Below are 245000 nucleotides of genomic sequence, written 5' to 3'. Positions count from 1 at the left end.
TTATTGATCTCCATGATACGGAAAACAAAATTATTTTACAGCATTTTTTGTATCTTACATAAACATCTTGACTGTTCTGTTTTTTTACTCTATTTTACACATAAACACATAATAAACACAAAATACACACAAAAACCCCAGAGAAAAAACAACATCTCGACTATTTTCAACTACAGTGGACACTGAAATGAGCTATTTCAATATTGTCGGTGTGCCAATATCCCACAGTTATTAATGGTGATATCTAAAATTGTGCTGTATACATTATTGACTGTGCCTCCCCATGATCAGGCTCCTCACTCCTAAATCTGATACTGTTTTTTTGAGTCCGCATTAGAGGGGAAAGCTTCCACTGTGATGATTGATGATACGGAGTGAAAGTGGATGTTAAGCGACGGTGCGGGAGCATCTGCAGCCTCACGGTTGGAGGAACAGGCCCGCGCCTGAACGTCCCAGCGGGACCTGAACCCCTAATGAACCTGGCAGTGCGAGTGCCCCGCTCTGCCCGCTGAGCTCTGAATCAGCGGAGAGACGAATTTCAGACGAACCTGACTGTAAATCCACGCTCTCCTCTCTCTCTCTCTCGCTCTCTTCCCGCTGAAATGAGATCCTCGTGGAGAGAGCTGGGGTTTCTAATATTTCGCGGGTGTTATTATAGTGTGTTTTGATTTGTTAATTTTTTTTTCTTGTGTTTCATGTCTCTCTGTGTGTCTCTGCAGCCGGTGTTGCCCCACACGGCGGTGTGTTTTGCGTGCGGCGAGGCGGGGAAGGAGGACACGGTGGACTCGGAGGAAGAGAAGTTCAGCCTCTCCCTCATGGAGTGTACCATCTGCAACGAAATCATCCACCCCAGCTGCCTCAAGGTGCGTGTGTGTGTGTGTGTGTGTGTGTGTGTGTGTGTGTGTGTGTGTGTGTGTGTGTGTGTGTGTGTGTGTGTGTGTGTGTGTGTGTGTGTGTGTGTGTGTGTGTGTGTGTGTGTGTGTGTGTGTGTGTGTGTGTGTGTGTGTGTGTGTGTGTGTGTGTGTGTGTGTCAGCTATCTCAAATTGTGTCTACACTACCAGTCAAAAGTCTGGACCCACTTGATTGAATGTTCTGTGTTTTTCATTCTCTTAACGTCATTTTGATCTAAAGGCTTCTGCATAAATGCTTGAAATATGTTTCTTAGACAAATATAAATAGTGAAGTTGATGCCTATGTATGAATTTCTTTCCAAAGCCTTTTGCCTTTCCATCAAGGCAAAGGGCGGCTGCTTTAAATAATCTAAAATATAAGATAGTTTTGATATGTTTAACACTTTTTTGGTCACTGCATAAATTCCATTTGTGTTATTTCACAGTTTTGATGTCTTTACTATTATTCTAAAATGTGTAAAATAGTAAAAATAAAGAAAAATGTGGTGTGTCCAAACCTTTGACTGGTAGAGTATGTGTGTTTGGAGGTGTTTATATGTGTAGGTCATGTTAGGCAGGTTGTTTTGTACAGAAGTCTTTAGGATGCTAGTAACGGCACGATCAAATCAACGCCGTCTAGTGTCCCTTTGGGCTTAAGGTCGCCAGCAGAATGAGGAATGAGTTTTTTTTTATTATTATTAATAAACCTTTATTTAGACAGGTAATCTCATTGAGACACGGGGTCTCATTCACAAGAGAGACCTGGTCGGGCAACAGCAGCAGTAATTTCACTTGAGTTGAATTTCATTTGAGTTTAATTCACAAGAAATGATCCCAGTTAGAGAATGTGTAAGAATGACTGTTGTAAACATGGGGGTCACTCCCTCCATGCACAGTGTGGACAGTTGTGCAGTTCAACTAGGGACTGGGTGATATATTGTATAATATCAAATATCTCAATATGAGACTAGATATCATCTCTTAACCTTTTTTTTGTCACTTCTTCCTGGTCTTAAAGTCTGTGTTACAGTAAAGTGACACAACTTTCTGAACTTATCAGCCTGCTCTGGCTGAGTAAAATGAACAGTGATTGGCTTTACCTGCTCATCATATCCACATTACTTATTACTGATTCCTAATGATCATTGCTAATTTTCAAAATTTTCTTGTGTGTAAATATCTTATGAAAGCACAAATACTCATTCCCCCCAAAGTATCGGCACATTATCGAGTTATTCGCTCTAAAATATTGTGATATTTGATTTTGTCAACATCTCCCAGCTCTAAGTTCAACACTACAGCAGGAACACAAACCTTCCCATATGCAGGTCGCTGTGGCCTGTGTGGGTCTGTGTGTGGGTACATGACATGGAAATGTACGAGACGCCCCGTGTTAGAGTGTGTGTGTGTGTGTGTGTTTGAGTGTGTGTGTGTGTGTGTGTGTGTCTTATGGCATGTACCATCTGTGCCAAGATTGTCCACCCCAGCTGTCTCAAGGTGGGGCCAAGTGTGTCTGTGTCTGTGTGTGTGTGTGTGTGTGTGTGTGTGTGTGTTTCTGTAGGCCACGTATGTGCACAGTCAGCATATGTCAGCATGACTCTGACTCACATGCAGCTGACGTGACGTTGCATGTGTCTCTACAACATGCTCTTCAGCCTGGTTGCTGTGTTTACCGCCACGCTTGGGTACCGCTGACCCTCTAAAAAGTGGGTGCAGATTCTGGGATTTACATTTTTGATGAAAATTTAATAGATGAAAATTTAATGGATCCCGAGGAGAAATTGGGTCATTGCAGCAGCAAAGAATAAGATGTAGATAATAACACGATTAAAGCAGATTGAAGGTGAAAGATGCTGATGCAGAGCTGCTGGTGGTTTCTTTCTTGCTGTGTTGACCGTTAGATTTACAGGTTAAAAGGTGTTTGCAGTTCACAGAAGTCGAGCCGGACCAACGCAGAGCGAGCGAGCCGGTTTAGGTTATGTTCAGAATAGGGCTGCAGCTAACGATTATTTTCATTGTCGATTAATCTGTCGATTATTTTCTCGATTAATCGATTAGTTGTTTGGTCTATAAAATGTCAGAAAATGGTGAAAAATGTGGATCAGTGTTTCCCAAAGCCCAAGATGACGTCCTCAAATGTCTTGTTTTGTCCACAACCCAAAGATATTCAGTTTACTGTCATAGAGGAGGAAAGAAACCAGAAAATATTCACATTTAAGAAGCTGGAATCAGAGAATTTTGACTTATTTTTCTTAAAAAATTAATCAAACCGATTAATCGATTATCAAAATAGTTGGCGATTCATTTAATAGTTGACAATTAATCGATTAATCGTTGCAGCTCTTGTTCAGAAAAAAACAAATAATGTTTCTTATTGAGCAGTATCTGTTTAATGAAAAGATCCTTCCTTTTATTAATTAAAGTTGTACTGTGAAACTGAATATTTACACCGTAGCTGAGATTTTTCACAAAACTGCCACAACAGTCTTCTTGTCTTCAAATAAAATTTACCCGCTGTTTCATTTCCAGTTTGTCTCGATGAGTCTGCATGGACTGCCACATTACATAGATGTACAGCGATATACTGTATATACACTCACGGAGCTCTTTATTAGGAACACCTGCACACCTTCATATTCATGCAGTTATCCAATCAGCCAATCATGTGGCAGCAGTGCAATGCATAAGATCATGCAGGTACAGGTCAGCAGCTTCAGTTCATGTTCACATCAAACATCAGAACGGGGAAAAAAATGTGATCTCAGTGACACACACAACAGTCTCTAGAGTTCACACAGAACGGTGTGAAAAACAAAAAAACATCCAGTGACGTGGACGGAAACGCCTTGTTGATGAGCTGACAGAAAGGCGACAGTAACTCAGATAACCTCTTTACAGCTGTGGTGAGCAGAAAAGCATCCCAGAATGCAACACGTTCAACCTGGAGGCGGATGTCACTTTGGTAGCTGGTTGACACTGAGCTGAAAGCTGATACCTACCCAGTATTAGTAAGGTGTTCCTAATAAAGTGCTCAGTGGGTGTATATATATATATATATATATGTTGCTAAATCCTCTGATTGTTAGGTAACACAAACTCTGGCAAATCATAAGCAAATCGTTGTATAAGCATTGCTTCTGTTGTCATGGTGACGTCATATTGGACTTCAGTCTTGTTCTTGTTCTACATCTTGGAAGCGTTCACGTGTTTCTCTCTTTGAGACGCCCACGGCCCCAAAATATTTTTTTTATTTATGAACGTAAAATCTTTCTCAAATCTTTTTTTTTATTGATTTTGCACCAGTGTTGTAGACAAGAAACAGTGACATATCCAAGACGTATGAGTGAACTGGTTTCTGATTTGACAGACAAGACGTATAAGCGATATGTAAGACATATAAACAAGAACATGAACCAACCCTCAGTTCTATCAGTGTGAACGTAAAATCAACCATAAACAAAATGCAGCAGATATTACTCGCTTTTTGTAAGAAGAGTTGAATGTATTACTGTGCCAAAAAAATCCCATATCCTGGTTGTGATTGCCACTTGAAAGCTGACATGAATGTTTTTTCCCAGTCAGCCGTTTTGTATTTACGGTAAATCCGACATGACATGAGCGTGGCATGAGTATGTATGTGATATATTACCAGCTGTGTTTTCTAATGGTTCAGTTCCTAATGTTAACTAGCGAGCCAAGTTTCCTCACGCTCCGCATTCTCCGTGGAAGAGATGAAGGCGGAGGGAGCCAGAGAGCTGACATCACATTCAAATACTATTAATTACTATATATAACGAGGTCTGCGTGTCATCAGCGTGAACACACAGTCTGCTCTCGTTTCGATTCCTCTCCATGCTGAAGGAAGGCGCGTAAGATAAATAATCTCTGCAACATTTGCTCACGCCATCTGCCTTTCTAAACACACGCTCGGTCGCTTTCCTCGGCACCAGTAAGAATAAAAGATAAAGATGAAGACAAACTTTTTTTTTTTGATCCCCGAGGGGGAAATTGGGTCATTGCAGCAGCAAAGAATAAAGGTGTAGGTTGGAGAACAAAGAGAATAGTAATGAAGGATATAAATAAAAATGGAATAAAATTAAAGAGAAGAGTGTCTCTGTGGTGCCAATAAAATGTTTCGACTGGAACGCGCACAAGTAGGAGGGAAAAAGAGTTGTTGTTGTAGGAATACAAGGTTTAGAAACCTTAATCATCAACACCTGTACTCCTCTAGTCTAGTGAGATTTCTATTCATTACAATGGAAAACTGTAAATATGCTGAACAAAAATATGAAAGCAACATGTAAAGTTTTGGTCCTGTGTTTAATGAGTTAAAATATCCCATTAACTTTCCACGAAAAGCTTATTCCTCTCAAATCTTGTGCACAACTTTGTTTACATCATCTGTTTATGAACATTTCTCCTTTGCCCAGAATTTCTCTCAAATTACTTTTTTAAAATCATCATCATTTAAAATCTTGAAACTGGTTGCATGTTGCGTTTATATTTTTGTTCAGTGTATCTGACTGATCTGATAGACAGATAAATGGATGATTGGATATGGAAATGGTTGGTCGGATGGATAGATGGTTGAATGGATGGATGGATAGATAGATGATAGATAGATAGATGACAGACAGAAACAGCTGTTCCAGCCCATAGTTTCATAAATTATTCTTTTTATGAAGAGATAGAAGCCGACTCCAGCAGGGTTTTGTAACACATTAAAGGTGCTATGTGTAGCATTTTTAAACATGAATATCTCATCGTCAAATGAACTGTGATACCTTGGTATAATTACTGTAAACAAATGAGACTGTGATGGAGACGATTGGTTGTCTCTTTCTCAAACCGGTGCTATTGTTAGATCTACTAACTTCTAGTTTCCCTCTCTGTCTGTTCTCTGTCAGTCTGGATATTTTTACTTTAACAGTGTGGGAACTTTCTCTGTTGTTTGCTGCAGTGACAGAGTCTCTGTTGAGGAAGTGTTGTTGTTGTAATAATGAGAAGTTTCTCTCTGATTACTGTCATTGTGAGAGAGAGAGAGAGAAAATGTGAATGTTACAGCTGATTAAGTTTGTAATCTGTCTAAATCCATAGAGAGATAGATAGGCGTGTGTGTGTGTGTGTGTGTGTGTGTGTGTGTGTGTGTGTATGTGTGTGTGTTAATACATTATTACTGTGTTGCCTCCCCAGATGGGTAAAGCAGAAGGCATCATCAACGATGAGATCCCGAACTGCTGGGAGTGTCCCAAGTGCCACAAGGAGGGCAAGACCAGTAAGGTGAGAGCCGGGCCGCCGGGGCTGATGGGAGCTGTGGGCCGGGGGTCAGAGCCAGGGGCTGATGGGAGCTGTGGGTCAGGGGTCAGAGTCAATGACCTGTCAATCACTAGGAAAACAACCCCATTTTAGATCCTTTATATCCCATTAATGACACAGATATTTTGAAAATTTCCATAAGGACACACACATCAGAAGAAGTGAAATTAGCTACTGAGACCAAAACCTCTTGTTGAAAAAAATGTACTGACTTAATATTTTTAGCAGAAGTTGGGTTGTGGTCCATTGACTTCATGGAGTTTGGTGGTTTGGAGTCTTTTCGGAGCCGGACTCTAGTGGACTTTAGAGGAACTGCTGCTGCACAAACACTATCAGTAAAAAAGTTATTTCCAGAAAGCAGCCATTGTGCTCCACACTGACTCTTCATGATCACAGGAACAACTTCTATACCAACTTTTCTGATGCTACTTTTGTCCATTTTCACTCTGGTTGTCGCTGTCCTAAACTGTCATCTGCCCGTGTGCTGTGGGCCCCGCCTCTTCTTCGTTGTGATTGGTCAGCTCACAAAAAAAGTAGTCTATGTCAAAAAGTTTAACTCTCCTCCTCTCCTGCTTTTGGATGTACGGCTGCCAGGCTAAACAAAGACACACCAGCTACAGTGGAAGCATGGAAGTGTCCTAACTCCATAATGTCTCCTAACATTTCTGATTTTATTGATTTATTTTATACTGATTAAAGGTGACTTTCTTAGTGTAGCAATCTAATAACTTCATGCAACATTCAAATTATACTGCTACATCCCTCCTCCCTTTTTTCCCTATCCACCCCCCAATTGTTACTAGTGACAGTTTGTGATTTGCTGTCTTATTTTCATATGAATACCAATAAAAACTCTTGATCACAACAGAAGAAAGCGCTCAGCTGTAGCTAAAGTGAATCCAGACGATGTGTTTTTCTAATGCAGCTGCTTCCTGTCCGCCTTGTCCTGTCCCATCAGCTTTCATGTTTAAAAAAAAAAAAAAAAAAAGGCACTGGCTGTTTGAGAAAAGCAGAGTACTGTAAACGCATCATGCTGCCACATCTCACCTCTGGTTCAGCAGTTACAAGTGTGAGTGTGTCTTCCCGTGTGTGTGTGTGTGTGTGTGTGTGTGTGTGTGTGTGTGTGTGTGTCCAGGACCAGGCGGACGGGTCGGGGAAGCGGCGGCTGGACAACGGGGAGGTGGGCCGCTGGAAGCTGACGGACGACCCGCCGCCCAAGAAGAAAGCCCCGCCCTCCCTGGAGGACGGAGGGCGGACGGAGGGACACAAGAGGAAGAAGGAGAAGGAGCTGCCGCAGGACAGCGGGCCCAAGAAGAAGGTAGAGAGGAGGGAGAGAAAGATGCTGGGTTTATGTTTGAAAGAAGAAGAGGAGTTTCATGTCTCCTTCTCCTCTTTTCATAGTTTTATATGATAACTACAGTGAGATGGTGTTCTGTGCCACAGTTTCACTGGTGGGCGGCTCTGTGCCAGTTAGAATAATAATAATAATCTTAATTTATATAGTTTTTATATTTCAAATCAAAGTGCTTCACAATCAAGAGAGATAAAAGACAGGACAGATCAATAGTAATAATGATAATGTCAAGTCAATAATAATGATGATGATGATGATCAACATTATTTATAGATTTTATTCCACATTTTAGCTCCTTGGTGTATTGTTTGTTTGTATGTTGTTGGATGTTACTGTGTTTTTCTGTGTACAACAAGCTGCTCGTAACTAATTGCCCCTAGTGGGATTAATAAAGTTGTTTTGAATTTGAATTGATATGGATAATAAAAACAATTAATAAACAAAAGGTAAGATAAATAGATCCAGCAATAGGGATGACAACACATGGGATAATATAACAGACAAGACAACAGGGATGAAAAATGAATAAAAGTCAAGGTTATAAAATAAATTATGTTGAAAGTACATTTTAAGAAGAGATTTAAAAGATGATACTGACTCTGCCAGCCAGTTCAAACCAGTTAACTTCACTGACAGTAAGCTTCAACCTGCTGTACTGTTGGTTTGGAATGAAAACCTGCAGATTTGTGTCTCTCAGTGGCACACGGATGCAACCACTGGCATGTTTTGATTTTGTTGTATGTTGAGAACATGATCCGGCACTAACTGTCTGTCTCCCCCCGCCTCCCGCTCCCCTCCCAGATGAAGGGCGCCCATGAAAAACGCCTCAAAAAGGTACGTCATGCTTCAACTTAAAGTTTGTACATTTGAATTTTTTTGGAAAGCTAGTGTTGTGTAGTCACAGCTGGAATGGATGTGAAAGTTCTGCATCACCTGAAAACACAAAACTTCTGCTCTCTTTTGTTTTGGTTGTTCTGTCTCATATCTGGATATGTTTTGTATGTTTTTATCAGAGGTTAGAGTAAGACTTGAGTCGCAGTTTAAATTGCTTGAGTCTTGACTTGATGCATGAAGAGAAGACTTGAGCCTTGACTTGACTTGGGTTCTGGTGACTTGGGACTTGACTCTGACTTGTACTCTGATGACTTGAAAAGGTTTCTAAAGTCTTGACTTGAGATCTTGTGTTTGTGTAAATGACTCAGATTGAAAGTGATGAGATTTGTTCCAGCAGACGACTGAATTCAAATTCTGTTTTCTGAATTTGTATGGAATGATTGAATTTATTGAAGTCGAAACTGATTATAGAAATCAAACTCATGATGCTCTTACCAAGTTTTTATCCTATTAAAACCATATTGCATTGAAAAGTCCTAGATATTTAGTTTTCTTTTAGATATTAAATTGATACTGGACTCTTGATTTGTTCTGACTTGACTTGCTGTTCTACATTTAGACTTGAGACTTGACATTAATGACATGGACTTGACTTGGTAATCTACATTTAGACATGGGACTTGACTTGAGACTTGTGCCTCAACACTTGAGACTGATTTGGGTTGAATCTATTCTAAAGAATACGCAACAGTCTGATTTGAAATTTGAAAAAACAAAAAATAAAAAAAACACTCTTCTTGTAATGTGTCTGGGTTTGCGTTGACCGCTGATCTGTTTCAAGGCAAAAGGAGAAAAAAATGTCAGGCAGCGACTGCAAACTAAGCAGATAATTTAGCTAGCTGTCGATCGATGGACAAAGCATCAGCGCCGTCTGCGGTCTGGAGGAGCGACGCCGAGCGGCTTCTGTGTTATTGTAAAGAAAACAGGACAAACAGTCGTAACGTTACCTGTATGCAGATGCTGACGCTTCAGATCCGCTGCCTGCAGTGCACCAGAGGAGCGGCAAATTAGCGGTGTCAAATGATGCACGTCAATTAGATCAGATGAAACCTTTATGATCCCCGCGGGGCGACCGGGCTGTCGCCGCAGCACAGGAACAAGAAGAAGACAAATGGAGAGCGATGAAGATAGCACAGATACGATACATCATCCAATTACAGCAGATAAACAGAGATACGGCGCGCAAGTGTGCATCACTAGCTGTTCACATTAGCAGGTGTACAGATGTGAGAGCAAATACACAGACAGGAATGTGTCCAGATGTGCAAACATGCATAGGAAGTTATACACATTATCATTAGCAGATGTACAGAAATATGTCCAGACCATGCAGCTGTGTGTTGTTGGTTATCACCTATTAAAATGTACAGATATACTACCAGTCAAAAGTTTAGACACACACATTTTTCTTTATTTTTACTTTTTTCCACATTTTAGAATAATAGTAAAGACATCAAAATATGACCAAAAAAGTGTTAAACAAATCAAAACTATCCTATATTTTAAATTATTTAAAGTAGCCGCCCTTTGCCTTTATGGAAAGGCAAAAGGCTTTGGAAAGAAATTCATACATAGGATCAACTTCACTATTTATATTTGTCTAAGAAACAAATTTCAAGCATTTAAGCAGAAGCCTTTAGATCAAAATGGCTTTAAGAGAATGAAGAACACAGAACATTCAGTCAGGTGGGTCCAGACTTTTGACTGGAAGTGTAAATATATGCAAAAATTAGTCCAGAGCAAATGTGTATTGTTGGCATGTACAGATGAGCGTACAGAGATGAGTCCAGTATGTAAACAAAGAATGTCCCGGTCATGTCTGTGTGTTCATTATTGTTTCAGAGGCTTTAGAACCAGTTTGATGAAATCCCTGATTTTTGCTTTTTCTTTCTCTCTTTCTCAGAAACCCAAGCAGGAGGCGTCAGAGTCTAACGGTCCCAACTCCTCAGGTGGCGGTGGAGGAGGAGGCGGAGGGGGGCAGGGCTCCTCGTCTTCTTCCTCCTCCTCTTCGTCCCAGGCCGGAGGAGGAGGCGGAGGAGGAGCGGGGGGGACGTCGAGCGCCGACCAGCGCTCCCACCACCGAGAGAAACTGGAGCGCTTCAAGAGGATGTGCCAGCTGCTGGAGCGTCTCCCGGAGTCCTCGTCCTCCAGCTCCTCCAGCTCCGAGTCCGACTCCGAGTCCGACTCGGACGACTCCTCGCGGGAGCCGGGGGGAGGAGGGGGAGGAGGAGGCTCCTCCCCTTCGTCCTCCTCCCCGGCCCCGCCTCCTCCCGTCGTCTACGGCAACAGCAGCGGGGGCCGGGCGGAGCGCGAGCGCAGCCGCACCGAGCGAGAGAGGGAGAGGGAGAGGGAGCGGCGGCTGGCCGAGCTGGGCTTCAGCGCCAGCGAGGAGTCGGAGGGGGAGGGGGGGAGGGGGGAGGAGGAGGACAGGGAGCGGGAGGAGGAGCAGGGAGGAGGCGCGGTGGACAAGGCCCGGCGGAGAGGAGCGGGAGAGGGGGGGCTGCAGCAGCGAGGCAGGAAGGGAGGGCTGATGGACGGAGAGGAGGAGGAGACGCAGACGACAGACAGGACGAGGAAGAACTCCTCCTCCCTGCCCCCGCCCTCCCCTCTCTCCTCCAATCAGACGCCTCCGTCCTCGGGCCACTCGGACGGCTTCACGGGGAAGCAGCGCAGCAACGGGCAGGAGGCGCGCAACGGACGGACTCGGGGAGGCGGAGGAGGAGGGAGGGAGGGCGGGGAGAAGGAGAACGCCAGCGGCGTGTTGTCCAATCACAGACACGGTGGGGGAGGAGGCGGGACCAAGGGCAGCGGGAGCCGCGGCAACAAGATCCGCAGCAACAGCAAGAACAGCCAGGCGTCCGCCGGCTCCCGGAACAACAACAGCCTCACCCTCTCCTCCTCCTCCTCCTCTTCCTCGTCCATCCCCACCTCCAACGGGGGCGGGGGCGGCCCGGGAGGGGGCGGGCTCCTGATGTCGGCCATGGCGGCCTCGCCCCGCTCCCAGCCGTCCCGCCTCGCCCCGCGCTCGCAGATGATGAAGCGCAGCCCGCCCGCCGTGCCCTCGCCCCCCCGGCCCGTCCAGATGGAGAGACATTTGGTCCGTCCGCCGCCCGCCTGCCCCGAGCCCAGCTGCCTGCCGCTGGACTCGGGCTCCTCCCACATCATGACCCGGGACGTCTGGCTGCGGGTCTTCCAGTCCCTCAGCCAGAGGGAGCTGTGTGTCTGCATGAGAGTCTGTCGCACATGGAGCCGCTGGTGAGGCAAAAAACACTTTTTCACTTTCATTTCCCACGCCATAATATACAACTATTTAGCAATAAATCCCCCCAAAATTTCAGGATTTGTATTTTCTTGTATTTTTTTCTATCAAAATCCCAGTGCTTTTACTTTGGAAAACAGTGTATCTTTAATAGTGACCTAAATAAAAACCCCAACTACTAAAACATCACAGATTTTTGAACAGTCCCGCCCCTCCGCCCGTCCCATCAAATAAAACCACCTTTCTCTCCCTAACTGATCTCCCATTGGTTTACGGCTCTTGAGTGATCCCGAAGTCCCGCCCCAACATCCTGTTTCAACAGGAAATACATCACACGAGACGCTCTCAAAATGCTGTTTCATTGTGACTTTGAATACCAGCTGGGAAAACCCGTTCACTTCAGCCTCCTAGTGGTAATAACCAGTAGGAAGTGTGGGGAATATTTTGTCTTGCTGAGCTCCCAAGGGATCATGGGAAAACATTTGATTAGGGCTGCACAGTGATAATGCTGCTTATTCTCCTGGATATTGTGACCACAATTATTAGTCATTATTCCTAGTCTCAGTGATTCGTGGAACAAATTATTTTTATTGCAGTTGTTGCAGCCTACATTAACGTCTTGTTAAAGTGGATCGATGTAAAATCAATTGATTATAGTTTTTGTCAGTTCAAAAAAAGCTCCACAATTGCCAAGATTTGCAGCTTCCTATCATTATAAAATGAATACGTTTGGCTGCTGGTCAGACTGAGTAACCAATCTGAAGAATCACTTTGGTCTCTGGTGACATAATCTTTGACATTTTGTAGACTAAATTGATTGAAAAAATAATCGATAATGAAAACTAATGGTTGGTTGCAGCTCTATTTTCGACCACAGTGACTGCTGTTGCTGTGGGACGCTCCGGTTAAAAGTTTTTTATAGATATGGTTAAAACATTTAATGTGGTAAGCCGCAAGAGCCTGTTTTTATTTATTTACTTATTTAATCAGTTCAGTTCACTAAACTTTATTTATCCCAGAGGGGCAGTTCGATTCTGGGCACAAATGACTAAAAACAACCCATAATACTACCACAATAACATGTTCATCTTTGTCACTCAGCCTCATCACTGTGGTGTTTCTGCTCTGCACTTCCCACTGATCACCTGTCAATCAAACAGTGTGGGCGGAGCTTGGATTTTCTGTTGCTGCAGTTTGAGTTTCTCTTTTCTCTGTCTGTTCAGCCATGGTGGCTATCACTGCTCACTGCTAACTACCCAGTTCTTCTTCTTCTTCTGTTTATTCCAAACAAACCGGAAACTTAAAACGCATCACTTCCCAGGAAAGAGCCTCCAGGCACCGGCTGTTCAGAACAGACAGTGGAGAAGCTTCATGAACTGGATTTAGGTTGGATCACTGTGGAGTTAGAGCGGTCGACAACAGCAGCAAAACAGATTTTATTTATATGAAAATGTTGCAGATTCTTACTTTAAGACGCTGACATGCTCTTGGCTCTGTGAGGAAGAGGCAGCAGCACGTCCTTGTTGAAAATAAGCCTAAAGAGAGCGCAGCCTCACCTCTCCTCTCCTTCTCCTCTCCCTCTCCTCTCCTCCCCTCTCCTCTCCCTCTCTCTTCTCCCCTCCTCTCCTCTCCTCTCATCTCTTCTCCCCTCCTCCTCTCTCCTCTCCTCTCCCTCTCTCCTCTCCTCTCCCTCTTCCTCTTCCTCTTCCTCTTCCTCTTCCTCTTCCTCTTCCTCTTCCTCTTCCTCTTCCTCTTCCTCTTCCTCTTCCTCTTCTCTCCTCTCCTCTTCCTCTCCTCTTCCTCTCCTCTTCCTCTCCTCCCTCTCTCTCCTCTCCTCCTCTTCTTCCTCTTCCTCTTCCTCTCCTCTTCCTCTTCCTCTTCCTCTTGTCTTCCTCTCCTCTCCTCTTCTCTCCTTTCCCTCTCCTCTCCTCCTCTCCTCTCCTCCTCTCCTCTCCTCTCCTCTCCTCCTCCTCTCCTCTCCTCCTCTCCTCTCCTCTCCTCTCCTCTCCTCTCCTCTCCTCTCCTCTCCTCTCCTCTCCTCTCCTCCTCTCTCCTCTCCTCTCCTCTCCTCTCCCTCTCCTCTCCTCTCCTCTCCTCTCCTCCTCTCCTCTCCTCCTGCAGGTGTTGTGACAAGCGGCTGTGGACTCAGATCGACCTGAGCCGGCAGCGCTCCATCACCCCCCCCATGCTGAGCGGCATCATCCGCCGGCAGCCCGTCTCCCTCAACCTGGGCTACACCAACATCTCCAAGAAGCAGCTGATGTGGCTCATCAACCGCCTGCAAGGTAACGAGACTATTTATCCTTTTCTTAGAGCGGGTGGTTCTCAACGTGGGGTCCGGGGACCACCAGCGGTCCTTGATGGGGTTCCAGGGGGTCCCCAGAAAAATGTATGAATTGTTAAACTTCACCATTATTTTTAATTTACAAGAAGTTAACACAATTAGAGAATGTAGCAGAATGACTGTTCTGATCATAGTTTCTCTGTTATCTCTCTACCTACAATACAGACAGTCATGGGATTCTGGACAAAATCATATCTGACAATAAAAATATTCTCAGATTTGGGTCCGAGAGACAAAATCTCATCAAATGGGGGTCCGTGGATCTAATGTGGACAAAATTATGGTCCTTTATATAAAAAAAGGTTGAGAATCACTGTCTTAGAGGGACTGAAGGAGTTTCAGAACATTGTACACCACCAGTCAAAAGTCTGGACCCACCTGATTTGAATGTTCTGTGTTTCTTCATTCTCTTAAAGCCATTTTGATCTAAAGGCTTCTGCTTAAATGCTTGAAATGTGTTTTCTTAGACAAATATAAATAGTGAAGTTGATGCCTGTGTGTGAATTTCTTTCCAAAAGCCTTTTGCCTTTCCATCAAGGCAAAGGGCGGCTACTTTAAAGAATCTGAAATATAAGATAGTTTTGATTTGTTTAACACTTTTTTTTGGTCGCTGCATAATTCCATTTGTGTCATTTCATAGTTTTGACGTCTTTACTGTTATTCTAAAATGTGAAAAATAGTGAAAATAAAGAAAAATGTGGTGTGTCCAAACTTTTGACTGGTAGAGTAATTAGGATTTTCTTCTTGGCCTATCGCTCAAACGCTGAACATTCGTTTTGTTGAGTCATGTGCGACTCATATCTGAGAAAGTAGCTGAAATCAGATTATACATTTTTAAAGCAGCACCCTCGGCTGATTTAGTGAATAAAATATGATTGCATAATCCATCGTTTACAGTCACAGGTTCTCAGCGGTAATGTCTGCTCACTTGCTGAGGGAGCGGGCTGCGGTTAGATTTGCCATTTGCTTTATTAAAGGTCCGATATGGTGTAAAAAACAGGACTCCCCTTGCCTCTGTGATGATAAAGGAGTTGGATGGTCTATCTAAACATGGTGAAAGTATCAAAACGCACGGTCGCCAACTAAATGAGCTGTTTGGACTTCCGTAACTTTGTGACGTCACAAAGGTTCGCTCATTATCATTTTTGTAAGAAATAATAGACTAACAAAGTGTTTTTTTCAAAGCGGTTGAGCGGTTGTCATTGTTTATTAACCAGAGAGTTTTCCCTACCTGTAGCTGCCCGGGCCGCGGCGTCTCATGTTTCACTCTCGAAACGGTTAGCGAATCAGAACAGGGGGGTCATTAATATTAATGAGCCTTAAAGTAAGGCGACAGAAACGGCCTGTTCTTGGTAAGGCTCAGAGAGATGCTGGAAAATGAACGTGTAAAAATGGATTGAGAGTGTTTTTGGTTCATGACACCACACACACAGCTTTGAATGGACCTCAAGACACAAAATAAAACTCTGGAGAGTGGAGAATATGAAGCTTTAACTCACATTAACCCACGTTCATTCACAGTTACTTTGGGTGTCAGTTTAAATCTGAAACAAACCTGGGGTCGGAAAAAAGCTGCACTGTATCGACTGCCAGTGACTATTACGACTTTTGAGAATTTCATGCAAAAATATCAATTCAAGTATCAAAACTATAAACATGACAGGTGGAAATTATTTTCAAGCTAAATGAATGTAAAGGAAACACGACTCACTGATCTTTAATTGTGCTGGAAGTCATATAAGGGCAATGTGTTTGATGACATGGATTCAAAATTTAGTCTTTGTCACTTTTGCTGCTATTAATTGCAACATGGTTGAATTAATTTTGTTTCTGTGTCACTGTGTTTTAACAGTAAAGGCTTATATGGCTGACAGGTGACAGTTTTTGGTTTTTCTTCCTCATTGCTTTTCCCAGAAGTCAGGGCTGTAAAAGAATAAAGTGAATGTGAGACTTATCTCTCTTTGTCTGTCTCTCCCTGTCTGTCTCTCTCTCTCTCCCTCTCACTCTCTTTCTCCGTCTCTCCCTCTCGCTCTCCGTCTCTCCCTCTCACTCTCCCTCTTTCTCTCTTCCTCTCTCCCTCTCGCTCTCTCTCTCCCTCCCTCCCTCTTGCTTTCTCTCTCACTCTCTCTCCCTCCCTCCCTCTTGCTCTCTCTCTCACTCTCTCTCTCCCTCTCCCTCTCGCTCTCTCCCTCTCGCTCTCTCCCTCTTGCTCTCTCTCTCACTCTCTCTCTCCCTCTCCCTCTCGCTCTCTCCCTCTCGCTCTCTCCCTCTTGCTCACTCTCTCTCTCTCTCTCACTCTCTCTCTCTCTCTCTCACTCTCTCTCTCCCTCTTGCTCTCGCTCTCCCTCTCCCTCTCGCTCTCTCTCTCCGTCTCTCACCCCCCCCCCCCCCCTCTCTCTCTCTCTCAGGTCTGTTGGAGTTGAATGTCTCAGGTTGTCCCTGGTCGTCGGTCTCGGCTCTGTGTCAGGCCGTCTGTCCCTGTCTGCGGCTGCTGGACCTCAGCAGAGTGGAGGAGCTGAAAGACTCCCATCTGAGGGAGCTGCTGGCTCCGCCCCCCGACACCCGGACAGGTGAGGCCGCCCGCATCATGTGACGGGACACACTGTCAGACTGGGATCGATACACTACACCGGCCGAAATAATTGGAACACCGGTTTTCCATAAAACATAAAAGAGCTGTCACGTGTTTGTTAAGCAAAACCTGCATCACCTGTTCTTCATCTGATTATTTGTTTTGTGACATATTATGTGACAATAATATGATTAATAGTTAATTATGAGTAATTGTCATGCTCATCAAAAAAACAAGCCATAAAAGTTGCACATTAACTGAAAGTCACAAAACAGCGTAGATAATCAGATTAAGAACAGGAGCAGTTTTACCATAATAATATGACAAATACTATTGATACTATATAGATAAAAAACTGTAATCTTCAGCAATAAGCTACAAGAGGCAAAGCGGCTGCCTAAAACCCTCTTTGCTGCTGTAAAACACTGTACACCATGTAGTGGAAATAACTAAATTTCATGGAGTAGATCAATCTGTAAAATATTGATGTTTACATTGCTGCTGGGAAAAGAGACAGGAACAATTCTTCAACAAACCTGAGTGTCTACCAGCAGGATATGAAGATGATTTCTGTCATGTAGCAGTGAAGCTAGTTATCACAGGAGGACAGATCTATCCTTCTCACAATCATCCCCGTAACTCTTCAATTTGAAAATATATTATTGACATATAATAATAAGCTATAACCAACTTGAACTCATAATTATATGATACATAAGACAGAGATAAAAACCAGGGTTCCTACACAGTTTCAATTTAAAAATTCTTTCCAAACCATATTTTCTTGATTTGATTTGAAGATTTTGGGTCTTCGATACAATTTACGTAGATATTCGTCTTGTCCCTGCTAACTGCCACGTCACTCCATGGATGATGAAGATTATTCTTCACAGTGGCAAACACCAGTATATTTGTCTAAAACAACAGAAAGTGTAGCTGCATGTACATCGGAACATTATAACAATATCTTTCCATAATTTTCCAAACTTTTTTGTGCAATTTCCAAACTTTTCAAGACCTGGAAAATACCAAAATTCTGAAAAAACCCTGAAAACCCCTAAATAAATGCTACACATGGATTAAAGACAAGAGTTACAAAGAAAACCAGAAGTCATATAGAGGAAATACTTTGTTCTCTCCGCCCCTCGTTCTCACGTCCCCCCCCCCCCCCCCGGCTTTCTCATTGGCCAATCAGCCCACGGGGAAACCAGAGGCGGGCGGTTCCAGAACGTGACGGAGCTGCGATTGGCCGGCCTGGACCTGACGGACGCCTCGTCACGCCTGCTGGTGCGCTACGTGCCGCACCTGGCCAAGCTGGACCTGAGCCAGTGTGCCAGCATCACCGACCAGACGGTTCACACACTCAGCTCGCCCATCTCCCCGCTGAGAGAGAGCCTCACACACATCAACCTGGCAGGTACACATACACACACACACACACACACACACACACACACACACACACACACACACACACGCCTCCACTGAGAGAGAGCCTCACACACATCAACCTGGCAGGTACACATACGCACGCACACATACACACACACACACACGCCCTGCTGAGAGAGAGCCTCACACACATCAACCTGGCAGGTACACATACGCACACAAACACACACACACACACACACACACACACGCCCCGCTGAGAGAGAGCCTTACACACTCATACTTTGACTAAACTGATTGCTGTGTGGTTGTTTGAAGGCTCCTGCCATTGTGGTACTACTGGTACTACTAAATTGCGTGTGTGTGTGTGTCTCTGTGTGTGTGTGTGTGTGTGTGTGTGTGTGTGTGTGTGTGTCCCAGGCTGTGTTAAAGTGACGGAGCAGTGTGTGCCGCTGCTGCGCCGCTGCGCCTCCCTGCAGACGGTGGACCTGCGCTCCTGCTCCCTCCTCTCCTCCGAGACGGGACAGCTCCTCTCCTTCCCGCCCCACGCCTCCTCCTCTTCGTCCTCCTCCTCCTCCTCTTCCTCGTCCTCCTCCTCCACCTCCAACGCCTCCGCCTCCTCCTCCTCCTCCTCCTCCGCCACCACCACCACGGTCGCGCCTTCTTCCTCCTCCTCCTCCTCCTCCTCCTCCTCCTCCTCCTGCCCTCCCGAAGACAGAACACTGCTGAAGAACAGCTAAGGCGCTCTTTCGATGACGTCGTCTTTCGTGATGTCATCAGGCGCCCGACGCCCCGACAGCAAAGGCCCCAAACCCCCCCTCCCCTCTCCCCTTCACCTGCCTCCCACCCCCGTTACACTACAAACAGGGAGGGTGGGGGGCAACTGAGATCGAGAGAAGAGAAGAAGAGGAGGAGGGGGAAACGGGGGAGAGGAGCACCTGAAACAGACCTTTGCAACATTTCTCTTGACTTTTGATTTTTTTTTTTTTTTTGTTTGTTTGTGAGAAAAATGTACGGACAACAACCACAGAGGAAGAGCACGAGGAGGAGGAGGAGGAGGAGGAGGAGGACATATTTTGGGAAAGCAAAGTTGTCGGATATAGTTTAAAAAAAACAAAAAAAAAACAAGAAACCCTGAGCATGTACATATTTGTTCTCTGTACAATTTGGGTGTGTGTATATATCTGTAGTTTACTGTAAATGACCCTTCCTTAACCTTTGAATCCCCACCCCCCTACCCCCTTCCTTCCTTCCTTCCTTCCTTCCTTTCTTCCTTGCTTCCTTCCTTCCTTCCTTCCTTCCTTCCACCCAACAACCAATCACCATGCCAGGCCGCCCACCTGCTAATCAATAGCCGCAGACCCAGGAAATGGGGAAAAGCAGTATTTCATAGTTTTCCAAATAGTTCACTGGGAGCCAGTTGTATTGTCCAGCAGCCCAAAGTGTAAGCTCCACCCGTCCGGCCCGCCGTGGTTGGAAAGCTGACGTTTCCATCCCCCCCCCCAACCCCCCCTCCTACCTTACACACCCTGTTGAGGTCTGATTCGCAATTTCCCCACTAAATGGTTAAGTTTTGAAATTCCCCAGCCAGTGTTGGGAGAGATATTTCAACTTTGGTCCAACACGGTTAACGTTTAAAACGCTCATTTAGCCGTGAGCTCCCGCAAGGTTAGAAGGCTCATGAGGCTGAAACGGTTTAAACGCTACAAACGGTAGAACCGGACTGAAATATCCCCCTTTTTAAATGCAACTGACTTCAACCCGGAAGCATTCCAGGCAGGCTCAATCATGCACTCCTGATCTGAACCATGTCCAACAGTCTGTCTGCCGGTGGTCTTGTCTAGGGTTTTCACCATGCGTTTGATCCTATCATGGTGTCAGGATGTCATTTATGCCCCAAACGAGGCAGCGGTTAGCGGTTATTTAAAAGGAAGTAATCTGTTTGACAAAGTGACACACAAGACGATGAGACAGAAAATGGATATCTGCACATGGTTAATGCTCCTCATAATGTCCAGGTGTAAACATACGCCTCACCCAGACTAGTTGAGGCTGACATGTTGATGTGAAATGCACCAAAAGAGCGTTAATCTGGAGCGCGGGTATCTTCGGTCTGTTTCAAATTCAAAATGATGCAATAACAACACAGACGAGGGAACGGCGCCGACTGCTCCGACCTTCAGCTGTTTATCCAGAGGCTCTCCTCTCCTTCTGCCGTGTGGTTTCCTGCAGGGTGGGAAGCTGCCACCTGCCACCAGCCAGATGCTGGTCAAATTTGGCTGTGGCTGCTCTTCTGAACCAGCAGATTTGGCAGGTAACCAATCACTGCTCGGTTCATTTTTCCATTCTGAATATCCTGTGTGGCTGAGGGAAAATAGTGGAAGTGGCCGGTGTGTTTTGCGGTCCATCAGCCACGCTGCCAGGTGGATAAAGAAAGGTTAGTTCCCTGCCCTGGTGACTATTGAATCGGCTGCTATTTCGGTCATAATGAGGTTCAGGCATTGTGACGACCCTAGGGTAAACCAGATAGGAAGGCCAAGGTACATGGGGAAACTTTTGAGGCAGTGGAGATGGACAATGTTGCCTGCAGCTGTGGGTGGGAATTGGCATTTGGCTCAAAAGAAATGTAAATAGTATAGTGGACCTTATAGAACAAGAGTATTGTGAAAAAATACCGGTGGGCATAGTTGTTGGCAAAATTGCCCATCAAATATTACCCATGTGTCACGGTCTAACCAAGTAGCACACGCAGCGCTGAGACACCCGTCGCCCCGAGTCCAATCACTCTCTGCACCCCGGGGGGGAACGCTGCGGCCGAACCTCTTGTCAGCAGCCAATCACGTCGCTGGCATCGCTAAATATGGCTGCAGCGCTGTGGGCGTTAAGAGCCAGCGATAGGCTAGGCTCAGATTCGGCCTGGGGAGACACTCCTACTGCTTTAGCGAGCTAGCTGTCCTGACAGGGAGCATCATGAATGTACCTACCCCTCCCACTCCCCCATGCTCACCAACAGACAGAGGCTGGGCTGGAGTGTGTGTGTGTGTGTGTGTGTGTGTGAGAGAGAGAGAGAGAGAGAGAGAGTGATGTAAAACAGTGTTAAATGTGATAAAACAAGTGATGGAGGAAGAGAGGGAGAAAAGAAGAGAGAGAGAGAGATATGGCACTTCCCTCTTATCTACCAGACCGCTAAGCTTTCAGTCTGCAATAAAACACAGGCAATATGGCCGACGGGTCAGCTCAGTATCCAGTTCTATATGTAAAGACGATTAAAATGCAACCGCAGTAAGCGCTCCAACCCCCAGGCTTGGTAGATAGGAAGAGATGGAGGCCAACACACTCTGAAGAACCTGGGATGAACACTCCTCCTCCTCCATCCCTCCCTCCCCCCTCCTCCTCCTCCAGCTTTATTAGGTGCCATTCCTTCTTAATTCTCTCATCCCTCCTCTTTCTTCCTCTCTCACTCCATCCCAACATGCCATTATGTTATTTTTTTTTTTTTAGTTTTCCTTCCCCATGCCAGCCAGTTTTGAGTTGTAACCGCAGAACTCCGGGTTTTCTTAAGTCTTCTTTGTCCGAAGTTCGTCTTCGTTCGACTTTGGGTGGATGGCTTGGAGAGGGGAAGGGGGAGGGATGAAACGGTCAATCAGTCCCCTGGTTTCTAACCTGTCTCAGGTGTGGCAGACTTTGACCAGGAAAAAAACCTGTTGCTGAGCCGCTGGTTCGAATCCCGCACAGTCTGGACACGCTGCTTTTACTGTCATTGAACCAGGGCTTCCAGCTGTTCCTCTGTGCCCGCCTCCTGCTCTTAGCCCTTCATCCCGGCTTCCCTTCATCCCTCTCAGCAGAGGCCCGCTGGGTCCATAGGGTGAAGGTTAGGGTGCGATTTGTTCAAATTTAACAACGTAAACAGACGTTCCCCTTCGTTCACCCCCCCCCCTTCCTCAAATCAGCCAGTAGATGTGGTGTTTCATCGACCTGAACAGCAGTATTTACAGCCAGGCTCTGTATTGTTATTGGCTGGACCCGGATGTCGACTAGTGCCACAGTAACCCAAACTGAGAAATACGCGGTTGATGGATCGACTTTTCTCCAGTATACAGTACAGCTCAGTTTTAAGCCAATGGGACAAGGATGATCTTGGCACCCAGACGGTTTCGGTAAACACCGGCTGTCCAGAAACGGTATTGGACAGTGTTAGAGATATTTACAGAACTGCATGTGAAGAGTTATATTTCAAAATGCTATCTATCCGTTTTTAGAAACAAATATCATTACCTGAAGTTCATCATTAAGTATTTCAAATTTCTAAAGGACCCAGTATGTTACATTGCCTTCGTCTTGTCAGCCAATGGCTTAAGTTACGCGGTATCATTTTAAAAAAAAAAAGTAGCATAACGTGGTTTAATTTGGCCTTATTGATCATTTTGGAAGATGGTGGATAGCTCATTATGGAATGAAACTCGCGACACAACCAGATGCCATATGACTTTAGTGGTCTCTTTTGAATAGGTGCATGGTGGGAAAATAACACCCTGCAACAGCTAAACCCTGGTAAAACTTGTGAGTCGTGAGTATTTCTACTCTTTCAGCCAATCCGGCAGGTAAACAACCATCATTTGGAGGTTTTATTTTATTCTATCTCTCAAGGAAAACTGAAAGACTCAGTGGTGAATTTTGGATTTCAGACAGAAAACGTTGATGTCCTTCCCTGCTTTTGGTGTCACCTCTCCTCTAGCTGGTTGGTTATTTGGGCTAACAAACTTGAGAGACGAGGCAATTTTGAGGCAATTCAGGTTAGTTGACAGTATTTGCGTAGACGGCACTTTGCTCCACAGCGACTCTGGGTTGGTTGGTTTCGGGTTGAGGTGTTCTCCTTCGTGTCTCTCCCTCTAAAGATGGTGGTGTGTGTGGTCTGTGTGTGTGTGTGTGTGTGTGTGTGTGTGTGTGTGTAATCAGACCGACAGCTCTGGGTGTGTTGGAAACTGAGCCTCAATGTCTTCAACGTTCGCCTCAATCACAGATCTTTCCCTCCTTTCTCTTGTCTTTTCGTTTTGTATCTGTCCCGGTCCGTTCTGTTCTGTTCTCCATCTTTTTTTTTTCTGTCGACGCCAGCAGCTCTGATCAGACGGGTTTTTCAGCCGTGTGTAGGGATGTGATTGGTCATGTTTTCTCAGGAGTACTGTATTTTTTTTTTTGCAGACAAACACTTTAATGATTTCTTAAGATTTTTTTTTTGGTTTATTTTTGTGACACAGCACTCCAGTCCATCTATCATGGAGACATTCCTGTTTTCCTGCTTTACTCCGAAGTAGAAGACTCTGTCATCTATGAGTTAAATCGTTTTTTTTTTTCAGGATTGTATACTCCTTTTGATACAACACTCCCATCCATTTTAATGGATATATTCCTGTTATTTCTTTCTACTTTATGATCATTATTTCCTGTCTTTGTTGCTTTGTTCTGATCACATCCTGTCATGTTAAATTGAATGTGTTTTCTCTGTTTAGACTGCATTGAAAAGCTCAGGGGCCTCACTTATGAAAACGTCCTTTGACCACATCCTGAATTTCAACATATGATCATTATAAAGGCTATAATCAAAAACAATGAAATTGATATCATCAGTATCGTGAATTAGTTTCAGCTTGTGACATATCACACAAAATTGGGAAATCAGTGCAACCTACCAGTTTTGGCATAAGGAAAGCTTTTTCATAAATCACAACTTTGGCTCAGATTTGGTCGTAAAATACAAAATGTGTGTGAGAACCTTTCGTAAATGAAGCCCTGATTTGTTTGACATGGTGGAAAAACAAAACATCTGACCAGAGCTGGCAGCGCAGACGCAGATTCATATCTTGTCTCCAATCACCTCATTACACACAGAAGCCCAGCTCTGACAATGTCATTTACTAATGATTTTTTTTTTGTTTACTCTCAGCATCTGCTGATGCAGGGAAGTGTGTGAACTGACTGTCTATCATGTGAGGCAGTGGCACTGAGGGGGGGGTGTGGGGGAAAAGACCAGGACAAATCAAAAACAGCCAAACGAGTCATGAACTCCAATTATAATGATAATGAAAAAATGAATAGCAATTTTGTCAAAAGTAGAACTAACTAGACGGGTCCGCCTCTACTGGCCGGCATGGAACAGACTTTAATGTTAGCTAGCCTGTTCCACGTTAGCTAGCCTGTTCCACGTTAGCTAGCCTGTTCCACGTTAGCTAGCCTGTTCCATGTTAGCTGGCCTGTCCCACGTTAGCTAGCCTGTTCCACGTTAGCTAGCCTGTTGCACGTTAGCTGGCTTGCTCCACGTTAGTGGGCCTGTTCCATGTTAGCTAGCCTGTTCCACGTTAGCTGGCCTGTTAGCTAGCCTGTTCCACGTTAGCTAGCCTGTTCCATGTTAGCTAGCCTGTTGCACGTTAGCTAGCCTGTTGCACGTTAGCTGGCTTGCTCCACGTTAGTGGGCCTGTTCCACGTTAGCTGGCCTGTTAGCTAGCCTGTTCCACGTTAGTGGGCCTGTTCCATGTTAGCTAGCCTGTTCCACGTTAGCTGGCCTGTTAGCTAGCCTGTTCCACGTTAGCTAGCCTGTTCCACGTTAGCTAGCCTGTTCCACGTTAGCTAGTGGAGGTTTTGGACCCACTGTAGGCCATTAGATGAAAGTATTTGTTGTTAAATTGCCATGACGTTGCGCTGCTTGTCTTATCAGCCCTGCCATATCAAATGAACTGTGATGTCAGAGTGCTGGTGGGGGTTGACGACCGACTGACAGGCTAGCCAAGCTCATGCCCAATGTGGCAGAAAATTGCCTTGATGTGCCATAGACACACCAGATCAATGTTTTAATGTGCTTAAAGTCTGAATGGGTCAGTTTTTTATATTGTTTTTGTTTTTTTGTTGTGATTTTGGTTTATTTTTTTACTGTGACTGTAACGTGGGGATCAATGCCCTGAGCCTAGCACGTTGTTGTTGTTATTGATGCATATCAGTTTAAAACTGTCGACCACTTCCCATAGAAACAAGTGACAGTTTACCAGAGGATCAAATCTGATTGGAAGATAATCCTAGAATCCCAAAAGCTCTTATCCAATCAGACACCAAGACATAAACATATCTCACCGCCATCACCCAGTCCCATATCTCTATCTTAGTAAAGTCGACCCACAACTTGACAACCATACCTTTCGTGTCTTTACCAATGTGTATTACACCTTAAAGATGCACTGGATCATCATCATCACCTTTTGCCAAAATTTCAGTTTTTGTTGTGAAAAGGGGCATTTTATTCTGTTTTTCTTTCTTTTTGTTTTCCTTTTTGCTCTTTTTTATACTTTGTCCATGGACTCTTCCGTTGTGTTGATCAAAAAATGAGGAAGAAGTTGGAACAATGAGAAAAAGAGACACAAAAAGACCAACTCAAGGCAGCTACTTATGAGTGACTACTGTAAAATGACTAACTAAATAAAGACAATGGGGTTGTTTTTACAATGTGTGTGTGTGTGTGTCTGCTCATTTATCAGCTAAAGAAGGTGGTAATAACGGGCTTTATTTCAGAACAAAACAATAAGATAATAAAAATGTCATTAATTCAAAAAGGGTTAAAGAAAAATCAAACGGGTGAATATGCAAAATCTATACTCTGTAATGGATGTGATTTAATCTTTAGTACACAAAAAATCTACTCAATTACAGTAACTGGAGTAAATGTAATTAGTTCTCCTTGTCTGTACATCAATTGAGAAATATGAGGTAACGTATACTATATGTACTACTATACTACTTGTCTATAGTTGCTCACCCAGAATGGCACGAGGGATAGTTACATCAAATCCTGGGTATTGGTATTATTAGTTTATTGGAAAACAGGAGACCAGCTGACACCCATCTCTGCTAGAAACAAGAAGACACAAAAAATCCCATAAGTGTTGTGGGGGAAACTGAGTTCATTAGACAGGTATATCTTCCTTACTCAAAGTAACAGTGCGCTGTAATGTACACATAACATTACACACTTTTTTTTTATTTGGACATGTATCAGCCTAATTATAACTGAAATATGAAGGAGGAGTGTCATGGTATACCTGAGTATCTACACTACTGAAAACTCTGGTCTTTCTATTTCTGTTTGTAAACCAATATGGGAAAAGATTAAAAAAATCAAATCAAATCACCATGATATTCCTATACTATTCCTAAAGTGTGTCTGTGGTACTCGGTATTGAGTTTATAATGACCTTGATGTACTTAATGGTATTTTTCATCACCTGTGGTATCACAAACATTCCTATGGCACATCTAACATACTTTATAGCTTAACTGTGATATTTGTTTGGTGAATTTATTCTAGAATAGTTCCGTTTCCACAGAGTTACGCCCATCTGAGAATCCAAACGAGAGGATGAGTGCTCGTCCTCTGCTTTGTTCACTTTTCTTAATAATAATAAATCCAACTTCAAAAGTTTTTTTTTTTCTTTCCTGTCAAAACAGAACGCCGACTGACCTCAAGATAGGCGTGCACATGCGCGCGCACATGAACGAGCGATGAGCAAACGGGGTCGCGCGGGAGGGAGAAGAGGGGAGGAGAGTTTTGCTGCCTTCACAGGTTCGTCGAAAGCTCCGATTTCTAATTAACAAAGGTGTAAATTCGACTTGTCGCGCAATCAATTGCCTTTGGTCGGAAATAATAACAAAATGGACCCTGTAACAATAGTAGTTTTTGGTGGTTCTTGTTTTATTTCAGAACTCAAATGGCATAATAAATAAAGAATAAAGGGGAGATATTGCACCTCTGGCACGCAATTGAAGATTTAGTTAATTAATTTAGCAAATATTGTGACTTTTATCATCAGTTGTTGTCACGACTCCCATTCCACACGCCATTTCCACCTCAAGACGCACCCTAAACGTCACATCTCGTCGCCTCAGGGTTCATAGAAAGTTCCTACTTTCCCAGCCGTATTTATCACAGTGTTGTGTCGTTCATCTGGGGCTCACATACGTATAAACGCACATATTTCCGACAGCACCTGAAGGCGGCATCTTGCCATAGCAGCGGCGCGTGATATCCTTCCGCGGGAGACAAGCGCGGCCCTTTCCCTCCCGACAACACAGGATGCGAACAGGCGGCGTTGAGGCTAGAAGACGTTATTTTGCCCCACAGCCGTTAAAATATCGCACACATTCAGAGTAAACCAGCTAACTAGTAAGCCCCGGGACCGTACGCCTTTCTCGCCTGGCTTTCGCTGACTTATCCGCGTTCTGGTTGACATCGGTTGAACACTGAAGAAATATAATCCGGTTTGAGTTGTGCGCGGCAATCGAAACTAGCTAGCTAGCGACTACTTCTGTGAAGAGAGTGGCTGCCGGGGGACGGAATGGAGCTCATCACAATTCTCGAAAAAACGGTCTCTCCAGGTGAATATGCAACGCCGCACACTTTACGCACAATATTTCCCGTCTTTAAAGCAGCGTTTCAAGGCGACGAGAAGTTGGTTTGTGTTGTGCCTGGCAGCTCTTGTGAACTGGTGAAAGTTGGAATTGAAAGAGGGAGGAGGGAAATGCCTTGCTAGCAGACTAGGCGGGTAGCTGGTGTTGCTAACCTAGCTACGGCCTGCTCACCACAGATGCGGCTTCCTGCTAACGCTAGTGACTTAGCACTCTGGCTACACACGCGTTACCTTGTAGAAGTGGCTGGCTGGGCGGCATCATTGACACAGTGTTGACTTGCCAGCTCCCAAAGTGCCCGCTAAAGAAGTTGTCATATAAACCTTTTGGCAATGTGACAATATTAAGCGTAATTTGACAGCTGTATGTAGTGGCGACCCTGCCCATGCCTGTTTAGCTAATTTGCTAGCTCGTTAGCCATGCTGCAAGTAAGCTAACTTGTTAGCCTGCTAAAGTGCCATTCATGTGCAAATTAATCGGCCCTTCCTCACACGCCAATATCGGCTAACTTTAAACAGTTGCAATTTGAGGGTTATGATTGAATGAGGGAACGAAGTGCATCAAGTTGCTAATGCTATGTCATCACGCCAGGCTTGTCGTTGCTGAAATTTTAACCAGTTTATGAGTCGAGTAAACTTTGTTAACGTTACTTTAAGAGGTCCCATTGCAATGTGTTGGCCGGCTAGCATGCTAACCCAGCGGCTCGGGTCTTGCACATCATGATGGCTAAGGAGCATGTCGGCACTGAAACCTTACTCTGTAGCTACCGACTTCCATTAACGAGTACCATGATGGTGAAGCTGTACTAGATGTTATGAAACAAACTTCGGTATTATTCACGAGCCTTCGCAGCAGTAGAAAACATGAACAGGATTTCCGTGCCTCCTGTCTAGATTACCACTATTCCTGTCCCACATTGGACTAATGTAAACCATTAGCTAGCCATGTTGGGGCATAGGCTTGGCGTTCACTTTGAAGCTTCGTAAATATCGCTGTGTGTTAGCTTGCTAGCTCAGCCATGTCTGTCAGCTAATTAGCTAACATTACATCGAATAACCCCGATTTCTCCCCCTCCACCCCACTCCTCTCTCTCGCCCCCCTCAGATCGGAATGAACTGGAAGCGGCACAGAAGTTTCTGGAGCAGGCGGCGATTGAGAACCTGGTTAGTATCGTGTTATTACCGGTGGCTACTGCGCCGCTTTAAGTGAAAGTTGGCTAGCTGTCCGTGCCGGTCACATTCATGGCTGGCGCCCCACTTGCTGCTGCAAGCATAAGGGGATGAATGAGAGTGCAGAGGACAGCTGGCTAGCTAGTGGGAGCCCGCCCGGCTTTTCCTCTGCGCTGGGCCCTCCCTTCCTCACCACACCACCTACACACCACGGCTGGCTAGCCACACACACACACACACACACACACACACACAGGCGCACACACACACACAGAGGCAGACAGCAGCTTGGGGAGTGAATGTAGGCAGCACAAGCCTGCTAGCGTTAGCATTCCATGGCAGATACACCCATCTCATCTGGGAAGGGCTGCAGTACTCTCCTATTGCCAAACAAAAATATTGTATACCATAAGGACTTAATTGATTATGTAGTTATTCCAATTTACATCAGTTTAAATCGTTTTACAGATGTTAGTTAGACGCCTAGAAACACCTGGTTAAACTGATCCTCACAGGTAGGGTGGATAGTTCAGCCTAGAGCTAAATAACTAGGGCATGTGGCTGGCAGCATCTACTGTAGTAATCCTTCTTTGTAACTGACTTAGTTATGGATGAGCCATATGGATGAAATGAATGGGTGAAGGCTGAACAGCAGTAAGCAATAGAAGATGGACATGGAGAGTTTTGAAGGGGGCAGGAATTTTCTTTCTTTTGGTTTGAGTTTTTTTTTTCTAGACAAAACATTAGTTGCAAAAGGAACTATGAGATGGACTTAATTATTTATAAGCTTTGATCACCATCCAAATTATTGCTGTGACTGGTTAGTTGGTCTGCTCCACCAGCCACAGGCAGGTGACTAACAGTCATTTGGAGGTCCTGTTGCTTTAAAACTTAAGTTAGCTAATCAAAGAGGGGAAGCGGCTGAATTATAGGAAACACCAACCATTGTGTCCCATTGACAACAAATTCAGTTTCTGGATGATTTCACCTGAAAGCTATATGGCTCCAGCCAGCAACACAGCAGCGTTGGACAGAGCAGGCGGGCATGAAGCATGTTTGGATTTCAGACAGACATGGTGACTCCTGACTTTATGGGTTACTTAGGTTTTACCATTTATCAAAGGGTCAGCTGTTTAAAGGGAAAATCCACCCTAAATCATTTAACAATTTAAAAAAAACAAACAAAAAAAAAACGTTTTGCTATTGCTGTTGTACCTCGCTCTTCTGGGTCCATTTAGTGGTTTGGTGGTGTTTTTCTTTTTACAGTGGATAGCTGGCCAAACGTAGACAACGTCATGTGACGTCCAGATATTTCCAGCAGCTACAATGGAATTTGATATCAGAAAATGTTTCAGGATGTAAAACATCAGCGGTAAACGTCAGGTTTTGGTGTCAGTCCCTCAGAATCAAAGAGCGAAGGCTTCTTTCTAGAGCCGCCATTTTGCACCAAGAGATGTTCAACAATCATACAGGGAGAGATCCATCGTAGAAGAGGAGAGAGACCAGTTTCTGCACCCACAGGAGCAGGAGAGAGACCAGAATGCAATGCAGTGTTTTCTGTATGGGGCGTGACTCACTTTTTCTCAATTGGCAAGGACAGCTATCGCTATTGCTCTCTCCACCTACACATATGGAGTGAAGTTGGCGTGATATTGGACATTCAGTAGATATTCGTTTTTCTGCCTTCAATAACCTATAAAGCAAACAAGTAAAACCACATCGATTTATATACCTGTGACTACTGGAAGAGGAAGAACAATATACATCCACTGGTTTCAGTATTTGAAAAAATATATCGACAGAATAGCCACTATCAAGCTAACTTTACTCTGGTCGCAAACAGTCCACAGCTAAATGGAGAAAGTTCACGCCCGTTCTCTGGAGGTTGTCAAACGTCATTCTGGGAAACGTAGGAAATCACTAACTGAAGTAGACGAGGCAGGTTGAGGAGAAAGTGAGGATATCAAAAAGGTAAATTCCATCACTTCATCACAAAATAACTCCTGGAATGTATTGAACAGCATATTGATTTTTATACCGTGTAAGAGCATCCGACGGTGGATTTTTTTCCTTTGTTTTTTAAAACCAGGAGCAGACAGCAGGCTTTAGAAGGAATACAGTCAGAAGGCCTACGCAGGGAAAGATGTAAAGGATTTTCCACATCAGTGTTAGGGTTTATATTTTTCACATTCTTCTTTCTCATAGGTGGTCTGAAAAACGATGTGGGTGGGTAAAGAGCTGTTTTGACAGGGAAAACTGGGAGGGAGATGCAGAGGAGGATGTGGATAGTCAGAAATCGAAGGAAGTCAGAAATGACAGAGGCACTGTTGCAAGCTAGCTGCATTTTGCATAGCCATTAATCTGCATAGTCATGTAGGCCTAGTTGTTCTAGTGAACATGCATTTAGTATAGTCTTACACTTACACTATCTTTTCAAATAACTTGGTGGAAATGTAGCTGCTATGACAAATATGTTAACATAAAGATAGTAGCATGATTGGCAGTTTGTATTTTCCAGTGTCAGGACATCAGTGTTGTTCTGGTTCTTAATATTACAGTTCAGGATCATTTAAATAAAACTATTAAGCCTCATGTAGACAGAAGACGTTGACTGTCAACATTGAAATCTTAATGACGGGACAAAAGTAAATGGGATCAACAACTACATTTAAATACACAAAAATAGCCACAAACGGCAAAAAAAAAAACAAGACAAAAAGAAGTTTAAGTTATGATTTTCTTGCATGTATGGACAGTTAATCCCGTGCAAAAGCCAGACTACTTTTCAGTCGTTTTAGGTGCATGATCTGACCGCAGCACGCATCTAAATGTAATGAATTGCCATCTGATTGAGGGACCTAACCTAATGCGACCATATTTATAACTCTCCTGTAAGTAAGCCATCGGTCTGATGTTATCCTGAGTATCCAATACTCAAGTGAACAGACTGTGAAAAGGTTGGACATCACTCATTTAACGACAGGCAAGATTAAACTTTTTTTTTTTGTCTAAATATTCTAGTCTCTAAATATTCAAGATGGCCCCGACTCAAGTTTAGTTTGTGCTGCGTGTCCATTGCGATCGCCTCAAACTACCGCAGTCTGATCTTGAAAATTAGTTGCGATATCCAAAATGATGGTGATAGTTGGTGTAAAAGTCATGAAGCGTGTCCCCCGTGGAAGAAGGGAGTTTATTTGTGTTGCAGGTAGAGCCTAACAACAACCCTCTGAAATGTCTTATGGTTACAGTGCTGAAATCACACCATTATAGCATGGTACAATATTACTACTATTCCACTGATGGGCTATAGTAACAGTTTGGGTGAAACAGCTGTAGTCTTTCTTGGCATAACAGTCTCTGAACAACATTGGAGCTCAGGCGACACGACAGAAACCACCTAGATGAAAGTTCTGGGTTTGCTTTCCACACAAGAGTTTCGAAGGGTTGAGTTTGAACTATGAACAATTTTGAGTTTCTATGCAAAATGACCTCTGCATGTCACTGACTGTAACCTGACTTGGTGTTTGTGTTTTTGTTCTGTAACTTGATGTAGTTAGGGTATTGGAGTCATGTTGCAAATACAGCCATCACACGTTAGGTTGCCTTTCTTACATGGCATTTAACAATCTCTCTCTCTCTGTCTCTCTGTCTCTCTCTCCCTCATCTCTTTACTCTCCCATCTCTTTTGTGCTCCCATTATCTTTCTTCTCACCCCCATCTTTCACTCTCTCTCCCTCACTCTCCTTCTCTTCACCTCTTAACTCCCCTCCTTCACCTTTCATCTCCTCCCCTCCCCTTCCCATCTCCTCATCCCCATCTTTCTCTTTCCCCACCGCTCCTCCTTCCCCTCTCACCCTGCTAGCCGACGTTCCTGGTGGAGTTGTCCAAGGTTTTGGCGAACCCGGGGAACACCCAGGTCGCCCGTGTGGCGGCTGGCCTGCAGGTGAAGAACTCTCTGACCTCCAAAGACCCCGACGTCAAGACGCAGTACCAGCAGAGATGGCTGGCCATCGACGCCAACGCACGCCGCGAGATCAAGACCTTTGTAAGGAAACTGGGTGGGGCCGGGGAAATACACCAATAACGAGTCCTACGCCCATATTACACTACGCATGCAGAGATACACTCACACCAGAATTCCCAGTCTATATATACATGCATAGCTTTACACACACACGAGTTCCCAGTTAGCAAGTGGCCCAAACCAGACACAGTGACACATTGAGGCCACACACCCACAGTTGAGTAGAGAAAAGCATTTAACACTTACCTACAGATCCAAATTATAATGAACTGCATTTTTAACATCGTATCAGATTTCAAAATTCAAAGAGGGCAAAGTCTAGTTTCCCCTTTTTACAGATGCAAATCACAACTAGCTGCTGCAGTAGAAAATCCAGCTACTAATATCAATAAACTGGTTTTGAGCTGCTGTCTGACCATCTCTCTCTCTTTTTCTTTCTCTCTCCCTCCCCTCCTCAGGTTCTACAGACGCTGGGCACAGAGACGTACCGGCCCAGCTCGGCGTCCCAGTGCGTCGCCGGGATCGCCTGCGCCGAGATCCCAGTCAGCCAGTGGCCCGAGCTGATCCCCCAGCTGGTGGCCAACGTCACGGATCCCTCCAGCACCGAACACATGAAGGAGTCCACCCTGGAGGCCATCGGCTACATCTGCCAGGACATAGTGAGTGGGAGAGATGGGAGAGATGCTCAGGCAGACATAAAAACTGACAATACTAAGAACGTATGGCGGGTGTAACCTTCTGACTGGGTGCGCTGCCATGAACTGTGAACTCACTTCTAAAAACATTCATGAAAGTTATAGAGCTTAAAAAATAAAGGGAGATAGTAGATTAATTACATAGCCAGTGAAGGCATTTATATAGTACATTTCATACACAAGGCAAATTCACATAAAACACAAAAAATACATAAGTTGTCTAGTAAAATGACATTAAAAAGAGAGAAAGAAAGATAAAGAATAGCTAAGTAATAATAATAATAATAAAAATTCCTATGCATTCCAGCATAGGAATGACCCACCAGACCAAAAAGCTCTGTTGTCAATCAGGACAACAGGCCGTCCATGTAAATAGGAATTTGTTCTTAAGTGACCTGCCTGGTAAAAATAAGTGTGAAGTTAAATAAATAAACACTGCTACACACACACATCTGACCCCCCTCCTGTGCCGTTAGGACCCGGAGCAGCTGCAGGACAACGCCAACCAGATCCTGACGGCCATCATCCAGGGAATGAGGAAGGAGGAGCCCAGCAACAACGTCAAACTGGCCGCTACCAACGCCCTGCTCAACTCGCTGGAGTTCACCAAAGCCAACTTCGACAAGGAGGTACGGAGTTAGGGTGCTTTCCCCGCTCCGGTCTTCCGTTCTTCTTCTCTTCTCTTTTATCCCGTCTCCCCTTGTTGCGCTGGAAAGAAGGCATAGGAAGTGGAGTTCACCTTTTGAATTCTTGAATTAGGACTCTCCTCTTTGTTCCGCCCATGTTTGTCTTCATCCCTCCTTTCTGTCCAGGCAGCTGAGGCCACAACTGACTTGTATTACAAAAAGCCATATATCTACTTTTTGTAAGATAAATAATTAGCTGAAGTTGATCATTCAGTATCTGTAAAATAGCTAGAAATGGGAACAAAATACCAAATAACAAAAAGCCATTGGCATTTTCTCATCCAAGGTTACTATTCTTGAAGTTGTATTTATTTTTCCAAATCTCAATTTGAAACAAGATTCAAACAAGAGTAATTTTGTGTATGTGTGTGTGTGTGTGTGTGTGTGTATGTTGCAGACCGAGAGACACTTCATCATGCAGGTGGTGTGTGAAGCTACCCAGTGTCCCGACACCAGAGTGAGTAGCGTCGACGCTCTCCAGAAAGCAAGTACTGTGTTTACCTCTTGGAACAAATGTCAATGCAATGATTTTGAATACAGGAGAGATACCCCTAGAGGACGTTCTTTACTGTAATTGATAATAATCACAGTAAAGAACAGCCTCTAGGGTGTTATGGTTTTTATACAACAGTTACAAATATGTTTTCTGTGTGAAAAGTTTATTTAAATCAGTGTACATGTGAATAAACAGTAAAGATACATCACTTACTCCCTGGTAACAAGGATTAGTATTGCAACTACTTAAATGTTTAATAACTCACAGCTAGCCATCATTTATAGGCACAGTTTGAACTCAGACTAGATTGCTTAGCTAAAACTAGCCTTCTGTATTATTTACATTGTTTGCATCCTATTAAAATTCTCTTCCAGCTGTATTCCTCTTCCATGTTATTCCGTTCTAACTCTACCTTTTTTTTTTTTACCGCTGGGCTGTAGGTGCGGGTGGCGGCCTTACAGAACCTGGTGAAGATCATGTCTCTGTATTACCAGTACATGGAGACCTACATGGGCCCTGCTCTGTTCGCGGTAAGGCACACAGCTCGCATCTAGCTGTGTTTTCCTAGCATGTAGAAACCTTCAGGGTCCCTAGATATAAGCCAGGGAACCGCAAAACGATACATATTCACAAAGTATATAAGGAAAATGTCAGAGGGTTTTGTCTATAATCTTTTTTTTTTTCAGCTGGGCCTAGCTCCTGAAAGATTAATTACTTTGTGAAGGAATAATAACCCAAACAACTAATTTACTAATTGCAGAAGTCCCAATTGACAGTTTTAGCTTTTCAAAGTACGGCCATGGGCATTTAAAATCGTCTGTTCAACAAAACTCTCAATATTTGAACCTAGATCCTGACAAATATTGGCCCTGAAAATTGCCCTTTCTGACTTGGTATAGCCATGAATTTTATTAAAAGTTTCTCCTGGTCTCCCTTTCTCCTCCATCCTCTCCTTCCCCACTTTATCCCTCCTTGTCTCCTTAACCCCCTTTTCCCTCCTCCTTCATCTTTTCCCTCCTCCTTCATCTTTTCCCTCCTCCTTCATATTTTTCCCCTCCCTCTTTGTGTATTCCTTTCTGCCTTTTCTCTCCTGCCCTGCTCCCTCTCTCTCTCTCCCTCTTCCTATCCTCTCTCTCTCTTTCTCTCTCTCTCTCTCTCTCTCTCCTCCTGTCTTCCTGCTCTCTCCAGATCACCATAGAGGCCATGAAGAGTGACATAGATGAGGTGGCCTTACAGGGCATCGAGTTCTGGTCCAACGTCTGTGACGAGGAGATGGACCTGGCCATTGAAGCCTCTGAGGTTTGTGTTTCTTTACAATTTCTGAAAGAGTGTTGAGCGTGTTTGGAAAATGAACTTTACTCTGAAAACTGTTGGACTCTCCAGCCCTCACTGGAAGCGCTGAGCACCCCCTTTTTTCCCCTCCATTAAGTGTGATTTAATTATCAGTTTGATTGTTTAAAAACACCCCCTCTGATTGTGCTTGTGGTCCGTCCCTTTCTGCCCTCGTCCAATGGCAGGCTTCGGAGCAGGGACGCCCCCCGGAGCATACCAGTAAATTCTACGCCAAAGGGGCCTTGCAGTACCTGGTTCCCATCCTCACCCAGACCCTCACCAAACAGGTAGGACAGCGTGACGAGCACTGATGCGCTCTGACTCTACTCCATCTATTTGGTTTTTTTTTTATATCTGTTTTTTCTTTCTTTTCCTGTCTCTTTCTGTCTTTGTTTGTTGCTCTCTTCAGTTGAATATCTTTTACATGGTTTTCTCTCTGAAACCAGTTTAATTAACGGTTAACTTTTGCAGACAGGTTTTTATCATTATTCATCTGTCCTTGGAACCCCGCTGTTTTTTAATTAATGTCTGTAGCTTTTATTGTTTCACTTACTGGCTGGATTCGTTTTATTGTCTGTGAAGCACTTTGTACCTGTGTTGTAATCTGGGGCTTGGTGATACGGACAAAATGAATCACAAAAAAAAAAGAAGTTATTGTGCTAACGATATCAGCTAACATGCAAAATCACGTTAAATAGTAAAGCTCATTTTCGTTGTATTAAACTGCATGGTAATATGAAGTAAAAAAAAACCTCAAATATTATTCCCTAATCTGTTTTGGATCTAATTTTGTGATAAATGAATCAACATTTGCAGATATGTGTAACTGTAACTCTCATTTCAACATGATTCTTTTGAAAGAGGATAAACTATAATATTGACTTATTGCCCAGCCCTATTGTAAAGTCTTATACAACTAAAACACCAGAGTCCTTTTTGCTCCACACCTCTTCCAACCTGCTCCTTCTGCGGCTCCTTGCCTCTCTCTCTCTCTCTCTCTCTCTTGCAGGACGAGAACGACGACGACGACGACTGGAACCCCTGCAAGGCGGCCGGAGTGTGTTTGATGCTGCTGGCGACCTGCTGCGAGGACGACGTGGTCCCGCACGTCCTGCCCTTCATCAAAGAGCACATCAAGCACCCCGACTGGCGCTACCGGGACGCCTCGGTCATGGCCTTCGGCTCCATCCTGGAGGGACCCGAACTCAACCAGCTGAAACCCCTCGTCATACAGGTGAGGTGGGGGGGGGGGGCTGTAGAGAACTGACTAGATGGGACATACAGGTCTTAAAATGTCTTGAGTTATCTAAGCTTAAGGCCATAAAAGGACATGCAGTCCAGTACAGCATTTCAAGTTTTAAATTCAAGGTCATACAAATGTGGGTTTCTTGATAGACTTTTTCTGGTGAGAAATTGCCCAATCACGAATACAGATATTCTGATAAGTCTAGCTATTTTTCCCATTTTCATGTTTCCAGCTGCAAAATTGATCTCATATTTCATCCTACCTGGTATTAAAAAGGTCTTAGAAAGTATTAAAGTTAACTTGATGAAACTTGCAGACAACTTCACTATGACTTTACTATTCTTCTAACCAACTAGTTGGGTCAAGCTCTTTTATTTATACAGTCCTTCATCACCAGCATGTCTTTACAAATAATGAGCCTTCCTAGATCTGTCTAGCAACAAAACAAAGCACACAACAGTTGGGTAGACACACCTTCATCCTACACGTGATTTATCCACTGTGGAACCAACCAACTAGTAAACTCCCTAAATCTCTAGATAGATGGTTCTTATTGGGGTTTTTTAGATTTATCCTGAACGGACTGAAACTCCACCAGCTTAATCCCCTTGTTGTGCAGCTGTTTGGTGCACTATCTTGCAATGTAACTAGCTCGGTAGACGTGCCTCTGCCATACAGGTAATACAGGTCTGAACGAGGTCGAACCCCTCGTCACAGAAGTAATCAGTTCATTATCTGGCTAACTGGAGTTAATAAGTTACATAGACGTATCTCTGTCATGCAGGCAACTGGGTCACAATGTAACTTCCTAGCTAACCGAGATGATTAACAAATGAAGTGGTTGAGTGGCCCGGTGAGCAGGAAGACGGTCCTGTATCTGGAAGCTCACAGGCTTGATCCCTGACAGCAGCCAAAGTGTCCTGTCTAAACTTGTCTTTTTTCTTGTCTTTGATTCCTTAACCCCTTGTCTCCTTCACTGCCTATGAATAAGGAATGGGCTTCTGCAAAAGTCTGAATCCTATATAATTTTCTTTTTGTGTAACTTTTAACTATAGTTAGCCGGATAATTAACTGATTACTTCATGTCAAGTTAAATGTAATTTTTATAGCGCATTTCATACAAAAAGCAACACAACGTGCTTCACAAGGCCAAGAGCAATACATGTTTAATAAAATAGAAAATAAGAACATGTCATCATACATAAAAACATATATACACATGCACAGGACATAGACAATCTAAAGCACATATAAATTGAGGTAAAACAGGGGCAGACATTTGCTCTAAATAACCCAACATTGGTGTGTTAAGTCAAAAGAGTTAAAAACAGCGGTCAAAAGCAATGTTTTAAGTCTAAGAACTAACAAACTTTATGTCACTTGTGTCTTTTTTGATTCAGTCATCCCTTAACCCACATATCAATACTTTTCTACCTTTTCTCCCTGGCTCTTGCATATATTTTCCTCTATACATAATCATTGTATTGACAAAAAGAGGTGTTACATGTTTAGTCGGGTGCTGTGGCAGTAGTGCACTCCTCACCACCGGTTGCTTGTATTGTTGGTGATGTATGAATTGAAGCTTAATCTGCTGTTGACCTCAGCTAAATGTCGACCCCCCTCCCCTCCCCCCAGGCTATGCCCACCCTGATAGAGCTAATGAAGGACCCCAGTGTGGTGGTGAGGGACACCACGGCCTGGACGGTGGGGAGGATCTGTGAGCTGCTGCCGGAGGCGGCCATCAACGAGGTTTACCTGGCTCCTCTGCTGCAGTGTCTGATAGAGGGGCTGGGGGCCGAGCCCAGGGTGGCCTCCAACGTCTGCTGGGTAAGAGGAATGATTATTTTTAGGTTTTGAATCATTTGGGATTTACATAAAGTATGGAAAGTACGGAATAAAAGGTTGTTTTTCAGTCCCACTGCACATATGATTCCACATTGTTATACATAGTCGGAGACCCACTGAGCGCTTGTAGATGCTCACTAATAATCAGATTAATTGGGAATAATCAGGTTATGGCGATAATTAGATTGACATGTTTCCATGCGCTCTAGTAATGCGATAACGGGGAAAACTTCCAGTTTACATGATTCAGTCAGAGTTGGATTTCTCTCCTTAAGGACGTAAATCTCAGTTTTTTTTGTTTTTTTGAACATGCCGCCGCACAGAGCTGATTTTCATACAGCCAGGATTCTGTGTCTCATTACTTCCTCACTTCTAAATATAAAAACTCACATCAGTAACACATTCTGCATCGACACAATCACTCTTAAGATCTGTGTATGGTCTGTGATGAAAAATCATGCACCACGCTGAATACGTGATGTATAACCCTACCACATTATCTGAGACCTAAAACACAAATACACTTTATATTTCAGACAGTTTTAAGATTATTCGCCACAACTTGCCTCGGCTTAGAGTTCCCAAGGGATGAAAATTACTCTATAATGTCCTGGAGTAGTAAGCCAAAAAAAAAAAATAAGTGCTCTGGTCCTTCCGGTAGAAGCCCAGAGCTGCATCCCAACTTGAGAACAAACACAGACGAACAGTAAGTCATGGAAGTCATGTGTCTCCTCCCTGTCTTTCTCCCCTCCCTCCCAGGCGTTCTCCAGCCTGGCGGAGGCGGCCTACGAGGCGACGGATGCGGCGGAGGACCAGGAGGAGCCCAGCACCTACTGCCTCTCCTCCTCCTTCGAGATCATCGTCCAGAAACTCCTGGAGACCACAGACAGGTGGATGAGAAAAAACACACACAAACACTGTCGTCTTAGGTCGTCTCACTCTCTGTCTCACACACACACACACACACTTTAAGATGTGCATGTAACGTAACTAAACTATACTATAACTAAAGAGGAATCATTCACCATGCTGGTATTCAAAACATACAATGTTATGGTGCCAAATTTGAGAAATGTTAGGTATTAGAGCTTTTCCAGAACTGGTACTGTGTTGACAAAATGCGTTCTGTGGGACACAATTTGTAGTTTCTGTTCCTTTCTTCTTCAAAATGGCTTTTTTTTATAGAAAAAAAAAAAACTTAAAACAAAGTAGGATAGTTACTGCATTTAAACAATTGTAAGTATTCATATTACTTTTCTGGGTTTTTTCTGGTTTGTGCCGTGTTATTTGAGTCCAAACGGTGATACGTGGGAGGGTATCGGTACTGAAGACAAACAATGTTAGTTTGTGACTATCTATCTCTGTATCTTTCTCTCTCTCACTGACACACACACTCTCACACTCACACACACACACAGTGGGGTGTGAGGCTGTTTCCTGTTGAAGGGAGCGACTTCCTGGTTGCAGTGTATAACAAGGAACCTTGTTTGTTGAGGTGCAACAGAGCAATGTTTGACTTGCTAAGCAGCAGAGGAAAATATTTAAATCATAAGCTGCTGTTGAAACATTGTAAAAGAGACTCGTGTGAGGAAAGATACAAAACGTAGAGAACATTTTCATTCAGAATCCCAATGATTTCAGTTGCCGAATTGAATAAATATATAGGAATACATGGTTATTTTTGCAAAACAAACTAACACACGACAGGGACAACAGGACGTCACACACAGTGTAAAGGGACAGTGTAAAACGGGCTCTATATATCATTCTATATAAAGTCAGATGAACATTGAGATGGGTGGTTGAAGGCTTGAACAGGCAGTAAGATATTCCTTTGTACCAGATTGCATCTATTGCTGTTGGGGCTTGATGCCATTTGATTTTTTTTTTTCCTGATACCTACACCGGTTATGGAACTGATTCAAATTCAGTCAGATTCTAATCAAATAAATGTTTCTACTACCACTTTGTTCAATGAAAACACATTTCACTATGCAGTAGAGTAAATTATTTTGTGTAACATTTGCACGTGCCTTTTTGTTTTTCCAAATGGAATTGGACAGTCTTGAATTCATTTCTGTCAAATGAAATTCTGCTAGGCTTGTAGAAGAAACTGTTAAGCCGAATTTAACATTTTGAAATACTTTGATAAATGTTAATGTCATCAAATCACAATAATTCCCAGTATAGGCACTGATGGGACCTAGTTGGGTATCGAGAGGCGCCGCCTCCGTATTTGTTCTATCTGTTATTGTTCTAATATTTCCCGTCTTGTGTTCTCCAGGCCCGACGGCCACCAGAACAACCTGCGCTCGGCCGCCTACGAGGCTCTGATGGAGATTGTCAAGAACAGCGCCAAGGACTGCTACCCCGCCGTACAGAAAACCACCCTGGTCATCATGGAGCGACTGCAGCAGGTCTTACAGATGGAGGTAAGAGAGAGGAAGAGGGGATGGAAGGATAGAGAGGCATGGAGTTAAAGATGAAGGACTGACGAGCTGTAAAGATCAGACTCACATCGGCAACATATTCCGCATCAACAGAGTCACTCTAAGATCTGTGTACGGTCTGTGATGATAAATCATGCACCACGCTGAACACGTGATGTATAACCCTACCACATTATCTGAGACCTAAAACACAAATACACTTTATATTTCAAGCGGTTTTAAGATTGTTTGCCTCAACTTAGTCAGAGTCCCCACACTCCTGGAAAAAAAACTTGGGAGAAGTCATGGAATTTTAAAATGGTGTTTTCCAGGCCTGGAGAAATTATGAAAAATGATAAAAGGGAGAAAATGTTTGGAAACGTCATGAAATTTTATTTGTGAATTTGTGAATGATTTTACATTTTGACATTTAGTGAGCCCAGTATCTCAGGGTTTTTCCAGCACTAAAACCTCACTCTAGTTCAATGTCTAACTTGCAAGTGCAGCATCAGCTAATTATTATACTCCCAACCCATTATTTCCACTTTAGAGAAGCAGGAGCAACTTGCAGCTAATTTAAAATGGGTTCCATCAACACATGTAGGCTGCATTTCAAAGATGGAGGGTATAAGTGGACAGTATAAGTGAGCTGGTTGTAAACTGAAAAAACGCTTTGTGAGAGAATGAAAGCTGAACTAAAACTAATAAAAATATAGATTAAAAATATACATTAAATCTTTGGGTTTTTTTGGCAAATAATTTTTAGGTATTACTCTAAGCAAATGTATGATTCATTGCTTATATTACCCAGTATCTGTCGCAAACATGTACAAAATACCTGTTCTGAACCTTTTAAAAGAATACTACTTTGCACATTTTGATATGAGATGCGACTGAAACTAGTCATTGTGATGTCAGTGTCTGCCAAAATACTTTGGTTAATCATTTTGGCTTTGTAGTTTATATTTGTGTTTACATTGCCATTCTGAATTAATTTAATTGAAAGTGTATTGCTGTCAGCCATGCAACACGTTAGGAAATGAGCAGAATTTCACACAAACAGCTATCCAGTTCTCCACCCAGTCGACATCTGCTGCTGTTGATCGTTGTATTTCCTGTCTAACGATGTAACTTCCTGTCTCTCCTCAGTCTCACATCCAGAGCACCTCAGACAGAATCCAGTTCAACGACCTGCAGTCGCTACTGTGTGCCACTCTACAGGTGAGAACACACACACACACCTGTACTGTAATCTGCTCGGTGACGTCCAGCTTCACACTTTATTAAATGCCAGGTATGCAGAGATGAGTTGTGTTCAGGGTGTGTGCCTGTTCACCAACATCCTGGCAACTGTCCAAGATAGTCCTGAAACAAAATCCAGAATGCTCAGATGGGAGGAGATGTTTAATTATGTTGTGTCTTAACCTAAACTTACCACAGCTTAACCTAACTGTAACCATGAGCTAACCCAGATGGTGTCCCAGCACCCTCAAACACTAACCTTTAAATGGCCCCTTGTCCCACATAAGGACCCAGATGTCCTCCCTTCTAAGTACCAAAACTCACATCAGCAACACATTCTGCATCAGCACAGTCCCTCTAAGATCTGTGTACGGTCTGTGATGATAAATCATGCACCACGCTGAACACGTGATGTATAACCCTACCACATTATCTGAGACCTTCACTCAAGTACACTTTATATTTCCGACAGTTTTATGATGATTTTCCTCAGCTTGTCTTGGGTTACAGTCATCCTGGAAAACTTGGGAAAAGTCATGGAATTTTAAAATGGTGTTTTCCAGGCCTGGAGAAGTTATGAAAAAGTGATTAAAGGGGGGAAAGGTTTGGAAATGTCATGAAATTTTATTTGTGAATTTGTTAATGATTTGACATTTAGTGAGCCCAGTATCTTTTTTTTGTCCAGCACTTAAACCTCACTCTATTTTAAGCTAATGAGGCTAACATTGTCCAACCTGCTACTGCAACATCAGCTAATTATTATATTCCCAACTGACTGTCTCTACTTTAGAGAAGCAAGTACAACATACAGCAGATTTAAAATGGCCTCCGTCAACACATCATGTAGGCTACGTTTCAAACTTGGCCTCTCTGAGCGCAACAGAAGTGCCAACAAAAACTGAACAAAGGATGCGCTGTGTCAGAGGTGCAAAGAATTATGGTCATTGTAGTTCACTAACACACTTTCAGTGCTTGACAATATTAAATCTTGTTGTTTGAAAAGTACACTAATGGAAAAAAGGCCAGCTTAGTTCATCACATTACCCGAAACTAATCTAAAACAAACTTACTTGGGTGGCTGTTCATTGACCCGCCCAAATATTAACATTATGTGGGAAATGCTGTCAATAGAACTCCTAGAAGTCAAAGAAATATTTCAGCTTTTAGCAGAAGTGCAGCTGCACTTGGAAAAAGATTTTCAGTAGTCGCTTGGCAACAGCAGCCATGACCGGCGCCTCCCACACGCATCTGTTGAGTGCTGCCGGCTAAAAATAAGCGTTTGGACACAGCGGCTAACCCGTTCCAACCGGTCGTCCTCCAGAATGTTCTTCGCAAGGTGCAGCATCAGGACGCCCTGCAGATCTCAGATGTGGTGATGGCCTCGCTGCTCCGAATGTTCCAGAGCACCGCCGGCTCCGGAGGCGTGCAGGAGGACGCGCTCATGGCCGTGTCCACGCTGGTGGAAGGTACACACACACACACACACACACACACACACACACACACACACACACACACACACACACACACACACTCTCAGAGATGCTGTGCAGGTCTTTGGAAGTATGGAACATGGCTGAATGATCTTAAAACTTTTCAAGAGCTGGGAATTTTCATAAAGTCTGGAAAAGCACAAAAAAAAGTGTCTCAGTAAACACACTTTATGGAATTGTAGACTTCTATCACTTCACATTGTCTATTCGTTTTAAGGAATAATCTTAATTTATTTTTGGATTTAACCAGGAGTGGAGTCTCATTGAGATTAAAAATCTCTTTTTCAAGAGTGTCCTCGCCAAGACAGGCAGCAGCACAGTTACACGGTTGCAGACGTAAAACAAACATAACAATTTAAAGCAAAAACAAAGAACAAATTACAGAATCATAAGATATCAAGAAAACATTCATCAACATTCAAAACATCTACAGCCAGATGTGCTTGCTTCCAAGTCATTTAGAAACACTTTAAATGCATCCAGTGACACCAGCTCCCGAAGATTCAGGTAATTTTGCAGCTGATTCCAAGCAGAGGGAGCAGCAAACCTAAACGCCCTTTTTCCCAGTTCAGTACAGACTTTAGGGATGGTAGGAATAAGTCCCGGGAGCGAAGACAATAACGTCCCGGAAAATGGTTTGAAAATCGAATGAATCACTAACTGGTTCAGGACTTTTTACAACGAAATGATTACAACATATCACAGAATCAAAAAGGCTTGAGTTCAATCCCCCATGGCAGCAGGTGTCTTCCCTCCCGAGGTGTTCTGGAGACGTAAGATGCTGAATCCCTACCAGGGCTGCTGTTGAGAGTTTAACAAAAACTGAGAATAAAAAAACTGCATTGTGGTCATCCTGATAATCGGTCAGTTGCCTTCAGGTGATTCCAGTGCCATAGTGAGCAATTAGATCGGCCTGACCATTAGAGACTGACCTGGTGAAGACATGATCCCTGATTAAATTTACCTCCTCCTTGAAGGATTTAGCTTTGAGACAGTTGAGACATGGACTGTGCAAAACAAGAGCTGCTGCTGTCGGCTTCCACACTCTGAAGTTAGAGATGAGCTGAAAGTAGAGGAGCACTAAATACAGCTGGTTGTCTCTGTTTTTGTCTTCTCAGTGCTGGGGAGTGACTTCCAGAAATATATGGATGCCTTCAAGCCTTTCTTGGGTATTGGACTCAAGAACTATGCTGAATATCAGGTGGGACACAAACACACTCAACATTCAGTCTTTCAGCTTCCTATGGGCAGAAATATGTGTTAGTTTCAGAGCAAATTAATTCAATTTCATAATATTACATTCAGTTTCAAGTTTATTGGAATTCAGTTTCACTTCAGTTTCAAACTAATACATTCAATTTCAAATTATGGTATTCAGATTCAGTTTTTCAATGCAATTATTCAATTTAAACAATACAAATTAAATTATGTGATTCAAATTCAGTTTTTTAGTGCAATTATTCAAGTTGAGCAAATCAAATCAGTTTCTAGTGACACATATTTCTGCCCATAGCTTCCCTCCATCATCTCTGACAGCTAGCTTCTGGAGCGACTTGTTGTCGCCTTCGTTGTCTCGTTATCTGGTGTCTCAGTAGTCCGGATTAAACAAAGTCACATTCCAAGCCGCAACCTTTGATCGATTCCAGTCGAGCTGAAATAAAGTTTTCTCCTCCTCAGCAGTTGTAAGGCTGTTGAAGCCACCGGATTAAAAGCACCAGGAAACAGACTTTGTGAACTGGTTGGGTTTTATCTCTCTGCCAGAGCTTTTGATAAAGAGCTTAGCCCGGCTGCACTGTAGGTGACATGTTGCTGCCCCTCTGCTAGGTGTTTTCTGCAGATATGTAACAAAGCCCTCCGTAACATCAACACTATAATAGGGCTGCAACTAACGCTTATTTTCATTGTCAATTAATCTGTTGATTATTTTCTCGATTAATCGATTAGTTGTTTGGTCTATAAAATGTCAGAAAATGGTGAAAAATGTGGATCGGTGTTTCCCAAAGCCCAAGATGACGTCCTCAAATGTCTTGTTTTGTCCACAACCCAAAGATATTCAGTTTACTGTCATAGAGGAGTAAAGAAACCAGAAAATATTCACATTTAAGAAGCTGGAATCAGAGAATTTTGACTTATTTTTCTTAGAAAATTACTCAAACCGATTAATCGATTATCAAAATACTTGGCGATTAATTTAATAGTTGACAACTAATCAATTAATCGATTAGTCGTTGCAGCTCTACACTATAAAAACCATTTGGCATAGAATCACCAGTTTCTTCACAATAATCATAGAGCACTTGTGTTGAATTTGGCTATTGAACTTTTCAATGGCAGTAAAGTTAGCCACACATCTGTGTCTGGGTCACAGACTGGCTAATGCTGTTTGGGTCTGTGCTGCCTTACAAAACAAAAGAGCAGTAACTGTGTTAAACTGTAAAAATGACATCAAAGCCGAAGTCCTGTGTTAAGTGGATCGTATCCTTTCGTGGCATTTATGCGAATTAGAGCTGCGACGATTAATCGATTAGTTGTCAACTATTAAATTAATCGCCAACTATTTTGATAATCGATTCATCGGTTTGAGTAATTTTTAAAGAAAAATAAGTCAAAATTCTCTGATTCCAGCTTCTTAAATGTGAATATTTTCTGGTTTCTTTACTCCTCTATGACAGTAAACTGAATATCTTTGGGTTGTGGACAAAACAAGACATTTGAGGACGTCATCTTGGGCTTTAGGAAACACTGATCGACATTTTTCACCATTTTCTGACATTTTATAGACCCAACAACTAATCGATTAATCGAGAAAATAATCGACAGATTAATCGACAATGAAAATAATCGTTAGTTGCAGCCCTAATGCGTATATTGTGTTTTGCACACAAACCCTAGTCAATTACCTTTTGACTTGAAACATTTACAGTAGTTGGTGCTGTTTGCCTTTGGAGGACAGTGTCTGTTTGTTTCAGGCGTTTTATTTTTGCATGGTGTCTTGGGACATGTAGCGGCTCTGGAAGCCACCGAATGAGCTGACGTCCGATCCTCCGCCTGCCGTCAGTCAGGCAGTGTGGATTTTATGGCGTCGCAGAGTGAAGCGGGTCCGTTTCACGCAGGAGGTTCGGGCTGCGAGCCGGCCGCTTCACCCTCTTGGTTTTGCGAGACCCCACAAACCTCATCTTGAATTGTTGCATAATCTCTCTCACAACTATAAATTATTTTACAGTTGTGAGGGTTTGTTTCAGGTAGCGGAGCTGCCTCTGTAGCCTCTGGATCTCGGCAGGAGCTCACAAAAAGAAACCTGCATCTGTTTGCTATTTGATGGCTAGAGAGCTCGGTGCCTGAAGGTTTCTAGTCATAAAACATCTGTGACACATTTGAATTTCAAATACATCACCAAATATAGTGTTCAAGCCTGAAATAGATTTGAGGTCTTATGTTTTTTTCAGTTTACACTACCAGGCAAAAGTTTGGATACACGCATTTTTGTTTATTTTTACCATTTTTCACATTTTGGAATAACAGTAAAGACATCAAAACTATGAAATAGCACAAATGGATTTATGCAGCGACCAAAAAAGTGTTAAACAAATCAAAACTATCTTATATTTTAGATTCTTTAAAGCAGCCGCCCTTTGCCTTGATGGAAAGGCAAAGGCTTTGGAAAGAAATTCATACATAGGATCAACTTCACTATTTATATTTGTCTAAGAAACAAATTTCAAGCATTTAAGCAGAAGCCTTTAGATCAAAATGACTTTAAGAGAATGAAGAACACAGAACATTCAATCGTTGTGTGCCGTTGAAGCCCGTGAGTATGCAGGTTTTCATGCAACACCAAAGGTGGATGGATCAAATTGATTGATTTCCCCCTTGTGGACTCACCTGTCGAAGTGATTAACCCTTACCTGCTTCAGAGCTGAATCAAATCAGATTCGGAGGGTCTTAAATTTAAACTGCTGAAGCCTGCAGACATTGACTATTTTATATCTGAGAATTGAGATGCGGGGAGCTGACAGCAGATCCAGAAAAGGTTTCAACTTGGCTGCCACACACACACACACACACACACACACTCTGACTGTAACGTGCTGTGTGTTGCTGCAGGTGTGTCTTGCAGCGGTGGGTCTGGTGTGTGACCTGTGCAGAGCTCTGATGTCCAACATCCTGCCTTACTGTGACGAGATCATGCAGCTGCTGCTGGAAAACCTTGGGGTGAGCTGGACTCGTCTTCTTCTCTCCCCTCTGTCCTCTCCATGCTCATCAGTTTGTTTGTTTTTTTAAACTCTGAACCTTTACACCTTTCTGTTCTCCTGTCGTCTCTCCATCCTTCGCTCTCTCAACACTTTGTCTTCATTCCATCCTCTGTTCCCTCATCCTCTCCTCCCATCGTCTCCTTTCTCCAAACCCCGTTCTCTCCTCCCCTCTTTGTTCCTTATCCTGCCCTCTTTCCGCTTTGTCTTATGTCTCCTTTTCCTCCCCTCCCTTCATCCAGTCTTCTTCTCATCCTTTCTTCACTTCCTCTTCCTGTTCTTCCTTCCCCATATCCTCTCCCCCCTGCTCCCTCTTTTCTACTCCTCTACTACTCTTTCACTCTGCCTTTCCCCTCCATCTCTCCTCTTGACATTCATCCTCTCCCCTTTCCCTCCTACCTCTCTCACCCTCTCCCCCACGTCCATGGCGTCTTCTCTTCAAGATCCTAATAATAATATTTGGCAGGCTTATTTCAAAGCATTAACTCTGTGTGTGTGTGTGTAGAATGAGAACGTGCACCGGTCTGTGAAGCCCCAGATCCTGTCGGCGTTCGGTGACATCGCTCTGGCCATCGGAGGAGAGTTCAAGAAATACCTGGAGATCGTCCTGGACACCCTGCAGCAGGCGTCCCAGGCCCAGGTCGACAAGGTAACAGAAAAGACACACACACACACACACACACAAACACACACACAGAGTAGCAGGCCTCACATCATCAGTTTGATGAGTTGAGAAACATACACACATTAACACGCATGGTGTCCGGAATTAACTTTACTCCCCTGCCAAGAATAACTTTTACCAGCCAAAATAATCTACTTTTTTCTTTTCAGAGAAATGTCACCCTACTTGTTTTGTTAAACACAAAAACTCACAAATGGGTTTGACAGATTTTATGAAGATGAATAACCCAGATGGTAACCCCAGCACCCGCAAACCCTAACAACTAACCTTTAAACCCTTGACTGACCAAAATGACTCAGTTCTAAGGACCAAAACTCACATCAGCAACACATTCTGCATCAGCACAGTCACTCTAAGATCTGTGTACGGTCTGTGATGATAAATCATGCACCACGCTGAACACGTGATGTATAACCCTACCACATTATCTGAGACCTAAAACACAAATACACTTTATATTTATAAAGTATACAGTTTTAAGATTATTTGCCACAACTTGTCTTGACTTAGAGTTTCCACACTCCTGGAAAACTTGGAGAAGTGCTTGGCAGAAACTTAAAAAAAAAAGGTTCTTGGAGTAGTTATGGAATTATTATCTGAGACCTTCACTCAAATCCACTTTATTTCTAACAGTTTGACTGTAAGCCAAGACAAGTTGAGGCGAATAATCTTCAGAGTTCCCACACTCCTGAAAGGAAAACTTGTGAAAGTCCTAGAATATTAAAATGGTGTCTTCCAGACTTGGAGAAGTTATGAAAAATTATAGAGAAACAGTTTGGAAAAGTCCATGAAATTTTATTTCTTGAATACTGTCAAATAGGGATGGGGCTGAGTTTTTTTTTTTGTTTTTTTTTATTTAATCAGTGAGAAGGTGTGGGAGCCCTGTACTGTGATTTAATGGATGACTGTAGTCCGACCCCATTTTGTTCCTGCAGAGTAAAGGCCTAAATGCTCATTTCACTGGGAAACTGTGCTGTACTTTGTCACAAAATTCTTCATCTACATGCTGATTTAATGTAAAGTGAATCGATGGAGTGTCTGCACAAGTACCATAATGCATCTGTGTGTGTGTGTGTGTTGCAGTCGGACTACGACATGGTGGACTATCTGAATGAGCTGAGGGAGGGCTGTCTGGAGGCTTACACTGGGATCATCCAGGGCCTGAAGGGAGACCAGGAGAACGTTCACCGTAAGACACACACACACACACACACACACACACACACACACACACACACACACACACACACACACACCCCCTGATCAGCATGTTCACATAGACCATCACACACTGACTAGGCTTGGGCGATATCCAAAATGTAACATTACGTTTTTTTTTGTTCTTTTGTATTTCTTCTAAATTACAAATTTCAAGGTTATCAATAATTATTCAATACCACAGGAAATATCAAATATCGCGATATTTCCTGTCAGTATTATCGAATATCAGCCCAAGCCTAACCCACAAAAATATCACATTTATTTTCACAGCTCGCTCAAGAGTTTTTCAGAGGTTGATTATTGACTCACTCTTGTACTCACTCTCTCATACAATCACTGACACACACACACACACACACATATACACACACACACACACACACACACACACACACACAGTGGCGACGTCTGTTCCTCCGCCTGCCCTGAGTAAGGCAGTGTGGATTTTATGACGTCGCAGAGTGATGCGGGTCTGTTTCACCCAGGAGGCTCCGGGCTGCAGGGCGGCCGCTACGCCCTCCTGGTTTTGCGAGATCCCACAAACCCCAAGCTGACGGCTAGAAATGTTTCAAATCTGTCAAAAACAGATTTTAAAGTCAAATTCAAGTGTAAGGCATTCTGCAGTTTGAAAAAGTTCCGATTTTAGTTGTAATTTTTATCTCTTTCCCCTCTTTTTTTCGCCTCTTCTTCGCTCTTTCTCTCTTCGCTTTGATGCCTCGCTCTTTATTTTTCTGAACTTTTGTCTGTGTTCTTCCTTCCTCTCCTCTTTCCTTCTCCCCTCTTTTTCCCCTCTTAACTTTCTTTCACTTCCTCCCTCCCTTATGTCCCATCCCCCCCCTCCATTTCCCCTGCCAACCTCTTCATTCCTTCCCTCCTCCCCTCCTTCCTTTCCTCTTTTTTTCCCCCTCTCTCTCCATCCTTCTCGCTCCTCCTCCAGCTGATGTGATGCTGGTCCAGCCCCGGGTGGAGTTCATCCTGTCCTTCATTCACCACATAGCGGAGGATGACGACCACTCTGACGGAGTGGTGGCCAACGCTGCCGGACTCATAGGGTAAGGAACGAGGGATGGAGGGAGGTGCGGTGGGTGGAGAACCATCAAATGACCTGTTGAGGCCAAAGAAAGTGGGAAGAGACCTTAATCCTCTTGGTGAACAAATACTTGTATCTCCCCCTACACAGGTATACATCTTTTTGAGTCAGGTATATTTCACCAATCTGTACGGTTATACCAAAAACACAAAGGTTTTGTGTTTTTAAAAGTGGGATAGAGAGAGGGGAGAGAAGGAGGCGGGTGGATAAATGAAGAAACAAATGTGTGGCTTAACCAGGAATTCTGAAATGGAAGACCTCCAGTCCTTGAATATATTCCTAAGATGTGTGTCTGGTCTATGATGAGAAATCATGCACCACGCTGAGTATGTGATGTATAACTGAACCTCACTATCTGAGACCTGAACACACTGTTAGGATTGTTTTTATTTGGTGCGTTCTGCATCAAGAACGTCCTGAACGTACTGAGGGAGATTTGTTCTAGATTTGGTGCCTTTTTTGCAGGTCTGGAAAATCCGATTTCCAGGTTTTAAAGTTTTTGAATTGCAGTTGCTGTTGAGTTCCCACAACTACTAGGGCTGTCACTTTAACAAAAAGTCAAATTTTGAGATTTTTGGAGCAGAAATATAGCTTCATTCTAAATTCATTTCAAAATTTTCTATGTCAAAAATGTCTCTTATTGTTTTTTTTAAGGCTATATATCCAGAGGCTGATAATCGGTTGTCTCACATGTTTTTATTCCCGACCACAAGAGGGCATCAGGGCATAAGCAGATAGAGACTCAAAATAAACTTCAATTCTATTTGGCCCTAAACATGCACCCCATTCACATTTAAGACACATTTTAATGAATAAATGCACCCAAGAAGCACTGGAGACAGATTAACCCAGTGTGACAGACTCAGTCAGCACAGTCTGGCCATAGAAATATTTGTATATTTTATACTTATTTTTAAAAAAAATATATATTTCCTTGTTCATTTTCGAAACTTCATTTTCGAAACATTTGCATACCAACCATACTGTTGGTATGCAAATGTGAATGTGAATCCGACTTTGGGATTTAAAGTGACAGCGCCTAACGCCTGCACACTCTCTGTAGATCATTTCAATTGTTGGAATCTTTGCTGTTGTGTTGCCCAGATACTTTCAGCAAACATATTCTTCAAATCTAATCATTCTGGAAAACTTGTCAAACTATCTACGGATACTTAATCATCATGGAAACTATGAGAGGGAATTGTGCCTGAATTTTATTATTTCTTTTGTAGCAGTGGTAGTTTTCCTGCTATAGTGCGGACCGCTGCTGAACAGATCGGACCGAACGAAGCGCTCAGTAACACGTTCAGCATTTCCCCCCCAAAGTGTGTTAAGTGTGTGTGTGTGTGTTTCCTCCCGTCCTCAGTGACCTGTGCGCTGCGTTCGGTAAGGACGTCATGAAGCTGGTGGAAGTGCGTCCGCTCATCAACGACTTGCTGACGGAGGGCCGGCGCTCCAAGACCACCAAAACCAAGACGCTGGCCACCTGGGCCACCAAGGAGCTCCGCAAGCTGAAGAGCCAGGCCTGGTCAGTGCAGCGGGACGGCCGCCATGTGCACACACACACACACACACACACACACCTGGGCTCTCAGAGGCAGATTTGTGCCAATAGCCAATAACACTTTAAAAAAATTTGATCATTTTCGTTCCAAAAATGTTCAAAAAGGATCTGTGTTTTTCCCCCAGGATCTTATTCTTGTTGGGGTGGAAAAAAAAAAATCATTTAGTCCATGTGACACTAACCCAGGATGATGTTGATGATAGTAATAATTATAATATACAGTACTGTGCTAAAGTCTTAGGCACCCAAGAGTTTTTATTAGTGTGTCAGTAGACTGCTCTTTATAGTACATTTTTTTTATATTTAGAAACTTTTCATTTAATTATTTTTGAAAGTATCTTCGCTTTACTTTTTTTCTTTTAACATGTGCCTAAGACTTTTGCACAGTACAGTATATTTATAATTCATGTTCAGAAGTTGAAGAACACTAGCAACACTTTTTATATGTTCATGCGTACTTTTGTGGAATTTGATCACAGTAAAGATCATTAGAATCGATTCAGGTTAAAGTGCTTCCCATAGACAACTGTATGGTATTGATCGATTACACAATAAATGTAATCGATCTGCATCACGTGCATCGTATCGGAGATGGACGACACTGACTGGCTATCAGATTTTAACATTTTTAATAAAAGTCCAGTATTCGCCTGATATATCTGTCTAATCTTAATATGTACATAGATATAAAACAACAGACTTTTATTGCTTTTATCCCAAACTTTAACCAATAAATGGACTGAATCTGCCTCAAACCCAGACTGTAGCCCGACTGACAAAATTTCCAAAACTGTAGTAACAGTCATGACAGTCTCTAAGATCTGTGTACGGTCTGTGATGATAAATCATGCACCACGCTGAACACGTGATGTATAACCCTACCACATTATCTGAGACCTAAAACACAAATACACTTTATATTTCAAACCGTTTCAAGATTATTGAACTCACCTCGCAGCTGACAGTGTTTCCTCTGTTTCATGTAGCAGTGGATCGTTTTAGTTTCACATCTAGTCAGAGTTTTGGTCCCAAATTGTGGTTATTTTTTATTTTGATACGGGATCATAATACAAATGTTAATTTTAATTTAATCAGGCCTACATTTCTATTTTGGAGGAAATTTGTGTTAAAATGAACCTGAATCTCTGCCAAATCCCCCCCCAATAATTGCACATTTAGCACTTTTTGTAAATATGCCTCATATTGTCTAGTACCGAAAACGATTAGTCGATTGAGAGAAAATGAATTGATTATAATTTTGATAATGGAAACACATTTGCTGGTTACAACTTCACAAATGCTAAGATTTGCTGAATTTCTCCTTTTCATATCATTAAACAATAAATTTGGAGTCATAAATAATCTTGGTCAGACTAAATAAGCAATTTTAAGAATCTGTTTGGGCTTTGGTAACTTGTGATGGCCATTTGTCATTATTTTAGACATTTTATAGACTAAATGATTAATCCAGTAATTCAAAAAATAGTTGGATGGACTAATCGATAATGAAAATAATTGTTAGTTACAACCCTAATATTGCTCCTGTGTCTGTTTTTTTTAATTCAACCGCAGTGAAGCAACAGTCAGATTTCTTAAGTTTTCTGTTGTGACCTAAATCACTTTTACTTACTTCCTGTTTTCTGTATCGGTGCCGAGTGACAACGGAGGAAACACTGTGACGGTTTGTGTTTGTTTCTGTTTGACTGAAGCGTCTCTCCTGTAACTCGCCCTCTTCCTCCTTTTCTCTTTCTGTTCCTTCAGATTCGCTGCTGGTCGGGGAAGAGAGAGAGAGAGAGATGGAGAGAGAGATGGAGAGAGAGATAGAGAGAGATCAACATCAGTGAACAATGAGGAAAAATTGCCCCACTGGAATTAAATCTTCTGTCTTTCGCACGTGCGGCCGGGTCGAAGCAGAAGCGAAGTGTGCGCTGAGATGAGTGTCTGTGTGTGAGCGAGCGAGCGAGAGAGAGAGAGAGAGAGAGAGAGAGAAAGAGAGAGAGCGAGAGAGAGAGAGAGCACGAGCGAGAAACGTGTGAACGAGCGAGAGATGAGTGACATCACACCACCTTCTGAGTACAATTCCAGCAGTCGCCGGCAGACTAGCAGCGACTCCCCCGACCCCCCCCCCCCTCCCCTTCGGCCCTTTGAACGCCCCCTTGAAACCCACCTCCCCCCCCCTTGACCTTTGACCCCTCCTCCTTTTTCGACGGCCTGTGGACTGTACTGTATCTGGACTAGGACAAGGACTCCGAACACCCCCCCCCTCCCCCCCTCCTCCTCACTCCCCCTGCTTTCTGAAAAATAAAGACTTTTGGAGCCCCACATGATCCCGAACGCTCCTCCGAACCCCCTCTTTTCCATTCCCCCTCCTCCCACAATCCTCGTCTCTCGCTGTAGCCGGGCTCGCCAAGCCAACTAACATTTTAGTAAGTCTGCTACAATACGACACGGCGCCACCAACCGCCCCGCCCCCCCGCCCCGCCCCGCCCTCCCCCGCAGGAAAATCGACCCGCAAGAGACCAACTGCCAACAACAACAAAAAAAAAAAACACGACGAGAGGTGGGAGGGGGAAAGTTTTTTTTTTTTTTTTTCTTCTTCTTCTTTGGGAAAAACGTTAAAAAAACAAAAAACAAAAAAAAAAAAACACAACACGATGAGAAAAAAGTAAAGACTTCTGGAATCAAAGCAACATAAGGAAAAACAAAAAAAAAATTTAAAAAGGACTTTTTGGACTTCAGTTGCTCTTTGACCGATCTGTGGAATACTTACACTTTCGTTTTGTTGCTCTTATTTTTAATTTTTTTTTTTTTTTTTTTGGTTTTACTTTTTCTTCTCAGCTCTTCTTCCAAGCACTCTGTGGTTGTGGACTTTTGAGTAATAAAACCCCCAATACAGCGAAGATGATCTGAATCGGACTGCGAGTAGGACTGTGTAGATACTAAAAAACAAAACGGCAGAACGGGAGTTGAAGCACGGTGCCTGGGTTTCAGGTGTGGGTGGAGATGAGGGAGAGGAGGTGGAGCCACGCCCCCCTCCCTCCCTCCCTCCCTCCCTCATAGTGGTTACACCTACCCCACTTCCCCCCTCTTCATCCCCAGCAGCCTCTCCCTGTAGGGGTTCAGTTTCACAGGGACAATATTGGCCAATGTTAACAGATTTTTGTCTGTATTTTGGGGGTGTGGGGGGGAGGGGTTGGGATGTCTGTCACTCCTCCCCCAAGTGAAAACCAATAAATAAATGAATAAATTAATGATCTATACAATAAACTAGTGAGGCAGGAGAGAGAGCGGGATGCGAGTCTCGGCTTGGCTCTGCTGCTTTTCTAGCCGGGGGAGAGAGAGACGGACAGAGGAACCATCACACCACAAAAAAAACACCGACATGTTCACCTGCTTTGGTTTTGTTTTCTTTCTTTTCCTCCGGTGGGTTTTTTTTTTTTTATTATTATTGTTTTCAACGGCATCATCGGTCGCTTCTCTCGTCTTAAAAGTGTGCGGGCTTCGTAGATCCGACAGTTTCTGGCCCGGGAGTAAAAGCGCCGGTGAGGATTTCAAGAATCAAAGGGGGGGGGAAATGCTCTTATATAAAACAAAAGGAAAGCACTAAATTTGTACGAAATTAACGTGTAACACTTAGGAAAATCTCCTTCCTTGTGAAGCCGGGCCCGAGGCGACGGGGCCCAGGAGGAGCGAGTGCCAAATGAAAAGGTGCAGCTGGCTGTTCGGGAGGCGGAGCCGGCGGCGGCTTCAGGCCGGGCCGACCCGCGCGGTCGACCGGTCCGATTGGCTCGTTGTGCTTGAGGTGTTTCAGTTCCCTGCTGGTAGTTTTTATTTTTTATTTTGTTTTTTTTTTTGTTTTGTTTTTTCTTCTTCCTCCGCTGCACTTGGTTTGGGAAAGGGTCACTCACCATTTTTGCTTGTTTAAAAAAAATAAAATAAAATTCAAAGAATCGAAGACGTTTGTATAAGGTTATATTTTTCCATTGCTATGAAAAATAAAGAAAAAAAAACAATAAAATGATATGAAACATTCCCCAAGCAGTTCTGGTGATTTGGTCTGATTTTATCAGTTTTTGTTAATTCTTTTTTTCTTTTTTTTTCTTTCTTTTTTTTTTTTTCATTGTTGAAGCAGTTAAAAAAGACAAAGGCCTTTGTGTCTGGTGTGTTGAACTGTTCTGGACTGTTGAGCTTCTGGACTTGATGGGCGAAGTGAGGGGGAGGCAGATATCCCCCCTTTTCATCTGATGCTGAACATTAACTTTTCAGTTTGGTGGCCATCTCCCACTTCTTGGTTTATTTTGTTTACTGAATGCCAGACAAAGAACCGTGTGTGTGTCTTTTTTTTTTTTTCTTTTTTTTTGGTTTTTGTTTTTTAGACAATTATCTCATTGCTTATCCGCTCACTTAGCAGCTTGGCAGTTGACGCCTGGCAGACGGGCGTCGGTTGGGACGGTTAGCTCGTAGTCGGTGTGTAAATTCAAACGAACTGTACTGACCGCACAACTAGAAACCTTCAGAAACCCCAGAACACGCACATGGTTGTCTGTCTGCCTCGTTTTCCAGGTTGGGCGACAATTCACTTTCAGTTGCCAGTTCATAGTGAATTCTCCTCAAATATTGGACGAAAAAAAACCAAACAAAACGTCCGTTAAAAGGCCGTCGTGCCCGATCCACAATGAGGAAACCGAGGGGAAAGGCTTTCAGTAAATGCAGTTTCAATTAACCTGACTTTGACTTTGAAAGTGAACTGAATCCAACCTCGGAGGCTTTTATTTTGCCGACCTGCCGCGGTCGGAGCTTTTGGGGCTGTTCCACCATGGAAAACATACTTGCTGTGTTGACATGATGAACCTGGCAACTCGATTATTACTGAATTGTGAATCATTTAAAAGCCAATCTGCTTTTTATTTCGTATTCAACTTTAGTGAACTAATAAAGTCTATATTGTACTGAACCGTGCTGCTGCTCCCTTCTCCTTCTGACCGGCTGGTCGGTGGTTTACAGCGGGGGTTTCCCCAGACACATGGGGGAGGGGGGACCGGGGACCCATGTTTGATACGAGTTTGTCCTCAGGAACCTCATGTTTGAGAGTCTTTTATTGGTTATTATGACTTGGTAAATAACTGCATTACTGTTCCTACTGTAAGCGGGGAAAGTGAAACCTACAAAAATGGTCATCTTTATGAATTCATTCGTTTGTCTAGTGGATGAAAAATGGTAAAATATAACTTCCTTGTGGTCCTGCACCCCACTTAGGCACCAACTCTTTAGTGCAGAGCCATTATTTATCAGCAAACATGGACAGCAGGTATAAAATGAAAGACAGAACACCTTTTCTGAGTTGTTTTGGTCCAGTGCTGCATGTAACTCACTGTACTTATGATCCACCAAGCAGCCTGCGTTTCAATATAATATCTAAATTAAAATTGATCGGCTCTGCTGGGTGGTTTAGGTCAGGTCCTCCAGATTGGTCCCCTGTAAATGAGATGAGAAATGTTGGATGCAGATGCGTCAGGTGAGAATCAGGCATGCAGCAGGATGATGGTGCCAACATGGCCGCCACTGAAGACTGAAAATACCCCCGAACTGGGAATGCACTGACACAAATTCCAGGTTCTGAACAATACAGACTTAGTGCATTAGTTTGGGCTCATTTGACAAAAAAAACAATATATACAGTACTGTGCAAAAGTCTTGGGCACATGTAAAAGTGAAGATGCTTTCAAAAATGATTAAATTAAAAGTTTCTAAATATAAAAAAATGTACTATAAAGAGCAGTCTACTGACACACTAATGCAGAGAAAAAATGACTAAACATCTAAGACACAATTTATATAAAAACTCCTGGGTGCCTAAGGCTTTTGCACAGTACTGTATATAATCCTCTGTATTGATTTCTAGTTGGTCAAACATGGCTCTAGGTATCAGACTTTAGTATTGAATACATTCTGATACCGATACCTTAGTTTAGCCCGATGTCAGCCTGATATCTGCTGTCGCTTGTGTTGCATCCCAACTGCAAACTCAAAAGGTCTCTGCTCTGACCTATTGGTTCTCAAAGTGGGGCCCTGGGATCCTTAGGGGGGCCTTGAGGAGGTTCCCGGTGGTCCCCAGCGAAACGAATCGTTTAGTTTGAGTGTGTTTTCACCCACTAGACAAACACAGTGAGTGGATATTAGGATGATGTTCTCTCCCGTACAACCAGACTGGACTAAACTTGACCAAACTCTTGTTAACAGCTCTGAGTTGTATTTCTGTGTAGATTCATTCCAGTCTTCCAGGTAGTAGGACGTCCAAACACAAAAATGCCATTACAAGGTCGAGTCTCTATTTGACGGACTGACATGGATCCAGGTTTCCTCAGGACCAGTTTTTTTATTTTTATTTTACAGTGCTTGGTCCAAAAAAAACCAAATAAAATCCTGTTCTCAAATGTTCCTGCGGTGTCCAGGAAACTTGTTTGTGTCGTCCCGGTCTGGGTCTGCATCGTTTCTAGACGCTGGCTAGATCATGATGGGCGGGTTTACACCGGCTTTCATTAAGAATCGTTCTTTATAGAGGAAAGTGTGTTGAGTATTCAGAGGCGACAGTTAGATTTTTAAATTCGACAGATCAGTCAGTACTAATCCATAGTGGTTTCTAATCTCTAATCAGGATTTCACTAGATGTTTTTTGGGGGCTAACCAATGCAATTCTACAAAAGTGCTGAAAATGATCTTGTGAAACCAATGTACCTGTTGTGTTGGCTGGGTTAAAATGACCAGTGGTGGAAAGTAACTAAGTACATTTACTCGAATACTGTACTTAAGACCAACATTGAGGTACTTGTACTTTACTTGAGTATTACCATTTTATGCTACTTAATACTTCTACTCCACTACATTTCAGAGGGAAATATTGTAATTTTTACTCCACTACCTTTATTTGATAACTTAAGTTACTAGTTACTTTGCAGATTCAGATTATTAATACAAAATATAATCAACTAATAAATTGCGATGTATTATTATAGATTACTGTAAGCTACTCAGCAGTATATAAAGTAGTGGAAATCAGCCCCACCTTTTCCAGCTGCAACATTAAAGTGATGCATCAATAATTATAATTCAATAATATAATATATACTGTATTATTCTGAAATGGGCCATTCTGCATAATGAGTACTTTTACTTTTGTTGCTTTAAGTACATTTTGATGCTAATACTTTTGCACTTTTACTTAAGTAACATTTTGAATACAGGACTTTTACTTGTAACAGATCTTTTACTTAAGTAAAAGTAGAAATACTACAGTATAAAAATACTCTGAGTACTTCTTCCACCACTGAAAATAATGACAGGTAAAATTCCTTTGGATATATCAAACTGTTTGACATGATGTGGAAACAAATTATTCAGTGTGTACTTCTATTTTTATGAATTGAGGAAAAATAGTAAAAAAAAACAACTCAGAAATGTGAATGTGAAAAAAAGGAATTTCACTAGAAGGTGAAGTTGGAAACCAGGGCAGGAAACTTCACTCAGCAGCAGGTAGATCCAAATATTCACCCGCCCATGTAGCTTCATCAGCAGCCAAACACATTGGAAACATTTTGAAGTTTGTGTTTTATTTTAATTTATTTTCTAACCCGACAGATTGGCTGCTGGAAGAGGCTAAAATAATCTGTCACGGACGAATTTTACACCAGCTGTTGTCTGCTGGCTGGAGCTCGTCTCTCAGCCTGGTGGAAACCCAAAGGAGACAGACTGAGGATTTAACTCTCACCTCTCCTCCAACATCCAACCCAAAACACACAGACAGACACTGAAGCAGCTCGAGGGATGGTTAGATCACACTGTGAGTTTGGTAAATATTCTTTTTTTTTTAGTTTCCGTGCCAGAAGTCTGATCTTTGATTTCTCAGAGGAACCATGTGTAGTCTGAGAGCAATTAGAGAGTTTCTAAAGTGAGATATCTTCCATTTGAGAAACAAATATACAACACATTATATGGAGTACTATCAGCCTTAAGAGTTTGCTTAGAAAATACTAAGTTTTGAGGTTGAAATCACCCGAGTGAAAAGGTTGACTCATGAATTTCAGGTAGCAATTATTTTTAAAAATGGATAAATAGTAGATTTGTAGTTAAACCCATCGATTGGACTTTGGACCAGACTACATTTATATATAGATTTATATGAGAATTGAAAGCTGAAGTGATTATTGAATATTCCAAAGTGAACAACGGGCTGCCAGGCGATATCAAAGCAAAGCATAACCATCTAATTTTAATATAAAATGGCTGCCTTATCTTTTTCATCTTTCATCTCATTCATTTTTTTAAGTCTTAAATTAAGTCTTAAAAAAGTTTTAAATCATATTATCTAAACTCAAGGCCTTAAGTGGACTTGAATACAGTAAAACATAGCTTTCAATTTAAATTCTTAGAAGAAGAAGAACAAGTAAAAGTCTTGGTGCACTGTCTGTCTGAACACATTCTGACAGATCTAATGTTTTCAATTTCACATATTTTTTTTCAGTTGTGAAACTGGTCTCATGTTTCATTCTAACTGCCATTAAAAAGTTTTGAAAATCTAAATAACTTGTTGAAACTTGCAAACACTAATACATAGATAGATAGATAGATAGATATATAGATGTAGTCTGATGCCCATTACTCAGTCAGGGGGATTTGTCTCCCCCTAGTGGCCGCAGGTTGGAATTGCAGCAGTATTTTTCTTATTTCCCACCACTAGAATAACTTGACGCATCATTATCACATCATCACATCATCATCAACTGTCCAAAAGAGAAAAAACAAACAAACAAAAGAAATAAATAAAATCCACTGGACTTAAAATGAAGAGTTGAAGAGGTTTTGCCTCTCGTATTAGTCCAGTGGATTTTGTTTATATTGTTTTTTTGTTTTTTTTTTACATCTTACCACCTGGATGACTGAAGTGACTCTACACACAAAATCATTATCAACCCGCTGCTCTGCTGCCGCACCAGAGTTTCTCCTGTATAGACGATGAATAAGATAAACTTTAATTTCGCTTTCTGCCCGCTGCTGTTTATCGTCATGTAAACATAGAAGCAGACAGCTGTGATGGCCGAGTGGTTAAGGCGTTGGACTTGAAATCCAATGGGGTTTCCCCGCGCAGGTTCGAACCCTGCTCGCAGCGACGCACGCGATCAGGACTCGTGTTTTCAGAACGGGTCAAATCCACATTACATCATTTTAAAGGGGAACGCCACCCATAAAAAAAAAAATCCCATATGTTCTTCCTCTGCCCCGGGACAGTTCACCATTGAATCTGTGATGTCACTGGGATGTAAAATCACAGGCTGTTCCATTGACAGTGAGCGGGGGAGCGCTGACTTTGTTGACCCCTAACATTTTGGTACGAGTTCCTGCACCCACATGATGTTTAAATTATGGCTCATCCCTGTTAGCAGTGCCAGAATATAAACTTAATTTTGGTGTAAAAACTCGACTCAGCATCTTATGGCTCCACAAAGTCAGAGTCCCATTCATTGTCAATGGAGCAAATGCTGATGTTACATCCCAGTGACATCACAGATCCAAGGTCTCTCTCTCTCTCTCTCTCTCTGATTTCCAGCTTTATAAAGAGCGGTGCAAGTTGGAAAACACTGACTGAACTGTCCTGGGGCGCAGGAAGAAATAAACACAATTTTGGTGAGTTTCATGTTTTAACTTCAGCTGAAGGATCACCTGCTCCTCTGTGGGTTGAGAAAAATCTACAAATTTTGGGGTTTATGAAACCTTTTCAAAACCAATTAGATATCTAAAAAAAATGCATGGTTGTCAAGGGTGGAAGTCACTGTAATTGACTTCAGTACGTTTTCATTGAAGTATTGTATTTTAAATCACAGCTTGTGGATCCATTCACGGTGAGAAGAGCAATTTGGCTTTACTTTGTTTCTGCACTTTATTTTGTCGTTTCCAGATTTTCCAGTTAAAAAGTAACTCAGCAACTTTTACTCCGAGGACATTTTAAAATGAGACACTTTTTACATACAAGACTTCGGGAGCAACTTGTTTTGTTGGAAGTGAGCGAAGTTAGCCAGACAGCTAATTTTATTCGGGCGTGTTGATTCATAATGAACTTCACTAGTGATGAAGATTAAAACTTTACTTTTTTCAGAGGCTATGAATCTACCAGGCCACAGAATAAAAAAACAATACCAACTTTGGATTAGTAAAAGCTCTGTCTTCATACTTTGGATCATGCTAGTCGCCTACTATCACTTAACATACTGAATGCTAAAGCGTTAGCATGCGCTCTGGATGATGCTAACTCCCAGAGACACAGAGAGGATTTTGGTGCCAAATCCTCTGGTCAGATATTGGATGAGGAAACTGATGAAGTCTGTGTCGCCCCTTTATCTCTTCCCCCCCCCTGGCTTTCCAATAGTGGAATTGACCTTTGACCTCGCCACTCCGGTCAGAACAGCACGCACTCACTGAATGACATCCCCTCTTCTCCTCCTCATAAAAACTCTCCTATCTCTCTCTTTACTCTGTTTATTTTCCTTCTCCTTTACATGTTTGTTCTACGGCCGCAGGGAGATAAAGGCTCTACAACCTTTGCACTCCTTATTTTTGGCTGCTTGTCATTTCAGTGACTGAGGAAATGAGGCTCATTGTATTAGTGGACTCACTGTGAGTCACAGAAATCCAATGCAAATGTAAACTCAAGGTTTCTCTGTCAGTGTCTGTCAATATGTTTAATGTCCACCCAGCTGTGTGTTTATGCTTCTGTGTTGACATTGTATTGAATTGAAATGTGTTTGTTACCATTGAGGAAATAGATGCCTTTTGTTTGTTATGGAGTGACACACACACACACACACACACACACACACACACACACACACACACGCACACACAGGGGGAGAGAGAGAGAGCGCGCCTGGATAATGACAGAGGGTCTGGCCAGCATCAGTACACGGAAGTGGGTGAGCGCAGCGGGTGGGGTTTCGGGGTCCGGCAGTCGGTAGTGCAGGAAACGTTCCGTGTGTGTGCACGAGCCTCCGTTATCAATCAGCAGAAACCGATTATTGATGTCGCCGTTGCGCAGCCGCCCCGCGCGCCACCCATTACATCCATGTTGTCTACGGAGGAGGAGGATTCGGTAGGAGGCTAGCGTCAGCTAACGAGCCATTAGCGGGCGGATTTCACATGCATTTTCATGTTTTGACGTTGCTTAGCTCGCGCAGCGTTGAGCGGATTTATTATCGCCACTAACGGATTGGAACTTTAAATGGCTGTCGCGCAGTTTACCGTTGGGCTACCTAGCTAGGTTAGCTAGCTAACGTTAGCTAGGAGAAGGATGTGCTTGCAGCTAGCTAGCTACCCAGCTGTTTATTTATATCAATGTTATGTAAGAACGGAGCCCGTTGTAGCCTAGCTAGCTATACGGAACTGCGTTAGCGAGTAATAATGAATAACGCGCAACAAGATATGTCTCCAGATTTCGTCTTGATGCGCCTGGTGTCCGCGGCCGAGTATGACCGCTTGGACGAGCCCGATGATTTGATGTCTGGGGGCGGCGGATTCGGTCCCGTTAAATCCGTGTTGGGTCATCACGGGAACAGTATCAACAACGGGTTTGATTTGGACCCTAGCAGCCCCTCGACAGGCCTCGGCTCGGCCTCCCCACACTACAGTTCACCGCTCCCTGGGAAAGGGGAGCTGGACAGCGGGGTGATGTTGACTCAGGCCCCGCCGGGGTCCGAGGCGCCGTTGTCCCCTCCGCCGCCCGGAGCCGGGGACTTCTCCGTGGCGGCGCAGCGATTCGTCGACTTCCCGGTACCGCACACGCACGGCGCGGGCGGCCACGGCTCACGGGCGCAGCTGATGGTGTTCCAGAACCTGCTCCGGTCCAGCGACGGGATTCTAGAATGCGGGTTGGAGCAGCCGCCCCCGGGCTTCCTCCACCACCCGGTTACCGGCGGCGGGGAAGCGGAGAGACAGAGACAGCAGCAGCACCTGGACTCAGGAACAGTCAATGCTCCCGGTAGCACAACAGCCTCTACCGGGCCCGGTAGCGGTAAGGACAACAACACGCACTGCATCTCCTCTGCAGAAGAAAACATGCAACAGCAACAACAACCGCAGCACCTCCAGTGGCACCCGGTGCTGAAACTGTCCAAGGTGGTGTCTGACAGCTCCCAGAATGCACAGCAGGGGGTGTCGGCACTAGATTCTGATACTGGTTCGGTTCTGTGCCACCGACACCGCTTGCTGACAGACCGGCTGGCCAAATGGCCTCCGGGCCTGTTGGACCAAGCCCTGCGTTTGGGCCTCCTGGAGCCCAGGAAGAACTGCCCCTCTGGGGGAGAGGACCCTGTGCTCGCCCTGGCCCGGAGGCTGGGGCAGCTGGGGCACATCGCGGAGCTGAGGGAGGGGAGAGAGGGAGGAGGAGGTGGAGGGGAGGAGATTGTGCTCCCTCTGCCCCGGTGCTCCTGTCACAGTGTTCTGGCCTCGGGCACGGGAGGCATGGGGCCCGGCGAGGACCCGAGTGAGACCAGCGACGCTCTCTTGGTTCTAGAGGGCCTGGGGTCCGAAGAGGTGGGAGGGTTGGGGGAGGGAGGAGGAGAAGGGGATGCAGGGGAGATGGGGGATGCAGAGAAGGGAGAGAGGGCAGGGGGAGGAGGAGGAGGAGGGGGGACGCCTGGAGGAGCGGGGCCCGTTTTCTCCAGCGGGACTCTAAGCGGTTTGATGCGGCAGGTCCACAGACTGGCCGAGGAGGCTGGGGTCTGTACCGATCAGAGCTGTCGTCCCTCGCTGGCCGTCCTGGGCGCTGCGGTGTCGTTACCGCCCTGTGCAACCCCCCTCGCAGACCCCCACCCCGCCATCACCAACGCCTCCACACCCGGCCCCTATCCCCCCGCCCGGCCGCAGGCCGCCCAGGCTGCAGCTGCCCTCGCTGGGCTACAGGTCTTGCCGGACGCCCTCCCGTCCTCCAGCCCCAACCCCAGCCCGCGGCCCCAGCATCAGCACCAGTCCCGCTCCCAGCCCCAGAGCCGAGCCACCACCCCCAAGCTTGGCATCGCCTCCGGGGGAGCGGGGCGGTCGGCCTCGCCCCTGGTCGTCCTGGAAGGGGAGGTCGGAGGAAGAGGAGGAGGGGAAGGAGAGAAACCGCCCCGGGGAAAGTCGAGGAAAGGGGGGTCCCTGAAGGTGCGGCTCAGCAAGTTGTTCCGAACCAAGAGCTCCAGCGGGGGTTCGGGGGGCCTGCTGGACAAGAGGCCCTCCCTGGCATCGTCCACCTCCTCTGGGGGGAGTCTGCTCGACGTGTGGGGGTCCACCTCCAGCAACACAGAACAGGACAGCGCCAGGTAAGGGGATGAAGGAGTAATAATGATATTTACGGTATACTTTAACATGGTAACGGAGTATGAAAATGTGCTAAGATGAGCTACAGACTGCTCTGTAAACTGTAATAAAAAGGTGGTGATAAGAGCAGGAAAAGACAGTTTTGTTTACCCACCTAACTCTCTGGGCTTTTAGAGTATACTCACCATCCTAATTAACACAGAAAGCTGTAGGAGGGTGCGGTCACAGTATACCTTATGCATGCACAGTATACATTCACACCCCAACCAACTTGAGAAACTAGATGCTGGAAGTCCATTCATCATCTACACTCAGAGAATCTTTGTCTTTGGTGATGATCGCAGTCGCCTTGTTTCCTCTTTTGTCGGCACAGAAAAGTTGGTTGCAGCTGAAGTCTCGTCTGTGTTGTAGCATCGCCACATCTTGTCCCACCTATTGCAGCCTGCACTAACACTAAGCACTACGACTAGGCTAGCGAGATCAGCGTAGTGATGGGGTTGCTGGAGGTGAGAGCGTTAAGAGAGTAATGGTAGGTTCATGTGCTGGTGGGAAGGTCAGGACATCCGGGGCTTCCAAGTCAGCTGCTAAACAGCGTTGCAGTCATGTGATATTTTGTCAGAAAAAGACCAACAACAAAAACAACAAACAAACACAGACGTCCTGTGGCTTAACAAGCCGATTTGACGAACTTCATTCAAACAGATGTCAGGTGCATGTGTCTGTGTTTTCTTACTGTTGACTGACACTAAACTTGAGTTTTTCTTGTCATAACTCGGAAACTCAGGTAGCAAAATTTTCTCTGAGTTCTCTGACTTTGGAGGCTGTTTATGTGAAATTTCCAAGTTTGTTTTTCCGATATATCCGATAGCACATGCATGCACAGTAACTCCTGTCAGCGCTAGAGCCACCTCCTTGACCTCCACCACACTACATCACTGCTTGGTAGCTGTGTGTTTGGACTCTGGAGTACTTGGAGTATGTTTGCTGGGAGGGTTGAAGGCAGAGAGTTGGAGTGTAAAGCCTCCGGTGCGTCCTGGTGGCTCAGGTGGCTCAGGTGCACATACCAAGTAACTTCGACCTCCTGGGTTTGAATCTGGTCTGGGAACTTTGTCGCGTGTCACCGCCGCACTCTCTCTCTCCCACTCCTGTCCTGTCTCTCTCCACTGTTAACTGTCAAATAAAGGCAAAAAATCCACAAGAAATAATCTAAAAAAAGAAAGACTATAAAGGGCATTCCCATTTAAATCAACGTCCTCCGCTGCCTTCTGCCTCTACTTGCCCCCGAGCTTGCTAAAAAAGAAAAGTGTGATATTTTCTGCCTGGCTCTTATTACTTTACTTGGCTCTTTTCTGTCATATATGGACACAGGAATGCTTGGATGAAACTACATATTGCATAATATTCATATTGCATAACATTATCCTCTCAGAGCTCTGTGGTCCGCTTGCACTAATTTTTTTTGTTGTTGCTTGCAATGACAGCAACTTTGGAATTTAATGCTCTCACTGTAAGTTGCTCTGGATGCGGGTGCGACCCAAATGTCTGAAATGTCAAATTAATTATTAGCATGCTCCTGGAGATGCGGTAGATTTAGTACGGCAGCCGCAGAACTTTTGTTATTGTTGTCACGGCGATAAGCATCATCGCTGTACAGGAGACTGAGGCGTTACCATGGCAAAGGCATCGCCTGACTCAACGTTTCCAACTTCCCGAGTCTTATGCCGTGTCCCACACATGTGAAACGATGCTCATCTCCATGGCAACATTGTTCAGATTTCACCGCAGCTGAACCGAGGGGATTTTACCCTGACACACCAGGAAGTGTCCTTGTTGTTGTTGTTGACGGGTTTGGGTGTTTGTCAGTCGTTTAGGACAGTTTACCTCTGTCATTTACTGCAGCAGTGACACCCGAGAGCCTGATCTTTACTGTGATTACGGGTCTGATGGTGACTCAGTCGGCACGAGGCGCAGCAGAGCGCCGTCACTAGTGTCTGAAATTAACTTTCTGGCTCACCTGCCGAGGGCTGGTAACCCAAAATACATTTACCTGCCAGGAAAAGTTTCAACAGGCCAAAATTAGGATGGCAGCGAACCGTAGAAATATGCCACCCTGCCCGCTTTCAATGCTGCTCCATGTATAGAGTCGGGTACTGCCGCATCTTTGACCGATCAGTTTGTAATTCCTGTGCTTCTCGGTTGTTAAAGGATAAGTTTGGTGATTTTGGACCTACAGTATATATGATTAGTCTCTTCTAGGGCTGGGTGATATATCAATATTATATCGATATCGTGATATGAGACTAGATATCGTCTTAGATTTTGGATATCGTAATATCGTGATATGGCATAAGTGTTGTCTTTTCCTGGTTTTAAAGGCTGCATTACAATAAAGTGATGTCATTTTCTGAACTTACCAGACTGTTCTAAAACAGGGAAGGAAACCCTGTCTTTGCATTTTATTTTGATCACAGTCTTGTTTTAATAAAAGTGCTTGTGACATCTCACATGTGGCTTTGACTTACAACTGAACATTTAGCCTACTTTGTAGAAAATACTGAGATATATATCGTGTATCGCCATTCAGCCTAAAAATACCGAGATATGATTTTTGGTCCATATCGCCCAGCCCTAGTCTCTTCCATCCCTGTAGTTCTTGGACCCACAGACAAATTTAACTCCAGACTCAGCTGTCAGTTGAAAAGCTCTGTTGCCTCTTGCTCTTGCTAACAATGAGTCCAAACTGTTTGTCAAAATATCTCTAAAAAAACGAAAAAAATGCCCCAAAACGTTTCCATGCCTGTCTGTCTATTTCTGATTGATGTCCACCTGCCTCCTGTTAGCATCTGTTGGCAATGCTAGTGAAGGTAAATGGAAATGAAACAATTTGTCTGAATAGTGACTGCAAGCCACTCACTTTTCTCCCATAGCTGTAGTAATGGTAAGAATGAGTAATATAGCGGTTTGAAAGGAGAATATGGTGAGAATATGGTTCCGTCTGCACAGTTGGTTTGTTTGTTTTTTGCCTTTGAAACTGTTTAGCGCTTGATTCTTAGGCAGGACCTTTGTAAGAAAATAAAAAATAAAAGAGCCACATGTCAAATACATCTTGCAGGTAGAATAAAGGATAAATAGTGTATCGTATCACCTCTTCCCTCCTCTTTCTCATTCTCTCTCTCTCTCTTTTGATGTTTTCTCCGTACAGTAGGTGGAAGACGGCTTCTGTTGTCTCTGAGGTTTTGTGTGTGTGTGTGTGTGTGTGTGTGTGTGTGTGTGTGTGGTTGTGAAAGTATGTGGTTTTTATCACGCTGAGGTGCCCTCTGCTGTGGTTTTCACAGTGAGACGTTTCATTAAAGAGCATCAAAAGACAACGTTTCGCTCTCTTTCTCCCACTTTGATTTTCTCTCTCACTTTCTTTTCTTCGTCTCTCTCTCTCTCTCTCTCTCTCTCTCTCTCTCTCTCTCTCTCTCTCTCTCTCCCTATATATATATATATATATATATAGCTCTCTACACACATGCCTTTTCTCCTGTGTTTCCTATTTTTCTCTTTCTTCATCTCTGCCTTCCCTCCCCTTGTCTCCGCAATGTTAAATTTTTACGCGTGACTCAAGTTTAATCTTTATCTCCTCTAGTTGTTGCGTGGTTTCTGCACAGGGATGGGCTGTATTGTTACTTATTTTCAAATGGAAACAATAAAGGTTAGTTAGGATTTTAATTTTAATAGTAGCCATGGTAAGCTGAAAGTTTCCAGGTATCAAGGTGCCTTGAAATCAAAAACCCCCTCATCTCCCTGGCTCTGTCATTCTGGCCCCATGATGCATCTGTTTTCTGGATGCTCTGCGTCTGACCCTTGACCTCCTTAAGCATGGTTGCTTGTAATATTACTGATGCAGCAACTGAAGCGTATTCTTCTGTTGGACTCACTAAAAAGTCATTCTGGATATGTTGGCTGCCTTTTTTAAACGTGAAAGCCTTTACCTTCTCTGTCTCTCTTGTTAGGCTGCAGGTCTCCAGGCCCCAAAGTGCCTTCTCACCGGTGCCCTTCACTCCCGCATTCACCGGTAAGTGTAACTGCGTGTGTGTGTGTGTGTGTGTGTGTGTGCACGTGTCGGTGGGGTATTTTTACCTGACATTGTGTGACCGTTTGCTGTTAGTGAGAGATGGGATGTTTCTGGGGTTGTTTTTTGGGACGCAGCGCTCCCGTTCGTATCTGCTGGACATTCATATTTTTTCTGCTTTTTGCTGTACAAAAAAATTTCATCTCGTATTGAATCGTAAAGGAAAAAATCACACTGGAACACTTTTAATGCTGTTAAAAAATAGCTATTGGCGATGTGCCTTGCATTTCTGGGTCTGTTTTGTTGTTTGGTGTATTTCTCTTCTTCGTGGATAACGGGCCAATCGTAGACGACCTCACGATATCACAAAATGTTTCGGGGGTTTACCGCTGTTTACATCAGCGGTAAACATCAGGTTTTGGTGTCAGTCCCTCAGAATCAAAGAGCGAGTGCTTCTTTCTAGAGCCGCCATTTTGCACCAAGAGACGTTCAACAACCATACAGGGAGAAATCCATCAGAGAAGAGGAGAGAGACCAATTTTGTGGAAATAGACCGGAATGCAATGCAGCCGCAAGACAGGTCGGGGTTTGAGTGAGGGGCGCCGGTCATTCTGGGAAACGTAGGAAATCACTAACTGAAGCAGAAGTAGATGAGTCAGGTTGAGGTAAAATAGTAAATTGTAACACTTCATCACAAAATAACTCCTTGCATGCCATCACAGAACAATATCTAACAGTATAAGAGTATCTGAGGGTGGATTTTCCTTCAGAATCTTAATTTGTCTTAAAAAAAAAAAAAGTGACTGAAAGTGACAGCTCTCAGTTGGGTGTGAACTTGTGTAAGCTGCACAATTTAAACTTCAAGATCTCAATTTCAGGCCTTAAAAGGTTTTAAAAAGTCCTAAACACAGTTATTAGAGGTGTTAACTTTTTCCACCATGTAATGACAGGTTTCTTCACCCTGCATGCCCACTCTCAGATGAATCCACAACAGACTTAGCAGAACGATCTGCATCCCGTCTGCTTTACTAAACACAGTCTGACTTCATGTCGCTTAATTCATTTCCCGGTGTCCACATTTATAGTTTCACAGCTGTCATTAGCTAGGTTCAAAGGGAAATAGGCTGGTTTTGACAGCTTTGTTTTTGTGGTTTTTAAATTGGTCTTAAATTTAATTCCAGGTAGCAAGTCTTAAATCTGGTTAGTTGATTTAGTTTAACAGTGACTGTCCTGCAGGAAACTCTGCTTGTGTTGTACTGGATCTTAATTCCAGTGGAGATGATTTATCAGCTGTTTCTTCTCCTTAACACCTCCTAAAGATCGACTTCCTGGTCTCTTCTTCTGTGTTTCCAGCTCTTCCTTCTTCTTCTTCTTCTTCTTCTTCTACTGTTTAAAATTAGCTGTTCTGCTGCACACTAACCTCTTTCACACTTCTATTTTAACATTTCTATCTCTCTTCCTCTGTGTGTGTGTGTGTGTGTGTGTGTCTGGGTGTGTGTGTGTGTCTGGGTGTGTGTGCAGGTGAGACGGTGTCTCTAGTTGATGTGGATATTTCTCGGAGGGGGGTCAACTCTCTGCACCCCCCGACCCCCCCTCCCCCGCCCAGACGGAGCCTCAGTCTGCTTGGTACTCTTTCTGACTTTCTTTCTGCCTTTCTTTCTGCCTTTCTTTCTGCCTTTCTTTCTGTCCTCCTTTTGTTTCTGTTTTCCTTTCTTCCCGTCTTTCCTTCTGTCTTGCTTTCTTTTTCTCTCCCTCCTCAACGCTGTAAGGAAGTCATTCTTTTCATTCTGCTTCCGGTGTCGGTCTTCCCTGCCGCTGATCTTGTCTTTGTCAGCAAGCATAAAACATAAAGAACAAATCATTTTCAACAGTGAAACTTCTAAGTGTGCACATACAGTATCTGCTGGCCAGTGAGCTGACTTTTTTCTTTTTTAACCGTTGTGCCACAGTGGTGAGTGAAAAACAAGATTCACTGTCTCTAGAAAATGTGACACTACCAGTCAGAAGTTTGGACACACACTCTATTTTCCACATTTTAGAATAATAGTAAAAACATCAAAACGATGAAATAACACAAATGCAGCAACCAAAAAAGTGTTAAACAAATCAAAACTATCTTATATTTTAGATTCTTTAAAGCAGCCGCCCTTTGCCTTGATGGAAAGGCAAAAGGCTTTGGAAAGAAATTCATACATAGGATCAACTTCACTATTTATATTTGTCTAAGAAACACATTTCAAGCATTTAAGCAGAAGCCTTTAGATCAAAATGGCTTTAAGAGAATGAGAAACGGAACTTTCAGTCAGGTGGGTCCAGACTGTGGACTGGTAGTGTATGAGTAAATAAAGTCAGACAAATCTAAACATGGATGGATGGGTGAATGGACAGGTACATAGACAGGTAGATGAATAGATACATGGATAGACAAATATTGTAGAGTCAGATAAAATTTGGGTAAGATAACTGGGCAAGATACAGACAGACAGACAGATGAATGTGTGGATAAAATAATAAAGTATTGACACGGCTTACTGTTGCTCCAGATGACTTTGGCGGGCCTCCGCAGCAGCAGGGGCCGTTCCTGGAGCGCAGTGTGGGGGCTTCCATGCAGTCTCTCCCCCCGCGGCCGCTGGCCCTGCCCCCCTCCCTCAGCACCATCCAGCACAGCCTCAGCCTCAACGGTGAGACACACACACACTCACACACACACACACACACACACACACAGAGAGTCTCACAAAATTTCTGGAAATGAGCACAAACTCTCAAACGCAGATTATGTGTTGTTATGAATTTTGTGAAAATTACGTTTCTCCACCATGAAAGGATTATGTGACAGCAGCAGGAATTGGACACGGCATTTTTACGTGTTTTTCACATGAAAAGGTTAGCGAACAGTTAAGGTTAGGCAACTAAAACAACTTCAGTTAAGATTAGGTTACGTTTTGGTCGTGGTTAAATAAAATGGAAACTTCCCTCCCAGTAGCGAACTCATGAGTCATGAGTTGGGAATTGAACCCAGGTCGCCGAAAGTTGAAGGTAAATGTCTTGTTTGGAAAATTTGAACTCCAATACCCAGAAGTCCTGTAATGTGAGGTCAGTAAACGTCACACAGCTCGCTCATGTTACCCAACCCAGCCCGTCTGTGATGCTTTATACCAAAGAGGAAAAGATCTAACGTTGGAGAGTCCAGCTTCCTCTGCTGCTGTTTTGGAGACAGTTTGGATTTCACTCTGAAGTTTGGATTCCTGTGGGCAGTGAAGATTTCTCACCAGTCTTCATACCCAACATCCAGAATTTAATTTGGCCCAAAAAGGCGAATCTGTGTTGTCTCAATCAGTGGGGATGGGACACTCTTCACTGTTGCAGCCCCTTAATGATTTAGACTGATATGAAGGGTGTGTTTTTACATACAAATCTTGTGTACAGCTTTAATAATTGTAGAGCTGCAACGATTAATCGATTAGTTGTCAACTATTAAATTAATCGGCAACTATTTTGATAATCGATTAATCGGTTTGAGTACTTTTTTAAGAAAAATAAGTCAAAATTCTCTGATTCCAGCTTCTTAAATGTGAATATTTCCTGGTTTCTTTACTCCTCTATGACAGTAAACTGAATATCTTTGGGTTGTGGACAAAACAAGACATTTGAGGACGTCATCTTGGGCTTTGGGAAACACTGATCCACATTTTTCACCATTTTCTGACATTTTATAGACCAAACAACTGATCGATTAATCGAGAAAATCATCGACAATGAAAATAATTGTTAGTTGCAGCCCTAAATAATTGTGGATTTTCCTGCAGTATAGACACATGTGATTTTACTCAATCAGTCTGGATGAGAGTGTCAGCCAAACCTCATTTCATTCAGAGCAGTGGGTCGTAATCCTGATCCTCGGGACGTAGAGTCCTGCTGGTTTTCATTCTAGCCCTCTAATCAGAATGATTTACACCTGGGGTTCAAGGTGAATGTGGTTAGCTTCAGTTAACCCTGGTAGGATAGAACAGTGGTTCTCAACCTGGGGGTCAGGACCCCTCAGGGGGTTGCAAGATAATTTTGGGGGGTTGTGAGATGATTCATGGGTTAGAAAAAAAAAAGATACTATACAAATTTAGTATGTCTATTTTTTTCTGTTTTTTCTCTAATTTTTGCTTTTTCTCGTGAAATACTGAATAGTTTTCACCCTCTTGGCCTCTGATGAAGATTGAAACGAGCTGAAAATCATTCTTTATATTATTCTTTCTCTATGCACTCCTGTAACGGGGGGTCGAGTTGTTTCAAGGGGTTATGAACCAAAAAGGTTTAGAACCATTGGGATAGAAAACCAGCAGTACTCTGGATCCAGGATCGAAAACCACTGATGTAGATAATCCACTGTAGTTAAAAATAGTAAAGAAGGTGATCTAAAGCACAATGAAAAATCATAGAAATTAAAAATTCTGATAACAGCATCTAGGGAAATAATCAGGATTGTCATTTAATCCCTAATCTTGAATCTGTGTGTGTGTGTGTGTGTGTGTGTGTGTGTGTGTGTGTTGATGCAGACACCTTCCTGCGGGGTTTGCCGAGGCCGGTGCCCTTGCGTCCCGACGGCCAGCCCGCCCCTCCCAGGCTGGGGCCCCGCCCCCTCCTCTGCCCGCTCAGCCGGCCCGACGCCAGCAGCTTCGCCACCAGCCTCCGTGAACTGGAAAAGGTCCGGAGCTTTCTCTAACCTTCCTCTTTAACCAGTTAGTGTTTCCCAAAGTGGGGTCCGGGAACCAGCAGGGGGGACGTAGAGGGGCTCTCAGGGGTCCCCAGCAAAATGAGGAATAGTTTTGTTTCATTTGTTTCGTTCTCCCTAGAAGTTGAAGTAGAGAAATATAAGGGTGACAATTTTGTTCATAGGTAGAACAAAGTGAGCTTTCACATTCCTATTGAAAGTGATTTCAGATGAGTAACCTTTAACATGGTTTGGTAAACTCTTCCACAACTGTGTCCATATTAACACAACAGACATGATCCTAAGCTGCTTCTGTTGTATGTGAATGTGTCTCCAGTGCGGCTGGTACTGGGGTCCGATGAACTGGGAGGACGCAGAGATGAAGCTGAAGGGGAAACCGGACGGCTCCTTCCTGGTCCGGGACAGTTCAGACCCGCGATACATCCTCAGCCTCAGCTTCAGGTCGCAGGGAGTCACACACCACACACGCATGGAGCACTACCGGGGTGAGACACACACACACACACACACAGTCATAAACACACACACACACACACACAGTCATAAACACACACACCCCACATGCACTTAGCACTACAGGGGCAGGAGACACACATTCTCATACAGTCATGGGGCTACAAGGTGAAGGCTGCGATCAGGTAAGACACTTTATTCTGCTCAAACTCAAAGTTGAGTGCTGGAAGTAACAGAGTGAGCAAGAGGTCAAAGGGCGCAAGGAGCATTACATCAATCTCTTTGCTCTGCAACAGTTTGACAACTTTCAAGGTATATAATTGGCGTTAGCTCGCTAATCTGAAGTAAGAAAGGGGATAATGCTGTTGAAAATAAAAATGGACAGGAGAAAGTTGTCTCTGCTTGGTGATGAGGAGCCCATTCTTAAGCTACTTGGCTTCCTGTTGGGGACAAAAAAGCAGTTTTTATCATCAAAAGCTCCTCCTGCTTGTTCAGCTTGTGAAACTGAGGATTTGACGTGCTCAGTTTGGGGGAGACGCACGCCTGCCACGACCAAACCACTGAGAATATCTGGAAACAAGGATGTAATTCACGATAAACTGCGACCAGTTTGGTGCTAAACTGACTCACTTGGGTTTAGAACCTGGGATTTAAAGCGAGCAAAACTCAAAGTTATGCAGCAGTCCGGCTCATAGAGTCTTTATAGCTGTGTCAGCAGGGGCACATGCACAGTAAAGTTTGTTTTTGTTTTTTTTTTATATAATTTTTGCGACCGACCGACCGTCAAAGTGACTCATACTAGTTGCTGGTCGCAGCTAAAAATGGCACAGGCATGTTCAGAAAAGTGTCCTATGTGATCACGGCCTAAGACACACACACACACACACACACATTCATAAAAACATATAGCACTCATAACAGCACATAAGCCCCTATACTCCTGGGTCCACTACTGGGTTAAGACACATACTGACACTATACACACACACACACACACACACACACACACACGTACTGATAGCATGTACACACTCACTCACAGTCATGGCAAGGTGATTTTGCGCGTTTAAAAAAAAAAAAAATGCCTCGTATGCAGAAATTCACAGACCCCCCCTCCCCTCCTCCTCCTCCTCCTCTTCCTCCTCCTCCTCCTCCTCCTCCTCCAGGTACCTTCAGCCTGTGGTGTCATCCTAAGTTTGAGGATCGCTGCCACTCGGTGGTGGAGTTTATAGAGAGAGCCATCATGCACTCCAAGAACGGAAAGTTCCTCTACTTCCTCCGCTCCAGAGTGCCGGGTAACCGTCCAACAGTCACTGAGTCAGATGTGACCGCCTGTCTGTGTGTTTGCCTGTCTGTCTCTCTCTCTATAATATCGGTGTATATAAATAAGCCTATATCCTGTGTCTTCTTGGAATATAATGTTTTTCATATGTGTTTTTATGGACTGTGTGATCTGTCTTTTATATCTGTCTGCTATTTCTGCTGTGGGATCTGTTTTTCTATTTCTTCTTTCTAAGACTATCTATCTATCTATCTATCTATCTATCTATCTATCTATCTATCTATCTATCTATCTATCTATCTATCTATCTATCTATCTGTCTGTAGTGGCTATTTGTCAAAAGGATTTTCTTCAAAATAAAACTTGCAACAAAAGGCCACTGATGCACCATTTCAGTTGGGTTGTACTCAGGCAATTTAAGAAGTCCATTGTCCAGGCAAGATCCACGTTTAGGTTGATTTATTTTTCCAGTTCAAAAGCAAGCATCATGCCGCCTCTCTCTTGTTCTGGTAAAAAAACATGTCCCTTCCTGGTGCATCACCTGACATTGACACACCTGATACCTTTATCCTGCCATTCACCCAACAAGTGCTTGGTCTGGTGCTTAGTGCCCCTAGTGTCTACAAAAATAAAATACAAACAAATGCAAAAATAACAAATAATAATAATTAAATAATCAAACTAATGAAATAGCTCCTACACAGTATCTATCTATCTATCTATCTATCTATCTATCTATCTCATAGTCATATATGTGTGTGTGTGTTTCCTGCAGGCCTGCCCCCGACCCCAGTCCAGCTCCTGTACCCAGTGTCCAGGTTCAGTAGCGTCAAGTCCCTGCAGCACCTCTGTCGTTTCTGCATCCGACAGCTGGTCCGCATCGACCATATCCAAGAGCTGCCCCTGCCCACGTGCGTATACACACACACACGCACACACGCACACACACACACACACATACACACACATACACACACACACACATACACACACACACACACACAGCTGGTCCACATCGACCGCATCCAGGAGCTGCCCCAAATTAGATTCCTGATTTGTTTCATATTTAAATAACAAAACTGAGAACGAAACTAACTCTCTCTCTCTCTCTCTCTCTCTCTCTCTCTCTCTCTCTCTCTCTCTCTCTCTCTCTCTCTCTCTCTCTCTCTCTCTCTCTCTCTCTCTCTCTCTCTCTCTCTCTCTCTCTCTCTCTCTCTCTCTCTCTCTCTCTCTCTCTCTCTCTCTCTCTCCAGGCCTCTGATCATCTATCTGAGGAAGTTCTACTACTACGACCCCGAAGAGGAGATGTACCTGTCAATCAAGGAGAGGGGGCAGGACCAGAACACCCAGCCGGGGGTGGAGTCTCAAACGTAGCGCTGGAGCCTGATTGGATAAAGTGAGTGATTGTCATTTTGGGTTTTTTTTTTTACTGGAAATTGGGGTTTTACTGGAAAACTCTCATCTGCTCTTACAATGCAATTGCTATCATTACTGCCCCACTTATATAACCCACAGCTGAATGCAACAAGTTCACAACCCTTCTCTGGGGGTTGTCAAAAGGCATTCTGGGAAATGTAGAAAATCACTAATTGAACGAGGCAGGTTGAGGGAAAATGGGAAGAGGAAAAAAGTAAATTACCACACTTTATCACAAGGTAACTCCTAGAATGCATGACACACCACAGACTGATGATGAATAGAGTGTAAGAGCATCCGAAGGTCAAGTTTACCTTTAAAGCTGCATTAGGAAACTTTGCACATTGGCGCCTCCAAATGGCAGCGAGAGGTAACTGCTTGACAAATATGAAGTTTAAAACACAGAAAACATCTAACGGGATGTCAGTAAACTGCACACGGTACTTTGATGTTTACCAGTTTTGATTTGTCCCTTCCTGTGTGGAGATTTCCCGTCATTTACCCGACACCAGAATTTAATTCCACAGCGTTTCAATTCGAGCCCCACTTTATGAATCATGCTACAAAACAGATGTATTTTAACATTAAAATCTTGCCTAGTGCAACCTTAAGAAAAGCACAATATTTCCTCTCTTCTGCCCCTTTCCAGGTGTTTTTTTGTTTTGTTTTGTTTTTGATACCTGAGCAGCTGACCTGAGGACTGACACACACACATGCAATTGGATACAGTCTCCCTCCAGAGACGAGGCTGCGGCCAATCAGCTCCCTCAGCTCGGTTCTGTATCCGGGCGGAGTTTCAGATGATCCACCCTCCCCAAGCTCTCTGATTGGCTCGCGGGGGAGTAGGGGGGAGGGACAGGGGATGTGGAGACTCCGCCTCTCTGTGATGTCATCGCTGAGCAGCTGAACTTGAGGAAAAGTGATAGACTGTTAGCGAAGATGCTAACTCGCTAAAAAGGAAAAAAAAAAACAACAACTCCCACCTGAGTAGTAAAATATTTTGTCGCCTCTAGAATCCTTTGCTTCCGAAACTTTAAACCTGGAAATGACAAGGCACTTTGTCATTAACACTTGACTTTACAATGGCCTTATTCCTACATATTAACCTGTGTATTAACATATGGAAAAATATCAGAAGTACACAATAACACTGCCAGTAACATTAAGTACTGACAGAGGCGATACTCCCACGCACCTAAAAAAAATGTGATGACATTTTGTTAAGTAGGCAACTGGTTGTTGTAACACAGTGCTAACACAGTAGTATTGTGTATTTACAATATTTCCCATAGGTTAATACACAGATTAACACACTATAGTAAGGTAATTTTAAAGAAAAATGTTACAGCCGCTCTTCCTGATGCTCACTGGCTCCTTTAATTGTTTACCTCCTCTAATCGAGACATCAGACACTAAACCTTAACAAGGAAAAGAAAGTTGACCTCTCAGCACTAGAATTAAAACTGCAAAAATCCAAGAGAAAACAGTAATTCATAATGGTAATGTTGATTTTTGGAGGGTACAAAGTGCTATACAGACTATCAGACATACATTTTTTTATGAACAAGTTTGTCCATAAAAATGTAGATTAAAAAATAAGTTATTTTATGATTTATTTCTAAATTTTCCAATAATGGGTCAATGCAATAGTAAAAATATCTCCTTTGTTAATAGTCATGCCATGTCCTCATTCATGGTATTTAATTTTGTCGGTTATTTTGTTAAACAACAGGCGCCGACATCGGCCAATGAGCAGCTTGCACGGCGATAGCCAGGAAAACTATAATTTTCACACTGGGAAGCATTAGGATCCTAAAGGCGACTTTGCCGGACTGACTGTTACGGCAATATTACCAAAAAAAAAAAAAAAAAAAAAAAACAAGGAGAAAAAAAAAAAGGCTTACCATGACTACTACCGTACTGCGACGTTACCTGACGACGTCACGACCGGAACGAGGAAGTGTATGAACTGGGGTTTAAAGACATTGAACATTGTGTGAGTGAGACGTTGCTTTGGGTGAGTTTCGTCCCGGCAGAGACGCAGACTGGAAGCGTCGAAGCCGAGGTCCGAGCCCCCGCCGGGAAACTCCCAAGATGTCAAAGCGGGGGGGAGGGAGAGGGAGGGGAGAGGGAGGGGAAAGGGGGAGGGGGGGGGGGGTTGCGAGGCCTCAGAGGAGTCGAGGCGAAGTGAAGGAATCGTATCAGGAAGAGACCAAGAAGACAGAAAGGAAGTGTTATACCGCACACTGAGAGGCGAGAGAGAGGTGAAGCACGTTGTTCACTCCCAGCGCACCTGCTGGTCAAGTAGTAATCTGCGAGATCCCGTATCTTTTTCTTTTTTGCCTCCATCTTTGTCGCTCAGCCTCATCACTGTGGTGTTTCTGCACTGCACTTCCCACAGATCACCTGTCAATCAAACGGTGTGGGGGCGAGCTTGGATTCTCTGCTGATGCAGTTTGAGTTTCTCTTTTCTTTTTCTCGGTTCTCTCTCTGTTCAGCCATGGTGGCTATCGCTGCTCATGCTAACTACCCAGTTCTTCTTCTTCTGTTGATTCCAAACAAAACGGAGACGTAAAACGCATCACTTCCTGTGCGGCAGGAAAGAGCGACCAGACACCGGCTGTTCAGAACAGACAGAGGAGAAGATTTATGAACTGGATATAGTCACTGTTGTGTTATAGCAGTCGGTGATAGAGAGTTGCGAAACGGACATTTATTTATATGAAAAGGTCGCAGATTATTACTTTAAAGGTAGGACGTGGAACGGCTCTGAGGTCTTTCAGTGTGCGGTAGAATCCTCTCTTCCTGTATGGGGGGTTGTTCCTGCCCTAACCAGCAGCTCACAGGGCGTCTGCAGCCTGGAGAGACTGGGAACCACAGACCTGCAGGACGGACTCGTACAAATTTCTCTGCTGCCTGGTTGACGAAAAGCCCACATGACCTGCACCTTCCAGACTGGCTGTATGTACTGACAGTGTGTGTGTGTGTGTGTGTGTGTGTGTGTGTGTGACTGTCTGTCCCCGAGCGCACGTTTCTGTATATATTTGTATGTGTGTGTAAATATTGTATGATGGATATATTTGTAGCAGACCAGAGTTACTAGGTGGAAAAAGTGTCATTGGCATAGTGTGCGTGTGTGTGTGTGTGTGTGTGTGTGTGTGTGTGAGTGTACGCGAGTGTGCGCGCGAATGTGTGTGATATCACTGAGGTATGGTCTGCTCAGAGCTGAACTGGAATCCTCTTGCTAGACGTCTTTTACCGGACAAAACCGCGTTACCAGAACAAATAAAAAATAAAAACTGTCAGTGGAAATAAAGAAAGATGACATGCCTCTTTCTTTCTTTGAATAACACACACACACACACACACACACACACACACACACACACACACACACACTCTCTCTCACACTCACACACACACAGGGGCAAGGTGACCTGACCCTTGACTACTTTACTATCCGTTGTTTGTAATGTCGGTGATGTAGGAATTGAAGCTTCTTCTACTGTTTTACTAATTGTAAAAAAGCTCTGGATTAAGTGTCAGCTAAATGCTGAAAATGTCAAATATAAGTAGCAGCTAATGCTGCTGTTTGTGTTTGTTCCTGAGGGAAAATAGACATTTGTTTTCCTTTTGACCAACACAAAGTAATTAATCATGAACAGCTATCTGCCAGAACAGAAGTTAAACTTAAATTTTAACCATAACCCTAAGTTTTGTTTTGTTTTTTAACTTAAAATAAAGTTCATGGCAGTTCATTGCAGTTTTATCGGCCTGGAAATAACAATCCACAAAGGAATATTAGGCCTTATTCAAGTGTATTAACCTGTGGATTAACCTATGGGAAAATATGGTAAGTACACAATAGGCTATTACAGTTGAAGTACTTGAAAATCTCCCTAATACACAGTACTTAACAACAATGTAACACACCATTCCAATGGCTTCAATAAAACAGTGTTGTTACACCATTGTAAGTACATTGTGTATTCAGGAGACACAGTAATGTTATGTACTTATACAATACCTTTCCATGGGTAAATACACAGGTAAATACACTGGAATAACGCCACTGAAAAGTGTTGCTGAATATTGTTTTATATGAAAATGCGTCGAATCCCTTATATGTTTAATTCTCTAATATAACCTGATTGGAAAATGCCTCATGGAGTTTGAACACAGCCACCAGAGGGCGACATGATGACTTCTTCTCTTCTCTTTTTCTCTCCACTGAAACCCAGACTGATGAAATTATTTTAGTGTCAGCAGCTCTTTAAGGCAGACTGACCCACCACACCTGTTCAGTGGTAGAGAAACTCTGGGATTCATTACTGCCTTTAAAAGTTGCACCTACAACAAAGGTAGGACTACATCGTTAAAATACTACTTACAGGTGAATGCAGCAAAAACTTTTAACACTGGATACTGACACTGAGGTATATTTCACTGCTAATACTTTTATTTAAGTAAGACTTTGAATGCAGGGCTTTTAATGTATTTTTCCATTATGGTATAGTTACTTATACAAGCATGAATACTTTTCCACCACTGGGTCTCATTTCTGACGTGTGCAGTGAGGCCTCCATTTTTTTTTTCAGCTACCACTATCCAGCCAGCTGTTGGCCTGCCCAGCACGTGAATCTGAATTAAAGTAGTTTCTTCTATAGGCACCGATTGTGTTTGCTGCTCTACATCCTGCAGGTGTGTAAGAGAGTGTGTAAGTATTTTTGGTGAAAATTGTTCTGTTTCGATTGATCTATAATTTAGATCACATTATTGCAGTAATGTTGTGTGTCGTGGCAAACACTTATTGCATAGATGCGTTTGATGTTTGGTTATGTCTACAAAGCAGAAGTGACGGTTAAACAAGTTTCACTTTGAGTTAGGCTACTGCACATGCGCAGCAGAATGAAAGATGAATCAGTTCGCTAAGCAGCAGCGACCACTAGGTTTAAAACAAAAAGCTTCTGATCGTACTATTCTCAATTAATAATTGACCCAACAGTAACCCAGCCCATGTCTTGGCTTTGTGAGCGCACAGACAACATAAGGTTCTTACAGGTTCCATCGCCTGAAAGATGGAACCATATCAACATGGTGACATTTTCCTCACGCGCCTAACTGTCTCCTGTTTGAAAGCCAACGGAATTCAACTCATTGCAGCGGCAGAAAGTGGTAAGTAGCCTAACAATATAACGTTAATATACATATAATATACATATAATATTTTGTTATCAAGCAACATGGTAACTTAGTGGCCAAGAATAATTTAATTGACCTGCTGTTGTTTTGTGTGAACTTGTTGAATTCAATAATTAGCTAACTGTTACAAAGTTGGCTAACCGTTGGTAGCAAAGAGTTCATTCCATAATGTGAGGCAAACTTAGCTAACGCAGTAACTTAACTGTTTTTGTATTTTTAGTCTAATGTTAAGCTAGCGTTATGTTACAGCCTAACTATTAACTGCAGCAACGTTATCAACATCGGGTAGTAACGCTAGGTAGCAAAGCCAGTTCTCTACGAACCAGCAATCCCTTAAAATAACCGTACATTTACATTAGGCTAATTCACACCTTAATTCATGCACAGTCCCCTTAAAATGAGTTAAGGGAATTGTTAGTGGAGAAGAACACATCAAAACCACTTTAAACCCTTAATGTTAGACTGCTTTGGCTACTTTCTAATGTAATTATTAATAACCCTGTAAACAATGCAGGAATAAAAAAAACAACCTTATTTCCTAGTGTGTCTATACGAACCAACCCATGAATAAATCCCTTAAAAACCCATGATACTAACGTATGTAATGAGAAATTCAGGACATTCCAGGGATAAAATTAAGGGGTTTGGTTTCATTGTGTATGTTAACTGTACATCAGGACAACCAATCAACCAACCAAAATACTCCGACATTATAAATTATTATAGACTATAAGAGACTTTCAGACCAGTTTAATTTAGCCACTGCAATGCTACAAGGTGTAAACACAATTTTTTTAGCCCACAAGTTCACATCGCCATCTGTAGCCTATAGTGTGTGAATTAATAAAATAAATAATATGCAAGAGCACGCGAGCCATGAGCAGTTATGACATGAAGATCTGATTGAAGCTTTAGGCTACATGATTTCAGTTGGATCAGACGATCGGATTGGGAATAAAACAATCCAGCACTTCCAAGGCTTTTTACAATCTTCAACCGGATTGACGTTGGTCGGTTTATTCTAAATCGATTAGCTGTCTGAACCAGTCAGATTGATATGATTATCTGGCTGCATGTGAAGGTGCTGACTGCTTGAACTGGTATAGTTAAGCGTTACAAGTCCCATATGGTCTAGCGGTTAGGATTCCTGGTTTTCACCCAGGCGGCCCGGGTTCGACTCCCGGTATGGGAATTACTGTTTAACCAAAATGATGTTGTTTGACACTGAGGGAATGTTACCGTGTTGCAGACAAAAATCTTCTCCTTAGGTATTTAGAGAATTGGATCAAAGAGTATTGAACATGGAACTGATTGTAGCAGTGGTCTCATTCCAGTATGAATATGCTATACAAATAAACAGTAAGCAATAAGCCTAAAAAAAATTGTAATATAAATAATGTTTTTGTGATTAATAGATTTTGTGAAGGTAACAAAAATTAAATAATTTTAAAAAATCAAAATGGGAATAAAATGGCTCAAAAAGCAACAGTAGCGGTAACTTCTAAAATATTTTCCGTTTTATAATTATTTGTTTATTACCTTCAAAGAACTGCAAAAATTGTTAAAGCACAATTTTGTTATTAAAATCTAGGCTACAGTATCCACCATTAATCACAATCAATTAGCCTACAATCAAAGTAAAATGTATTGCTTTTTTTTCAGCAAGATAATGAGAACAAATTAGCCTGTATTTTCATGTTCTCTAATGCTTGAAATGCTTTTTTCTGCAAACATGAGTGTGCAACATGAAAACATTTCCTTAACATATTCATCTTTCACTTTATTTTACAGCCCGCTAATTATGGTATAAGTATTTTGCAATTATGGGGTACTAAGAAAATAACAATGCTGCTTTTAGTATGCAACATGGCAACATTTCCTTAACCTCAAACAAATTATGCATTTGTCACTCACTAAGGAGCAAATGGTTTTCATTGGTCTGTCCCCTGTTTCCACTCTGACGTGTGGAATAGAGTCCTGCATTCCTGTTTTGAATTTGCTGGAGTCTCTAAATGTCTAAGAATAAGATTTTTGTCTGCAACATGGCACCATTTCCTTAACTTTTAACCACATTTTTGTCTTTGACACATTGATTTAACACTGTAGTTGTGGCTCTTGAAGGAACAAATGGTTAACCAGTAATTCCCATACCGGGAGTCGAACCCGGGCCGCCTGGGTGAAAACCAGGAATCCTGACCGCTAGACCATATGGGACCTGCAGCACCAAACTACATCAGTTCAAATCAGTCATACTCTAATGACTCCATCAAAATCAAAACCCTGGTACTGGGATTCAAGGAAACCCCTCAATCATTGGTGGAGGCTATATGATATAAACAGTGTAATTTAATTTCAACGTAAGAGGAGGGTTGAACAATCAACAGCATCAGACCTCTGTTGAAACCAATTTCACATAATTAATCACTGGCATGGATTCAGGAAAACAACCTGATGACAATGAGGAAGACTATGGAGTGGGGAGAGTGAATGGGAATTAATTAATTATTAAACACCAGACCACCCCAAGTCATATCAGTCATACTCTCATGACTCCAGCAAAATGATTAATTGATGAGAAAATATTTTTCCAGCTGTGTAATGCAGGTGTGGAGGTGCTCTAGCGCCCCTAGTGGACAACTGGCCCATGAGTCTGGTCTGTCTGTTTTCACCCTGAAGTGTGGATTAGAGTCCTGCATTCCCATTTTGAATTTGATGGAGTCATGACAGTTTGACTGCTGTGAACTGGTGTAGTTTGGTGTTGCAGGTCCCATATGGTCTAGCGGTCAGGATTCCTGGTTTTCACCCAGGCGGCCCGGGTTCGACTCCCGGTATGGGAAGGATTGTTTAAGAAAAGACAGAAAGCAACACTGACAGAATTTAATAAATATGTCAAACTATGTTACAGACAAAAAGCATTTTCTTGGACATTTAGAGAACATGAAAATACTACATATTTAGTTTAATGTTCTCTACTCTTTGCTCCAATTTGATTTCTCTAAATATCTAAGGAGAAGATTTTTGTCTGCAGCATGGGACCATTTCCTCAGCTTCAAACCAGGGGCGAAGCCACGGGTAGGCCTGGGTAGTCCTAGGCCTATCCGGATTGATGTCAGGCCTACCCAATCAAATGCATGTATTTTTTTAAGATGAAGCATGAATTTGATTTGTTTTCTGTGTGTGTCATTATTGTATTATGGCCAATAAGAACGTCAGTATGGGGGTTGTCCCTTTGGTATGTTAAAAACAAGTTACTCTGTTCACGCCTTCGCGGTGCATCCCGAATTAGCCAGCTGTGGTGTTAAGTTTTAAGTTATACATTTATTTTACTAAGAGGTGTTCTAATGTCAAAACAAATATCAATCGCTAGATATTTTAAGAAGCTGTTATTGGAGGAAGAAGAGGTGTGCGAAGCAAGTGAGCATCTGGCTAGTTTAACACAACAGAAAAATATAGCAGCAGCTGGGGAAAGAACCGCTGAGTTGACTGCCTCCACCACCTCAACAGGACAGGAAGCTCGTCTTTACTGACAGTCCATCTTCCTGTCTCTGACATGTCTGATCCCACTACAGCTCCTCCATCAGATTTGTTTTTGTTTACAAAAGTTGTTGGCCTTTTGTTTAGCTGATGATGTTCTGCCTGTGTGAGGGCGCCATAAGCTAATGTTGGATTCTCAATGGTATGGGTTTTTGAGTTTGTTGGTCTTGTTTTTACCTCAACTTTGTTGTATTGACCTATATCTCAGCTGTGAGATTTTAATTAGGTTATTTCCTCTTCAAAGTTGTGCATGCCATGCTGACATGGTGTTGCATTGTTGGTTCGAGCTTAAGTGAAGCCTGTGCTCTCCTTGTTGTGTACTATAATATTGATTGAAAAAGAAGAGATTTACATAATTGTGTTTTGTACCACCATAACGCAGTAGAGTTTGAATAGAATGGAGGATGACTGAATTGCCGTCAGGAAAATAGTAATGTCATATAATAGCTATAAAGAGCGCTGGCAGCAGGATATAGGCCTAGTGCATATGGCAAATGTATTCTGAAAAAAACTAGGCCTACCAATTTCTTCACAGGCCTGCTCAAAAAATAGTTTCTGCCTACTCCACTGCTTCACACAACAACATGTTGGTCTTTCACATATTGATTTAACACTGTAGTTGCTGCTCTTGAAGGAGTAAATGGTTAAAGATTAATTCCCATACCGGGAGTTGAACCCAGGCCGCCTGGGTGAAAACCAGGAATCCTGACCGCTAGACCATATGGGACCTTCAACACCAATCTACACCAGTCTACATCAATCATACTCAAATGACTCCAGTTAATTAATTTATTCATGCGAAAAATAGTTTTTTGTCATGGTGCACTAGCGCCCCCTAGTGGACAACCTGCCCATCTGGTCTGTCCTGTTTCCACTCTGACGTGTGGAATAGAGGCTTGCGTTCCAGTTTTGAATTTGCTGGAGTCTCAATGTCCAAGGAGAAGGTTTTTGTCTGCAACATGGGACCATTCCCTCAACTTTAAACAACAAATGTTGGTCTTTCACAGATGATATTGATATTAATTAATATTGTAGTGGCTGCTCTTGAAGGAGTAAATGGTTAAACAGTACTTCCCATACCGGGAGTCGAACCCGGGCCGCCTGGGTGAAAACCAGGAATCCTGACCGCTAGACCATATGGGAGCTGCAACACCAAAATACACCAGACCACACATCATTCAAAATCTAACGACTCCAGCAAATTCAAAACCCTGATACTTGGATTCAAACAAACCCGTCATACATTGGTGGTGACACTATTATATGATATAAACAATGTAATTTAATTTCAACATAACAGGAGGGCTGAACAATCAATGACATCAGGACTCTATTGAAACCAATTTCACATAATCACTGGCTTGGATTCAGGAAAACAACCTGATAAAGATGAGGAACACTATAGAGTGGGGGGAGTGAATGGGAATCAATAATTTGAGGCTTTTCTGGAAAGGAAAGACTTTCTATAACTGAGCCACTGTGGAGACTGTGGTTAGAAACACTGTGGAAAAGACAAAGAGGAAGATGGATGCAGATGAAGCTACTCCTCTGCTTCAAAACCAACTGGACTCTGATAGGAGGCTTGAGAATTGAATCTGAAGTAGGAGATGAGTTCTTTGTCTGAATCTGAGTCTGAGTCCACAGCTGGATAAACTCAGCCTCGCTGCAAAAAGAGCAACAAGAGCTGAACTTTCTCAGACAGCGGCTCCACCTCCCACGGCCACGGAGAGACACGACGCGGTCATGCCCGTATTACCGACCGGGCATGCAGGGTACATGCCCCGGGGCCCCAGACCACCAGGGGCCCCAAAATATTCCCACTTGGGGTTGGACTCTTAAATTGAACAGACCAGCTCTAGATAGAAGGAATGGCAGTTTGTAATAGCTAAAGCTGAATTTCAGATTTACTTTGAACCTGTAAAAGGTTTACGTTTGCTTGTGAACAGGCTAGTATCTTGAATTACAGTCTGGGTGCGTACCGACAGGAGGGGGGCCCAATAGGACATGTGTGCCCAGGGGCCCTGTGTTTGGTTAATCCGGCCCTGGACACGGTACGGGAAAGTACAGGCTCATCTCAAATAGCTGACTGCCCTGACATGAAAGAGAAAGTGGGACCGACCGATGATGCAAAATCGAAAATCACCAATTGACTGGACAATTTTCTCTGTCTGTGCAGCTTGGAGGTTTTGATGCACAGACTGGACAGTTGCCGAGTCACACCGACTTCAAGGAAATGAAACGTGGGATCTGTCTGTGGAGGAACTGAAAGCCTTCATCGTGCTTTGATATTTCTGTGGACTATGCACTGGGCAAAACTTGGATGTGTAGAGTTTCTGGTCAGAAAACTGGGGACTGGAGTTTTTTTTTTTTTTATAAACTTTATTTTCAGATTTTCAGATATACAAAAATACAACAACAACAAACAGATTAACAAAAGGATGAAGACAGGACCTAAGAAACTTATGTGGTGAAGACAGGACCAAAATACAAGGTCCTCCCAAATGAAAGAAAAATAATGTACAGCCGTTATCATAAAGATAGCAAAAAAAAAAACATCCAGTAAGTACCATATCTGTTGTTACCACCTTTAAGTCATAGTACAATCACAGTATCATAAAATCATGACTGTGGTCATGCAAAGAATAGATTTTCTACAAACTCCATAAAGGGGCGCCATACCAGGTTAAAGTTTTTACGAGATCCATGCATGGTGTACCTCAACTTCTCAAGTTTCAAGTTTAAAATAACTTTCTTCACCCGCTGTAAGAAAGATGGAGGTTTTTTTTTTTACTTCCAACCAAAAAGAATAAGACGACGAGCCAAGAGTGAGGCAAAAGCAATTGCATTTGCTTGATGAGTGGTGACCCTGTTTAACAAAGGACATACACCAAAAATAGCTGTGATTGGATTTGGATCAATAGTAATGTTACATATATTTGAAAAACACTCAAAGACAGATGTCCAAAAATCAACCAGAGATGGACACGACCAGAACATACGACCCAAAGCAGCTGGGCTTTGATGACATCTCAAACACTGGGGGTCTACTGATGGATATATTTTTGCCAGTCTCTCATTGGAAAGATGAAGGTGATGAAGGACTTTAGATTGAATGAGACCATGCCTTATACTGAAAGATGAAGCATGTATATGTCTTACACTGAGATGCCATGTGTCGTCAGGTAATTCACAGCCAATGTCCTGTTCCCATGCAGATTTAGTTTTCAACCACAATGGAGGGTTTATATTTTGGATCATGTCATATACTCTGGAGATTGCACCTTTAAGAGAGGGATTAAGGTCTAAACAAAATTCAATTGGGCCCTTGGTAGGAAGTTGTGGGAATGAGGGGAAATGTTTGCTGGCAAAACTGCGGGCCTGTAGATATCTAAATAAATGAGATTTGGGGATATTGTCTTCTTTACCTAGAGCGTCAAAAGAGGCAAATGCACCATCAATAAAAAGATCACCAAAGAAGACAAGGGCATTTCTATGCCACCTTTTAAATGCTGGAGCCTGCAGTGTTTTCACGTCACCTTTTGGTATCGCCTCAGCTCGCTTGGAACCTCGACGGAGGTGCTACCAAAAAAAGTACCAGGTACCAGGTAATATGGTACCAGGTACCTGGTACTGGCCCAATGGAAAACCAAAAAAGGCGAGTCGAGTCTAGTCGAGTTGAGCCGGTACCATGCAGTGGAAAAGCAGCATAAGACTCATGCTTGTTCTGGGGTCAGATTTATTTACAGTAGGCTATAAGACTCATGCCAGATGCCGGAACAAGCATGAGTCTTGTAGCCTACTGTAAATACATCTGCCCATAGCTTACATAGCTGCATACATAGCTGGTTATGTCTAATACTGTCTGGCCATGACCATACCAGCTAATGTTAGTAACTACTAGCTAACAGCTAACTTGTTTAATAAATTGTGAATGAAATAGCCTACCTACAATAAAAGACATTTGTGTTACCTAATTTACCTCTGTCTTTGACAATGCCAGCTCTGCCCCTTATGGTCCTGCTTGACGTTTCAAATTGTCCCGCCTCCTCTCTTTTTTGATTGGTCACCTGATTGAACCAATCAGAACAGTTTCTGCCCTGAGAAGATTTCAATAATCAAAACGCCTATCTGCATTCACATCAGTCATACTCTGACTCCAGTGAATGACATTACATTACATTACGTCATTTAGCAGACGGTTTTGTCCAAAGCGACTTACAATAAGTACATTTTGTCAACAGTAGTGAAACCAACTGACCTGACAAGTGTGAAGACATCTTCTGGGGAGAGGGTAGAGAAGGAAGCAAGGGGATAAGGGGCAGAGAAGCAGATTTGGAGTAAGGAATAGTATTGTTAGTGGCTGGATGATGGAAGGAACAGCTGATGTCATCCACCTTCTTAGCAAAGTAGGTGACAAAATCATCAGCTGAGAGGGAAGAGGGAGGGGGAGGGGAGGGTGGGTTGAGGAGGGAGGAGAAGGTGGAAAACAGTTTCAGAATCAGAATCAGAAATACTTTATTGATCCCAGAGGGGAAATTGGGTTACATTGCAGTTGCTCACATTGTAGAAGAGAATATACTGTATATAAGCATAGAGAAATTATAAGAAATTATAAGAAAAATAGAAATAAGAAAGTAAGAAATATGTAAAATATGTGCATTATACTACAATATATAACAATGATAATAATAATAATAGAGAAATAAGAATTATGTACAATATGTGCATCATACGCCAATATATACACCAGTGTAAATAATTAAATAATTATTGCACAGTTGAATTATCGCACAAAAAAAAATCTGTATTGCACAGTTTAAATATAAGTTATAAATTATGAGGTTATAAACTGCTGACGGGTGAAATGAAATAAGTCCGAGAGCCAGTCTATTGACTTGAAATGTTTGATGGCCACAGGCAGGAATGAGTTCCTGTGACGCTCTGTGGTGCATCTCGGTGGAATGAGTCTTGCACTGAATGTGCTCCTGTGCTTGACCAGCATGTCATGGAGCGGGTGGGAGACATTGTCCAAGATGCCACGTAACTTGGACAGCATCCTCCTCTGTGACACTGCCACCAGAGAGTCCAGCTCCACCCCCACAACGTCACTGGCCTTGCAGATCAGTTTGTTGAGTCTGTCAGCACACAACAGCAAACAGGAGAGCACTGGCCACCACAGACTCATAAAACATCCTCAGCATTTACTGGGGTTGGAGGCAGAAGACTGGATTTCAGTAATGAAGAAGGAAGTCTTTGCTGTTGACACAGCAGAGGTGAAGTTGGAGAGGAGAAGGTGGTAGGCAGCGAGATCGTCAGGGCGCTGCGATTTTCTCCATTTCCTCTCAGCTGCCTGAAGCTCTGTTCAATGAGTTCGCAGAGATTCAGACAGCCAAGGAGCGGGTGGAGAGGATCGAGCTGGTTTAGTGGTGAGTGGGCAGAGAGAGTCAAGAGAGGAGGAAAGAGAGGATAGAAGAGTAGTGGAGGCCTCCTCAGTGGACAGGAGAGAGAACTGCTCGGCTGAGGGAAAGGACAGCAGAAGAGAGCGAGGTAGGTGAGAGAGTTTTTAGGTTGCGTCGGGTGGTGACAGTGTGAGTGGATGTTGAGTGGGAAGTGGGGGGTGAGATGGGAAGGGAGAAGGTTATAAAGTGATGGTCAGATACAGGAAGAGGGGTAACAGTAAGGTTGGAGACGCAGCAGGATCTGGTGAAGATCAGGTCAAGCAGGTTCCCTGCCTTGTGAGTCGGAGGAGATTGAGAGAGGGAGAGGTCAAAGGAAGAGAAAAAGTTAAGGAAGGTCAGAGATTGCAATTTCTCCGGCTGGATGTTAAAGTCACCCAGAAGAATGAGCGGAGTGCCATCCTCAGGAAAGGAGAGGAGGACATCCATCTTGTCAAGAAAGTCACCAAGCTGATCAGGGGGGCGGTAGATTACCACAATGTTGAGCTTGATAGGTAGAGATACAGAAACAGCATGGAATTCAAAAGAGGATATTGAGAGTTGTGAAAGAGGAGTGACAGTGAAGGCCCACTTGGGTGAAATGAGGAGTCCGGTGCCTCCCCCATGGCCAGAGGCTCTGGGGGTGTGAGAGAAAGAATAAGCAGCAGAGAGGGCTGCTGGGTTAGCTCACCAAGTACTGCTAGATCCCAACAAAAAATAAATAAATAAATTAAATTAAATTAATACAAATAAATTAATTTATTCATAAGAAAAAAAGTTTTTTTGCATAGTGCACTAGTGCCCCTAGTGGACAACCTGGCTATCTGGTCTGTTCCCTGTTTCCACTCGGACATGTGGAATAGAGGCCTGCGTTCCAGTTTTGAATTTGCTGGAGTCTCAATGTCCAAAGAGAAGATTTTTGTCTGCAACATGGGACCATTTCCTCAACTTTAAACAACATGTTGGTCTTTCACATTATAATTTAACACTGTAGTTGCTGTTCTCACAGGAGTAAATGATTAAACAGTACTTCCCATAGGGAGTTGAACCCAAACCTCCTGGGTGAAAACCAAGAATCCTGACCACTAGACCATATGGGACCTTCAACACTAAACTACACCAGTTCACAGATCAGTAATATTCTGACTCCAGTAAAATCATTTATTGAGAATAATATTTTTCCAACTGCAGGTGTGGCAGTACACTAGTGCCCCTAGTGGACAAAAAAAAACCAAACAGCATGGTCTTGTTCTCTTATGAAAAAAAAGAAAGAGATTTCACTTTGATTGTAATTGATTGCTATTAAGTGAATACTATAGATATTAAAAGCAATTGTGGTTGTGGTTTTGCAGCTCTTTGAAGGTAATACAAATAATTACAAAAAGCTAAATATTTTAGAATAGATGCCACTTACTGCTAACTGTTGCTTTTAAAATCATTTGATTCCTATTTTGCTCTTTTTCTTTTTAAATTATTTATTTGTTTATTGAATTTTTATTACCTTCACAACATTGTGAAACTAGAATTTTGCCTTTACTAGCCTCCTAGTAATCATAATTAACAGCAGTCAATTACACTCAAAGGAAAGTTATTTGTATAGCATTTTCATATGGGAATGAGAGCTCTGATATTTAGTTTAATCTTTTTCTACTCTTTGGTCCTCAACAATTTTTGTTCAACTTCAAACAACAACATGTTGGACTTTCACATATTGATTTAACACTGTAGGTGCTGCTACACTCCTGTAGCTTCACCTCCAGACTTCACAGTCCTGGTGACTCTACCAGCAGCCTGGTTACAGTCCTCACCGCTGAAGAGTTACCACCAAACCTGAGCTGGTTATTACTGTCAGATGAACAATATCACTGCTGGGAAACTATAAAAAAAAACAACAACAAAAAAACAATTTAAACTTCACATGAAAGGAACAATTTATGGTTATGTTAACTAATACCTCCAGTTGGTTGTAGTATCTGGCCCCCAAAAAATATTTAAAATCACATGTGACACAGACACATGTGGAAGCCCATTCCCGCCACTCAATAAAATAAAAAAAAAGACTAAATTGTGAGTTTGTGAGTCAGAATTCTGACTTTTTATCAAACAATTCTAACTTAATTTCTCAGAATTCTGACTTTGAGATATATAGTCAGAATTCTGAGAAATAAAGTGAGCATTCTGAGATAAAAAGACAGAATTCAGAGATATAAAGAATTGTGTGAGAAAAAAAAAGTGTGAATTCTGAGAAATAAAGTCACAATTGAGTCTTTATATTTAATTGAGTGTCGGGAATGGGCTTCCATAGACGCAGATGAAAACATCCTTGGCGGAGTTAATTACGTAAACACTAACAGTGATTCTTGAAGCACTGTCTCTGAAACCATTAACACCTGTAGCCAATGCATTTACCAAGTGTGCCAAACTGAATGCACGTTCTCTGCTTTTTCATATCCTGATAAGAAAATTCATTACAGTAATGATTCCGTATATTACCATGGAAACAGAAAATACACTAACAGTAAAAACAAGATATACAAGATAAGATGTTTATATGCCTTAGCTAATATTAGCATAAACCGGCTAGTGAGTATTCTGGTTTCTAAAAATCAGGATATATGCTTTGGCTATACTAAAAGGAGTCTGACATTTACACATGCCAACTCTGAAATAAAATAATCTACAGTTTGAATATTAAAGGAATAGTTCACCCAAAAATCAGTCATTATCTACTCACCCCCATGCCAGTAGAAAATAAGGTAAAGTTTGTTAGTCCATACAACAGTCCCGGAGATCCCAGGAAGAAGTACATTGCCTTTCTCCAAAACAACTTAAGTTGCTGGAGACCGGTCTTCAGACTTAAAAAAATAATGGAAGGGGATCCCAAAGTGACTTGAAAAGACCTACATTTAGACTTCCGAGTTGGCCGAATAGCCATAAAAAAATAAAAGCACGAGACTTGAAAATAGGTAGAAATACTGTTATAAACCAATTACTTTGCATTTACAGTTTTTTCTGAATGCTTAAACACTAACAGTGATTCTTGAAGCACTATCTCTGAAACCATTAACACTTGTAGCCAATGCATTTACCATTAAGTGTGCTAAACTGAACGCACATTTTCTGCTTTACACTCAGTTTGTAATTTTATAACACACTTTTTGCAAAACTGTAAACACAACTCACTGCTTTACACTCAGTTTGTAATTTACAGTAATAACACACTTCTAGCAACACTGTAAACTTATGGCCAGACCCACAAAGAAGGCGATATTTAGCCTATTTTTTTCTGTTCTTTTTTTTCTAGCACAAATGTTTTTTGTTTTCTTCTACTGCGCTTTGTGTTGTTTGTTTTGAGAAAAAAAACAACCTTTTTTTTATTTTTTATTTGTATTGATAGTGTGTTATGTTTGGAATACACATCCATACTTTACACATTTGGATACCTGTGTGTATGTGTGTTTACTACATGTATGACAAAACTTTATTGCAAACTGCTATGCCCTGTACACAGAAAAAGCAAAAGCCACAAGTGTTTTTCATTTATACTTTCAGTGTGTAGTTGGTGCTTCGTGTGCTTATTCAAATGATGGTTTGTGTGAACTGTACTGACGCAAAAACACAATTTTTAAAAGAGTTTGAAGAGTTTTGCAAGAATTGTTTGCTTTTGCAAGAGAAGTATAATGTTTTGTGGTTAGTGTGTAAAGTTTTGCAAAAATGGCCTGTAGTTTCAAAGATAGTGCCTAAGCAATCAGAAAAAACTGTAATCGTCAAATTCAATAAGTCTGCACCCACATTGTTTGATGTCCATTTTAGTCTCTGTTCTGTATGTATTCTGCAGTTTAATACATGCAGCATTAAATTTAAAAATGGCACAGCCTATTTTATTATTAGACATCAAACATTAATATGGGTATGTGAAAATGTGAAAGAAGGTGGAATATAAAGCCACTATACCCGAAACACTGCACTGTAGTACAACTGCTTAATACACTGTTATAAAGGTTGGTAACAACTTAATTATTCATCCACACCTTCCAATCCACATTCACCGAACCCCTCTACCCTGGGTTTAGGTTGGGGGTTGGGTGGTTTGGTTCCTCAGTGTCTCTGTGTCAGGAGTAGAGCCTCCTGTGTGGAGAAACACTCACACTGCTGAACAAAAACAGCTGCTGAAATGATATTTGACTCTGTACAGGATTCACACACACACACACACACTTATATCTGTATCTATTTATCACCTATATCTATATGCAATATAAATACACTATAACCGAAAACACTGTGGTGATGTAAATTTAGGTCTATTTGTGATTTGTGATTTTTGTGCAGTTTCTGAATTTGAATAAAAGTAGGCTAGTAAATACTGCTATATTGGTTACAATACCACTGGATATGATTATAATAAATCATTGTTATTGAAACAGTAGCAGAAAATTTTAAACTCTTTGGTCGTGAAGATGGAGGTGGCTCTTAAAAGAGCCGTTTTGTGTCGGTGTGTGGAGCAGAAGGTTTAAGCTCGCTCTCCGCGGATGCGGCGGGCCAGCTGTATGTCCTTGGGCATGATGGTGACCCTCTTGGCGTGGATGGCGCACAGGTTGGTGTCCTCAAACAGGCCGACCAGGTAAGCCTCGCTGGCCTCCTGAAGAGCCATGACAGCGGAGCTCTGGAAGCGCAGGTCGGTCTTGAAATCCTGAGCGATTTCTCGGACCAGGCGCTGGAAGGGCAGCTTGCGGATGAGCAGCTCGGTGGATTTCTGGTAGCGACGGATCTCTCTCAGCGCCACGGTACCGGGCCGGTAACGGTGAGGCTTCTTGACGCCGCCGGTGGCCGGGGCGCTCTTACGGGCAGCCTTGGTGGCGAGCTGCTTCCTGGGGGCTTTGCCTCCGGTAGATTTGCGAGCGGTCTGCTTGGTTCTTGCCATTGCTTTTCCTTTCTCTCGACGGAAGAAAAGTGTAACGGACTGCAGCGAAATGCTGCTCTTAAGTCACCGGGCTGGGTCTGTAACGGTGACGCTGCTTCACTGCACCGGTTTCTGATTGGTCTGTAGCCAAGCCGCTCCTCCTTCAGGGCAACACCGCCTAAATCTCCGCCGGTTATTGGAGAAAAGTCCTTTCTAAATGTCCGCCAAAATTCAAACTCAGTCGCCCGCTGCTTCTCTGCCTGCAGCCTCTTTTCTGATTGGACGGACATGAACCGCCCCGTCCGCTCCGTGGACATATAATCCAGGGTTTCCCTTGTGCTTCACATTTTCTTTGAGTCACAGCTCTAGAAAGACGTAACTATGAGTGGCAGAGGCAAAACTGGCGGAAAGGCTCGCGCCAAGGCAAAGACCCGCTCGTCTCGTGCCGGGCTCCAGTTCCCAGTCGGCCGTGTCCACAGGCTGCTGCGCAAAGGCAACTATGCCCAGCGTGTCGGTGCCGGCGCCCCCGTCTACCTGGCGGCTGTCCTCGAGTACCTGACCGCTGAGATCCTGGAGTTGGCTGGAAACGCTGCCCGCGACAACAAGAAGACCCGCATCATCCCCCGTCACCTGCAGCTGGCCGTCCGCAACGACGAGGAGCTCAACAAGCTGCTGGGCGGAGTCACCATCGCTCAGGGCGGCGTGCTGCCCAACATCCAGGCGGTGCTGCTGCCCAAGAAGACCGAGAAGCCTGCCAAGAAGTAAACCTCACACACCGGCTGCTCTCCTCACAACACAAAGGCTCTTTTAAGAGCCAAACAATCCTCTCGAAAAAAGGAAAACTTTCTCTCATACTCCATCCATAATCAATACACAACATTATAGCCTTCAACATTGCCGACTTGTCTGTATTAGTATATTCTAGGCCGTTAGATTGTATTTCTTCACATTTAAGGAACTTATACAAAAATGGTTGAAACGGGCAGTTGACAAATGTGGGAATTTGTACGCTACTCTAATTTCCCTTTAGCCATTTCTCTAAACCACACAGCCTATAATATAATCACATTTCTTATAATGGAGGAATGTTTCACTACCAAATGGTGGGAAATAAACAAAAAGGATATAATACATTCACTTCATCGAAACAAACTTTTATTATTGTTAAATATTTGTTTTAATACATGTTTGTTGCATTCATCTACATTTTTTTTATAATTAGCCTAGAATATCTAATAAATATTCTTGATCAAATACTACCCGAATATGAGATTATAAATTTAATATCTCAAAACTGAACATTTTATTTATTTTATTTTTTTTTTAATAATTTTCTTAGAGGGGGTGGATTATTAGAATAAAGTAAATAGCCTAATTAAATTTGTAAGGTTACTACTTATATAGGCTTCTCTTGATAGTCACTGAGTTTATGAAGCTTTAAAAAGAAACAAATAAATTGGCATCATCCTTGAGCCTTCCCCAAGACTCAGACTAGACAAGACTATTTAGTATTAATAGGCCTATATAAAGGTTTTTCTATTTGTTATCCAGGATTTTTCTTCATTAAGTACATTAATTTCTATCTAAAATTTTCATACAACATTAGTTTATGGACACGAGTGCTATTTGCAATGTTGGTCATTAAGTAATCTGATTGCAGAAACAGAACTGTGGACAAATGGGGTCAAAGAATGGATAGTATGAATATTGAAGCCGAGTGAACAATAGGCCCCAACGCGCGCGCACACACAAACACAGTGGTGAGTAATTTACCCGCCTAAATTACCTGTTGGCGGGTTTCTATTTCCTTTCTTCCTGTTCATTTCTAGAATATGTCTAATATGAAAACAATGAATGGCAAATGGCGTTTTGGATTTAAATATAATCTCATCCTCTCAATCATCAACACTAAATGCATTTTCCAATCCAATTGTTCAGCTCTATTAGGCTAAAACAAATTACTATTAATAGCCTAAATAAATTAAATTGTAGCCTATGTTTCATAATGTAAGTGCATTAATCAGGTGCTCTTTCTTTGAACTTTGTGGGTGGCTCTGAAAAGAGCCTTTTGTGGATGAAGTATTGTTTGTATGTTTACTTCTTCTTGGGTGCTGCCTTCTTCTTGGCCACCTTGGGCTTGGCAGCCTTCTTCGCTGGTGCTTTCTTGGCAGCAGCGGGCTTTTTGGCCACCTTCTTGGGACTCTTGGTCGCCTTCTTGGGGCTCTTGGCTGGCTTCTTGGCCGCTGCGGGCTTCTTGAGTTTCTTGGGTGATTTCTTGGCGGCTGCGGGCTTCTTGGCTGCCGCCTTCTTCTTGGGGCTCTTGGCGGGTTTCTTGGCAGCGGGCTTCTTGGCTTTCGGGGCGGCCTTCTTGGCAGCGGGCTTCTTGGGCTTGGGGTCGGCCTTCTTGTTGATCTTGAAGGAGCCGGAGGCCCCGGTCCCCTTGGTCTGGAGCAGAGTGCCCTTGGTCACCAGGCTCTTGACGGCGATCTTGACGCGGGCCTTGTTCTTGTCCACGTCGTAGCCTCCGGCAGCCAGGCTCTTCTTGAGGGCGGCCAGAGACACGCCGCTCCGCTCCTTGGAGGCGGACACGGCTTTAACGATCAGCTCACCGACGCTGGGGCCGGCCTTCTTCGGCCTGGGAGCCTTCTTCTTGGCCGCTTTGGCCGGGGCGGCGGCGGCTGGAGCTGGGGCGACTTCTGCCATTCTCTTCTCTGTCGTTACTTCAGATACACACCAAACTGGGAGTCTGACTAGACTGGTAGCGGAGCCGGAGCAGGGGGTGGGACTTAAACACACTATGAGAACCGTGTAGACTCCACTCAGCCCACCGTCCTTTGTGCAGGCGGAATGCCGTGCAGCTTGTGTTTTCTCTTCATCGATAAATGTGTAAAATACAGATCCGGGAGAAATACTCAAGTCTAACAGCGAATGGACCCGATAGCAGACTTGTGTCTCTTCATACTGAAGTCATGTGGAGCGCTGAAGGTTTCTGCATTTTGTTCGGGGAGGCTCCAAACCTCACCTATGCACCGAGGTGGGAAGCGCTGCTCGGTGACATTTCTCTCCTAAAATGCTTTAAAGTGCATTAGATACCCACCAAAACCCGTTTACAGCCGGCCCAGATGATTATCCATAGATTAAAAGTAAAAATAATCATCTCTTGCAAATCGTTTTATATTTAACTGAAGCTATTTTGGTATCAGCAAACACACTCATGATGGCCTGTGGTCTGTATTGTGAGTTAGGCTACTAGACTTCACGTGAGAGATGGACACTGTGGCTATGACCATTTATTTTGTTCTGTTGAGGACTTCATTTATGATTAATACAATATGAAACTATATTTTTTTTAATTCATCATAACATAAGTAAATATAATTGACATTTCTTTCCATGTTGGAGGTTTTATTGAACACAACCTTCTTACTATCCTCCAAGGCCTTTATCTAGCCTAGAAAAGAAAATATAAGGAATGCAAATACTGGTAACGAAAATATTTACAGTTTGTATCATTTGTTTTTGAAAAAGAAAACAACATATAATTGACTCTTATTTGATGACCTAGCAAATCGCTGTCATACATTCTATTTCTTTGAAGAGAGGAATATTTGTTGTTGCCACCTCTTGTCTGGACTCTGTGGCTTTGTCCCTTGCACTCATTACGATTGATTGCTTACAGTGTCGACAGTTGTAAAGTTTACTGTTATTGTGTACTTATTGTGATTTACTTATTGTACATTTAGGGTACTGTAGATAAGAAGGTCAGTTATAAACATGAATTGTAGTTAAATACCTCAAATGTGGGGGGAAGCTGTGTGTCTGTCAAGTCACGTCAGGTTTATTTATACAGCCCTTCGTCACCAAAGCATGTCTCAGATGACTTGACAAAGATTAAAACTACCAACATCTAACCACTTAATGGAAATGACTGTAAATAAGAATGTCACTGATATACCTGAAATATAAAACAATGAGTTGGAGCTAAAAACATCAAATGTAAATGCAAAGCATCAGTGTAAGAAAACTGTGTCTGTAAGGAGGAATTGTTTGGTCCATTGCAGAAGAAATACAAATCTAAAGACAATTGGTGCCATGATATATTATCCCATATCACCCATTCCATGTTTTTGGCTAATATTGAAAAGCAGGAGATGAGATTTCCTAATAGTGACTGGAGTAATCAGGGTGTGACAGAGACCCTGGTGAAATGAGGACCAATGACATCTTTCCAGACCAGCAGCATTTATTTGAGGATGACTGATCCTGCCTCAAGACAATTTCTCTCATGAATGGTGACTGGTACAACATCTGAAGTTAGGTGGACATTATATCAAATGTAAAATGAAACCTTCGTAGTTACTGAAAGCAGAATTACATTATCTTACCTTGGTGGCAATGTAGCTGACACTCGAAACACAGATACAGCCTGAAGTACTGTTACCTTTTGTGTGGAAGCCATGTTCACCAAGTGTAAAAGTACTGAATGAGCAGCTGCTCAGTTAGGCCGATAAATGTTAAATTAGTGGACGGGTAAGGTTTGGAAGATCAACGTTCATATCATGCTGTTAAGACAGCTTACAAACAGCAATTCAGATACATTCTGATTATGAGTAGCTAGTGTGAATTTGCCCTTCCAGAGGAAGTGTGTGGCTCTTAAAAGAGCCGTTGGGTTGATGTTGACAGCAGGCCGAGCTGATTACTTGGAGCTGGTGTACTTGGTGACGGCCTTGGTGCCCTCGGACACGGCGTGCTTGGCCAGCTCACCGGGAAGCAGGAGACGCACGGCGGTCTGTATCTCCCTGGAAGTGATGGTGGAGCGCTTGTTGTAGTGAGCCAGGCGAGACGCCTCACCGGCGATGCGCTCGAAGATGTCGTTGACGAAGGAGTTCATGATGCCCATGGCCTTGGAGGAGATGCCGGTGTCGGGATGGACCTGCTTCAGCACCTTGTACACGTAGATGGCGTAGCTCTCCTTCCTGGTCTTTCTGCGCTTCTTGCCTCCCTTGCCGGCGGTCTTGGTCACGGCTTTCTTGGAGCCTTTCTTAGGCGCTGACTTCGCTGGTTCAGGCATGATGACTTCTCGGTACTTTAAAGTAACGAATGAAGTCAACTAGACAAAACGACTCTGTTTATATGCAGCTGATGCAAATAGCACTGTGCGGTTCCCCGCCTGCGATTGGTTGAGATTTGTCGCGTGACTGTGGAGTAGCTGCTCTTATCGTTACTGCGCAGCTCCCTGTCGGTATATGATTGGTTGAGCTCCAGATGGCGGTTGAATGTCCGCGGTCTCGTGACTATTTGTTCCTCTCCTTCATTAACAATTCTTTGATTTAAAAAAAAAATGAAGAACATTTCACAAACTGATAGAAGTCTGTTTTATATGTTAAAACCATTTTCTGTTTCACCTTTATCCCGTGTGCTGATCCATGGCCCATATAGTCAAAAAAATCTACAACTAATGACAAAATCATTTTATTGGACAAGTAGCTACAATAAATAGTTGTTATCAATAAATGTTTTCATCGATGTAGGCTACTTATGGACAGCTCCAATGGTGACCTGACCAGACACCATCCTGGTAAAAATAAGACAATAAGGTTTCACATTCAGTGCACTGACATACAGTGAACAGTTCACCATACATATTTATCTATAGATACAAAAAGATCCTGTTAGCAGGTCTTCATGTTTAAGGTGTATAGTGCCAAAGCTTTGCTTTGGATCATATCATGACCTAAACATTATTTGTTCTATTGATCAATATAAATGTCATGCCGATCTGTTGTGATGTTTTGCACCGTTCAAACAGCATCATGTGTGGTGACACAGCAGAGCAACTGTTAATACAAAAGTGACATCTTCGTGTGTAGGCTTCACATAACGCTGTTTGTGGCCGTTTGAAATACTTGGAATATCGATTAGGCGACACAGTAGCCTAGGCCATTTGCTCAAAATAATTTTTATCTCAAATGGACATAAATTGCCGTTACAGCCAATCAGAAGCGTTCTTTTGTTTCGGCTTTTCCTACCAATACGGTGATCCACCATGTACAGCATTGGCTGGGTCATTTTATGCAAAGAAATGGAATGTAACAAAAGTTAATTACAAACAACTGGCCTATATATTTAATGGAAAGGATATTGACAGGCTACAGTGCTTCAACATGAAAATGAACAGCATTAAAAAAAAATATATATATATATATATATACAGCCTATATATATCCTATGCGTTATGCATTCAATGGCTGTTTGGTTTAATCAGCCTACACAGATCACTAAACACAGCACAGGAATGGACTCTTTGTTAGAGGCATTGGGCGGCTCTTAAAAGAGCCTTTGTGTTGTTTTGTTGGTCGGTAAATGGCGTTAACCTCCGAAGCCGTACAGAGTGCGGCCCTGCCTCTTCAGAGCATAGACCACATCCATGGCGGTGACGGTCTTCCTCTTGGCGTGCTCGGTGTAGGTGACGGCATCACGGATGACGTTCTCCAGGAAGACCTTCAACACACCGCGGGTCTCCTCGTAGATGAGACCGGAGATGCGTTTCACCCCGCCGCGGCGAGCCAGACGGCGGATCGCGGGCTTGGTGATTCCCTGGATGTTATCACGGAGGACTTTACGGTGCCGCTTGGCGCCTCCTTTCCCGAGTCCCTTTCCGCCTTTGCCTCTTCCGCTCATGGTGCTGATTCGTTTAGTTCAAAAGTAGAACAAACTGATGAAGAATCTCACAAAGCTTAACGATATAAACCTTCTTTGCGGACGTAAAAGAGGAAGGAAAGAGCGTGCTTAGCTGGGCGGTGCCAAACTCTGCAGTCCTTCCCCCACATTGTTTCTAACGGAGTTTTAGTTGCAGCAAGTTAGCATAAGCTACCAGCAAGCGCGTTTCCGGTTGGGCGACTTTGCCTTCAAAATAAAAGTGAGAAAGCGGACACCGAATATTATTTTGCGTTTTTTCATATGGTCTATCTATGACAGAGTAACTGTTGATGATTTGAATGTGTTATATTTCACTGTAGATTAAAATCTATTGATTACCATTGCATTACAGCAGCCCTACACAGTCTTGGGTCATCATTCCCTAAAGTTACATATAATGTGACCACTGTGTGGATCTATGGATTTATGTGTTTTCTCATCAGTTTTTATTTATTTATTTTTTCAAAGAAAGATAAAGGCACACCAGTGTCCTAGTGAGGTGCTGTTAGTGATAAAAGGGGCTAAAAAATCACTCAGAAAACAGCTCATATGGAAAGATTTAAACAGTAATTCCAACTATTTAGCCTATGTTGGTGTTCCCTGTTGTGTTACGCAAGCGTTGCAACTATGGCAGCTGAGGAGGCCATTCTTTGCGTTCTTTAAATACGTGTTAAATACTACAAAATACGCTCGATGTTACAGTCGCTGCCCTTGCCGTCCAGAATAGCAGAGAACATCCCAATGGAGTGAAGGGGTTTGTGGAAACTGTGCTTCCTAATTGTAGTGATCCAGCATTTGCCTCATTTGCATTTCAGGATGACAAGGCAAACACACCAGATGTGTTAACAACAAGTCAGTGATGTTAGCTGACCAGATACTATTGATAGCTAGCTAACAAGATGATGAAATGATCAGTTCCCAGTCAAAAACAGCTTACTAACTATATCTATTCAATTCTACTGAGACGAACAAGTTGGACGTTTAATCAGCATGTTCTCAGAGCTGAAGACTTCCAACATGGCCACAGGAGGGTGAGTTAAGTCACCTGAAAGCCCTTTACTGTAAGAGCCTACTAAAGAAGGTGTCAGTGTCAAAGAGGTGCTCTTTTGAATTAAGGTTTACACATCAAAAACCAAAATAGGGAATGAAGCTCATTGTTTGTAGTCAAGAAGGCTGATCCCAAAAGAATGGCTCAACGCACACTTCTTTGTCGCAAAAGTTAAAAAGCCTTTAATATACATGTTTTAACTTACAATCTTCATCAGGTCATATAGAAATTAGTCTCGCTTTCACTCTTCTAGGCCGGTCCCAGAGGCCCGGCAAAAACACATAAAAACTGCAGCTATGGCTCACATGAAGCATCCAACACCAAATGTTCAAAACATCAGGAAGTTCTGGGAAAAAAAACTTAACATAGAAAAACGTACAGACTGACAAGAGGCTGGTCACTTAAGAGAGGGGGAACAGAGTACAGAGCGAGAAGGGGGGGGCAGAGGGGGTATACATATTCAAAATTACAGATATGGGACAAAATCAAGTTCTTCATTTAAGCCTGGGTTCTTGATGGCTCTTAGGTTAAAAATCCAATATAGTTCTCTTTGTGGCAACTTTTTCAACCTGTCGTCTCCTCTCTTAGACACTGAAAAAGCCTCTATACCCACTGCCCTAAGTGAGTCTGGGTTACATCTGCAGTGCTGTTCATAGTGCTTTGTCATCTGTCCTGCGACTATGTTGTCTAGTTACTTTAGAGAGAGAGTAAAGTAAAATAAAAAAGTCAGTAAAGTAATCATCCTCCATTTTGGTCTGAAATCTTGCATGCCAAAATAAACAATATCAATGTAGTGTGAATGCTTGAGCAACAACATATTGCTATAGTTTGAAGTTATCTTTATAGTTAATGTTCTAGATGTTAATGGGCCTTAAATCTGACAATCTATATGGAGTGAAAAAGGATGTCCTAAAAGGCCACCGTAGTCAGGACGACACAGTGACATGGTTTGTGTCCAAGCTGACTTAGCCACCAGGACCTATTTTTTTCTTTAACCCTGTTTTTAATACATGTATGACAGTTTGTTGTTTAACTTGTTTTTCATTCATCTTTCTTTAAAGCACGTCATAACCCTGTTTCAAAACCACTGTTATATATGTTAGTTGTTTGTTATTAACGTTGGCCATCATTTCATTTAACTGGTAGATTAAGCAATGTAAAGCCATACATTTGAATTCATGAAAGCTTCTTCAACCTCAGCCATTTTCTATTTTTTCTTTTTGAATCGTTTTGATTTCTCCTTTCCATTGATTTTTCGTTGAATGTTCTTACTCCCATCTTTTGACACTGGAATCGCATTGAAAATCACAGTGTAATGGTCAGATATTCCATCGTCCCGGACAGAGAGACGGGAAATTTCAACGTTCCTGGTGATGACCAGATCCAGAGTGTGCCCCGCTCTGTGCGTTGGTACGTTTACATGTTGATCAAGATCATTGAGCAGCAAAAGGAAATAAAATTCGATGGCAGAGGATTTCATTCCATTATCAATTTGGATATTGAAATCACCAGTCAGGATAATACTGTCATAATTTTCAAAAACCTCATCCAAGAGCCTTAGAAACTCATCCAGGAACTTACGGAACTGTGTCATGTTGTACCCTGGTGGGTGATACACGTTGATCAGGATGATAGGTGCATCCCACTGATCATTTTGCAGAACCATGGCCACATATTCAAACGTTGTTATGAACTCATAGAAAATTGGCCTACACCTAAATGCATCTGAGTATTGAATCGCTACACCTCCTCCTCTACCTTCCCTGCTTGATGATAGAAATCTGAAATTTTCAGGCGAAGCTTCCGAAAGTACTCTATCTCCACTGCCCCTTCGTAACCAGGTCTCTGTGGAGAAAAAGACATCAAGGTTGTTTTGTGTTATGAGCTCTAAGATCCTGGATGTTCTTCTAGTCAAGGACCGAACGTTGAGCAAACCCATCCTTATTCCCACACCTGGGTCTTCATCATTCTCACACTCGTGATCACTACCCATAACACTTTGCTCTCTGATATGATCATCACTTTGGTGGTCTTGATCATTAGAGCTATCCTGATACTGACAGATATCCTTTCCTTCATCATTTTTGCTGTCAATTTTCTTGTCTTTATCAGCTTTTTTCTCCTTCTCACCATCACTTTCCTCATCTTGTTCATCACTCTCTTTCTCCTCTTCACTATCACTTTCCTCATCTTGTTCAACACTCTCTTTCTCCTCTTCACTATCACTTTCCTCATCTTGTTCATCACTCTGTTTCTCCTCCTCACTATCACTTTCCTCATCTTGTTCATCACTCTCTTTCTCCTCTTCACTATCACTTTCCTCATCTTGTTCATCACTCTGTTTCTCCTCCTCACTATCACTTTCCTCATCTTGTTCATCACTCTCTTTCTCTTCCTCCTCACTGGTAGTATCACTTCCTTGAACTGAATTAAAATCACTAAAAGTCTCCTCATCATCTTCACTGTCCTCTTCTGAGGAAGTCTGGATGTCCTGGCAATATTCTTTGCTCTGTTGACGCTGAGCCAGCTCTTCGAATATCCTCCTGTGAACAACAATGGTGAAGATCAATTTAGGATGATTTTACAGTAACAACACCAACATCAACGGTAGTAATGTCGAAGCTATTACAGTTTTTCTTGATCGCTTACACACTATAACTGGGCCTATTACTGTAACTAAACATCCCAAACCATGACGCCATCTACCAAAAGACAGACCCATTTCCCAAAACTATAAACACTATTCCCCTGTTTTCACACATGATTCACATTTGTTGAACTTTTTGTGAAAAACAGTTATGCAGTTATGCATTTGTGTTTAGAGTTTTGGGAAATGGAGGGTCATTTCAAGAAATGTGTCTTGGCAATCAAGAAAAACTGCTTATAATTATAATAGCATTAAAACAGTTTTACCTACAAATAACCATGAAGTAATAATAACTGAGTGATTATCATCAAATAATTTTGAACTAAGCGTTGTCGCCAAAGGGGGAAAAAAAAGGAAACAGTAAACATATTGTCCCCCATGAATGATGCAGAGTTGTAGTGGGACAATAAGTAGATAATGAAAATACCGGACTGGAGCAATGAGACGCAGCATTCTCCTATGTTTGGTGAAAATCTGATCAGCAGCGTGCAAGATATTGTGCGTGAAGTGCAGACCGTTAAACAAATGTCCCCCTTAGGCCAGTAAGTGCAATACTGAAAACGCCAGAACAGAGCAATGACACATATCCTTCCCAAAGTTTCGTCAAAATCTGATCAGCTGCGTCCGAAATATTGTGCGTGAAGGACAGACACACGGATGGACAGGGGTCGACCCATAGCCCCTTCTCTGATTTCATAGTGGGGGACAATAAGATTTAACAATCAATAAATCAATAATCAGTGAAAACTTTAAAGCAGGAGATGGTGCATTCCAGTAGACAAAACCTCTTACTTGATGTTATCAAGCTCTTCCTTCAGTTTCTGGGAAGCATTTAAGATATCGTCAGCTGTTTTTCTCAGTGACTGGCTGGCTTCAGTCACGTGATTTTCCTTGACCATTTCCTTCCAGTTGTCAATCGCCTCAGGAAGTGCAAATGCCAATCCAACAGCACCTCCCACAACCTGTTCATGAATGGAAAAAAAGATAAGCATGATTAGTTTTTAATATTATGAGATGTATTCTGTTTTGTCTTTCAGATCCCAGGGTGGGAAGCACCATAACAGCAGCCATCAGTTGGCACAATTGTATGTTCTTTGCTTTTCAAATAATCAGATGAGTAAAGTAATTAAAGTGGCTGGTTAATTAAGGAACTGGTTAGTGGGCAAAAAGTTAATTTCTTGCCAACCAGCAGGCACCCATACAAAATAACTGCCTACAAATTTGAATTGTTGAACATACATATATATATATATATCTATGATTCAAAGGTTCCATATGCAAAAAAGTAGTACCACATTCCCACATTAACTACAGTATATGAGTCAGAATCTTACCATGGCGCCTCCTTTAGCTGCTGTTTTAAATCCAGTTTTAGAGATTTCCTTGATGAGTTTCTCAGCTCCTTTCAAGAAAAGAAATTTGCTTTTTTTCCCACTAGCTTGAAATGTAAAAAATGCTAATACTCCAGCAAGTCCAATGATCACCTCAGGCTTTATGAGGACCTTCATGTGCCTCATTCGCATGTTGTTTCTATAAACATATAACCTTGGTTCATCATCTGTAACTTTGCCCATGTTCATAGGCAACGTCATTCCACTTCGTCTCGCCATAGCTCCAAGAATCTGATCTATGATGTATTGGTCCTCATCATCAGACTCTTCATCAGAGCCAACTGCCTCTCTCTCTTTCTTTAGTTTCCGGAACAGTTGCTTGATTTTTTCTTCAATTTCATTACTCTTCTTTGCCAGCTTCTCTGCATCTTTCATGGTGTCACTTGATATGAAGTGCTCAGTAAGCTTAGTAGCCACGCTGACCGCCACACCGGTTCCTCCGTATACTGCTCCTAACCCAGCTAAAAATGGAGCGGCAGCTCCTCCAGTGAACAGAGTGGCCACACCGGCCCCTACCAAACATGCTGCACCCACCACAGACACTGAATTCCCCACACATTCACTGGCATTGCATTTCTTCCTGAGTGACTCCAGCTCCTTGGCCAGTTTCCTCAGCTGCTCTGCACAACGCTCCCCCTGCTGGATCCAGGAGAAAATCTGATCCACCAGTTTGTCTGCGGTGGCCATGGTCTCCCAGTCCTGCTGTTCCTCCTGACCTGAGGAGAAAACTTCAGTCTGCTTCAGTCTGCATCCAAGGAGCCACAATGTGAACAGGAGGCTGAAAGGAAGTTAGGGTGACTGATTATAGCCAACAGAAGAGGCTTTGAAATTTTTTTACAGTATTTTTTCAATAATAAGACTCAGAAGAGTCAGAAAACTCAGAAGAAGAAGAAAAGGGTGACAAAGACTCAGAAGAAGACTAGGAATAAACTCTGTCCTGTTATGGCGCCTCAACACTGCACAGACACTATACTCAGATTTGCACATTTGTGCAAGCCACTGCCATGTTGGAAGGTGTCCCATTACCAAGTGAGTCACTGTACTGTAATAAGTTTCCATGCTCCTGCCTTATTAATCCCACTATAAAATGAGGAAAACTCTGTCCGTCTGTCTGTCTGCATCCATTTTGCTCCTCAATGGGTTGGCCAATCAATCTGAAACTGCACATGGGCATTGAGCATTGGCATAGGCAGGGACTGACGAAGCTAATTTTTCCATTTTCCCAAATTTATGCTGTACAATGCGCATTTTTGGCAAGTCTGCGCGGAGTTGTGGCGCGTGCATCCCCGGATATGGACTAGTGATAAAATAATTTCAAAAGAGCATGGACTGTCTATTTCACAACCTGCTTTTATGTCTTTTTCCCTATCTGTTTCTACTATACCATGCCATATCACCTCTGGGTACACAGGTTTGGCTCAGTTAATACTGGTAATCCTATCTCTATTAAGCCTGATGCAGCCAGGTGGAATAAATCATGGATCAGACATTGGCCTGCGCTGCATCAGAAAGGATCCACTTGCATAGTAAAATCGGGTGTGCTTAATATTAGGTCCTTAGCCAGCAAGACACTGGGCAATGATGTCATTATCAAACATGGACTTGGGTAGCTGCTCTATTTGATGACAAAGTCTCTTGCAGGAAGTTTTGTCAAATTCTGATTCTGCAGTTTCATATGATATTGCAGTAATTCTTAAAAGTGAATCCTCAGTTATGCTTCTTACTGTCTTCTTAACTGGCTTTCCTGATTAATTTGCTGAACTGCTTTCCAAAATCTGTGCTGATTTTGATTGCATTGTAATCTCTGGAGATTTTAACATCGACTTGGATAGACCCACAGACTCATATGTAAAGAACTGTGTAGCTTGTTTAACTCTTTGATGTCTCTCAAAATGTCTATTGGCCCACTGATAAACAAGGACATACTTTAGATTTGGATCTTGTAAGGCCTTGATATAACAGTTCATCCTGTGACGATCTGGTGCACAGCTTTAATAGCAGGATGAGAAGTACTATTGATAGGATTGCTCCATGTAAAATAACATGCATGTCATTCATGACAGCTTGGCGCTCACTAAATTCACTCATCCAGTATTTGAACCTAGGATCTCTGGCATGGTAAACCTAGCCCATAAACCAAAATTACCTTTTGAATACAAATAATTAATTTTTAACCTTAAGCAGGACTGAGAAGAAGAAGAAGGAGAAGGAGAAGGAGAAGGAGAAGGAGAAGAAGAAGAAGAAGAAGAAGAAGAAAAAGAAGGAGAAGAAGAAGAAGAAGAAGAAGAAGAAGAAGAAGAAGAAATGTCCTCAGAGGAAAAGATGGGCAGATCAACATGCTTTGGGAGACCTGTGACTGGGTTATGAGCTTCATCAGTGTGATTACACAAAGTACATTTCTTCACAACTATCAGAGAAAAAAAATGACCCAACCTGGATTTACCATGCCAGTCAGTTTTCATTCTCTTAAAGCCATTTTGATCTAAAGGCTTATGCTTAAATGCTTGAAATTTGTTTCTTAGACAAATATAAATAGTGAAGTTGATCCTATGTATGAATTTCTTTTCTTTTTTTTTTGTAACGAACAAGCAAAAGACAGGACATGACAACTACAAACTTAACCGACAATGACAACTAAAATGTTAGAATGAAAACCAGACAAGACAGACTTGACAAAAGACAAAAAAATTAAACAAAATTATGTATGAATTTATTTCCAAAGCCTTTGCCTTTCCATCATGGCAAAGGGCGGCTACTTTAAAGAATCTAAAATATAAGATAGTTTTGATTTGTTTAACACTTTTTTGGTCGCTGCATAATTCCATTTGTGTTATTTCATAGTTTTGATGACTTTACTGTTATTCTAAGTGGAAAATAGTCAAAATAAAGAAAAATGTGGTGTGATTTTCTGATCTTGTGTAAGGCCAGCCAGCAGTTCCATCAGTTGGAAATGAAATGTTGTGAGATTCTAAATTAGAATAAGAATCAGAATCACTTAATTCATGTACAGGAATTTTCTTGGTGTCATTGGTGCAGAGACCTACTGACAAATATTGTACCTACTGACATGCATTGTGCAGGGAAAAAAGGACGGACCATATGTAGCTCTGCAAATGTACATATTTAGATAATGAGTTGAAAAATGAGCAAAAAAGAAACAGTCAGAACACTCTTACCTGTTCTTGAGAGTTAAAGTCAAATAAAGTTTGAAGAATATTAAAATATGTAGCCAAGGTATAAGGTCAATCGCACTGACTGGCTGTTGTGTTGAAGTCAAATAAAGTTTAAAAAGAAAAACGAAGAGTCTGAATCTGCTGGCAGAGTCTGCACACCGCTACTTACACTGGGAGAAGACAAGAAGAGAAACTCCTACTGGCCCACCAAGTTTCCTGTCAGTGACCATGTGACTTCTTGTAAATGCTAGCTGGGTTCAAGCAGGGTTCAAGCACAGGCTGCAGAGCACAAACATCCATAAACCGGCCCATGCCCTTATTTGTCTGTGGAGCCTCTACTGTGCCAACCTTCTTATTGTAGACTAGTTCAGTGATTCATTTAGGTTAATTACTAGGTAACTTTAAACACAACCATGCTTTATAAAGTCATTAATTAAATATGACAATACTACTACTACTACTACTACTACTACTGCTACTACTACTAATAATCACAAAAATAACTTTATTTGTATAGCACTTTTCAAAAGCAGAGTTTACAAAATGCTTAACAGTCAAAAACAGGTAACATTTTTTTTGTGACCAATTTTTTTTATTTATTTTATTTTCCACAAGGTTTGCAGGTGTACATCAACAAGCAACTTCTGTCAATAACATAACATATAGGTAGTCGCAATAAAGCCATGCCATTATGACTAAGACAGTAAAAGATACAGAAAAGTAACAGAAAGCATACACCTGCACCTTTGATCGCTCCTTAACCCTGACCTATACCCCATCCCCATGGGTCTTTCTCTAAATTCCACTGTACATGCAGGATATTTCCTAACAGTACTTTGCAAAACAAATAAGGAAACAAAATGAAAATAAAAATGTATATCATGGTTCTAGGTGCTTTGAGTGCCTCCTTCCTAGCCTCGAGCATAACCTGGCCTTCCCCATTCATCCTAGCAACAGAGAGCTCCATAGATAAAATCTCTATTAAAGAGTGATTCCACCGATGAATAGAAAGAGTGTGCGGTGGCTGCCACCTAACCGCCAACATCTTTTTAGCAACAGTGCATGCTGATAGCCACAGCTGTCTTTGAGTTTGGTTAAAATTCTGCCCGGAATCATCATTCAAGAGCAGTCGATCTCTAAACCAAGTGTTTCAGAGAGACGTTTTGTTATTTGTTCCCAAAAACTTCTAACCAATGGACACTCCCACATGATATGTAAAAATGTCCCCATTTGATTCAAATCACATAGGGTGCAGTTTGGAGAAGTAGTTATATTCATCCTAAAACACCGCTTTGGTGTCAAATAAGTTTGATATATAAAGTTCAGGTTTGTTAGTTTATGATTTGGATTTAGAACGAGAGGCATTCTTCCAAACTCGGGCCCAGTCTATAGATGATTCAGAGCAGTCTTTATTCCTTATTGTTATTATTGCTAATGGGGTCTGTGTATGTTCTAACAATGTATTATAAATTAAAGAGACATGTCCTTTAGTTAATCCTGATAGTTTCTTAATTAAAACAATTATTGGATGAGTAATAGGTTGCCTGTCACTCAAAAAACTAGCCAGTATAGCAGAACGTAATTGTAAATATAGAAAGAAGTTGGATGACAATTTGTATGTTTCCCTCAAATCCTGAAAGCTTCTTAAACCAGTATAATTCATAATGTCTCCTAAGCTATGTATACCTGAATTATACCATTGAGGTGAGATTAAATATTGTCCTCCAGACTTTAATAAGCTATTATAAAATATTGGTGTATTAGCATGCCATTTAGATTTCCAATTATATATCTTTTCTATTTTCCGCAAATTTTGGATTGCATAAGCTATTATTAGACTGTACTTCAGTCTACATTTTCTAACAGAAAGACCTGTAAACAAAATGTCATTCAATGGAACTGGGGCCACCAAATTCCTCTCGATATTAAGCCATGGAGTTGAAGTATTGCCATTAAACCAATTTATTAAGGGACAGAGGGTAAGCGCCTGGAAATACAATTTAAAACTGGGTACTGATAGCCTCCCGAACTCCTTCTTTCTTTGTACGTTGGCCAGTTTTATTTTTGAACGTCTGCCCCTCCATAAAAACCTAGTAATAATACTATGTATTTTGTCCCAATATCTCGGAGGGGGTGCTAGAGGTAACATATAACTACAGAAATTTATTCTAGGAAGCACGTTCATTTTGATTATTGAGATTCTGCCTGATAGGAAAATGGGTAAATTATACCATCTTTCCAAATCAAGTTTGATCATGTTAAGAGTGCTACTATAGTTCTTAGAGGTGTTTTTTTTAAAGATGCAAATACATTTATTCCTAAGTATTTAAAGTGAGAGACTACCGGGATATTAAAATTTGCACATTTGTCTTTACTTATAGGGTTCAAAGGTAATAGAGAGGACTTAGTCCAAAACAGGCAACACTTTTAATAAAGGATAAAACAAGGACCTCACTCAAAATTTTGTAGGAAACTGGGGGGTAGACAGGAATGGAGATAATCCAGGAGATTAAAATATGCATGAAAACATGGAAATTGGAAATCACTGATTGCAAAAACTGGATATTTTTCTTTGAAATTTTGCACAGGCATTCTTGGGCATCTAATAAGCCTTGTGCATATACTGTAATTCAGAAACTCACATTTTCTGTAGTGCACAGGCAACAGATTTTGTGTGTTTACGATCATGGACGGTCATTTTGAGAAGGCAATCCAAAAATGTGATTAAACAGATCCACCACTATTATACACAACGTATGTTGGTAAGAATCTATTTTAACAGACAGAGTTGTTTTTTGTTGAATTGGTAACATACAGAAAATCTACCAACTTTTAAAAGATGCTGTTGCAAAAATTATACTACGGGCTTTAGATAATACTGCATCTGCTAACCTAGAAGAGGCGTTTAGGAGTGGGGACAGAGACAGGTTTAAAGAGTCAAAGTACAGGTTTAGCAAGGCGGTGAGAGAAGCTAAACGACTGTACTCTGAGAAACTCCAACACCAGTTCTCAGCCAATGACTCTTTGAAAGACAATGGGACAGTCCTGACACCTCTCCACAGCTGCCCACCTCAGAGCCCCCCTCCCCCCCTAACAGGCTTTTCAAGAGACAGAACCCCCGCAAAGCAGCCGGGCCAGACTCTGTCTCTCCATCCACCCTGGAGCACTGTGCCGATCAGCTGTCTCCAGTGTTCACAGACATTTTCAAACACCTCACTGGAGACATGCCACGTTCCAGCCTGCTTCAAGACCTCCACCATCATCCCCGTGCCCAAAAAGCCAAGGACAACAGGACTTAACGACTACAGACCCGTCGCCCTGACCTCTGTGGTGATGAAGTCATTTGAGCGCCTTGTGCTGTCACACCTCAAAAACATCACCGACCCACTCCTGGACCCCCTGCAGTTCGCCTACAGAGCCGAACAGGTCTGTAGACGATGCAGTAAAAATGGCCCTCCACTGCACTTCTACTCCTCCATCACTGAGTCCATCCTCACCTCCTCCATCACCATCTGGTACGCTGCCGCCACTGCCAAGGACGAGGGCAGACTGCAGCGTATCATTCGCTCCGCTGAGAAGGTGATCGGCTGCAATCTGCCTTCTCTCCGGGACCTGTACGCCTCCAGGACCCTGAGGCGAGCAGGAAAGACTGTGGCCGACCCCTCCCACCCTGGACACAAACTTTTTGAAACGCTCCCTTCTGGCAGGAGGCTGCGGTCCATCAGGACCAAAACCTCACGCCACAAGAACAGTTTCTTCCCGTCTGCAGCTGGCCTCATCAACAAGGCCCGGGACCTCCCACTGTCACGGCCCCCTATCCCCTCCCCTTATAGTCACTACACGCTACATTAACGTACAGTCTCCACATCTGACTCAATGCGTTACAATTAACGCACATCTTTTTGGTCAAGTCTTGATCTCTGTAATATGAAGGAAAACAAAGGGGAAGGAAAAAAGCAGGAGTGAAAGGCCCAGATCAGGGATTTCCTCCTGCTCCTCCTCCCCCATACTCACCCTCAGAACAGAATAGCCAACCCAAACAACATTGCACACACACACACACACACACACACACACACACACACACACACACATACACACACACACACACACACACACACACACACACACACACACAAATGCACTGTTGTTCCTGCAACACCAACATCCCCTACCTCACCATACAATATTTTGCTATTTTTTGTATTTTGCTATATTTTGTTAATATATTGCTTATATTGTAAACTTCTTTGCTTATCGTGTCGCCTTATGTACCTTATGCACCAATCAAGTCACTTTCCTTGTATGTGCAAATGTGGCATAATAAAGAATTCTGATCCTGATTCTGAATTCTAAGCTCCTCAGGCAGGTCAGTCCAAAGTCTAGGTGCCCTGCTGGCAAAATCCCTGGCACCTTTAGTCAAGTTCAAGTTCCGCTTTATTGTCATATCAGCTGCATAAGTCTACATACGTATATCCATCCAACTATACATAGACTGTACACAGTGACGCAAAATATTGTTTTTTCCAGGCTCAGGTGCAGCAGAGATGTAGGAAGTCTTGAGCTTGGACTTTGGATCATCTATGGACACTGTGCTTGAGCGGCTGAAGTTGTGCACCGGCTCATAGGGAGTAAACGGGTCTGTCATATAGCTTGGGACCAGACCCAACCGTGCTTTAGAAGTGATTAGTAGGGCGGGGTTAGGGTTAGGGTTAGGGTTAGGGTTAGGGACCTCACTCAAAATTCTGGTAAGTTTCTCTTTTCCATCCAATCACAAGCTGCCATGTCTTGTAAGAGGCTTGCTAATGTAGCCTGAAAGGGATATATAGATTTATTTTTTTTAGACTTCACAAGGATTCAATTTTTCCAAGGTTTGAATTAAAATGATTCTCATTGATTAGACTAAAGAATCACTCAGTAGCCTAGGTCTAATTTATGCCAAGTAAAGTAGAGTTAAGGTAGAGAGAAAGGTAGAGACAGGTGAGCAAAGAAAAGCAGACAGCTTTTTTTTTTAACTAGCACTTGGTAAAATATTGTGTATTTTGGGCATGGGATTTTAACCACCTTGATAATGGCAACATTTCCGAGATGTTGGTTGAAATTAGTATTAAATCTTTCTCTATGAGCTGTTTTTATAGCTATACTATCACTAACATCACCTCACTAGGACACCAGTGTGCTTTTATCTTTCTTTCTTTCTTTCAAACAAACAAACAAATAAACAAACAAATACATAAATAAATAAATACATAATTAAAAAAGGTGAGAAAACACATAAATCCATAGATCCACACAGTGGTCACACTAAATGTAAAGGGAATGAGGAGCCAAGACTGTGTAGGGCTGCTGCACTGCAATGATAATCAACAGTGTTTTAATCTACATCAAATATTTTTTTGGACAACACATTAAAATTATCAACAGTTGCTCTGTCATAGATAGATAGAAATCCGTTAGAAACAATGTGGGGGAAGGACTGCAGTTTGGCACCGCCCTAGCTAAGCACGCTCTTTCCTTCCTCTTTTACGTCCGCAAGGAAGGTTTATATAGTGAATGTTGCTGAGCTTCTACATCAGTTTGTTCTACTTTTGAACTAAACGAATCAGCACCATGAGCGGAAGAGGCAAAGGCGGAAAGGGACTCGGTAAAGGAGGCGCCAAGAGGCACCGTAAAGTCCTCCGTGATAACATCCAGGGAATCACCAAGCCCGCGATCCGCCGTCTGGCTCGCCGCGGCGGGGTGAAGCGCATCTCCGGTCTGATCTACGAGGAGACCCGCGGTGTGTTGAAGGTGTTCCTGGAGAACGTCATCCGTGATGCCGTCACCTACACCGAGCACGCCAAGAGGAAGACCGTCACCGCCATGGATGTGGTCTATGCTCTGAAGAGGCAGGGCCGCACTCTGTACGGCTTCGGAGGTTAACGCCATTTACCGACCAACAAAACCACACAAAGGCTCTTTTAAGAGCCGCCCACACTATCAAAGGAAAGAGTTTAGTTCTTCTGGTTACAGTACATCTACATTTTAATGTAGTTTGCCTTCAAAATTACATTTCGTGTTTCTTCAAAGTTTTCATTAAACAAGGCACGTTTCCTTTGAAACATGATTATGCATAAAAAATAACGCCTGCATTGATGTAAAGATACAGGAAATAAGTAGGCCTATTTACATTTTCTGTTATCGTACATTTCAGCTAGTAAATGCGTTATCTCGTGGAAATACACAAGTCTTTGTGTTGAGATTAATTTATAAAAAAATCCTCTTAAAGTTAGAGCTTCATTTTTATAACAAGGTATCTGCATTCTAAACTAATATATCGGGTGTTCTTTGAGATAATAGGATTTTAATTCATTTCTAAACTTAATACTGTATTCATAAAAAAAAAAATGTAAGGTAAGGATTCAAGTTGGTTTGTGTAGCAACTGCAATTCTTCTCAACATCCTTGAATTTTGAAGCTAGTTGGTAAAATATTATGTAGTAGGCCTATCTTTAGGTGAATCTTGTCGTGTTTGGAGGCAGAACCTGTAAGGCAACATCCAACAGACTTTGTTTGCCCGTAACACTCACTACACAGTGGTCTGTGTCACATCATTGTCTGTTTTGTAATGCTATGGGAGAAATAAACAAAACAAATGATTTATAATAATGATTTGAGTCGTTTCTCCATGTCGTTACACGTGAACAGCCGTCAGTCAGTAAACTTGCTCTCCCACCCGTGTACCTGCTTCCACACACGCACAGACGCCTCTCTTGGGGAGAGAGAGAGACTGAAAGTGATTCACATAAGAAAGAGAAGCTTTTCTCCAGCTCACATCATTTACAATTGCAAACAAACAAGATGGTTATCGATTTGAAACCTTTGCTGCCTATGGCGAGTTTGCTCCTGGATCTATGTAAGGTTTGTTAAAAATGAGGCATTTATATTTCTGTGCGCACACATAAGTAAAATAGTCATTGACTGGCGCTTCAATACAGCTTGTAAAGAAATTGTACTTTCAAGTGAGCCTCGTTAATGGAATAAATTCATATTATATGAACTGTTGTATCTTTGAAGTTGGTATGAATGGATGGGGGTTGGGGGAGTGGAGCCCGCGCGCGGTTGCCAGTTACAGACAGTCTTTGTGTGGAGTTGAATGATTAGAGACATAGAAATAAAATAGATAGACTGGTACATTCCTCGTGCGTCATGGTAATCTCTGGCACAAGACAACTCTTAACAGCCTTTGATCTTTCATCATGCTGTAATGAAAATGTCCAGTGTTTCATTTCTGTACAATGTGCGAAATTCAGATTGAATATTGAATGTTGAATTGGGATGTTTGTCAAAGTGATGCCTTCACTATGGCAAAACAAACACCTTCTGAATTTAATGCAACAGTGCTGCGTTTAAGACGTGTTTACGTCGCAGTGTTTAGTAGCTACCAACCAAACAACAGTACATTCACATTAATTTGAATGAGAATATCTCTTCTATCCATTGCAGTTCTGTGGGAGAATTTCTCGTGCAGCCACTTCACAGTCACGTGACAAAACTCAACCAATCGCAGGCGGGGAACCGCACAGTGCTATTTGCATCAGCTGCATATAAACAGAGTCGTTTTGTCTAGTTAACTTCATTTGTTGCTGTAAAGTACCGAGAGTTAATCATGCCTGAACCAGCGAAGTCAGCGCCCAAGAAAGGCTCCAAGAAAGCCGTGACCAAGACCGCCGGCAAGGGAGGCAAGAAGCGCAGAAAGACCAGGAAGGAGAGCTACGCCATCTACGTGTACAAGGTGCTGAAGCAGGTCCATCCCGACACCGGCATCTCCTCCAAGGCCATGGGCATCATGAACTCCTTCGTCAACGACATCTTCGAGCGCATCGCCGGTGAGGCGTCTCGCCTGGCTCACTACAACAAGCGCTCCACCATCACTTCCAGGGAGATACAGACCGCCGTGCGGCTCCTGCTTCCCGGTGAGCTGGCCAAGCACGCCGTGTCCGAGGGCACCAAGGCCGTCACCAAGTACACCAGCTCCAAGTAATCAGCTCGGCCTGCTGTCAACATCGACCCAACGGCTCTTTTAAGAGCCACACACTTCCTCTGGAAGAGCAAAGTCTTAAATCATTTAATGCTTATTTGATCTTTAAAATTATACTGTTTACAACAACTTAATATACTAGAAACAAACTCCCCAACGCCATTTACACTTACAACCTGGTAGGAGTAATTGACAAATCACACGGTAAAGCGATGAATCTCTGTCTGCGTGTCCGTATCTCGTATCATATCTCATATTGCTGGTGACCCAAGAAGTGCAGTGTCGGATTTGGTGCAATTTGGACACGTTCAATATTAATAAACTTTGAATAAACAAGCGAACAGCGCTCTGTACACCAGCGGCGCGAACGGGCACTGCACTAGTTAACATGAATGAGCCTAACTTGATCTACTAGTTTCCAGCTGGCCGTTCAGTTCAGTCACACTGCTTGCACACAAACCGTAACAGTGACCTGTCCATGTCTTGAATGGTCAGTTGCCCTGTATTTGAGGACTTACTTTGATAGCTACGTATTTAATGTCAGCTCCATTGCCACCAAGGTAAATTAATGTAATTCTGCTTTTAAAAGATGATCTAAAAATCAAATTTTACATTTTTTTTTAGAGTTGTTATAATATCCACCTAACTTCAGGCCAGTCTACTGTATCAGTATCAGTCATCATTCATGAGAGAAAGATGCAGTCACAATAAAAGCTGTCCTGAGGCAGGATCAGTCATCCAGATGTTGCTGGAAAGATGTTGTTGGTCCTCATTTCACTAGAATCACTGTGACACCCTGATTACTCCAGTCATTGTTAGGATTTTTAATATATTTTATCTCCTTATTTTCAACATTAGCCAAATAAAAAAGGTGATATTGAATAATAAAACATGGCACTCACCAATGGTCAAAGATTATTTAATTATCATGTATGATGTATGATTTGACATTGTTGAAAAAAAATCAAAGAAAAGTATAGACCTACTCAATAATATACCATGGTGAGATCAATATATTATATGCTAATATACATAATGTATAATATATATGTTTAAATAATATATATATAATATAATATATCATTTATATATTTATAATTGTTTGTGTCCAGAAGAAAATGAGTTTGGGATCAATGACTCACTAGCTTGCATGACTGTGTTCAATAACAGTAGAACCTCCAAAATGGCAGAAAGAAATGTTAATTATAGCCTATGTACTTCTGTTTTCACATATCAAAAACACTTATGAATCATAAATGAAGTCCTCAACAGAACAAAATAAATGTTGATAGCCACAGTGTCCGTCTCTCATAAGGAGTCTAGGTAACTCACGCCACAGGCCACCGCCATCATGAGTGTGTTTGCTGATACCAAAATAGCTTCAGTTTAATGGAAAACGATTTCCAAGAGATGATTATTTTTACTCTTAATCTCTGGATAAACATGTCGGCCAGCTGTAAACGGGTTTTGGTGGGTATCTAATGCACTTTAAAACATTTTAGGAGAGAAATGTCACTGAGCAGCGCTTCCCACGACGGTGCATAGGTGAGGTTTGGAGCCTCCCCGAACAAAATGCAGAAACCTTCAGCGCTCCACATGACTTCAGTATGAAGAGACACGAGTCTGCTATCGGGTCCATTCGCTGTTAGACTTCAGTATTTCTCCCAGATCTGTATTTTAGACATTTATCGATGAAGAGAAAACACACGCTGCACGGCATTCCGCCTGCACAAAGGACGGTGGGCTGAGTGGAGTCTACACGGTTCTCATAGTGTGTTTAAGTCCCACCCCCTGCTCCGGCTCCGCTACCAGTCTAGTCAGACTCCCGGTTCAGTGTGTATCTGAAGTAACGACAGAGAAGAGAATGGCAGAAGTCGCCCCAGCTCCAGCCGCCGCCCCGGCCAAAGCGGCCAAGAAGAAGGCTCCCAGGCCGAAGAAGGCCGGCCCCAGCGTCGGTGAGCTGATCGTTAAAGCCGTGTCCGCCTCCAAGGAGCGGAGCGGCGTGTCTCTGGCCGCCCTCAAGAAGAGCCTGGCTGCCGGAGGCTACGACGTGGACAAGAACAAGGCCCGCGTCAAGATCGCCGTCAAGAGCCTGGTGACCAAGGGCACTCTGCTCCAGACCAAGGGGACCGGGGCCTCCGGCTCCTTCAAGATCAACAAGAAGGCCGACCCCAAGCCCAAGAAGCCCGCTGCCAAGAAGGCCGCCCCGAAAGCCAAGAAGCCCGCTGCCAAGAAACCCGCCAAGAGCCCCAAGAAGAAGGCGGCAGCCAAGAAGCCCGCAGCCGCCAAGAAATCACCCAAGAAACTCAAGAAGCCCGCAGCGGCCAAGAAGCCAGCCAAGAGCCCCAAGAAGGCCACCAAGAGTCCCAAGAAGGTGGCCAAAAAGCCCGCTGCTGCCAAGAAAGCACCAGCGAAGAAGGCTGCCAAGCCCAAGGTGGCCAAGAAGAAGGCAGCACCCAAGAAGAAGTAAACATACAAACAATACTTCATCCACAAAAGGCTCTTCTAAGAGCCACCCACAAGTTCAATCAAAGAGCTCCTGATTAATGCACAAGTGCGAAATAGAACAATACATGTACAAGTTTATTACTTCAAGTATTAATTAGCCTACTCAGTATTAACTCAGCTGTAGGCCAACAAGCTGCATTTTATCTAGCCTAGATGAGGTGAAATGACTCTGCTTCGATATTCATACAATCCATTCTTTGACCCCATTTGTCCACAGTTCTGTTTCTGTAATCAGGTTACTTGCTAAAACACATAATATTAATTTAGTAACTCATTCACTACACCCCTTATTCGATCAGATTGTAATTTAATAATCATAGTCGAGTATCAGATTAGTATTTGCATATAGACTTTGATCATACATTTATTAGGCTACATAGGTTATTGTAGGCTAATTATTACAAAAATAACGATAAATACGAAAGCAATTTCTTTAAAGAAATATTATTTAAATACAAGAAATAAAGTATGTACATATATTTAATGTACTGCTTTAGTGATACTGCAGTATCACTATACTGCAGTGAGGGGAAAAATAGCCAGAAAGTTGAGAAATATAGGCTATATGAAATTCGATTGCACTTTTAGAAGAGGTTTACATGTTGTAGGCTCCATAATCTGTACATATATAGATTTAATCTATAGATGAAATATTAAAAAAAAAAAAAAATGTTTCATTGTTTCATTTGCCCCGTTTCACGTATAGGCGTGGCTAACTTCGTTAACTGGATAAGTTTGTTGACAATTTGGCATAGCCTAAGCCCAGAAATTTCCGTTTCATGAAGCGAGTTAACAATTTAGCCAGAGTTGTTACCGGGGCAACGGAGCCTTACGTCCAAACCTTAGAAATAAAGAACCCTCCTATCCCTCCGCTGTCCAGATGCACACTTGCACTTTAACTGTTTCATCACTGATCTATATGTAGCCTACTTAACATTGCACATTGCTCTCTATTTATTTTTTTTAACATTTTTTTAATTTATTTTATTTATTTTTTTATTCTTATTCGCCTTTATGTTGACACCTGCACCAAGATAAATTCCTTGTACATTGTACTTGGCGAATAAAAGTTTCTGATTCTGAGTCTGTGTGTTTGTCTCTTCCTTCTACCCTTTCACCTATATCTAGCCTACATGTTTTAGAGTGACACGTAGGCTACATGCAGGTAGCCTATGCGTAGCCTTTTTTTCACCTGCAAATCACCAAAACAATGTTAACTGGGGCTGACAGACAGACAAGGCTGTTCTAACACACTCTTCACACCAGGCAATTATATTTCGACTTTTTTCTTGAAATATGATTTACTCTTGAAATGTTACAACTGTTTTTTCTCGTAATATTGACATTATTCTTGCAATATTTCAACTTTTTTTCTCAAAATATTAGGCCTGCAAGTTTTTTTTTTCTTTTTTTCATAATGTGACTTTTTCCTCATAATATTACAACATTCTATTTTATTTTATTTTAATTACATTTAAATTTTATTTAAATTACAACTTCATTTTGGTAATTTTATGACTTTTTTCCTCAAAATCTTAGAATTATTTTTTTCTTACAGTAAAAACCTAAAATGCTCTCATAGAAAATATATATTTGTCTTTGGTAGAACATTAACACTGTTTAGCTCACAAATCTATACAGGATCACATGAATGATCAATCACCAATTTTGGACACTTTCAGTTTGAAAACCTTTTCTAAATATCTGACTCTTGACCTCTAGAAACAAGGCAAAGAAGAGTTCAAGTTTATTTGGACAGCCCTTCATCACAAAGCATGCCTCAAAGGACTTTACAGAGATCAAGCCTACCTAAATGATGCAATAGCTACCATATGCAAACAAAATAAAACATGAGGAAACAAAAAGAAGCACATGATCTAAAATAGCATGTTGAAAAGACATGATAAACCTAATTTTCTAGCCTTTCAACCATTAGACTCTACGTGGAAACATGGAAAACCTCCCAAGAAAACCTTATTAGGAAAAACGACTTGGTTCAATCAACTTAGATAATGAAAATCTACTACTTTTTCCTTGATCGTGATAAATCATTATTCACAACTTATAAAACAACAGAACAGTATATTTAATTTAAGGCAAATTAGGCTATAAAATACATATTAAAGTCAACAAATTTTGTTTAAAACTGCTCGCTTGAAAATAAGATAAAACAATGTTTATTTAACCTACACTTCTGGAAAAAAAAACTGTAGAAAGCAATATTGATGTTTAGCTTACTAGTGAGATTGATTAAATACCAAATAAATACAAAATCAAAAGGCAAGCCATTTCAACCTGTCAATCACATAGAATACACACAATACACTCTACAGTAATTTCTGAATCAGGTTTGTTTATAGTGAAATAAGTAGTAAACTATATGAAAACAGAAACATTAATATTGACATATTATGATATAGGTGTGTGTGTGTGTGTGTGTGTGTGTGTGTGTGTGTGTGTGTGTGTGTGTGAGACACCCCTGTACAGAGTGAACTATCATTTCTGCAGCTGTCTTTGCTCATGAGTGTGACATTGTCATTAGGCAACTCTACTCCTCTATCTGACACAGAGACACCAAGGAACCAGACCACCTAAACCCAAACCCAACCCCAAATGCAACTCTAAACCCAGGGTAGAGGGGTTCAGTGAATGTGGAGTGGAAGGTGTGGATGTGGATCAGTGTGTCAGAGGAGACTCTGTAGAAGGACAGAGAGCCAGCAGACCAGTCCAGATACACTGCTACTCTGTCAGAGTCAGAGGAGGGGGAGATGTGTGTGACTATTGACCTGTTATTGTGACAGGCAGAGTAACGATTATCAGAGCAGGACAGACTCCAGGACATGTCATTCCCTCCAAGTCTGCAGTCATCACCCCCTCCTCTCCTTCTTATTCCTCTGTATGTCACTCCTATACAAACTGCTCCTTTCCTCTCTACCTCCCAGTAACAGCGCCCAGTCAGACCATTACTACACAGCAGCTGTTCCCAGCAGTCAAATCTCTCTGGGTGATCAGGATATGGCTGCTCCTCTCTCACTGCTGCCACTTTTCTGTTGTCCTCAGACAGAGAGAGGTTTATGTTTGCTGTGTTTGGGTCCAGTGTGAGTTCACAGGCATCTGATGGAGAGAAAAAGACACAATACAGCTGAAGCTTTTTTTTAATCAAATGGACCTGTTCTGTTTATTATTTGTTGATTCATTAACATTGACTATTCATTTCTTAACACTTTCATGATAACACATTATGTCAGCATTCATTGTATCTCACAGTATAGGATTTGTGTTACTATGACGTACTAACTTTTATGTGGTTGATGTAGCCTATATTCACAAAATGCCATGCATAATATGAATTGCCTTACATTAATGCTTATAATTATGCCTCATAAGTATAGGAGAGAAACGTCATCATGCTTGTTTTATTTAGTGGAAAGAAGAAGCTGTTGGACGAAGGAGCAGACTAGTTTTTTTTTTTTTGCTGTACCTTATTGTGTTTTATTCTTCCATAATCAAATAAAGAATAAAAACTAAGATCATGGAGTAAATAATGTCTTTGTAGTCACACATCAACTATATGTTTTTTGATGGTTAAAAGCATCTTGGAACATGCAGAATAAACTACAACTACAACATCTCAATAGTTAAATGTGTGCTTATTTGTTTTCAATAATAAAATTAAACACACACTTACATTTCCTCAGACCTGATTTCAACCACCGCACTCCACCATGGTCCAGACTGGGGGTGAGGGATAAACAAAGTCAGACCAGCATATTCTCTCTGGTCATGAAAATATAGGCATTAAATAACCTTCTTTATCAATGATTTTCCAGACAACGTCACGCATATCCGCCATTAAACGATGTGACATATCTTCACAGTCTGACTGAGAAACTGGTTGCCAGCACTGATCCCGCGATAAGACATTGCCCCTACTTGGCAGCAAGCCTCTCCATACCTGAGAGTGTCCAGTCTCCAGTGTGGATCCTCCAGTCCAGCAGAGAGCAGCTTCACTCCTGAGGCTCCTGGATGATTGTAGCTCAGGTCCAGCTCTCTCAGATGGGAGGGGTTGGAGCTCAGAGCTGAGGCCAGAGAAGCACAGCCTTCCTCTGTGACCAGGCAGCCTGACAACCTACACACACACACACACACACACACACACACAAACCAAGGTACATGTTAGACTTTCTCATTAGTAGCCTACTACTCTGACATTAATTGGGATACTACAGTTCAATCGTAGCAGCACTGTAACTGTCACCAATATAACTGAATCCATTTTTGACAGAATCTTGCAAGTCCTCTCTGGTATTTTAGGTCTCAACAACACAGGCAACAAGGAGGGGAAATAATTAAATATAATCAGGGAAAGCAGTTCACAGGGGCTAGAAAGTAGTGGGAAATGTTGGTATCACAACTGGTTTGTAAATCACATGAGCAGCAAAATCCTACACACATCGGGCATTTATATACAGTATCTCTGACATTGAATAGTAGGATTTTAATGGTCATGTGTTGAACAGGAATACTGACCTGAGAGTTTCCAGTCTACAGTGTGGACTCCCCAGTCCAGCAGAGAGCAGCTTCACTCCTGAATCCTGCAGGTCGTTGTTACTCAGGTCCAGCTCTCTCAGACTAGAGGACTGGGAGCTGAGAACTGAGGCCAGAGCTTCACAGCTTCTCTCTGACAGCTTACAGCCACTCAGCCTCAATAGAGATGTACAGATAAGAAAACATTCCTCATATATATAATGTTATTATCTGTGTTGTGTTAGCCACTGTTGTTATGGCTTTGTATATACAGCTGGATGATAAGAAGTCTGATTTCAAACATTTTAAAGATTTCCTTTCCAATGAAATTGAACATTGCTTAAGTAAAATTGCTCTTAAATCCCAATGTTAAACTTACAGGGTCAGGTTTTACATGTTAAGGAATACTGACCTGAGAGTTTCCAGTCTACAGTGTGGACTCTCCAGTCCAGCAGAGAGCAGCTTCACTCCTGAATCCTGCATGTCGTTGTTCCTCAGGTCCAACTCTCTCAGACTAGAGGACTGGGAGCTGAGAACTGAGGCCAGAGCTTCACAGCTTCTCTCTGACAGTTTACAGCCACTTAGCCTGAAGAAGCATTAGTGATAAAGACAAACAGTAACAACAATAAAATCTTTGTTTTTTACTCTCATGAAAAGATCATGTTATGTATTTAATCAAACCGGTTATCTGCACCTACAAAGATTTATTGGAGGCTTTGACCACTGGCAGCAGCCTCAGAAGACCCTTCTCTGAAGCAGAGTATTTCTTCAGGTCAAACATGTCCAGCTCTTCTTCTGATGACAGTAAGATGAAGACCAGAGCCGACCACTGAGCAGGAGAGAGTTCATCTGTGGAGAGACTTCCTGATCTCAGGTACTGTTGGATCTCTTCCACTAGAGAACGGTCATTCAGCTCATTCAGACAGTGGAACAGATTGATGCTTCTCTCTGGACAGGGATTCTCTGTGATCTTTTCCTTGATGTACTGGACTGTTTCCTGATTGGCCTGTGAGCTTCTTCCTGTCTGTGTCAGCAGGTCTCGCAGGAGAGTCTCATTGGTCTGCAGTGAAAGGCCCAGGAGGAAGCGGAGGAACAAGTCCAGGTGTCCATTTGGACTCTGTAAGGCCTTGTCCACAGCACTCTGGTAGAAGTGTTTTACTTTAGATTTGTTTGTTAATAGCCTGGGTGGTGGGGAGGTTACCTGTTTCTCTCTCAGTAGATTGACACCGGTGTTGATGAATGACAGAAAGACAAAAACAGCAGCCAGAAACTCCTGAATGCTCAGATGGACAAAGCAGAACACCATGTCCTGGTACAGCCCACGCTCCTCTTTAAAGATCTGTGTGAACACTCCTGAGTACACTGAGGCTGCTCTGATATCAATGCCACACTCGGACAGGTCGGCTTCATAGAAGATCAGGTTGCCTTTCTCCAGCTGCTCAAAAGCCAGTTTTCCCAGAGATGTAATCATCTTTTTGGTCTCTGTATTCCAGAGTGGATCTGTCCCAGCTCTCCCATGATACTTCACATTCCCTTGTTTGGACTGAACCACCAGGAAGTGGATGTACATCTCAGTCAGGGTCTTGGGCATCTCTCCTCTCTCTTCTGTTCTCAACACATGCTCCAGAACTGTAGCAGTGATCCAACAGAAGACTGGGATGTGGCACATGATGTGGAGGCTTCGTGATGTCTTGATGTGGGAGATGATCCTGCTGGCCAGCTCCTCATCTCTGAATCTCTTCCTGAAGTACTCCTCCTTCTGTGGGTCAGTGAAGCCTCTCACCTCTGTCACCATGTCAACACACTCAGAAGGGATCTGATTGGCTGCTGCAGGTCGTGTGGTTATCCAGAGGCGAGCAGAGGGAAGCAGTTTCCCCTTGATGAGGTTTGTCAGCAGCACATCCACTGAGGTTGACTCTGTAACATCAGTCCAGATCTCATTGTTCTGGAAGTCTAGAGGAAGTCGACACTCATCCAGACCGTCAAAGATGAACACAACCTGGCACTTGTCAAACCTGCAGATTCCTGCTTCTTTGGTCTCAATAAAGAAGTGATGAAGAAGTTCCACCAAGCTGTACTTTTTCCCTTTCAGCGTATTCAGCTCACGGAAAGAGAATGGAAATGTGAACTGAATATTGTGGTTGGCTTTGTCTTCAGCCCAGTCCAAAGTGAACTTCTGTGTTAAGACTGTTTTCCCAATGCCAGCCACTCCCTTTGTCATCAATGTTCTGATTGGTTCATCTCTTCCAGGTAAGGGTTTAAAGATGTCTTCACATTTGATTGGAGTTTCTGGTCTTGCTGGTTTCCTGGATGCTGTTTCAATCTGTCTGACCTCATGTTCATCATTGACCTCTCCACTCCCTCCCTCTGTGATGTAGAGCTCTGTGTACATCTGATTCAGAAGTGTTGTGTTTCCTGCTTTAGCAATCCCCTCAAACAAACACTGAAACTTCTCCTTCAGATTAGATTTGAGTTCACGTTGGCACACTGCAGCAAGAGTTTCTGAATGAACAAATAACATAAATAAATGGATGTTATAGTAAATGTGAGAAATGTATGGAAGCCCATTCCCGCCACTCAATAAAATAAAATACGACTGAATTGTGAGGGTTTTTTTTGTGACTTTATTTATCAGAATTCTAACTTTATATCTGAGAATTCTGACTTTTTTCTCCCATTTCTGACTTTATATCTCACATTTCTGACTTCATGGAGGGAAAAAAAAGTCAGAATTCTCAGATATAAAGTCAAAATTGTGAGAAAAAAAGACATAATTCAGAGATTTAAAGTTAGAAGTGGGAGAAATAATGTCAGAATTCTGAGAAAAAAAAGTTCCTAAAGAGATCCTAGTCACACATCCTAGTCAATGTGTTCAGTTCACAACTCCATGACATCTATTTTTCTCATTACTGGTGGGTGGAAAAACAGGTCCTGACTGTGTGTGCAGCAGAATGTGAACTCAGCTTTTGGTGTGTTGCTGTTAATGAAAACCACTGTATTCAGCATTTTACACCAACATTAACAAACCAATAATTTAACCAGATATTCCATGGCGATTGGCTCATTACCTTCCAATCTGGAATGGAAGAGATCTTGTCTGTATTAATAGCAGAGGTTCGAAATGCAATCCTCCCCGTTTTACCACTATTTCCCCTTTCCACCATGTTAAACATGTTCAAAGCCTCTTACTGCTCTGCAGAGTGTCAGCCAGCTCCTCCTGCTTCATTCTCCTCAAGAAATGCAGTGTGATCTTCAGAAAAGCCTCCCTGCTGCTTCTCTGTTCTTCCTCATCACCGTTCACCACCTCATCATCCTCCCTCTGCCTCTCCGAGCATTCTGGGTAATCTGGACTCAGAACCGTCTGAAACCTTTTCAGCTCGTTCTTCACAAATGTGACAATGTTCTCCTCAAGAAGCTGGAGCAGAATAATGTATGAATTAAACTTTCATTCTAAAATAACATCAAATTAATCTTGTAGAAACTGAAAGCCTATGGGTTTAAAGCTGGGCTCTTCAACTGGCGGCCCATGGGCCGGATACGGCCCGCAATTGTTTTTTACTGGCCGTTTGATTAATTCCCATGAACTCAGAGAAAAACTTTTCATGCATTATATTTCATCTGTATGCACTATTGGACTTTTCCTGCAAATGCCCATTCGTCCCGCCCTACAGCCAATAGGAGTAGCTATTGACTAAACGTCGATAGTGAGCAGGGTCAGAAAAAAACAACCTGCCTGCTGTCTCCTGCTGCACAGCGGGCTAGCTCGCTAGCAACACAATCATCAACAAAATGTTGTTTTCTACATTAAAAAAGAGGAACGTCGACACAGATATTCGGCAGTTTAACAGTGAGTGGACTGACAAGTAGTTGTTTGTGCCAGTTGATATGAAGCCTGTGTGCTTACTGTACAGTGAAATTGGTTTGTGATTAAGGAATACAACTTCGGGCTCGGTTCACATGGTATTGGTGCATTCCATTGGAAGTCGGAGGTCAGTAGTTCCGACTGTGAACTACCGACCTCCGACTTCCAATGGAATGCTCCGATCTAAATGCGCTCCAGTGCGTCTTCTCAGGAAAACAGCCTTTACCCATTAACGTTAATGGCAGCTATCTGACAGCTCTAGTTACGTTAGCAGGTGAGTTCATACAGCAAATACCTCTATCTACTAAGGAAGCACAAGTCACTGAATTACGTTACAAAGGGAAACTACAAAGTTGTTATAACAGGTTTTCATAACACAAAAACGGCATATCAAGTAAAAGCAGCCTACAGATTGATGCTGTGACATCAGCTGTGTTTATGTCGGACAACGCGGGCGGAAATAATTTTGTCCGAGTTTCCGACTGGGAATTCCAACTTGAACGACCGTTCTGTTGCACTTTTCTGTGTTGGAAGTCGTTTTACTCCAAGTTCCGAGTACAATGGAATGCAGCATTAACCCTAACCCTAAAAACGGTACGTCGGAAGTCAGAAAGTAATGGGAGTAGAGCAAACGCATTGTTGATTTTGTTATTTTCATAGGATTTGTTGACGGTAAGCAATGCATTAAAAAACACCAGCCTTATCCTTTAAAGATAGGCCTACTATACTGCATAATACAGTATTTTGCACTCCACTTTGGAATTATACTTTGTTTAAAAATAATGTGAACTAGATGAGAAGACCAAATTGCACTTGTGAATTGCACTTGTGGACATACATGAGCAGCTATACTTAAAAAAAATGAAAAATCGAAAATCTATGGCCCCTCAACTGGTAACATTTGAATTATCTGGCCCCAATTCCAAACTAGTGGAATACCCCTGGTCTAAAGAGTGCAGCATGGAGACAATTATGACCATAATGGTTGTTTTTCATTTCATTTATAGCTGAAGGAGCAGGTGTTGTTGTACATTTACACACCATAAATATGGAGTTCAGGTCTGTTTGATGTTCCTGGGCAGACTGACCACTGGGGACCTCTGACCTCTGCTGGTGGATTCTGTCGAGAAAACACACACACACACACACACACACACACACACACACACACACACAAACACAGATAGTTATGTGACTGTTTTGTCATGATTGTGGAGGACATTGTGGAGGACTACAAGTACCTGGGAGTGTACATTGACAATAAACTGAACTGGGCTAAGAACACGGAAGCTCTCTACAAGAAGGGCCAGAGCCGTCTCTACTTTCTGAGGAGGCTGAGGTCCTTCAACATCTGCCGGACAATGCTGAGGATGTTTTATGAGTCTGTGGTGGCCAGTGCTCTCCTGTTTGCTGTGGTGTGCTGGGGCAGCAGGTTGAGGGCAGCAGACGCCAACAGACTCAACAAACTGATCCGCAAGGCCAGTGACGTTGTGGGGGTGGAGCTGGACTCTCTGGTGGCAGTGTCACAGAGGAGGATGCTGTCCAAGTTACATGGCATCTTGGACAATGTCTCCCACCCGCTCCATGACTTGCTGGTCAAGCACAGGAGCACATTCAGTGCAAGACTCATTCCACCGAGATGCACCACAGAGCGCCACAGGAAGTCATTCCTGCCTGTGGCCATCAAACTTTTCAACTCCTCCCTCAGAGTGTCAGACACTCTGAGTCAGTAGACTAGCTCTTGAACCTATTTCACCCTGTCAGCAGTTATAACCCATAACTTATAACTTATATCTAACTGTGCAATGCCAATTTTTTTGTGCAATAATTCAACTGCAATAATTCAACTGTGCAATACTTATTACTTATTAATTATTTAATTATTTACACTGGTGTATGTATATATTGGGAGTATGATGCATATTGTACAGAATTCTTATTTCTCTTATTTCTATATTATTATTATTATTATTTTTATTCTCATTGTTATATATTGTAGTATAATGCACATATTTTACATATTTCTTACTCTTGTATTTCTATTTTTCTTATAATTTCTTATAATTTCTCTACGCTTGTATATATTCACTTCTACAATGTGAGCAGCTGCAATGTAACCCAATTTCCCCTCGGGGATCAATAAAGTATTTCTGATTCTGATTCTGATTCTGATTCTGATCCTGGTAGAAACACAAGTTAAACTCAAGGTAAATGCTGCTCTGTGTTTTTGGATGTGATGTTTTGAGAATTGAAACTCAATCACCAGAGAATGAAGGGACAGACCAATTATAGATCTCATCACTTCTTACCTGTGCTAAGTATAGTCTAATAACAACCAATTAGTCAGGTTTAAAAACATATTTATGTTTTATTTAAAGCTTTCTAAAAATGTACAAACACACAAGTAGCAGCACACATGAAACCCATTCACCATCACCCTCAACCGAACAAGATTACATCATAGGTTAAGGACAATATGTCACTCTCCATGCCTGAAATACATCATGAGGGGAGACAAACAAAGAGCTAAGACAAACAAATATAAAAGAAACAGTAAAGGAAATGGAGAAACATACACACATTGGATACATACATACGTACATAAAGAACAAGCAGGTCAAGAGGCCTGCCTGTTCATTTAAGTGAGGAAAGGGCCCCAAATTATAAATTCTTGCCTTTTCTCAGCAGAGTAGTGTCCATCTTTGAAATCAACAGCTTCCACCATAGACCAGTCACTCTTCATGGACACACATCTGGGTACAGGTGAGTCTGGTTTCTCCTGCTGGATCCTGTTAGAAACATTTTATGAATACAGTGAATGTATCTGCGTTCTTCTGAAAAAGACAATGTTGCTTTCTTATTAATGCTGACATACTAAGATAATAATGCCATACTTATTTTCAGAGGGATGTTTATCTTTAAATTTAATAGGAGGATCCATAGACTCATCACTCTTCATGGACACACAGCTGGGTACAGGGGAGTCTGGTCTCTCCTGCTCGATCCTGCTCAAAATATTTTATGAATACAGTGAACATCTGTGTCCTTGTGAAGAAGACATTTTTAGCCTCTTATTAATGCCGACATACTAAGATAATAATGCCATACTTATTTTCAGGGGGATGTTTATCTTTAAATTTAATAGGAGGATCCATAGACTCATCACTCTTCATGGACACACAGCTGGGTACAGGGGAGTCTGGTCTCTCCTGCTCGACTGGGCTTCAACACAACAGAAAAAAAACAAACTTACTCCCGCACACACAGTTATGAACTCTGCTTTATTCTGTCTCTGTCGACGTGTCAGTCCTCTGACCTTTATCAAGACATTCAAACACAACAGAGACAGAGCTTTTACTCTGAATAATGATGCTGTAATTATTTCACTGCTGAGCTCTGACATGGAGAACAGTCATGGACAGTTAGAGATCCTCATCTTACCTCTCAGCTTTGGTCTGGCTGTCATGTTCCCCAGACAGAGTGGTTTTAGAGGGAGGGAGCCCCTCCTCTCTCTCCTCAGAGAGACTCATAGTAGAGCGAACACCTTTACACAAACACACTGGAATGAGTCATTACAGGATATATTATTTCAAGGGCTGTGATCATTCCTGTCAGAAACATGTCACACATACAGAGTGTACATAATACTCCATACTACCATCTGCCCTTTACATCAAATACATTGACCAAGTTCATCTAGAAAGGATTTTTAAGCCTCTGAGACATGGACACTGCAAAAGTGGGTTGAGTGAATGGTAGCATATTTTAGTAGTGATGTGGTAGTGTTTTGCTCACTTGGTGTATTAACAGTGGGAAACAATACACTTCAGTCAAGCTCATCCAAGCTGTCAGACTAGTTCTGAGACTTCCTGCATATTTCACCAATGACATGAGTTGAGTGGGGCTAATTCTGGTTACGACTAAAAATAACACAGGCAAAACATCCTTGACAGTGTTAATTTTGTCCTCAGTGTCACACATTAATGTTGAAAATTATGGCACAATGAATTCTAATGAATATTCAGATCTGCAAACACTGAAAGCACATTTTGAAAGACTTTACCACCATCGTCCCATCCTAGTCTATTATGCTATTATGTCATCAATTTATGCAACACAATGTAGGATCCTATTCATCAAACATTTGCAATGATCCCTAGTAGGGTCTTTACCTGGTGGACTCACATCCAGATCAAACTGAAGACACTTTCTACCGTCGTCTGTAGAGGAATCATTGAGAGAAAAGACGCTGCTTATTCTCCTTTGTCAGTCGTGGGTGTCTGTGTAAAGCTGAACTGAGGTTGCTTTCACATCCTCATAACTTCAGTATGAAAGTCTAGAAACATCGGTGTGGCATCAAACCGGTCTAACCTGTCGCCAGAAACTAAAACCTTGGCAGAAAAATCACAGATCAGGTGATGTAGTTCTATTATGAGTCCACCACATTAACCAAAAGTTTTTCATAGAGAGTAATGAAAGGAAAAGAGAGTGACCTTTTGTAAATTAACTTTAAGGTGATCTCTGTAGTAGATTGTGAAGCAAGTGAAGCAAGAGTGTATAAATCCTGCTTTCACTGACTTTTATCAATCATGTAAATGACAAGTAGTGTGTGTCTGAATGAAACTACAATTACAGGGGTGGTGAAGGGGATGCTGCTGATTTTTAACAATACATGTTTCCTGAAACTGCTTTGTCTATGAGAGTACAATAATACAGCAGTTTCTCCTACAGACATCTATATACCACATTTACCATACTCCTCCTGTATCGGCAGGGAAATTAATTTTTGAACATACTGCTCCTTTACTTTAAGAGCAGAAACAGAAAGCAGAGCAACACTATAGAAGTACAGAAAGCCAGCCAACCCCAAGTACAGTCCACAAGAGGGCGCCATCACTCCACACAGAAACCTCATCCTAACAGAATACCATTATCCCAAATGTGACTTTGACAAGGTTATGAACTCCAGTCCACAAAACTGTGCATGTTAACACTCTTACTGTCACCTCTCTACTGGCCTAAAGGGAGTCTTTTCAGTCTGAAATTAATTGTTTGAGCTTTTGATCCAAGCAGGGTCAGTCAGTGACTGCTGTGTTTTACATGTAGGGTATTTTAAAGTTGTAAAAGCTTCATAAAATCAACATTTATTTTGAAATTGTTTTAAGTTATTGAAATTATTTTTGAAATTGTTGAAATTGACTTTACATAGAACAAGCCTACACAGATCTAATCAGGGTTCCCACACTCATTTGGGCATCAAATTCAAGGACTTTTAAATGACTTTGAAAGTCTTGTTTGGCAAAATTCAAAAATGGCATATTTTTGTGGTAAGACATGACATTGTCCAAATTAGACATCATAGAGACCTGGTGAAATCTTAGTGAAATTAAATCCTTCATGTTAATACTGGTGAGGAGGAAGCCGAGGAGGCGCCAACCCAGCAAGACTGTTACTGCTGATGGCATCAGTCCCAGGGAGCTCAAAACATCCAATCAGCTGTGAGGCTCCTCCAGCTTCTCTTCAGCCTCTCACTGAGCCTGCAGAGGGCGCCACCACTCAGCCCAGAGGAAGTCACACAACCATAGTAGGGGGGTCCGTGGGCCATCTCATCTGTCTCTTTACTGTAAAAAAAGATCCAATCCAATCGTAATCCAGTGAGTTATATTTAATCAAAAGTTATATTTCACTACATATATATCACTATATTACTACAATCTAATAGTGAGCTACTTTGGTTTGATTGTTACGTATGGAAACTTAACTTCAAGCATAATTTATTTTAACAAGTAAATTATTTAACCTGTGATGTCCTTCTGTTAGGAAGCTGATATTTTCAAAGATCACCATGAAAAGCCTAATCCATTCTGAATGGCTGGAGGAGTCTATCAGCGTAGTAAAATATACAGAGACACAAATTCAAAATTATGTTTTTAAACATTTTCTCACGTTTAAGGGAAACAATAGCTTAAGTTGAAAATAATATAGATGTTTCATATGAAGTAACTAATAATGATAATGTTTATTTATGTAACACTTATCTAAAAGGAGAGATTTGAATTGGGTCATAATGAAGCCATAACAATAATATCAAGCCATATAAAGCAGATTTAAAAGATGATATTGAATTCATTAGTTTAAGTCCCTCAGGTAGGCATTCCAGAGGCACTGATGGCAAAACTGTAATCACCTTTAGTCTGGAGTTTAGACTGAGTGTCAGTCAGAAGAACCTGAAGATCTCAGCTTGCTGTCCAGCTTATAGGGAACTAAGAGTGTAACTCAGGGCCAAAACTAGACAAATTCAGTGAAATCTATTCAGTATTAATTAATTCTGTTCCCTGTTTGTCTCTGTCTGTCTCTGTCTCCATGTCTCCAAGATGCTCTCCCAGCCCACTTGCCTTCCTGCTGGCCCATCCTGCCCTGCCCTTGGTTGCTGACAGACTGCACCTGTGGGGAAGACCATGAAGGCCTGGCCACCCCACAGCTGTCTCTCTCTCCACTCCCTGGAAGGTCAGTATTACATTTCATCAGGGACTAACTTAAGCTGAACATGGACACAATGGGTGTGCTGGTCAGCCACAATGAGCACAAAATGATGACCCAGTTGACAATTTATTGCAAAGTGAATTATTGACAAATGACTTTTGAAAGGAATGAGTTGATTGATGGTGGTTGTTGAAGACAGTTGAGTGCTCTTTGTTCTACAAGATATAAGAAAGAGAGAAAACACAAACATCCATGGAAATAGATTAGAGGTATTTCTCTAAACAAACATGATAATATGCATAAAGGAAATATTTATAAATAATAAAAGATTACTCAAGTAACTACCATTGTGTTCGCAAAAAATGCGGCTAATATTAATAATAATTAATAACCGCGGGAATTGATAATAACCGCTGAACCAAAACGAACATTCTAAACATCAGAAACTACTATAACGTGAAAAAAAAAGGGGAAAAACAAACTTATATTATTCACACAATCAACATAAACTCTCACCACACAGACACCCAGTATACTGCTGCTTTGCAAAGGGGAGGAGGCGGCAGATCGCCCGTCTCTTTTAAAGGGACATCAATCCAGAGGCAGGTTTCTCTGTGTCAGAAGAATCCTTTCTAGGACCGCTCTTCACAATAGCCGGTGCCCACTTTAGTTTGGTTTTCTTCTTTTTTTTCTTGTACCACACAACACTTGCCCTACCCATGCCGTTTTCACCTCATCCACCACCCACACTTCACACTGACACCCGACTCCACACCTCATAACTTTACTTTTTATTTAGACTTATTAATAAAATAATGGGTTAACCGTTGTTTACATTGTGGATCTCCTCTATTTGCTATGGCCTGAATGAACCGGTCATAACAGATCTCTGCTTATCATTAGTCAAAATCCTAGCTGCTTCACTCTGAACAAGTCAATTTTGACTGAGACAGAAATAGAGAGAAGTGCAGTATTATAAATGACATTATATCAAAGCATGGACGATCTTCTCTCAATCATCCACATTCATGGCTGTGTATGAATTTGGATCAGGATAAAACACATTCTGGAAAAACTTTAAGTGAAATTGAAAATACAGATGTAAAATGGCTCTAAAATCTAAATATTCCATTCTCCAACGGCATCCACCCTCTCAATATAATCCTGAGCATTTGCACACCGGCTGTTGAAGTCACCCATTATGAAGAAAGGGCCAAGTTTCTGGAATCTGTAGACATTTGTCAGAAGGTTCCTATAGAAGTCTGCTGCATCCATGGGGGAGTTGGCTGGGGGTAGACAGCAGACAGCCACAGAGAGAACAGGATACCTTCCACAGAGTCATCAAGAGTTTCACAATGACAGTCTATACATATTTGGTCACTAATAAATATGCCCACTCCGCCATGCCCACTGATCCAGAATGCGCCCGAAGATGAAGTTTGGTCCTGTTTTGTCCAAACCAGCTGTATCCAGTAACGGATGCAACGTTTCTGCCATATTCAAGCCAAGGTGGTGTATACACTGTGAATGTGTCTTATTATTATCAGACGAGTTTATCAGTTCCCATTTCTTTTAAGATAGCAAAAAAGCTTGACTCGATAGCTCGCTGCTGTTTGGGGATGTCGTGATTAATGAACACCTTCTTGTACATCTTGTTTTTCTGTAACATTTCCTTTTTGTCCATTACAGTTTTCTTGTGATCCTGACAGCTGAATTTGGCAATTATGACTCCCGGTCTATCGCTGTGTGATTGTTTCCTTTCTGCTGTCACACACTCTATATCTTTGATTTTCAACCCATCTTTAATTAGACAGTTCACAGAGTGCAGTGTGACTTCATTTTCTTTGTGTGGGAGATTTCTAATTACCACATTCAGTGCAATGTCTCGTACGCCACCAGATTCACCTGCCGCACTAGGGCCCCCGTTTTCTCAAACTTTTAGTCGCACATCAAGTTCGCCATGCGCGACTGCAAGTGCAAGTGACTCAATATACTGAATGCTATTTTCTGTGCCATACTTCTTTTTCCTCTGATTGATCTGAAACACCAGGAATTTTGTGTACATCTCAGTCAGGGTCTTGGGCAGGTCTTCTTCTCTCTCACTGGTTTTCAACACATGCTCCAGAACTGTAGCAGTGATCCAGCAGAAGACTGGGATGTGGCACATGATGTGGAGGCTTCGTGAAGTCTTGATGTGGGAGATTATTCTGCTGGCCAGCTCCTCATCTCTGAATCTCTTCCTGAAGTACTCCTCCTTCTGTGGGTCAGTGAAACCTCTCACCTCTGTCACCATGTCAACACACTCAGGAGGGATCTGATTGGCTGCTGCAGGTCGTGTGGTTATCCAGAGCCGAGCAGAGGGAAGCAGTTTCCCGTTGATGAGGTTTGTCAGCAGTACTTCTACTCTGGTTGACTCTGTCACATCAATAGAGCACTTTTCATTGGCAGTGAAGTCTAGTTGAAGGCAGCTCTCATCCAGTCCGTCCAACACAAACAGGAGTTTGAATTTACTTTTGTCATAGTTGGAGTTCTCTGACGTCTGTAATGTGGTGAATATTTCATTAAGAGCCTCCTCCTCGATGTCTCTGATTTCCCTGATACATGTGTGAATTAGTTCTGCAAAACGAAAGCTTTCTCCCTTCAGTAAATTCAGCTTGCGGAAGGTGAAAGGGAATGTGAGATGAACATCTTGATTGGCTCTTCCTTTACTCCAGTCCAGGATGAACTTTTTCACAAGGAACGTTTTGCCGATTCCTGCAATCCCATAGGTCAGCAATGTTCTTATGGGTTTGTCTTTTCCAGAAGGGTGTTTGAAGATGTCGCTGGGTTTGATTGGTTTCTCTGTTCCTGCTGGCTTTCTTGATGCCATCTCAATCTGCCTGACCCCATGCTGCATTTTGATGTGTGTGTCACCCCCGTCTGGGATGTAGATCTCTGTGTAGATATCATCCAGATGTTTCTTTTCCTCCATAAATCTTTTATCCTTACTCCCTAACCACATTTCAGGAGCACACATAAATGTGTCCTGGAGGTTGATTGGAGCATGTGTTGGTATGATGTATTGAGTCGTTGAGGCTCTGTGGTTGGCACCAACAAATCTGTGTAAAACAAATAAAAACAAATTATTAGTCTGTGTGTCCACCGGGCACCTCTGTAGCTAACAGCACTGAACAGAGGCTTGTGAGACAAATAGAAACCCATTTGAAGCTCAGTGCTTTTATTGCATCCTTTCCATTGAAAAAACAAAAAACGAAGGCAATATTGTGAAGAGAGGCTCCCTGTTGACATGTGGCCTTAGTGGAGGAGGTAGGTTGTGATAATAGACAGAGCAAGCTGTGGATAATATTCTAGTATTCAGATTCAGATATTTCATTGCAAATGTAGCAGTGAAATTAACTATGGGTTGATTTATTTCACATTATTTTTAAGTCAGTATTTTCCTGGGAAAGCTTTTGATGAGTACACACGCACCCAAGCTTCACAATCACACATTTACACAGTTACACCTGTGAGATTCCCAGTACAACCACAGTCTTCTACTGAGCAGCTCCACTGGAGCAGTTGGGGGGTCAGTGCCTTGCTCAAGGGGCATGACTGGTTCACTTTCCCATGCACGATTTCCCAGACAGATTTGAACTGTCGGCCATCAGATCACAAGCCCAATTCTGCATCTTTTACTCAGATAAATTGGTGTTTCCAGGAGCTGTGACATCAAGTAAAAGAAGAGGATTAACTAAATCCTTTGTTATTTAAACAGCTACACTAAATGGGCAGTGACAATGCAACCAACATGGCAGAGCCAGAGAATAACTTTACCTTCAGTCTGACTGCTGTTGGTGGGAAGGTGAGGAAGAGGAGCAGACTGTGGTTGAATGGATGAAGCTTCTCTGTTCTCTGAAGTCTCCCCAACATCACTGACATCCACTGAGAGAGAGAGAGAGAGAGAGAGAGAGAGAGAGAGAGAGAGAGAGAGAGAGAGAGAGAGAGAGAGAGAGAACCTAAGGGCTTTAATTTAAATCCAGCCAACTAGCCACCAGATACTCTTTACACATATATGCAGAGGAGGCACTGAAGGGGCTGAACATTCATCATGTTTAGTATTAATTTGTGTCACTATTGTCTCACATGAATAGGTCACACTTGTCAGCTATTTGTACTACTTTCACCACTGTACAGACATGCTGAACTGATCAGTCATAATCATGTCAGCAGATGAGCCAGTCAGCTACTCATTCATATCTGCATTCTGATTTAGTGAACAACAGGCCGTACAAACTCAAAACTGTTCACCTGTGTCATCATTATGTTCTTAGGTAGTTAGCATTCGTCAGAACAACTACTATGGAAGGCAGAACCATTGCAAACTGTCTTCCTCTGTGCAGACCCATACATGTGTTCCTGTTTAATTAAACCTGAATTGACCTGCTGTCTGTCTGCAGGCCTGGAATTAAGTCATTTTTAGGGCAAGGCCACTTTGGCCTTTGATAAATACAAATTTACTGGGGTGTAGGGCAATGTTAATGTAGGGCACCAAGGCCGAAACCAATGGTTATTAAAATCCTTTTTTTCAGTCCTTTTTCCTCAACAAAATAAACATCCTAATAGAAAAATGAAGTGCTGCAGTGTGATACAGCTCATATGTAAGATGGCTCAGACTGCAAAGTTAGTTACATGTCCAGTAACACACGATAAGTGTAACCCAGGTTACTTTTTTGTAGCTACAAATTACAGATTTCCCCTAAACGCCTCACAACATGCAGACTATCGGTAGACGCTGCAATTTACCGATGTTCCCTAAACGCCTCATATGCAGGCTACTGCTACTGATAGAGTTTTTGCTGCTGTCAGCCCGGTTAATTTTGCTATATTCTTCATTACAGCGTCTCATTACCCGCTGTACATTTAAACTGACTCTAGTTCTGCTCAAGCACTCATAGCTCTCTCTCTCTCTCTCTCTCCTTCTTTTAGCGACTTCCTCACTAATCCCACAGTTGTTTACACGCTTTTCAGATCTGATAGTTACTTAGCTTAGCAGTTAGCGATGGCTTCTCTCTCTCCCTCTCAGTTTAATTAATGATTAGCTGTTAATGTTTACGTTAACGTTACACATATATTTGCGGGAGTGGGAGAAATCTCGCGCTACTGTTGATGTCCAGCGTGATGACGGAAACACTGGGAAACGTGAGTTTGTTAATTTGCTGCGTCGCACGTAGTTTTAAATGAGGAAATCCGCAACTTTCTTTTAAGGCACAACGGCCAGTTGAAAACAGGACATGCCAAACTGGCCGTGTGGGTAGTTCATTTTAGAAGGGGCATTACGGACACACTCCGGGGCATCCACGGCACGTGGTAGGCTATACTTCCTGCCCTGTGACTGAGGTCTGCTGGTCCTGGTCCTGGGTTGACTGCCACCTGAGGCCTTGAGGGTCTGATGGAGCTCCAAACCCTTTTCTCTGCCTCTACAGCACTCAATAAATGGGACCAGAATCACAATTCTCTAAATCTGTGACAAACGTCAGCTAGATTTCCTGAAATCTAGTCCGCCTATTATTGATATTCAGTCAAAAAAATCCCTTTATTTTTTAATTGCACAGGATGTAGGCTGTCTTACTGTGCTGTCTTTACCGGAGGGTTTTCAGACAGACAGACCTTTAACGGCAGATTGGGAGATTTCCTCTTTTTATAGTCTATAAACTGTTAAAATGCTGTGATAGAGTCTAAACTATAAAACACTTTAAACTGTCATGTGAACTGCTGTTTACAATACCTTTGTTGGCGTCAATCAAGCGTGCTTCTCCAGTAGCCTGTAAGTGTAAGTGACAGTAGGTCAGCCGCTTCGACAAGGAAGTCAACCAGGAAATTTCGAGAAAGAAGTGATAGGCTTGTGTTCTGCCAGCCTAAATGAGAATAAACACTTCTGGTCGGGTTTTTCAGAATAAAAGCGTGATTTCTATTAACCCGCATCACTCAAATATTCACTAGCCTAAAGAATTTATTTCTGCACAAAAAACAACAACAACTAGGCTAATAATTAAGCAACAAAATGAAACTATACAATCTGTAGGCTACAGTGTGTTTTGCTGTTGTAATTATGTTGTTGAAAATCCCCCTCTACATTTCAACATCTTTTGATTTGTCACTTTTGGACTACTTAGGCTACACAAATTAAACATTATACAGATCACCTCTCATTGCTATCACAAGATAGTCTATAGAGTCAAAACACTCCTACAGACACAACACACTAACAGAGAGAGAGAGAGAGAGAGAGAGAGAGAGAGGTTTGATTCAGGAAATACAACTGGTCTGGTGTCATTTTCGGGGGAATTGCCAATGATCAATGATCAAAAGTGTTATGAAATCAAAGGGCAAAAACGATGTTCAAGACTTCTGGATGTGATTTATTAGGCCTACACAAAATAACGTCTTGTCAGCATCAAAACAGGAGATTTCTGCAAAGTGCACAGTGACTGTAGGCTTGTAATAAGTTCCATAACTCATATAATATAATAATGGACTAGAAATACTACGCTTTCTCATTTCTCATTTATCTTGGCAAATTTTCAGTCATTGTGAATGGCACTAGCTGACAAAAAAATAAATAAATAAATAAAATACTCGCCCATGTTGCATTTGTGGGTAAATTGTTACTCTGCTAAATTCCAGTTAGTAGTCTAGTATTATTAAAACCAGGAGTGCTGCTAGAAATATCAAAATACTGACTAGCCCCTGACAAGATGTCACACTGAATACGTATATTAACAGTTAATCACCCATTTTACTCTAACGGAATAAGAGCTAGAATACTCTGTGTGTGTAAACACGGTTTTTCACACCAGTCCTTCCTCGTCAGTCCAGAGGGGGGAGCTACTGATATCTGACAATGAATTTCCTGAAACTGCCCTCATTAGTTTGCAGTAGCACAATCGTATCTACATGCTGTCTACCAAGACACAAACCAAAACATTACCATAATACTCTTGTATCTGTATAGGCAGAAAAATAAATTAGTAGTAGAAGTAGAGTAGAAACAGAATGCAGAACCATGAAAATGTCTCTGCAATGGGGGTTAGAGGAGGAAAGAGGAGGAGGAGGAGACAGATGTCAAATGCTTCATAACACCGAGTTAGAGGAGGAAGGAAGAGGAGGAATGCAGCAGTCTGGTGAAAAATAACTCAGTTTGCTCTCTTCAACTGTTCATATATTTCTTTATTTTAGTGAATTGGTGTCTGATGTAGTGGATGGATGTCACATGTTGTGTGTTTGTCCTTCCAAGCACAGTGATGAAAGTTTTAGTGAACTTAATATGTAGACAACTGTCTGATCAAGCATGTTTACACGTCATTGATGTTCCTATATTATTCTGGATTATTCTTTTTAAGAGCTGGCATCTGTAAATGTCATATTTATTTTAGAGTAGCCAGGATGAGAGTGTAGCCAGATTTTTATAAACCTGAGTATGTTAGCTGGGATATGCCGACGTTAGCTGAGGCATGTAATCATCTTATCCTGTTTATTGTTGGTTTTTACTGTCTGTGTAAAGTCTGTTTCCATGGTAATATTCAGATTATTCTGTTGATTCATGTATGCATGGATTTATCAAAATAGATATGAATATTTATATAAATAGTTTATCACCAATTTTACTCTAATGGGGATTTGACCAAGTATCCAGAATACTAAGCACACATTTTTTTTCATACCAGTCCTTTCCTTGTGTAACATGTATTAGTTGTGCTTGTCCAGCCCTGTGTGTTTTGTGTGTGTGTGTGTGTGTGTGTGTGTGTGTGTGTGTGTGTGTGTGTGGCTCTCTTTCTCTCCTCTCTCTCAGACTCCGGGGCAGTGTTTCTACCTGCCAGTGGGGAGGTGCTGCTCTAGCTCCCACCTGGGTCATTGTTGTTGCTCATGATCATGTCACTGTTTTGCCCATCAAAGAGGCCGCATTTCTTTCAGTAACCTTTCAGTGGAACATGACATGGACCACTCACATCAATAACCCGGTGGTGGTCAAAACCTGCTGATGTGTCAGCTGAGATACAAACTGTTCTCAGCTTTGCAACACCCACAACCGGCAATGACTGGTGTGTTGATTATGTCAGTGCGTTCTTGAGTAGGCCGGTGCATTTTTCTGTGAGACGAGCCACACCTCAGCAAGAGAAGTGAGACTTTGAAATGGAGGAAAAACATGGAACCAAAGCAGTCAAGCACTGCTTCAGCTGGAAAGCAGCATTTTGGCCTCAAACCTTTTCACAATCCAACTGAGTCTGTTTCTCTGTTCCACATGTGTTGTTTCTGAAAAACATTAAGTATTGTGTTTAAACAGTGTCGTGTCTTTCCACAACTAGTGAAAGATATAAAGATGCAAGCTGGTGGCAGGTTCTTTGTTCTGTGACTAGAGAAACAGAAAAAAAGGGATATATAAGTATGCTTTTCAGTACAAAGAGAAGAAGTGGATAGGGGAGGGGTGAAAGTGTAACAATTGGGGTACTACTGTATGTGTGAGTTTCACATGTTCTTGACTTTCTGATAAACAGAAACAGAAACAAGTTGCATGAAGGATTCAGTACTTTTCCACTCTGCAAACAGATACACATTAAGAAAGAATTATATACTTGCATATATAATGATAAATTAATATAAATAATTTAAGCTTAATTTCTTCCACAAAAGGACTTCTAGTAGACAACTTTTTTCAGTCAAACCAGGCTGAGGAAGAGCTTTAGAGATACCCTCATAGAAACACTAGGAATTAAGGGATTTTTCAAGTCTTTTGTGCAGGTTTACAGGTTATTAAGTGGAAATTAATGGAAAAGTTCCCGTCTCCCTGAATTTTTCATTAAATTAGAAAGTAAGGAGTAAGATTAAGGGGGTGTTTGGATGTTTCGATGGGATCTCCTCCATTGATAACTCCCTTAATTAATTTTAAGGGGATTTTGCCTTAATTAAGGGATGAATTAATGTAAATGAATGAAAATGTAAGGTTATTTTAAGGGATTACTCGTTAATTATTTGTTCAATGACATAAACACATGTAAATGTTTGCAGGCGGTAGAGAGAAGTGTTTTACTGAGACACTGCTCTCTAACAGAGGTCATCACAGCAATTGACCACAAGATGGTTGTGAAAAATCTCCAGGATTTGCCTTCCTGACTTCCTGTTTGGGTAGACAGAGCCCCGTTGTCTACCAATGCAATCAGGTCCACCTGAAGCAGATTCTCCGGACAAAGAGGCAGACTGCAGGCTGGTGTATTGTTCCTCCTTATTAGTTTGGATTGTGTGAATGATCAGTGAATTCAGTTTATTCATTCAAGGATGATTACTTCGTTTCCTGATGTATAGAATGGCCATTTATTTCTGATGATTGTTACTGTTTGTTTAATTAGAATGTTTGATTATGCCATTCAGATTGGTAGGCCTGTAATATGGATCCTGCAGAATTAATAATTCATTGTAAAAAAAATAAAATAATAATATTTAATGTTGTTGAAATACTTTGAAATTGTGAACATCCTGTTGACTTGTGTTGACTCTTTGTGCTGTTACCAGCCAACCAATCCAAGCTAAAGCAAATGCTCTACCTGTAATAAAATAGTGGAACGGATCATCTGTGTCAAGTGCTCATCTGTCCTAATAGACAACCCACTGAGTTGGTCACTATTTGATCGAGTCAGGAGCGAGTTAGGAGATCGCCTACACTCAAGTCATCATTCCTTATTTTAATTAATGAATGTCTGATGCAGTAGATGGATCTCACACGTTGTGACTAGTGATGTGTTCGTCCTTCTATTTAGCAGCAGAAGTGCAGTGATGAAGGTTTTAATGAACTTAATATGTAGACAACTGTCCAGTGTGTTTACAGGCCATCAGTATTCCTATATTATTCTGGATTATTCCATTTAAGAGTCGATCTGTGTAAATGTCACGGAATGGAAAGACACAACACTGTTTTACAACACTGTCACAACAGTTAGTTTTATTGAGAAATAACACAAATGGAGCAGAGAAACAAACTGGGCTGGATTGTTAAAATCTGGAGGCCAAACTGTTGCTTTCCATTTAAACCCGATTTTTGGACTTTATTATCATTACTCAAAATATACAACGGGTCAGTTTTACTCAGGTTTCATAAATGTGTAATGATTGTCATGTGCATTTAAATGAAACCCTTTGAAGACCTTACTTGCCCAGTTTTATACAAGTTTGAAACTGTCTTTATCCATCCTTATTAAAAATACAGGTCGATTTCACAAAAAGTTTACAGCTTTAAAACACCTTCCTGTAAAACACAGATGTCACTGACTGACCATGCTTGGATCAAAAGCTCAAACAATATATTTTAGACTGAAAAAAACTCTGACACTAAATCCTTACCAGCTGTAGACCCTGACCTCTGACCTCTAACCTCCGATGTGGTGGGACAAGAGAAAGGGCTATTTCCCTTCAAAGATTAAACCAAATAAATACCAGTACTAGTACTCAAAATGAAATATCTTGTCATTGCAATATGTTTGAGAGCAAAAATTCTGCTAATTGGAAACCAGTTCGTTTAGAAAGGCCAACATGTCAAGTGTGACAGTAACAGCTAGGTGATGCTAAGTCTTGGTTTATTTTGTTATGGACATTATGTGTGATATACACGGGTAGGATAGAAGAATATTAAGTCCTTTTCTGCAATTAGTGATTCATTTATAAGCACATGTTCTGACTCCACTGGTGGGTTGGTGCATTGCAGTAACATTTTTAGCCCACAAGAGGGCTCTGGTGTTCATATAGTGGCTCAGTGCTGATAGACAGGTAGGAATGAATTGTCAATGGGACAAATTATTAGACTTAAGGACAAACAAAAGGGAACATTAGTCTTGAATGCTCCATTTATAAAATGTGTAAAAGAGAAACAGTCTGGTCCACTCTGTGTGTGTGTGTGTCTGTGTGTAAACAAGGTGAACTTTGATAGGGTGTTTGAAAATGTAGAAAATGTGGACTATAAAGCCAGTATACCTGAAACATGATGTGAAGTCAACCATATGTAGGTGTATCTGTGACTATTTGTTTCTCAATTTGAATGGAAGTGGTAAATATTTCACAACTACTTCATACTGTACATGCTCATGCTGCAGGCTACAAGTTTGTTACAATACCACTGGATATAATTATTATGAATCATTGATTGAAATAGCAAAGAATTTCCTCTTTGGTAGTGAAGATGGAGGTGGCTCTTAAAAGAGCCGTTTTGTGTCGGTGTGTGGAGCAGAAGGTTTAAGCTCGCTCTCCGCGGATGCGGCGGGCCAGCTGTATGTCCTTGGGCATGATGGTGACCCTCTTGGCGTGGATGGCGCACAGGTTGGTGTCCTCAAACAGGCCGACCAGGTAAGCCTCGCTGGCCTCCTGAAGAGCCATGACAGCGGAGCTCTGGAAGCGCAGGTCGGTCTTGAAATCCTGAGCGATTTCTCGGACCAGGCGCTGGAAGGGCAGCTTGCGGATGAGCAGCTCGGTGGATTTCTGGTAGCGACGGATCTCTCTCAGCGCCACGGTACCGGGCCGGTAACGGTGAGGCTTCTTGACGCCGCCGGTGGCCGGGGCGCTCTTACGGGCAGCCTTGGTGGCCAGCTGCTTCCTGGGGGCTTTGCCTCCGGTAGATTTGCGAGCGGTCTGCTTGGTTCTTGCCATTGCTTTTCCTTTCTCTCGACGGAAGAAAAGTGTAACGGACTGCAGCGAAATGCTGCTCTTAAGTCACCGGGCTGGGTCTGTAACGGTGACGCTGCTTCACTGCACCGGTTTCTGATTGGTCTGTAGCCAAGCCGCTCCTCCTTCAGTGCAACACCGCCTAAATCTCCGGCGGTTATTGGAGAAAAGTCCTTTCTAAATGTCCGCCAAAATTCAAACTCAGCCGCCCGCTGCTTCTCTGCCCGGAGCCTCTTTTCTGATTGGACGGACATGAACCGCCCCGTCCGCTCCAAGGAGATATAACCGAGGGTTTCCCTTGTGTTTCATATTTTCTTTGAGTCACAACTCTAGAAAGAAGACTTTACAATGAGTGGTAGAGGCAAAACCGGCGGAAAGGCTCGCGCCAAGGCAAAGACCCGCTCGTCTCGTGCCGGGCTCCAGTTCCCAGTCGGCCGTGTCCACAGGCTGCTGCGCAAAGGCAACTATGCCCAGCGTGTCGGTGCCGGCGCCCCCGTCTACCTGGCGGCTGTCCTCGAGTACCTGACCGCTGAGATCCTGGAGTTGGCTGGAAACGCTGCCCGCGACAACAAGAAGACCCGCATCATCCCCCGTCACCTGCAGCTGGCCGTCCGCAACGACGAGGAGCTCAACAAGCTGCTGGGCGGAGTCACCATCGCTCAGGGCGGCGTGCTGCCCAACATCCAGGCGGTGCTGCTGCCCAAGAAGACCGAGAAGCCTGCCAAGAAGTAAACCTCACACACCGGCTGCTCTCCTCACAACACAAAGGCTCTTTTAAGAGCCAAACAATTCTCTCGAAAAAAGGAAAACTTTCTGCCATAGCTACATTTATCCTTAATGAATAGACAACATTATGTTACACGTTATGTTATATTCAATTAGTTTAATTTCTAAAGGTTTAGCCTATAATCTTGGAGCTAAATATCCTTTAGGCCATACTAACGCAATCTGTAATTCCACAGAAATTGCTTAAAAAGCGTTTCATATATATTTAATAATTACAATATCTAATAAGTGTTCTTGATCACCCGAATATGATATTAAATATCTAAAAATATTTATTTATTTTCTTTCTTATTATAATTTTCTTAGAAGGGATCTGCAATTTTAACCATTTCGGTAGAAAAGCCCCAAAACAAGGGGGGTAGTGTATGAGCTATGAATAAAGTAAATAATTACATTCATAAAATTAATTTATATGCTACTCTTGATAGTTACTAAATGATATAAGAAGTTTAAAACAAACAATAATAATTGACATCATCCTTGACCATCCCCAAGACTCAGGTTTTTTTTAGCCTTTTTGTTCATTCAGTCCGAGTGGCATTTCTATCTAAAATGTTCATTCAACAGTAATTTATGGACACCACGACTGCTATTTGCAATGTTGGTCAGTAAGTAACCTGATTACACTGGATAGCCTAAATGGGGTCGAACAATGGATAGTATGAATATTGAAGCCGAGTGAAACAGGTGCGGAGCTCGCATGCACACGCAAATACAGTCATAAGCAATTTCACCCGCCTAAATTGCCTGTTGGTGGAGTTATTTAAATTTCAATTTAATTTCTTCCTTTTAATTTCAATTTATTCAATATATCTAATATACCCCAGTAAACAATGACTGGAAAATGGCGCTTTGAATAATATAATCTCATCCTTTGAAAACAAAATGCAGTTTAAATTGGCCTACAGTTGTATTAATACATAACTAAATAAATGTAATATAGGCTATTGTATATTTATACATTGTAATGTTTGGCACAAGTGCATTAATCAGGAGCTCTTTGATTGAAGTTGTGGGTGGCTCTTAGAAGAGCCTTTTGTGGATGAAGTATTGTTCGTATGTTTACTTCTTCTTGGGTGCTGCCTTCTTCTTGGCCACCTTGGGCTTGGCAGCCTTCTTCGCTGGTGCTTTCTTGGCAGCAGCGGGCTTTTTGGCCACCTTCTTGGGACTCTTGGTGGCCTTCTTGGGGCTCTTGGCTGGCTTCTTGGCCGCTGCGGGCTTCTTGGCTTTCTTGGGTGATTTCTTGGCGGCTGCGGGCTTCTTGGCTGCCGCCTTCTTCTTGGGGCTCTTGGCGGGTTTCTTGGCAGCGGGCTTCTTGGCTTTCGGGGCGGCCTTCTTGGCGGCGGGCTTCTTGGGCTTGGGGTCGGCCTTCTTGTTGATCTTGAAGGAGCCGGAGGCCCCGGTCCCCTTGGTCTGGAGCAGAGCGCCCTTGGTCACCAGGCTCTTGACGGCGATCTTGACGCGGGCCTTGTTCTTGTCCACGTCGTAGCCTCCGGCAGCCAGGCTCTTCTTGAGGGCGGCCAGAGACACGCCGCTCCGCTCCTTGGAGGCGGACACGGCTTTAACGATCAGCTCACCGACGCTGGGGCCGGCCTTCTTCGGCCTGGGAGCCTTCTTCTTGGCCGCTTTGGCCGGGGCGGCGGCGGCTGGAGCTGGGGCGACTTCTGCCATTCTCTTCTCTGTCGTTACTTCAGATACACACCAAACAGGGAGTCTGACTAGACTGGTAGTGGAGCCGGAGCAGGGGGTGGGACTTAAACACACCATGAGAACCGTGTAGACTCCACTCAGCCCACCGTCCTTTGTGCAGGCGGAATGCCGTGCAGCTTGTGTTTTCTCTTCATCGATAAATGTGTAAAATACAGATCCGGGAGAAATACTGAAGTCTAACAGCGAATGGACCCGATAGCAGACTTGTGTCTCTTCATATTGAAGTCATGTGGAGCGCTGAAGGTTTCTGCATTTTGTTCGGGGAGGCTCCAAACCTCACCTATGCACCGAGGTGGGAAGCGCTGCTCGGTGACATTTCTCTCCTAAAATGCTTTAAAGTGCATTAGATACCCACCAAAACCCGTTTACAGCTGGCCGAGATGTTTATCCAGAGATTAAGAGTATAAATAGTCATCTCTTGCAAATCGTTTTATATTTAACTGAAGCTATTTTGGTATCAGCAAACACACTCATGCTGGCAGTGGCCTGTGGCGTGAGACTCCCTATGAGAGATGGACACTGTGGCTATGACCATTTATTTTGTTATGTTGAGGACTTCATTTATGATTCATAAGTGTTTTTGATATGTTAAAACAGAAGTACATAGGCTATAATTAACATTTCTTTCTGCCATTTTGGAGGTTCTACTGTTATTGAACACAGTCATGCAAGCTAGTGAGTCATTGATCCCAAACTCATTTTCTTCTGGACACAAACAATTATAAATATATAAATGATATATTATATTATATATATATTATTTAAACATATATATTATACATTATGTATATTAGCATATAATATATTGATCTCACCATGGTATATTATTGAGTAGGTCTATACTTTTCTTTGATTTTTTTTCCAACAATGTCAAATCATACATCATACATGATAATTAAACAATCTTTGACCATTGGTGAGTGCCATGTTTTATTATTCAATATCACCTTTTTTATTTGGCTAATGTTGAAAATAAGGAGATAAAATATATTAAAAATCCTAACAATGACTGGAGTAATCAGGGTGTCACAGTGATTCTAGTGAAATGAGGACCAACAACATCTTTCCAGCAACATTTATTTATCTGGATGACTGATCCTGCCTCAGGACAGCTTTTATTGTGACTGCATCTTTCTCTCATGAATGATGACTGATACTGATACAGTAGACTGGCCTGAAGTTAGGTGGATATTATAACAACTCTAAAAAAATGTAAAATTTGATTTTTAGATCATCCTTTAAAAGCAGAATTACATTAATTTACCTTGGTGGCAATGGAGCTGACATTAAATACGTAGCTATCAAAGTAAGTCCTCAAATACAGGGCAACTGACCATTCAAGACATGGACAGGTCACTGTTACGGTTTGTGTGCAAGCAGTGTGACTGAACTGAACGGCCAGCTGGAAACTAGATCAAGTTAGGCTCATTCATGTTAACTAGTGCAGTGCCCGTTCGCGCCGCTGGTGTACAGAGCGCTGTTCGCTTGTTTATTCAAAGTTTATTAACATTGAACGTGTCCAAATTGCACCAAATCCGACACTGCACTTGGGTCACCAGCAATATGAGATATGATACGAGATACGGACACGCAGACAGAGATTCATTGCTTTACCGTGTGATTTGTCAATTACTCCTACCAGGTTGTAAGTGTAAATGGCGTTGGGGAGTTTGTTTCTAGTATATTAAGTTGTTGTAAACAGTATAATTTTAAAGATCAAATAAGCATTAAATGATTTAAGACTTTACTCTTCCAGAGTAAGTGTGTGGCTCTTAAAAGAGCCGTTGGGTTGATGTTGACAGCAAGCCGAGCCGATTACTTGGAGCTGGTGTACTTGGTGACGGCCTTGGTGCCCTCGGACACGGCGTGCTTGGCCAGCTCCCCGGGAAGCAGGAGACGCACGGCGGTCTGTATCTCCCTGGAAGTGATGGTGGAGCGCTTGTTGTAGTGAGCCAGGCGAGACGCCTCACCGGCGATGCGCTCGAAGATGTCGTTGACGAAGGAGTTCATGATGCCCATGGCCTTGGAGGAGATGCCGGTGTCGGGATGGACCTGCTTCAGCACCTTGTACACGTAGATGGCGTAGCTCTCCTTCCTGGTCTTTCTGCGCTTCTTGCCTCCCTTGCCGGCGGTCTTGGTCACGGCTTTCTTGGAGCCTTTCTTGGGCGCTGACTTCGCTGGTTCAGGCATGATGACTTCTCGGTACTTTACAGCAACGAATATGATGACCTAACTAAAACGACACTATTTATAGGCAGCTGATGCAAATAGCACTGTGCGGTTCCCCGCCTGCGATTGGTTGAGTTTCGTCGCGTGACCGTGAAGTGGCTGCACGGGAAATTCTCCCACAGAACTACAATGGATAGAAGAGATATTCTCATTCAAATGAATGTGAATGTACTGTTGTTTGGTTGGTAGCTACTAAACACTGCGACGTAAACACGTTTTAAACGCAGCACTGTTGCATTAAATTCAGAAGGTGTTTGTTTTGCCATAGTGAAGGCATCACTTTGACAAACATCCCAATTCAACATTCAATATCCAATCTGAATTTCGCACATTGTACAGAAATGAAACACTGGACATTTTCATTACAGCATGATGAAAGATCAAAGGCTGTTAAGAGTTGTCTTGTGCCAGAGATTACCATGACGCACGAGGAATGTACCAGTCTATCTATTTTATATCTATGTCTCTAATCATTCAACTCCACACAAAGACTGTCTGTAACTGGCTCGCGGGCTCCACCCCCCCAACCCCCATCCATTTATACCAACTTCAAAGATAGCTACAACCAACTGAGCAATTTTACGTTGATTAGACGTTTAAAACACGTCTAAATGGCCATAGCCGTCTAGTCTAAACAGAACAAACTGATGAAGAACAGACAGACAGAATAGAGTGGTTCCTGTAGGGACAGCTCAGGACTGGCAGTCCTCTTCAGTCCCTGTTTTTCAACTGAAGTGGGTCTGGGAGGAAGGAGTGGGAAAAGGAGGTTTTCAAGTTCACCATCAGTCCGCTCACCTTACTCACCATGGGATTCTTTCATCATTTTTTTTTCTTTTTCTTTTTCTTTTTTTTCTTTAACTGCTTTATTAATATAAAAAATAGAAATTGATAAAACAAATAAAAGTGTCATTAGTAGCCTAAAGTGATAAAAATAAGAAATAAAAGAGCTATAAGCAATAAAATGCAACACCGCACGATTGCCCCACTATTTGAAAAGGTATAAAAAGAGTAAAAACCATAGAATCTCTGTCCTTTAAAACATACTGTATGTGGTAGTTGTATCAGGTTCCTGTATCAGTATTGCAGTAAAACAGACAGGGGAGTGCTGCAGAGGTATCTGGGCGGGTCAGTTTTTTCCTCCTCTATGGCCGGTTGCAGTGATGGGTTGGTTTCAGCTCTGTGAAGATATTTATTTCCCAAAACGGCAATTCTTTCGTGCAATGTCATCAGGCCAGAGAGTTGGTGGGTGTATTTATTGTTTGTATATTTGGGTAGTCTGTAGCACATTTTAATGGCAAGATTTTGGACAACCTGAAGTTTTGTGAGTTGTGCTCTCCCTACGTTGCACCAGGCAGGCACTGCATATTCAAACAGCGGTCTGATGTAAGACTGGTACACACGCACAGCGGTTTCAGGATTCGCTCCTCCTTGTTTTCTGCAGAGCACTTTCAGATGATTGAGTCTCCGTCTCGCCTCTTTCTCAATTGCCGCTATGTGTGCCGTCCACTGCATGTTCTGTTGAAAGGTCACACCTAAAAATGTTGCTGTGGGGGTGGCCTGAAGAGTTTCTCCATATAGTTTGAGATCTATCGGCTTATTTTTGCGTGGGCGTTTAGAGAATAGTACACATTGCGTTTTTGAGGGGTTTAGTTTTACTCTCCACATATTTGCCCAGGCTTCCATCTCAGTGATGCATCTCTGTAATTTTTTTTCCAGCATATTTAACATGTTTTGATGAGGCCCAGTAACAAAGGTCATCAGCGAATTGGGAGACTTGTCCCTCTCCCCTGGGTGGGTAGTAGATGTCACTTATAGGCTATATAATAAAAACAGCAGGGGACTGAGAGCTGAGCCTTGGGACACGCCAGCTTCTGGGGTAAATCTGCTGGAAGTTGATTCTCCCACTCTCACTGCAATCTCTCTCTGGGTTAAAAAACTATTTAAAAGCCACCACCATTTGTTGCGGGAGTTGTAGATTACAGTCCAGCAGCCTGTATATGAGTCCTTCGTGCCACATTTTATCGAATGCCTTTTCAATATCAAAAAATACGGCAATCGTTACCTCTTTCTTATTAAAACTCCGCTGAACGTCTTCTACCAGCCTTAGGATATTGTCAGTTGTACTTCTTGCCTTTCTGAATCCTGCCTGATGAAGAACCTCACAAAGCTTCACAATATAAACCTTACTTGCGGACCTAAAAGAGGAAGGAAAGAGCGTGCTTAGCTGGGCGGTGCCAAACTCTGCAGTCCTTCCCCACATTGTTTCCAACGGATTTTTAGTTGCAGCAAGTTAACAGATAATAATGAATATATAATATATATATACATTTTTGTATATGTTTTGTATATATATATTGTATTTGTATTTTGTATTCTGTCTTCACAACCTGATATGAACGCTGGTCTTCCAAACCTTACCCGTCCACTAATTAACACTTATTGGCGTAACTAAGCAGCTGCTCATTCAGTACTTTTACACTTGTTATGGATTGCACAAAAGGTAATGGTAATCTGTCAATGTCTTGAATGGTCTCTTGCACTGTACTTGATGCTTTATGTGTGTTTTGAGTGTCAGCTACATTGCCACCAAGGTAAGATAATGTAATTATGCTTTCAATAACTACAAAGGTTTCTTTTTACATTTGATATAATGTCCACCTAACTTCAGATTTTGTACCAGTCACCATTCATGAGAGAAATTGTCTTGAGGCAGGATCAGTCATCCTCAAATAAATGCTGCTGGTCTGGAAAGATGTCATTGGTCCTCATTTCATCAGGGTCTCTGTCACACCCTGATTACTCCAGTCACTATTAGGAATTCAACTGTCTCATCTCCTGCTTTTCAATATTAGCCAAAAACATGGAATGGGTGATATGGGATTATATATCATGGCACCAATTGTCTAAAGAGATTTTTTTTTTTCTTCTGCGATGGACCAAACAATTCCTCCTTACATACACACAGTTTTCTTACACTGATATTTTGCATTTGCATTTGATATTTTTAGCTCCAACTCATTGTTTTATATTTCAGGTATATCAGTGGCATTCTTATTTACAGTCATTTCCATTAAATAAAACTAACTATGCTATGTAACCAGCTAACGTTAGCTAGCACACAAGCCATGACCAAAGGATATGTAGCTGGCTATGTCTAACTGATCTCTGTGGCCGTGACCATACCAGCTAACGTTAGTAACTACTAGCTAACAGCTAATATTGTTTACATATTCAGCAAATTGTTACACAAAGCACTTGTCTCTTTCTATTTTAACAGGAAAGTTAATAAATTGTGAATGACATACCAAGTGGGGTAAGTGAAAGGAATTAATTAATTAAATACCAAGTGGGTGTGGGCTGCCCTAGTGGGGCTCTGAGGCCATAAGCCGGGACATGTTGGAGGTGACAGCGTAGCTGATGTCTTGAGGTTGGTGAAGAGTAGGTGCATACCTAATCGATCTCTATGGAACTATACAAGATATGCAAAGTGAAAAAGATGGATATGAACAGATAATCAGAAAGTGTAACATTATGAATTTATATAGGCTAGAGGACACTTACCTCATCTGTGCCAGTCCAGTTTGTCAGTCACTTCTCCGAGAGAGCTGGACTTCTTCGGTCTGCCTTGAAACAAAAATATGAATGAGAATATTTACTGACTCAACGAGGAGTCTCAATTAGAATTACAGTATTTATGCAGAAAATGGGTCATTCCATTTACAAAACGGAAAGACAAAATGTTCAGATAAATTAAGTGCATACACCTAGGCCAACAAATGAACAGAAGCATTGTGGCAACATCTACAGTATATCGAGCTAGCCAGCAACAGCACTGTTTGTAAATGTGTGAATTAATAAAATTTGAAAGCTTGTCAGTTCGCCTGGCAGTGGATGTTAGCTTATTTATCTAGCTAGCTACATAGCTTAGTGCTTTGAGCTCACTATCTTTTCTAACATGATACATACTTAATGCAATTATAAATCAAGACTTTCAGCTGCAATACATTCCCCTGAATGCTCACAAACAATTTTGGATAGGACTGGTGGTGTTGAAGCCCAAATCAAACTGTTTAGGTAACCTAGCAGCGAATTAGTTAGCGGCGCTCGCTAATGTTAGTGCACTAGTTAACGATTAGTTTGTGAAGTGTAATTATAGTAGTCTTATTCTAGCAGTTGAAGCTAACATTAGCTAAGTACCCTCAGGCTGAAACAACTAATGTTCAAATAAGGCAGAGTGACATGAAAAACAGTCAGCTAACGTCAATTGTTTACTTACCTTAAGTTGGCAAGTTATCAAATTCAGTCGTCAGGTAGGCCTACTTTATTTGGTTAGCAAACTAGCTAACAAATACTGCATTTACATTTCAGTTAATGAAAACTGGTTTGTTTGGTTAGCTGTTCTTAATTTGTGCTAGATCCTGCCGGAACAGGATCCAGCACCTCGCGGTTTGGACTACCTTCCTTTTTTTTTTTTTTTTGTCTGCCATGTAATAATCCCAGTAGCTGACTCTTCCTTTCCCCTCCATTGCAAAAACCGAATCGGCTCATTTCCATATGAAGACAGGTGATTACCCTATTAGAAAGTAGCAGCAAGCACATGGTAATCATGTCACATGAGTGAGCTGCTCTGCAGAGTATGTTATGGTCAATCTCAGAAACCCATCGTCTATCCGTCTGATGACAGATTAGACTCTGGGGGCGACGGCCAATATTTTGGGGTTTCCGGTGCAGCCAGCGGACATCCGGGCCAAGACTTCCTCTTCCGTGCGCCGGTCATTGTTTACAGTCCGATTAGCAACTTGAGACGCGACAAGTCGAACGTTTCTCCACACAATACACAAACATCGATACTTTTTGGCTGGACCGCAACAGCGGGGCCAGCCCTACAAACGCGAATGTCTGTCACTGACTGACTGACTGACTGACTGACTGACTGACTGACTGACTGAGTGATCAAGTTACACCATTGGTCGGCCGTGGCACGTGGCACATCATAGTATCACAGAGCCAGAAATTTAAGTTTCGTTTTCTCCGCCGTCTAGTTTCTCCGCTGAGATCAGGAGCCCGTTTCTCCCACACAGTAAGCAGGCTGACCAATATCATGCATGTAAGCTGAAGCTAAAGTAGAATCTATACAATTATATCATATCACCGTTTATGTCGATGCATATGCGCGAGCTCAGTCCACCTGAAATCCTCTGTTCTGTCGGGGGAGAGAGACACACAAACAAGCATGGAGGTTTCATCACGCCGAGGGCTTATTTCCGACCTTCCCGAAGTTTCCCGGGGCCACGGTTCCGGCCGGTGCCGCTAGCTGGCCGCTGATTTGTTCCCGATGATCCGGCCGAGATTTCGGCCGGGGTCCCGACGACGATGCGCCCCCGGTGTCCGGCGAACAGCGTTTTCAGCACCGACGGGTAACAGAGCGCCTGGCGCTTGGATTGGCAGGATCGATGCGGGCCGTGGGCACGGTGAAGACAACAGCGGTGGAGAGAGAGACGGGACGCGCTGGAACGATCAGTATGGATGTATGGACTATTATTCTGTATTAGCAGTCTACAGCGGAGTTAGTTACACCATTGGTCGGCCGTGGCACGTGGCACACTCATACACGGTCCAGCCATATACTAGGTTGTGACCTAGTCTTGTTGTAGGTGTTTTAGGTCCAGACGACATTTCGGCTAATCTCTATAAACAGATATCTGCATATGAGACGTCGTCTTTCAACTCTAACTCCATTCTCCCATCTCAAGTTGCTAATCGGACTGTAAACAATGACCGGCGCACGGAAGAGGAAGTCTTGGACCGGATGTCCGCTGGCTACACCGGAAACCCCGAAATATTGGCTGTCGCCCCCAGAGTCTAATCTGTCGTCAGACGGATAGACGATGGGTTTCTGAGATTGTGTTATGGTAAACCTCAGACATCGTCATGGCTAAAAGACAGATGACACGCATGGCAAGGAAGCGGTGCGTGTGCTGGAACAGACTCGCAGCCATTTGAATCAGCGCTGCATTGTCCACCTGGTGCAGATGTGTTGCGGTAGCGGCACGGAAGCTGTCCGGAACCCTACAGCAGTTTCTGCCACTTCTTTTTCTGCGTCTGGTCTATTTTTGCCGGATCCGCTTGCGTCTGACAAGCGTGAAAATGCACTTTATTGACTTGCGGGTGATGCATACAACTCAATCAAAAGCGTACGGTGTACATTGCCTTCTGTTCCAGAGCCGTTCCGATCCCATGCCCCGGCCGTTCCGCTTCTGTGCCGCATCTGGTGGACATTGGGCTATAGGCCGACTTCTAGCTGCATGGCATGGCCATGACACGTTTTATTACTGTCATTTCATTATTCGCTGACATCGTTTCCTACGTTTAGATATCCTATGAAAGTATTTGTGTTGAATATTAATGCGTGACTACGAGCCAGAATTTGTCTGGTAAATGGTTGAAGCCATTGCAGTTTCCTTGATGTGTTTATGTATGATTAGGATATCTCACAGCCAAGTATGCGGGCATTTTTATGCTGTGCACAGCGCAGTTATATCTTTAGTCCACTACAATTGAAGGGCAGGTTCGTAAAAACCCATCAATTTGGACAAAATGAGCATTATGTAGCCTATACAATAATCAAATATTGTTATAGGTCCCCAGTAGTTGGACCTCTAACGTCATATAGTCGGCCATTTAGTAATGTTTAAGATGTTAGGTCTACAGAAAGCTATATGGCTGTACTGAGCACCACTGTGCCTCCAATGCGCTTGTTGTCTTGATATGTTCCGGAACCTTTTCCCTCCAGACCGACTCGCGGGAACACCGACCACTTGGTGTTCTGGGACCTCATCGTTTACAAATTAAGCACTGAGCTGTAGGATACTATATTATATTGACGGGCTCTAGTGACTGGGTTTTTTCTTCGATTTGAGCCCTCCTGATATTTTTTGTAATGACCTTTGATGTGATTTTTAAACTGTTGGCATTTTGCAAGGGTACACGAGCTAAAACTAGCGTTGACCAGCCTGTGGCTGTTGCCAAACGATGTGGTTTGTTTTGTCTTTTGTTTTTATCAACTACGTTAATGATGATCTCATACACCACCCCACAGCTACGGTGTTTACGCAGCTTCGTAATTACAACCGGCAAGGGGTTTTTAATCTGCTAGACTAATCTGCGAGACTGCCCTGTACTAGGCGAGATGCAATATATGGGGCGGATCACAGTGTATTGCGGAGTTTGCAGAGACTTCCATCCTCAGCTCGGTCTCCTGCCACTGTTAAAAAGGCCAGCTAATTGCCATGTTCAGACTGTAATTATGTTCAGGCTGTAGTAAAGGCCCCCTAGTGGACATTTGCAGTTAGGCAGACTTATGGTCATCAAGATTAGGACCCCCCTTTCAGTTGGGCCTTTCATGATGTGGTGTACTGCGGTGTTCCTGCATGTTCAAGTTGTTATTCCTTGCTTCGTCACCTCTACTTTTCAGAGTGTTGTCTGTGCGTGCAGCTAAGTGTAAGTCACTTATTCATTTGTTGTTTATGAGTATTTGTATGAGTGTTTTAGTGTATTCTATTACACTGAGGTGTTATGTTGCTATTAGCTCTATCGCTAGCATAGCATGACTTTGACATTCACAAGCTAACTAGCCTTGCTAAGCTGACTCAATTATTACCATAGTGGTAGCTAAGTGTTTGTTAGCTATTGTGATGATTAGGTTATCCATATTACAGTTTTATCTTGACTTTGAGTTAATTGGAGATAGTTGTATGAAGTCATACAAATTGCAAGCATCTCTGTACTGGCTGTAACAGTTAATTCATGTTGCTACGCCTTGATAAATCATTTGCATTCTGTATAGGACACCAATTGAAATCTTGTATTTTATTTCTCGTTTTTGTAGAAACCACACATAACTAACACTTGTAATGGAAAGTGAAGAGGACTGTAACTTTGCATAGGTTCATTAAACTGCTCCTCGTAGTGGACACTGTCTCATCGTGTTCTTGCCGGGCATGCTGTAGTGGTTGCCAGTCAGCATCTGGGACAATTTATACTCTAGAAGTCACACTTCAAAACAGCCACCATGGAACTTCTTAATACACAATCCCTCACTAATAAATCCCTCCTCATACATGACCACATCTTGGACAATGGGCTTGATTTCATGTGCCTAACTGAAACCTGGCATAAACCAGGGGACTACTCCAGTGGCGGCCAGTAATCGGCTGACTGAGTGGGGCGGGACTATATGGCTCTCATTGATTGACAAAACATAAACGATAATACAAACTACTACTACGTATTAGTCTAAATTATAAATTCACTCTTAGTTTAATATAGCAAAATTAAGTCATATTTCCTCATTGGCAATTTAATTATTATAGGAAAACTCTTAACATATATTTTAAATAAATGATGGAGGCAATGAAATCAATGGAAGCACATATCCACAGGTGCGAGTGGGCTGCCACCAAACCAACTAGCAATCTAACCAAGGGCTGGGCAGACAGTGTAGGCTACTTTTTACAAAATTAAAAAAAGACAGTCCACAACCCGTCACCTTGGCCATCAGCAGAGGAACGGAAACAAAATGCTGCATTGCGAATGGAGCAGCCACACATGATTAGTTAGTAACAGATTTGTAAACAACAGTAACCTGAAAGCTCGTCTGCTGCCCTACACACTTTAACAGTAGGTACCGTTTTTACCTTGTGGTATTTAAGTATTGTTAGTGGAATTATTTATCCGATAACAGGATCGCAGTACTTCAGTGCATTTAACTGAATTGAACTGAGTCTGTACAGGATCTGTGAGTCTGTACAGGATCTGTGCTTGTTTTCATACCCGCTTCTGCATGATACTCAGGTGTAGCTCTCCCTCTGTCTGTCACCAGAGCGCTGTTTCGTGCTGATATCGGGTCTGTCTGGGCCAAGCTGTTTGGTATGAAGCTTTTCCTGTAGTTATATTAATGGCGGGTGTGAACATGAAAGATAGCGTCGAGAATTGTCCAATCACATTAGATCAAAAAACAAAAACAACACCAATTCGCTGCGAATAAAAGTGGGAGTGTCTGGGGCGCAGAGAGCTGAGTCCCGTGGAAAATCTGAAGCAACCAATTAGAGAGCAGCCTCAGGTCACCTGCTTGCCAAAAGTTGAAGGACTTACATACACACTCATTTGGCCAGCGACCTTCACCCAGGAAGTATACGTATTCACACAGATACAATTTGGAACCAATTTTTAATGAATGCTGACAGACTACCAGGCGCAATGTACGAGTAAACAATTTTTATTTTATAATTATTTTGCATTATCTCATTAATTTATGTTTAACATGTTTAAGTAGAATTTCTTCTCTAGTTGGAGGGGGGCGGCGCCCAAGCGCCCCGCATTAATGAACCGCCACTGGACTACTCTGTGCTTAATGAGGTCTGCCCTCCTGGCTATAGGGACATGGAAAAGGCCCGCAGCTCTGGCCGTGGTGGTGGTTTAACAATCATACACCGGGGCTGAACTGAAACTGTCTCCCTGCCGATGCCTGATCTTTGTTCCATTTAATGCCTTGCTCTAAAATGTAAACCTCCATACTCCATGACAGTAGTATCAAGTCAAGGATAAAGACATTCCTTTCTGGGAGGTTTAATTCTTCATTGTTCAAAAAAAGGACTGATTTCACTTCACTCATTAAGACTGAAAAAAAAAGATATTGAACAAGAACTTGATTTTTGATATTTCTACTATCTCTATACTGTTTGTTATTCATTTATGTTGTATGGATAAGTCAGAACTTATAAATTGAAGCAGAAGAGATTTTTTTTTTTGTGTGTACTTGAAACAAAAGGACAAGCATTTGGCTGAAAAGCTTGACATTTATTTGAAGGAAGATACATTCCAGTCCACTACTTCATTCTTTGGACTTAGGTAGCATACTACTACCAGACCCAGAATAAATTTCCAGTTACAGTACAATTTAAATCTGGTCTCATCTTAATTTATTTCTATATAAAGAGGGACAAATAGATACTTGGTTACATTGTCATTGGAAAATGCTACTTCCAGGATAATGTGAGTCTGTTTATTACAAACAGTGTCAATCAACATGTCAGTATAAACAACACAATCAGAATTTGGGAGCGCTGGCAGGAGAGGCTGTTTCAGTTGTTTCTCTACATGGATGTGTAATAAACACACAGTTTTACTCAAATTTATTGTCATGTACAGTATTATCCAAAGTCACATGTTGGCCATATCATTATTTGGCGAATCAATTCATGCACCGAATGCATAAAAGAAACTTACTGCTCTATACCTCTAAGCTGCAAGGGCCCATAGTCTGCTTTATAAATGTTCATTGCATTCTGTAGTGAGAACACATTCAAACATACAGGCTCCAGACCAGGATGATCAACATGCATGTAGGTGGATCCTGAAGCTGATTCATTCTTCTGGTAACCTAAGGAATGAGAAAGGGTAACTGTTACTGAATTTTGCAAGCTTTATAGGAACATTACACTGACAGTGACGTTTATATTATATGTTTATAATTTAGCACAGACAGTGCAGAGTAGATGTGAGTACTGTACAAACTAATGTAGCATACGACATAAACAATAAAGGTGTCAACTCTAAAAGAGGTAAGATGTTATGTACAGGGGGAATGACCAGCAGGCCTCCATGAGATGCAGTTTTTGAATATTTCAGCTACAGTTCTAAAACTGTTGAGCTAGTGTTATAGCTGAATAACACTGGCATAAATTATGACAGTCATATGTCCAAATGGTAGATAGCATGGGACATAACCATATGTTTGCCGGTGTCTGACAATATTTGTATCCACTGCAGATGGGCTCCTTTGCGTCTTCACATCAATTTGATGTAATTGAACATAATAACTACATAGTATCTGGTGTGGATTTGTTTCCTATCGCTGGCCAGCAGCCCTTGCTGCAGTTGTAAGACACTTCACGGAAGCAGCTATCAAATTAGCCAGCAAAAAGCCACCGACACCTACTGTGTTGACAAGCTTACTAGACAGCCTCAAACCACTGGCACCGGTGAAGATCAGGCTAAATATGAATCAAACAAACCATATGGTATAGTTACTCATCCAAATACAGGCTCTGTGTTTTTTGTTGCAACAGAATTCATAAATGTTGAAATGTTTTAGCTAAAGCTAAAAAGAGCACAATATGGGACCTTTAACAGACATAACAAAGTCAGACAAGCAAGCTTGTCTTTATTGTAGTCACACAACACACCACAACAACTCGCATGCAGCGACCACACACACATGCTGTCAACGGTGGTCGGTGAAATTCAGTCTCTGCTTTTAACCCATTGTCCTTCCTCCGGGGGACAACTTTACAGTACAGCGCCCAGGGACCAAGTTCAGTCGTCGTCGTCGCTGGTCAGGCGATGATCTTCTACATGTTTTCTGCCTTGCCGATGTTATATGGAGGAAACCCCATGTGAGCACAGGGAGAACATGCAAACTCCACACAGAAAGGCCCCTTTTCACGAGATAGCCCACCTGGGCACTAGGCACCGAAGGCATGGGGAGAACATACCCCCCCATAACCCACTTGCTGGTAAAAAAAAAAAAAAAAAAAGAAAGGCTGGGTGTTCATCTTCAAATCTTTACATCCAGAAACTCAAATGTCTCTGAGTCATGTCAAAATGCAGATTGTGCGTAGCCAGTTTTAATAATACCATCACAGATAGCCAGTATGGGATTTTTGTGGGCTGCCCACACATAGGAAAGCCCACAGAAAACCCATAAGGGACCCAGGTGGAAAAAGACTGTGGGCCCTGCATTGGCTTTCTCCGATACGTGTGACATCACTCTCCCAAGGGGGACCCCCGTCGACAGAACACGGGGGGTTTTCCAGTATCTGACTGCAGTGAGGGAGGGATGGTCAGCATGCATCTTTTATTGCCGTATTGGGTCGAGAAGCAGGCGGCTGAACCATCTCTGAATTTTCCTCATGTGGAGTGAGGAGTGAGGAGGGAGTCCCAGGGGAATCACCACGTGACTTGCAGACATCATGCCCAGCAGACGCATCACAGACAGCGCCGTCACCACTCTGTGGGGCGCGATGTGTGACAGCAGAGAGTTTAGCGCATCCAGCCTAACTGGGGACAGTTTTGCTCTCATGGTGGCGGAGTTCATGTCCACACCCAGGTAAATTAACGAGTGGGTGGGGAGCGGAGAGCTCTTTTGCCAGTTTATGGCGAAACCCAGTGTTTGCAGATGCTGTACGACTTCCACTGTGTGGAGTGCAGCTTTCGCCTGGGAGGGGGCCATAAGGATTAGGTCGTCTAAGTAGAACAAAACCCTGATCCCTTTCCTGCCTAATGGCTCCAGCGCCGTTTCCATACACTTGGAGAAAGTGCGCAGAGCCAGAGAATAGCCGATTGGTAACCGGTTGTACTGGTATTGTACTCCTTGGAAGGAGAAGCGCAGGAATTTTCTGTGCCTGGGAATGACAGGGATGTGGAAATATGCATCTCTCAGGTTGATGGATGTGAACCAATCGCTGGGACGCACGCATTCCAACACACGTCTGATTGTCAACATGAAAAGGCCGCTTCATAATGTACCTGTTGAACAGAAACAGGTCCAAAATCGAACTAGACTGGCGAACTGGAGCGTGTAGCCTCTTGAAATTAGCCTTGACATCCATGTATTCATGGGTAGCAGACTTTGCCACGCTGAGCGGTGCTCTGTAAGCGGGCAGAGACGCTCATGTCTGTGGAGCGTCTGTTGACATAGTTTGCAGCCAGCTCATAGCCCTCTCTGCTGCTGTGTGAAACAAGAGCTCGTCCATCACAGCCCATGGGAGGGCAGAATGAAAAGGGCTGGCGCTGGCCGTGGTGTTGGAAACGAATGACAGCGTCAGCGTTCAGCTCCGTGTGTTCAAACCCTGAGTCTGAAACAGGCTGTGCTGAGATATCACCACTAACTCGCCCCGATGGGTGGGAGGTGGTTGATAATTCTTTACGGTCAGTAAGGCACATTTTAAGTGAGGATTTATTACTCATGAAAATGTGAAGAAGTGACCGGGCTGCGCCTGCAGCACTATGATTTGTGTGTGCGGCGGCGAGTCTCTGTTTTGTGTGGGGAGCGTGTGTCTGTGTGAAAGAAGCCGCAAAATGCTCAGTGGGAGCATAGGCGGACTGGCTGAGAGGAAACTGCACTTTAGAGAAAAGTGGTTGGCCCTGAAGAGGGCCGTTGTGTTTCCTTGGTTCAGCTGCATTGAGACACACGATCCCCGTGCCCCGTCATTGCCACTGACGCTGTTGTTTGCGAGGTGGCTCGGCGGTCGGGTTGGACCAGGTGCACGCTGGCCACCGGTTCTTGCCGAGGCGGCGCGGGGCTTGCTGAGCCGCGGCCGCCGGAGGAGGATACCTCGGCGGGGGAGGAGGTGGTGGGGCCGCAGCGGGTGCATGCTGAGGCGCAGCAGCGGCTGCCGGGCGCTTCTTTTTGGAGCGAGATTCTCGGCGCTTCTGATGAGGCTGAGGTGCAGCTTTGCCCCAGACAGTGTGCCTCCTCACCCTTTCCGCTTCCTCGGCTGCTTCATGCAGGTGAGCTGTGGCGCTTTGGAGGAGTGGTCCAAACAGCCCATCGGGGGATATGGGACCATCCAGCAGCTCCCGTCTGATGAGAGGGGGAAGCTGAGACATGTGCAGCCAGATATTTCTCTGCATCATAGTCTGCCATGCCATAATTCTGAATGAAGCCACCGTTGTCGCCGTGACGAGAGTCAGGACAGCTGTCATAGCCTTCCCGATGTCTGTGGCTAACTCTAAAACTAAAAGCCCCGGGCTTAGTGGTCATAGCGGAGACAGCTGAGGACAGCAGCACTATGTTGGTTTGAGCTGCAGCAATCTGAGCGGCACACTGGTGCGAACGGTCAGAGAGGCGAGCGTAAACTTAATCCCGAGGAGTCGGCGGCGATGGCTTGCACTTGCTGAAGAAGGTTGCCTTTGGAAGAAGGATGGAAGCTAGGCTCTGCTTTAGCGGCGGGAAACCCTTTTTCCGTATCCCTGTGGACTCTGGTGAAAGGCTTGTACCTGGACACTGGCGCTCTCAATTTTCCGGGATCGGAAAACGCTGCCTCCATGAAGGGTTGGAGCTCCGTGAAGCGAGGCCACAGCGGGGGATGTTTGGCCGGCGGCTCCTGGTCGTAAACGTCCCCACCTAAGAGGCCACGAGCAGGTGCAGGTTTTCCGCCATTGCGGCATCGCGATGCCCCTCAGATCTGCTGCCTTCCTGATGATGCCCGGCAAGTCCTGGAAAAGTCCTTTGGCGGCCGGCATATGGCTGGCAGACCGACGCGGAGAAGGAGAGAGCCGCTGCAGCGGAGCTCCTCGCCACGGTGGGGACGGGGAGAGCTGCAGATGCGGAGTCCCACCCTCGTAATCAAGCTCTAGGTCTCCCAACGGGGAGACGGGAGAATCGGGAGGAGAGCCTGAGATGGAGGGAGCCGTGCCATCTGACTCGTGCCCGCCGTCGGGGTTTTCCTCCGGGATTTCTGGGAAGTCGCCGCTGAAGATCAACTGGTCCATCTCGTCCTCCGGAGAGACACCACCACAGTCAGCCCAGCTTCCGTCACCGCCTTCCTCCACCCGGAGCGCCGTGAAGGCGTCCGCCTGCCGCTGCAGCTCCTCCGCAAGCAGGCGTGCACAGAACTGACAGGCGGCCTGTGGAGTTAGCGCTAGCTCGGCGTGCTCAGCACCGAGGCAAGCCTCGCAGCGGGGGTGAAGATCTGACGGCAGGATGTAGCCGGTTTGACAGGCGGGGCACAAGCGGACAGCTTCAGAGCAGTGAGACTTCTTCATCTTCTCTTCTGTTCTTCACTTGTTGACTGCTTGACACTGAAGAAAATTTGGGAGCAGAGCTCAGGTCCTGACAGTGTTATATACTGTAGATCAGTGGTCGGCAACTAGCGGCCCGCGGGCCAAAACTGGCCCGCCTGTAATAGTATCTGGCCCGCCAGATGACACTGAAAATCTCTGATCTTGCCATGCTTTGTGTCGTGGTGCCGTCGTATATTGTATTCCTTGCAAACTGCAACAACTTCGTTGCAGATTAGACAGACTGGTTTGGCGTTAATAAAATCAGGTAAGATTAATGCATACTTGTCTTTCCATTCTTCTTTGTACGTCCTACCTTCGCTGTCAACTTTTCTTTTCATTGCTTTTGACAGTGACATTTTGTCTTGCTAGCTATCAATGTTTTGCTAATGTCTCTGTGCACACAATGTAACCTCCCGCACAATAACGCGGGTAACGATGTAACGCGAGAGTAACGTACGTCGGATATCCAATCCTGAGTCCATAAAATAATTATTACAATACGTTAGTTAGGCTCAAAGAAGTAGTCATTTTCAAAATGGAAATGATACACATTTATTATTAACTGTGTGGAGAGGGGAAATATGAGATTTACACACATTCATGTCTTAAAAGACAGGCTGTCGGTGATTAAAGACAGCACATTATCACATTATCAGCAGGTTACTATTATAAGCTGTTTTATAACGCAGCCACAGAGTGGAGCAGGAGACAAAGCAGTAATAACACACTAATAACAGTCTGTAGCAAATTCAAGTTACTTTATTTTAAACAAATATCTTTCTTAAATTACTCTTTTGTACAATATATAATAGTATAGATTAGGAAAAAAAAGTTTTGTTTGGTAGAAAAAAAGGTTCTGTCCAAGATATTATGTTTTGGCCCACCATTCAGTTGCTTGGAAAAAATTTGGCCCGAGGCCAAACGTACTTGCCGACCCCTGCTGTAGATGATGACCTGAGAGAGGCAACTGTACAGTGTACAGTGGCGGGAAAGAAAATCTTCACGACTGCGCATGCGCGCAGGGATAAACCCAATAGCGTCAGCTCTTAGAGGGCGAAGCTTATACGAAATAGAACATACAAACTTCACCAGTGTATGAACTGACAGGAGGGGGTATGGGGTTATTATCCTGCCATATGAGGGTGAGTAGATGACAAAATTTTCATGTTTGTGTGAACAAGTCCTTTAAGGTCACAAGTCACCTTCTGTGACTAAGGGGTGTGTCTGGAACTTGAAACGCTCTCTGTACTGTCACATGAAAGCAAATATTGATATAAGTCTGATGAGAAGTAATCAGGGAAACATGTTTGTTAGAAGGGTGTGTCAGCAAGGTAATGATGAAAGATGAGTCAAGGGTGATAAAATAATTGTCTGTTTACTCATGACATATCTGTCTAATGATTTATTTAATGTAGTTGTTAGTACAAAACACATACTTGCAACACTATAAAGAGACAAAAAATACCAGTAAATTACAGCTATATGGAGAGTAGCATTTTTTGTATTTATTAAAAATTGCATGGATCAAGTTTATGCACATGTTTTGAAAGGGGTTAGGTCACTCTACTTTTACTTAGCAGAGAGCACATTAACAGAACTGGAAATAATATTTTGCCTTTTCTCTCTTCAATGTTTTGTAGCAGTTACAATTGTCTGCTACTTACTGTATATATTTAAATCATTTGTATTTGTATTTGTATACTTTATTATCCCTGTGGGGAAATTTGTCCTCTGCATTTGACCCATCCTATACACACTCTAGGAGCAGTGGGCAGTCGCAGTACAGCACCCGGGGACCAACTCCAGTTCTTTTGGTCAGGGGCACTGACAGCAGTATTGATGGTGGGAGGAAACCGGAGCACCCAGCGGAAACCCACACAAACACGGGGATAACATGCAAACTCCACCTTTATGATTATATTGTCTCTATTATATGTAATCTTGGTGGGTGTGGCCAAAAGATGAGTGAACCAACAAAAACAGTTTGATATGACAGAGAATAGCAGTCTTTGTCTTATTTTGCCTTCAAGACTGAAGTGAAGCTGCTAGACTTGTGTGAGTACATAATGACTTATCTACAGTTGTGCTGACGCAAATGCTGTTTGAGATTATTGTACTGATATGAAAATATTCCAAATATTCATGGCTGCAGAGTGATTGATTACATGTAAGATATTACAGCAGTCTCATTCAAAAACTCAGAGGAATAGAAGAATATATTGTATATATTCTGTTTTTGAGTTTTTGGTACTACTGTACCAGTGTAAATTGTGTAATTATCATAATCTTCAAGCTGTATATCGACACATTTTAGTAAAGCTTGAAGATTATGATAATTACACAATTTACACTGGTACAGTAGTTTAGTAGTGATTGCTAATTTTATGCTTATGTCTTTTTCCCACTTGCCATCCTTTGATCCACCACACTAACAACAGCAGATTCTACATAACATCAGTCATGGCTGCTTTTTGCCCTGAGCAATATGACATGGATATTTTAGAAAATGGAAGAACCATCCGTGATTTCATAGACAGTAAAATAAAAGAGCGCAGTTTAGTGGTAAGTATCACAGTCATCATCACAATACTGTTATCCCCCCTAATTGTGTCGCAGTATGTGAAATAATAAAAAGAGTCTTGAGATCTGCATTTTCAAAACAAATCGTTATTCTGCTTAATTCAATCAGGACTGCAAAGAACCTTTCCATGTGGCCAATCTAGGTATTCTGTTGAAGAAGCACCTCTGTTGGCTTAATAACTTGCCTCGAGTCAAGCCTTTCTATGCAGTGAAGTGCAACAGCACTCCAGCAGTTCTCAGGATGCTGAGTGCTCTGGGGACGGGGTTTGACTGTGCCAGCCAGGTACTGATGATGTATTTTGAAGGAAATATATCATGATCACTCTCCTTTTGTCTTTTTCACCCTCTTTCTCCTTCTGTGTTTCTCTCTCTCATTGAAAAAAAAAAAAAAAAGTTCCAAGATGTGTGGCACCCTTCCTCCATTTCCGTTCGTTTATTTAATAATTTGAAACACTTTTTGCTCAAATACAGGCAGAGATTCAGCTGGCCCTGTCCCTTGGAGTGACACCAGATGAAATCATTTACGCACATACATGCAAACCAGAGTACCATATCAAATATGCCGCCACTCATGGAGTTCAGATGATGACTTTTGATAACCAGGACGAACTGTCAAAAATTGCTCATTGTCATGCCAACGCTAAGTAAGTGACCAAATCCTGATCATTTTACTTCAAAGCCTGATCATACTGTACGTTCTTCCTACTGCATTCATGAACTAAATATGAGACTTCTGATGACTGTCCAGACTAGTGCTTCGCATTGCAGTGGATGACTCCAAATCACTGAGAAGACTCAGTTCAAAGTTTGGGGCCGATTTGGCGACAGCTGGTAAGCTGCTGGAGCGAGCTGGAGAGCTGGGCTTGGAGGTCATTGGGGTCAGCTTCCATGTAGGCTGCGAGTGCACCGACAGCTCGGCTTACAGGCAGGCCATAGCAGATGCCCGACGTGTCTTTGACATAGCAGTAAGTGTCTCACGACAGCAATATTGACATTAATCAATCATACATTAATCAACATTACAAAAAATAGGCTGTTTGAGAAGTATGTTCTTTAATCAATTTATTGTCATGTAACAAAAAAGTTAGCAGTGCCTTTGCATGTCCAGTATTTATTATGCTATAGTATTTTTTATGATGATACATGCTGACAGGTTAGCACATGGTGTATGTTTAGTGTACAACAGTCTCATAAAGTTTTGTGAAATGAGCACAAACTCTGAAATGCAGATTACGTGTTGTGGACACAAATTATGTGAATATTTTGTTTCTCCACACAAATTGGATTATGTGACAATAGCACAAAATGTCCCTTTAAAAGGTTTAGGCAAGTAAAACAAAAACATAACCTAGGTTTAGGGTTAGGTTTAAGGGTTAGGTGACTAAAACAACTGTGATTAGGGTTAAGGTTAGCAGCTAAAACTTTGTTTGGTTAGGCAACTAAAACAATTTGGTTAAAGCTGGGGTAGGCAACTTTATTTTTGTATTATTTGGCAAGATTTCATAGCACCTTTTCAGCTATCAGTAATTCAGATGTTCTGAGAGAAGATCAGGCCTCTGTGATAGTCCTTGTCTCTGTTTTCAGGGTCTCCAAAATCTCACCTTTCTCGGTAGGCCTCAACCAATCAGGCAAGCTCTTTGTGAGGAGGCGTCCCTACTGCCTGTCAATCATGCACACACATAGCTCAGTGTAAACCACCAGGGGCGTTGTTAGGATTTCAGAACATCCGGGGCTCAGCCCAGAGGAAGTCACAGAACCGTAGTAGGGGGGTCCAGGGGCATCCTCCCCCGGGAGAAAAGTTTTAAAATTTAAACAGCAAAATGCATCAATCTGGTGTAATTTGACATGAACATACATGGGTGTAAATGAAGCAGCATAGCAAATGGTTTGAGCAGCAGTCTGTACAGGCCAACAGTGATACAGTATATAGTCTGTCTGTCTCTCTCCTCAGGCCTGCCTCCTGAATTCTTCTCTTGACACTTATTTGTCTCCTCCCCTCATCTCTCTTTGTCTCTGTCTCCTCCTCTCTCTTGTTCATTTCGGTTTTGCAAACAATGAACAGAGGGACAGTTATCAATGAATATATAAAACTTTAAATACATATGATATACAGTATGTGCTCCTCACTCCTCATCTGTCTCTTTACAGATACTTTGGTTTGTTTGTTACGTATGGAAACTTAACTTTAAGCATAACTCATTTTAAGAAGTAAATTATTTAACCTGTGATGTCCTTCTGTTAGGAAGCTGATATTTTCAATGCCACATCAAAGATCACCATGAAAAGCCTAATCCATTCTGCATGGCTGGAGGAGTCTACCAGCATAGTAAAATATACAGAGGCACAACTTAAAAATTACATGTTTAAACATTTTCTCAAATTTAAGGGAAACAATGTCTTAAGTTGGAAATAATATAGATGTTTCATGTGAAGAGAATTAGTTTTTGCATTTAATGTTTGCAGCCCACATAAGTAGACCTGAATGGCAGGATTCAGTAACTAACTGACTAACCAGCTGACTGGAGAGAAATAGTAACATTTTGTTTACAGTGATACAATATTATATTGAAGATGTTGAGCTAAAAAAAACAAAAAAACTGCTGTAGTACTGCTTGTAGGCATCTAACCATGAAGCTATCAACCAAGTGTCAGTCCAAGCTAACACTCCAGTGTCCATCTGCCCGCCTGTTAGTCAACTCGCCACCACACAGCTGCTGATTTTTGCTGTCTTTCCAGATATGGAACATCAATCACTTGATTAAACTAACCTATAACATATCTTACCTTTCTTCCTCTTTTGAAAACATGAAGAAGATCCATATAACCTGTGTTGTCTTTTCCTGACATTGTATTTCCTGGCTGTAGCCTACCTTGCCTTCTCTGACCTAGACTAGGACTGACCGATTAAAATCATCCATAACGTAGCCTATTCCTTTAGTTTGACTCAAACTACACGATGACAGGTTGGCAGAGCCTCCTACCAAACAGATACACACAGCAAGCAGCGACAGGTGAGTTCGATTTGTGTCCCGGCATGTACCCCGATGCACCCAAAGCGGGGCTTCAAAGCTGGCTCATGTAAAATAACCGACCCACTCTGACTACTAACTCGAATTTACCCCACACTCTGTGCGGGCAGATCTCTGTAGACAGGCTCACAATGAAGCGTGGATGGTGAGAGGCGACAGAAATCTTGAACAATGTAAAACTTAACTATGACTACATAGTAACTGATCAAAATATCTGGGGCTAATCTCAAAATATTAAGTAAAGAAAGACCCTGGTGACGCCACTGTTGACCACCCTGCAGACTGCAGAGAGAAAACTAATGGCAGAAGTTGTAGTTGTATACTTTGAAATTCTTACTAATTTCTCCAAAGCTGCCTACAACAGCTTCAAGGTTAGGGTTTTGATCATGGTTAAATAAGAAACACTTTCGTTAAAAACTAAAACTTTACTCTTAGCAGAAAACATACAGACTTGGGAATTGAACTTGGGTCATCGCACTTGAGGGTAAATGTCTCCTCCCATACACCACTCCGTCCACACCACCATTACTTTTGCACGGCACAATGTCAGACCACTACCTTTTTCTAGTCGTGCCTCTTCAAGTAATCCTTTCCTGGTAGCAAAATATTTTTTGTGATATCATGTTAATTTCAAGAAATTCACAAAATGTGAAACCTGGCTCTTAGTGTATGGTACCAGCTAGCTTAGCATTATGTCAAAAGAGTTAGTGTACGTTAGAGTTAGTGTAGTGTACGAGTTAGTGCATCATGATACACTAAATATTGGATGCACAAGTGCAAGTTGTTGAAAGACCGGATTTGTTTTACAAAAGTGCTTCACAATCTAGAAAAACAAGACACAGAAACAAGGTTAGATAAAAAAAAGAAGACAGCAAGAGAAAACTAGAAAAGGTAAAATTTTCTGAAGAAAATTTGTGTGCTTGCTTCAGCAAAGAAGGTTGAAGACAGTTTAATTCATTACAAAGAGTTTAAATGTCTTTAAATTTTGAGTATTTGGATCTTATGCAATTTATCTGAAAGCCAAAAGTCCTGTCGTTATCAATACATGAAAGGATAGGTAGGCCTAATAATGTCTTTAAAGGTTGTAGTATTGTGGGTTGTAGTGAAAGCAGTAGTTGTAATATCCAGAGGAGATGTAATACAATTAGCAGTATTAGTAGTATTTGGACTATCAGTATTAGAAACATAAGTACCACTAGTGGTAGTAGCAGTAGCAGCAGCAGCAGCAGTAGTAGTACTAGTAGTAGTAGTAGACTGACAGTGTCTGTGGGGCTCCCCCTGGCACCATAAACACAATACTACAGTACAGGCAGAATCAACAGTGTCGTGAATAGGACACCAGGGGGAGCTGTGCCGACAGTGTCTGCAGAGAAAGGAGAGAAGCTTTCTATCAGTAGTAGTATTTGGTAGAGGTGTACAGAGACGTCATTATCTGTATCTGTATCTGTATCTGTTCAACCAACAAAATTATCTGTCTCTGTATCTGTATTCGGATAGAAGACCGGAAGTGGGCGTGGTTTATACAGGAAGTCATGTTAAATCGGGCAAATGTTGTATTTTCTAACCTAATATTCATTGGCAATGCAATTTTTGTGCCTGCAAAGCATCAAATTGGTTTAATATTGGCATATAATTAATTATGAAATATATTTCCACATCCTCATACTGTACTTTTCATCTCTCTCTCTCTCTTTTTTTTTTAAACTAAACTAAGTTTTGTGAACTGTCTGAACCCCACCACCACCCCCCCTTTAACTGGGGGACAGGGTTAGGGTTAGTTACAATTAGTTACAATTGCTGGGGGTGCTGCAGAGTCCATTGCTAGCTTAAAAAAATCACTTGTTGCCGTCACTTGAACTTGTTGCTGTCCGTTTAAATAACCATGAAATACTTGGTAGGGTGTTAGTGGACGCTAAGTCAAAATTCCATGAAACCTATGGCTGATACATACAGCATGTTACATCTTAAACGGATGAATATTGACTGAAATACAAGGTAAAATGTTGTTTTTTTCAATATTTCGACTGGGTTTTTTAAATGGTGGAAATTAACACATACAGCTAAAAACTACAGGTTCTAAGATTCTGAAAGCTTCTGTGGCAGCTGAAAGAAATCCAGCTGCCACACCTGGCTTTTGTCTCGCTAGCTCCCGCATAACGCCGACTCAAAAAAAGTGACATCATTGTCAACCCTTGGCTGTGAACTTATTGCTGTTGAGCCGGTCAACCACTTTCTCAAATCCATGGCTGCGATGAAAATATTCAGCTAGCTAACTTAAACCTTAGCCTACCCCCGGCGATGACAAACTTTTAGTTTTCAAAACTTGAATTCCTGCTCAACTTAAAACGTAAAACGACAACGTAAAAATGTAAAACGTTAGGTCACAGCGTTGTAAAAGCTAAAGCTTTACAATGGATTTCAGATTTTCAGTCATTTGCAATGGATTTCAGTCATCAGTAGACTTACACTGATGGGAGAAAACATTGACATGCTTTTATACAAGTGAGGGCACAGTGAATGAAGTGGGGGGGCCACTGCCCCCCGGTGCCCCCTCGTGAAGCCGACACTGTAAATGGATTTGATCGCGCAAAAGACTAACTAGGGGTGGCCTTGATAACTGAATGTATTCTCTTAAACAAGACCCTAGAATTATGACAGTTCTTTTATATGAGGTCAGAGGAAAATAAAGAGCAGACATGGAACAGTAAACCTTTTTATACCATAGGCATGTTGTGTATTTTTGTTTTCATGTTGTGTATTTTTACTTTTAATATTCCTTTTCAGAATTTGTTGGGCTTCCAGATGAGTCTCTTGGATATTGGTGGGGGGTTCCCTGGACGCGAGGACTTCCAACTGAAATTTGAACAGGTAAAATAAATCTTTCATAAAAAATTAAGAAATAAAATAATAAACTACTCTAACAGATGTCCATTCAGTGGTACAGGATCAAACTGTTGCACCCCAGTTGCCCTGGAAACTAACAAAAAATAAATTCAAAAAACAAAAACATAAATGAAAATGTTAAGGACACATTACATCTATTGTCTAGGTATCGTTCTTAATTCCATCCAACTGTCCAGCAAATTTTCAGGGAACCTTTAAAATTCTGCAAAAAACAAAATGAGCATTGCCATCAACTGGTTGGAAACAGAATATAGGAATCCTCAGTGTAGATTGTAGCAACGTCAGAACAAGCTGCCCATGTTTGCTTATTATCGTTTGTCCTCTGGGTTTGATTTCACAACCAACTAGTGTGTGAATGCATATGAACGCAGCAGAAGACGTGTAGCGTTTTCAAATCAATGTGGGCATTAAAGCTGCGCTTTTTTCTGACCACTAGAGGGTGACAGCAACCGCAACACATTCTGTAAACACACACAGCAAACCTACCCGCCGACGGAAGCCCTTAAGGACAAACTGTGCATAAAGGATAATGGCTAAAATAAACGTACCTACGGAGAAATATCGTTGGTTAACAGTCTCACTTTGCCAGATCTTTCTCCCACTGAAGGTCACATGTCCCACAATGACAAGTGAAGAGGCAGGCAGCAAGTTTACTAGTTGAAAACGTTTACTCGCTCGCTTCATCGATTCTCCATTACTCGGGCCGACTTTGACAACAAGCTTTAGGAAAGAGGTGAAAACAACAACACAGCTGCTGCTGGGTGGCTGTTTGTTTGTATCTTTACGTCTCACGGAAATCTCCACATAGCACACGTTAGTTTCAGGATTGGTTACAGGGTCTGAAATCGCTTATTGCAGGTTTAAACTAAATTACCACGCAACGATAAAGTAACTGACAAAAATAAACCCAGGCGGCATGTTCACTGTGATGGATACCTACAGCACTGGTTCCAAACCTGGAGGTCCCGACCCCCACTAGGGGTCGCCAAAGCTTCACGAGGGGTCGCAAGGCCTTCTTGGTTTTAAGGGGTGTAAGAAAACTTAAAAATATATATATATACAGTATATCTCAGCATTTCATTAATTTCTGTGAAGAAAATAACTAAATGTAGTTGTTATCTTTAAAGTTTAGATGTTTTTTTAAGGTATAAACGAGGATAAGGGCGCGGTGAATACATGAACACAAGCTATATTCACTCTCTGCTAAACAGCCTCGTCCTGCATTAGAAAAGTTCACAGTTAAGACAACCAAAGAGCTAATAGACAACAACAACAACAGCCGAGCGTCAGGGAGAAGAAAACACTGAATTAGTCCGAAATAAGCATAATAAATATGTATGATAGTTAAAAATAAATAATACAGAGAATTGTATAAAACGTTCCTAAAAATATCAGGAAAACTAATCTCTGATGCAATATTCACATAATCTGCTCAATATTCATCCAAATTGCTCGTTTTACACAAACTTCGTGCAGTTATTGCGTTCACTATTTGGGTTAATTGTACAGTTATCAGTTGTTCTGTGCTGTTATTGTTATGCATTGAATATAATATGAAATATCCATAAAATATGTCACTTCGTCAGGGGTCGTCTGTTTACTCAGTGATAGAATAGGGGTCCCTTAAGGAAAAGGGTTGGGAAGCACTGACCTACAGTACCTCAAGCAAGTGTCAAGTCTGTCAAGTTGATTTTCACATGAATGGAGATGGCTGCCTATAAATGCATTCCAACATCTAAAAAAAACATTCAAGTACACATATGAACGTTCGTCAAATGATTTAACTCAAAGGGGCATCGTCCCCTCCAGCTCTACTTAATGTTATGGAAGCTCTGAAAAGCAAGGGAAAAAAGAGAAAGGGATTCTGTTGGTGAATCCAAATGTCTAGGTTTTATCTAATTGTGTTTTTACTGTTTTTGCCTTTCATGGCTTCCATAAAATGTTGAGTTAAGGTGGTCGTATACATGTTGTGGAAATTATTTTCAGCAGGTTCTTAGGAAAACAAGACTAGGTAGACCTGGTGCAAGCCGGGCCTCCTCTTGGCTTTCACACCCTAGTATAATATGTGTTCTGTACTGCCCTCTGCGTTGTATTGATATGCTATACGGGTGGTGGCCTGCAAAAACCCTTCACATGGTGACAATTTGACATGTTTGATTTGTTATATTTTGATTTTGAATTTTTTAATCTGTTATGTGTCTAAAAGTAAAAAGTGAGAAAAATGGCTTTAAACATTCCACAACATTCCATTTTCTCCAGTGGCCTTTCACCAAGTCTACAGGAGAGAGTAAGGAACAAACACACCAGCACTGAAAACAAATCCAAAATGATTTGTTTTCCTCAACAACATTATTGATCACTTCCTTACAGCAATCTGAAATCATAGGATTGTCTTAAGTTTGTGTCTGAATGTCCTTTACACCTATTGGACACTTAGACCCCGTGTCCACCAAAGACCTGTGAAAAAAGCACTGGCGCTGTTCTTTGACTTGACTTGCCCAAGAAAAAATGACTTGGGACTTGCTTGAGACTTGGACCAAATGACTTGGGACTTGCTTGAGAGATGGACCAAATGACTTGAGTCACATGTCTGTTGGTCGTCTATTTCCAGTCGATTCCTAATGATTACAGTGACATCATCAGCGTAAGCCAGGGAGACCACTCTGTGCGCTCCTCCCAAGTAAACACCTTTAATAATCTCCCATGTCCATGTTCCATGTCTGCCGTAAGTCAGTACATCACTTTTTGTACCAAAGCATACCCGTGGGATAGAGAATGAACAGACTGAAAGCAACACATTGTCTAAACCGATTTTCTCTTTTCATTTCTCTTTTTCTCTTTGATACTTTTATGGTATCAAAATTAATTGGAGGATGATATAATCAGACACAAATTCTTATTTTCTTCAGCTTCTATTCTTCAGCTTTAAATCTTGCACATTTTCAGCAGGGCATCGCTACTGAATGAATATACAAAGACTATACAAAACACTACAGAAAATATTTTGTATATTTAGTGGCGGCCCCCACAGTACAATATATATATATATATATATATATATATATATAAGGGAAACACTGCTGATGTGCATTGGTAATTCTAATCAGTTGTTGCTGTTTCACAGAGGTTGTGGTGGACAGATATTTTACAGACGGCCTTTGGGTGCAAATGTAGTCATTATTTATTAGACAAATTTGTTTTGATTGCTATATATTGTATGATTTCTTTATTAACAAAATATTTTTCCACCACAAGCAAGCATTGACAATGCTTTCTAATTACACAGATCTTAGATTGCATATTCAAAAGGCAAGGCTTCCAGCCTTTTGGTTGGTTGTAAGTGATCTAGGAATTTAACCATGTTTTCAGCGCTCACTGAACTTTGCTTAAGAGTATCAGTTAAATGTCTGAAATGTAAATATAATTGTAACACCTGTGAAATATGCCTTACACCTTCCATCCTAGATTTCAGCAGCCATTAATTTGGCCCTGGATGAATTCTTTCCCCTTGGCTGCGGGGTGCAGATTATCGCTGAACCAGGGCGATACTACATGGAGTCAGTGTTCACACTGGCCGTGAATGTCATTGCCAAAAAGGTCGTCATGGAGGAAGCAGCTGAACACAGTAATGTATAGAAATGTATTTTGAAGCCACATGAGTGTTGCTTACCCAGTCATTTACCAATGTAAAGTGTCCTGCTCAGCAGTTCTGGAAAAAACAATTTCAGCAACGGTAAGTTTAAAGGAATAGTTCACCCAAAAAAAATATTTGTTTTACATTATCTTTTCACTGTTATGTCAACTGAAACACTGGTAAAATGTGTTTGTCAGTATAACACACAGTGAGCTAGCTGACACAGCTTCGTAGCAGCCTTCTCCAAAACAACTGGAGTGAAAGCAGAAAGTTTCAAAAGGGCAAAAAATGACCATAAAGTTACTTCAAACAGCATAATCCAAGTGCTCCGTGTGGTGGGTTTAAATTAAGATTTGCTTTTGTGTGTTACAGCAGTTGTAGTGTTAATAGATAGAGGGCGCTCTTATACAAAAGAGGATATACTGTAGTTGTATCAAGCGGCCAAAACCACGGGTGAATTTTAAAGCCAATAGGAAGTACTCGCCTACAGAGCAGTACATCAGACTCGTTCCCTCCGCTCCTCCACCCTTGCAGGTCGCCTCGCCCCTTCCATCGCTACGTGGGCTCAGAAGTCGTTCATCCCGGTCGTGACACTGCCCCCACCGACTAGTCAGTACAAGAAACGCCCCCTGAGAATATGGTGGCCGAAATGGGTCGGACTGTGGAACTTTGCAGTTCCGCGAAACTGGCCAAAACCTGTTTGTCGCCGATGCGCATTTCCTTTTCAAAATAAAAGCCCCTAGAGGCTGGCACTAAAAACACAGTTGTGAATCGTGAAATCTCTGTAACTAATAATTAATAATGTAGCAAAATGTTTAAGAGGACGACATAGGCTGTTTCTAACTGCAGAAGTCTCCATTTAATGTCCATGAATCAATTAATGCTGAGGTGTCATAACAAATAGAAAGGTAGGGGGCATGCAGAGTTTTATTAAAAATATAATTTCCTTGTCACTTTGATATAACAGAGTACTTTGCATAGAACTTGGAATTGAAAATGTCAAATGGATTTTGAAATAACAATGTAGAGCAAAAAAAAAAATAATAATAATTTCTTAAGTTTAAAAACTCTTGGTTTACAATTGGGCTAATCCTAAATAACTAAAGAATAACCCCACCACCAAAAACCAAATTGTGATTGAAGTAGTCTAATTGTATACTTAATTCACTGATAGAGCTCTTGATACAAGAATTAAGAATATACAGCCCCCACACTTACAATGACGATAGGTTTCTTCTATACATTTTCTTATTCCTCTCCTGTAGATTAAATTTCACGCCCATTTCAAGAAGGCACAAAATGTACCATGTACTAAATAAGCTGAACATTTTAAAGTTTGAATGGTGTTTCTAGCTGAAGGTATGAAGGAGTAGTGAGGTTCCCAAAAACATACGGAAGAAAAAAAAGAATAATAAATAGTGGGAATATTATACCTGTGATTGCTGACTCAGCAATCACACAATGAAGTGGCTGAAAGCTGCAATTCCTCTAACGTCCGCTAGATGCTGGCTCCAAAAAGACTCCAAACCGCCCAACTCCAAGTAAGTCACTGGACCACAACCCAACTTCTCACTCAAAATACAGAGTCAATAATATTTTTCAACAAAGGGTTATGGTCTCAGTAGCTAATTTCACTTCTTTTAATATGTGTCCATATGGCGATTTTCAAAATAATTGCCTAATTAATGAGATATAACAGTTATAAAACGGGGTTGTTTTCCTAGTGATTGATAGGTCGCCTGTCCAGTGACCGCCAGGTCGCCGATTGCGGAACACCGACAATGACCCCCTTGATAAAGCCTAGATTTGTTTCCTCTGTCAAAACCAGGGCCAGTGAGATCCAATATTATCAGTGTATGACACTGAATGTGTCGTTTAGCCCATAGGCGAGAGGCCATCTCTTAGTCAGAGACGCCCTCTAGAGGCCATCTCATGAAGTGACATCTCACTAAGTGTTATTTGACTGACTGACTGAATGCATGACCTGAATTTGCCATGTGATGCCCTCGGCTGCGCCATAAAAAAAAAAAAAAAAAGCTCACATAGATTGGCTACAATTGGAAATTTACAGCTGCATAGATTATAGATTAGCTTCCTAACACTGTTGTCTGACTGACCTGAATGTGGCTCATTCCTGATGATGCCTACCCCACCTTTAAGATCTCAATTGATATATTTGTTTATATATATTTGTATTAATGCCAATGCATGACAGATCCAGTGGGCTAAACTCTTGTTATACATTTCAAATTTCACTGTCATGTGCATTTTTTTTCCAGAAAGCGAAGAGAACATCCCTGACACAGTGATGATGTACTACGTTAATGATGGAGTGTATGGCTCCATGAGTTTCCTCATCAATAATGCTGTCCATGGCATAGTTTCACCTTACCTTCCCAGGGTAAAACACAACAACCCAACCTAATGTCGTTGTAATATCGTGTGGACAGCTAAGATTGAGTGTGTACTTTAGATAAAATGTCATCTGTTGCAGACTATCAATTATCGTCTAGAATTTGTATAATCAGTAATGTAATCCATTAGATTAACTCAACTCAGGGACGTAGTGGGAGTTTAATTTTGTATTACTTGGCCTCCAAAATTTGTAAAATGTGTAGTTAAAGAAGGGATGACGAGTAATATACTGTGATTTGAAGAATATATAATCAGCGTCATCATCTGTAAACTATTATTTCAAATTGTGCAACATGTTGTTTGTGCCTATAATGTCAATCATAGTTTTTACCCTGCAAAACATTTCTCCAAGTAATCCAAGATTTTTTTTATTTTTTTTTTATTTTATGTTTTTATTTTAATTATTTATTTTTACCGTAGCTATAATGAATTATATTTAATTAAATTACTTTAGTTATTTTACAGATGGGAATGGTAACCAATGTGAATTTCAATGTTTGTGCTCTACATAGACAGTTGAGAGCAGTGAGCAGAGATACCGGTCTGTCCTCTGGGGTCCAACCTGCGACAGCATGGACAAGCTTACTGATGACTGCAGCCTGCCTGAGTTACAAGTGGGAGACTGGCTTCTCTTTGACAACATGGGTGCTTACACAGTTAGCATGTCTACTGACTTCAATGGCTTTGAAAAAGCACACATCTATTGTGTTGTGACACCTGAGGCGTGGCAAGCCTTAATCCCTTCTCATACATGAAGCCCTTTACATGAATAACCTTGTAGCATCTCTGTAAAGGTTCTGTATGAATATAAGAGAACAATGGCACAATATTGATGTAGCTAGCACAATCCATATGAACGTTTAACATGTTATAGGCTATTAGTTGCTAAAAATGTATTGACAAGCCCATGTTGAATATTTTGTGATCCAAATGACATTTGTTTTCTCTGTAACTGCCTCCCACTGTAGGGTGATTGTTTTTCCTCTCATTTTCATTTGAGATTTGTATTCAGACCTGGTGTGTTTATGGATGAATTCGTACAGCCCTTTCTGTTCTTTCAAGTCTGTATTAGTCCTGTAAGTAGGATTTTACAGAGCATTTGCTGTGGAGTGTCTGCCTGACCACATGAGAATATCAGTAAATTGCTTTGTGGCGATCGTTTATAAAAGCTGTTTTAAAAACAAAAAACAAGTAAAAACCTGATCGTGTTGTATCAATGTTTCTTTCTTTCTTCATCATTCAGGATATTCCAGATCTCACCAAGTACATGATACATACAGTAGACAGCAGATATAAGCATAATACTGTGGTAAACCTGTGGTGGGAGGAAACGTTCGTGGGGGGGGTGGGGTGTTGCGCAATCACGAACTGATTGTTTACAGCCGCTTGGCTGGCAAGCTCGGCATGAGACTCTGGGGTTAAAAAGACAGAGCCAGGAGCTTTCGTTGTTGCTGGAGGGCCGTGTTTGATCCTGCAAGCTCGCACATCCTGGAGGGGAGGGTGCCGTTCGCAGCTGGTAGTGCTGCCGGCGGCGAAGACAGTCAGGTAGGGGAGCTGTTCCAGAGTCAGGAGGGGAGGCTGGTTGCCTCTTTTAGTTAGAGAGGGCCGGGGACTTTAGGAGGGTGTGCGCTCGCCTCCGTTCTCCAGCTCTGTGTTCCGGCGTTCGGCCTGCCGCCGTGCGCTGCCAGCACTGCCCGACCAAAGCCATTGATTCCCCGGGGAGTCGGACGGTGCTACAAGCTTAGACCCCGGGGGAGGGTCTCGCCAGCCGGGCGAGTTAAGTTTTAACCCTTATTTCATTTGTGTTTAGTTTGTGTAATTTGTGTATCCCTTTTCCTACTCGTGCTTGTCTTTTGTTAGATTGCAATAATTGGAGAGGAAAACTGGGAGGGTTAGTGGGGGTCGCCAAACTACCCTGGGATTGGGGATTCATTTCACTGCCCCTATTTGGAGTGCGTAACCGGGGCGCTGTGGTTAGCCCCTTAGTGTGGAGTTCAGGGTTGCGGTGTATTCGCATGCATTGTGTGCGGTCTTTCACGTGTGTGGAAATCTGAGTGCTGTGTTGATTCAGTTTGCAGTGATTTACCTGAAGGCAGTATATAGGAACACCCATGTTAGGTGTAGTTGGGGACCTTTGTGGCTCACCTGTTATTCCCTCCTATGAATTTTAGACCTCCTAAATAAAATAAAGACGTATCTATTTTTCCATACTCCTGAGTTGTCCTGTGTCTGCTTGGTCTCCGACAGAGCCCTTTCCGGGCTGGTTTATTACAATACTAATGTGTGTATGCATGGTACTAAAACAGTAGCATACACTTACATTAGGAACACATGTAACGCACCAGAGGTTCACACTTCCAGGATGTCATTAGGACGTAAATCCAGTGGCAGTAAGTTCTTACATAGCTTGTCTTCTGTGGGAGTTTATAGTAGAAAAAAATGCAGCAAGTATTGTTTGAGAATGTGGAGGTTAGAAACACCCCAGCTCATATCAGTAAAAAGTAGTGGTACATAACATACAGTATAGGCCTATACTGCAGTTTATCAAAGAGCTAGAGTAAATGCTGACAAGTTGAACAATCCCCTCTACAGGACAAATAATGTAATGGCAATACAATAATAATTGTTGTTTTCATACAAAGACTCCAGTTCACTGCACAGATACCAAAACTACAGTTATGCATTCATTACTGTTGTTCAGGGGTTCTCAATGAATTCTGAGTTAGATCTGGCAAATTTGCCAACCCCGCTTTGTGGAATAAGATACCCCTGAGTACTGTGCATGAATTTGATCTTCTCCTCACATCGTTTAAATAACACTGAATATTGTTCAGCCTAATATAGCCTACAATGATGACAAAAATGTCTGTTGCCTGCTCGATTTCCTTTGGGTGCCTTCTCAAACTATTTGAACATACAGCTAGAAGAGTGTATGGGTTGATCAATGCTAAAAGAAAACTACATCATCTGTGGTGATTTGTGTTTGTGATTCGTGTGTTTGGTGACAAGTGAAATTGGTAAATGAAACAAGATTTGTGTCGTTTAACAGCATTAAAGGCGGAAATAAGATGAATAAATGTAATTGTAGGCAAATACAGTAGCATAAGAACTGTAACTCTTTGGTCGTGAAGATGGAGGTGGCTCTTAAAAGAGCCGTTTTGTGTCGGTGTGTGGAGCAGAAGGTTTAAGCTCGCTCTCCGCGGATGCGGCGGGCCAGCTGTATGTCCTTGGGCATGATGGTGACCCTCTTGGCGTGGATGGCGCACAGGTTGGTGTCCTCAAACAGGCCGACCAGGTAAGCCTCGCTGGCCTCCTGAAGAGCCATGACAGCGGAGCTCTGGAAGCGCAGGTCGGTCTTGAAATCCTGAGCGATTTCTCGGACCAGGCGCTGGAAGGGCAGCTTGCGGATGAGCAGCTCGGTGGATTTCTGGTAGCGACGGATCTCTCTCAGCGCCACGGTACCGGGCCGGTAACGGTGAGGCTTCTTGACGCCGCCGGTGGCCGGGGCGCTCTTACGGGCAGCCTTGGTGGCGAGCTGCTTCCTAGGGGCTTTGCCTCCGGTAGATTTGCGAGCGGTCTGCTTGGTTCTTGCCATTGCTTTTCCTTTCTCTCGACGGAAGAAAAGTGTAACGGACTGCAGCGAAATGCTGCTCTTAAGTCACCGGGCTGGGTCTGTAACGGTGACGCTGCTTCACTGCACCGGTTTCTGATTGGTCTGTAGCCAAGCCGCTCCTCCTTCAGTGCAACACCGCCTAAATCTCCGGCGGTTATTGGAGAAAAGTCCTTTCTAAATGTCCGCCAAAATTCAAACTCAGCCGCCCGCTGCTTCTCTGCCCGGAGCCTCTTTTCTGATTGGACGGTCATGAACCGCCCCGTCCGCTCCAAGGACATATAATCCACAGGGTTTCCTTTGTGCAACACATTTTCTTTGAGTCTCAGCTCTAGAAAGACTTTACAATGAGTGGCAGAGGCAAAACTGGCGGAAAGGCTCGCGCCAAGGCAAAGACCCGCTCGTCCCGTGCCGGGCTCCAGTTCCCAGTCGGCCGTGTCCACAGGCTGCTGCGCAAAGGCAACTATGCCCAGCGTGTCGGTGCCGGCGCCCCCGTCTACCTGGCGGCTGTCCTCGAGTACCTGACCGCTGAGATCCTGGAGTTGGCTGGAAACGCTGCCCGCGACAACAAGAAGACCCGCATCATCCCCCGTCACCTGCAGCTGGCCGTCCGCAACGACGAGGAGCTCAACAAGCTGCTGGGCGGAGTCACCATCGCTCAGGGCGGCGTGCTGCCCAACATACAGGCGGTGCTGCTGCCCAAGAAGACCGAGAAGCCTGCCAAGAAGTAAACCTCACACACCGGCTGCTCTCCTCACAACACAAAGGCTCTTTTAAGAGCCGACAAATCATCAAGAAAAAAGGAAAACTTTCTCTCATCCATAATCAATACACTACATCATGTAGGCTACACACAGCCACACCGTTCCAACATATCTCCTTTCTAGGCTACTTTCCACACAATCCCCTTTCATGATTACTCAGTCATATTACAGTTTTTTCTGAATGCTTAAACACTAACAGTGATTCTTGAAGCACTATCTCTGAAACCATTAACACTTGTAGCCAATGCATTTACCAAGTGTGCCAAACTGAACGCACATTTTCTGCTTTACACTCAGTTTGTAATTTTATAACAAACTTTTTGCTAAACTGTAAACACAACTCACTGCTTTACACTCAGTTTGTAATTTACAGTAATAACACACTTCTAGCAACACTGTAAACTTATGGCCAGACCCACAAAGAAGGCGATATTTAGCCTATTTTTTCCTGTTCTTTTTTTTTCTAGCACGAATGTTTTTTTTTCTTCTACTGCGCTTTTGTTGTTTGAGGAGTGTTACTGTAGAACATTTTGTACAACACTTTTTCCCCTTATTTGTATTGATAGTGTGTTATGTTTGGAATACACATCCATACTTGACACATTTGGATACCTGTGTGTATGTGAGTTTACTACATGTATGACAAAACTTTATTGCAAACTACTAAGTGTTTTTCATTTATACTATCAGTGCGTAGTTGGTGCTTTGTGTGCTTATTCAAATGATGGTTTCTGTGTACTGTATTGACGCAAAAACAAATTTTTTTAAGAGTTTGAAGAGTTTTGCAAGAATTGAGAAGTATAATGTTTTGCTGGTTTGCTGTAAGGTTTTGTGGTTAGTGTGGTCAATCTGTGATTCTACAGAAATGGTTCCAATAGGAGTTCAATGTTGAAATTGTTATTCTATTTTCACCCCAACTTCAGCATGTGTCTATTGCACACAGCTTATCTACTAATACAGTCAAATTTCTGGAAATTATTTCATAATTTTCTGGTAAGCTATTCTTTTCCTCTTCAGGAATGTATTCCAAAACATGGTGGAAAATGTCCAAAAAGGATGTACTAATAGGCCTATATTCACTTATATACATACATTACTAATTTGTCTATTTTTTTTAAATATTTTTTGAAGTAATTGTTGCATTCATCTATATTTTTTAATTAATTACAATATCTAATTAATATCATTGATCAAATACTACAAATTATTAAATATTTGAAATCTCAACATTTTAATTATTTTCTTTTTTATTATAATTTCCTTAGAAGGGAACTGCAATTTTAATCATGTTGGTAGAAACTCTTTATGTAAACAGTCACTAAATGATGTTAGCAAGATTTAACAATAAAATGTGTTCATCATGTGTTTGTGTGGCATCATCCTTGAGCCATTCCCAAGACTCAGGTTTTATTTAGTAGGCTATTAATATATAGCCTAAATATTTGTTTTGTTCATTCAGTCCGAGTGGCATTTAAAATGTTCATTCAACATTAACTTATAGACACAAGTGCTATTTGCAATGTTGGTCAGTAAGTAACCTGATTGCAGAAACAGAACTGTGGACAAATTGGGTCAAAGAATGGATAGTGTTAATATTGAACAATAGGCCCCAACGAGCGCGCGCATATACACAAACACAGTCGTGAGTAATTTTACCCGCCTAAATTGCCTATTGGCGGGGTTATCTCAATTCCCTTTCTTCATCGTAAGGTCTATTTCTTCAGTAGGCTATATCTAATATAGGCCTACCCAAATAAACAATGAATGGAAAATGGCGCTTTGGCCATTAAATATAATTTCATCCTCTCAATCCTCAACACAAAGTGCTGCTTATTAGTAAGCTGCATTTATAGGCCGCACTAATACTTAACTAAATAAACAAAGTATTCTTATGTTTCGCACAATTGTGCATTAATCAGGTGCTCTTTGATTGAACTTGTGGGTGGCTCTTAGAAGAGCCTTTTGTGGATGAAGTATTGTTTGGAAGTTTACTTCTTCTTGGGTGCTGCCTTCTTCTTGGCCACCTTGGGCTTGGCAGCCTTCTTCGCTGGTGCTTTCTTGGCAGCAGCGGGCTTTTTGGCCACCTTCTTGGGACTCTTGGTCGCCTTCTTGGGGCTCTTGGCTGGCTTCTTGGCCGCTGCGGGCTTCTTGACTTTCTTGGGTGATTTCTTGGCGGCGGCGGGCTTCTTGGCTGCCGCCTTCTTCTTGGGGCTCTTGGCGGGTTTCTTGGCAGCGGGCTTCTTGGCTTTCGGGGCGGCCTTCTTGGCAGCGGGCTTCTTGGGCTTGGGGTCGGCCTTCTTGTTGATCTTGAAGGAGCCGGAGGCCCCGGTCCCCTTGGTCTGGAGCAGAGTGCCCTTGGTCACCAGGCTCTTGACGGCGATCTTGACGCGGGCCTTGTTCTTGTCCACGTCGTAGCCTCCGGCAGCCAGGCTCTTCTTGAGGGCGGCCAGAGACACGCCGCTCCGCTCCTTGGAGGCGGACACGGCTTTAACGATCAGCTCACCGACGCTGGGGCCGGCCTTCTTCGGCCTGGGAGCCTTCTTCTTGGCCGCTTTGGCCGGGGCGGCGGCGGCTGGAGCTGGGGCGACTTCTGCCATTCTCTTCTCTGTCGTTACTTCAGATACACACCAAACGGGGAGTCTGACTAGACTGGTAGAGAAGCCGGAGCAGGGGGTGGGACTTAAACACACTATGAGAACCGTGTAGACTCCACTCAGCCCACCGTCCTTTGTGCAGGCGGAATGCCGTGCAGCTTGTGTTTTCTCTTCATCGATAAATGTGTAAAATACAGATCTGGGAGAAATACTGAAGTCTAACAGCGAATGGACCCGATAGCAGACTTGTGTCTCTTCATACTGAAGTCATGTGGAGCGCTGAAGGTTTCTGCATTTTGTTCGGGGAGGCTCCAAACCTCACCTATGCACCGAGGTGGGAAGCGCTGCTCAGTGACATTTCTCTCCTAAAATGTTTTAAAGTGCATTAGATACCCACCAAAACCCGTTTACAGCTGGCCGAGATGTTTATCCAGAGATTAAGAGTAAAAATAATCATCTCTTGGAAATCGTTTTGCATTAAACTGAAGCTATTTTGGTATCAGCAAACACACTCATGATGGCGGTGGCCTGTGGCGTGAGTTACCTAGACTCCTTATGAGAGATAGACACTGTGGCTATCAACATTTATTTTGTTCTGTTGAGGACTTCATTTATGATTCATAAGTGTTTTTGATATGTTAAAACAGAAGTACATAGGCTATAATTAACATTTATTTCTGCCATTTTGGAGGTTCTACTGTTATTGAACACAATCATGCAAGCTGAGATCTGTCCTCCAAGGCCTTTATCTAGTGAGTCATTGATCCCAATGTCATTTTGTTCTGGACACAAATAATTATAAATATATAAATTATAAATTATATGATATATATTATATAAAAAAATACATTATAAATTATATATCTTTATATATAAGATATATATTGAACTCACCTGTTTAACCATGGTATATTATTGAGTAGGTCTATCCTTTTTTTTTTTCAACAATGTCAAAAAGGATGCCTTTGAGTAGGCTATAATGTTGAATGACAATATAAGGAATGCAAATACTGGTAAATCAAATGCAGTTTGCATTTTGTTTTACCAAGCACATGATAATTATAGGAAGACTGGAAAATTTGTCCCATCTCTTGTCTTGACTCATCACCACTGATTGCTTATAGTGTTGACAGTCGGAAAGCTTACTCCTATTGTGCACTTATGCACTAATGGAAATTACTGTTAATAAGAATGTCACTGAGATAGTTAAAATATATTCAAAAACAAAAATTAGTTGTAGCTAAAAACATCAAATATAAATGCTAAATATCAGTGTAAGAAAGTTGTGGGTCTGTAAGGAGGAACGGTCCATTGCAGAAGAAAAACAAAAATCGGTGAACATTGATGATGCCATGGTTTATTATTCAATATCACCTTTTTTATGTGGCTAGTGTTGAAAATAAGGAGATAAAAGATAAAATATAGTAATCAGGGTGTCACAGTGACCCTAGTGAAAGAAGGACTAACATCTTTCCAGCAACATTTATTTATCTGGATGCTTTTATTGTGACTGCATCTTTCTCTCATGAATGGTGACTGATACTGATACAGTAGACTGGCCTGAAGTTAGGTGGATATTATAACAACTCTCAAAAAAATAAAAATATAGCTGTCAAAGTAAGTCCTCAAGTACAGTGCAACTGACCATTCAAGACATGGACAGGTTACTGTTAGTTTGTGTGCAAGCAGTGTGACTGAACTGAACGGCCAGCTGTAAACTAGTAGATCAAGTTAGGCTCATTCATGTTAATTACCCCTACCAGGTTGAAAGTGCAAATGGAGTTGGATCCTTCTTCAAAGCATTCATGATTTATTCTATCAGAATGGTGGAAAAAGAACTGAATTTAAATAAAGTTAAGGAGAGTAACCATAACCTTTATCATTCTACAGTTGCATGAGATTGCCTTAGAAAAACAGAAAACATAACAGAACATAGGCTACATACAGTAGGACCTCTAATATAGCGCAAAACATGTTCGTGTTTCATAAATGATACTGAATTAAGTACACAAAAGTTAGCTTGATAAATAAATAACAAACTTCTAAATTCGAGACTTCGCCCTTCCAGAGGAAGTGTGTGGCTCTTAAAAGAGCCGTTGGGTCGATGTTGACAGCAGGCCGAGCTGATTACTTGGAGCTGGTGTACTTGGTGACGGCCTTGGTGCCCTCGGACACGGCGTGCTTGGCCAGCTCACCGGGAAGCAGGAGACGCACGGCGGTCTGTATCTCCCTGGAAGTGATGGTGGAGCGCTTGTTGTAGTGAGCCAGGCGAGACGCCTCACCGGCGATGCGCTCGAAGATGTCGTTGACGAAGGAGTTCATGATGCCCATGGCCTTGGAGGAGATGCCGGTGTCGGGATGGACCTGCTTCAGCACCTTGTACACGTAGATGGCGTAGCTCTCCTTCCTGGTCTTTCTGCGCTTCTTGCCTCCTTTGCCGGCGGTCTTGGTCACGGCTTTCTTGGAGCCTTTCTTGGGCGCTGACTTCGCTGGTTCAGGCATGATGACTTCTCGGTACTTTACAGTAACGAATAAAGTTAACTAGACAAAACGACTCTGTTTATATGCAGCTGATGCAAATAGCACTGTGCGGTTCCCCGCCTGTGATTGGTTGAGTTTTGTCACGTGACAGTGAAGCGGCTGCGTGAGAAGTTCTCCCACAGAACTGCAATGGATAGAAGAGATATTCTCATTCAAATTAATGTGAATGTACTGTTGTTTGGTTGGTAGCTACTAAACACTGCGACGTAAACACGTTTTAAACGCAGCACTGTTGCATTAAATTCAGAAGGTGTTTGTTTTGCCATAGTGAAGGCATCACTTTGACAAACATCCCAATTCAATATTGAATATTCAATCTGAATTTCGCACATTGTACAGAAATGAAACACTGGACATTTTCATTACAGCATGATGAAAGATCAAAGGCTGTTAGGAGTTGTCTTGTGCCAGAGATTGCCATGATGCACGAGGAATGTACCAGTCTATCTATTTTATTTCTATGTCTCTAATCATTCAACTCCACACAAAGACTTTCTGTAAACCGCGCGCGGGCTCCACTCTACCAACCCCCATCCATTCATACTAACAGTTCATATGATAATATGAATTTATTCTATTAACGAGGCTCACTTGAAAGTACAATTTATTTACAAGCTGTATTGAAGCGTCAGTCAATGACTATGTTACTTATGTGTGCGCACAGAAATATAAATGCCTCATTTTTAACAAACCTTACATAGATCCAGGAGCGGACTCGCCATAGGCAGCAAAGGTTTCAAATCGATAACCATCTTAATTGTAAATGATATCAGCTGGAAAAAAGTTTGGATGTTGCCGTACAGGTTCTGCCTCCCAACAAGACAAGATTCACCTAAAGATACTCCATTATATTTAACCAACTAATTGTCTTATCTCAAAATTCAAGGATGTTGAGTAGAATTGCAGTTTCTACACAAACCAACTTGAATACCTACCTCATACCTTTTGAATGAATGTAATATAGTATTAAAGTTTACAAATGAATTAAAATCCCATTCGCTCAAAGAACACCCCATATTTTAGTTAGAATGCAAGTTACTCCTGTTATAAACATAAAGAAAATGCTCTAAATTTCAGAGTAATTATTTGGGAACTTTTATTAATTAATCTCAACACAAAGCCTTTCCACGATACTGTTTTTGAAGTTGACGGTAATAAGTAGATTTTTAAAATTTCCTGTAGCCTCTCTTTACATCAATGTAGGCGGTCGGTTGGCTTGTTATTCTCAAGATGCTTCAAGGGAAACGTGCGTACTCTAATTTAATGAAAACTTTGAGGAAATAGTGAAACTACAACAATAACTTTAAAGGTTATATACAGTTTTAAATACTGTAATAAGAACTGAACTCTTTCCATTGATAGTGTGGGCGGCTCTTAAAAGAGCCTTTGTGTGGTTTTGTTGGTCGGTAAATGGCGTTAACCTCCGAAGCCGTACAGAGTGCGGCCCTGCCTCTTCAGAGCATAGACCACATCCATGGCGGTGACGGTCTTCCTCTTGGCGTGCTCGGTGTAGGTGACGGCATCACGGATGACGTTCTCCAGGAAGACCTTCAACACACCGCGGGTCTCCTCGTAGATGAGACCGGAGATGCGCTTCACCCCGCCGCGGCGAGCCAGACGGCGGATCGCGGGCTTGGTGATTCCCTGGATGTTATCACGGAGGACTTTACGGTGCCGCTTGGCGCCTCCTTTCCCGAGTCCCTTTCCGCCTTTGCCTCTTCCGCTCATCGTGCTGATTCGTTAAGTTCAAAAGTAGAACAAACTGATGAAGTAACTCAGAAAGCTTCAGTATATAAACCTTATTTGCGGACCTAAAGGAGGAAGGAAAGAGCGCGCTCAGCTGGGCGGCGCCAAACTCTGCAGTCCTTCCCCAGCAGAATTTACCTGCAATCGCATTTCCGTTTATGCAACTTTGCCTTCAAAATAAAAGTCAACTAGCGTTTTAAATCTTTATATAGATGAAAACTCCTGTAGGCCTACTGTAATTAATTAATTAACAATAAGTAACGTATTACAATGAACAGGCTATTATCACACAGATTTTTTCATTATATTTTATATTGCCTACAATAAACATGTGGGCTTTTCTTTCCATAATTACAAGCAAAGCTGCATCAGGATTTTAACCCCTATAAACCTATTCAGTTTTGATTGTCATTCAGTGATTTAGCCGACATAAAGTGTACTTAACAAGCAGTGTGGCGTCAAGGGGAAATATCAATTAAAGTTCCAAAAATCTATAGGCTTATTTACATTTAATTGGCCTCTGAAGTGCAAAAAAGAGGGTAAAGTACATCTTATTTGGAAAAAGATGAAGTGGTTATCTGTTACGAACAGCGTGCCCTTGTTCTACAGTGTTCTAATGCAGCTACAGGCTTCGCTTGGACCTTATTGATTAGCGCCCCTGGATGACTGTGGTGGAGAAGAAACATTACACCTAAAGCTGTCTTTACCCCAAGAAAGTCTCCAAGAAATTCTGGTGGGAGAAGTGTATACCTGAATTTCACACATAAACATAAATATAATTTGATTAATCAGTTATTTATTTAATATGTATTGATGGGATCTGGGATAAGAATAATCTTTGTGAACCTGTCCTGGCACAAGTTGTGGCAAAACACAAACTTTTTAACGTCTCGAAGGCTGGCCGACCTCAGCCAGTTGTTAGGTTATTAGAAAAAAAAGTAGGCCTAAATAAAACGAGGACCGTTGTTGAAAATAATTTATTGTTTGCTGATGTTTTGTTTCTTGTTTCTGTGCTTAACGAGTTCTCCAATTTCATCCGCAGCAGCTGCTGTCCTCAGCCTGTTGGTGGCGCTGTGGCCGCATCACAAGTTTCAGCACCACTGATTGTTTCTGGGCTTCTCTACTGTCTCCTTGTCTCTCATCAGGAATGAAAAAAAAAAGAATAATTAAGGCAGGGCAACTTCTTTGGAAATTACATTTGGAACTATTTCCTTGATTTTTTTTTTCATTTTGCACACATATCAACAACCAAATAAGTAAATAAATAAATGCATTTTCAAATGTCAACAGTGTTTTAATCTACAGTGAGATATCTGGACAACACAGACATGTTTATATTATGGACAGTGATAATTCAGATAGGCCTGAATAAAATCTAATTTATTTAAAAAACAAATATAGTGCAGTGGCGTGTCGTCCATCAGGGGCCCAAGGCATACTGTGGAGTTCAGTGAGTAATACCAACATCATTTATGGATGAAGGTTGATTCCAGCTCCTTGGCTTTCAAAGAAGAATAAATTATCCAACTTGGTTTTGGCCTTGCGTGTCCGTGTGCCACGTGCACTAAACAGAGGATGATACCATTGAACTGTAGGTAATTATAATATTTTCATTTTCAGCTGTGTTTACTTTAACAATATCGCCTAAAGTTGTAAGACAAATTGCTGCAGAAAATTCCATTGCAGAGCCTCAGAGTGAACAACATAGGCATCATCCGGCCCTTTTGAGTGGAGCGTTACCCCACTATAATTATTTTTTCTCTAACAAACATGAGTCAAGCATTTATTCTTTTCAGTTAAATTTGTTTTATTAGAATTGAGAACAAAATGAAGAAAGATAAGATATATAGTTAGCCAAAGATTGAATTCGTTTAATTAACCCTCCTGTTGTGTTCGTTTCATGTTAATTAATTCAGTGTTCCCGGTCCAAAATGACGGCCCCATTATAGCTGATTATAAATCCATAATAATACATATATTATCACCTAATGTTGTGTTAGATCTTTTTATCAACTTAAGTTATTGTGAACATTACAAGTTTTGAACTTCTATTTGTTATTTATGGCCTGTAGGCCTCATTCACCTGAGCTCATACAACTCATTTTTGAGTAAAAAAAAAAAAAAAAAAGAAAGCATAATGTATGGATTATTTTGACTATAACAAATACTCGGATGAAACATATTGTGCTATTTATCACAGACTACTTTGTGTCAAAGTTTAACAAGGACATTTGTTTTCAAACCATTTCAAATTTTTAAATAGTGGCACAAAATAGCCCAAAGTATAGGCCCAAAACTACACATGAAAACTTTACTGCATCTTCACTGTCAGTTTCCTGGCCTCTCTCCTCCTCACCAGTGTCATGATCAAAGATAAGATCAAGAGCCTCACATACAGTATATTGTTTGGTCATTGTGCTGCCACAGAATGAATCGTGAGCAAGGCCTCAAAAAAACTTTATATACCAGAGCTGCGAGAAAAGTTCTATATATTATTGAAACAATGTTGAGATTGTTTGTGAGAATGCCAACAGGTGTGGTTCCTGTGGGGGAAAGATTCTGTTGGGGAAAGGTTCCCGTGGGGGTTGCCATGGAAGCCAAGAAGGGGAGTGAGGTGTGTGTGTGTGTGTGTGTGTGTGTGTGCTCAAACACACATGCATGTGGGGGTCTGGGAGAGGAAGTGTGTCCATCTGATGAATGGGCATGTGCCTGAACTCAATTTTATACACTAATTGTAGTCTCACCCATTCATTTCTAATGACCGGCCATTTTTGACCGGGAACACCACAGGTGTGCAAAAGTTAAATAAAACCCAAAATTTAATGAAAATTATCAAAATGTATTTTGTGTTCAGATGCCCTGTGTGGACAAAGGAACCTTATGACAATCAGATTAAATGAACTACATTTTTCAGAGAGAAAACTTGTAAATCGGTCCAATTCGACCAGAACACAACAGGAGGGTTAATCAGGTGAGTCCAGTTGAGGTTTAAGGAGATAAACATCCCTCCCCTTTCAAGGTCTTTAAGTGACAGACCAAAACAAAAGCACCATTATAAAGTATCAATCAGAATACATAACCTTATAGAAAAAATATACTATACTGTGGACAGGTTTGTTCCAAACATCCAACCTTTGAAAACAGTGACAACAAAAATGATTGACAGCACAAAAATGTTTCCAGTGTCAGCTGTTCAGTCAATCAAATTGAGAGTGAAGAAAAAAAGATCAAGAAGAGATCAAAACAAAAGCAGTAGCGGGGTGGCTGTGACTCCATGGCAGATATTAAAATCCATTTCTGGATCGAATTCACATTTGCTCTGGTTTACACTGAGCCAGAGCAAATTGCAATGAGTGCAACACTAGAGTGAGATTAAATTGCTGGTACAGGCAACCAATAGTAAGGAGTAAGGAGTCAAACCACAGTGTGTAAAGGCACATCCATGTCAGGTTTCTATCAGACCCTATAGTTTCACAGCATGAGGGGTCGTTACATCAGATGCAAATATCCCTTGTGCCCATATACATATACACTGATCAATTATATGTAATTTTACATACCAATTTTATGTAATAGTCTACTTAACATGAAAATGAATCACATTAGATAAAAGAACACAAAGGAAAAAATATAACAAGATCAACTTTTTTCAAATTTTTTTCTGTGCAGTAATAATTTAATGCCCCATTAAATTACATTAGTATTGCAAACGCATGCTAGCAAACGGCTGGTGACACTTTCTCAGACACAATTTTACTGTCCTAATTGGGGCTTGATTACTGATCAATAAATTAGGTTTTGAAAAACCCTGAACCTTCCCTTTAACAGGGGTTGATGTCGATCTGGTGTGACATGGAAAATGAGGGGTACAACATAAACAGGAAAAAAAAAAAACAGGAACTTTTGCAGTGCATTCATTTCCACTATATAATTTTAAACTGACATGTTTTTTTCAGTGGTTGCACCGGCTATTAGGGTTTTCAGCTCAGCATTCACATTAATTTTTTTGACTGAGAAAAAATAAATTTTGAATAGAATAAAACACTTCAAAGCCCTTCAAAGCTTCTCTTTGGTTGATTTGACTTTGCTGGTGCAGGCGAGTGTGAGCCTGTGTGAACCGGAACTTGCACATCTTGATAGCTAAAAAGACGGACAGATAACATTAGGCCTATAGCCTATATGAATTGTGTGGATTATTTAACTACCATAAAATTTAGCATTTAATAAAACGTTTGGGACCACATTGCCATGCCACTTTCTTCTTCAAGAAGTGAACTTATCGGTGAGTTTATTATTAGATTATTCAGGTATTGATTGCTGTTTGATTGATATGTATTGGCAGTGCATGAATTTTGCCTTCCATGTTTGTTGTGTTGTTTTCAGTTTTGAGTAGGCTCGGCTTTTTGATGCTGAGAGATCTTTAACACTGTCCTTTGGTGGTCCTACTGCTGGTGTGACAAGATAAGTTGGTAGATCTTGATTGTTTGTGTGATTTTAGATGGCATTTTTCAGCTGGAATTTTGTCATTACTGGTACTCGTAATCCATTGTTTACAGCGAAGAAACGCGTGCACAGTTTATCGGTTGTGTCAGTATAATTCAGTATAGCCTAATATATCTATGGTATGATTGTATCATCAAATTTTCTTGTATGATCACCAGAATTGTAATGCCAAAATCGCCACTGGTTAAAACTGGGGTTCAAATAAAGCATCACCCAAATTCCTAGCCTTTAATAACATACCTGAACTGCTCCTTTTCCAGCTCTCTTCAGGATTTCAAAAGTTGCTTCTGTGACAAGTCTTTGTCCTCCACCAACAAGGACATTCCTTAACCCCGCTTCCGTTCCACTTGAATTTGTCGTCTCATACAATCTTGCTGTTAATCTATCAGTGAGAGGTTTCCAGACAGGTTGTATTGCCTTCACCCAACTCACAACCTCCAGCCACGGTATTTGAAGTCGTTTTGCGATGGCCCGAAGAATGCACTCCACAACGGAATCATCCCCTATGGCTGGCTCAGATCCATTTGTCATCTCCTGAATGCATCTCTGGATGTTTTCTCCAAGCTTCTTATTCTCCTCAGATATCGTCTCTGCTTTTTTCAGCGTGCCACGTTCTAACCACATTTCAATTGTTTTGGATGTTAAAGTGATAGTCGAACCAACCGCCCCATATACCCCTGCAGCTAATAAGAGGGGACTTGCTATTCCTGCGCTACAAAAGGTGGCAATACCTGCCCCTATCATTGCCACTCCACCCACCACTGTCACAGAGTTCCCCACGGCCTGGCCACCATTGCATTTCTCTCTGACAGACTCCAGCTCACCCGCTAACTGTCTCAGGTGTCTTGCATAATTTTCACGCTGATCCAGCCAGGAAATGATGTACTCATACAGCTTATATTCAGTTGACATGGTAATGCAGCGGGATGACAAGGCTGAAACAACATGACAGAATATAATGTAATATGATATGATATAATATTGATGCAGTGTGCTTACAAGGCTGAAAGACATACATGACATGATAAAATGTAAGATAGGTGTCCTAGTGGGAAACAAATGTAAAGCCAACAACAATAAATCTGAAAATTAAATTGTTAGATTGAGTCTAGATAATTTAATTCTGATAATTTAACATCAATCAAAATCACATTCAATTTTACTTGTGAAATGAAAAAATGAAAAGAGGTCATTTAAAGAGGTCAGTATATAGACTGTTATGAAATTATTAACAGGAAGTATAAATTTGTTTGGTCATCTTACCTGCTTTGGAGAGTCACTTGAAGTTACGTCTGTTGTTGCCTGATGAACATGAGAAAATATTTCCCTCTGACACTCAACTTTCATATTATTGTGGCATGGTAACGATAGAAATGAGCACTTTCTATTGGCAGGTCCAAAATCTGCTGCTGAGAATAGGTGGAGCAGCTATAAATGAAAGAGAAACTATTGTTGTGAATAACTGACGCTATTGTGGTAATGATGTGGTAACTGATAATGTTTAACTGGTGGAATCCCCAAACTTTCCAGTGAACAATATTTTGTCTGGAACAATAACCTGCTGAGCCAATACTAGTATGCTGTGAAGTCAGATTTCTGCTTTATTAGATAATTTACAGAAAAGAGGGCCAGGAAATCTTGAACCAGATTCTTAAACCCAACTGCTTGCATGGTTATGCACCATAACTTTCTGGGCCACAAGGACATTAATAAAGATAATTAATAAGGTAAAAAATATAAGATTAAGACTGCTGCTAGTGAACACAGTTCATTATTATAACCTGTTTAGGGAATTATTTGTTTTGCTATGTCCTTGCAAAATAAATACATAAATAAATTATTGATAGGTGTTTATTGGCCCGAAAGAAAAATATGACTAAGTTTATTGCAACAGGGATATCTGGTTATACATATATATTCTCAAGTAAAATGAGTGAATACATAACAAAAAGTAGTAAAAGTGGCTTTGTTCTAAAAATCAACAGTAACTACAATAGCTATAAGTGGCTACTTGGCCACCTCTGCTTGATCAATAGGTAAGCATGACATCTGATATACACCAGGATTAATGATTGGTCTTTGACAGGCAAGATTAAGTTCATATCAATAACAAACGATGAACAAACCAATGAGGAGAGACACCATGTAGTTCCAGCTTTATTATCTAATTCAGTGCAAAGATCTGATTAGAGGTACTAAACTTTATTGGTTCATTCAAGGAACAGTAGAAATCCCCTGTGGACATCATGGACTGTATTATAGCTGTGGGTTCCTTTAAACCACGTGATCTCATTTATTGTTTTGTTTCATTTTTGATGGTGACTAATAGCCAGCCAGGGGCGTTGTTAGGATTTCAGAACATCCGGGGTTCAGCCCAGAGGAAGTCACAGAACCATAGTAGGGGAGTCCGGGGGCATCCTCCCCCAGGAGAAAATTTGTAAAATTTCAACAGCAAAATGCATCAATCTGGTGTAATTTGACATGAACATACATGGGTGCAAATGAAGCAGCATAGTAAACAGTTTGAGCAGCAGTCTGTACAGGCCAGGTGATACAGTATATAGTCTGTCTGTCTCTCTCCTCAGGCCTGCCTCCTGAATTATTCTCTTGACACTTATTTGTCTCCTCCCCTCATCTCTCTTTGTCTCTGTCTCCTGCTCTCTCTTGTTCATTTCAGGTTTTGCAAAAAATGAACAGAGACACAGTTATCAATTAATATATAAAACTTTAAATATATATGATATACAGTATGTGCTCCTCACTCCTCATCTGTCTCTTTACTGTAAAAAACAAAATCCAATCCAATCGTAATCCAGTGAGTTATATTTAATCAAAAGCTATATATTTCACTACCTATATCACTGTATTACTACAACCTAATAGTGAGCTACTTTGGTTTGTTTGTTATGGATGGAAACAAGAAGTAAATTATTTAACATGTGATGTCCTTCTGTTAGGAAGCTGATATTTTCAATGCCACATCAAAGATCACCATGAAAAGCCTAATCCATTCTGAATGGCTGGAGGAGTCTACCAGCATAGTAAAATATACATTTCTCACGTTAAAGGGAAACAATGTCTTAAATTGAAAATAATCTTTCATGTGAAGAGAATTAGTTTTTGTATTTAATGTTCAGCAACCCACATAAGTAGACCTGAATGGGAGGATTCAGTAACTAACTGACTAACCATCTGACTGGAGAGAAATAGTAGGCTAACATTTTGTTTACAGTGATCCAATATTATATTGAAGATGTTGAAAAAAAAACTGCTGTAGCTTGTAGGCATTTAACCATGAAGCTATCAACCAAGTGTCAGTCCAAGCTAACACTCCAGTGTCCATCTGCCCGCCACTCGCCACCACACAGCTGCCTGATTTTTGCTGTCTTTCTAGATATGGATAATCAATCACTTGATTAAACTAACCTATAACATATCTTACCTTTCTTCCTCTTTTGAAAACGGGCTATAGCCTACCTTGCCTTCTCTGACCTAGACTAGGACCGACCGATTTAAATCATCCATAACGTAGCCTATTCCTTTAGTTCGACTCAAACTACACGATGACAGGTTGGCAGAGCCTCCTACCAAACAGACACACATAGTCCCGGCATGTAGCCTACCTCGATGCACCCGAAGCGGGGCTTCAAAGCTGGCTCACGTAAAATAACCGACCCACTCTGATTACCAACTCGAATTTACCCCACACTGTGCAGGCAGATCTCTGTAGACAGGCTCACAGTGGAGCGTGGATGGTGAGAGGCTAACTTAACTTTGGACTACATATTAACTGGTCAAAATATTCGTGGCTAATCTCAAAATATTCGGGGTTTAAGCCCCGAAAGAAAGACACTGGCGACGCCACTGTTGACAGCACAAGAGTAGGTTGCATCAGGTCTGTATTGGTGAAGTCAGTTTGACTGGAAGGATTTGCTCCACAAGTTGTCATCTCTGTGTGCAATCTCCTATTAAGACACTAGATGGCGGCAGATATCAGTCTCTGCCAAAATATGAGAGCAACAGTCAGTTTTGCGAAGCAGACTTCACCAAAGAAAATACTGAGCTGGCATTTGAAGCCTTGGGAGCGTTTGTAGTTTACACAGCTGTAACTATCTGAGTCCATGATATTTACACTCAGTGATGAATATTTTATTTTTTCCCCATCTGCTCAATGCATATTTACTGCATGTTTAGCATGTTTTGGTCTGATGCCTGACTTGGCAGATGATTAACCACTGTCAACCTGTAGGTCCTTCCCTAGTCATTACTATGAATAGAAATATCAGGAGACCAGGAGGTTCATTATAATACTGTGCAGACCTATAGCAGACTTCCTGTAGCTTGCATTCCTGCATAGCGCCCTCAAGTTGGAAATCTTGCCCCTCGCCTTCTTGGGCTTTACTAGTTGACAAGTCTAGACCAAAATTACAGGTGTCACATGAAAACCTTGTTAACTTAACTTAAAGGGAGAGTGCAGATATAGATCTCTCTCTCTCTCTCTCTCTCTCTCTCTCTCTCTCTCTAGCTATGAAGCTATGAAGACTGAAAAATCAGATTTGTCAGAACCATGTGGGTTAGTGTTAACTGGAGACAAACTACAATTTGTATTGTATGGGATGGCTCTGACTGACTTTTCCTACTTTATAGATTCCTCATCCTCTCTCCTCCACTTGCCCTTGTCCCGTCTCTATCCCCACCCTTTCCCTCTCTTCCTCTCTTCTCTCTCTCTCTCTCCTTCTGAAAATATACTTTAGAGTTTATATTGTTACATGATCTAACCTAGATAACTAAGTTCTCAGAAACATCATGAGGATGAGATAAGGTTTTACAGTCTCTCAACTGCTCAACTTGTAAACTTTATTTTTCCTTTACAATCACGTTCATTTAGTAAACTGAATGCAAATCCATTTAAGACAATTATTGTTTCAAAATTATAAAAAACCTTGTGTTAAGAATAAAATCAATGTAATTAACACAGATTTTACTGGAATCAATACAAATCAAAGTATCCCACAACATTTCCACATTACTCAAAATGATAATCAACAAGTGAACATAAGATCCACTTCATTGCATTCAAGAGCAAATATATACAAATTCATTACTTTTACAGCTGGATGGAATCAAAAGTTTGTAAAAACGGATGGACTAAAGCTTGTGTAAAAATCATTCCTCCCACTTTATGATGATTTAAGTCTTGATGATAACACTTGTCTCACTAACGTTCAGGCCAAAACCCAAGAATATGTGACAAAGAACAGTCTGGTAAAGACAATAACCCTCTATCATAACTTGAAACACACACAGAAAAAGAAAACATTGTTTACCTGACATAAGTTTGACAAAAATTGTTCACACTAGCATAGGCTGCAGTTTTCATGTTAGTCTTTGGGTTTTATTGAGTTTTCCTTATGACTGTATTAATGGTTTGATGCAGCATTCAGTCTGTGTAGTGATGTTAAATGAATAAATGAATGAATGAATCTGTCCCTCCATCCATCGTTCAAAACAGCAGTCAGTCAGTTCCTAAAAAGTTATATTCAGTTACAATGGCAACCAGCACATGGAAGGCATCTAACCAAACCAAGCTTTAAAAGCAGTCAACGGTCTAGATGCTGGCTTGAGGAGCATGGAAGGTGATGGTTTCATACAGGTGTCATCAATGGTGTAGGCATACTGATGCTTCAGATAATCCTCATCAAACTTCTTTCCTATAGATGCGTCACCCAGACAGGCTGCCAGATGGACGGTGGCTTGGAACCTGGAGGACATGAGCACAAGTGACAAGGCCAAAGTGACAATGAAGAACGGGACACTTCCTGAAGAATGAGAACCATCCTCTCCTGGGATGATGTACGGGACAACAATGCGGTTTCTCTCAGGGAGGCCATGCTCATTTTTTAGAACCTCAAACCTTTTCCACACACCATCCTTTGGTCCAAGAGGGCTGAGCCTAATGTTTGGAATCTGTTGGTGTCCGGCCTTCTTCATAGAGTTCCAGTGGTTCGGCAGATTGGTGGGCTGATGGAGTTCAGAGGGTGTTGGACAGCCTTTTCCATGACAAAAAAAGACCCTGTGGTGAGGCTCCATGCATCCTGCTGCAATGCCATACACTGCATCAGCAGTCGTAGTACAGTTCCAGGGAGAATACAGGATCACATCCTTGATAGTGGGCAGAGGCGTGAAACAGCTGGCTGGGATCATGTAGTCTCTGATTGCTCCATGAGCCACAAAGATAATGTCAACGTCCTTGGAGTGGTCCTTCTTCTCTTCCTCAGCAATATGTTTTTTCAGAAAATGAAACATGCTCACAAGTTTGAAAAATGCCTTAGACTGTGAATTTTCCTTCAGCCATTTCAAAGTAGTTTCATCCTTACAGTTCTCCATTGCAATCTTTATTAACTCCCTCCTTTCCTGTGAGTTTTTCACAAGGTTTTTGAAATGTTGATCAACTTCAGCAAAAATCTTAAACTCCTTTCTGTAAGACAAGTCAAAAGAAGGGACATTTTCGTCATAATATATTGCCAACAAATTCAACATAATCTGTAACGATTTTGCAGTTTACTGGATAATATTCTGCATTACAGTATTTATAGAATGTTTCAGTATAGCATACAGTAGTTGCATTACAGTGTATTTAGTATACTGTATTAAGTAAAACTTTAAGTATCAATTGTATAGTCGCTGCAAATTGCCACTGTCAAGCAGCACTACATTATAATGTCATACAATAGCACTGCATTATTTTTTTGAATAATATCTTTAACCATTACACTTCGTCTATTTTCTCTACAGGATGTCCAGGTCCAGATGCTCACCGGATTCCATCGAGTTGCCTCTTAATGTCTTCTGAAGTGGTCTCCATGTTTTTCGCTGTATCTCTCAGAGACTGACTGACTTCTTTCACAAAATTGTTTCTGACCACTTCTGTACAGTTGACATTCAGCTCAGAAACTGACACCACCACTCCAATTGCTCCTCTCCCAACCTGAAAATGAATGAGAAAAACATTTGCAGAATAATAAAAAAAAAAGAATGTACAGTATACCAATGTGTTTACATATCCAAATAAACCTACAAACACTGTCTTTACATGTAATCTAGATAAAAACACAGATAATTTATTTTACTGTGTCCTCCTTCACTCTCACATATTCTATATAAAATATATAATCTGATTTTCTATCCAGAATCATGTATTAGTGATCCACAATCTTCATGGTTAGATATTAACAGTTTTCCAAAGCCAGAATCAGGAAACTTGAGAATCAAAACTGTGTTGTTATTGAAATGGTACAGGTGATTGGGAGACTGGGACCATAGAATGTTTGAGATCTGTACAAAACAACCATAATATATATGTGGGGGTTTGATAGAGTTGTTGATCAGTACCAATGACTCAACCATTACTTGATCAGTTGTTGAGATTTCTGGCTTTCAAAAGTCACTTTCCAGCTTTACTCACCCATTGGAATTTCAATTTCAGTTTTCATGGACCAGCTCCATACTTTACATCTTGATGACATCACCGCTTTGTGGCTCCGTTCTCTGCTTTCTGGTTTTGGGAGAGAGATGCTCATGTTATCCTAGACCAGTGGTTCCCAAACTTTTTAAAGTCCTGTACCCCCTCAAACATTCAACCTCCTGCTGTGTACCCCCTCTACCTCCACAGACGGCCAACTCTCATATGATGTTACATTTTGCCATGTTTGTAAGCCTGCTACAAAAAGGAAGTATAACAAACATAAAGTAGGCCTATATGAAGACATGACAGTGTTATTAACAATTTTGCTCTTTATTCAGCCTCGTAAAAAGCCCTCTCATATTTGGTTGGTTAGGTTTAGGCATGAGGAGTGAGATGGATCAGCCAATCAAAGGCAGAGTAGGGGCGGGTCTTCGCAGAATGCGGGTGAAAAAAAAAACACTGCTAAAGCTCATGCGACTGCCGACTATTAATTACTGTGACTGAGTGTTCTTTTTAAAGTGTGGGTTTATTTTTGAAACAGAGAGGGTACTACAGATTTTTTTTTGGCGTACCCCCAACGTAACTGCGAGTACCCCTGGGGGTACGCGTACCCCACTTTGGGAATAGCCGTCCTAGACCATAACAACATAATTTTTACATTTTGTGGTATTCCCCTTTAATCAAAGAACATTGTTTCTGTTTAACCATTTTCACGGTTGTCTATAGTTATACTACATACTGTTGCTTTTGGTCCCATTGAAGTAATCGCCTTAGTGAGTCCTTTATATAGCACAGATTTCCCTGTTTTATTAGATGATTTGAAAATTGTTTTTGAGGTCAATTTTATAATTAACTGTGCAAATTGGGGTAAATCCAGAAGAGACAGAGATGTATTTGTCCTGAAGACTATATTTTTGGACAAATCACATATTGTGTTGCATAACTTGAGGTTATCATTCCACTTCAATCCACTGCATTCTGCCATTATGTTTATAATACAATCACAACATAATCTTCTGGAGTCACCAATGTATTCTAAAACTCTTGATTCTAAGGAGTTAAAAATAATAAGCTGTGTATTCACTGGGCCCTGGTGCTGCTGGTCTGCTACTGGACTATACTGCCTCTTGAGTATTCAAATATTTAATTATTAACTTTGAACTGAAGAATCACACATTTAGAGTGTGAAATGAACACAGTTTTATATCTTCAAACAGGAGCACATTCTAGCAAACACTGTGTCTGCAGGACAATATAGTGCTATTGCTCAGTAACTCTACATGTCTCAGATGAAAAATGTAAAAACTAGAAAAATGAGTAGCTCAGTAAAACTGTGACTGTGACGTCCCATGAACAGCAGTGACAACATTGCAAGGTGCTGGAAAATGCAGGAAACCAAATATTTATGACAAGTGTGTTTTATGCACACTAAAATACTCCTTTTTATTTTATTGATGAAGTAAAAACTTTGGAGCAAGCAAGCATTTTCCATGTGTAATGAAAAAATTTGAAATTTAAAGAGGTCAGTACAGACTAGTTACATTGAAATTATTAACAGAAAGTGTAAATGTGTTTGGTCATCTTACCTGCTTTGGAGATTTAATTGAAGTTACATCTGTTGCTGCCTGATGAACATGATCAAATATTTTCCTCTGACACTGAACTTTCATATTCTGTTTTTATAGCATTATGAAGGTGGTAACGATAGACATGAGCACTTTCTGTTGACAGGTTCAGAGTCACGTGTTGAATAGGCAGAGCAGCTATTAGTGAAAGAGAAACTGCTGTTGTATGGTGGAAGTCCATAAACTTTCCAGGCAACAATGTTTTGTCTGCAACAAATAACCCAAAACCAGTATGCTGTGAAATCAGATTTCAATCTATTTCTGTTTTATAGTTCACAGAGAAGAATGACAGGAAATCTTGAACAAGATTATTTAATCCACAACATCATACTTTTATGGTATGCAGCTTAACTTGCTGGGCCACAGGGACATTAATAAAGATAATTAATAAGGTATAAGGTATAAGATTAAGACTCCTGCTGGAGACACAGTTCATGATTATCACCTGTTCAGGGAGTTGGAGTACTGACCATGTCCCCTTGCCTGTTTCATTGTCTCATTTATCATTAGATAAATATATAAATGAAATTACCACCTTTTTGCTGTGTCCTTGCAAAATAAAGAAATAAATAATTGATAGGTGTTTATTGCCCCCCCCCAAAAAAAGTATATATATATATATATGACAGAAATAAATGACAGGTCTCATTGTAATCTTTAATAAAACACTCTCAAGTTAAAGTAAAAGTGAATACATAACAAATACCCCAAATAGTACTAAAAGTACAATCCTCAAAAAAGTAGCTTTGTTCCAAAAACCAACAGTGACAGTAGTGTAGCTACACTGGTCCAATGAAATAATGGCCACGCATCATACAGATGTCTTTTGAAGTTTTATTTTGTCTCTCTCTCTCTTTCGTCAGCAGACACCGTGAAAACTACAAGAAAATAAAAGATATAAAAGACATCTGTATGATGCGTGGCCATTATTTCATTGGACCAGTGTAGCTACAGTGAAAACGTGTGCGCCTCTTGGACCACGTGCAGAATAGGGTTAGTTGGGCCGTATGTCTTTCCTCTGCAGACATGCTGGTTCTGACCCATAATGCCCTGGTCTTGCCCTTAACTAAACTCTGGTCATGTGACCCGTTACACTCTACATTAAATAAACCTTACATAAAGCGCACTACATTGTTAACCAAACATTATTTTAAGGTGGTATATTTTAGACACATTTCTTATCAATATTACCCTTTTTACATCATATTTATAATACATTTTTAATCATTTTTAAAGACCGTATGAACTTAAATAATCATGAATTTATGACAAACATAAAATAAACATCTCAAGGAAACATGTCGCTAAGACAGTTACAAGTAGTAACAGTAATAATAGTTGTAAGTGGCTACTTGCCGCCTCTACTTGATCAGTACACACATTGCAGTTCCAGCTTTATTATCTAATTCAGTGCAAAAGTCTGATTAGGTTCAGGTATTAAACTTTATTGGTCATTCAAGGAACTGTAGAAATCCCCACAGACGTCATGGACATGGACTGTATTATAGCTGTGGGTTCCTTTAAACCACGTGATTTACTCATCCATCTATTTATGCAATAGGAATGTTTGTAACTGAATGGGCGTGAAGCAGATGAAGCAAGGTGTGTTCAGCACATCCTTCCTGGGTAGATAAAGTTAAAAAAAGTTCATGTATTTATATAACCCTTCATCTGGACATATAAAGACATATATAACATATATAACAACAAGAAAGAAACCTGAAAATAAAAATGAAAAAGATGCTGTGGCGTGAGTCTAGGACAATTCAGTAATATGTAAAAGTGAATAGTGTGATAAGTGGCAGGAATAGAGACTGACAACTTCTCTCGTTGACAACACCAACTCGTGTGTCATTTATTTCAAACCAACAGAGAGCCAGACAATTTACCTGGCGCTGCCTAAAACACAACAAACCTACGTCGAGTTGACGTTGCTCAGAAAAAACCAGACTTTCTTAAAGGGACCGTGTCTACCTAACCCTGAAAAGCACACAATATAACTGCATGTGTTAAACATACCCAGACCACAGATTATGGTGAATAATGCCCTCTGAGTCCTCTTGTGACCCCCTGGGTGTCCCCGTCCCCAGGTTGAGAACTGTTTACCTAGCAACTGCATTTGTTCCATGATGCAGGAAGTGTGAGTTAACTACCTAAAGACTGCAGATAATTATTTTATCAAAATATATACAGTACTGTGCAAAAGTGCTAAGCATATGTCAAAGATATCCATAAAGCGAAGATGCTTTCAAAATAATGAAATGAAGTTTCTGAATATCACAAAATTTACAATAAACAGCAGTCTACTGACACACTAATGCAGAAAACAAATAAACATCTAAGACTTCTAAGAAATTGATAGAAAAAATCTAGGGTGCCTAAGACTTTTGCACAGTACTGTATATATGTGTATATATTATAATTATGATGTATTTGTTTCTTAGAAATATATATTGAAAGTTTCACTGTAAAATAAAATTGACAACCGTTGGGGAAATCCGACACCTAATCTGACAACATGGCTGCTGGCAGGTATAACTCAATACTGAATGTGATTGAAGTTATTGGTTAGTTATGAGCTAATTATTTATTTACATTCCCTATTGGCTCGATGGATGTAACATGACACATGAACTGTCAGGGTTAGACTGATTCATTCTGGGAACACTTTGAATAATTTTTGATGGTAACTAATAAAGATAAGCTCAGTGTCTCAGACCCTCTCAGACAGTATCCTTTATTCCAACAACCAGCTTTATATGTAGACTCTCACATCAGATCTGTATACTGATGACTGAGGTAAGTTTGACTGGAAGGATTTGGTCCACAAGTTGTCCTCCCTGTGTGCAATCTCCTATTAAAACAATAGATGGCGTCAAATATCAGTATCTGCCATATTATGCGAGTCAGTTTTGCCAAGCAGACTTTACCAAAGAAAATACTGAGTTGTCGTTTCAAGGCTTGGGAGTGTTTGTAGTTTGGAAGTACACAACTGCAAGTATGTGAGTGCATGACATGTACACTCAGTCAGCAATGAATATTTAAATTCTTCCCAATCCACTTGATGCATATTTACTGCATGTTTAGCATGTTTTGGTCTGATGTCTGACTTGGCAGATGATTAACCACTGTCAGCCTGTAGGTCCTTCCCTAGTCATTACTATAAATAGAAATATCAGGAGACCAGGAGGTTCATTATAATATTGTGAAAACTACAGGTGTCACATGAAAACCTTGTTAACTTAACTTAAAGGGAGAGTGCAGATATAGATCTCTCTCTCTCTCTCTCTCTCTCTCTCTCTCTCTCTCTCTCTCTCTCTCTCTCTCTCTCTCTCTCTCTAGCTATGAAGCTATGAAGACTGAAAAATCAGATTTGTCAGAACCATGTGGGTTAGCGTTAACTGGAGACAAACTAAAGCCTGCAGCAAAATGTATGTTGTATGGGATGGCTCTGACTGACTTTTCCTACTTTATAGATTCCTCGTCCTCTCTCCTCCACTTGCCCTTGTCCTGTCTCTATCCCCACCCTTTCCCTCTCTTCCTCTCCTCTCTCTCTCTCTCCTTCTGAAAATATACTTTAACGTTTATATTGTTACATGACCTAACCTAGATAACTAAGTTCTCAGAAACATCATGAGTATGAGTTAAGGTTTTAGTTTCTCAACTGCTCAACTTTATTTTTCTTTACAATCACTTTCATTTAGTAAACTGAATGCAAATCCATGTAAGACATTTATTGTTTCAAAATTACAAAAACCTTGTGTTAAGAATAAAATCAATGTAACTAACACAGATTTTACTGAAATCAATACAAATCAAAGTATCCCACAACATTTCCACATTACTCAAAATGATAATCAGCAAGTGAACATAAGATCCACTTCATTGCAGTCAAGAGCAAAAATATACAAATTCATTACTTTTGATGATCAGGCAGCTGGATGGAATCAAAAAGTTTGTAAAAACGGACGGACTAAAGATTTTTTTAAAAACATTCCTCTCACTTTATGATGATTTAAGTCTCACAAACGTTCAGGCCAAAACCCAAGAATGTGACAACAGTCTGGTAAAGAGAATAACCCTCTATCTTAATTTGAAACACACATAGAAAAAGAAAACATTGTTTACCTGACATAAGTTTGACAAAAGTTGTTCACACCAGCATAGGCTGCAATTTTCATGTTAGTCTTTGGGATTTATTGAGTTTTCCTTATGACTGTATTGATGGTTTCGATGTAGCATTCTGTCTGCGTAATGATGTTAAATGTCAAATGAATGAACGGATGAATGAATGAATAAATGAATCCTAAACAGTCATATTCAGATTCTTCTGGATCCACTTCAGTTATCATGGCTCAGTGTAATAACCTTCTTTAGGGGGTGCATTTAGATTTGGCATTAAATGCTTTCTGATTCATTTTTGTACAGTCTTGATGTTAAAATGGCAACCTGCAGAAGGAAGGAGTCTCACCAAACAAAGCTTTAAAGGCTGTAAACTGTGTAGATTCTGGCTTGAGAGGCATGTCCGGTGAAGATGTCATACAGATGTCATCAATGCTGTAGGCATACTGACGCTTCAAATAAGCCTCATCAAACTTCTTTCCTTTAGATGCGTCACCCAGACAGGCTGTCAGATGGACGGTGGCTTGAAACCTGGAGGACATCAGCACAAGTGACAAGGCCAAAGTGACAACGAAGAACGGGACCCTTCCTGAAGAATGAGAACCATCCTCTCCTGGGATGATGTACGGGACAATAATGCGGTTTCTGTCAGGGAGGCCATGTTGATCTTTTAGAAACTCAAACCTTTCCCACGCACCATCCTTTGGTCCAAGAGGGCTGAGCGTAATGTTTGGAATCTGTTGGTCTCCAGCCTTCTTCATAGAGTTCCAGTGGTTGGGCAGATTGGTGGGCTGATGGAGTTCAGAGGGTGTTGGACAGCCTTTTCCATGACAATAAAATACCCTGTGGTGAGGCTCCATGCATCCTGCAGCAATGCCGTATGCTGCATCAGCAGTCATAACACAGTTCCAGGGAGAATACAGGATCACATCCTTGATAGTGGGCAGAGGTGTGAGACAGCTGGCTGGGATCATGTGGTCTCTGATTGCTCCATGCGCCACAAAGATAATGTCAATGTCCTTGGAGTGGTCCTTCTTCTCTTCCTCATCAATGTGTTTCTTCAGAAAATGAAACATTCTCACAAGATTGAAAAATGCCTCAGACTGTGAATTTTCCTTCAACCATTTCCGGGTAGCTTTATCCTCACAGTTCTCCATTGCAAACTGTATTAACTTCCTCTTTTCCTCCAAGTTTTTCACAAGGTTTTCAATACAGCGATTAACTTCAGCTAACTTCTTGAACACCTTTCTGTAAGACAAGTAAAAAAAAAAAATTTTTAGTCATTTCCCGATGACCAACTGATGATTTCCCAACAAATTCAACATAATCTGTAATCTGTAATTCTGCATTTTACTGGATACTATTGTGCATTACAGTATTCATAGTATATTTAAGTATAGCACAGTTGTGGACAAGGCTCCCTCTTGTGGTCACACACAGTAGCTATTCCACTGAAAGAAAGAAGATGGAGAAAGTAATTTCCTGTGTGAACAAATGAAAAAGGCAGTGGCTCAATCAGAAAAGACACTGGTTGATCTAGCAAGGCCATCTTCTTTTCAACTTTTTCTTTTGGCAGTGATGGAGAATGTATACAATAATACACTTTATCTGTAAAGCACTTTTCAAAAACAAGAGTGTACAAAGTGCTGAACAGAAAGAAATAAAATCAAATACATTAAAACACGCAATAAAATAACAATAACAATAAAATACAATAAAACACAATAAAACACAGGTTAAAAAGAAGGAAAAGCCAAGCAATAGAGGTGAGTTTTTAACCGTGATTTAAAAACATCCACCGATTCAGCCATTCTGACATTGTATGGTAAACTGTTACATAGTTTGGGGACTAAAGCAGCAAAAGCTCAGTCTCCCTTTGATTTGATCTTAGTTGGAGGGACAGCTAAAAGACCTTGTTCTGACGAGCAAAGACTCCTTGACGTATGGTAGGGTTTTAGAAGTTCAACAATATATATTGGAGCTCTGCCATGCAAGGCCTTGTAAGTAATTAAGATAATTTTAAAATCAATTTGAAAATGTACTGGGAGCCAGTGTAAAGAGGCTAAGACAGGGGTAATATGAGCAGAGCGTCTAGTCTTAGTTAGGAGTCTGGCAGCGGAATTTTGGACAAGCTGTAGTCGATTTAAAGATGACTTAGTCAAGCAAGTAAAAAGTGCATTACAGTAATCTAAACTGGATGTGAAAAATTAATGACTTTCTCTGTATCTTGAAATGACAAAATGGGCTGATCTTGGCAATATTCCTGAGCTGAAAAAAGCATGATTGGACCAGTTTTGTGATATGATGATTAAAGTACAAACTGGAATCAAAATAAAATTCTAAATTCTTAGACACTGGCCTTACAAGGTTAGATAAGGAGCCCAGGGATTGTTGAACTACTTGCGCAGAACCAATGATTACAATTTCTGTCTTATCAGCATTCAACTGGAGAAAGTTTTGGGCCATCCATGCCTTGATGTCAAGAAGACAATTGTGTAAGATAAACAGTCTGCTAAAATCATTTGAATTAAAAGAAAGATACAGCCGCGTATCATCAGCATAAAAATAGAAGGAAATATTGTGCTGTCTAATAACGTGCCCCAAGGGTAACACGTAGAGAGAACACAGGATAGGCCCAAGAATGGAACCTTGAGGCACTCCACAAGAAATCTGGCATTCAGATGAGGAGAAATTGCCAATGGACACTGAAAACGTCCTTTTGGAAAGATATGAAATGAACCAGTCATGTGCTAAACCAGATATACCAGAGATACCAACCCACTTGTGTAATCTGTTGATCAGGATGTTATGATTGACTGTTATGACTGAAAAATTGCCCGCATCCGCATCCATCAAGATGTAATTTGTGACACGGAGCAGGGCGGTCTCTATGCTGTGGAACTGGTCAAAACCTGACTGAAATTTTTCAAACACATTGTTCTGCTCTACCACTTCCAGGAGCTGTGTTGTAACTACTTTTTTCTAATATTTTATATATATAAGGTAATTTGTAGATGGGTCTAAAATTGTTCAGAAGCTGAGGGCGTTAGGTTTCTTTAAATGTGGGTGGACTGAGCATGTTTAAAATAGTCTGGAACACAACCGGTGGAAAGTGAGCTGTTTATGATGGCAAGTAAACTAGGGCCAAAACCTCTTTAAATCTAATGGCAGAACATCCCGGGGGCTATGAATATTCTCATGTGAGAAACCACATCAGTGAGGACTTGCATTGAAATTGAACAATAGCTAAGTAATACTGGGCAAGTGTGAAGTATGTTAGTGACAGGCTTGATGGGAGAGATTATAGAGTGGATGGAATCGATTTTTTTCTACAAAAAAAGAAGCAAACTTTTCACACTCCTCGATGGAGGAGGCAGATGCACCAGCTGGGACAGAATTTAGAAGCTGATCAATTTTTCTGAAAAGAAACCTAGGATTATGTTGATTATTTGTAATTAGTTGTATGAGGCTCTTACATCTTTAACTTTATGATTGTAAATGGCCAGCAGAGTTTTCATATGTGATAAGTGAACCTGAAGTTTGGAGGACTTCCATCTCCACTCTGCTCTCCTACATTCTTTTTTGAGGTCACGAATATTGTTATTTATCCAAGGAGTTGGTCTGACTGGTTTTAAACGGGTTTTTAACGGAGCAACGGAATCTAGAGTAGACAAGCAGAGGTTATTAAAACTGTTTACTAGATCGTCAGTGTTGCTAATCTGAGACATAATGCCACTAGTAGCTGAAAAAAGGGCTGAAAATTTAGCAGCAGTGAAAAGTGGTGTCAAAGATGATTCATTTATGATCAGAGATAAAAGTGTCCTCCAGATTAAGGTTACTGAGATTAAAACCAAGAGTAACAAGACACAGAAAGAGGTTACAAGTTACAAATCTCCTGCTGGGCAATTTAGCCCTTTTCACTGTCTGTAGGCCTATGTCAACAGTGTAACAGCTATGTCTAATCACTCATATTAACTTCTTCACTCCTGCATGTTGAGTTTCATGTTTGAATGTGTATTTCTATGGTTTAATGTAGGCTAATGTATGTTCCCACTTTGCTAATTTATCCTTTAGAACCACACTTCAATGTAAGACTACTGGAATGGTACAGTGTTGGCAATAGTTCAATAAATCCTGATCAATTATGTCACTGCCTCCTCATCCCTAACCAGACCCCTGTGGCGACTCAACTTTCTTTAACTAACTATTTGCTCTATGTTATAGTATTTCCAGACCCAGACACTCACCGGATTTTATTCAGTGCCCTCTTCATTTCTTCAGCAGCGGTCTGCATGCTCTCTGCATTATTTCTCAGAGACTGACTGGCTTCTGTGACAAAATTGTCTCTGACCAGTTCTATAGTGTTCACAATAAGGTCAGGAACTGAAATCACCAGTCCAACTGCCCCTCCCCCAATCTGAAAATGAATGAGAAAAACATGCACATTTTTTTAAAGGTCGTATACCAATGTGATCTCTACTTTATGTATTTACAATATCACTGTCTCTTTACTTGTAATCTATATATCTTCTATATTAAAAACACAGGGAATGTATTTCTTGCGTCCTCTTTCAGTTATTTCTCACATATAAAATAATCTTAATTGGATTTTGTATCCAGAATCATATATTAGTAATGTATTTTTATTTTTTTTATACTTTTGATGATAAAAACCAGCTTCCTGGTGCCCATCCTCACTGCACCACAGTCCCCATGGTTAGATATCAATAAAAATAGAGACACAGAATTTAAAAGATAATGCCATTCAATTTATTTTATTTTAAGGTTTTTTTTTCTTGGTAGTTTTTCCTTGTAGTATGCATCAAGGGTCTAAGGCTGGTGGTGCTGGGTGTAAATATTTAGAATAGTGTATGTCTTGCTATAATCTATCTAGATAGGCTCATTCTATGTACAGTCCTTTGAGACAGGCTTGTGCTAAAGGGCTATAGAAATAAACTTGACTGGACTTGAATTTATTAATTCATACATTATATTTGTATGGACAAAGACAGTCCTGTCAACATGAACACTCTCCCAAAGCCAGAATTAGGAAACAAATCAACGTTGTGATGTTGTTGAGATGCAAGGTACAGGTAAATGGGAGACTGATTGTGTGGGACCATAGAATGAGATGTTAACTGTTCCATAGCACAAAACACCCATAATATATCTGTGGGACTTTGATGATCAGCAATGACTCAACCAATGATTACTTCAGTTGTTGAGATTCCAGCCTCACTTTCCAGCTTTACTCGCCCATTTGAATTTAAATCAACATTTTCATGGACCAGCTCCATGCTTAACATCTTGATAACCTCATAGCTTTGTGACTTAGTTCTCTGATTTCTAGTTTTGGGAGAGAGATGCTCATGTTATCATAGATCATAACAATAATATAATTATTACATTTTGTGTGATTCCCCTTTAACCAAAGAACATTATTCATGTATGGATATGATATTAACAATAGCTGTTTAGATACTTACACGGCCAATTGCCTTAGCTGTTGCTCTTGGCCCCAATGAAGTAATTGCCGAAGTGAGTCCTTTTGAAAGCACAGATTTCCCTGTTTTAGTAGCTGTTTGGAACATTGCTTTTGAGGTCAATTTTATAATTAATTTTGAAAGTAGGGGTAAACCCAGTGCAGCATTCTTTAGAAGACCGGGAGTTGTGTCCTTCCCGGAGAACATAATTTTGGACAAATTGGACATTGTGAAGAATAATTTGAGGTTATTATTCCACTTCAATCCACTGCGTTCTGCCATTGCCTTTAGAATGCAGTTCATAATATAATCTTCTGGAGCCTCATCAGTGCAGGCACAAGCCTTTTGCTGTTCCTTCTCCCCCTCCTTTACCAGTAACTCCATGAGTCTCTGGATTTCCTCTGCAAGAGCCTTGCTCTCCTCTGCAATCTCCCCTGCATCTTTCATGGTGCTGCTTGATATTAATGTGTCTACAAGTTCTGAGCCCAGGCTGGTAGCGACACCAAGCCCTGCAGTTACTGATCCTGCTACAGCTAGAACTGGCAATGCTGCACCTCCTGTACAGAGGGTTAGTATACCTGCTGCTGTCACTGCAACTGCACCAAGTACAGATGCAGAGCTCCCAACAGTCTGACTTATTTTAACATTCTTTCGGTGTGACTCTAGCTCAGTGGCCAAGTTCATCAGTTTCTTTGCACAGTGCTTTTGTTGCTTCAGCCAGGAGAAGATCTTGTCAATGAGTTCATCAGCAGTAGCCATGGTGGGATCAGAAGTGAGAGGCCGGATGATCTATAATAATATCAGAAAATAGTTACTAAAGCAATTTTAATACAAAAACTCTTGAAATCATTAAGTTTCTTAATCCATTTTGGGAAAATTATCATGACCTGTGATCGAAGAAACTGTTGGGAAATGAAGGTAAATAATGCAATTTTAATATCGTAGCAAAAACTCAAATACCTACATATTGTCACTAATGTATTGTAAAACTCTTGATTCTAACAAGGAATTTAAAACTAATGAGCCATGTATTCACTGGGCCCTGGTGCTGCTGGACTGCTATTGGACTGCTGCCTTTTGAGCACTCAAATAGTCAATTATCAACTTTGAACTAAAGAATCATACATAGAGAGTGTGAAATGAACAGAGTTTTATATCTAACAGGTGCACATTCTACTTTGGAGCAAACACAGTATAGTGCTATTGCTCAGTAACTCTACATGCATCAGACAAAAATGAAAACAAAAACTAGTAAACTAAGTAAAAACTAGAAAAATGAGTAGCTGAGTAATGTTGTGACATCCCATGCACAGCAGTGGCTACATTGCAAGATCCTGGGAAATGCAGGAAAACAAGTATTTATGAAAAGTGTGTTTTGTCCACACTAAAATACTCTTTTTATTTTATTGATAAAGTAAAAACTTTGAAGCAAGCAATGATTTTCCTTGTGTAATGAAAACATGTACAATTTAAAGAGGTCATTATAGATTGGTATAATGAAATTATTAACAGAAAGTGTAAATTTGTTTGGTCATCTTACCTGCTTTGGAGAGTTAATTGAAGTTACTTCTGTTGTTGCCTGATGAACATGAGAAAATATTTTCCTCTGACACTCAACTTTCATATTCAGTTTTTATTGAGGCATTATAAAGGTGGTAACGATAGACATGAGCACTTTCTGTTGACAGGTTCAAAATCAGGTGTTGAGAATAGGCGGAGCAGCTATAAATGAAAGAGAAACTACAGTTGTGGATAACTGATACTATTGTGGTCCAAAGGTACACTGATAATGTTTAATGTTTAACTGGTGGAATCCCCAGCCTTCCAATGAACAATGTTTTGTCTGGAACAATAACCCACTAAGCCAATACTTGTGCTGTAAAGTCAGATTTCTGCTTTATTAGTTTACAGAAAAGAGTGACAGGAAATCTTGAATCAGATTCTTAAACCCAAATGGTGTGCACCTTAACATGATGTGCCACAAGAACATTAATAAAGATAATTAATAAGGTATAAGGTATAAGAGTAAGACTACTGCTGGAGAACAGCGGCCATAATTATCACCTGTTTAGGGAGTTGTGACCATGAGTACTGACCATGTCCCCTTGCCTGTTTCAAGAAAGAAAGAACATATTGATAGGTGTTTATTGGATGAAAGAGGGATATTTTTGAGCTGACTGCAACAGAGATGTCTGGTTGACTGTAAATGACAGATAATCCTTGATAAAACATTCTCAAGTAAATGTAATGGTGAATACATAACAAATACCCAAAAAGCAGTAAAAGTATTTTTTTTTTAAAGATCCTCAAAAAAGTAGCTTTGTTCTAAAAAAACAAGTGGCTACTTGCCACCTCTGCTTGATCAATAGGTAAGCATGGCATTTGATATACACCAGGCATTAATAGTTAATAGGGGAAGTCTCTGGAAATCAACCCAAAGAAGGTACTGGAGCACACGGATCTCTGGTTATATATTTAATATTTTATTTATACAGTTTAAAGTTACGGGGACAGTGCACATTAATAGACATTTCTGCAAATGTGCCAGTTTAGCCATCTTGGCTAATTTTCAACTGCAGTCCCTGGGCAGGTGTAATGACAGCTACAAAAGACACATAAAATACATTAAATCAGGAACAGCAATACTGTACATACAACAGAGCACACTTCATAAGAACACATAAAATACTTTAAAACAAGGACAACAATACATAAAACAAAGCACACTTCAGGTTATTTGAATAAGTTACAGAGTATGGTCACACACTTGATTGTCTTTTAACCATGATTTTAAATTAATTTTGAATGAACGATATGTGTCACAGTCTCTGATAAGTGTTGGCAAACTGTTCCATGTGCGAGCTGCTCTCACTGAAAAAGCTGACTGTCCGAAGGCAGACCTCCTCATAGGTATTATACAATCCCCTCTTGCCACAGACCTAGTATGTCTATCATCAGTTGTTTTCTGCTTTATAAAAGCACTAAAGGGGGGAGGAGCCAAACCATGCAGAATCTTATATAGACAAGACAAGCGTCTGTAAATTTGATAAGATTGTCCCAGCTCATTTTATCAATCAGCATCAAATTATGATTTCTTAGGCAGTAACATAGGTACAAGGACTGACATTTGACGCACCTGCGTCTTCCTCAGAGTCAAACAGTAGTGCTAAAGGCATAGGAGGTTTAAATAACCTTCCCATCCAATGAAGCAAGCCTGCGGCTCTAGAGGATGGGGGGAGGAGACCTCTCGTTGGGAGTGTGTCTATGTTCCCTCAGCCCTATGTTCAACAAAACCGCACATCATCACAAAACAATCAAGAGAAAAATCTACAATACATCTTAGTATGAAGAACAGAAAACGAAAAACATAATATTAAAGGTTAAAAGTCATCAATATTTGTTGTCAGGGATCATTTTCACAGGAAGCAAGAGAGGCTCAGCTCCTCATTGAGTCCATATGGCTCAACACAGTTTAGTGTATATATCTAGTAAGCCTCTCTGCAAAGTAGCCTGTTAACAATGTCTCCTCCTCTTGAGAAAGGTTTGATTTTTTCAATACCGCAAAACCTTAGTGATACAAGGGAGCCATGACCTGCATGAACGTAATGGCGTGCAATCTCATAGTCCATTTTTCCATCGCGGATTGCAGCCTTATGTTCAGCAATTCTTACCTTCAGGGGACGTTTAGTTTGACCCACATAGACCATCCCACATGGACATTTCAAAAGATAAATGGAATGTAATCGCTGCACTTTCTCTCTGATTAATAGTTAATACTTGGTCTTTGACAGGCATGATAAAGTTCAGTTCAATAACAAATGATGAAAAAACCAATGAGGAGAGACATCTTGTAGTTCCAGCTTCATTATCCAATTCAGTGCAAATATTCCTACTAAACTTTATTGGTCATTCAAGGGACAGTGGAAATCCCCGTGGACGTCATGGACTGTACTATAGCTGTGGGTTCCTTTAAACCACGTGATTTACTCATCTAATGTGGATGTTTATAACTGAATGGGCGTGAAGCAGGGCGTTGCTGCTTCGTACATATGTGCTCAGCACATTCTTCCTGGGCAAATAAAGGTTAAAAAACAGAACTGAACAGTTGGTAGGCAGGCTTTGCAGTTGTGTTGCATATCAAGTTCATTTATTTATCTAGCCCTTTATCTGGACAAATAACATATATAACAACAAGATACCTGAAAAAGAGGCTGTGGTGTGAGCTGGGGCGTAATTTCCACTGGGGACAGGGGGGACATGTCCCCCCCTCTTTTCAAAATCCCGTTTGTGTCCCCCCCACTTTTTTAACCGCAAAAATCGTGCTTAATATGTTTGGCCAGCCGTCAGATTCTGGCTGAGAATGTGAATTGAGCTGCTGATTGTAATGTGTTGAATCCCAAAGCATTTGGCAATAAATTGGTATGGCTGATGCCGGTTTGCTCTACTTCCTTGTCTAATCCAGAGAGGTCTGATGATCACAGCAGGAGTCAGCACTTAAAGTTTGATTAATTGATTGTCTGTCTTTCATCTTAAAAATGCCAGCCTGTTGGGCTGGCATTTTATGCTGTGTGTTTCTCTCATACAGGGCACGCCAGGGACTCTGTTGCGGCTGAGCGCTAGTGCAGGCTGGGCATTGCTCCATTCTTGTACCGGGTATGCCCCGATGGCTTTATGTTAATACTGTACGTCATGTGTGGTTGTATTTTAATTTCTCTCTTTGTGCCCCAAGGATTATAGGAAGGGAATCGGAGAGATTGACCCAGTTGGCACAAGCGTGGCATTCAGCAAGTATGTGTTATGGGTGTTCTTTTTTAATTCTTATGTTAAACATTTTTAATTGTAATGTTGTTGTTTTTTTTTACTTTTCAGTCCAGACGGGCAGTGGCTGTCAGCCACTGTTTCCTATAGGGTTTTTCTGTTATTTGAAATAGTATATCGTTTACGTTGTTTGCTGTCGAGTAATCGGCCGTGCCATCCAAGACTATCGCCATAAGTAGCAGTGCCAGCTCCGATGTTGTTTTGTGCTAATACTTTGTCAGTGTGCTCCTCTTTAGCCGGCTACCAACACGCAGCTGGGCCGGGGCGCGTCCTGGCCCTGGGTGGGTTGTCGGGTGGTGGCTTCCATCTCCGTTGCAGCTATCGGCGTGGTGTGCTGGTGGAGGAAGGGAAACTCATCTCCCACCTCAGGTGGTATAGTGATAAGACATAACTGTGCACATGGTTTGGGTTGTAGTGGTAAAGGAACTGCATGCTTCCCATTTAGAGTGATTTGGTTTTGGAAGCTCTAGCGTTATGTTAAACAGGTTCATGCAGTCAAACGTAATTTTGTGAATTGAACAGAAATTGAGATCAGGTGTTGTGGAAACAAATTGAACCCAAATCACAGAGTTTCCTATCAATAATAAACTATGAACAAACCAATGAGGAGAGACACACCTTGTAGTTCCTTTATTATCTAATTTATTAGACTGGACGAAATTGCAAACTTTCGCAATTATTGCAGGATTTACTGAATTTGTGTTAATACTTTGTGAAATCCTGGACAGACTGGTTAATACAGTCTCATAATTTAGTGAATTGAGCACAAACTGAAATGCAGAATAAGTGTTGTGGGCACAAATAAATTAATATTCCTCCACCACAAAAGGATTATGTGACAATATCATGAATTGCCAATTTCATATTTGTCACTATATAGATAGATAGATAGATAGATATACATTTGTGAAATATATATATGATAATTATATATAATATCATATAATTATATTGAAAGTTTCACTTTAAAATAAAATTGGCAACCATTGGAAAAATCTGACATCTACTCAATACTGAATGTGACTGAAGTTATTAGGTATGAGCTAATTACTTGACATTCCCATTGGCTCAATAGATATAACATGACACACTGTCAGTGTTAGACTGATTCATTCTGGGAACACCAATACTGAAAATGTATCTGCTCATGGCAATGTAAGGCACTTTATATGTATGCTATTTAAAAAAGTTGTTTTTAGAGGCATTACATTCATTGAGTACAATCAATAATGTCCCCTGGCGTTGTAGACTACTTTGAATATTAGCTGGAAGTGTTTTTTTATTTTTTTTGTTAAGTACACATTTTTGTTATTTACATTCCAATTAGTGTTTTGTCTAATTTTAGATGGTAACTAATGAAGATAAGCTCTCACCCCCTCTCAGACAGTATCCTTTATTCCAACATCTAACATCCAGCTTTATATTTAGACACTCACTCTAGTTTGACAGCACAAGGTTAGTTACATCAAATCTGTATATTGGTCAATTCTGTTTGACTAGAAGGATTTGCTCCACAAGTTGTCCTCTTTGTGTACAATCTCTTATTTAATACACTAGATGGCGCCAGCTATCAGTCTATGATAAATTATGAGAGTGTAACCCACACGTGCTGGAGCCTCTCTACACACCCTGGGACTCTGCGTTGTGTTTCTTGATGTGTGATGGGGTGTTGTGCGGAGAGAAGGAAGCACCGGACACAGGAGTTCTGGATTGTGGTTGAGACCTGGTAGCACTTTATTGGCTCACAACGACAACTTTCATCTCTGCTGCTGGTCCACTACACTGGCTGCTGGCTCCTTCACCTTACGAAGTAGTAAAAGTAAACTTTTTTTAGAAAATATGTTCTAGTACAAAAATACATAGTGCAAAATAATAATCTAACACTGAAAGTAACAAATTACTGCACGTTTAAATTACATAAGGCACTCAACATATGACTTAGTGTGAAAATAAATTAAATGACATAAACAGACAGACAGCCGACAGTAACTAAAAAGCTAATTCTTCACCCTGCACTATTTCCAATGGGTGCTCTACTCGTACACAGCAAGCTAGCCAACATCACGGCCAATATTAACATACCAAACACGAGCACTCACTTCTCAAACCCACACCAAAGTGTAAGTCAACATCTTAATTAACACATTAGTTGAACAGATTGACTAGATGGGTGTTTTTAGTTCAGATATTTTAGGAAGATGTAGGCCGCCATTAACACTGCTTACCTTACGAAGTAGTAAAAGTAAACTTCTGATGCCTGACTTCGCAGATGATTAACCACTGTCCACCTGTAGGTCCTTCCCTAGTCAGTACTATGACTAGAAATATCAGCAGACCAGGAAGTTAATTATAATACTGTGCAGACCTAGCAGACTTCCTGTAGCTTGCATTCATGCATAGCACCTTCAAGTTGGAAATCTTGAACCTCGCCTTCTTGGGCTGTGTAGAAAAATGAGGGGGCAGTCTCTCTCTCTCTCTCTCTCTCTCTCTCTCTCTCTCTCTCCCTCTGTCTTCTCCACCTCTTCAACTGTCTAATTCCACATCCCTCATTCTCCTCGACTAATAAATATGATTGTTTTTGTTTTTAGATGTCAAAAATTTATTGTTTCAAAATTACCAAAACCTTGTGTTAGGAATAAAATAAATTAACTAACATAGATTTTAGTGAAATCAATGCAAACCAATGTATCCCACAACATTGTGACATTATTAAAAATAATAATAATGAACATAAGATCCACTTCATTGCAGTCAAGAGCAAAAATATACAGATTCATTACTTTTGATGATCAGGCAGCTCGATGAAATCAAAAAAGTTTGTAAATACGTACAGACTAAAGTTTTTGTAAAAATCACTCCTCTCACTTTATGGTGATTTAAGTCCTGAAAATTATTATAACACTTGTCACTCTAATGTTCAGGCAAAAACCCAAGAACATGTGTGACAAAGAAGAGTCTGGTAAAACGAAAGACCAATCAGCAAACCGAAGGCGTCTAACCAAACCAAGCTTTAATAGTTCTAGATGCTGGCTTGAGGAGCATGGAAGGTGATGGTTTCATGCAGGTGTCATCAATGGTGTAGGCATACTGATGCTTCAGATAATGCTCATCAAATTTATTTCCTTTAGATGCGTCACCCAGACAGGCTGCCAGATGGACGGTGGCTTGGAACCTGGAGGACATGAGCACAAGTGACAAGGCCAAAGTGACAACGAAGAACGGGACACTTCCTGAACCATCCTCTCCTGGGATGATGTACGGGACAACAATGCGGTTTCTCTCAGGGAGGCCATGCTCGTTTTTTAGAAACTCAAACCTTTTCCACACACCATCGTTTGGTCCAAGAGGGCTGAGCGTAATGTTTGGAATCTGTTGGTGTCCGGCCTTCTTCATAGAGTTCCAGTGGTTCGGCAGTTTGCTGGGCTGATGGCGGTGAGAGGGTGTAGGACAGCCTTCTTCACCACAAAAAAAGACCCTGTGGTGGGGCTTCATGCATCCTGCTGCAATGCCATACACTGCATCAGCAGTCGTAGTACAGTTCCAGGGAGAATACAGGATCACGTCCTTGATAGTGGGCAGAGGCATGAGACAGCTGGCTGGGATCATGTGGTCTCTGATTGCTCCATGCGCCACAAAGATAATGTCAACGTCCTTGGAGTGGTCCTTCTTCTCTTCCTCAGCAATGTGTTTTTTCAGAAAATGAAACATTCTCACAAGTTCTAAAAATGCTTCAGACTGTGAATTTTCCTTCAGCCATTCCAGGGTAGCTTCATCCTCACAGTTCTCTATTGCAATTTCCATTAACTTCCTCCTTTCCTCTGAGTTTTTCTCAAGGTTTTTGAGACAGCGATTAACTTTAGCTAACATCTCGAACTCTCTGTAATACAAGTTGGCAAAAAAGACACGTTCATTCAACATAATGTAACAATTCTGCAACTTACTGGATAATACTCTGCATTAAAGTATTTCTATTATATTTAAGTATAGCATAGTTGCGTTACAGTATACTGTATTAAGTAAAACTTACAGTATAAATTGTATAGTCGTGGCAAATTGCCATTGTCAAGCAGCACTACATTACATAATGTCATACAATAGCATTGCATACATTTTTTGAATAATATCTTTAACCATTACACTTCATCTATTTTCTCTATGTTACAGGATGTCCAGGTCCAGACGCTCACCGGATTTCATCCAGTTCCCTCCTCATTTCTTCAAAAGTGGTCCACAGGCTTTTCAACATTTCTGACCAGTTCTGTACAGTTGTCAATCAGCTCAGAAACTAAAACCACCAGTCCAATTGCCTCTCCCCGTAACTGAAAATGAATGAGAAAAACATTTGCAGAGTTAAAAAAAAGATCTATACCAATCACATGTCCCATATATAAAATAATCTTCACTTTATTTTCTATCCAGATTCATGTATTAGCGAGTCCAGATCTTTTACTTTTAATGATAAAACACATTTTCTGTTGCTACTGCTCATTGCTCCAGTCTCCATGGTTAGATATCAATAAAATAGTGAAACAGAACATAATGGTCCCATATTCTCCACTTCCCAGAGTTTTATTTTGTGTCTTGAGGTCCATTCAAATCTGTGTGTGTGGTGTCATGTACCAAAAGCACTATCAATCCATTTTTACATGTTAATTTTCTAGCATCTCTCTGAGCCTTACCAAGAACAGGCTGTTTAAGGCTCATTAATATTAACGACCCTCTGTTCTGATTGGCTAACCATTTCAGGAGTGAAACGTGAGACGCAGCTACAGGTAGGGAAAACTCTCCGATAATAAACAATGACAACCGCTCAACCGCTTTGAAAAAGACACTTTGTTAGTCTATTATTTCTTACAAAAATGATAATGAGAGAACCTTTGTGACGCCGCAAAGTTACGGAAGTCCAAACGGCTCGTTTAGAGGCTCGCTTTTATAATATGGATTGTGTGGATTTAGTTGGCGACCGTGCGTTTTGATACTTTCACCATTAGATAGACCATCCAACTCCTTTATAGTCACAGAGGCAAGGGGAGTGCTGTACACCATATTGGACCTTTAAAAATAATGGCATTCACTTTTTAATTTCATATATTTTATTCCTATGGACAAGGACAGTCCTGTCAGTTGTGGACATGAACACTCTCTCAAAGCCAGAATGAGGAAACGGAAAGGAGGAAAAGGAATTTCAGTTTCAATTTCAGTTTTCATGGACCAGCTCCATGCTTAACATCATGATGACATCACAGCCTTATGGCTCCGTTCTCTGCTTTCTGGTTTTGGGCAAGAGATGCTAATGTTATTCTAGACCATAACAATAACATAATTCTTACATTTTGTGATATTCCCCAAAAAGAGCATTGTTCCCCAAAAAGAGAATTGTTTAAGTATGTATATGATATTAACCATTTTCATGGTTGTCTAGATATTTATGCAGCCAACTGCCTTAGCTGTTGCTTTTAGTCCCATTGAAGTAAGCCTGTTTTACCCCTTCCAATTTTATAATTAATTTTAAAGTTTGGGTAAATCCATAAGACAGAGAGTTGCGTCTTTCCCCAAAACTAAATTTTTGTTAAAAGGTATTGTGTTGAGTAACTTGAGGTTATCATTTCACTTCACTCCACTGCGTTCTGCCACTGCTTTTATAATGCAGTCCACAACATAATCTTCTGGAGTCACAACTGTATTGTAAAACTCTTGATTGTAACAAGGAGTTAAAAATAATAAGCCATGTATTCACTGGGTAAATTATTAACTTTAAACAAAACAATCACACCTTTAGAGTCTGAAATGAACAGAGTTTTATATCTTTAAACAGTTGCACATTCTACTTTGGAGCAAACACTTTGTGTCTGCAGTACCATACAAAAAATGCAAAAACTAGAAAAGTGAGTAGCTCAGTAAAATTGTGACTGTCCATGCACAGAAGTGGTTTCATTACAAGGTGCTGGAAAATGCAGGAAACAATTAAAAGTGTATTTTGTCCACACTAAAATACTTTGGAGCAACAATGATTTCTGTAATGAAAACGTGTGCAGTTTAAATAGGTCAATATAGACAGGTGTAATGAAATTATTAACAGAAAGTGTAAATGTGTTTGGTCATCTTACCTGTTTTGGAGAGTTAATTGAAGTTACATCTGTTGCTGCCTGATGAACATGAGAAAATATTTTCCTCTGACACTGAACTTTCATATTCTGTTTTTATAAAGGCATTGTGAAGGTGGTAAAGATGAGTGCTTTCTGTCGACAGCTTCAGTATCAGGTGTTGAGAATAGGCGGAGCAGCTATAAATGAAAGAGAAACTATTGCTGTATGGTGGGAGTCCCCAAACTTTCCAGGCAACAACAAATAACCCACTGAGCCAATACAACTATGCTGTAATGGCAGGAAATCTTGGACCAGATTCTTAAATCATCATCATGCTCAAGATAATTAATAAGGTATAAGATTAAGACTCCTGGAGTCGGAGTACTGACCATGTCCCCTTGCCTGTTTCATCGTGTCAGTTTTTTAAAAGATAGATATATAAATAACAAATACCTCAAAGGTAGTAAAAGTACACACCTTTAAATATCCTCAAAAAAGTAGCTTTGTTCTAAAAATCAACAGTATCTACAATATTTGTAAGTGGCTACTTGCCACCACTGCTTGATCAATAGGTAAGCATGGCACACCAGCGATTAATGATTAATGATTGGTCTTTGACAGGCAAGATCGACTTCATATACACCTTGTAGTTCCAGCTTTATTATCTAATTCAACACTATTATCTTCGTCTTGTGTTTGGCCCTCGTCTCTACTCCAAAAGACTCTGAGTTGTAGCTTGAGAAGAGTCAGCTCAGTTAACCTGAACAAACTGTTAGCTAGCTAACTAGCCAGCAGACAAACCAAAGCAACCAGTGTTGATGTTAACATGAAACTAGTCACTACTAACACTATAGCTTCTACTAGATATGTTTGGTAGTGCAAATCAAACATTTTAATGCAGTCTCACATAATTTTGTTAATTGAACACAAATGGAGATCACTTGTTGTGGACACAAATAATATACAAATGATATTCCTCTACCACAAAATAAATATGTGACAATAGCATGAATTGGCTAATGGTTATGTTTAGGCAATTCAAAAAGATTTGGCAAGATATTTGGTCATGGTTAAATAAGAAACACTTGTGAAAGGGAAAACTATAGAAAACTTCTTCACATGAGTTGGAAATTGAACCAAAGTCACAGAGGTTCCTATCAATAACAAACAATGAACAAACCAATGGGGAGACACACCTTGTAGTTTCAGCTTTGTTATCTAATTCAGTGCAAAAGTCTGATACATTCAGCTACTAAAGTTTATTGGTCATTCACAGGACAGTAGAAATCCCCGTGGACGTCATGGACTGTATTATAGCTGTGGGTTCCTTTAAACCACGTGATTTTCTCATCTTGGTATTTTTTTACACACACACACACACACACACACACACACCTACACACACACACACACACACGTCTTCATCTCTCCTCCTTCCACTCTTTTTGTGTAGGTAAGCACACACATACCATGTTTTTCCAATTTTACCAGTTTATGATAATGTGGGGATTGGACAGAATTGCAAACTTTCACAATTATTGCAGTACTGGTGTGTATTTGTGAAATCCTGGACGGACTGGTTAATGCAGCCTCATAATTTAGTGAATTGAGCACAACTCACTTGCACTCACTTGAAAAGGTTGGCTAACAGTTAAGTGGGAAGTAAAACAATTTTGGTTAAAGGGATGTGCCAATTACAGAGACTATACATTTTTTTTTCTCAATCGTTGGTGCTGTTGGGCAGTAATATCCTCAACCTCCTCACTGCAAGCATTGGCTCATTTTCCCCCGTTATCAGTACCCTCGCCACATGCTAACAGTTAGCTTACCTACAATATGTCATCCTCATTGATTTACAATGCGTTAAATATATTTGTAGCGGCTAAGCCTAAACTTAAAGCCACTGAGGGGCTGCATAGACAGGCTAATAATTGACACGCAGAGTCCAACTTTTGCTTCTTGCCTTTAATGGGATTTTTATTGCTCACCGTAAATGGTCTTCAACGTATTAAAGGCAAGAATCCATAACCAGTGTGTGCATAAATCTCCATATAGCCAAACCTTTCACCAATACAACAAAGAGCGTTCACATGCCGTGGCGTGGCGGTCAAAAAACTATTTGTGCTCCTCTGTCCAGCAACACCTGACACCTGAGTAAAGGTTCCTAGTGACCCAAAGCACAATGGTGACACCTACTGGACCAATTTGGTGTCCTGCATACACTTAACTCTGGAAATGGCTCCTACAATATTAAAGCATTAAATCAGTATTTTGCAGAATTTGTGATATCATTTAAAAAAAATAATTTAAAAATAATATCAACAATAGAGGAGCTGCCCATAGCAACCAAGGCTGTTGTGAGGAAGGATGAGAAGCGCTGCATGACGGCTGTGGGCTGCTAGTCCAGAGTCTGTGAGAGAGAATTATCTACCAGAGATACACTTGCAGGGTCTTTATAATAGCAGTTAACCAGTATATTGTGAGGAGAGACCAGATGAGCATCAAGCGAAGATGTGCTGTTTGTGGACAGATGGAAGACAATCACTTTCCACAGGCTGACAGCACACTATGAGTTATATACTATGAGTTAGAGCACGGCTGCCCTGACTTAACCCCAACCCAAAGATTAACCCTATCCTAGACATTGAATGTCTATAGACTACCTTCCTTCTCTCTTGTTCAACCTCCTCTTCCACTCCTCCCTCTCCCTCTGTCTCTTCCCTTCCCCTCCTCCTTCTCCTTTAATTTGCCTCCCCTCCACCCTACCTCCCTCCCTCTCTATCAGCCTTGTTTCACCCCTCCATCTCCCCCCTCTCTCCCCATCTTTCTCTTCCTTTCCCTCCCTCTCCATCTCCCTCTGCCTCTCTTTCCCCTCTTTCCCTCGCCCCCCTCCACATCCTTTTCTTCTCCCTCCTTCTCCTTCTCCCTCCCTCCCTCCTCTTTGCCTCCGTCTCCCTCCTCTTTCTCTCTCTCTTCCTTAATCTTCTTCTCCCCCTCCCTCCACTGCCCCCCTTTCCCCATCCCCTCCTTCCAATCCCATTATCTTTCCCTCCCTCCCTCCCTCTCTCCCTCCCTCTGTCCCTCTCCTCCTCCTCCTCCTCCCCCCCCTCCCTCCCTCCATCCCTCCCTATCAGCCTTGTTTCACCCCTCCATCTCCCCCCTCTCTCCCCGCCTTTCTCTTCCTTTCCCTCCCTCTCCATCTCCCTCTGCCTCTCTTTCCCCTCTTTCACTCGTCCCCCTCCACATCCTTTTCTTCTCCCTCCGTCTCCTTCTCCCTCCCTCCCTCCTCTTTGCCTCCGTCTCCCTCCTCTTTCTCTCTCTCTTCCTTAATCTTCTTCTCCCCCTCCCTCCACTGCCCCCCTTTCCCCATCCCCTCCTTCCTATCCCATTATCTTTCCCCCCCTCCCTCCGTCCCTCTCCCCCTCCCTCCGTCCCTCTCCTCCTCCTCCTCCTCCCTCCATCCCTCGGTCTGTCTCAGCTGTCCTTGATGCTGGCAGGCAGATCGCTGCTGCTGTGAGGAGAGGAGCAGAGAGAGAGAGAGAGAGATAGAGGTAGAGAGACATAGACAGAGAGAGAGAGAGTGTGTGTGTGTGTGTGTGTAAGTGTGTGGGGGGAAGGCAGAGTGCAGTATTTTGCTGAGTAGCGGTGAGCCAGCACTAGCTCACTGTAGCCTGAGCCTACAGCAGACACCTTGCCAACGGAGAGGCTCGTCGTCCCGGAGAGAAACTACAGCGCCCAGCAGCCTGCGGCCCAGCCCGGACTCGCCTATAGCCCGGCTCCGCTGTGGATCGAAGCCCCGCGGAACCCTGGGAGTTGCGGTCCTCCTCGCTTCCCGGCGCCGTTGTGAGACAGACGGCGAGAGAGGGTGATGCCAGTGTGCCATGACAACTAGGTGCCCACCGTCAGGGAGAGAGATATAAAGGTGGGTTTGGCGTGTGTGTGTGTGTGTTTGTCTGCCTGTCTTTGAGTTGCTTAGGTTGTGTACATCTGCTAAAATCTGTTTACCTGCCTGATATTTTAGCCGGCCAACCCCCACCCCCCCTTCCTTGTCTCTGGTTGTTTGTCATCCTTTTCTCTTCCACCCTCCCTCTCTTCTCTCTCTCTTCCTCCCTCCCGCCTTCACTGTCTCTCCTCTATCTGTATCTCTAGCATCACTCTTTTGGTATCTGACATATCTCCTTTTCATCTACTATCCTTCCCCCCTCCATGTCTATCATCTCTCCTCTCTCCATGTCCCTGTCTTGTCTAACATCTTTCTCCTTCTCTGTCTGTCTGTCTGTCTGTCTGTCTGTCTGTCTGTCTGCCTGTCTGTCTGTCTGTCTGTCTCTGACAGTGCATTTTCCAGTAGGAGACATGCTCCAGTCTTCTGGGAATGAGCTGTGCCTTGTTGTCAGTGTGTTTGTCTCTCTGTGTGTATGTGTGTGTGTGTGTGTGTGTGTGTGTGTGTGTGTGTGTACATGAGCTATGTGTGCCAAGAATCAGTGTGTGTGTGCCTGTGTGTGTCCCTATGTCGTGTGTGTTTTTGTGTGTGTGTGAAACCATCCCCACCCAGTCTGAGAAGCAGCTTGCAGATCAATCTAATGACAGTTCACTAACTGCCTGTGTCACGCTCCACTACGCTGCACTGCTCACTTAAAAGGGTTGTGTGTTTTTCAAAACGTCCATGAGTGTAGGTGGAACATGACAGAACACAACATAACACCATAACAATACATAAGATAATGTAAGGTAGTATAAGATAAGATAACATAACATAACGTGACATAATATGACATACTATGACATAACATGACATAGAAACATAATATGACATGACCTGACATAATGTGGCATGGCGTAACGCAACGCAACGTAAGGTAACATAACGTAGCGTAACGTAACGTAACGTAACGTAACGTAACGTAACGTAACGTAGCGTAGCGTAGCGTAGCGTAGCGTAATGTAACGTAATCTAACGTAACGTAATCTAACGTAACGTAACGTAACGTAACGTAACGTAACGTAACGTAACGTAACGTAACGTAACGTAACGTAACGTAAGGTGACGTAACGTAACGTAGCGTAATGTAACGCAATGCACCATATTGTAATGTAACATAACGTAACATAACGTAACATAATGTAACGTAGCGTAATGTAACGTAACGTAGCGTAGCATAGCGTAGCGTAGCGTAGCGTAACGTAACGTAACGTAACGTAACGTAACGTAACGTAACGTAACGTAGCGTAACGTAACGTAACGTAACGTAACGTAGCGTAGCGTAGCGTAGCATAGCATAGCGTAACGTAGCATAGCATAGCATAATGTAACGTAATGCACCATAATGTAATGTAACATAACGTAACATAATGTAACGTAGCGTAACGTAACGTAACGTAACGTAACGTAACGTAGCGTAGTGTAACGTAGCGTAGCGTAACGTAGCATAATGTAACGTAATGCACCATAATGTCATGTAACGTAATGCACCATAATATAATGTAACATAACGTAACACAACGTTGCATCGCATTGCGTCGCATCGTATCACATCGCATTACATGACCTATCATGACATAATCACGCGAAGTGGCGTGACGTGATGTGACACGACACAACACGACACCATAGCATAACATAGCATAATATAACATAACATAACATAACATAACATAGCATAACATAACATAACATAACATAACATAACATAACATAACATAGCATAATATAACATAACATAACATAACATAACATAGCATAACATAACATAACATAACATAACATAACATGACATAGCATAACATGACATAGCATAGCATGACATGACATGACATGACATGACATGACATGACATGACATAACATAACATGTACCATTAAATAACATTAAATGACATGACACTAGCTAAACATACGTATTTAAAGAAACACATCCTTAACGTAAGGTAAGGTAATGTAACATATACCATTCTGTGGCTGTTTTTCATCCAAAGTACAATGAGTGCATGAATTCGTAGCATAGTTAGCGGGAATTTAGCGCAAATTTAAACCCTAATCCTGGCAGTGTTAGTGCCTTGCTCTACCCATTGAGCTTTACCCATTTGGCACATGAGAAACTCAATAAAACATCATGAAACAAAGCATGAAATTACATGCTAGCTGCCAGTGGTTCCAAACTAAAACTCCCATCCAAACCACATGTTTTGTAGATCATCCCTAAACCAAAGCTCTCAAAGCGAGTTAGCAGTAGGCTTACCCGAATCTAAACTTGTATGCCACATTTTTGCTTGCCTGGCATGATGTTAGCCAATAATAACTTTGTAATGCTATGAGGCACAAAGAGAGACTGGTAGCATTGCTAGTGAGTTAGCAGTATGCTGCAAGTGCCTGGATGGCACTTCTGTGTCATTATCTGCTGTTTTAATATTGCAGTTGATATTCTAAATATATTACTTTTGTATTGCTAAGAAGTTGCTCTAATCATGTCAGTAGAGCTTTGATATGCTTGTGGGGAAGATAAGCATGTTGTTATCTTGATATACCGAGAGACGGGGGAAAACCATTCTTGGTATCTCTTCAACATAAAGGGAAAATGTGTGTGTGTGTGTGTGTGTGTAGAAGGGGAAAACCATTCTTGTCTTATCTTCAACATAAAAGTTTAGTGTGTCTGTGTATACGAGAGGAAGCATTCTTGTTACTGCTTGCACATAAAAATATGGTGTGTGTGTGTGTGTGTCTGTGTGTGTGCATGTGTGTGTGTGTGTGTGTGTGTGTGTGTGTGCGTTTTCCTCATCCCTAGGCTACATACAAAGAGATCGGGGGGAAAACCATTCTCATTATTTCTTGAACATAAATGTATGGTGTGTGTGTGTGTGTGTGTGTGTGTGTGTGTGTGTGCAGCCCTGTTTGTGATATATATTGAGGCCATTCCCTGGAGGGAGGCACACAGTATATTGCCTCAGTGCTCATTTGCCTCTCTGCCTTCCTGTTTTTTATACATTCCCATAACTCACCCACAGTGGGGTCTGACAGCATCAACATAGTACAGATGGGGAAAGAGAGAGAAAGTGAGACAAAGAAAGTGAGAAACAGAGACTTGAAGGGAAAAAAAAGGCTAAAATCGCTTTTAAAAGGCAAACAACTCCCACACCCGTCCACAACAAATAATAATACTTTATTGATCCCTGTAGGGAAATTATCTTTCTATCTGGATACTTGTGGAGACGGAGGCTTTAGCAGGAGTCATTCGGTTTAAAGGACAGCCTCCCTACTCATTACGGAGAATACCAGAATCTACAGTGTGTGTGTGTGAGGGAGAAGGATATGAGACAGTTTGTTCAAAGGATTCAAACTCATGTCATCAATTTTCACCACATTCATAACTGGGACTCCTTTCATGTCCCCTTTCATGTTCCCAGTCAGTTATGAGATTCAAATTTTACGGCAAATTCCCCGCTTTTATAAGAAGCAGGCTAATGTTGCCCCCCATCTATACATATCATCTCTCTGTAATCATCTTTACAGCATCTCCAAATAGGATCTACTTGTCACTGCCGGTCCATGAAAACCTCACTGATTAAAATGTGGGGGGATTTTATTTTTTCTTGACTTAATGGTTGATATGGTCCTTTATATGTTGGCTCATTCTAAACAATTCTAAACTGTTGGTGGTAATACGCAAGATCCTTGTTTTTTTTTTTATTATTATTATTTAGTCTCCATCTTTGTTGCTCAGCCTCATTGCTGTGGTGTTCCTGCACTGCGCTTCCCAGAGATCACCTGTCAATCAAGCAGTGTGGGCGGAGCTTGGACTTTCTGTTGATGCAGTTTGAGTTTCTCTTTTCTTTGTCTGTTGGCGAGAGCTTTGGTGGCTAATCTAGTTGAAAAAATGCATGAGTGTCAATCTGAATATTAGTGTTTGTTTTTTGTTTTTTTTGCTTAATTGCACAAAAGTTTGACATGCCATCTAAGCACTGGCTTACAATAGGATCATCTTGGCATTACAGACAGACAAAAAAATCTGTATATGCAAAAAGCAAGTTTTTCAGGAGTGACTGGTGTCAATATATTTATGAAATAGGGTTTAAGCAGCTTTTAAGCATCCTGACTCAACATATAGATTACCACGTAACATTCAATTCAAGCACCAAAAGGAACAAACACCAAAATTATGGTTAAGCATTTTTTTTGTTTCCTGTGACAAGTGCTGACACATTGAATGTCTTTTTAGAAGAGCACTTGAGCACTGTTCTGATATTTGGATTCTGATTTTGGCATTTTTGTGGTGAATAACACAGTATTAGTCCATCATGTCAAAGCCGCGCAAAAAATATCGATGTGTTTTTCCATCTCCATCTCGACTGTTTGGGTCTGGTTCGGTTTTCATCTTTCTTTCTCTTTGATGATTTCATTGATTTTCTCAGTGTTTTTTTTTTTTTTTTTTTTTTGCATGGATCGGTACCTTCTCCCTTGTTCTGTTTCTTTTATGCCTCAGTACAGGATGTTTCTCTGGTGTCCATCTGTTTACTGCCTACACACACGCACACACAGACACACACGCACACACACACACACACACACACACACAAACACACACACACACATCGTGGCTGCAGGGTACAGGGTGAGGCAGCAGATGGCCCTTCTCCTGGGCTACCTGCCCACTTCTCCCTCTCTTTTCAACCTCTCTCTCTCTCTCTCTCTCTCTCTCTCTCTTTCTCTCTCTTTCTTACTATCCTCTCACATATGAAACAAATGCTCTCCTCTCTCAGGTCACGGGACACTGAGGGCTTTGTCTGCAGCCAACAGATATTCACTCCTTTGCCCACATCACCTTTCTATCCACTCCTACTATCTATTCCTGCTCTGTTCTCCCTTTTTTCCTTCCTCCTCCTAGTCCTCTTCCTCTCCTCTCCTCTCCTCTCCTCTCCTCTCCTCTCCTCCTCTCAGTTAAGGGGATGAATTGATGGCAGACTGTCTCTGAGGTTTGACCTGACTGCGTACTGTGGTGTAGACAAGACAGCTGGAGCTTTATAGTCCAGCTAGCAGCAGATACAGCAGAGATGCTGTTGAGCGGGTGATGTTTGCAGATGATAAGAGGGCAGGAGGCTGCAGCTTCAGCAGTCAGAGATAAAACACCGATGCAAGGCCTTGAGCTGTACTGCCCTGACTCAGTTGATAACAATATCATCTCAGCTCTCAGCTGCTGTATATATTCTGTTCGGGAACTGTATTCAAAATAAGCATTAAAAGCTTGTCTGAATGTAAAAGTTCAGACGTTTGAATTTCAACATTTCTACTTCCATTCATTGCTGCAGATCGCAGTTTTATATACAAACACATAGGAAGACATAATCTCATTGGTTGATTTAAACCTAAGTGGGCGGAGCCAAATAATTTTCAGAGTGCAAGTTAGTTTACTGGGAAAGCTGAACGGCAAAGAAGGTAAAAAACAAACAAACATATATTGCAATGACTTCATTTTTTAATACATGCATGATCTTCAGATGGCAGGCTAGCTAACCAGGTTTAGGATAGTATGTGGTGAGCACATTCTGCAAAACATATTTAACTACTTAGCCAGAAAACCTGTGGTTCTTTGGCTCCACCCACTGAGGGTTCACTCAACTCTCGCGAGAAGAGAGCGGAGGCCAAGCTTAATGGTACGTTCAAGACAACTGGGAACTGGAAAACTTCACACTTGGAATTTCCGACTTGAATGAGTAGGAAGTACGAGTTAGAGGGCCGTTCAAATAGATGTTTCCTATTCTGAAGTATAAAGTTTCTCAGTTCCCAGCTGTCTTGAACGTACCATAAAAGAAGTCCGACAGGGAATGAGAAAGTTGATGGGAAGTTGATATTATCTAATTTCTTTAGTATTAGTTGAATTAATAACTTTATAAATACATAAATTACAAAGTATAGCTTTGTTAGACCAGCCACCTATCTTTGGAGAAGCTACAAGGTCTATTTCACTACTTTTGAGAGGAGCTGCTTCTTGATTCTAGCATACCTTCGAACTGCACACAGGGACATAAAAAAAGGCATCCACAAGTTTGTCTGACTCTGAGTAAATAGGTAAAACAGCCATCCCTTTAAGCAGGTCATGCATCTGATAAGCAGGCTGGAGGCTGTAGGTTCAGCAGTGGGAGATAAGACACTGATGCTCAGCCTTGGGCTATACTGTCTAAACAGAAACATCTCAGTAAACAACTGCTGCTATTTTGTAAAGGGTAAAGCCATATATATATATGTATATACATACATATATATATATACATGTAAAAAAAAAAAAACATTATTTGAATATAAACGTTTCACACAGTTCTCTCCTCTCCTTTCCTCTCCTTGTTCCCTCTCTCCTCTCCTCTCCTCTCCTCTGTCTCTCTGTGACTGAAGTGGGTCAGCAGTGTTGAGCAGCATCAGCTGAGTCTCCATCCGTCTCCCTCATGACTCCACGCCTGAGGACACACTGCCTTTATAGAAACACCAGTCTGAGTGTGTGTGGTGTGTGTGTGTGTGTGTGTGAGAGAGAGAAAGAGAGAGAGAGAAGAGAGAGATAGAGAGAGAGAGAGAGAGAGAGAGAGAGAGAGAGGGAGAGAGGGTTCTCTACAGTGTTTTCTAGTGAATTCTTAATGGGGCTGTTCAGAGGTCAACCCCTCAGAGAGGCTGAGACACTGCAGCAGGAGGGAGGAGGAGGAGGAGAAGGAGGAGGAAGGGAATAGAGGAAATGGGAAATGTGAGAGGAAGAGGAGAGGAGAAGGGGGAGGAAAGGGAGGAGGAGGTAAGGAGGGGAGGAAGAGAGGAGGAGGAGGAGGATGGAGAAAGGATGAGAGGGACAGGAGTCAGGATAGGGAGTTTGGAGGAAATGGAGCAGGGGGAGGGAAAGGGAAACGGGAGAGGAGGAGGAGAGTTAGCGGAATAAGTGAGAGAGCAGGACGGGGAAGGAGAGGATTGAAAGAGGAGGGGTTAGGGCAAAAAGATGTAGGAGTTAGGAGAGGGAGAGGTGGTGAACCGGGAGGGATGGCGGGAGAAAGAGAGAGAGGAGAATTGGAGAGAGGAGAGAGGAGAATTGGATGGATGGAAGAGGAAAGGGGAGGAGAAAGTGAACAGGAATGAAATATGAGGAAGAGGAGGAGAGGAGGAGAGGAGGAAGAAGCAGTTTGGTTGGTTAGCATGAGCAGCGATAGCCACCATGACTGAACAGACAAAGGAAATAGTGCCACCTACAGAAACTCAAACCCAGAGGTGTGACCAAGTCTGCCAAGACCAACCCTGCTCGAGTCCCAAGTCAGTCGCAAGTCTAGAGGCACAAGTCTCAAGTCAAGTCCCAATTCAAGTTATTCAAGTCATAACAAATCAAGAGTTGTTTGGTGGAACAACTCTCATCACTTTTAGTCATTTACACAAACAGAAGATCTTTTGTCAAGACTTTAGAAACCTTTTCAAGTCATCAAAGTACAAGTCAAAGTCAAGTCCCAAGTCTCCAGAACCCAAGTCAAGTCAAGCCTCAAGCGATTTAACCCCCACCTCTGCTGTCCAAACAGTTAACAATTAAAGTTTCTTTCCTGTCTCTCTCATCTTTGAACTGTCTAATAAGGCTGAAAATGCCCAAAAATAATCTAAAAAAAAAAAAAGAAAAAAGAAAAAAGTTTAAAGCCAGAAGTGACAGACCGGGCTGATTGAACTTCTCGTCAATGTCGTATTAATGGAATCTTAGACCATGTGGATTAAAATGTGCTCATATGATAAATGGTGTCATATTTATTTCAGCTTTTACATTAATCTCTCTCTCTCTCTCTCCCTTTTTTTCTTTTTCTGCCTGTCTCTCTCAGCAGTAACCGCTGAGCCATGTCTGCCACACTGGAGGATACGGAAAACGTGTTTGGTGAGTCATGCCCGCATGCATGCACACGCACACACGCACACACACACACACACACACACACATACACACACACACACACACACACACACACACACACACACACATGCACACACACACACACACACACACACACACACACACACACACACACACAGCTCTCCCTTACAGTTCATGTGCTACTACAAATACAGCCTCTATATTCCCTGTGCGGTACAATGTCCCCAGTCACCTTTATCCATGGGTGTTTGTGTGTGTGTGTGTACCTTCATGCATGTGTCTCTGGGTGTGTTTATGTATGTGTTTATGTGTGTGTGTGTGTGTGTGTACTGTGGACTCAGCTGTTTGTAACTAACAATATCAGGCTGTTCTAATATTCCCCAACGTGCCAACTCTGGCGCAGAGAAACACCTTCTCTCTTCCTCCCTCTGTCATCCCTCTCTCCTCTCTTGCATCTTCTCTACTTCCTTCTCCCCTCTCTCCTCTTATGTCACTCCCTCTTTTTGCTCACTTCTCTGGATTAATCCCTCCTAATCCGCCTGCAAACTCTCCTCTTCCCATAGTATTTCTTTACTGTTATTTAACCGGGCGATTTTGACAAAGAGCTCAGCCTCTGAGGGAAGGAAGGGCACTAACACTTCTGGCATTGCATCGGCTCCAGATACAGAAAAACACAAACATCCCATGACTACAATTATGCACCACCAGCGCTGGGTTCAGCAGTCCCTTTCAGGTGTGCCTCCAGCAGTTCTAGAAGATTTACCGTTTCCCATTTCGAGGTGGAATTCAACAGCTTATATTGCTTTTTCTGGCAGCTCCGCTCAGTCCAGGGGTTCGTGCAGCAGCGTCTATTAAAACACACATACGGTCTGATTCAAAATGCATTCTCGTCTGTTTTTTGTGTCCTCCATGAAGTGTGATTCCAAAACTAAAGAATGCCAAGGAGGGAAAATGGATAATAAAGATCTTGGAAGTTTACTTTACCACCGAAGCTGGAAGCCCCAAGATTCACCGCGTTAACGATGCATCAAGCCCAAAGAAGCCGGACAAATAAAGTGTTTTAATCAATAGCACAGAGCCGATTGAATCAGCTTGGACAATGAACTCTGGAGTGTCCTAACAAGCCACGGTGGCCAATTCAGAGTCGCTCTCTGGTGTTGATTCCCTGAGTGCCTGTCCGAAAGGCAGCTGGTGAAACTGCAAAAAGGAGACAAGGAAAAACAGCAAAGCGGAAACTAGTAGCAGAACCAAATTCAAATTCTAGGCACAGTTCTCGTTAAGCAGTCGGATGACCTGAGGGAAGAAGCTCCTCCTCATCCTCTCTGTCTCGGTACCGCCTCCCTGATGGCAGCAGAGAGGGAGGGTGGTTCTGATGGCCCACCCTCCTAAGGGCCAAGTAGTCCTGTTTGGTGCTGCTCCCCATCCAGGTGCTGATGCTCCCAGACAGGATGCTCTCTGTGGTGCAGGTGTAAAGGTTCCTGAGCACCCTGAGGGGGAGCTTAAAGTCTCTCAGGCGTCTGAGGTGGTAGAGACGCTGACGGGCTTGTGTGATCCTGTGTGATGGGGACACCGAGATATTTAAAGCTGTCCACCCTCTCCACTTGGGCTCCGTTGATCCTGAGCAGAGGTGGAAAGTAACTAAGTACATTTACTCGAATACTGTACTTAAGTACAATTTTGAGGTACTTGTACTTTACTTTACTACTCCACTACATTTCAGAGGGAAATATTGTACTTTTTACTCCACTACTTAATTTGATAACTTAAGTTACTAGTTACTTTGCAGATTCAGATTATTAATACAAAATATAATCAACTAATAAATTGTGATGTATTATTATAGATTACTGTAAGCTACCCAGCAGTATATAAAGTAGTGGAAATCAGCCCCACCTTTTCCAGCTGCAACATTAAAGTGATGCTTACACATTAATGCATCAATAATTATAATTAAATAATATAATATATACTGTATTATTCTGAAATGGGCCATTCTGCATAATGGGTACTTTTACTTTTGTTGCTTTAAGTACATTTTTATGCTAATACTTTGTACTTTTACTAAAGTAACATTTTGAATGCAGGACTTTCACTTGTAACAGAGTATTTTTATACTGTGGTATTTCTACTTTTACTTAAGTAAAAGATCTGAGTACTTCTTCCATCACTGATCCTGAGTGAGTGGTAGTTCCTCTGCTGCTTCCTGCCAAAGTCAAACTATCAGTCCTTTAGTTTTACTGACGTTCAGCATGAGGTTGTTCTCCTGGCACCAGTTCTCCAGGTGGTTAATCTCCATCAGGTAGGCCTTCTCATCGTTATTGGCGATTAGGCCCACCACAGCTGTGTCGTCAGCGAACTTGACAATGGTGTTAGAGTCTGAAGTGGCCACACAGTCGTGTGTGTACAGTGAGTACAGCAGGGGGCTCAGCACGCAGCCTTGGGGGGCTCCGGTGTTGAGGGTGAGGGGGGATGAGAGCGTGGACGATCAGTACGCTCTCTGACGTTGGAGGCTTGAATGTTAGCTCATTTGCTTTTCCTAAATCCCCGGATGTGAGTCTCAAAGAGCTTAATATGAATTAAGAAAAATAAATTATAGTTAAAAGTTAAATTCAATAATAATTACATTTAATTTCAAGCCATTGCATTAAATTTCATATTGTGCCTTACAAAACCAATTTCCTAAACATCGGTGATTCTGTGATCTGTTGCTCCGGTAGAGGAGACTGGAGGATTGTGTTTTTTTTCTCTCTCCATTCACTGCCATTGTATGGTGGAACAGACTGAAAATCACACTTCTAGCACATAAACGCGAACAAAGCAGATTCCGACAATATATAAAAAAAAACAACTAGTCCTGAATTGTGGTTAAGTGAATTGCTTTCTTTATGTTTATTAAACCTTCCAGTTTGAACAAGTGTAACACTGAAATCCAGTCAGAGGCCGGTTTACCAATAACTGTAAATAGCCGGAAAAAAAAGTTGGAGACAGGACTTTGACAAAACTCTACCGGAGCAACAGATAACAGAGAATCACAGTTTGGGTTTTTAACATGGAGGAAGATACAAAACCCATGGTACTACCAAAGAGTGCATGCTCAGCAAACCCTGGATAGGATAAGTAAAGGCTAAGATTAGGTTGACCTTACAGCATTTTGTTTTGCTTCTGTTCCCCTCTCTCTTCCCCCTCTTGTCCGGTTTTGTCTCTTTACTTCGTTTATCCATCCTTTCCCCTCTCACTCGAATCCCTCCAATCCCGTAAGGTGTATCTTTCACCCCCTCCTTTTCTCTCTTTCACTCTCTCCATCCTCCATTTATACCACTTAATTTCTCGATGGTCCTCTCTTCACATTTTCTGCTCTACCCACCTTTGTTTCTCTTTTTCTTTCTCCATCTGTCTCTCCGTTTTCTTCTCCACCTCTAATACCCCTCTCCCACCCCATACTCCTAATAATGTATAATGTCTTTCTCTCTCTCCAGCCTCCCACCTCTAATACAATTTTTCTCTCTGTCTCCTCTGTCTACCCACCCCCACCTCTTTCTCTCTTTCTCTCTCTACATCCCCCAGCAGTAATATAATGTCTCTCTCTCTCTCCCCCTCCCAGTTCTATTATAATTTCTCTCTCCCCTCTATCTGTTCACCAACCCCTCCATCCTCTAATTTAATATGCCCTGTTTCTTGGACTTTCTCTCCGGATATCTTGCCTTTAAACGTCACGCCCACCACCATCAAAACCACCATTACCACAGCGTCTAGTTTGGTCTACCTCGCTTGTCTCTCTCGTCTTCTACTTCTTCTTCATCCCTCCCCCTCCTTTTAGGTTTACCTCTAGCTCTCCCTGGGGAAATACTGAGGCGCTGCTGTCAGCCCACTGTGGGGGTGGAGAGAGAGAGAGAGAGAGAGAGAGAATGTGTGTGTTATGTGTGTGTGTGCATCCATTTGACAGTTTCTCTGCAGTTTGTGTGTGTGCTTTAGAGTCTTCACAGATATTGGACACAAGAACCTGGATGACGGTGTGTAATTCAGCAAATAAACAGTCTTTCGCTGTGCTACCAACAGCTGTGAAGCAAAACAAAATCAGTACAACGGCTCGCTTAGTCTTTGGTGTAGTGGCTCCTCTACCTACTGAAAAACAAAGGGGTCTGAAGCTGCACTAGGTACGATTTTAAAGTAAAAATCCTTGATTCTTATGAGTCTAAATCAGTTGGGCTGCAACAGAGAAGAGCGTCAATCCCCACTAATTCAGACCAGAGGTGGAAGGTAACTAAGTACATTTACTTGAATACTGTACTTAAGTACAATTTTGAGGTACTTGTACTTTACTTGAG

The 245000-nt window shown here is 41.9% G+C and overlaps 22 protein-coding genes and 7 non-coding genes across 31 annotated transcripts in view; 12 read left to right on the top strand and 17 right to left on the bottom strand.

Moving 5' to 3' along the window:
• Positions 1-18762, top strand: part of LOC139661404 (F-box/LRR-repeat protein 19) — a 23310-nt gene extending 4548 nt beyond the window's left edge. Inside the window, exons 2-11 of the mRNA XM_071539828.1 lie at positions 720-863; positions 6085-6171; positions 7343-7525; positions 8363-8395; positions 10359-11710; positions 13836-13999; positions 16467-16628; positions 17826-18047; positions 18443-18629; positions 18711-18762. Of these exons, the coding sequence (XP_071395929.1) occupies positions 720-863; positions 6085-6171; positions 7343-7525; positions 8363-8395; positions 10359-11710; positions 13836-13999; positions 16467-16628; positions 17826-18047; positions 18443-18629; positions 18711-18762 (2586 nt within the window). The remainder of the gene's footprint in view (positions 1-719; positions 864-6084; positions 6172-7342; positions 7526-8362; positions 8396-10358; positions 11711-13835; positions 14000-16466; positions 16629-17825; positions 18048-18442; positions 18630-18710) is intronic.
• Positions 18763-27133: 8371 nt separating this feature from the next.
• On the top strand, positions 27134-58016 carry kpnb1 (karyopherin (importin) beta 1). Of its 2 annotated transcripts, none has more exons than XM_071539841.1 (22): positions 27134-27436; positions 28571-28629; positions 32498-32680; positions 33118-33318; positions 33831-33983; positions 34438-34497; positions 34977-35066; positions 35725-35835; positions 36054-36155; positions 36878-37102; positions 38750-38941; positions 39719-39849; positions 41244-41391; positions 42538-42609; positions 43952-44096; positions 45242-45324; positions 48228-48335; positions 48879-49022; positions 50142-50247; positions 51217-51331; positions 52736-52897; positions 54695-58016. In XM_071539841.1, coding segments are annotated over exons 1-22 (2631 nt in total). In that variant the 5' UTR covers positions 27134-27396; the 3' UTR covers positions 54696-58016. The 2 variants fall into 2 exon arrangements, with proteins under 2 accessions (XP_071395942.1, XP_071395941.1); XM_071539840.1 differs by having other exon boundaries at positions 34438-34524.
• On the top strand, positions 50682-50823 carry LOC139661430 (small nucleolar RNA SNORA79). Its single transcript, XR_011696592.1, has one exon. It is a non-coding gene; the product is annotated as a small nucleolar RNA SNORA79 (small nucleolar RNA).
• A 3998-nt stretch (positions 58017-62014) lies between the features above and the next one.
• trnas-uga (transfer RNA serine (anticodon UGA)) lies at positions 62015-62096 on the top strand. Its single transcript has one exon. It is a non-coding gene; the product is annotated as a tRNA-Ser (tRNA).
• Positions 62097-64195: 2099 nt separating this feature from the next.
• On the top strand, positions 64196-80288 carry LOC139661418 (suppressor of cytokine signaling 7-like). The gene is made up of 11 exons (XM_071539842.1): positions 64196-65762; positions 65859-66276; positions 70273-70334; positions 71853-71957; positions 72875-73012; positions 74882-75030; positions 75374-75542; positions 76677-76805; positions 77568-77703; positions 78046-78188; positions 78858-80288. The coding sequence occupies exons 1-10, from the start codon at positions 64379-64381 to the stop codon at positions 78164-78166; spliced, it is 2811 nt and encodes a 936-aa protein (XP_071395943.1). The 5' UTR covers positions 64196-64378; the 3' UTR covers positions 78167-78188; positions 78858-80288.
• Positions 80289-84530: 4242 nt separating this feature from the next.
• trnae-uuc (transfer RNA glutamic acid (anticodon UUC)) lies at positions 84531-84602 on the top strand. The gene has a single exon. It is a non-coding gene; the product is annotated as a tRNA-Glu (tRNA).
• Positions 84603-85552: 950 nt separating this feature from the next.
• trnae-uuc (transfer RNA glutamic acid (anticodon UUC)) lies at positions 85553-85624 on the bottom strand. The gene has a single exon. It is a non-coding gene; the product is annotated as a tRNA-Glu (tRNA).
• Positions 85625-86175: 551 nt separating this feature from the next.
• On the top strand, positions 86176-86247 carry trnae-uuc (transfer RNA glutamic acid (anticodon UUC)). The gene has a single exon. It is a non-coding gene; the product is annotated as a tRNA-Glu (tRNA).
• Positions 86248-87599: 1352 nt separating this feature from the next.
• On the bottom strand, positions 87600-87671 carry trnae-uuc (transfer RNA glutamic acid (anticodon UUC)). Its single transcript has one exon. It is a non-coding gene; the product is annotated as a tRNA-Glu (tRNA).
• A 344-nt stretch (positions 87672-88015) lies between these two features.
• On the bottom strand, positions 88016-88087 carry trnae-uuc (transfer RNA glutamic acid (anticodon UUC)). Its single transcript has one exon. It is a non-coding gene; the product is annotated as a tRNA-Glu (tRNA).
• An 8787-nt stretch (positions 88088-96874) lies between these two features.
• Positions 96875-97307, bottom strand: LOC139661402 (histone H3). The gene has a single exon (XM_071539826.1). The coding sequence runs from the start codon at positions 97301-97303 to the stop codon at positions 96893-96895; it is 411 nt and encodes a 136-aa protein (XP_071395927.1). The 5' UTR covers positions 97304-97307; the 3' UTR covers positions 96875-96892.
• Positions 97308-97663: 356 nt separating this feature from the next.
• On the top strand, positions 97664-98047 carry LOC139661403 (histone H2A-like). The gene has a single exon (XM_071539827.1). It carries the CDS (start codon positions 97664-97666, stop codon positions 98045-98047), a length of 384 nt encoding a protein of 127 aa, XP_071395928.1.
• Positions 98048-99376: 1329 nt separating this feature from the next.
• On the bottom strand, positions 99377-99985 carry LOC139661408 (histone H1-like). Its single transcript, XM_071539832.1, has one exon. It carries the CDS (start codon positions 99983-99985, stop codon positions 99377-99379), a length of 609 nt encoding a protein of 202 aa, XP_071395933.1.
• A 1606-nt stretch (positions 99986-101591) lies between these two features.
• Positions 101592-102353, bottom strand: LOC139661406 (histone H2B 1/2). The gene has a single exon (XM_071539830.1). It carries the CDS (start codon positions 102351-102353, stop codon positions 101979-101981), a length of 375 nt encoding a protein of 124 aa, XP_071395931.1. The 3' UTR covers positions 101592-101978.
• Positions 102354-103622: 1269 nt separating this feature from the next.
• LOC139661427 (histone H4) lies at positions 103623-104014 on the bottom strand. Its single transcript, XM_071539852.1, has one exon. The coding sequence runs from the start codon at positions 103961-103963 to the stop codon at positions 103652-103654; it is 312 nt and encodes a 103-aa protein (XP_071395953.1). The 5' UTR covers positions 103964-104014; the 3' UTR covers positions 103623-103651.
• Positions 104015-105249: 1235 nt separating this feature from the next.
• LOC139661423 (uncharacterized) lies at positions 105250-112347 on the bottom strand. The gene is made up of 4 exons (XM_071539848.1): positions 112244-112347; positions 109011-109845; positions 108469-108638; positions 105250-107572 (listed from the first exon to the last, which is right to left on the bottom strand). Exons 2-4 carry the CDS (start codon positions 109752-109754, stop codon positions 106237-106239), a joined length of 2250 nt encoding a protein of 749 aa, XP_071395949.1. The 5' UTR covers positions 109755-109845; positions 112244-112347; the 3' UTR covers positions 105250-106236.
• A 5485-nt stretch (positions 112348-117832) lies between these two features.
• LOC139661428 (histone H4) lies at positions 117833-118223 on the top strand. Its single transcript, XM_071539853.1, has one exon. The coding sequence runs from the start codon at positions 117851-117853 to the stop codon at positions 118160-118162; it is 312 nt and encodes a 103-aa protein (XP_071395954.1). The 5' UTR covers positions 117833-117850; the 3' UTR covers positions 118163-118223.
• Positions 118224-119881: 1658 nt separating this feature from the next.
• Positions 119882-120262, top strand: LOC139661414 (histone H2B 1/2). Its single transcript, XM_071539838.1, has one exon. The coding sequence runs from the start codon at positions 119888-119890 to the stop codon at positions 120260-120262; it is 375 nt and encodes a 124-aa protein (XP_071395939.1). The 5' UTR covers positions 119882-119887.
• Positions 120263-122123: 1861 nt separating this feature from the next.
• LOC139661411 (histone H1-like) lies at positions 122124-122729 on the top strand. Its single transcript, XM_071539834.1, has one exon. It carries the CDS (start codon positions 122124-122126, stop codon positions 122727-122729), a length of 606 nt encoding a protein of 201 aa, XP_071395935.1.
• Positions 122730-124368: 1639 nt separating this feature from the next.
• Positions 124369-135441, bottom strand: LOC139661419 (NLR family CARD domain-containing protein 3-like). 2 transcript variants are annotated; one of them, XM_071539843.1, is made up of 13 exons: positions 135329-135441; positions 134598-134700; positions 134265-134378; positions 134051-134161; positions 133832-133945; positions 132198-132276; positions 130484-130709; positions 127993-129796; positions 127707-127880; positions 127298-127471; positions 126723-126896; positions 126456-126502; positions 124369-125881 (listed from the first exon to the last, which is right to left on the bottom strand). In XM_071539843.1, exons 2-13 carry the CDS (start codon positions 134684-134686, stop codon positions 125316-125318), a joined length of 3672 nt encoding a protein of 1223 aa, XP_071395944.1. In that variant the 5' UTR covers positions 134687-134700; positions 135329-135441; the 3' UTR covers positions 124369-125315. The 2 variants fall into 2 exon arrangements, with proteins under 2 accessions (XP_071395944.1, XP_071395945.1); XM_071539844.1 differs by lacking the exon at positions 127707-127880 and having other exon boundaries at positions 124370-125881.
• A 2317-nt stretch (positions 135442-137758) lies between these two features.
• On the bottom strand, positions 137759-143475 carry LOC139661421 (protein NLRC3-like). Its single transcript, XM_071539845.1, has 3 exons — positions 143407-143475; positions 141456-141563; positions 137759-140737 (listed from the first exon to the last, which is right to left on the bottom strand). The coding sequence occupies exon 3, from the start codon at positions 140653-140655 to the stop codon at positions 139570-139572; it is 1086 nt and encodes a 361-aa protein (XP_071395946.1). The 5' UTR covers positions 140656-140737; positions 141456-141563; positions 143407-143475; the 3' UTR covers positions 137759-139569.
• Positions 143476-148869: 5394 nt separating this feature from the next.
• On the bottom strand, positions 148870-149315 carry LOC139661422 (histone H3). The gene has a single exon (XM_071539846.1). The coding sequence runs from the start codon at positions 149304-149306 to the stop codon at positions 148896-148898; it is 411 nt and encodes a 136-aa protein (XP_071395947.1). The 5' UTR covers positions 149307-149315; the 3' UTR covers positions 148870-148895.
• Positions 149316-149669: 354 nt separating this feature from the next.
• LOC139661424 (histone H2AX-like) lies at positions 149670-187796 on the top strand. Its single transcript, XM_071539849.1, has 3 exons — positions 149670-150049; positions 179404-179417; positions 187405-187796. Exons 1-3 carry the CDS (start codon positions 149670-149672, stop codon positions 187794-187796), a joined length of 786 nt encoding a protein of 261 aa, XP_071395950.1.
• LOC139661407 (histone H1-like) lies at positions 151170-151778 on the bottom strand. The gene has a single exon (XM_071539831.1). It carries the CDS (start codon positions 151776-151778, stop codon positions 151170-151172), a length of 609 nt encoding a protein of 202 aa, XP_071395932.1.
• On the bottom strand, positions 153633-154019 carry LOC139661413 (histone H2B 1/2). The gene has a single exon (XM_071539837.1). The coding sequence runs from the start codon at positions 154005-154007 to the stop codon at positions 153633-153635; it is 375 nt and encodes a 124-aa protein (XP_071395938.1). The 5' UTR covers positions 154008-154019.
• On the bottom strand, positions 186614-187050 carry LOC139661425 (histone H3). Its single transcript, XM_071539850.1, has one exon. It carries the CDS (start codon positions 187048-187050, stop codon positions 186640-186642), a length of 411 nt encoding a protein of 136 aa, XP_071395951.1. The 3' UTR covers positions 186614-186639.
• A 2021-nt stretch (positions 187797-189817) lies between the features above and the next one.
• Positions 189818-190426, bottom strand: LOC139661410 (histone H1-like). Its single transcript, XM_071539833.1, has one exon. It carries the CDS (start codon positions 190424-190426, stop codon positions 189818-189820), a length of 609 nt encoding a protein of 202 aa, XP_071395934.1.
• Positions 190427-192452: 2026 nt separating this feature from the next.
• LOC139661412 (histone H2B 1/2) lies at positions 192453-192926 on the bottom strand. Its single transcript, XM_071539835.1, has one exon. It carries the CDS (start codon positions 192923-192925, stop codon positions 192551-192553), a length of 375 nt encoding a protein of 124 aa, XP_071395936.1. The 5' UTR covers position 192926; the 3' UTR covers positions 192453-192550.
• Positions 192927-194152: 1226 nt separating this feature from the next.
• LOC139661426 (histone H4) lies at positions 194153-194692 on the bottom strand. Its single transcript, XM_071539851.1, has one exon. It carries the CDS (start codon positions 194690-194692, stop codon positions 194381-194383), a length of 312 nt encoding a protein of 103 aa, XP_071395952.1. The 3' UTR covers positions 194153-194380.
• Positions 194693-245000: the final 50308 nt, after the last annotated feature.

Source organism: Centroberyx affinis, unplaced genomic scaffold, assembly GCF_046629955.1.
Source record: "Centroberyx affinis isolate AG114_WGS23_722 - 3 ecotype Tasmania unplaced genomic scaffold, CSIRO-AGI_Caff_v1 ptg003527l_1, whole genome shotgun sequence".
NCBI lineage: Eukaryota > Metazoa > Chordata > Actinopteri > Beryciformes > Berycidae > Centroberyx > Centroberyx affinis.
This window is presented reverse-complemented; position numbering and strand designations above follow the sequence as displayed.

What these genes read in the sequence shown, in the direction of transcription:
- LOC139661428 (XM_071539853.1), top strand. Translation starts at nt 117,851, where the DNA reads ATGAGCGGAAGAGGCAAAGGCGGAAAGGGACTCGGTAAAGGAGGCGCC.
- LOC139661426 (XM_071539851.1), bottom strand. Translation starts at nt 194,692, where the DNA reads ATGAGCGGAAGAGGCAAAGGCGGAAAGGGACTCGGGAAAGGAGGCGCC.
- LOC139661423 (XM_071539848.1), bottom strand. Translation starts at nt 109,754, where the DNA reads ATGGCCACCGCAGACAAACTGGTGGATCAGATTTTCTCCTGGATCCAG. An exon ending in CAGCTAAAGGAGGCGCCATG is followed by an intron (nt 108,639 to 109,010) that starts GTAAGATTCTGA and finishes ATTCATGAACAG; the next exon opens with GTTGTGGGAGGTGCTGTTGG. An exon ending in GAAGAGCTTGATAACATCAA is followed by an intron (nt 107,573 to 108,468) that starts GTAAGAGGTTTT and finishes TGTTGTTCACAG; the next exon opens with GAGGATATTCGAAGAGCTGG.
- LOC139661403 (XM_071539827.1), top strand. Translation starts at nt 97,664, where the DNA reads ATGAGTGGCAGAGGCAAAACTGGCGGAAAGGCTCGCGCCAAGGCAAAG.
- LOC139661421 (XM_071539845.1), bottom strand. Translation starts at nt 140,655, where the DNA reads ATGTGTGCTCCTGAAATGTGGTTAGGGAGTAAGGATAAAAGATTTATG.
- LOC139661412 (XM_071539835.1), bottom strand. Translation starts at nt 192,925, where the DNA reads ATGCCTGAACCAGCGAAGTCAGCGCCCAAGAAAGGCTCCAAGAAAGCC.
- LOC139661407 (XM_071539831.1), bottom strand. Translation starts at nt 151,778, where the DNA reads ATGGCAGAAGTCGCCCCAGCTCCAGCCGCCGCCGCCCCGGCCAAAGCG.
- LOC139661406 (XM_071539830.1), bottom strand. Translation starts at nt 102,353, where the DNA reads ATGCCTGAACCAGCGAAGTCAGCGCCTAAGAAAGGCTCCAAGAAAGCC.
- LOC139661402 (XM_071539826.1), bottom strand. Translation starts at nt 97,303, where the DNA reads ATGGCAAGAACCAAGCAGACCGCTCGCAAATCTACCGGAGGCAAAGCC.
- LOC139661413 (XM_071539837.1), bottom strand. Translation starts at nt 154,007, where the DNA reads ATGCCTGAACCAGCGAAGTCAGCGCCCAAGAAAGGCTCCAAGAAAGCC.
- LOC139661424 (XM_071539849.1), top strand. Translation starts at nt 149,670, where the DNA reads ATGAGTGGTAGAGGCAAAACCGGCGGAAAGGCTCGCGCCAAGGCAAAG.
- LOC139661419 (XM_071539843.1), bottom strand. Translation starts at nt 134,686, where the DNA reads ATGAGTCTCTCTGAGGAGAGAGAGGAGGGGCTCCCTCCCTCTAAAACC. An exon ending in CACTACTCTGCTGAGAAAAG is followed by an intron (nt 132,277 to 133,831) that starts GCAAGAATTTAT and finishes TTTTCTCGACAG; the next exon opens with AATCCACCAGCAGAGGTCAG. An exon ending in TGTAGACTGGAAACTCTCAG is followed by an intron (nt 127,472 to 127,706) that starts GTCAGTATTCCT and finishes ATCTCTATTGAG; the next exon opens with GCTGAGTGGCTGTAAGCTGT.
- LOC139661427 (XM_071539852.1), bottom strand. Translation starts at nt 103,963, where the DNA reads ATGAGCGGAAGAGGCAAAGGCGGAAAGGGACTCGGGAAAGGAGGCGCC.
- kpnb1 (XM_071539840.1), top strand. Translation starts at nt 27,397, where the DNA reads ATGGAGCTCATCACAATTCTCGAAAAAACGGTCTCTCCAG. An exon ending in CCCAGACCCTCACCAAACAG is followed by an intron (nt 36,156 to 36,877) that starts GTAGGACAGCGT and finishes TCTCTCTTGCAG; the next exon opens with GACGAGAACGACGACGACGA. An exon ending in AACGCTGCCGGACTCATAGG is followed by an intron (nt 51,332 to 52,735) that starts GTAAGGAACGAG and finishes TCCCGTCCTCAG; the next exon opens with TGACCTGTGCGCTGCGTTCG.
- LOC139661425 (XM_071539850.1), bottom strand. Translation starts at nt 187,050, where the DNA reads ATGGCAAGAACCAAGCAGACCGCTCGCAAATCTACCGGAGGCAAAGCC.
- LOC139661410 (XM_071539833.1), bottom strand. Translation starts at nt 190,426, where the DNA reads ATGGCAGAAGTCGCCCCAGCTCCAGCCGCCGCCGCCCCGGCCAAAGCG.
- LOC139661418 (XM_071539842.1), top strand. Translation starts at nt 64,379, where the DNA reads ATGAATAACGCGCAACAAGATATGTCTCCAGATTTCGTCTTGATGCGC. An exon ending in TGCGGTGTCGTTACCGCCCT is followed by an intron (nt 65,763 to 65,858) that starts GTGCAACCCCCC and finishes CCCAGGCTGCAG; the next exon opens with CTGCCCTCGCTGGGCTACAG. An exon ending in ACGCATGGAGCACTACCGGG is followed by an intron (nt 75,543 to 76,676) that starts GTGAGACACACA and finishes CTCCTCCTCCAG; the next exon opens with GTACCTTCAGCCTGTGGTGT.
- LOC139661408 (XM_071539832.1), bottom strand. Translation starts at nt 99,985, where the DNA reads ATGGCAGAAGTCGCCCCAGCTCCAGCCGCCGCCGCCCCGGCCAAAGCG.
- LOC139661414 (XM_071539838.1), top strand. Translation starts at nt 119,888, where the DNA reads ATGCCTGAACCAGCGAAGTCAGCGCCCAAGAAAGGCTCCAAGAAAGCC.
- LOC139661422 (XM_071539846.1), bottom strand. Translation starts at nt 149,306, where the DNA reads ATGGCAAGAACCAAGCAGACCGCTCGCAAATCTACCGGAGGCAAAGCC.
- LOC139661411 (XM_071539834.1), top strand. Translation starts at nt 122,124, where the DNA reads ATGGCAGAAGTCGCCCCAGCTCCAGCCGCCGCCCCGGCCAAAGCGGCC.